Below are 288,358 nucleotides of genomic sequence, written 5' to 3' on the forward strand. Positions count from 1 at the left end.
GACCACAGCGCCACCCTTTTAATAACACATTATGAACGCTAAAAGTAGGATGTAATGTGTCCATCTACATTATGAATACCATTCCTTAACCCTTCCTTAACGTTATAAGCCATGAGTGTAGATCTGCCCTTGGTCATAGTTTCACTCTTGTACATAACGGAAATGTAGCTGCTATTTTGTTTTTTCCAGAGCACTTTAATAGAGAATGTGAACATAGAGCCTGACTACAAACCATTGAAGTCTGGACCAATGTCCAAGAGAGCAGGTCAGCAGAAACACTTCTGTTGTACTTACAGATCTAAAGGTAATTGAAACATTTACAGCACACTCCTATGCACATTTACCTGGGAACAGTGATTTGGGTTTTTTTGCTTTTTGCTTTTTGCTTTAGAAGAACAAGGTGCCAGTATTCACGATGAAGTTGCTACGCTAACTGTCACACTTTTAACATTTGAAAGAAAAAGGTGCCAGTACTGCATACCTTTGAGTACCTCCAGAAAAAGAATTGCCTGGGAGTAATCTATACTGGTCACAGCAGTATTTATTCTCTTGTACACACATGCAGAGGACTGCACTGTAAGATTTAAAAATCCAAAGGCCCGGCTCCTGCAATGCACAATGAAGTCTTCTGGGCAACTCTGCTTATTTGCAATTCAGATAAAAGGGAACAGGTTTTTATTATTGTTTTAATTCCACTGAGAAGCTTAGAGAAAATATTAAATGGGCTCTACAGTATAATTATATCTGCCTGCTTGAAATCAATTCCTTCTGCCCTCCGTAGTTCACTGGCTTGCGTCTCTGCTCTCCTGTCTTAAAACCTGCTTGATAACAGAGTGACTCCCCTGGACACAGTGGAAATGACTTCTGATTTACTAGGGGAATCAACAACAGGAGCCTTAGGCTCAAAGCTTAAAATGACGTCTTATGAAAATGAAATCTCAACAGAGGTTTCCTCCTGTGCACAGCTGGCAGGAAGGGAAACCAATATTCTCAAATGTTGGGGTTAGTAATAATGAGAACATGAAGTCTTTTGTTTGCTGTTATGATATGTCAGGCTGTTTTATAGCACAGATGTAAATAGATACTGCAATCTACTACCTTAGTCTAGAGCAGTGGTTCTCAGATGTTTTTCTCTGGGTCAAACTTTTGGAATAAAAATTTGCTCACACCACACCAAATTTTTTTATTGTTAAGAAACACATTGGAAAACAAAAAGAAACAACTTCTAGCAGTGCTTGATTTATAACATAGAACACTACTACTTTATGTTAGGTCTAATTTGAGACAAAAAACCCTCTCATCTCCTCATCAGCACAAAGAAGCCTTTCTCTTTTGGTCTTTCATATTTATCTGTGTTCACAACAATATGTTGTGGATAACTGTAGAAGGCTAGCCAATGCTCTTGAAGCGACATAGTCCTACGTTTCATTTTCAAGGTGCAATCAATTGAAATGCAGGCCATTTACTTCTCTTCATTCAATGCCAATCCTGCACAGCAGCAATTCGCGAAGGGTCTCTAACCCAGTGGAAATTCTCTGTAGACAACAGTGGGAAATAATGATCAATCTTTTCTACCAGAGCTGCAAGATGTTCCTGAATGAGGAGGCCATACAATTCCTTGCTCATCTTAAAACTTTTTACCAGTGGGAACATTTCCATGTTATGTTGCACCAGTCTTTCTGCACCGGAGCTGAAGCTCTTTTTCAAATGCAGAATTTGTCTGTAGCTGTGAGGATATTGTCATCATGGCCTTACATACTGGCAATGAGCTCATTCAACCAGGTAAAGATAATGGCCAAATGTGCCCAGTCTGCCCACCAGCCATTGTCTTCCTCTTCTAACCCAAACTGCAGTGAAGGCAGCAAATAAGGTGTACTTTGCTGCCTCCATTGCATCTTCATTGTGCTGTGCGGACGAGCTTTTCAAGGTAGTGTGGAAACTTTGGTGGAAAAGGGCACTGGGTTTGATCCTTAGTCAAAAACTTGGGGAACAATTCAAGGTACCCCATTAAAGGGGTCCAAGGGTTGGGTTCTGTCTAAGAGCCCGGGTGTAGACCGGCGGGCCATAGAACATCCCTGAATGGCATCTTGGCATAATTTCCCCATTAGATCTGCATCAGTGTGTGTGTGTGTGTGTGTGTTCCTTTTACTAGGATTGACCGTGATGGTGATATCAACCAGCAATCGGCTTGGCTGATACAAGATACACCTATGCCAAATCTGGTTTACATCTATAATCAATAAAGTTGTGGCCATTTTGATCCCAAGCTGGTGTTGTCTTTATTACTACATCTAAAATGTTAAGTTTTCCCGCTTGGTAATCATTGGCCCACTGTGCTGTAGCCCGCAGTTCAAGGACTGCCTGTTATTCAGGATTGTCTCATTCTATTCTTTTTATAATTGAGCCACATGGCTGGTTTGGTTTTAAAAGGGGGTGGGGAGGGAAACATTATCCACATCTTATGCAATTATTTAATTTGCATGAAATGAAGAGATAAATTATTTTTCCTTTATACAGATAATAACTAGGATTGTCTTTTATGCTTCACATCCCTTGGTAATTTCAAAAACTAGAACTCCTCCCTGCCCCCTGTTCATTTTGTTGTTGTTCTTGAACACTAAAATAAAAGCAAATAAGCATCCTGGTGTGTGTTTAAGCAGTAATGCCAAACTGGCAAGTACAACATGGAAGTTATTATATCTCCAGGGATTTCTAGGTTTTAATATCCAGATTGAATGTTTAAGTTTTGGGGATATACAATCTCCAACTGAGTCATGGAAACAAAAGTTCCTAGAATATGACAACTTGCAAATAGCAACCTTGCATTCTCTCCTCCCTCCCCTCCCTCCCTTATATGATATTCAAATAGCTTCGGGAAAATGGTTAGCCACAACCATTTTTTATAGTTCGTTCAACTGCCCTAAGTAAGTGGATGCTCTGAGTAAGCTGGCCAAGAGGAAAACCTCACACAGTACCATAAGTACAGAAGGTGTGGATTTCACTTAAAAATAGATATTTATTTAAAGCATTTTTATGTTGCGCGCGCACACACACACACACACACACACACACACTCTCACACACTCAGAGCAGCTTGCAATATCACTGACAAGATGGTCTCAGAGTCTGGCTAACAATCCAAAAGACATGACACAAAAGGAAAAGGAATTGGGGGGGGGGGGAGCAAACTCATGCACTTAGTTTCTTAGCTGTAGAATTTTTGTAAAAACCAGCAGGAAGGGAAACCTTTCAAGGAGGGGTGAAGCCAGAAGTTGCTTGTTTTCTTTTTGAATTTTAACAGAGCTGATGGTAAGAAGCAGTCTTAGGATGCTGTGGTGGTGGTTAGTGTCTGGGATGCTCAGGCTGTATAATTTGCCTGCATTCCTACTTACTTCCTGCTTGCTGGGAATTTGTAAAAAGCAATGAATACATTATTAACATACAAATGTATGTCATGTTATGGGGAAATTGCAAAATTTCACGGGGACCTGAAAAAAATCCACAGATGAATGGGAAAATGAGGTGAGCTGCACTTAAGATTGGAAAAGTGAGAAACTGAAATAGACACTCTGTATCCTTATGTATGAAGGGACACGGGTGGCGCTGTGGGTTAAACCACAGAGCCTAGGACTTGCTGATCAGAAGGTCGGCGGTTTGAATCCCTGCGATGGGGTGAGCTCCTGTTGCTCGGTCCTGGCTCCTGCCAACCTAGCAGTTCGAAGGCACGTCAAAGTGCAAGTAGATCAATAGGTACCACTCTGGCGGGAAGGTAAACGGCGTTTCCGTGCACTGCTCTGGTTCGCCAGAAGCGGCTTAGTCATGCTGGCCACATGACCCGGAAGCTGTACGCTGGCTCCCTTGGCCAATAAAGTGAGATGAGCGCCACAACCCCACTACTGGACCTAATGGTCAGGGGTCCCTTTACCTTACTTTATCCTTATGTATAAGTGGCCACCTAGGTGGAAAGGAAGAAACGGGAAAAGATACTGTAGAAAAGCAGAATGCTTCAGACAAAACCTGAATAAATATCAATGGAAGGCACTGATATGAATAGCTCAGTTGGAGCTGGTATCTCCAGCACTAACCTCATTATACCCTTATTCAGTGTGGGAAGTTTGCACCTTTGATGGTTCCCCTTTGAAACCCTTTGATTGACAGCCACCACACTGAATGATATAAGGTGGACATTCAACAGATTTGAATCCATAGATTATCGTTCACCTCTAGGAGGAGAAGCAATAAGATAGCAGGGGTTGTAAACGGCAAACATCCATGAGGTATCGACACACTACAGTAGACTTTGATCTCCAGTCTATTATATCTTTGCCTTCCTGCTTCTCCAGTGTGAACTTGGCAGGCGAGGTTTTCAGGATGTGAAATATTATCCCAATTTAGTTCTAACTTTTATAAAAGAGAGCGGGTTTGTCTTTCCAAAGATCTGTATCCAGATTCATTTACCTACGTGAAATTCATTTCAGAAAGGTGAGTGCAAAACTGCAAATTCCTTAAGGAATTTTCCTATTTTGAAAATAAACAGTTTTTTGCTGTGTCAAAAAAAAAAAAAAAAGAGGAGGAAGGAATTTACATGAAGTACAGCTTGAACTGACAGAGATTGAAGAGCACTTCAATAAGGGTAGCAAAGTTACAGCCGTTGAATAATACTTTATATGAGGATGCCTGCTGAGTTGTACAGCTATCTGCTCCGCCAGTGGTAAAGAAGATAATTATTTCAGGATGTTCTGGCAAGCCGTTGGGCAATTATTGTTTGCATTGCATTGCTGTGCTCTGCTGTGCAGTCTAGCCCAGCTAGTACAACAGACTGCACTGAAATCCTGTATGAGGACGCAACAAGTGACATTAATGTTAACATATCAGGCTAAGAGCAGAAGAAAAGCTGCAAGTTACCCAGGAAGCTCAAGAAATCTAAGACATTTGGCCATTGCCTTGCCAGGGTGATCTGATGCTACTGTCTACTCTGCATTTACAATCTAATACCTGTGCTAAGTTTAAAAAAAATACTGTCATATTAGGGAACTGTAGCTTTAAAGGGCTCCTTTTGAGAGGAAAGGTGGGATAGACATTTAATAAATAAATACATTTAATAAGTAAGTAAAGCAGTCAGTCAGGCAAAACTTTTAACTTTTGGGGAAAATATAATATATCAGTAATGCATGGTGTGCTTCTAGTTGTCTACTGAAAAAAAATATAAGCAAGGTGAGCAACTGATGGCTAATAGGCTACATGAAGGCAGGAAATGTAAAGCAACCGATTAATGAACCATGAGACAAATGAAAGTGTAAGGGTGCAATCCTATATGCACTTTCACCTGGGAGCAGTAGCAATTGCCGAGCCAATGGCACTTAGCTGACCTGCCATTGCCTGCATTGCTGCTGCTTTCCAGGAGCTGGTGTGTGTGTGTGTGTCTGTGTGCGCGCAGATAGGCCATGGTGAGGTCAGCACAGTGCAAATGGGCAGCTGGTAATTATGGACTGGCTCTGCTGATGCATTTGCACTGTGCCAACCTCAACATCACCTTGCCCACCCTCCCATACTTCCTGCTAAGCAGCAGTGATGTGGTCAATGGGTGATCAGATAACTGCATCCGCCACAACCCACTAACTTGGGAGTACTAGTGAATTCAGTGAGGTTTGTTTTGGGGTAGATGTGCATTAGGATTGCAGTGTGAGCCACTACCTTTCTTACTGCAACAATATAGGTCCTGAAGGCTTAAGTCTCATCTGCCATGACATCTACATCCATTGCCAGGCTGGCAGAGAGCTGGATCAATTCCCTCCACTCATTATATGCTAAAAATAATTCAAATGGAAGCACATAGAGGAGAAAACAACACAGTTGCAGATGTGCTGATATCTGGAGCCATTCTGCATTATGGATGGTTTGGGGAGTAATAGCTTTGTCCTCCTGGGTAGAAATATTTGGATATATATAATTAAAAGCATCATACTTGCAATCTACTCAGATGGATCACAGTGGGCATGTCAAGGAAACGATGCCTTGGCTTGAGCTGAAAGTGGAGAGTGTCACCTTGTGGTGAGATGCCTGAGTACTACAGATAGATGGAACTCATCCATCTCACCTGGGAGGAGATGTGGGTGAATTGAAGTTCCCCTTGCATCTTACTCTGGATGGGCAAAAAGAAACTACCTGAACATCTGAAGTTTGATGGCCATCTGTCATGGATACCTTAGTTGTGATTGCTGGACTAGGTGACTCTTTGGGTCTCTTCCAACTCTACAGTTCTGTGAGTCTATGATCCAGCCTCAGTTTAAATGCATCCAGGGCAACTGTGTCTGTGTTCTGCCCACCAAGCAAGCAAGCAAACAGGCAGAGGGAACTGCCAATTTTACGTCAATGCAATTTTCCAAGCATTTTCAGCTGCCATTGACTGATGGAAAGAAACTAAAAGCATTCAATATTGAAGAGGCCAGTGCCTGAGAGTGACTTAAGAAGCAAGTCTTCAAATTGTTATTTTTCTAATGGAGCTCAACTTAGAAAACTAATTGATCACCAAGCCCACAATCCCTAGTTTGCTCAGACAGTGTACATACTTTCGTAATGGGGAAAACATCTCTGGAAAATGCAGCGGGTGGGGGATATTGTGTGAAAACTAGCTTGTGAAATATCCCAAAGGAGTTTTAAGCCCTGTTTTTGGTGATGATTGTCGACAGGAGTGAAGGAGGATTGATTTTTGCCTTCCATCTTTCTCTGCAGGAAATTTATTTAGTGATTACTTATTTATTTAAAATCATTTGCATCCTACTCACCTCCCTAAGGAGATTTGAGTGGTGCACATTGAAAACAGTTCAATAATATCAACAAACAATAACAAAACTCGCAGCAGTCAAAATATCTAGGAAGGTTCAAAGACCTGAATAAAAAGAAAAGTTTTGACTGCCCTGAGTAGAAGCAGTGCCCAGAGGAAAGCACTTCCAGAGGTGATGGGCTGACAAAGAAAATGTCCTCATGGGTTGTTGCAAATTCCTAAAGCAACAGAAAGATGGACCTCTGTGGACTATCTTGGTTCAAGCAGCATTACATGGAGAAAGTCAGTCCAGGTAAAGTGACTGGAAGCCATTTTAGAGTAAAACTAGCTCTCTGAATTGCACTCAGAAATGAATAGACAGTCTGTGCAGTTATTCTTGATTGGTCTACCACCAAAGTGATCATATCACTTTCAGTTTCATGACAAAGCTAGAAACCAGATGAAATAGTTGCCCCACCTCTCTGAGTGGCTTCCAGCACATACAAAAATCTAACAAAACATTAAAATTTAAAAAGCTTCCCTATACAGGACTGCCTCCAGATGTCTTCTAAAGTTGGTTCTAATGACTTACTAAAAAAATAAGAAAGACAGCCACGAATCTGAGCTCCCTACTTGCTCTAGGCCTGGTACAATAGTATCTCCTCTAATCCCCTCTGGGTGGCCCTGCTCCTTTTAACACCAGGTAAGCATTGAAATTGAACACTTGGATTTAGTTTCAGTTTGTTAGCCCTCATCCCATCCCTTACTGAAATCAAGCACTGGTCTAGGACATCTACAGCCTCCTTGATATGGTTAGAAAGGGAGAGAGACTGAGGTACTCCAAAATCCTGGACAACCTCTCCCAGCAGTTTTATACAGATGTTGGGGAGGGGCAGAATAGAACCCTGAGGAACCTATAAGCCATGGATATGAACCAAAGTCCCCTAGAACCTTCACCTGGTAATGTCCTCTCATGAAAGACCAGAACTACTGTGAAGTTGTCCCGCCAAAGTTCAACCCTGAGAGATTATCCAGAAGGATATTGTACTCAGTGGTATCAAACACCACCAACAGATCTGGCAGAATCAAGAGGGACACACTCCCCCTGTGGAATTCTAAGTGAAGGTCTTCCACCAAGGTGATTGTCAGGGAACTGCCATCGGAGCCAAGAGTGGAGGTAAGGCTCCCCAACGATGCCGGAGAAGGGACCAGCAGGGAGAGAGAGAACACTTCCTTTGGGAAAGGAAATCGGCGTGACACCAGGAAGAAAGAGGAGCAGGGAAGGACTTCGGAGACATGGCTCCAAGACTCTTCCACAGAGGCCAGCGGGGAGAGCCCAGGACCTCCGCTGGCCACACCCACTCTGCGCAGAAGACTTCCGCGCAGGGAAGCTAGGCGGAGACTTGGCGTCAAGCAGCTTTTATGTTGGAAGAAGTTCAGGAAACACCCACTGACGGATTCTGCCAGTGACTGACACAGCCACGGAGAAAGGGCTGTCCAGCCAGGGAAAGGTTTAGCCAGACAACGTTGCCTAGAGCAGCAGCCCCCTTACGCACGAGCAACCCCAATTCCCTTTACAGTGATCATGACAATTTCAGTATCATGAGCAGATCGGAAACCAGACTGAAATGCATCTCGGACAACACAGACACAAATGCTCCCAAAATGAATTTTCAAGAGTTGCCAAGCCAATAATGCTTTAATAATGTTGGCTCTACTGAGGGATTAAAAAAACAAACAACACAAGTCAGAGGAGACAACACAGCTGTCCAAGGTGGAACAAATACAAACAATTTTATCTACAAAGTGTCTTGGAAATATACCACTGTAGGTTGTCCCTGGGGAATTGAGATCTAGTGTGGTGTAGTGGTTAGAGTGTTGTATTAGGACCTGCAAGTTCAGGGTTCAAATCCCTATTCAGCCATGAAGTTCACTGGATAACCTTGGATGAGTCACTACCCCTCAGCCAAACCTACCTTACAGGGTTGTTGTGAAGATCAAATGAGAAGGGGGAGAATCATGTAACTCTCTGGAGATTCTTGGAGAAAAAGTGGGATATAAACGCAATCAATCAATCAATCAATCAATAATATTGCCTCCATGGAGACCTTCAAACACCTGAAACAGCTCACCTAATGCCTCTGCACAGATGGAATGGTGTGAAAGAAGAACAATCTATTTGTCATCTTCACCACAATGGAGTACCTGGGCACCTAGAGGAGCTCTAGCTCATGTTCAATGAGACTTGTGGTGAATTTCCTAACACAGTCACTCTACTCATTGTTGTTATATTTTTGGTGTTTCTTTTGCAATGGTAGGGCAAAGAGCACAGGGAAGCAGGGATGCTGCAGATGTAAAAAGATACAGTCACACACAAACATTTCAGCCCAGCAACATGTAGATTAATGGATGGTTTGGCCTTAGCATGAATGAGCAAAGGGGCAAGATCCGGTTCCTCAATTCAAGCCTGAGTAAGTCAGGATTTCTCTTGCAGACAGTTTCAGGCATATTGAGCCGCAGCATAACAAAATGACTGAAGCTGATTTAGGACTAACATTTTACTGAAAAGGCTTGCCAGCTGAACTGTACCAGGTAACTGAGCATAAGTAATCTGCATACAAGCATAACTAGCTGGACTTTGCTTTTTGCTGTATAAATATTACTAGATTGTCCGTGAGAAAGACTTGCCTAGCAAAAATAAACAGAGCTTCAGGTCTAATGGCATTTTAATGACGATAAATAAGAGCACATTTTTGTCTCAGTGGCATGAGAAAATGGAGAGCCATTCTATCCCTGCTCGGAGATCATTCTTATCCCTCTGTGCCAGTTCTGCTTTGTCACCTCAGCTATTTCGCCCCCCAAGCTTTCATTTTAAGAGTATTAGTTTACCTGTCTAAACAGGTAGAGACTGAATGCAGCCTTTAAGTACTGCATGTTCCTTCTGAGTGCCATTTTGAACAACATGGAACCAGAGGGGGGAACACAGAGTACCGTACTGCAAGGAAAATGTCAGGCTGTCAGAATACTGTGTGATGCATGAAGGTCTAAGAGGTGGAAAATTGAGATCACTGTTCAAACAATCTCTCTTTAATCTATTGTCTAAGACAGGTGACAAGATGGCTCCTTGATCCAGACACCTTTGATATGTGTTACAGTGGTACCTTGGGTTACAGATGCTTCAGGTTACAGACTCCGCTAACCCAGAAATAGTACCTCGGGTTAAGAACTTTGCTTCAGTAAAGATGGTAAACACCATCTTGCTTCTCAAGCAGTAATTTCCAAGGTGCTTGACCTGACAATGCATGCTGGTATTCTCTAATTAAGGGCTATGTTCCCTTCTGGGTAGCCCTCCAAGGACCACATGCCAGTAGGGGTGGAGCCAGAGGCAAAAAGGGGTGGAGCAACAAATATATAAGCTTTACCCTTGAACAGTAGGTTAATTACTACACACAATCACACACCCATCTCCATCTTCCATCCAGGCAAGTAAGGAGAAACACACTCACATACGCTCCAAACATTTCTTCGATAAAAATAGGAACGTCCCAATGAAAAGCGGGTCATTCTGCGATCAAATCAGGAACTGGGGCAGCTTCTTTAAATCCAGGACTTGGAGGGTCTGCTCTCAGGGTGTGACATAGGGCAAGGGAAGGGTGTGGTCTGGGAACAATTCTGAGTACCAGATAGAGAGGCAAGTAGGGCTGCATTTGCCCCCTAGATTGAAGGTTCCTTAAAGGTAAAGGTAAAGGGACCCCTGACCATTAGGTCTAGTCGTGACTGAGTCTGGGTTTGAGGCGCTCATCTCGCTTTATTGGCCGAGGGAGCTGGCGTACAGCTTCTGGGTCATGTGGCCAGCATGACTAAGCTGCTTCTGGCGAACCAGAGCAGTGCACGGAAACACCGTTTACCTTCCCGCCGGAGCGGTACCTATTTATCTACTTGCACTTTGATGTGCTTTCGAACTGCTAGGTTGGCAGGAGCAGGGACCGAGCAACGGGAGCTCACCCCATCGCGGGGATTCGAACCGCCGACCTTATGATCGGCAAGTCCTAGGCTCTGTGGTTTAACCCACAACGCCACCCGCGTCCCTTTACCAAGGTTCCTTACCTGTGCCCTAATGAGATGAAACGAGAGGCCACAATTTAATTTTGACAAAATCCCTAGCATTCTCTGGAACAAGTATGCCTTTTTTATGTGGCTAGGCTCACCAGGATCCAGATCAACAATATTCCCAAATTCTTATTTCAGTTTAATTTAAATGTAATGGTTTCCCTGCTCCTCAAGGAGGTGGCCAAAATTGCTTCGGGGTTGAGGTGCAATGTGTGGCAGCTGTAAGGGTTCAAAGTCACTTTCCATGTGAGTCGGCCTAGTAGACTGGAGACTCTGCATGGATGTAACAGCCTTAAATGATTAGGACCCATTTGGTCCCATTAGGCTTGGCGGGACATTTCTGAATATGAGTGACCCTTGGTGCTTAGAAAAGAGGCTATTTTAGGCGAGCTGGGCTGGGCAAAGGTCATCAGGCTATTCCTGATTTTCTTGGCCAAGTGCACTGCAATGTGATCAACCAAAACAGATTCAAGGGACTCAGCTAGACTGGTAAAGAAAAAGCATTTTATGTGTTGCATATGTGATATAACACTGTGACGCCACATGGTGCTGCGGAGACCCGTCTTTCCCTACCAGATTTCCCTGTACTATATGAGTTTACAACACGTTTAACTGAATCACTTCTTTGACGCATCTAGATCCAGCCAAGGACTGAGAATAAAATGCCTGTCTCTTTAAATATCCAGTTACAGGTAGGTAGCTATGTTGCTCTGCTGTAGTCGAAACAAAATATAAAAATTCCTTCAGATACACACTGAAGAAGTGTGCATGCACACAAAAGCTCATACCAATAACAAACTTAGTTGGTCTCTAAGGTGCTACTGGAAGGAATTTTTAAATTTTGTTTTAAATATCCAGTTTACCAGGTACAACGGTCCCGCTTTATATCACACAACAATAACCTACCTGTTTCAAGCATTCACCATGCACAGAGGTTGTCCATGCTTCTTGTCTATCAGGAGTAGAATGGAAATTTCTCCCAGATCTCCCTTTTTTTGCTTCCACCTTCCTGAGTTGTTGAAAGGTGCCACTGGCTCAACCTCCCAGGTATTCCTACCTGCTGCACATGTCATGCAGTATATGTGGACGTTTTGCCTTCTAGTACCAGCTTCTAGTACTCCTGCCCACCTAGCAGTTTGAAAGCATGTCAAAGTGCAAGTAGATAAATAGGTACTGCTCCGGCGGGAAGGTAAACGGTGTTTCCGTGCACTGCTCTGGTTCGCCAGAAGCAGCTTAGTCATGACCCAGAACTGTACGCCAGCTCCCTCGCCAATAAAGTGAGATGAGCACCACAACCCCAGAGTCGGTCATGACTGGACCTAATGGTCAGGGGTCCCTTTACCTTTACCTTACCAGCTTCTAGTACTACTTTTTAAAAATTAAAATTGGTGGAACCTTGCTTTCACAATCAATGGGGCTGGATTCTCAGAAATGCAGGAACTTTCACCAGCAGTTTCTTCACCCCTTTTTGGTGGAAGACTGGAAGCATTAAAAAATCATTCACAAGAACAGTGTGTACTTCATTCTGCAACACTGATCAGTCAGAACCACTTAGCAGCTTTCAGCCGGCTTTATCGCAACAATAATGTCGCCAACCAGATTTTGATATGACGAGAATAGGAAAGCTGACAGGTTTCCTGATTGATCCCTCCATCCCGGATGCAGATGCCATTCCAGTGACTTATCAGTTAAGCAAATAAATACAGCATTAGTTCAAGTACATTTAGCATTAAAATAAACACACTGTGAAAGGTGACCACCTGGTTGCTGTATTTCATATTCACTGAAATAGATAAACTGTACAATTCACTGGCAAGCCAGCCAAGAGATTGATGGCAAGTTACTGTATCACCTGAATGCATCAAGTGCACACGCTGTGCCGTATATATATATTTTTACCTCCATTTGTTTTCAGTGTTGAAAACTCACTCTGCTTGCGTCTATATATTTGCAAAGGCAGCTTTTTACTTCTGGGTACCCCTGAGGTTGGCTTTGTTGATTGACGTACAATGAGCAGGCTAGAGAGCCAATTCTTCAACGGTAAGCATTCTGCCAAACAATGGAGCATCGAACGTGCTCCTGTGCCTCCAGACACCTCTCACATATAGCAGAGTTATGAGCAACAGAACACCTTCTCACTTAAGCAATCTGTGCTACCGTTTCTGACGCCCTTGTGAGAGGGGGGTGGGAAAGGGAATGCCGCAAGCAAGAGTAAGCTCTAGCCTCCCTGCAGCTTCTTTCTGCGCATATGTGTGCTTGTATGTGTGTGGGTGTTCACGCATCTCTCTGAGAGGCAAGTGGCACCTGCCAACTCACCATGAGAAAGACGGAGAACTTGGAAGAGGATTTCACAACATAATTCATCAGAGATACGATCTGTGTTTGTGCATTTTAAGGGCCTTTATTAATTCCCCATGTCTTATCTTGCTTGCGTCTCGCAGGAAATGGTCCTTATATGGCACAGATGTTGACTTCCTTTGTCAGGGGAGGCTGGTGCTTTGCAAGTTAGCTACTGAGTTAGCCTGAACTGGATGAATCATGCAGCCATATGTATCTTTTAAAAACCAAAAACAAGCTCAGGAAGCTGTAAGTTTGAGCAGAGTAGTGATGGGGAAAATCTGACAATTTGGTTTCTTTCAGTTTCTCATTTTTCCAATCTTACTTTAAACTTCTCCACATTAGGTTACCTTTTTTTTTAAAAAAAACCCCAAACAAACACAAACCCTCTTCTTGGAAGGACCCATTATTACCAACAAGGGAAGATTGACTGTTAAAACTAATGGACTTAGCTGAGATAGCAAAATTGGCATGCTTAATTAGAGAAAAGTCATTGTTAACATCTCATAGACTTCTTGCGTGAAAATGGAAAAGAAATAACGAAATTTGGATTTGAGGGTTGAAGATGTTTATAGAAAGTGGCAATGTTGGGTGTTATATTAGAGTGGATGAAGTGAATATTGTTTATATATAGTGAACAAATGAAGAACCAGAAGTTCTTTAAAAATAAAACCGAATAAAATAATCCTCTTGAAAAAAACCGTTGGCATCTTAGTGTCATCTTTTCTTACTGTGTATATTTTTGTATGCGATTTTGCCTGATACACAGTTTTGCAAAACAATTTCTTCTAGCGTAGGAGTGAGAACCTCTGGCTCACAGGGGGCCGTTTCCCACAAGTTCCGGTGGTATGCAAAGATATTTCCTCAAACCAAGCCCATCTACGCTACACCTGAAGGTTGGACTGAACTTCCCATACATGAGCTGATGGACAGTGTATTCAATCCTTCTTGGCTGCTACCTTCCCCCATCCCTACCCCGACACAGGCCAACTTTGACAGTTAGGTAGGACAACCCACCTGCCAATCACATGATACCATTATATCAGATGATTGACAGGTGGGTGGTCTTACCCACCTGCCAGAGTTGGCCCATGGCGTGGTGGGAGATCTGGCCACGCAGGCCGAAAAGTTTCCTCACCCCTGCTCTAGTCTAATGAATTTTTGTATGTTATATTCACTAATACATTAATTTCTATGCACACTTCACCCTTTCATGTATGCATTTTTGTACAAATTGCTTGGCAGAAGGAAGTGTGAATTTTGAAGAATGGCTGTGTTTTAATTTGTGTATTGATTTGAAAGGAGCAAATTATGAAGGTTTACTTTTAATTTGTGAACTGAATCAAATTTCTCCCCATCCCTAAATCAGAGGAGATCTCTTTGATGGTTTTAATAATAATAATAATAATAATAATAATAATAATAATAATAATAATAATAATTTATTTATACCCCGCCCATCTGGCTGGGTTTCCCCAGTCACTCTGGGCAGCTTCCAACTGAATATTAAAAACAATGCAGCATTAGAATTTAAAAGCTTCCCTAAAGAGGGCTGCCTTCAGTTGTCTTTTAAAAGTAAAATAGTTGTTTATTGCCTTGACATCTGCTGGGAGGGCATTCCACAGGGCAGGCGCCACTACCGAGAAGGCCCTCTGCCTGATTCCCTGTAACCTTACTTCTCGCAATGAGGGAACCGCCAGAAGGCCCTCGGCGCTGGATCTCAGTGTCCGGGCTGAACGATGGGGGTGGAGACGCTCCTTCAGTTATACAGGACCGAGGCTTTAAAGGTCAGCACCAACACTTTGAATTGTGCTCAGAAACGTACTGGGAGCCAATGCAGATCTCTCAGAACCGGTGTTATGTGGTCCCGGCGGCCACTCCCAGTCACCAGTCTAGCTGCCGCATTCTGGATTAATTGCAGTTTCCGGGTCACCTTTAAAGGTAGCTGTTGGTACTAAAGGGTTAAGAGGTAACAAGTTGCTCTAATCACTGAGCAGCTGGAAGTCATTAAGCATCCAGGAATGTGAGTTAGTTTGTATAAATAGTCAGTTCACCCGTGTGTTTTTTCCCCCCTTGACCTGACTCGCAGACTCAGTTTGTGGCCATGGGCGTGTTCGCTGATATGAGTTAAGTTTAGAGTAAAGTTTTCTTTATGCCGGAGATAAAAGCATGTGTGCTTTATCGCCAGGGTTTTTTCTTTTGTAAATGAAGTTTTTTCCTGAGTTCCAAAGTGCTTGCTCCAGGATTCTTCATTGAAAGGTACTGACTCTCCTGCCTTCTTCAACCGCTGCACGAAATTCTCTGCTGAGATAAGATTTATGGCGTTGGAAGCGCACTGGACGTTTACTTAACATTAAACTAATTAAAGTTTTATGGACAGTAGTCCCACGTAGAGCGCATTGCAGTAGTCCAAGCGGGAGATAACCAGAGCATGCACCACTCTGGTGAGACAGTCCGCGGGCAGGTAGGGTCTCAGCCTGCGTACCAGATGGAGCTGGTAGACAGCTGCCCTGGACACAGAATTAACCTGTGCCTCCATGGACAGCTGTGAGTCCAAAATGACTCCCAGGCTGCGCACCTGGTCCTTCAGGGGCACAGTTACCCCATTCAGGACCAGGGAATCCCCCACACCCGCCCGCCCCCTGTCCCCCCAAAACAGTACTTCTGTCTTGTCAGGATTCAACCTCAATCTGTTAGCTGCCATCCATCCTCCAACCGCCTCCAGGCACTCACACAGGACCTTCACCGCCTTCACTGATTCTGATTTAAAGGAGAGGTAGAGCTGGGTGTCATCTGCATACTGATCCTTTTTATCATCTTTCTCAGCTTATTTTCCCTTTTATGAATAGAAAAGTGTCAAGACGGGGGGGAGGGAGAGAAAGGCATGTTTTGAGCAGAAACATGATAAGAGACAGCCCCTTTCCTCCACCATTTCCCACTTAAACTAAGAGGGGAAGTTAGTCACCTCTAGTTTGGATCCTGTTTGCTGAGGCTATTTCTACCTAGAATTAGACTTTATATGGTTGTATGCTGTACTACCTTTCTTCCTGGATACTATTGAAAACCAGCTATTTAATGATATATTACTATTGCAAACATTGACATGATTTTTGATGCTCATATAGAATTTGAAATCAGGGTCTGGTTCTCTGTCAAAGTAATTAAATAATCTGTTTTCAATGACACATTAATGCTCCATTAAAGGCTATTGCATATGTCTGAATTATTTTTATTGCTGATACTGTACAGAATTTGAAATCTAGGTTCTCTGTCACTGTTTGGTTCACTGTGCACTTTAGTGATGCATGTAAAGAAAAAGGACTGAAATACCTCTGTGGATCAGATCTGACCACTGCACACACCAAATTTCAGTCAATAGCACCACACGGGGAAGAATCTGTATAAAGGCTAAACATGCAGCATACATTGACTATTGATATGCCACTCTGAGAATAGCATAGGGATGTGCTATTTGAGAGAGAGAGAGAGGGGAAAAAAAAACCTAGCTTAAGCCCCCTTGAGAATCTGGAACAAGCTTTATTGTCCTTTGAATCTTGCGCTTCTCTCTAGAGTGAAGCCACAATGGCATAATTCCACAGCATGTGGGAAACATTAGCCTGTGAAGTCTCACATTGTCAGCATAAAGGGTACAGAGCCATCTTCACCCTCATCCCATGAGATGTGCTGGGATCTTGTACATCTGCTGTCATAAGAACTAAGACAACTAGAATCCAGAATCCTGTTCTCACAGTGGCCACAAGGAGGACCTGAGGGCAACAGCTTTCTCCTCACTTTTTATTTCTAGCAACTGGGTATTCAGAGACATAACTACCTTTTACTGTGGAGGCAGAAAAGAACAATCATGGTTAGTATTATGAGGGAGGGTGAAAAAAAAAATCATCTCCCTATCTGCTTTCTCCACACCATGTATAATTCTATACACCTCTATCATGCCTGATCCGCAGCGCATTTCTTAAGCACCGTCACCAGGCATTTCACATATCTTTACTTCCGAAATACAGTTGGTGGAGAGGCCTAGAAGAGCGGGTTTGGGGGGTCAAATTTAATTATGATGACATTTATAGAGGAAACTTATTCAGTGGCCTGGAGAAAAGGAAATGCAGAGACATAGGCTGAGACTGCTTCCAAAAGCAGGTAATAAGATATAATAATAACATTACTGATAAGTGTATTTCAGCCCCAAGGCACTGTCTGGATTATGCCACATACTTATTGGAATTCTGGCAGCCATTAAATGCAGCGGGTTCTGATACAGGGTGCCAGAAGTATTTAAAAGAAGAGTTGAAGCAGCCCTTAATGACACTTGAAGATAGGAAATTAGGAGGATAATATATATTCAGGACGGGGCTGCTCTGCTTAAGAAAGAACAGGATACTTGTGCCTTTTTAAGCTCTACAGATAGAAGAGGTCTGGCAGGTGAGCAAATGTCTGCTGCAGGAATGAAAAAATAACACCTGGAGAATAAAGCTTCCAGTGGCTACTTGCTATGATAGTGCTGTTCTGCCACAATTGTCAGAGGCAGTATGCTACCCTGAGGACTTCCCATAGGCATCTGGTTGGCCACTGTGAAAAAAGGATGATGGACTAGATGGGTCTTTGATCTGGTCCAGCAGGGCTCTTATGATCTGATGCCTGCCAAAATTTTGCCTTCTTTGCTCATAAAACTGAATCCAAGGCTTGCTTGCTTATGACACCATTACTCAACATGATGCCTCCTGGTGTTTCCTGTTGCAGCTCCTACAATCCTATATCATTGGTTAGGCTTGCTGGGGCTGGTGGGTGTTGGGCATCCTAATAACGTCTAGAGGGTTGGAGTTAGGTTGGAGAAAGTGGACTGGTATGTTTCACTATGTTCATACGAGCTTACTCCCGTGAGTGTGTGCACAACACGGCAGGCTTTATCTGTTTGGTAACTCTATTCAAAGGCCACCCCTCTTGCACTTTAGACCCTCTTAAGTGAGCCCAAGGCCTTATAGAACAGGCTTCCTCAATTTCGGTCCTCCAGATGTTTTTGGCCTACAACTCCCATGATCCCTAGCTAGCAGGACCAGTGGTCAGCGATGCTGGGAATTGTAGTCTGGAGGGCTGAGGTTGAGGAAGCCTGTTATAGAAGGACAAAGAGATGGCAGGTAGCCTGATGGGACCTCCAAATTTGGCCTCTGCGGCACAGAAAAAGAAATAGGAGCACTAATGGGGTCAAAACATAAGGAGCAAGTCAATATATGCTTAGCAGTGCAGGATAAATGGAAGAGATATAATTAATTACGAGTCATTCTGACCAGCAACAAAAAGGCAACTCTTGTAAACAGCTGCTAGAGAAGAGCAGAATGGCAATATCAGCAGGAAACGCATGAGAGAAGTGATTGTGGAAAACTCTAAAATAAATAAATAAATGGATTATTGAACCATTTAAACATATTATTAAAGGAAATGTTTGGTTCAAAAAAGAAAGAAAGAAAAAGTGTTTTCTTTTTCTTACTGATCACTAATCTCTGGACACTGCTGTTCCTCCTCAAACGTCTAAAAACTTATTAGCTGCTCCTTCACTGAGAAGACAAGCTGAATCTGAGTAAAGAGTGAGGCTCCCTCACGACTCACTGCCATCTTTCTTAATTGAAGTGAAGTGAAGTGAAGGAGAAATGATTTAAACTTGAATTTAGTCTTGAAAGGAGGAAGCAGAAGTGCTTTGGAGAGCAGAAACGATGGCAGCACTCCAATTCCCCAAAACAACACAACAGACACAAGAAGAGTATTAAAAAGGGGAAAATAGAAATAAGTATCTATTTTAAAACTATAGACACTCAAGGGAGATAATTATTTATCTATTTACCTAGCTGTCTATTTTAAAACTATAGATGCTCCTGATGTTGGAAAACTAAAAGTTGAAAGGTAATGGCTGGGTGCACAGATGTTGTCCCCCTCCCCAAGATAGATCGTGGTGTAACATGCTTGGGAAACTGAGGCTACAGTGCAGATGGCACGTTTGCCTCATGGTGATTGTTAACCACCCTGTTCAGTTTTATTTTCTGAGCTGATGAGGAAGCAGAATTTCTAGCACAGTAAGACTACTATAAATCCAAAAGCAGCTATCAAGGAGTTAATGAAGACATTAAGTTGAAATGGTTCCACAGAGAAAACAGCATCCCATGAGCTCCATAGCTTGTGATATACCGTATTTTTCGCTCTATAAGACGCAACAGACCACAAGACGCACCTAGTTTTTGGAGGAGGAAAACAAGAAAAAAAATATTCTGAATCTCAGAAGCCAGAACAACAAGAGGGATCGCTGCGCAGTGAAAGCAGCAATCCCTCTTGCTGTTTTGGCTTCTGGGATAGCTGTGCAGCCTGCATTCGCTCCATAAGACGCACACACATTTCCCCTTACTTTTTAGGAGGGAAAAAGTGAGTCTTATAGAGCAAAAAATATGGTAGTTTGCCCATTGTTTTTAAAGGAATAGCTGAGTGAACCACTTATAATAGGATGATGTGGACTATTATGGGTGCTTTGTAGTTACTTTAGCTCAGGCTTCCTCAACCTTGGCCCTCTAGATGTTTTGAGACTACAGTTCCCATCATCCCTGACCACTGGTCCTGCTAGCTAGGGATCATGGGAGTTGTAGGCCAAAAACATCTGGAGGGCTGAGGTTGAGGAAGCCTGGTTTAGCTGACATCTCTTTGGGATCACTCAAGGAGACATCTTTTCCTTATTTGCTAATTATGAATATTTAGGAAGTTGCTTTAGAACAGGTCAGGCTATTTGTTCATCTATCCCCATATTGTCTACTCTGACTAGCAGTGGGTCTCCACCACGTGCTGCCTAATTTCAGCTGGAGATGCCTAGAATTGAATTTGAGATCAAGTACACTTAACCATGCTTCCTTCCATGGGCATAGCCAAGGGGGGGGCAGCTGCCCTCCAAGTCAATAAAAATCAATACAAATCTGAGGTTCTGCCCCTCAAAAAACCTCCCCTCCCAAAAAAAGCCTGCCCCACTAACAAAAATCCTGGCTACACCCATGGTTCCTCCCCATAGAGAAATCTGTTTAGGGTCTGAACCTGGTATAGCCTGTTTTGCCATTGAAACATCAACACTTCTGCACAACAATTATGTTATCCAACTGTGCCCTACACTATAGGCCTGTCTCCATGTAAGATGTTTGACGTCCTTTGTACAGCTGTGCACTTTTCCCTGTCAAGACCTGTGCTTAGAGTCTACGTGAACTGTGTGCCAGATATCAGTCTTACGTTTCTAGCATATTTCTGACATATAGATCAATAGTCTATTCATAATTTGCAGCTTTCCCTTGGTGTTCTGCTGACGTCATGAAATGAAATTGACTTTTCTTTTTCCGATAAATAATTTAGGCAGGAGCAAGTGGCTCATTATTTTTTTTTTGATGTGTGACATACAACCTCAAGTTTTACTTTTTCAACAACAAAAAAAGGTGGTTTATTTGATGGTGTAAGAGTCTATAAATTCTGTAAAGCTTATGATAGTTTATCACAGTGCTGGGCTGCTGTAGATCACTGTACAGAAGGTGTTCACATCAAGGATAAAAAAAGGTAAAGTTTACATGGAGAGCTGATTAGACATAACTTAGACGTGCTCTTCTTCTTCTGCTCTGTTTGCTTTGGAACATTATGTACTAATAACAGAGCTTACCAGTTTAAATCTCCACTAATGAACCCCATTCTAGATTTCACAGATTACTGGGTACGTGGGCTACAGTCCATAAACATTCTTTAAAAAATAACACCTCAGTCCAACTAGGGCTGAGGAAGGAAACTCTGTCACATGTATTCCTGACTGACTGGGGATGGGTCCTGCATGCATGACTCCCCAACCCAGTCTATCATTTGGAATACAGGAACACAAGAAGCTGCTTTCTGCTGAGGGCCCGCCCATGCTTCAACTTGCCCCACCACTTTCTCCTGTGAAAACCCACTGTTTACTGCTAAATCGGAACAAACGTCCATCGGGTTTCCTGTAGATTGACTTTTGTTCTAATTCAGTGAGTTTTCCTGGTGGTACAAGTGAAAAACCTCTTGGCATGGGACAAGTGGAAGTGTGGATGAACCCTGAATCAGACCACTGGTCCATGTAGCTCAGTTCTCTGTACACTGACTGGCAGTGACTCTCTAGAGTGTCAGGCACTGAGTGACTTAGGGCCAGTTACTACTTCTCAGCCAGACCTATCTCACAAGGTGAGAATAAAATGAGTCATAGAGGTTTTTCGGCCTTGGACGCCATCTTCCAGTAATCCATCAAGATGACCAACACCAAGGGGAAGAGGAGAGGGACACGTTACATGTTCTCAAGACCCTTTTGCAAACATGATGTCGTCCCTCTTGCAACCCACATGCGCATCTATAAGAAGGATGATATTGTTGATATAAAAGGCATGGGCACAATTCAGAAAGGCATGCCCTACAAATGTTACCATGGCAAGACAGGAAGGGTATACAACATCACCCAGCATGCTGTGGGGATTATTGTGAACAAGAAGCTTAAGGGCAAGATTCTGGCCAAGAGAATCAGTGTGCAAATTGAGCATATTAAGCACTCAAAGAGCAGAGACAGCTTCTTGCAGTGTGTGAAGGAAAATGAAAGAAAAATGAAGGAAAGGAAAAGGGAATTTGGTTTGAATGAAAATGCCAGGCTGCTCCTCCTAGAGAAGCTCACTTTGTGAGAATCAACGGCAAGGAGCCAGAGCTGCCGGAACTAATTCCATATGAGTTTATGGCATAGTTTATATGAACAAAATAAAATACAGTGGTATCTCGGGTTAAGAACTTAATTCGTTCCGGAGGTCCGTTCTTAATCTGAAACTGTTCTTAACCTGAAGCACCACTTTAGCTAATGGGGCCTCCCACTGCTGCCACGCCGCTGGAGCAAGATTTCTGTTCTCATCCTGAAGCAAAGTTCTTAACCTGAGGTAATATTTCTGGGTTAGCAGAGTCTGTAACCTGAAGCGTATGTAACCTGAAGCGTATGTAACCCGAGGTACCACTGTACCATGTTGAGGGCCTAAAAAAAGGGGGGGGGTCATAGAAAACCATGTGCTCTACCTTGAGCTCCTTGGAGGAAAAGGAGGGATATACAGTAAATACAATCAATCAATCAATCAATCAATCTCTCCTAGCCCTACCTAGAGATTGAACCTGGAACCTTCCATATGCAAAGCAGATGTTCTACTGCTGACTTATGGGCCTTCCTTGACTGAGCTACGGTCTTTCCCTTCCATTGGGTTGCGAACATGTAGCTTTGTCAACCGAACCAGTATTATGAAGAATAGTATAAGGAGCAGCTGGATGGATATGGTCTCCCATACTTCCAAAAGTAGATTTGGGCTTCCATACCTCCATCTCCTTTCCAAGCAGCTGTATTACACTTACACACAGCTGCATCAGAGCACAGCCGTTTCAGAAAACATACTGACATCTCCACGACAATATGCATTATTCTTCCATGTCAAAAAGGGATGTGCGCTGCACAGGGTCGTGGCAATGGCACCACCAAGTCTCTCAGCAATAATATGAGCCTGTCCTGTCAAGCTCTCTGCAAGGCTGAGTGATTTCCAAGTCTCCCCTTCTGCTCCACTATATCTCTCTCTCTACACGATACAATTTTGTTGTGACCTGAGGGCTTATTTGCTGTTCAATGAGCAGTACCACATCACACAACCACCCGCTGTTACATATCCATCCTCTTATCCAGCTCCTTCCCCAGAAGAAAAATTCTGCATGGTGCCACCCTTGCGGTCAAATAATAGCTGGAACTTTTATGTGCCCAAACCAAAGCTTGTGAAACACAGTAGCCGCTGACATATAATCTTTCTCTGGAAGACCTTGGCCTTAAGCTACAATTTGAGTGTGTGTGCCTGTGGGGAAAACAAGTATCTGGCAAACAGCAAAAAAGCAAAGGAGACAAAGGAAGGCCAATAACAGTTATACAAACTGACGTAAAATACAAAAGTCGCAGTGATATCAAAATAATCCCCCAATAAAATAACAACGCATGCGTTTTTCATTGGTTTTCTGGGGGTTGATGGGCTGTCGTTCTTTATGTTAATTATGTAGCTTACAATAATTATTTTTACCGCTTCCATTTATTATGTATATTGCAGAATATTTTATATTACATGATTTTTACCCCGCCCATCTGGCTGAGTTTCCCCAGTCACTCCGGGCGGCTCCCAATCGAGTGTTAAAAACAATACAGCATTAAATATTAAAAACTTCCCTAAACAGGGCTGCCTTCAGATGTCTTTTAAAAATAGGAAAGCTGCTTATTTCCTCGACATCTGATGGGAGGGCGTTCCACAAGGCGGGCACCACTACCAAGAAGGCCCTCTGTCTGGTTCCCTGTAACCTTACTTCTCGCAATGAGGGAACTGCCAGAAGGCCCTCAGTGCTGGATCTCAGTGTCTGGGCTGAATGATGGGGGTGGAGGTGCTCCTTTAGGTTTACAGGACCGAGGCCGTTTAGGGCTTTAAAGGTCAGCACCAACACTTTGAATTGTGCTCAGAAACATACTGGGAGCCAATGCAGATCTCTCAGGACAGGTGTTATGTGGTCTCCGCGGCCGCTCCCAGTCACCAGTCTAGCTGCCGCATTCTGGATTAGTTGTAGTTTCTGGGTCACCTTCAAAGGTAGCCCTTTGCATTGCTTGGACTAGTGCATTGCAGTAGTCCAAGTGAGAGATAACTAGAGCATGCACCACTCGGGCAAGACAGTCTGAGGGCAGATAGGGTCTCAGCCTGCATACCAGATGGAGCTGGTAGACAGCTGCCCTGGACACAGAATTGACCTGTGCCTCCATGGACAGCTGTGAGTCCAAAGTGACTCCCAGGCTGCACACCTGGTCCTTCAGGGGCACAGTTACCCCATTCAGGACCAGGGAGTCCCTCATACCCCCCCACCCCCTGTCCCCCCAAAACCGCACTTCTGTCTTGTCAGGATTCAACCTCAATCTGTTAGCTGCCATCCATCCTCCAACTGCCTCCAGGCACTCACACAGGACATTCACCGCCTTCACTGGTTCTGATTTAAAAGAGAGGTAGAGCTCGGTGTAGAATTCTATACATACAGACAATGATTTAAAACACAACAATTCATCAATATTACAAATAGCAGATACATGAGATTGCTGTGATAATTACGCTGCTAAAAGATAATTGCTGTACAGAAAAATTATAAACTCACAGTATGAATTGCAGCAGGGCTAATGAATGAATATTTCTTGTGCAATATTTTGAAGGCAACAGGTTGTTAAGTTCACTTACCTAGGACTAGAAGGAACTTTGTGAGTCCCTGAAGAAATTTTGCAGGAACATGACAATCCAAAATGGACCCATTATCAGGATACTTACCTTACTATCCTAGTCCTACATGCCAGGTAGTCCCAGGGGGGCCAGCTATGAATTACCAAAGAAGAAGATTTGTGTTACCACCAAAAACGACACTCAAAGAGGGTAGCAATTTGCATAAAATATGCCTAAAATTCATATTTATAGACAGAAATTCAGAAATGATAACTATGATTTAAACAGAAATTAAATATGTCACCATTGTGCTAATTGTTGATGGGCAACATCCTGCTTCTTCTTCTTATGATAACCAGATTTAACCAGATTTGGATGGGACAGCCTTCTAAGAGAAGACACCTTCAAACTGACAACTGTCCTCTGAAGGCCTTTCAAAATAAAGGTGTATCCTCTGCAAAGTTGAACACAAGGCCACTCTGGGTAATCTGTCTATGCGACTCTAATAATGAAGAAGGGGTAAGGAAATGTACTAAATGCAGGAACAAAAAGTGATGAAATCTTCAGACTTACAAAGTAGACAATTTACTATCCAATGTCTCTTCAGTACTATAACACTTTTGTAAGTTCTCAAAGAGAAACCAAAACTCTCCCCCACAATTAAAAAAAAATCTGCATGGGCCTACCAACCAGATGGTCAAAAGAGTGGTCTGAATATGTATTTTCATTTATTTTTGAGATGCTATGGAAGAAAACATCTCTGTGATAGAACTGAATCAGAATTTTCCCAGTAGAAAAGTTATATTAATAAGAGCAACAAATTGTATTTTGTGCACATTTGCGGTGGTTTCCCCCCACTCCTATGTTGTCACTACTTCATTTGACCTGTCTTGTATCCCCAGCTTGGACACCTACTGCTGCTGCAATAGCTGTATTAAATGCAGTTGAACGAGTGTCTCAAATACCTATTGGGCAGCTTATTTTTTTGTTACTGTCCAGCAGAGTTATTGGTAGTTACACACATTGATAGGTGGTCTGCACTGAAAACCTCATCAACTGGTTAGTTGTTAACCAGTTTCCTTTGACGATTTCCCAAAGTCTGTGCAATAAACAACAAACTATTTTTGTGGTTTGTAATCTTCATACTAAAGTGATAGCATGAATGTTTTCCATCCACGTTATGCATCAGTATTAGAGAAGCCTCCTGGGCCTTTTGCTACAAATGTAAATATAATTCTAGCATTGAAATTGCATTATATTGTATGCTGCAAGCAACAAAGTGGAACAATAAGACTGTGATAGACATGGACCGTCAGTCCCTGTTATTATGGCTGCAGGTCTCCTTTCCCTTAGTAGATTCTCAAGTGTTTCGTCCACTTTGGTTTCAAATTACTCAAGAAATGGTATTTTAACCAATTCTGTGGGAAGGAGATTCTGCAGTTCAACAGGCCTCCGCCATTAGGAAATGTTCCCAGTCACCCAGTATTTGCAACTTCTTTCATTTTTTGTGGTTTTAAATTGGAAGGTTTTAAAATGAAAATAATCTTTCCTCTCAGTTTTGTTCTGTGTGTTTAATGACATCGAAGTGGCTAGCTGTCATGATTTGTTCTTTCTCAATGATGTCTAGGAATTGTGCTGGATAATTCCATTTTAGTGAGGATATCAGCTGAAAGTAATCACTGGACAGCCTCAGTGGTCTAACCAGCTATGGAGAGGACAAGGGGAAGTGATACTAAAACCACACAATTAGTAAGAGGTTAATATAAAAAGTGTATGGGGTGTTAGGGAAGGGGTAGCAACTCTGGTTGTGGGACACGTCATGCTCCTTCTGGGGTAGTTTGTCCACCTTTGGACCCCAACCTGGACTATGGCTTCCATCATGCCCATGCTGGCTGGGGCTGATGGGGTGAGAACTGTAGTCCAAAACAACTGGAGTACACCAGGTTGGAGAAGACTTCCAAAGAAGATCAGAACTGGCTCTCTTCACACCAGCTCTTGCATTCATGCTGGAGATGACCACTCTAGAAAGATTAGGGGGTAAATGTGGGCATTGGTCCATTACAAAAACATAGAAGTCAATTCCTTGCTGACCTCCAAATCCCTTTTAAGAAGAGATTGCCTTCTAGAGGTAAAGCTGCCCCTGTTCCCACCAGATTGGAAGAGGTCCATGCAATTCTTCTCCAGTCTAGTGGGGATGAGATCTTGTCCAGTAAGCGACAGGTATAGTGGCGAGTAGGTTTTGGGTTGTCAGTATCAGTTTCCCATCTGTAAGTGGGGAATAATAACTACCTACCACAAGGGATAATTGTTGGGATGAATGAGCTAATGATTGCAGAGCATTGGACACTAAAAATGGCACATAAATGATTAATGCTAAATAATTCTTGTTGATTGCTAGCAATTGGATTCTGGTCCAATTACTGCATTTTGGCATGCCTAAATTTTACATTTGTGTCTTCCCTTGATTAAAAGACTGAGAAATCTCTATTAGACTTAATGCTGTATTTTTATAAGATAAAAGGGATGTGCTAGTACCTAGCATCCAACCTTCCTCCTAGATTTACATCTTCTCATCTAATCATTGCCTGTCATTGTGCCAAATAGTATTAGTAGCTGTTGTCAGACAAGTCTAGCTTAGTAAATGGCAGTGCCTATTCAAGAGTCCTGCATATGGTAATATACATTTAATACCAGTCTTTCCCCAAAAGCAAAATTTCAGTTTCCCATTTCTCACTCAGGCAAATACTAGACTCTGATGAGTTCTGACACATTGCTATGCTAAAGATGACAAGGGATAAATTTCCCTCAAACAGCTTCAGTTTTTACACATAATTTGTCATAGTGTATGGGAGCAGGCTAGCCCCAAAATGTACAGAGCTATACTTAGGTTAGATTATTGCATAAATTTCCTATTCTTATGACAAGGAGCCAAACTGAAGTGAAAAAAAATATTAGTAAGATCCCAGTGGAAAACATTTAAGTGGTTAGACAAAATAGCTGCAGTGAAAAGGACACTTTTACGTAAACCCTCTAGTTTGGAAGAAATTAAAAGCAATGATCACAAGATATACCTATAGGGTTGAGTCCCTTGGAGATGGCCCACTTAGATCATGTTCCAAGTGAGACTGCCTTTGTGGAAGCAATGTTCAGCTCATGAAAAGGGAAAACTACTGGATCTAATCCACAGTGACTTTGCTTTCAGGATATGTAAAACCTCAAACCTAATTGCAAGTAGATGCTTCTGATAAAACATCCACTATGAGGTGGATGCCAACTTTGCTGCCACATACACCCGGATAACACCATTACTGGCCCCAACAACATCACACATACCATCTCGGGACTATTTAATTGCTCATCGTCTAACATTGTATATGCCATCAAATGCCAACAGTGTCCCTCAGCTCTCTATATTGGACAAACAGGCCAAACCTTACACCAAAGAATAAACGGACATAAATCGGACATCAAGAATCACAAGACAGAGAAACCAGTAGGAGAACACTTCAATCTCCCAGGACATTCTATACAAGATCTCAAAGTAGCTGTATTACTACAAAGGAATTTCAGAAATAGACTGGAAAGAGAAGCTGCTGAATTGCAACTCATTACCAAACTTAAAACCATGGAGAGACCTGGTCTGAACAAAGACATTGGATTCTTATCTCATTATACATGACAAAGCCATTTTTCACCTTCTCACCCCTTGCTTTTTCCTGTAAGACCTATTGCAGTCGTTAAGAGTCATCAACAGGCTCATCACAGCTATCTGCCAACCACCCATTCCCACCACCCTTCTGAGTAATACCCCTCCCCACCTTCTCACTATATAGAAGGATCTGGCAACTTCTGTTTCAGTGTATCTGAAGAAGTGTGCATGCACACGAAAGCTCATACCAAGAACTAACTTAGTTGGTCTTTAAGGTGCTACTGGAAGGAAAAAAATTTTTTTGTTTTGACTATGGCAGACCAACACGGCTACCTATCTGTAACTGCCACTATGAGGTGGTAACTGATGAAAGCATGGGTCATGGTGACTTCTAGGGCTGTGCACTGGCTCTGGACAAATCCTAGATCTGGAACTGAATTGGGCAAATACAGGTCAATATGGGATTTTCCTGGAGCAGGTCACACAGGGGCAAAATAAGGGGGGTATGGGGGGTTTGCAGTCTACCCTGGGTGTCACCCTGACTAGGGGTGACAAAATGACGGGTGGCACTTGTCATTGCAGGGCCTGCAGCGTGCATGAGGCATGCATCTTGGTGCCTGCAGGCTCCATGCTGTCCGCCCGCTGCTTCCCCCCCAGCTGTAGGGTGCCTGAGGCCCCGCTGCGTGCCCCATCCCTGTGGGCGCCCATAGGGACGAGCCGTGCCGTGGCACCCATAGGGATGGCAGGGGGCAGCCCTCTGGGCGGTTTGCCCCACTCCTGGGCACGCCACCCTAGGTGCCTGAGAGGCTTCTTCCACTGCTCAGGTCACAGCAGCCCCAGGCCAGGTCCACCCAGGGTAATCTGGGACTGCTAAAGGACTCAGATTGATTCTGAAATTGGTATGGATCATCCCAGGGTGGACTAAAGCCCTATTTAGGGTGCTTAATCTGGCAAAGCCCTAATAACTTTACCACATCAAAAATGCATATGGAAATCTGGCTTTCTTTTAGGAAACAGATGTCATAGAACCATAGAACCGTAGAAATGGAAGGGATCACGAGGGTCATCTAGTCCAACCGCCTGCAATGCAGGAATCTTTCACTCAAAGTGGGGCTTGAATCCACAACCCAGGAATTGTCTCATGTTCTACCAGCTGAGCTATCCCAGGAATCTTGCAATCTACATGTGATCTGAGAGATGTGTGAAAATATAACTTTGCAGCATTGGACTAGATTTGCCATAAAAAATGAATTGGTAGCAAAAGCAGGTTGAATTCTGTGGCTCCATCCATTCAGAATATTCCTAAGAAATGAAGCAGCTTTATCAAAATACACATTGTCCTCGTCCAGTCTTTTGCACATCAGTCTAGTAAATTTTTAAGTTTCATGCTGCAGTCCTGTACATTTATCTGGGACTAAAACCCATTGAACTTAATGCTGAGTTGACCTGTATAGGATCACACCATTAATATGTTTATGCTTATGGATATGGGACTTAACATTTTCACTCCCAACCATCCCCTGCAATTATCATTTTGTATCATAAATATTTGTTTTAAATTTAGTAAGTTTAGAGGAGTGTAGCAAAGAAACTGATTTGCTATCCACAATGAAAGCTTGCATAAGGTTCATGGCTTTTGGCTGTTATTATTATAAAAGACAGACTGTAGGGGCAGAAGGAATATTGCATGGGCGCTGGCAGATATGAGGAAGCTTGTGGAATTAGTGGAGGGAGATTGGGCCTTAGAGAAACCTGAAGATGGTAATGTTCACATTTACAAACATTTTGTAGCTGTGGCATTTACAATTCTGAACATCTAATCTATCTTGTTTCCCCCATCTTTCACTGTATGGCCTCATAAAATAAAGGAACATATACTAATAATAATAATAATAATAATAATAATAATAATGAAAGTGAATGGATATGCCCACATAGCTCTTCATGAAGCTAATCAAAGTTAATTAGTTATGTGCTCTTAAATGTGACTTAGCCACCTGCAAGTTCCCCATGTGTGTGGATAATAAGTTCTTCTGGGACCTGCTATGTCTGGGATAATAGGAGCCTTAAGATCTGATTGGTGGTTCTACGTTCAGTTGTGATTCTAATCCTAATAAATGCAACATGACAGCTCTATGTTGACTTGTTGTACTGGCAAAACTACAGGGAATTTTCATTCTTAGCCTGGAGAGAAAAACTTCTTTCTCAGAGCCAGCAAGGTAGAAGATAAAAAATGTCTTCAAATGTAATTCCACATCTGTCTATGTTTAAAACAATGAACTCTGTGAAGGGGGTAAAAAGCTTTCAGAATTGTATGAGTTGATGGAATGTATTTGGAATGTCATGCAAATCCATTAAGAATGAATTTCAGGTAAAATAGCATATCTTAAGAGCCATTCAAAAGACAGATGTGAGCCATATTGGGGATTGTCCAAGAATATTAGACCCAAGTAGCTGGCATTGCTTTGCAAATGACAGGAATATGGTTAAATTTGATATAATAACCTTCATACTGAATTATTCTGATAACTATTTTTTCCATTCGTCCAATAGCCATATCAAGATGGTTTCCATATATCATCACTTCCATAGATAAAAGCACTCTTTCCATCATTAATCTTCGCAATTCTGTCGCCTTCATTAGTCCTCTGAGGAGGTTCGCCCGCAGTATAAAAACAGACCCGTTCCTCCTCCCAGACATAAATCTTTCGACAGAACTTGCCAAAATGGCGACGCTGTTTTTTGCTGCGTCATCCCAAAGCTCTTGTACTTTCCTCAGTCTCCTTAAAACATGCTTTTGATTAGAGTTTGTTTTCACACAGTCTTAAATCATCCATCTTAGGTCATTTGATCGGCATTTCAGACTTGTGGGGAGGGATTATTGGTTAATCACATAGAAGAAAGAAAGAAAAGTTTTCCCCCCTCCCCCATCCAGTCCCGCTGCCGACATACCAAGCCTTGATGTGTCTTCTCATGATATATTCCTGTTTATCTGACCCGTCTTCTTTCGTAGAGGTCCCTTCAATTAGCATTCTTTACTCCCCATTCCTCACTTGAAATATGTGGATTTGCTTCTTCCTAATTGTCTATTTTCAAGTTGCTGCAGCTAGTGGCACGATCAGAGACAGCGTCCAGGAGAGCCGAAGTCCACACAAGGGCGTTCAGCCTAGTGCCCACACCCCCTCAAATCCGGGGGTGATTTATGGGCACAGCAGGCAAAGGCAGTCCCCCCATTCCCTTGGGGGGCAGGGAGGCTGCATACTCCCATTACAGCCTCTTAATTACCTCGTGTAGGTCGGAGAGATGTTATTGTCGGCCATCTTCCAATGCGCCCCTAGTGGCCCCCTCGCTGGGCTTTTCTTTCAGTTGAATTTTCATGTTGAAAACAATTGTTCACAGAAATACTTTGTAGCCCTTTCCATTTGGTTAGATCTGGTTTGATTCACTCTATGTTGTAGTTTGGCTCATCATAAAATAGGCATTTGCTTGGTTTATTGTGTGCATTGCTCTACCTTTTGTTTCACCATACATGATTTGCTGTGCCACTCATGCATTTCCAAAGGGTGGGTCCTTTAGCTGTGCACAAATGGCTTCTTAAAAATTTCCACCATACTTGTGAACAGAGATATTTTCTTTGTGTGTGTGTGACATTTCTCTAGGGCAGTGGTTTTCAACCTGGCCAACTCTATTATGCTGGTGTAAACCCTGGTGCACCAGAAGCCCAGAATAGCAGCAAATAAAATTCGCTTATATGCCATTAACTGATAAGACTTGTCAACCAGTTCTTCTAAAGTCTTCCTAAATTATAAAGCTCCAAAATACAGACCAAAAGAGAGCAGGTCTGGGAAGATCAAGGCATACAATGGGTACCACCAGTGAAAAGGCCCTGCTTCGTGTAGGTCCTGCCCTGTCATTTGATAGGGTGCCCTCCTTCTTGGCATGGAATGCTCTCTGTTGGAGTCTCCAGGTCCAGTACAAAGACCATAAGAAGGGAGAGCAGGGACCTTGAAGTTCCCAATAGCTGTTAAGCAAGCAAGCAAGCAAGCAAGCAAGCAAGCACACAGGTCACCTTAGTCACATACAGGACGCATATGTTCTGGCCAGGCCTGCACCCAATCTTGTTTTTGTACAATCTTGTTTGTCCTCAGTAACCAAAATTATTTTATCAATATATACAAGCAGAAAAGTTGTTTTCCTTCATTTGCAAGGAATCTTACAAAACAAAGTGGCACTAATAAAGGAAAGTTCCAGGGTGGCAACAGAAAGCAAACTAAAAATGCTTTTGCAGTTCATCAAAACTATCCAGCAATATCAAGTTATAGGAAAACTGGTGCTATTAACAGTAATCATTCTAGTTGGTTAATTAGTTCGGCAACTTCCATGCACATGACGTGTGATGCTAATTATTTCCCCAAAGAGTTAAATGATAACTAATCAGAGGCAGCTACAGTTGCAAATGGCAACAAAATATCTGTGAAAGGAAGAGGAGCAGGTTTGCTCAAGTGTGTTGCAGGTAGAAATACTGTTTGTAATGAAGTGAGAGCAGTAGTTTACTTGCTCGAATGAACAAATAAGAAAGTTTTGAGAATTTAAATTCTAGATTAAAATTGATTATTTAATTGAGAAGGGGATTGTAACAAAAACACTGGGGCCTAATTTGAATAGTAGAGTGCCTGGTATCTGGTGGGCAGACCAAAGCACTTGTCAGGAGAGCTATGAGATTCAGGTGAGGGTCAGATGCCTTATCAATCCCAGCAGGTATATAACAGGATGACTCGGTGCCTGCGGTGCCTCCCTTCCCATCGGAGCATCCCCAATCCCATTCCTACTTGTGTGCAAATAGGAGGGGGTGGGGATCCCTCAGCTGGGAAGGGAGGCTTCACATTGCCTATCGGAGTAGCCCTGATCCGAACTCCTACTTGCGTGCAAGCAGGAGGGGGGGGGGATCCCTCAGATGCAGTCCAGAAGATCTCAGTTTCACTCTTCGCATTAGTGCAGGCATTTTTTTTAAAAAATGAGATGAATACGGTACATTGTAAAATCTCAGTTAATGTCAGTTGGTCTAAATCAGGTATAAATATATTTGGACACAACAAGTATACCTGGTGTTAGGTTCCTGTTCATATGTTGTGAACTTAAAAGTTGACAGACAACCTTTATTACTGTGGAATGTACTTTACAATGTTCCTGACATATATTTCAGCTTTCTGGATTTATTTTTCATCTGGCCTTCAGATATGAAAGGCAGAGTGATTTAACACCTGTAAAGATTTGTCATCCATGTGACAAAATAAAAAGTATGCCTTTTGCAATAAACTTTGCATAAAATTGTTGCATAAAATTGCATTTAATTTTAATGATTCTAAGAATGTCAGGCAAAATGGTTGGGCCTCGCGCATGTTCACTTCACCAAATCAGGCCTCAGCTCTCATGCTATCTGCTTCTGCTGCATGTTGTAGTCTCCATGACAAAGGCTGCTGTAGAGTCTCAGGAGCCCAGGAAAGGAGATGCCAATAATAATGGAGAGCTTGTTTCTTTGAAGTTTGACCACAGTCTCCTCAACACCTAAGCGTAAATGTAAGTTAAACCCAACAATTTATGTGGGGAGCAATTCTGAAAAAAGCTCAACAACTTTGCCCGGCCCTCACGCATGTTCACTTCATCAAATCTGGCCCTCTTTGAAAAAAGTTTGGACATGAATGCTTTTAAGATAGTTTTTAGAGCAGGCTGGTATCAGGGTTCAGGAGGGTCTCTTGTCTTAAAATTAATGTTAACCGTCTCACTTACGCCATGGTCTACAGCAGTAAACCACAAAAATAAATTCCAATTCACATACTCCTGTTTACAAATTCTTGTTTTTTCAGTTCTGGAAATCATATGATTGCTTATTAATTTGTTTTCCCTCAATTTGTCAGAAAACTGGGTGTGTGCTGGAAGAGACTGGCATTCAAAGCAATTACAATAGAAGAAGCTGACTGACAAGATGCAAATCACATGTCTGAAAAGATTGGAGCAATCATTTGTTTGAAAAGATCAGGGTCTTCTATGCCTTGCCTTGAAGCCTAATTAATTTCTGCTTCATTACAATAGAAGCAACTGAGCTGATTTCAAAATATTTGGCTAGGTTAGTCAGTGCCTTGAATTCAAACATTCCCACTCGTTTAAAGAAGCACTTATTCCTTCCATTTTTGTCATATTCTCCAGAGGGACACTTCTGACAGCTGAAATAGAGCCAGTAAATTTCTTTTCCATTAAGTTACAAATTGTACAACAGTATACTAAAGTAATTACACCATAAATCTTCTTGCTATGAAGTTTGAGACTTACATTGTTTCCCAGGAAGTAAAAACTAAGTGCAAAATAAAAATCTCTGCAATATTTATGTATACATGTATACATGGCTGACTCGCCCATGAGGCTCGATGAGGCAGTCACCTCAGGTGGCAGACTGGGGCAGCTGGGGGGGGGGCAGATCTGGCCCCCAGAGAAGCACACTCCTTGCATCCTCCACACAAACCCTACTGCTCCTCTCTGGTCTTGTTTTTTTCCTCCTGTGCCATCTTCATTGCACTGGGGCTTCCACAACACACCTCCAATCACCTCAGGGGCATTTTCTGTTTTGCCTCAAGTGGAAAAACATCAGCTGGCCTTGCATGTATATGCTGATCCCATAAAATTTTGCATCAAACCACCTACACCACTAGGGCTTCCCATTCACTTCAATAGAGACATCAGGTTATTATTTCTAACTCTTTCTTGAATCCATGGAAAGAAGTGGCAAGAAATAGTTTTAGTTAACTTGCATCCCTTCCATTCAAGAAAACAAGAAATTGGGCTATCCAAAATTCCAGAACTGGCTGTCACTCATGGGAAGGCAAACTAAGGCCCGGGGGCCAGATCCGGCCCAATTGCCTTCTAAATCCGGCCTGTGGATGGTCCGGGAATCAGCATGTTTTTACATGAGTAGAATGTGTCCTTTTATTTAAAATGGATGTCTGGGTTATTTGTGGGGCATAGGAATTCGTTCTTTTTTTGTCTTGAAAATATAGTCCAGCCCCCCACAATGTCTGAGGGACAGTGGACCGGCCCCCTGCTGAAAAATTTTGCTGACCCCTTCTCTTACTGCTGCTTCTTCTTTGACTACTACTAAAGCACATCAAAGCAATAGTGCTGTAGAAAGTAACACGAAAGAAAGAATGAAAAAACAACAGGGAAAGCGGTAAGGGAATAAAAAGAAAGATAATAACTGGACAGTTAGACTACATTATACTATTGTATTACCACCTGCATCAGTACCGAGTCTGTTTCTGAGCCCAGTTTAAAGTGCTGCTTAGAAACACAGGAAGATGCCTCATACTTATTCAGACCACTGGTTCCTGTGTAGCACACTATTGTTTACACTGACTGGCTGTGACTCTCTAATATTTCAGGCAGGGGTGTCTCTCATCTGTATCTGGGAATCCTGGGAAACCGCAGACCTTCTGCATTCAAGGCAAACACTCTACCATTGAGCTACGGTCCTTCCATTTTTAACCTACAAAGCTCTAAATGACATAGGATAGCTAGATGAGACAGCTAGACAGCTAGATACAGTGAGGTAGTATGGGGACCCTAGGAGGTGTTACCCTGGGTGAACAATCTGGGGGGATGCAAACCAGGTCTCCCACAGAAGTCCCTGTTGCGTGACTCTGTGCCTTGTTCACGAGCACCACCTGTTGGTGTAGCTATCATCTATCTATCTATCATCTATCTATCATCTATCTATCTATCTATATCTATCTATCTATCTATCTATCTATCATCATCATCTATCATCTATCTACCTATCTATCTATCTATCATCTATCTATATCTATCTATCTATCATCTATCTATCTATCTATCATCTATCTATCTATCTATCTATCATCTATCTATCTATCATCTATCATCTATCTATCTATCTATCTATCTATCATCTATCTATCTATCTATCTATCTATCATCTATCTATCTATCTATCTATCTATCTAATCTATCTATCTATCATCTATCTATCTATCTATCTATCTATCTATCTATCTATCTATCTATCTATCTATCTATCTATCTATCTATCATCTATCTATCTATCTATCTATCATCTATCTATATCTATCTATCTATCTATCTATCTATCATCTATCTATCTATCTATCTATCTATCTATCTATCTATCATCTATCTATATCATCTATCTAGATTGCTAGATAGCTAGATAGCTGGCACTGGTTTGGAGCCAACTGGACAAGGCTGGGTCTTTGGCCATTTACTTGTGATCCTGGTTTGATCATCAGTTGCTCAGTGTCAGTAGCCCAGGGTGCCATCTTGATAACACAGCACATAAGTTGTAATTAGCTTGAAGATTTATTGCAATACAAACAATTAGCCTCGGACATCTAACTGAGCGTCTGTGGCTTATGAGTCAGTTGACCCTTCTGAGGAGTGCTTCTTGGTTCTGCAGAATATCCTGAACCTGTGACCCTTACGTTTCTGGGTTTGTTTCCTTTCTAATACCTTTCCCATACATCTACTCTTTGGGCTCAGAGGATTAATTGCCCCCTCTTCTGGTGAGGAAATGCTACCCCTTCTTTCCGAAGCTGCCTGTGCATATTGAGCAAACTGACTTCTCTCCCTCCCACTCTCTGCTAATGCCTTATCTACATTCCATTCCATGTCAGAGGGAGGGGGAGGGGGCCTGCTCCCAGCTGTCTGACTGCTTCCTAACTCATGCTGTGTTTCTCTGCTTGGGGCAGATGTGCTCATAAAACTCATGTTTGGGGGGCTGTGAAGAAAGCGGGGTTTGCAGCACAAAACGGCACAAAACCAGCACACCACTTTGGCACTGGTTTGGAGTCAATAGGACATGGTTGGGTTTTGGGCCCTTTCCTTGTTACCCCAGTTTGAGTATCCATTATTCAGTTTGGGGAGTGGGCAGCACTAAATGTGGGGTTCACTTCACAAAATGGCACAAAACTAGCAGAAAACACTGGCAACTGTTTGGGAAGGATCCAGAATTTCAGGGTCACACGTTGATGAAGCTCCAGCTCAGTGCAGACCTAGCAATGTTTAACAACACATGCATAAGTTAAGAGGGTTAGTAGGTCCATGGCCTCCCATCTACATTGCTGTTCTTTAATTGGGGCATCGCCTGGAGTCCAAAACATGTCCTGAAATGAAATATAGCATTCAATGACAAGAAAGAGAAAAAACAACAACCTTAACCACTGAACAATCAATACGGAAACATTTTGCTGAAGAAGATCAGAGTGGTTGAAACGCATCTGGCAGATTGATGTTTCAGCCCACAGTGTTTATGCCTCAGACCTTAAAGTATAAACATTGTGGGCTCAAATATCAATAGGGTTTTATGATAACTTTATTGTGGCTGGCATAAATGATCATTGGCAAAATTCTTAAGGAAGCCATTAAAAAACAATGTATTGAAACTTTTGCCTTTGTGAAAGAGCCGTTTTGTTTTGCTTTCTGTTGAGAGGCTGCTTTTGCCAGGAAGTACAAAAGATTGCAGGAGATTCAAAAATTGAGCCAAATTAGGCGTGTAGCAGGTAAGTACATATCATGCTTCCCCTTAATTACAGGGAAACAAGGGGCAAGGAATTCAATTCTCACTGTGAAGGCAGAACAAACAGAAGGGGAGGTTCATCTCTTGAGTGCTGATATAGCACTTTGGCCCCATGGAGAGCCTTGACCCCAATGGAGAACACCCCCCTTAAGGCTTATAACCATCCATAAGAGCCAACATAAACACCTACTACATGCTTTGGAAAGTGGTTTGTCTGTCTTTCTGCTGTCTATGCATTTTGACATCTCTTGAGATATTGTCCAATTTGCCATGATGGTTCCCAAGGCGGAGGAGTTGTTTTTTGCCTAAGTTTGGATACTGTTGAATGCTAAATTGATTCAAGATGGTGGACAGAAACATTCCAAGCTGAACCAATTCGGCTGCCTCTGGAGATATCATCACCCAATCTAGCACAACAGTTCCCTGAGACTGGTAATGGAAATTCCTTGTGTTTTCACTTTTGACTGTGACCAGACTTATTCTTTTTTTTTTTTAATTCCTATTTTGGATTGCCCCCATGAGAAGGCTGGGACTGCTGGAGTTTGTTTTCTCTGAGGCAGAGCAGTAATCAGATTTTGAGTTCGGATACTATTGGATAACATTTTGAATCAAAATGGTGGATTCAGCCTTTCAAATCTGCACTGATTTTAACCAAATTTGGCAAGAAACTAAAAAATTACAGTTATAAATCTCTGTATTTTATGGGTCTTAGAATTCTTGAGCAATGCTGGTTACTTCCTGCTAGTCTACCAGAAAGTTGAGGAAGTTGCTTGTCTGTTCTTTATGCATTTGGACACCTTTTAATACATAGTAACCAAATTTTGCATGACGATTGCAGGATTTCATACATGTTTGGATACAATTGGAAACAAATTTGAATCAAGGTCACACTTTTAAAACTGAACTGGTTTTTTTTTTTTTGGTTCCTTAGAATTCCTAGGTACAACTCTGGATAACCCAGAGTTGTCCAATGAAACTATAAACTGAACAATTTATTCACATAATGCAAAGTAAAACTATGAAATTTGCTACTGGAGAATGTATTGATGGCTACTAATTTAGATGGCTTTTAAAAGGGTATTAGATAAATTCATGGAAGGTGATGCTATCAGTGGCTGCTAGTCATGCTATATATAACCTCTAGGATCAAAGGCAGCAAGCCTCTGCCTAGCAGTTGTTGAGAATCACGAGAGAGAGAGAGGACAGTTGTATTAATGTCCTTCTTGTGGACCTCCCATACACATTTGGTAGGCGACTGTGAGAAAAGGTTGCAGATCCTTTGGTTTGTTCCAACAGGGCTATTATATTCTTATGAACTGAAATCCTTGCTATACATAAAGCAGCTACTGTGAAAGTGTGACAGCACATTTCATTCATTTCTAATCTTTGTCGCTAAATGCCCTTAAATTCTCAAGAACGCTGGAGAGCACTTGTCACTTAGGTAATTATTCATTGCTTCAGTGGTAGTCCACAAAGCTCCTAACATGTCAGTGAGGATTTTTTAAATGTCATAGGATGGCCTGAAGAGTGCTTTATTTAGCATTCTTTTTAATGATTTTTATCTCTTTCTCCCCATCAGAGGATTCATGGGAAATATGGATTCCCTCCACCACGCAGAGATCATCAATATTCTTCCCGTCTTTCCATAAGGACAACATTTCCTGTCATATTTTAACTCCTTAGTTTCTCAGAACCACAACAGTGGGACATTTAATTTCAGCACCTTCTTACTCAATGTTGGGTTCAGTCTCATAAGAGTTGCAGCCCCAAACATCTAAAGGGCACCAGGTTGGTCAAGTAGTTTACAGTGCATTAAAGAGTCCTGTGGGTTCCTACCTTTCTGCAAGTGCTCTTATTATGCATTTTTTGCCATTTCTATCTTCTTCTTCTTTTACATTATTTGAAATTAGGACATATTTAGCTGTCTTGTTTTATCTCAAGGTAGAATTTCATGCATCAAAGATGACACAAAGGTTTGAGGAGGCTGGTAATGCACAGACACAGCCCAACTGACATATGAAATATGCTATCAATTTTTCTTACTGAACCTCTTGCTTGGTGGTGATAATACCATAAACAAATATTTCAAGTCAATACACTTTTTAATGCACCTCAAATGCTCTTACAAGAAGCATTTCTGAACGGCACAGTGTTTCATAGGATAAGGACTGTGAAAGTGTTGGAAGTAAACTAATTGCAAACCATTAATTTAGTTGCCTCTTTCCCCCCATCAGTTCACTGCTGCAGTCCATGTACATTCAACAGTTTATGTTGATCTACCCCAGCCTTGTGTCTTCCAGATATTTTGGATGACAACCCTGATCAACCCTGACCATTGGCCATGCTGGCTGGGGCTAGTGGGAGCCCAACAAAATCTAGAGGGAACCAGCTTGGAGGGAAAGATGCTTCTAAATCTGCACCGCAGAAAGGAGAAGAAAAAATGCTTAGCAGCAGCATGATATACACAAATGAAAATGTATTCTTTCTCTGTCTTACTCCAAAGATAAATTAATTAGCTTTGTATCCACTACCCTGCCCTTCAGAGGTTAATCCCACCATACACACAAAAAAGGTCTGATATTCATCTACCATTAGCTGGAAGTAAGTATCGCTAATTCAGTAGTATTTACTTCTGAGTAAACATGTAAAGGACTGTAGCTGTTAAGGAAAAACCATATGCAGCCCCAACGCTGGAAAATAAAACCCTGGTATAACAATATAGAGAAAATGTACTTGAATTTTATTTAATTTACATGTTTCAAGTTTGTTTCAAGTAGTTATAAAAATCCATGGAAAAGCTGGCTTAATACAATCCAAGCACTTAAGGAAAACTAACTCACATAATATAAAAGCATGTTCAAGAGAATAAAGCAATAAAAACCCGCAATAAATATACCAGTAACTCTTTTTTTGGCAGTGGAAATTTATATCATATATATATCATAATGTGCACATAAAAGGAAGAATGAAATTTAAAGTATAAATAAATGTTTTAACATTTTTACATGACACTTTTCCTTACAGAAGATGAGGGATGTGTTTAGTTTGGTTTTTCTACAGCATGGTGCAACTCTTTCCCCTTGAAGTGACTGGGGATACTATTATGCCACTGAAGTGAATGGAGAGCTGCTTGTTCATTCATACTCTGCAGGGCAGTTGTGTTTGCTGCTAGCACTCAGCTCTGTAATTCAGGGGTAGCCAATGTGGAACCTCCCAGACATTGCTGGACTATAATTCCCACAACAGCAAAGCATGGGGGCACCATGCTGGCTTCTCCTGCTGTAATTTCTTGAATCCGCCTGGAATAGGACGGAGGTGAAAGAGTGCAGAAATATCATCAGCTTGAGAGCTTTTTAAAAATTGACCAAATGACTGAGGTAGGGCAGCTAAGGCAAGTGAAATAAATAATTCAATTCACTCTTCATCTTTATTATATTCCCTACCATATAAGGGCAGAACGTGTCAAGGTTTGTGGCAGAAAAAAATTAAATATCTGGAACGACCATCCTAGAGAACTTGAGAGGAGAGAAGTATTATTATAATTTAAAAGGACGGCATGTCAAATATATTTAGGTACTAAACTCTGATTTTGTAAATATCGAAAGAAGCCAGAAAGGTCAAAAAGAAGCCTTCACTGAGCTAGAAGGGTGTAGGGATAGTTTAATAAATGTGTAACTAATCTTCATTGAAAATGCACTTTTAATATTTAAATACTTGCAGAGACTTCAAGTTAGTGAGAGAGGATTATTTTATGAATAATATTTACAATAGGCCATAAATTCTTTTCAGGAGGCGTGTGGTGCAATCCAATGCAATGCCCTTGAAATAATGCCTCTTTCTGAAACCCTGAAGAACTGCTGACAGTCAGTTTAGATAATACAGCACTAGGCTGCTTACTCACTTCTTGTTCTTCACATAGTCATTCATTCTTCTTCACTGAATCTACACATGTAGAAGTTATACACATTTAGGTTCTGTGTAGAAGAGCTGATGAACACATGGCGATCAAGGAGCAGGCATGCCACTGCACTCTCTTCCTTCCATATTTTCACTGTAACCAGTTGTGCCACAGGGCTTCTTGTTGTGTCCTGCTAGCTAGCCCCAGAGCTAGCCGTGGAGGAAAGGAAGGGATGCACTGAAAATCACCTGCCGGATCTAAAATCATTTAAAACCATGCATGACTTTATTGTGATTGAAAGAAAGTAATTTGCTCTTGCTCATTTTAATAAGGTATGTTTTTGTGATGTGTGCACTCCTCTGTGTTTTCTTTATAGGTCAGGTACTCATGTATGTATAAAAATCTAGTAATGCCTCTAGATAAGTACAATATATATTACCCATAAACAGCCTTGACATTTTCTACAATATTGCCTTCCAATGTATAACTGCGTTTCGTGTCATCAGTGTCATATGAATAACTTATAAATTGTGTTAATGTTTAGCTTAGAAATGAGGACCATGTCATAAGGAAAGGAGGAGCAGGTAGTGTAAGCTTCTGCACAAAGCCTGAGGGGCACAACAAAACTGGCCATAAAAGCTTGAGATGCCTAAACTCCTTGGAGTGACAAGGAACAACAACCAGTTGGGGGCCTGTAAGCAGGGCCGTCTTTACCCGGGGATGCAAGGGGTGCGGTGCACACGGGAGCTGAATTCTGGGCAGTGCCTCATGTAGACATACTGTAGTATACCGGTCCCTCTTGATTAGTGGCAGTGAAAAGCAATGGAGCAAAAGTCCCTGCTCCCCTCCTCCATCGGTCTGTTACTCAGTTTCGTCAAATATTCCCAATGAGTCAGGAAACAAAAGCAGTTTTTTCTGCTGCTTTTTTCTGTCGTTTTTACAGGTGAACGATTCCCCCCTAAAAATCTTAACAACTTTGAGTTGCCCCCCCAAAGGTCAACAACTTTGGCTCCCCCCCAAAGGGTGGCTAAACTAAACTTGGGGGTGTTGGGTGGATCTTTGCACCCTGACAGCACATATGCTAAAGACGGCCTTGCCTGTACGTATGACCTCAGACCAGAAGAGCACCCTGAGATCAGCAGATATTCCATTGGCAGTGTTGCGGAACTAGCAGCTCTTTCTCCTGTAGTCATGATAACAAAGAACTTGAAAGGAGGAGGCTTAAGCAATTGATCTGGATAGCTGCAGGTGGTGGGGGGAATACAACACCCTGGGCAGAAAAGACAGCATGCTCTGGACAACATGAGCAGCCTGACCTCTGCATCCTCTTGGAGCATGACACATGTGTTGCCACAGCTCCACACCTTCCTCCTCCTCCCTTCTCACCACTCTGAACTTTTAGATTGTCTCTGTGTATAAGAGTTATTTTCCTGAATTGTATTCAATAAATGTGTCATTCTCATCTGCTTCCTCTTATAAGAGTTCCACCAGGTTTGCTTTGGGGTTTGTTTGTTTTTAAAGGTTCGGCTTTATGCACAACACTCTGATTCATATAGTTCTGCTGTTTTTCTGTGCAGATGTATGGGGCAGCTGCAAGGGTACCAGGAAATATTTCGGGAGGAGTACCTGATATCCTTTGCTAGTCTTTGGAGTCTCCTCTGCCCTGGAGGAAGAGAGGGATAATACGGAAAAGTGCAGATATCTGCAGGCAAAACACAGTTAGTGCCACCCCACAATAGTAGCTTACCTTATTGTCATTGGTTATAAAGCAACCATGTCCTCTTTTTTCTGATGGAACTATCACAGTAATGGCCACAAGGTGGTATATTGTACACTAGGAGTCTGGGTCTGTAATACCTAGCTACTTTATGCACCATTTCCACATCCCTGTTGTACATGGCTTGTGCATTGTAGCCCTCTGTGGTCCCATGCCACAGCTGGTTGTCAACTGATCTCGCATTCCATTCTAACAGGACCATGCATCCTGCTCCTTTGTTTGTCGGATTTAGTGTCATGTTTCTCATTTTGAAATCCCCATGTTTCTGTTTTCAGCAGAAATAAGGTTGTTGCTTCTTCTTTTTCTTTTTTAATGCTTTATTGAAATCCAAAAGAAAATGAACAATCAAAGGAAAGAGAACAGTCAAGAAAAAAATAATACACATTTCCACAAAATTAACTTCTTTCGTTTCTTCATCTTTTTCAGTATTTCCATCACATCGTTTGATTGCATCTGCACTCTAACTAAACATTACTGTTTCCGGCAATGCTTTTCAGCATCACTGTCTTGCCCAACTTTCAGCTTTCACTGTCATGCAGGTCATTTATTCTAGGTATATTTTGACTCGAAAGGAGGAGGCAGTCAGGATAGTTTACTGCACTCTGATGAAACATTCTTGATAGCAATGCATTCCAGCAATGAGCATCACAGCTCCAATCGAGGTTTCACCCCCTTGCTACAGTTGAAGTCTGAGCCCCACTTACATGGAGGTAAGCCCCACTGAATTTAACAGGACTAAATTCTAAGCAGACATAATTAGGATTATTCTGTAAGCCAGTGATGTATAGGGATGGGGTGTTAAGAGAGGTGTAGGCCCTCTCACAGAGGACACGTTGTGCTCCTTCTGGAGTACTTGGTGTCCCCACCCTGCACTTGCACTCAGCTCTCACCTGTGGCTGCTAGTAGCTGTCAGCATGCAGCAGCAAGATTTGAAGTGAGGTTTTGGGTGGTGCAAATGGCGCCTGTAACTTGGTTCCTCATAGCCCTTCATGCTATCTGTGGAGATGAACACATTGGTCAAAGAAGCAGAATATGAACGGCTGGCTTCACCGACCAGCCTCATTCTGGAATCAGAACTCAGCCCACACATTTAATTGTGCATACATATGTATGCAGGCTGTTTTCCAGCCTTCCAATGAATGATTGAAAGTCAAGGTCCAGGGCTAGTGGATGGTATAAGGGGAATAAGGTGACGTGAACAGCATTTATAGCTAATTGGTAGCATGGTACAACATCTGCCTATTGCCATAGTGGTGTATGAAGCTCAGTCCTTCTGCTTCTATTCATGGACTCATGATTGAGAAACAAAACATGATATTGTACTCATTCAGTCCCAAGGCCAACGAAGCAACAGAAGATTTAGATAAACTATTTCAAAACGCTAGTACTCATTAGAGTACTAATGATGAAATGGAATACACAGAATGCTACAAAAGATCTTATTCATGAACACTGTGGTATGTTTGTCATCTAATATCCTCTGGTGTGAATGGTTGGAGCCACATGTTTATTGGTATTGGTTTAAAAGAATAGGAACTCTTGTTGGATGTCATGGTCTTCTTTTTGGATGATATAAAGGGGGACCCTACTGCCCCAAATATCTTAGCAGTCCTATTTCCAGTTATACTCACACGAGGCTTCCCAATCCTTTCTAGCTTCCATATAATTGAGCATGGACTGTGTGGGGCAGTGATTGCTCAGTGATTTGGCCCCTGAACGTTCCTCCTCTTTCATGCTTTTCATTCTCTCTTGCACAATGCTTTCTTCCCTATGACAGGAACACCTTGTTCTGTTGAGACGCCTCTGCATGGAACAACTTCAAAGCTGCTACTTAATTTACGTTCAACTTCCAAGGGCTGAATGGAGGAGTCAGATAGTGGCAGGCCATTTTAGGCTAACTGTGTAAAACATGTTAGGTACAAATGGATTACAGCACTTTGACATTTTTGTATGTTCTCACGGCTCACAGATAAATGAGCTGGGCCAGTGAACTCTGGAAAAATAGTTCTTCTGGAAAGACTAATGCAGGTTCTGATCCTCCTGACACCTAAATTGCTTTGCTTTGCTTTGGGGGGGATTCTCTGGATTCCCCAAACTTCATATTTTTATTCATTTCACCCATCCTTTTAAATCTTGCTCATTTCCCTTCTTTGCAAAGGGCTAGTTGATCCTTTATTGTATGCACATAATATGCACATGCATATAATAAACTCACTACTTCCCCAGTGCACTTCATGCATCTGATAGGAGGAACTCAGAGTCTTAGCTGACAGGAAATATAAACAGTATAAACAGAATTAGTTGATCTGAAGGCTACTTATTACTTTATGCACCAAGTGCATTTGCCGCATGTATACTGGTGCTTGTAGTAGAAATATTTTAACATGAAATCAGTAGCAGCTCCTTCAAGGGATGCCATTACTAGTCCTGGCATGTTTTCAAATGCTTCTTTCCCCTTTATAGGAATAAATTCAGGTGCAATGGTGCTTCCTCCTATAGTGGGCTTTGAACCCCAGACTCCATCAAGATACTTCTGCTTAGATAGCTGCATCTCACACCACTCCTAAATTCAGATTCAGAAATCTCTAGAATGTACGAAAGAAGTCTTGAGTCTGCATTCTGATTTTCCCATGTGGATTGCTCACAATTCTTTCATATTTTTCTTGGCACCTTTTTGGCATACCTTTGATCATGAAGAGCATTCTTCTGTCTGGCTGGAGATGTGATATGCATACACAAAGCCAGTGTCTGGTTAATTGGGGTGAGTGAACAGCATGTTCCTCTCCCTGTGACTGCCACATCAAATCATGGCTTGCATGCATACATGTCTGAATCAGATCAGGGGTGGTTAAGCTGTGGTCCTCCAGATGTTGTTGGATTCTACCTCCTGTCACTCTCAGCTAGTACAACTGATGGCCAGGGACTGCTGAGCTGTAGTCCAACTATATCTGGAGGTCACAGATTAGATAAAAGTTTTCCTACCATCTCCCCCTAAACATAGAAGTGGAAATAGCTAAGTTCATGCGCTCAGATGCAAGTCACTGAGTGATGATATAGAATATGAGAATATATTTTTTAGTTTTCTGCCTTGGATGTTTGTATTGTTTTTAAACCTAGTAATATGAGTTAGGGGTGTGTGTGTGTGAATCCAGATAATACCCTGGGTCCCTTCGAAACCCATGACCCTGTAGCTGTGAGGGTAGAATCTATAAGAGAAAACCTGCCAGACTAGTTCCTCTGTTAAGGCAATGGTTGGCTGGCAGCTGTCTTGGGAAAGGTCTCTGAACTGAAAAGCAACATACACATGTCTTAATGATGGCCACCAACTTGGATGTCTTTAAATGAGGATTGGACAACTTCATAGAGAATAAGGCTATGTATTTTTAATCTTTTGTTGGAAGCTGCCCAGAGTGGCTGGGAAAACCCAGCCAGATGGGTGGTGTATGTATGTATGTATGTATGTATGTATGTATGTATAAATAAATAAATAATAATAATTAATAATAATAATAATAATAATAATATAAGGCTATCAGTGGCTACTAGCCATAATGGATATGCTCTGCCTCCAAGTCGCAGGAAGTAATGCTTCTGAATACAGAAAAATCGGAAAGTGCTCTTGTGCTTGGGTCCTGCTTGTGGGTTTCCCATAGGCATCTGGTTGGCCACTGAGAACAGGTTGCTAGACTAGATGGGCCATTGGCCTGATCCAGTAGGTGGTTCTTATGTTCTTGGCTCATGGAAAGCCTGGGCAGGCAGTTCAAGACAATTTGATTGTGTTGAGCATTGGCCAGTTGCATCATGGTAGACTTAATGCTACATGTGTCCGGCTAGGAGCCAGTTGGGTAGGGAAAGAAGCTCCACTGAACCTCATGGGGATTTTTCCTATGCAGGCAAATGGACCCAAGTTTGCTGCTGCATAACATGTAAAGAGAATCAGACCTCCAGTACAGAATGGACAAAAACTTCCCAATGCCAGCCTGAATAAGAAATAAAACACCTGGCCCTGTTGATGTTTTTTTCTTTTTCTTTTGTGGAAGAATACCCATGGAGGAACTGAAGTGAAAACGTTGCAATGGAATTCACAATTCATGTGTGTGTGTTTATCTGGTTTTAGGTAAGGCCTACAAGCAGGAGACTAGATGCCTGCCCACTCCTGCTTATGGATCATTGCTGCAAAATCTGTGTGAACCTTCACATTTGATTTTTCATGCCTATTGGCCCATGCCTATTATTCTAAAGAAGAAAAAGGGGTTTCTGAAGTTGTACCAGAGTTTACACAATGGTTTAAGGAAACATAACAGAGCTGTGCAGCTCTTTTGACATAAAAGGCCTCTGTTTTACACCACCTCAGGAAAGCATGGTGAGTCATGTGCGTTTCTAAAATGTTTGAAACGCAAAGCACTGCATACGATTTAAGCCATAAAAACACCATTAAAAAAAATCCCAGACCTGAAGGACACTGAACGCTCAAGCCTTAATTTAGTATTGAATGATACTTGATGAGAATCCAGCATTATTAACAACAGTGATATGGAAGCATATATTCAGTTTCAAGCTAATTTGAAAATATGGCAATCAAGATGTGCTTAAAGACTGAAAAATTCATCAGAAGGAAGAGGTTGCTGCTTGATCTGACAGCTCTCTGGCTGGCCCATATACAATTCTGTTTTTATAAGGAATCTTCTGTGATGAAAGCAAATGGAGAAAAAAAGCAACCAAAGGCTACATTAGGAACATCAGTCCTGCAGTTGGTTTTTGGGCTGTCAATGAGCAAGGCATGAAAGCAACAGCCTTCCCTTGCTGTTTTGTTCCCCCCAGCAACTTCTATTCATAGGTATACTGCCTCTGAAGGTTCTACTTTGCTATCGTTGCTCATAGCTGTTGATAAGACACCCTCCATTCCCTCCCTGTTCAAACCTTTTTGAAGCATACTGGTCATTACTGCACCTTGTGGCAGTTAATTCCATAGGTTAATTGGGCACTTTATGAAGATGTGCTTTCTATTGCCTGCTGTCCTAAACCTTTTGCCAGTATGTTGCCCAACACCTCCCTCCATAAGACACAAAACTGATAGATGTGAATTTACCTTGAACCATTTCAAATATTGTGATGAGACAAATTCTTACTTGTCCTCCATAATGTGTAGAGAGGAGGCATATCTTATGTTTGAAAATGCACAGTAGGAATGGCAATGTCTAAAACTTTCAAACACATGATGACTGTGTGCTTTCGGATATATGTCTTTTTACATTGTACAGTATTTGCTGGAGAGAGACGCTGTAAACAAGGGACAGCTTACATTAACTGAAACCAGAACTGGTCTTCCTGAAACGAATTTAGGAAGTGGGTGGGGGAAATGTTTTTTTCCCACTCTTCTTCATAAGGCTCCACATATAGAGTTTGTGGGAAGACAGTCCCTTCCTAAAGATGACAACCAATATGGGGTTTTAACACACCTGTCCAGTTTTTTTCCCTACCAGTACAGGATGGTGATGATGATGATGATTAATAAAATAGAATATATTATGTCTTGGCTAGTCTTAGAAGATCTCAGAGCTTTCACTTATACCCCAGAGAGACAAATCTGTATCATTACCACATCCTCTCAGGAAAAAAAATTCTGCGTCACCCTAACTTTTTCCTTCCGTTCAGTTTGTTCTGATTCATGAAAGGGTGTTTCAGACACTCAGTAATCTGCAATGGGATGTAATAACCTTACTGTTCCAGAGAAGAAACTCTGACGCATCCATAGGATGCATTGCCTGTACTTTCCTTGGGTTTTCAAGGTTATTTTATTTATAAAATGTGAAGTGTGGCTCTAGAACAGCTAACTTGGCAGCCAAGTCAATAAGGGGATACAAATAAGATTTGCAACAAACACTGTTGGAGGTTTAACAATGCAGTTAACCAGAGCGGTTTAACAACCAGTCCTTTTCCTCAGGGAACTCTGAGAATTGTAGCTCTATGAGGGAAATAACAGCCCCCTAGCAAGTCTATGCACTTTAAAAAAACTACAATTCCCAAGATTCTTTGGGGATGTCATGGCTGTTAAAGTGATCTAATAGTGCTTTAAATATATGGTTCATTATATTGCATTATATTGCCTGGGAAGGTGGAGCCAGACCAGGGCAGAAGCATACAGATTTCAGCAGTTTAAGTGTATTCCAGGCATGACAGAGATTATGAAGGTCAGTGGCAATGTTCTGCATGGGGCGACACTTCTCTTTAAGGATCAGATTTGCCATTTGATAGTCGGTTTTAAGCTTTGGATGATATGCTAATTGTGCCCACTGCATGGCACCTGTTTATGTGAATCACTTTGAGAATATTCCTGCAGAAAGGCACTGTATAATTATTGTAAACATGTAAATAAATTTTAAAAGCTTTTGGGAAACTATGGAGGTGGGAACAAATAAGTATGGTTAAAGTAACCATAGGTCATTTGGTGGTTACAAGCAAATGCAAAGTTGCACTGCTAGTTTGGTTGTATTGAAATAATTACATTCCAGAGAAAATAGAAGTATAGTTAGTGACAGCTGCTTTTGGCTGCATGACCAGGTCCAACTAATAGAGAACAAACAGCCATTGTTGTTTTTTTTTACACAGCACGGGAGAAGCAGCTCTTCTTCATGTATCAGCATATTAAAGGGAGGCCATCTAGTTTTTACAATCTGTATTTTTAACAGGTGCCTCAGCAGAAGCTGTGGAGGTATTTGTGATCCACACAGGTTGTTCAAGGTCAAATTTATCACTTCAAATGCCCCACATGAGTTGCTCAAGACACCTGCTTAGAAACTGTTACACTGGTCTGCAATGTTATATTTTCTGTAAAGGTTTGTGGTGTTTTCTGGCTGTTGCACACAGCAATGAACCAAACATTAATAAAGAGTAATACATGGGGAAAGGCTACAGGGTAGCAGATTTCATTTCTTCTTTGAGGAAAAATGGAAATTGTGACTCTGGAGGGCAATGAAAAAATGTTGTTTTGAAGAAAATAAAGTAAAGCCATTAGAGTGAGTGGAATTCTCATTCTGCAGGTCTAACCAAGAGCACTTACAAAGCCCTTTTGTGTTTCTCTTTGAGCCACAGGCAAGAGAATTAAGTAAACAGTTTCATATGAGTGTTTTATACTCTAATAAATGATCATTGCTGCACAATTATGTCATATATTTTAACAACTTGCCAGTATGTTGAGGATTTTTTCTTTTTAAAAAATTCATATGGTCAGTATAGGCTTTGTAGAAGAAACATATTGTATTGTGGAAAGCTGTTTCAGGAGTAGTTAACCTACTGCTCTCCAAAGGTTGTTGGGCAATAACTCCCATTATCCTTGACTATTGGCCATGCTGGCTGGGTTTATGGGAGTTGGAGTTAACCAGCATCTGCAGGGTATCTGCCCAATACATTCTTTACAGCAATAATCAAATGATAAACAAAACAGAATGGCCCCGTCCGCTCTGGACAGCTTCCAAAATAATATAAAAAAACAAGTAAACATAGGGCTGACCTTTTAAGCCCTAAACGGCCTCAGCCCAGTATACCTGAAGGAGCGTCTCCACCCCCATTGCTCTGCCCAGACACTGAGCTCCAGCGCCAAGGGCCTTCTGGCCATTCCCTCACTGCGAGAAGCCAAGTTACAGGGAACCAGGCAGAGGGCCTTCTCAGTAGTGGCACCCACCCTGTGGAACGTCCTCCCATCAGATGTCAAAGAAATAAACAACTACCTGACATTTAGAAGACATCTGAAGGCAGCCCTGTTTAGGGAAGCTTTTAATGACTGATGTTTTAATGTATTTTTAATCTCTTGTTGGAAGCCGCCCAGAGTGGCTGTGGAAACCCAGCCAGATGGGTGGGGTATAAGTAATAAATTATTATTAAAATTAAATTATTATTATTATTATTATTATTATTATTATTATTATTATTATTAAGCATTAAAAACTTCCTGATAGAAGGCTGCCTTCAGATGTCTACAGAAAGTTGTATAATTGTTTATCTCTTTGACATCTGATGGGAGGGCATTTCACAGGGTTAGCACCAGTACAGAGAAGGCCCTCTGCCTGGTTCCCTGTAACTTCAGTTCTTCCTGTGAAGGAACTGCCAGAAAGCCCTCAGAGCTGTACCTCAGTGTCCAGGCAGAACGATGAGGGTGGAAATAATAATAATTCTAATGGAAGGAAAAAGCAAATGGCATTTTCAGAACTTAGGTCCCTTCTTTACTAATAAAAAGGAAATAGCCAGTTTTATTTCTTTTGCATATCTTATATCAGGAGTGTGGGGCTTGTATGTTCCTTTTTTAAAATCAGACGTATGAATACATGAAAAACAATCTAACCTGCTGCAGTGTCACTTCTTGAACTGCCATCTCCATATGTTAAATGTAATAAGATTGTTTTAAAATCAGTTTTTAAGGTGTTAGGCACATAGTGCAAACACATTTTTTAAAAAATTGAATAAGCATGCAGGGAAGTTTGTATTCAGAACATATAGAACAGTTATGGTACATCTCACTCACAGCACTATCTCCATGACGTGGTACTCAGACATAAACCCTGATTATTATATTTTACACACTATGTAGAAGTACTGACATGAACTCTTTTTTAAAAGTTTCCTGGGTAGGGAGGGGAGTGTGAGTGTGATAGTTCCATACAAATGGGGGGGGGCAAGATGTGAAAGCAAGATCGATTGCTGAAGCAGGTTTTGTGCTATCTATTTGAAGCTACATTTTCTTTACACAAACACCATGCTTCCTCTGTTTAGCTCATCACAATTTAATTCTCCTTTGGGGTTCTTTGAATGGGAAAAGAAAGTACATAAAGCCAATTTCTATTTTGGAACTCAGAGTAAAATTGATGGTAGCTTAGGGAAGTTCAAAGTGTTGCTAGAACAAGACAGCATCTTGTATTATTGCTTTATTCTAAAAGTTCTGGTTTGTGTCCCTGCCCCTAAATCTGGCGATACAAGCACATTATGTTGTAATTGCCATTTCTCCAAAGACCACAGCAGGTGTCTGTGGAACAGAACAGTGAATTCACTGGGAAAGACTATAGTCTATGCCTAGATGCACCATAGTGCTTCTTTAAGGAGAACTGTGCCATTTAGTTGCTTTTGCAAAATGCTCTCATGGGAACTAACCTGTGTTTGCACTGGCAGCTAAGACTTCGTGTCAGGTTCAGAAGGACACAACCAAGTCTGAAGATAAAGAGCAAGGCAGGAAAGATATGATACCTATAGAAAAATCTTGAACGTGTGGCAGATAGAAAAGATCCAGTTATTTTGCCCAGTCTTTCACTGGAGTTTAATGTCAGATTGGGTGGTGGATTGCAATTTGACTTGCTCTTGTTTCTTTGTATATGCATTTTACTGTTAACTGTTGACCATTTTGGAATCGCTTTTTGCAATTCCGATCTGGATAGAAGTGTTTTAGAGTCAGGGCTGGTCCCCAGGGCATTTGGCTGCTGGAGGCAAAAGAGAAAATGCCACCCCCTGATTCTGCTGTGTGCCTGCTTTTGCATATCCACTCATCATCAGGTTTCATGTATGTAGTAGTGGATGCACAGGTGTGCAGGTGCACAGCACAGGAGGAGGAAGAGGCCAACAAGAGCAGGGCATGCTCTATAGAGCCTGGATCTGCTGCCCCTCCCAGCTATCCAGAGCCTGCTGTCCTGAGGTAAATGTCTCATACATGGGCCGGCCCTCTTTAGAGTATAAAACAGTATCAATGCAGAGAGAACTAGAGTGGAAAGGATTTGTTGCCTAAATTTATTGACATGTTTATTTTTGGAGAAATGAGACTATAATGGATCCAGCACTTCTCAATCCTGCTCCAAAAATTCTAGCAGCCTGTGGAGATTCAGTCAATCCTGGGGGAGGGAAGAAGTTGTCCAGATGTTGTATAAATTGGTAAATAAGAATGTTACAAAATTATTTGTGAACTGATAGCTGTATGAGCAGTACACCTCTAAATGAGCTTGAAAAATACAATGTGTGTATATATAGCCTACTGTTAGCAGCCTGCCAAGAAACAGCAGAGCTTTTACAGTTATTAAGAAAGTGACTATGTCTGCACTGAGAGGTTTACACTTGACATTGAAGTTATTTGCTTTCATCCAGGATAGTAGAACATAAAAAGTGGGAGGTGGTCAGGCAATGACGGAATGTTTCACTTTGACCTATCTTTCCTAAGTGATCCTTAGTTAGAGGTGTCAGGCTCCCATAGTGTAACTTGATTAGTTTTAAGGTTCTGGCCAGAGAGAATAAAAGGTCATGTACAACACTGATCCCAAGATATTGTGGGTCTTCAAGGAGAGGCAATAGACAAAACTGTGTTTTATCCTTATTTGTGGGTCCCTGTCTAATTGCGTGTGTTTGTATGTGATATTCCTGGAGACCGAAGCTTTGGAGGTGGTTGCCCTGGGCACAAAACTGTTAGGGACATAAAATTTCGATACCCAGTGCTGCCTCAATACAGCTGCACACTTCTGTCACTTGACTCCATTGAAATTGGCTTCTCCATGCGAACCATGAAGCAACCTCTCCAGACAACGGAACGACTCTTCTTTTCTTATTTCTGCAGCTGCAATATCCTGGGTGATGCGGACGCTGTTAGGCAGCTGAATGTGCATGTGTATTCTATCTGTGTCCCACCCATCTCCTTCGCATGGCCCCGGACACTAGCAACCCACGCTATGCCACTGTTTGGAGGGAAGGTTAACTCATGCCTCCCCAGCTGTACTCTCAAAGAAGGCACCCCCCTTCATGAGGTTTGATAAAAAGTGAAAATGTTTTTTCCAAGATGGAACTGCTAGTGGGAGGGAAAACATATTTGTGGTTGCTGCATGTGTGCATCATGGTGCCCACAACAGCGTCTCCTGCTGGCAAATGTGTCGACAGGCCCCCAAAGGTTGGCAGTTTCTAAGCTACATTCTTATAATTTTGTAATCACTTCATTCTAAGCCCTCTCCTGTAACATTGCTTAGTCCTATTCCTTGATTTCTTTATTTCGTTGATGCACTTCTATTCCACTGTCCAACTCTGAAAGACTTCCAGAGTGACTAATCATTAAACAAAAAAACCAATTAAAGCAACAATCACCCACATTAGAAATAGAAAGCAGCAGAATATTACATGTTGTGATAGATCTGACACTGAATTGAACCTCAGGAACGCTTGGAAAATCGTGACATTTCTTGCTACTTTTCTGAGTGCCTGAACACTGGGGATAAACTCCTATCCTTCTCCACAGCTATGGGGGAAAATAGGGATCAACACCTCCCCCTCACACATCTATCCTTCTGTAATATCAGAAGTCCCAGTCCTTTTGTCTGGAGGTGGGAGGGTAGCAGGATCACAATAAAAGCAAATTTTGACAGGTTTGGCAAGGTCAACTAAGATCTGTTGACTCTATGTACCGTATTTGCAGCAGGCTCCCCTGTGGCCACCTCCGTGGTCAGCTGTCAGCTCGCACTGTTATGTGCAAATGTTCTGCAATGTGTGGGGCATCCATATCACATATTTGATTATTTATATTCAGAACATCTTAGAGTACAGAAGCAATTCAATTTCATAAATACAGTAGAAAACCAATACAAAAGAGACAGGGGCAGCAGCAGTTATGTTGTACTGAGTGGTGTATTTACAAATGCTCTTGAGGAACAACACCTTTGCTTCCAGATGCTTTGGACTAGTCCAGTGAAAGAGACCACCAGTGAAAGGGTTTGGACCACAAGTGAAAAGGTTAGGCATCCCCTCTCCTTTGCCTTTTCTCCACTCAAGGGAAAGGTTACTGTGGCTGTTTTACAGTTAGAACAGCAGCAGCAACAACAACCCACCAGGAGAGTAAGTACTGTATTGTCCCTTGTGTAGTGCCTAGTATGGATTCTGTGACAAAGCTCAGCATGCAAACAATCAAGTTATTCAAATTCCTCAAGTGACTGAAAAATAAGCTTAAAAGGGCATTTCCTAAAGGGCTAATCACTTCTGACACTAGCAACACCCCCACCCTACCAGCAGCACCACACAAATACATATTTTGCATTAGTGGGATAGTTCAGAAGAACGTTCCTAATGTTGAATTCAAATGAGAATAGCTTTAATTTTTCTGTTTGATGGGGAGCCTTCATTATGCAAATAGGATAGCCTATGGGCAGCTGTCTATTTTGTTGGGCTTTGCTCTTACCCTCCCCCCCTTGTCTCTTTTTTAAGGACACAAGTGAATAATGGAAACTTCTACTCTGAAGCTAGTAATTTATTTAACCACAGCTTTTCAGGGTATATTAAAAAGAAAAACAACCCCACGTACTAAAGAACAAGAAGATATCAATCTGACAGATTAGCCCCAATGAAGCATGGATTGGCCAGTGAGAAGGAGGGGGGGGAATGGTGGCAGAATCCTAATTAATTTCAGTTGTTTGCCTTTCCAGCTGCAATGGTTGTATGAGACTTAGATTTGTCATGTGTCATGTATAGTACATAGTCTCTACCAAGATTTAAAGAAAAACAAGCCACAGATACAATGTGTTACTAGTGACATCCCATACCCTTTCATACTGATTTTAGAGCCCATGCTTTTTTTCAAGTCTCCATGTGATAGGACCACTAACTTACACAGATACATTTTCAATGCTAGTAATGTCCAAATAAGATGTGTGTGGTTTTTGGGGTGTGTGTGGATCTTTCCTGTAGCTCAAACATGTATATTGTATTTGCACTAGAGCATCATTCTCTGGGATTGACAGGGAGGACCATAGCTCAGTGACAGAGTGCAGTGTTCACATGCAGATGGTGCAATCACTGCCATCTTCAGTGAGAAAGATGTGAGGTAACAGGCCTCATCCTAAGGGTGATGCTGCCAACTGAAATGATCAAGATGGACTAATGTTAGCTTCTTCACATATAGATATTGTGGGAGATTTTATAATCGAATCTAACTATGCTAGTTAGTATGTGAAGGGGTTAAGGACCACAGAGTTCTAAATTACTAGAATAGACTTTGTAATGTCACATTCTCTCCTCTCCAAGGCAGGAGGAAGTCAGGCTTGCTTCTTGTCTCCCCCCCCTTCTCTTTGAACTGTGTAACTGAGCAGATGTCTGTAAGTAAAGCATTTAAACTTACTTAAGGTTGTGGGCTATTCACTCTGAGAGGGGTGGAGGCAGGGGAGTACATTTTGTAAGTGCTTAATACTGGGACATTTTAAAGGTCTAACAACCTATATGTCCTGCACTTTGCAAACATAGCACATATTTCTGTTTTAAAATCTGCCTGGGGTTGGCTAGAGAGTGAGTCAAGCCCCACATGATTTTTGGATTCAGGCAGTCAGTTGGATTCCCCCCCCCCCCCCCGGTTTCCCACACAGAGGGGACTTCAGGATTAACTGGTATTATCCAGTTATTTTTCAACAGATATGCCTTCAGATCATTGTAAGTCCTGCCATGACCACCCTCTTTTCACTTGCTAGTATAGCAGAGGTAATTGATCATCTAGAGCTTGGTAAAGTTAGCAAAGTTGTTCAAGTGTTTCTGGGTACATCTGGGATGAAAGGCACCATGGGCACTGTTGCAGCACAGAGACCAAGTGACAGAAACAAATGTGCATTGAAAAAAAGTAAATCTGTTGCATAAGGAAGGCATATTATAGCAGGCAGGCATCTTGATGAAGGGAGAGCAGGTGGTTCTTGTCCGTTGGGTGTGAGACTCACTGCCATTTAGCTTCCTCTGGGAGGTTGGCAGCAACATACGAAGTGCTGTGGGAGAAACATCAGTGTAAATCCTGTCTGGATTGGCTGGGAAAGAAGGCCACCAGCTGTGGCAACCCACCACTTTGTAATACCCGATATACAATTTTCATCACAGCAGGGACAGAGAAAAAAGTATTCATCCGTGGAGCAAAAGAAAGGGTTTACTTAACAATGAATGCTTAAATGTGTAGCATGTTTCAAATCAGGGGTGTTTGCAAGACCACTTGGGACTGTGCTGTGACTATTAGGGTGTATGAGGTTGAACAGTGGTTCTTGTGGTCAAGCAGTTATAGCAGTGATAATACGTGTAAGTCACCAACAAGCCTGTGCGGAATTGTCCTAAAATGAGCTCAGGTAAAAAGATATCTGCCTGATTCCCTGTATTCCCAGAGAGCACCAGGCTAGATCAAACAATAGGTTGATTCAGTATAATACAATTTCATATACCTAGTGGTACAGAACAAACATAGTTTTGCCACTATGGTGAAAGCAAAGTAGCTCTTCAGGCATAAGGCACATAGGTATACATTTGAATATTTCTATTGAATTAGACTTTAGAACTTCAATTTATCTGACTGTTCCCCAACTTTATGGGAAACTACCAAAGTAGCTTTACATAAGTGTAAGTGTAATACTTCTTTCCTTTTACCTTCCTTCCTTCCTTCCTTCCTTCTTCTTCTTCTTCTTCTTCACAGCATAGGATCAAACCCGATACCTAAAGAGGAATGATACTATTGTGAAAACAGTGTTTGTTAGTGTAAAAGAACCTTGATCTCTAAAGGAAGGGAGGGACAGGTTGTGGCAGTAACAATGGAGATAGAAAACCTATTTGAAACAAACCAATACTAGACCGGTGTGCTTTTGTTCCTGCTAAGGAGTAAGGGCTGTACCGCTTGGGCTTTAATTTATTTATAGTTAAGTGAGGCTGAAGAATATTTTCTGGGTTATAATACATCATTTATAAGATCTTGAGCAGAACCAGGATATGCTTTTGCCATTTTAAAATATAAGGGCCTGTTTGTTTCATACCACTGCGCTGCTGGTTTAAAACAAGTGCCTTTTAAAGGAGTGGTGCCTAACTGCTATAAGAAAGAGAAATCCAGGCACCAAGCCTATCTCACCAGGAAAGGAGGAGCAGGAGCTCAGTGGCAGAACATTTGCTTTGCATGAAGCAGCTCTCAGATTCAATCCACAGCATCTATAGGCAGGGCTAGGAGATACCCTTGTCTGAAATTTCAGATAGCCACTCTGAGGTAGGTGGACCAGTGGTCTGACTCAGTAAAAGGTAGCTGCCTATGTTCCTAAATGTGGACCTTTGAAACCATGTACAGTGGTACCTCAGGTTAAGTACTTAATTCGTTCCAGAGGTCCGTTCTTAGCCTGAAACTGTTCTTAACCTGAAGCACCACTTTAGCTGATGGGGCCTCCTGCAGCCGCTTCGCCGCAGGAGCACAATTTTTGTTCTCATCCTGAAGCAAAGTTCTTAACCCAAGGTACTATTTCTGGATTAGCGGAGTCTGTAACCTGAAGCATATGTAACCTGAAGCGTATGTAACCCGAGGTACCACTGTAGAATGTTTTGGTCCCATTCCCAAATCATCTTGAGCACAAATGGTTTTCTAAGCAAGTTGGGTGTGAGGGTTGCACGAGCCAATGGATAAACAAATCAAAGAAGATGCAAACAGCAATTGGGGTTTCTGTGGATTGCCATTTGCTCTGATTCAGCAGTAAAACATGGCTTTTCCTGGGGAAAGTGCTGGGAAAAAAGAAGATAAACTGCCCAGACACAGAGCTTTAAAGCGGAGACCTGTGCCAGGAAAGCACGGTGCAAAAGGAAGTCTGGATGAGCCCTAAACCAAAGCACTCCAACTGGACTTTCACTTTAGGCATGATTCATTATGGCTACTTGTGCGAGCAATCACCTTATGCAGTGGTACATCGACAAATTCTATTGTAATACCTTGGAAACCACACCGCTGTGAAGATATGATTGCTGACCTGTGCTAGTAGGAATACTGGTTTGTATGAGAGAGCAAAGCAGGGTTTGTAAGGCATTTGTGGGCAAAATGAAGATTCCTATCAGTGCCTTCTGAAGCTGCCTTTTATATATTATCTTTTGTACCTGAGATTTAGCGATTGTCAGAGTCACTTCGCCTGCATGCCCCAAGGCTGCAATCTAGAAGGTCAGCTTGTTCCTTCCTTGTATTTGCAAGGAGCTGAAGCCATCAGTCTTTCAGGATAGGGCAGCTTCAAATTTTTTTTTCCAGAAGAGACAGAAAGGGAAAGAGATGGAGAGAAACACCAGTGTGATTAAAAAAAAAAGTGTGAGAGATTGAGTTGTGGGAGATTAAGACACACAGTTTACTTCTCTCTCCTGCCCTTGTTAGTGCAATGACTGTGCTTGTTATGCCTCAGCCTCTCTCTCCCAGTCTAAGGAAGCGCCAGTAGTCCTTCAGAGCAGGGCATTCTGGCCTGTACAGCTGCAGCTTTGCCACCATGGCTAGAAATTATATTTTTAAATATTTAAAAGTTTAAAGTTATTTTAGTCATTTTAAACTACATTTTAAAAAGAATTTCTAGTTGCAGTGACAGTCATGGTGACAAAGCCACAACAGTGTGTGTAATCTCCTTGGTCACCTTGCCCAAAATGCCTTGCTCTGAAGGACCACCGGCCTTTCTTCAACCTGAGGCAAAGGGAGGGAGCTGGAGGGTGAGGCATGCCCAGTGCTACTGCTATTTTAGAGTGGCAAAGCAATTGGCAAGAGTGTGTATGAAAGAGGAGGAAGTGGGGTGGAGGGATAGAAGCAAAGAAAAAGAAGAAGGCAGGGGATTGCTTTGGAAAGCCATAGATGAGCTTTGTGCCATGTGGGTTGGAGAAGAATTGAGCAAATTTGCTATTCCCCCAATTCTTTCTGCTTGAGACAATTGACTCATTTTGCCTGATGATTGAGCCAGCCTTTGAGAAATTGATAGGTTGTATGTGATGAAAGCAGACTGATAAAAGGAAACCTGCATGAAATAGGAATGTAAGCAAGCATTCTGACTTTTCTTCATCACCATCAGTACTGTTACTCTTCTGCTACAGTTTCATTTCCACCAAATACTATGTTAGTAGTCTTGCTGTCTGCTTTTTAAAAGAAGTTACCTAACAGACGTAATTTAGGGAACTATTTAAATTACAGTGGTACCTCGGGTTATGCACTTAATTCGTTCCGGAGGTCCGTTCTTAACCTGAAACTGTTCTTAACCTGAAGCACCACTTTAGCTAATGGGGCCTCCTGCTGCCGCCGTGCCGCCAGAGCACAATTTTTGTTCTCATCCTGAAGCAAAGTTCTTAACCTGAAGCACTATTTCTGGGTTAGCGGCGTCTGTAACCTGAAGTGTATGTAACTTGAAGCGTATGTAACCTGATGTACCACTGTGCATTCATTTCATAATGTTTAGAAAAAATCAGTTATGTTTGTAAACTTAAATCCTACTTCTTCCAGCAACAGTGTGAACTGATTGTTTTTACTTGGCTGATTTCTATCCCTGATCACAGGAAAACATGCAAACCACAGCAATTTCTGCTTCCTTTTCTCTTTTCTTCGGAATTCTCTGACTAGTATAAAGAAAGGTGGGAAGAGTTGGAAGAGGACTGAGAAATGGATTTGGGAAGGAGACAGCAGAGAGATAAATGTATTTCTCTTTTTTGGACTTTATCTGGCCTACCCTCTGCCCACCACGAGTCTCCCAGCTCTCAGCAGACTACCCAAGAGGGAATGTGGCTCCTGACATATAAATTGTTTCCTTGGCAGGGTGTTTCCTGAGTAAGCGATCCATCTGCCAGCCTGACTCTGCAGGGTTTGTGAGAGAAACTGTCTTTTTGTAGTTTGAACGGATGGAAAGACAGTAGCAAATAGGCATTTCTTGTTGGGCTTAGCTGGAATACGGGGTTCAGCTGCCTGTTGAAACAGTGCCTGCCTTCCTCCACTTAGTTTCTGTATCAGTGCTCCAATCCTTTATTTATATAAAAAAAATTATATACCACTGTGTCATAAAATATATCACAAGGGTTTGCAACGATATAAAATCATACAACCATGCAATGAAATAAAAACATTAAAAACAAACATCAATAGACCGTCGTGAGGGATATACGCTAAATTGCCTGCATAGACCTGGTGGAATAGAAATATTTTCAGCAGGTGTTTCAAAGTTTGCATAGAAGACACTTGCTGATTCTCTGTTGGCAGGGAGTTTCACAGGACTGGGCTGTTTACACTGAAGACTCAATTTCTCATTGTTGTCAAATGAGCCTTACCAATTCGGGGAATGACTAAATCTGCTCTTGCAGATGACCTCAGTGATCAAGCTGGAATATAAGGGTTCAGGTCAGAGGCATAGCTGGGGACGGGATGGGACGGGACAGGACACTAAAATGTGATTCCTGCATTGCAGGGATTAGGCCAGAGGACCCTTGGGGTCCTTTCCAAATCTACAATTCTATGATTCTGTGGATATCTCAAAGGTCAGGGTAAAGAGGTGCCTCTTCAGCATGTGACGAAAGGTAGCTAATGAAGGTGCCAGGCTCACCTCTTTGGGAAGGGATCTCTACAACTTAGGGGCTGGCCCAGAGAATGTCATTTCCTGGGCTGCCACCCCCCAAATTTGTGTTGATGGTGGAGCAGTGCCTGGTCTTGATGTCAGAAAGCATGAGAATGCATGACGATTATGATCAAAATAAGAGAGATTTACAACATAAATCTCAGTGCAACATAAACTCACATATTCATTTATGTAAGGACAAGATGCTGTTATCTTATGTAACATCTTTTCTTGTTTTCTTTCCCCATTGGCATCAAAGATGTCAAGAGTTAATTCATTCTGAGTTGTGATAAAGAGCTCTGGCCCAGTAGGACTTCACCACATGGCTTGGTGTCCCTGTGAATCACGACACTTTACTTAACAACATGGCAACTTAAAAATGGATGGATGTTTTTTAAAAGCTGCTAGAATATGGGCATACTTTGAGCTTAGATACTTAATGGTAGGCAGAGCTACCCATTTTATGAGTGCTTTGCAAGTTTGTGCCACATTGTGCTACTAAAAATGCAAAAATGACTGGTGGCTTGCATCTCTTTTATCCTCAGCTATCAAATATGGAGGGAGTGGTGTCAATGTCAATTGGTGCTCGATCAGCTCATCTCAACTTCAGAGGAGAAAATGCACAAGGTGGGTAACTGATAGAAGAATGCAAGTACTGTGTTGAAAATAAAACAAGGCACCGAGCAAAGGAAACTTATTCTATTCTCCCCCCCCCCATACTGATGCTGCTTTCCCTAAAAAGGAAGAAGAAATAAATGTGTATTTGGAGTTAACTGCTGTTAACTAAAACAACTGGTTCAAATTGAAATGATAAGGTTTCATCCTGGATATAACACATTCTAGGAATGGCTACCTATTTAGACAATCCTAATAAAAGCTTCAAGTATGATTTATTTTTAAACTGTATCACAAGCACAATTAAGTAGATTTAAGGCTGTTGCTCTATATGCGCTTACCTGGGAGCACCATCAAACTCAATTGGGCATACCTGCAAATAGACACATACAGTATAGGATTGTAGCGCACACCTATTTCACTCTGTTCTGCTCAGAGACTGTTTTTGTTTCCTGCTAATTTTGAAGCGGATAAGGTAAGCATGAGTTCAGGTTGGTAATGGATTTCATGATGTCTTCGATTTACATTACAATAAACAAAGTCTTCTGGGACTCAAATGCAATCAGCACAAAACAAATCTCTTTTCAACGCTGGGGAAAATGAGCGGAGGATTCCTGAATCCTTAACACTTGTGTACAAGAAGGAATTTCAGCAGGTGTCGTTTTCATGGCAAGCTTTGCCTGATGAAATACTTTTTTTTCTAGACCACTATTAAAGAGGCAGCTGCCCCAATGGCCACCCTATTCTGAAATGTAACTGTGGTTTCCTTTTATTCCAGGCCACCATTTTATTCCTAAGGCCACCAATTGCTAAGATTGACTTCTAAGGAGATGCAGGCATATATTTTACTTATTTACAAAAGTTTTTATATATTACCCAGGGGAGAGGGGTTAACTTGAATAAAATATTATAGGGGGGGGAGGTAAGTCTCACCCTGCACAATCAATCACATGATGTGGCGCATGCACACCATTTGAATGGCAGTGCCCATCAACTTGGGATGGGGGTGGCCCCCTTCAATATTTTATTGGGGAGGGGGATTAGGGGCCTTGGCCCCTAGGAGTTCTCTCCTATGCCACCACCTTTTAAAATATCAGGATGGTGCACAGCAATATGTAGGCAACAAAACATAAAAACCTCTAAAAGCAGTACAAAATAATTAAAACGACTGACTAATCAATAAAGTTTTAAATAGCTACATAGGCCTGTCAGCATAAAAAGGTCTTTGAGAGACACAGCTCATCTTTCGATGCAAACACTTGATTTCTCATTATGCTCAAGAGCTGTCAGTTGCTACGAGTCTTGAGCAGAATTTGTCCATACCTATGCAAACTTTGGGCCAACTTCTGAGTCAGCACAGTTTTCTCTACTAAAAGCTGATGATTTTACTCAGTGCAACTTTGACCTGATGATTAGATGAAGAAAAGTTAACTTGGTGCAGCTCAGTTTATTAATCCAATGTGATTTGTTTGGGAATTATTATTTTTTTCCTCTCTCTCACACACTGTCTCTTGCTCACCATTGGCACTTTTAGGAGCTTCATCATCAGTTCCATTGCTAATGGCCAGTTCATTATCTCTATTTGTACCGTCTCAGATGTCTGTGCTTGCTTGGTGGGTGGATGCCAATGTATGAAATTCACAGCTTGTTTTGCAGTCTGACTCTTTCTTCTGGCTGCTTAATTATTACTGTAAATGGAAAACGCAGAGCATAGCTCACCTCTGAGAATAGCTATGAGCAAAGCTGTGCATATGTTCCCAACCATTAGCTGAGGCATCCTTCTGGACCAGCTGTTGGAGGTGGGAATTGGAGGCATCACATTGCTCCCTATCTTGACAGATCCAGAAGGCAGTTCTGGAAGATGATAGCTCTTCTCCTTGGCACTTATGCTGTGGTACTCTCTGGGGATCTATTTTGTCCCTATGCTATTTGGGGGATGGTTGAGTGTGGTCATTTAGCAACTTGGGAGAAGCTATCCTCAGTGTGCTGTTAGTGCCCAGTTCTACTTATCTTACCCATCAAATTTAGTGGAAACCCTGGCAGTCTTGAACCATTGTCTTAGTTCACACGTAACATTAAACCAAACCATGGCTTGGTGTGAACATGTAAGCATACAGGCTCCCAGAGAGGAGATGATGACTGCCTTGCTCCTCCTCAAGTCCTCCTGCTGCTACACTGCTGTGAGCTAAGCCATGGTTTCATTTAGCATGTGATTTGAACTTGAAGTAATGGTTTATCTGCCCCAGGCAAACCATGAGTGGTAAGCCATAGAATAAACATTGGCTACAGCTCATGTTTTGGCTGGAGGAAAGGGAATATTTCAGAGTCAGATATCTTGGGATTCTACCTTTTTTCACTATGATTCAAGGCTAAGGATTGGCACTGGGAGCTTTCCTTTGACTCATGTTCTCTTTCCACTGCCCTCTTCTCCCCCTCCCCATTTGCACATTGGTTTGCTCCTCCACTTCCTAGCTTTTGCTAACCATAGTTTTCTGTGATGGCTGAATTGATGAAACTACACAAAGCCACTTTAAACAGTAATTTCAGTTAGTGCTTTGGTGCCATAGTTAGTGAAGGGAGAGGGGGAATACCTTTTGGAAACAGCTGATTGCCAAATGATAGTTTGGCATTATGTCTGACCTGAAGCCATGTGTGAGATGCACTGTAAGAATGAATTTACAGAGTAGTGTTTCAGAAATTTCTAAGTGTGGGTTGAAAATAAGATACAAGAAAGAAGGGGTTAATACTGAGGAGACTGTGCCCACTGGTGCAACTGAAATAATAATTCTAGACACCCTGGTTTCAGCACTTGAGGCAGTCAGACATAGACATGATTCAAGTGCAGGAAGTCACATGGTTCACCCCTCTCATGGGCTTGTACCACACTAGAAGACACTGAGTTTTCTCCCTGGTGTATCAGTTTTCCACATGCAGGAAGTGCCCACGATGTGAGTGTTTTCCAGCATGGAGTCACAAACATGTGTCCTGAGAAACTGGGAAGCTGATTCAATGTGCCTTACATATTTGTGCCTCTTGCCCTTACTTAATTAGATGTTCTAAACTGAACATTGGAGATGGGCAAAACTGCTGCATTTTGTACTGGAAAAAACATTCAGGACAATATGATTTTCAATCCAGCTTTCCACTGGGTGATCTTAACTCACTAAAATGCTGATCCAAACTCTGACATGGACACAGAAACGATCTGGGTCATGCTAAGCATGCTGGGACCAAATCCAAATCTGTATTTGACTTGAAAGACCAATAGCTCCTGAGCTTGGTTGGGGTTTTAGGATGTGTATCTTTACAATGCAAAGAAGGCCACCATCATATCCTAATGACAGGCTGTATTTATGCAGGGGTAGCAATGTAGTGCCCTCCAGGTGTTGGTGGATTTCCACCATCCCTGGCCACTGGCCATGCCGGTTGAAGTTAATGGGAGCTGGAGCCTAACAATACCTGCAGAGTAGCATGTTGACTGCCTATGCTGTACTGGGTCATACCAGGTCTAATGGAATGAGGTTTCCTTCTTTGAAACACTCACAGCACAATGTTTTTTTTGGCAGCAAGTCCTTCTGAGTTCAGTGAGGCTTATTTGCAGGTAAATGTGTATGGGACTGCAGCTTTAGCTTCCAAATTTTCCATTAGTGTTGGTATTTTAATCTGGCAGTCCTGACTGATAATCGTCTGGGAATGGCATAATCAGGAGAGCTGGTGAGTTGAAATGCCACCAGGAACACAAAATTCTAGTGCCTATATGAAAAAGCAGAATACTGAACATTCCAGCGGCAGCTCAATAGGTGGGAGGTTGAGATAATGCTCTAATAAGTTAGGCTTTGAATCCCTGCTGGGAATTGAAAGCACACACTTTGTTTAGAGTGTGCTTTGTTCACATTGCAGAAACTGACTCATGACTTTGTGCTACTGATATTTTGGGTGAAGTTTCCATAAATAATGTGTATAAAGCAGTATTGTTCAGCAAAAGGGCCAGGGTCAAGAAAATGAGGGACAAAAATCAGACTGTGTGCTAAATTGCTGCAAGAACTTGTGTAATTTTCTGCTCCATTGTCGTGACAGTCTCATAACACGTTTGGATTCAAAGATTTGTCTGACTCGGCTTGTTTTAATGGATTGAGCTTCTTTCTGTCTCCTAAAAAGTATCAGCCAGCATGCTAAAATAAGACAGCATAGCAAAAGAAATTCTTCTCTCTGGCGATCACTCGTAGCCGAGTAAGATTGTCTTCCATAAACACGGTTTTAACAGTGAGTCCGTAAGTGACTGTGGAGGCCAATTCTGGATCCACACGTCCTTCCACAGTGGGGACATTGGTTTCCGGGTGGGAGTTGATCACGGTGTGGATTTGCCAAGCGTGCCTTAGCAAAAGAAATATCCCCTAGTTTGCAACAAAGATGTAACTCATTAAGGGAGCAATCCTATAGCAAAATTTCCTGGGATGGGAAGGTTAAGATCCAGTGGATCTCCAGCTGAGCTAGAAGGTTTTTGGTGCAGCCAGGCTACACCATCTTAACTCCCTCATCTGTGGCTCAGTCAGATATATATTGGTGTATTTCTCTCATCCCAGCTGACTAAGCCATGCCTGGAGGATCTCAAACCAGCATGAATAAACTCTGAAAAAAGGGCTTTCGGGGGTGTGGTGGGGGCAGGATCAGAGAGGGGGAACTTAGGCTGGATCCTAAGCCTGTTCAGCTTGGCCATGTGATTTAGCAACCAGGCATATGTTAAGCCTCCCCAAAGGATTGTGTAACTCAAGCACTATTTTAAACGCTTGTTTTCCCTCTGACAGGCTCAGACTAGCTCAATCAGCTGTAGCCCTTGTCTTGAACAAAGATTGAACATGACGTAATTTTATGTCAGCTTAATTTACACAGGTTTGCTTTATGTCAGCTTCTTGTGTGTAGGATTGTTCTCTCAATTGTCATCTTCTCCATCATTCCCTTCTTTAAAGTCAACACTCAACTGAATGCAGACAAATGTTGCGCACCATTCATTCTGCAAGCAAATGCATCTCATAAAAACATGAATACAGGAGTCATTTGCAACTTTAAACTCTTTCTAATACAAAACTTGCTTGTAAAACATTGCAGTCAAAAAGAAGGGGGGCATGTGATAAACACGTATTTCAGAATATAATCACATGCCATTGTATACATAATCTGTGGCGATTGCTTTGCCTTGTAGTTTAATTGTCACCAAGGGCTGTAGTTCTTACCGTAATGATATGAGCTTCCACAGTGTGAGATGGTTGAACCCAAGGAACTCAGGTGAGTCTATAACTATTCACTGAACTGTATACTACTGTAATTGCAGTAGGGGCTGCAGAATGCAATGAAACTTGCTGAACTCTGTTGAGTAAACAAGGAAGTAGATCAGCTTTTAACAATGGGTGGCCTGTTAATAATACAGTGAGGCTGTGAAGCCTGTTACAAAACAATAGGGGGGGAAATCACTTCTGTTCTCAGTTTCCAAGAAAAAGGTGTTACAAATAGATCCAGGTGAAATGTTTGCCCTTGCCTGGAGAAGAAATATGAGACAAAGAAGTGAAATAAAATCTAGTCATTTGTTGGACCAGTGTCATTTTAATACAACATGATGTCTACATGCTTTGAGAACATCATTACCGTTTGTGGGTTGTGGGGTGGACTGCTGATGTAAGATGCTTGGTGCTTTTTATGCTGGAACTTGCAGCATGTATTTCCCCCCATGTCTAATCCTGAGTCTTTGGGATCAAGTACAAGTGTTTGGCCAACTGCATTTGGCAAAGGTTGTAGCTGTACTTGGTGGTAAAAATTCAGATAAAAAGGTAAAGGGACCATTAGGTCCAGTTGTGGCCGACTCTGGGGTTGCAGCGCTCATCTCTCTTTACTGGCCGAGGGAGCCGGCGTACAGCTTCTGGGTCATGTGGTCAGCATGACTAAGCCGCTTCTGGCGAACCAGAACAGTGCATGGAAATGCCGTTTACCTTCCCGCCGGTACCTATTTATCTACTTGCACTTTGACGTGCTTTCGAACTGCTAGGTTGACAGGAGCAGGGACCGAGCAATGGCAGCTCACCCCGTTGCGGGGATTCGAACCGCCGACCTTCTGATCAGCAAGTCCTAGGCTCTGTGGTTTAACCCACAGCGCCACCCGCATCCCTGAAAATTCAGATACTTAGGACTTAATGCAAAGTGCAGCCCTCAAAGGAATTGGGGGTGAAGATGTGCATAGTTATGTTTGACTACAATCTCCCACAATTTTAATGAATAATTCATTTTACAATATGTGACATAACACTGATCAGGCCAAGGGTTGTTCATTCATATGAGATTTCGATTTTAAGCCTTGCATGTATAAACCAATCAGAGGACGAGTTCAGACTTCCTTATCTCAGGATAAGTATATGTAAACCGAGTCATATTTTTGAACCAGCCCCTATGAAAGTATTTTCAAATGAATATGCCATTGTATAACACTTAAATGTAGACCTGCGAAGCCAAGTGGTTTTCTTTCTCTCCTTAATTGATTCTAATAGACAATTTAAAAAAGGTAGGGAGGTTTTCTTTTCAGCGTACTTTCCGTAAGTGCTCTCTCTAGGGGTTATTAATGAGAATAAATACTGTTAAAGTAGAAAATTAACCTGTCTCAGAAAAAGCAACAACAACATGGTGCCAAATCCAAAATGTGTGGCTGAGTGTCAGGAGTATATCATGGCATTTTAAGATTTCCTTAGTGGATAGAAAATTACTGCATATAGTGTTGTTTCCCAAATAATTGAGACAATCACTTCATAATATTCTTTTCACATTCTCCTTGCTGCACACTGTGCAAAGCAATATAGCTTTGTGAAGCAAAGCATATTCAAAGCCTTGCAATTACTACTGCAGTTTAGATAGCAGAGGAGGCAATAATCTAAAACGGTTCTTTAAGCTCATAGGTGTTTTATGACTGTTTCAAGGAACTCAAAGCCAGATCTTCAAGATTCTAGTGCAGGATATCTCTCATTTGGTGCCATTATTAGAAAGGAGCAAACAGAAAATCAAATATTTGTGCTGCCAGAAAATGAGGTCCCCCCCCCTGCGCCGTACCATCTTTTAAACGAATATATTTAGTAGATTCTGGACATCTCATGCACATAGCAGAAAACTTTCCCAAAGTTCTTTTTTTCTTGTGTCCAGATTAGGGTAGACAGGAAGTGTGATGCACACTGGGCTGGGAAGAAGCAAGAAGTACACAAGGCATTTCAGTCACCATTGTGATAATCTAATCCACTTTGTTATGGGTATCCAACTGAGAAGAAACATGTTAGACTGGATTTACCTTGATTTATATACAGTTCAGGGTGGCTTGCACCAACAATGAATGCACAGCAGCAGCAGTCACAAAGCAAATGAGGCATATCTATGGTTCACCTCCAGGAATTCATTTGTTAATTATTCCCATTGATATCCAGTGGACTTCACTGACCAGGCATTAGAATTCCGGTCTCCGTGGTGAAGGTCTGATGCTTTCTCCACTGTGGCTACTGTGGAATGTCTTGATTGCTTGAAAGAGAGGACTTCTGCAACAGCAATATGGGCAAAAAATGGTTCCTATGTTAGGGAAGTGAGGAATCCTAATGGCTGGAAGGAGCACCATACAAGACCATAGGGCAAAATTTCCCAACATGCTGTACTCCAGACACTTTGGAGTACCATCCCTGGACATTGGCCATTCTAGCTGGCATTGATGTTTCAGACTCCAGCTCTCCATTAGCCTCAGCTAGCATGGCCATTAGTCAGGAATGATGCAACATGTACAAAATATCTGGAGGGCATCATGGTGATGAAGGCTGACCTATGTATCAAAGAGACAGGGACGGTAGGTATGTGCCAACTCCCTGGGGTGCCCTGGCAGGAAAATGTGTGCCCAAGCACCTACCAAATTCCCTATGGCCTGGGCACCCACACATTTTGGTGCCAGGGCCATGCACGTTGCATGGCACCCATGGCCCCGGGCACACACAGTTGTGGGCCCAAGCTGGCACTCCTGGGAGGGGGAGGGAGGAAATTTAGGAAGCTGAGTGGAAACAGCCAAGAAATTAAGCAACAGAGAGTATTTTAATAGGCACAAAAAAGGCTACAGGGTAAGGTCAAAGGGGTGGTTTGTCTTGGGATATATAGATGTATTACATACATTTTCTGTGGCAGTCTAGAGGCAGTGTTCACAGTGATGAAGTTCCCTACCCTACATATTACTCAGAGTTGTTGAGTTGAACAAGATTTTGTCCTGCTTAAGTAAGGGTACACATTGCATAGGATTACAGCCAACAATTGAGTGTTTACAGGTAGCCACTTTTATCACTTTTATCAACCAGTAAATTTTATGTGTTCTAAAATATGTAAAGTTCAATGAAAAATATTTTTCCAGTAGCTGGGACAATGCCTCACATACTCAAATTGCACTTACAACTCTGATTCAGTAATGTATATAAACATTTGCTTAACTCTCTGCTCAAAGTTAATTAGATGTTTATTTGCTAAACTATCCCAAAGTGCTACTGAATTTAATGGGGCTTATTTTCATGTAACTGAATGTAGCACTGTAGCCTCAATACAGATTTAACAATGAAAATGTTTTTGGAAGATAGTTACTCTGTTTTTCAGTAATGCAAACATTCATAAAAATATGAAATATTACAGAAGCCACTGTAAGAAAAATAAACTTCAATGGTTTAACTAGGCAAAAAATAAATTAAATTAAATCAAAAACCTGATGTTCTCAAATGAATATTCTTGCCATTAATTTTATAAGAATCTGACACAGTATACTGCCTAGCGTGTGTGTCAAAATAAATTACTTCCACAAAATTTATCTCTTTTCTCGTGAGTAGCAGATTTCATCCTTCATTTCTTTCTCCACCGCTCTTCCTTGAGTTATTCAAGATGTCATAAACTTAGTCAGGCATGAGGAATGATGTATATAATGAACATGAGATAGAGATCACTAACATACATTAAGTTAATGTTCCATCTTTAAGTAAGCGACACATTTCCTTTAGTATAAAAGCCTGTGAGCAGGGCTTGTTCTGATTTTATTTTTTTTGTCAGTTTCTAATGATTTTAGGTGCTTTTATGAATAATTTCTCAGCTGCTGTGTTTATGAACTATAAAGTTATATTATGTGCAGCAGTACAGAAGCTAGTAATCATTGTTGTTATTTCCAAATGTGGATGGTGCCTAGCTGTATTTCCCAAAACTCTCTGCAGAACTAGTGCCTGGAGGCAGTAATATCTTGGATGAGAACCCGTAAAATGAAGCTTAATCCCAACAAGCAAAAGGTGCAGTTGGTGAATCATTCCCATGGCCTGCATTTAAGCAAATGACTGATTCCGGAAGGTGCTGTACTCATGAAGAAGTAGGTACCTGGGGTTACTTCTGGTTCCAGCTTTGTCACTTGAGGGCCAGGTGCTTTCAGAAGCTAGGAGTGCCTATTTTATTTATTTTTATTTCAGATATTTATTATATACTGCTTAATAGTAAGAATACCTAAGCGGTATGATGAATTGCAATTCATCGTAAAAATGGGAAACTACCTTAAAATGACTGCTGAAATAGGAAAGTCTTTGTCATGCACCTGAAATTCTGAAAGGAGGGTGCCTGTCAGATCTCCATTGGGAGAGAGTTCCACGGAACGCATGGGTATTCCAAGCTGTGGTTGATTCACCCGCTACAGCTATTCCTAGACTGGAATAGCCTTGCCATAGTAACCCATGCTATGGTCACCTCCTGATTAGACTATTGTAATGTGCTTTATATGGTGCTCCTGCTGATGGGCTGCTATCTCAAGAGCCTGGAAGATGCTCTACTCCGATATTGGCTATATGATTTTAAAAAATGGCTTTAGTTTGGTTCACTTTGCAATGAAAGCAAAGATTGTTATGAGCCCTGCAGTGCTTGGGCTGGCAGGCTCTGATGGAGGATGAGGAGGAAACAGGGGAGTGGGGCCTGTGAACCTGGATTGGAGGGGGGGGGAGATCTCACCTTTCCACCCTGACTTCAATCACTTCTGAAGCAGAGCAGAGATGCCAGCTCCTTCCTACAAGCTCCCAGAGGACTGGAGAGCCTCAGTGGAGGTTGGGGAGGGCTTTGATTAGGGCTTTGATCCTGAACAAGAGGGTGCAGTCTAACCAAGCACTACCTTTGCAGATGGGAGCAGACCTAACAACGCCGATACATCATGCATTTGCAATCTTGATATTCCCACAAGGCAAGAGAGTCCCACAAGTGAGTGCACCATACCTCATACCTTTAAAAGCTTGGCAGGAGGGGAAGGGAATGGAAGCTTCTTGGGATATCTTGGTTGCTTCTGTCCAATTATGAACTTCTTGCCCTGCTCTTGAACTGTGACTCCTGAGCACTCTGTGTCTGCTGCCAAGCCAGTACTCTTACTTGCCTGAATAAAGATTTCTTTCTTACTTCCAAGTAAGAACCTCTGCTTGTGTTGTGCGGAAGCCAGAACAAAGAGACTGCAAGAGGCCTGCCCTGGGGGAAAGTTAGATGAAGGATACAAATTGGTCACGTCTATGGAGATGATGTTGCAAGTCATATGCACAGGATGTGACCTTTGGCAATGCAATCCAATCAGTCATAATTACATTAGGATGTCCCTCATGGGATGTGGCTATTGTTCGAGTGCAAATCCAATCATACTAACCAAAGAGTGACCCATGTCAATTAAAGAAACGAAACAAAATCTTACCATGGTTAAGATTCTTATGCTGCCATGAATTCAGAGTCATACTAGGTATTGGAAGGGATGACTGTCCAAAATTATTTATTCCTTTATCTAATTGGTTTTGGAATTTGCTGTGAAGCTTTTGTTTATGAACTCTAGGCTTCACATCAGAAATTGTTCTGGCTGTAGTAACCATATCTGCTTCCTCTTCCTATCTTTGAGTGTTTGTGACTGTGTTTGTAGATATAGCTGTTATGTTGCAATATGGATTGATTGTTAAACCACTCGGGGAATTGTAGCACCATAGGAGGAACAGGGGTCTCCTTATAACTCTCTGCACCTTTCAGAAACTACAGCTTCAAAGTTTCTTTGGGGGAAGCCTTGGCTGTTTGAAGTGGTAGGATAACTGCTTTGAAAGTATAGTCCCGATGGAGCCTGGAAGATAAATGAATGAGTTTCCTGCCACTGAAGCAATAAATCAGTGGAAAACATTGTCTTATGATTAATTTATATGTAACAAGAGGTGATTTCCCTAAGATCTGTTGGAGAGTCATCCAAAAAGAATTTGGGATAGTTAACAAACAACTAATGGAACAGCTTATTTCTTGAAAAGTGAATTTTAAGATTAGTTAATTCTCTGCACTTGGAATTTACATAGAGCACTTTTCCTTGCATGATGCACCACTTTAATCAAGAGATTAAGTCCCTGCTACGATACCATGCTGATCTATATCTCTGTATTCAAGGTGGTTCTAAGAAGTCTTAAACCTTGGATAAATATTAATGAGAAACATTTCCTCTTTTTCTAGCTTTGAATAAATTCCTTTAGCAACAGGAAGAAGACAAATGAGAAAACTTTCCTCCAGGCATACATGGAAAAGAAAATCCTAATTTTCAGACATTGGAGAACTGGGTGCCCATTTCCTTAATTCAGTCATGCCCAACCCCCCCAATTCCAAGGGACATACTACCTGACAGCCATTCCCCTCTCCTACCTTAACTGAAAAACCTCTAATTCAGTTTTTGAGCTCATTGACTCAAACAACCAAAGCCAGAAACTTAGAAATCAGCAGGCTCCTACGATCCTTTTCGTGAACTCTGAAACAATATTTGAAATGGTGCATTGGTCAAAAAAATGACCCTTGCCCCACCTCATGACAATTTAAATGTGATATCTTGACCCAACAAAAATAGGAGTTCAATTTTATGTTTTACATAGGCCTAGGGCTGAGATGTTGCTGCCCTTTCCATACATATATTCATTTCATGTGACAGTAATATCTAATAATGACTATACTCTGCAAAGGCTGCCCATACTAATTCCCAAGCCCAGCCAGATGTACTTTCAAGGGGACTTGAATTTGCCTTCATGCCTGTTAAGAAATAAATACAAGCAAGCCTATAGTTCATTAATTTTTCTGCATCTATCACCATTGAGCTCTAAGAATTCATGATTTGGTAATGGTGAAACAGCAGCAGCTTGAACAGCAGTTACAGGATTATAAATCAAGATTGTTTTCAAGGAATGTGGTTAGCTTTCCTGGAAGTGAAAAATGCTTTCATTTTGAAACACCTATTTGCTAGGCAGGTATAATGCTGTACTCGGAAGAAATACAGCTGTGCTTTGCAAAGACAATAATGAAGCAGAGCAGCCTTGACTCAGGGGGTTATATGGGCAAAAAAGCTAGATAATTTAGGATTAGGCATCCTTTGTGAAAATCTGTGTGTTGTAGAATTGCTATTACAGAATGAATGGCATTAATGCCTGATCATTAATGCCTACCATGTTGCTTAGTCTTAAGGCATTAGAATGGTATTGAGGTAAAAGTGGATGAATTGTCATAAAGTTAGAGTTCTCCTTGCAAGGTCATGTGACTGTTGTCGTATGGCCTGGTTGGCCTAGTACTGCAGTTCATTTATTTATTTACTGGTATATCAGTAGACCAGTATATGCCTTCCTTCTAAAGACATCTCAGCTTATATGATTATTATATTTTATCTTCAAAAATGATGATGATGATGATTTATTCAATTTATACACTGCCCTATACCCGGAGGTCTCAGAGCGGTTCACAAACAAGACCACAACATATCAAATCAAACCAAAAACAATAACCCAATTAACCTCCCCCAAAAGAGCCACATTCTAAAAGGGTGTTGGATGTCAATAAGATCAAGCAAAGGCCGCCCCCTGTCCCAATTGAAAGCGAGATGCACACCTTTCTAGGTATAGCATCACTTGATTCCACTACCTAGAAGTCAGCAAAAGGTTGGAAATTGTCTGCGTATTCAGAGCTAGGTGTATGGAAAACTGAGCCCAAGTTTTGTTAGGACAGCAGAAGTAGTGTGAATACCAATATTCTGGAGAACAAAATATTTCAGGTGGCATCCATAGTACTAATACAACAGCAGAGGTGTGTATTGTTTATGGAGGGTTAGGAAAAGAATATGGATGCTGCTGATATGACTCAACTCATCGCCTTTTGCTTTGCTAGAAAAAAGGCATTCGACTAGAACACTGGACAGTTCAGATTAATATGGCTCTGATGGAGGATTAATTTTTCAGTTAATTAAAATTGCCTGCTCAGAACAGTGCTCAAGCCTAATTTCTTTGGGGCTGAAAACTGTATCACCCTCCATCCGATTCCTCTTTTGATTTAAAAAATCAACATGAAGGGCCTTGCCTGTTCTGACCCCCCCTCCAAAGTGTTATTTGCTTCTTCTTTTTAGTTCAATTTGTTTAAGCTCTTTATATTTCTGGCAGCCTGTTTGCTCTTCCTACCTGTGCTTAGGGGATATTGGGAATTGCCTTTGCTCTCACTGCATGACCTGTTCTAGTTAATGCAGATTTCACATCTAGATGCACCATATACCTACATTCATACAGACTAGTATATTTGCATAAAGCTTCTTAAGCATGATGTGCAATATAGTTTTCTTCCTTGTGGTAATGGGCTTGCAGGACTCCTGAGACCCTCCAGATATAGCTACAGATCTTGTTCCTCTGCCTTCATGCTTGAAATCTGGCTCTGAATGGCAATTTTATCCATCAATGTAAAACTGTTGTTGCTTATACAGAATCAATAGCATTGCACAGACTAAAAGCAAAATGTATGCACACACGTATTGAAATTATATCCCATCTTTATTCACAGTGGAACCCAGGGGGCCAAGGCTGCCCTGTGCTGAAGTCATCTTTAGGCACCATGAAAGCAACCTTTGAAAGTGTCTGTTCCAAGTTGCAACAGACAGATCCCTTGACTAAATTACATATGGAAGGATCTAAAGTGCTTTCATTCTATTTGCCATTGTACTGCTTTTACAGTCCTCTACTGTACATCACTTAAGAGGCCGGGGGCCAGCGCTGTCCGAGGACACTTCCGGGTCACGTGGCCATCTCACTCTTAAGCGAGATGGGCGCACAACCCTAGAGTCGGACACGACTGGCCCGTACGGGCAGGGGTACCTTTACCTTTACCTTTTACTATACATCACAGTGGTCTGGCACACTCCTAGCAATTTATCTTTTTGTAGTAACAGTGCAAAATGTACAGCGTCTGGAGGTTCTAATTGAAGTTCATTATCATTTTTGTGAGGCAACACCATGATGTCTTGGCACTTTTCAATCTGTATTACATTCAGAAAATTACTTATTATTGTTGAGAGTTCCATTTGTTTAATAACCGGCAGAGCTGAACTCATCATTCCCAGGCACATGCAAAGTTGAAAGTGCATAGGTGTGTGTTTGTGTGGAAGGGGTGGGGGTGGGGATCCTAATAAGAAGATAATTGGCATTGTGCAATACTATTTGTAAAACACTGAGGAGCCATGCATTTGCTTATATTGAAATAGTTGAAAGTAACCCAGCTGTTGCTGGTATGTAATCTGAGCTTCATTTATTAGAGAAGGACAGTTTACAATGCTACCGGCCTGTGTTCATTCATAAATCCACTCCATCCCATTTTCTCATTAATCTGTGGGGTTTTTTTAAAAAAAATGTATTTAAATACATATTTTATCTTGATGTACACATTTTGAAACAAAATTATCTTGCATGCACATTTTTTTGGAATAAAGAACTATGTCAGAAAAATCAGAAAAGTGCAAAATCCAAACGATCATTAATGTTCTAAACCATGTACTAATCCAGGAGGTGTGAATTTGCTTAAAAATCTTGACAAAACAAAATTTGCCTCTGTCCCTATATTTCATCCCTTTTAGTTGGAAAAGAGGACTTTAGATTCAAATGACTTACTATTTTCTATGTAGCACAGGAATAGTCCTTGCCATGAGAGGAGGAGCAGGTTGTATGGAAATTGGACAAGGACCAGGCTGGACTACTTTACTGTGGGGAATAATATTGTGCCATTGGAAAAAATTAAGGAGGAAATGAGACATGTGAGATGTATGTGTTTAAAAAGTACTTAAATGACAAGCTGAGTCAGAGAACCGTATGTATACAAATGATTTAAGGTGCAATGTGCTCTGTTCTCATACTTAAACTGTTCAAACCATCTTAAAGCAACATCTGTTTGACCAGAAGCTTCTCTACTTCACTTTCATCTTTAGGTAGGTAATTCTTCATCACATTCTTGTATAAATACCCTCAGAGTACGCCTGTTTTTGCACCTTAGGCTTATCTTGCATTATATATTCCTTCTTCTGAAGACAACGTAAATAATTTGTTCTGGGGTTACACTCGCCCAATGATGGCTTATTATAAGGGGCATATAGAAGTCTTCTGTTTCCACAGATAACTTGCTTTTACATTTGAGCATAGCACTTGCACTTAAGAACATCTCAATGCATGCACCGTGAACCGACCTGTTAGTTCTGTACAGTAGATAAAAACTACTGTTTCCTGAAGAGAAATGGTCACTGATACAGGGCATAAGCAGGGAGCAAAGCATGCTAAGTGTTCATCTGGTTGCTTCTTAGTGTGGGGCATCTGATTTTTAGTGTGTGGTATTCTCATTTTGTATTTTAATGTTGCGAGCTACCCTGCAATCTGCAGGTGGTAAACAGATGAAATAAAGAAAGAGAGAACCTGAAGGGGAACGAGGTGGTTGGAAAATTTGCTTATTGTTCCTTCCACTCTTACCGATTCACTACACTCTCTGTAAAGTTAGGACAAAAAAAGTAAGCAATGCTGAAAATAAGTCCAAACACAAACCTAATTAATCTCAGTACAATGTTAATCAATAGCTCATTTATTTTTTGGCAGTGCCTCTTGGGTTCCATACTACTTGTTTGTTGACCAAGCAAAGTGAAGCTGTTGGTTTAACTCGCCCATTTGGCGATCTGTTTGTTTGCAAGTAACACAATCATGCCCTTGAGCACAGACACATTGAGCATGGAATTTGACACAGGTTTCAGGTTATACTCTGATGATTCCAATTCAATACCAGCTCAACTTCTGTACCCATTTTTGAAGGGTAGGACAGGTCTGGAGAGCTTTTGGCCTCTTGGAAGTTGCTGAACCACAACTCCCATCAGCCTCAGCAAGCATTGCCAATAGCTAGGGATTATGGGAGCTGTCATTCCAGCAACATCTGGAGAGCCAAAGGTTGTACCTGGTGTGGGAAAAGAAAAAATGCACAATGTAGTTAGTTGTAACACATCCTGGGATTAGAATGATGAAAGGTGGTTTTATAAATTTAAGGGAATACAGTGGCACCTCGCAAGACGAATGCCTTGCAAGACGAAAAACGCGCAAGACGAAAGGGTTTTTCGTTTTTTGCGTTGCTTCGCAAGATGATTTCCCCTATGGGCTTGCTTCGCAAGATGAAAACGTCTTGCGAGTTTGTTTCCTTTTTTCTTAAAGCCGCTTGAAGAGGTGCAGTTGCGACGGACCGTGCTTTGCAAGACGAAAAACATCGCAAGACGAAAAGACTCGCGGAACGAATTAATTTCGTCTTGCGAGGCACCACTGTAAATGAATGAGTATGACAATGGTTAGGTGACCTTAGGCTTGGGATGGGTTGTGTTTCCTGCTGATTTTACATTTGAAGGCAAGCTGAGGCTTTTTGTTTGTGTAATGTTTAATGGCCAATGAATTTCAATGTGTAATATAAAGCTCGGTTGACAATGAAGAAGGATTTCGCTTGCTTCTGTGGTACTAACAGGGCTGGCACTATCATTATGCAAAATGAGGCAGCTGCTTCAGGTTGCTGAATTTTGTTGCCATGAAAGGGTCAGCATTTTTTCTTGGGGGGAAAATATTCACAAGCCATTAATTCATTTTTTAAGAAAAAATAAATCATGACAGTATGCCATACAATTATGAAAATATCATAAAATTATAAAATACAGAATAAACCACCAACACTGCTTGGCAAAAGAAAAAAAAACATTTTCAGCAGGTGCAAAATATCAAAATTTCAGGTACCTGTCTGAATTATTAGTTGAATAATATATTATTATAGTATTTTTAATAACAGGGAGAGGCACTTGTGGAATTTTCAGTTTCAGGTGTCAAAATAACTTGGCCAGCCTTGGGTGCTGTGGAGGAGCTGTAAAGGTTATGTAAGTGTACAAATGCATATGTAAAAGCTGTTTGGTTTGTAAATAGTCAACAGAATGAGGGGAAATACTGCTTGTTTACTTCTAACTGAGCCCTAGGAGGACTGACAGCTGAAAAGTTCCAATGGAAGCAAGGAGTTGCTGTCCAAGGATGAAATAGGAGATGGCTGAGAAGAGGAAAATCCCAGCAGAGTGAAGCCAAATTGTCAATGCTTGGCAGCTGTCTACAATAGAGGTGAGGAACCTCTGTGGCTCAGTGGGCTGATCTTTCTCTCTCCCATCCACAGACTTCATCAGGTAGGCAGAACCACTCACAAGTCAATCTTCTGACATGATGGCATCCCACCCACTTGTCAAAGTTGACTCATGGTGGGAGAGGTCTGTTTTGCCAGCTCATGTTCTGCCAGGAATACACTGGCAAAGCAGCACCCAGCAGGATTGAACTTTGCCCCCCTTCCATCAGCTGATGTCACCTAGGTGGACATGGTTGGAGAAGAAATAGTTCTTTTGGCTGAGACTGCCCCAGGGTTCCCAACCTCTGGTCTACAAGAAGCAGCGAATCTCTGATCACAGGGAAGACTTTTGGTTAAGTCCTCTGTAAAGCCTGTAAAATAACAGGTGTTATAGTTTTATACAGTCAATCAATAATCAATACCTTTAGCATCATATTTTATATTCAGTAGACCTTAGAAGTCTCTCTCAGCAGAAGTTAGCAACTTTAGTATTCATCGTGTCAGCTTAGCAATTTCAGTTTTAGGGTGGTAACTTCAAGTTCAGAGTTTCCAATAGTAACAAACAGGATGAGGCATACTTATTTTTAGTTATCAGAAGACAAGATATTTAGTTCTTGCTGATTGTACAGAAAGCGCTTGTCACATCATACTTGAAGTGATGTAATTACGGGAAGGTAGAGAGGCCAGGCCTTTATGCGGCAGAGTTGAGCCTATCAAACGTCTGTATAGGTTGATGTTCCCTGTAAGAACTTGAATAGCTTCTTTGGGAAATTTGCATGTTAAAAATGCCTGTTAACATGATAGCTTGGGCTTCCTTCCTCCTTGGAAGGTACCTGTTGGATGTTAAATGTTAAATGTACATATAGGCTACATGTAAGCTACCATCTTGGCTACAACCCTGTCCAGGTCAGGCAGCTGACTAATTTCTCAAACACAGGAACCACTCCTTACCCAGAGTGCCACTGTCTTGGCAGGATGCAAGTTCAGCATAAACATATGCACACATTCTGTGTTTAATTCCTGAAGTATTCTGTTACAAAAGTAGAATTATTTGAAGAGCACAGCAGAACTTTATAGACGGGCCTTCAGGTTGCAGTGGATAGGTGTAACAGAGACTGTAACTACCATAAATGGAAGAATGAAGGACAAATGAAGGACAATTCTGCCAACAGGTTGACTTAATGAAAGGTTTGTTAGATCCTGTTCTGGGCGGAAGGGGGAATTTCTCTCTCTCATTTCTCCAGCATTGTAATTCGTTCTTTACTGCTCTTGATTAGCTACACATCTGCAATACCTAGGCACAGCAGAATGGCAAGCATCGTTAGTTATAAATGTGAAATACGAGTATAGAAAAAGGAATAATGAGGGAACACAGTGGCAGCCTACTGGCTTCAACATCTTCAATATTTTCTTTTTTAGGTGGGGAGAGGATGGTTTCCATGAACTGTTGCTATATTTCATTTAGTAGGAGCCATCATTTTCTGCCAGTCACTTTACACCTGAATCAATAATATGGATTAAACCAAGGCATACCTCGCCAATAAGCAAGAGGTAATTCTTACTATATTAATTTCCACACTCTGAATCAATTTTTTCATTTGTTAAGGCTTGGATTTGGAAGTCTAACTTGATTTAATATGAAGGAGCAGTTGAAACTAATCTACTGTTCATTCAATAGATGTACTGATGCAGATGGTAACCACACAGATGCTGCTTCTTAGATCACACAACAAAGAGCTTCTGGCCTTTGAGAAGACTCACAGAGGGCAGAACTTACCACAGTAGGAGCTCCTTTGAACAAATGACAGCAGAAAACAATATCTCAGGGGTTGGAAACCTCAGGCCAAATGTGCCCAACCAGGCCTTTCCCTTGAAACTCTGTCCAGGGCGTACCTCACACTTGCCTTACTTGGCACATATACATTTCTGTGCACAATATAGGGAACTTTGTACACATTAACCAGCTGGTGAACAGCACTAAATAAGAACATTCAGAGATGTGAATGTAAAAGGATGGCTTCAGTTAATAGTTTTAAAAATGCAAATTAGGTAGGATTGCATTGAAATACCAACTGAATTGAATGTCTCCCCCATCCCTTGCTATTTGGAGAGTGGAGAGGAACTACCAAGAGGGCCCTCTCTGCCTATCTTAGCACCCAACGGGATCTGTATAGGGAAGAAGGCAGTGTTTCAGATATTTGCCTACTCCCAAAAACGTGGGATATTTGCTAGGGAGGAAAGCTGAAAGTTCACCTGCAATGACAAGTGATACCAGAAATATAGAAGATTTATTAGATGTGAATACATTCTAAGAATCAACCCTTATATAGATACTCTGTGTAGCATTTATTTGCTCAGAGGATTAAACGTGTTCAGAAAACATGCTTTTCATTTTCCTAAAAGATAATGTCTCTTGGCTCTTTTAAAATAAAACAATTAATAGCAGCAAAGCAAATAGCACCTGGTCCTAGAAAGTTTTCTGTGCATGCTTGCCCTTTGAAGAAACTAAGCGTCCTTCCAAACTAAGCGTCCTTCCAAAAGAATTACACTTGAGGAAAGAAACACTACAAGGCAATTTGCTTCTGTATCTAATTCCTCTTGTCCATAGCTTGGGACCATCAATACTTAGGCAGCCAGTGGGTTGGATAATTGGAATAGAAGCAACTGTGCCAGTCAGGACGAAAGCAGGAACTGACTATGTGTAGGTTCATTCTTAATATTTAAATGCAGCAGAAAATTTTGCAACCATGAGCAGGCAGAAAACGAAAGTTCAATTAAATTAAGCCACACATTTATGGTGTATGCTGCACTTATTTTTAATGATGCTTGAGAAAATGCTCTTTATAATGATCAAGATTCTTTCCAAGTCAGCCACTTAGGTTGCCAGGGTACTGACTCAAGAGGATGTAAGGCAGATCAAAGAAATGAAGGCAGTATTTGGATTTGACAAGTGTAGGTCTGAATCAAATATATACAGTTTTATATATTACTCCTCCTCTCTTTTGTCACATTCCATCCCCAAAAAAGCAGGGGGACAGGGCAAAGAGGAGGACATTTCTTCTCCTTGCCCCTCCCCACATCCAGTAAGATAGGGGATCCTTGCATGCAAGCAGCCTTCTGCGCACATCTCTCTTGATAGATTAAGAACTTTGGGTCCAGCTCAGATGCCTACTCAGTTGTGAATCTCTTGAGAGCAGTGCTGCTTATCCACACAGCCTGGCTTTCAGTGGAATTATTAAGGTAGTGTATATTTTAGATGTGGGTAGCAAGATGCAATTGGATGCATTGCCCAGGGACTGCCAATCTGTTTTTGGCCAGACATATAATATCACTGCACCCTAATATGACAAAATTAAAATAATTAACTATTCATTTTGCATATATAAACATTCAACTAGGCATGCAGCTTACCAATAGGTCAACTCAAAATGAATGTTAAGGGTATTATTAGGGCTCCTAGGGCTGGAGGGTGGGGCAAAACAGATGGGGAAAGCGCTCCAGTTTTGGCCAACACAAAGTCTCTTACCCCTCATAGTTGTTTCTGTGGCAGCAGCTCACCTATGTAGCAGGGCTGGAAGGTGGGGCCACACAGATGAAATTTACCATCCCGTGATGGCGACCATAGAGTCTCTCCCCCTTCACAGTTCTTCCTCAGAAACAGTTCCCTTATGAAGGCTCTCACCCTGCACATTTGTTCTTCTGTCAGCAGCTCCTGAAGGCTAAAAGCAGTAGGGTGTGACATAGGGTCTTTTCAGCTCAGACAAGCAGGCTGTTGAAACCCCTCCCATAGATTTCAACTGCCCTACCTTTTTATTGGCATCCCAGCAATCTGTGAAGACCTTTTTGTTTCATCGTGCATTTAATTTGAGGTAACTCATTGCCCTTCTCTTTTGATTTGAAATATTATGACTGATTTGCAGTTTGGCTCACATTTTATTGATGTTTGCTTTGATTGCATTGTGTGAAGAGCGTCTTCTTTGATGAATAGATGCATTGCTTCTGTAGTATATTGAGAACAACAGTGGAAGAACTTTAATAATAAGTTTGAGCTTCTCTCATTGCTGTCATTCTGCAGGGTACATAAACCCTTTCAAAGCATATAAAGAAAGTGCTGGACTTTTACAGTGTACTGATAAGGGCCTGCTCTTAAATAAATGAAGTGGTATAGATGCCTATTTTCAGATCACGCCACTTTTCCTTTTCCATTTTTTATCCTCAATCCCATTCCATTCATTTTTTGCTTTAAGTTGCATTTTTTAAAAATGCTATTGAAACAATACTTTAGTTTGCTTTTAAATGCATCTTCCCCTCAAAATACCTTGTAAATCCATACATCCATTCATTCATACTGCATCCCAACATCCAGAAAAATGTACATCTCTTGGTTTGACATTAGTCTGATCTGCACAAGAAGTCCAGGACACTTCAGATAGGACACTTAACTCCCTCTCCCCGCAGCTGGGGTGAGTAACCTATGAGAGACTAGATTCATTTCAGGATATTGTACTGGTGTGACCTTTGAGATAAGCTCTCTGCTCAACAGACATACATGACTCTGCCTGTGTAGCAAAGTACTGCATCACCATTTATCCTGCAGAACTGACTGTAACTACTCTGGCTTTCTTCAATCTGTTAATCAGCCCTAGTAGTTGAAGCATATTACACACACGCAAACTTGCAGAGACACTCAAGCATGCTGAAATTATTAACCACTTACATAGCTCCAATATATGGAGTCAAACCATATTTATCATGTTTCTAAAATACAGTGGTACCTCGGGTTACAGATGCTTCAGGTTACAGACTCCGCTAACCCAGAAACAGTACCTCGGGTTAAGAACTTTGCTTCAGGATGAGAACAGAAATCACCGGGCGGCAGCGGGAAGCTCCATTAGCTAAAGTGGTACCTCAGGTTAAGAACAGTTTCAGGTTAAGAACGGATCTCCAGAACGAATTAAGTTCTTAACCCGAGGTACCACTGTACACCATTATAACCAAACTGTGATAGGGAGCAACCAGGGGCCTTGAGACTACAAAGCCTGCTTCCTTGGCAGTTTGATGTATAAAGCACTTTCTTATTAATTAAGCTACAATTGCCCTTTATAATCTGCACTGTGCACAAAGCAGTTACTGGAAATGTTCTCTCTCTTTCTTGTGCACCCACACTCACCCTTGGTTATAAGACTACAATGCTGATATTATTTATATAAAATGTTATTTTATTCCATCTTTTAGGGTTTTGATAGGTGGCTTCCAAAAATGCATTTAAAATAACAATAGAACAGTTAATTAAATGCAGCAGTTTGAAGCATTAGCAATCTTATTGAGAACATACGGCCAATTTAAAAGCCATTAAAAGATTGGGTAAGTAAGCTTGCTTTAACCTAGGACATCAAATTTGGTGTCAAGCCAATTGATAAAGAAAGTTTCCACCACCGTGAAAGACCAAAAGATGAGAATATCCAGCACTGAGGATATATTCTTGCTTACATGTGCAGGACCACTGTGCAAATTGGGACATATGTATGTGGCTCAGCCTGCATTTTCCCCAAATGTGCAGTTATCTGGTACAAGGGCCATCTTTTAACTCCCTACCCCTTGACTTTTAAAATCAGGTTCTTTCCACTTGCAATGCAGTGGCTTTCCAGACTCTGTTGAATTCCAGCTTCCTTCAGCCCCTATCAGCATGACCAATGGCTAGGGATGATGGGAACAACTTTTGAATGGCCACAGGTTCCTCACCCATGCCATACTAGCGAATGACCAGATATATCAGTGGTTCCCAACATTTTTTGTGTTAAGTTGTGGGTAGACGTAGCAGACGACACAGCGATTCTTCCAAAGCAGCTCTTTATTTGTAAGCTGGAACAGAACTGGCTGAGGAGCTCAGTCAGCCTGCTTATATAGAGCTCCAGAACAATGTAACTGTTGCCATTTTCTAAAACTATCCAATCACTGAACGTCACTTTTGATCCTTCATTTGCATAACTATCTACAGTATCCCCCTGCTGGCCCAGAGTGAGAACTTCAGTACATAACATTTTGTATGGTGACCCACAAGTTACTTGGTATGGTGAGCCATCGATTTATAAGCCCAAAGTTACTTGGTTTGGTGATCTATTGTTGTATCTGTCAACACAGCAATATAATATACAAAAAAGGGGAAAGTTTTAAGAGTTAGTCATCATACCAGTTAAGAGTTACAAGAAATAATTATTTGAGGTTTTCTTATAAAGCCCATGAGCCATTTTCCTAGGCTTTGTGAGCCATTGTAGCCTACAGATTGGGAAACACTGGGTTATGTGATTTGGAAGCAATAATGTCAGCATAACAAAGTACAGGTAACTCGCAACTTATGCACATCTAACTTGGGCACAGGCAGCTTTAAATGCTTGGCAATAAATAAATAAATAGCTGGAGGAAAGGGGGCACTCCAGGAAAAAAGACTTTGGCAATTCCAACTGCCATTGAACCCAGTGTTTGGACCATATGTGATTTTGGCTTTATGCACTATCCCTGGAACGTAACCCCAGCGTAGGCTGAGAGCTGCCTGTAATGATGTTAGGTTATGAATAAAAATTCCTCTTTACATTAATTCACCACGAGAAGTAGTGGAGATAGGTTTGTTCTAGGGTGGATTTGAGATTCCTGAACATCTCAAATCTGCACATAATGTACCAGTAAATCTGGAAAGTTTCTCCAACATGCCAATAATGGTTACGATTCCTTGTGATCCCTTTGTGATTCCTGTTTTTATTATGTTCTTGGAAACCCACATGACGGTAGATACTGCCCTGCTCTTAACAAACAATCCATGGGCATGATTAGAAAGCGACTTAGAGTTCATGGAGCCTTCACATCCCACTGCAGTACTTATTAATCCAGGAGATTTCAGTGTGTTGATCAAGTCTTTTTTGAACTTATTTTCTGAGTTTGGGGGTGCTGTTCAGGAGGAGCAGATTCACCTATTGTACTGTATTAACTAAACTTGGGTTTCCAGAAGTCATAATGATCTTCATGGCTAAGCATCCTCAAATACATGAATCCTTATATCTACCATAAAAACTTTGAGATAAACACAGCTATGTGCCCTATATCTTCCTTTGAAGAGAGATGTCTGCATAGTTGACAGTTTTCTGAATAGCACCAAAGGGGTACTTGGACAAGGCAGTTTGGGTTACTCCCTTATCTAATTAAAACAAGAAAAAGGAGAGAATTTATCTCTTTGATGCATTTGAGAATCTTTGTTTAATTGGGATGGAGACATCTTATTACATTTATATCTTTGGGTACCTTTTGATTTTACATGCTTCCTTTTCAGAGGTTAAGAGTTACCCTTGTCTCTGATTAAACTGGGAAGCAGCTGTTCAAGGAAAAGCACCTAATTATAAATAAGAGGCAAAAAAGGGTAATAAGACATGAACTGGGCACTCTAAAGTTGTAGTGAGTGATGCTTATACCTGTTATCTGATAATTGCTAGCTGTTTGCCTTAATACCATATATTTGTTATTTGTAGAATATTATTTTTATGTTTACCAGCATTTTCGTCCCTGTTTAGAGAGAGAAGCCTTTCTTTTGGGCAGTTGGAGAAAAAAATGGTATATTCTTAGCTAGAAATGAGGTACTTCTTCCAGGCTTTAGCAGAATTTATGAATTCGGTTTGATAAGGAGAGCTGAATTGCAGTTAAAGGAAGTGAGACAAAAAAGGCACAGAACTTTGGTGAAAGTTGTACATTAATGAAGTCTGACTTTTACTTTTAATGTGGAGTAAAATTAGTCAGAGGTGTTGCCAAAGAGAACCAATCGGATTGCGGGAAATGATTTGAGGAGGATTTTATGTTGGAAAAATACACAAAGAAGGGAGACTTGAGGGTGGGTGTCTCTCTCTTTCAAAATCAGATAGATATGGACCTTTGACTCATTATTCTACAATGGTCATAAGTCTATCTCTTTAAAATATTATGTAACTTTCCTGATATTGTTTCAGAATGCCTTTATAATAGAAGAAAATCTGATTGCTTTTGCTTTTATGTTAGCTGAACAGGAGTGGGGGTGCTAGGAAAATAATTGCTTTCTGATATTAATTTTTTCATCTATACTTCCTTATTATGCAAGCAGCTTTAGATTTCTTCTATTTAGTGCTTATAGTAGCTCTGTTGTAATTGTTTCATTTATTCAGCCACATTGCTATTGTTTCATTTATAACATTTTCCTATAATTTACTGTTTATCACTTCTACATCATTTACTGTTTATTTTGTAAATGAATACTTAAAGTCTTTTTTACCATTTGTTGGTTATTTTTTTTAAAATACATTTTAGATCCACTTTCTCTTTGCTGTGTTTCTGCCTGTTTGCTCATTTTGCTCACTGAAGCAAATGAATATAGAGTTAATTTGGAACCAATTTTTCACAATGCACATATGGAAGTTGTTAATCTAAATCACTACTCATTACCACTATGTTTGAGAATCAGATATTCCTGTTGATTAGGACAGTTCATGATCTTAAGATGTTACTGAATTATTTATGCAGGACTCTGGTTACCTGAACTTGTCTTGGTTCAACTTAGAAAGCAGAGGGATTGTTAGTATTAAATGGTACTACTGATGGAGACCAGCATGGGGAACACGCTCTTAGGGTGTCAGTGTAATTCATTATACAGCAATCTCACATATAAGTATTGTTGCACACACCCCAGTCTCAGAGTAGCAACAAGAGTGCTTGTGCTCACCTAGGGTTTGGTTTCCGTGGAATGAAGGTCAATAGAGACCATAGTGTCTTCCGCATATACTGTATGGTTTTATTTACACATATAGTGGTACCTCAGGTTACATATGCTTCAGGTTACATACGCTTCAGGTTACAGACTCCGCTAAACAGAAATTGGGCGGCGGCATGTACTTAACCCAAGGTAGCACTGTACATGTGGCTTTTTGAAAATCAATTCAAACAAAATTCTCTTTAAACAAACAAACAAAAAACCCCAGACATTACTGTGACTAAGCACACCAGCTAAAGGTAAATCTAGATTAATCTCAAAGTGGGCAACATACTATTATAGGTTTGGTGGGGTCTGTCTGAATGAAACCCATGAGTCCTTTCCAAACCTGTAACCCTGTATGTGAGGCTAGAATCTGTAGGTGAAAGTTGGTCAGGCTACTTCCTTCTACTTCCTTTGTCTTTGTAATGGCCACTCCGCAACCAATGTTTGCATTTTAAAGAGCGAGCTCAGTTGCTGTGGAGGGGGAGCCTTTTCCCACTTCGCCTGATTGGATGCCACTTTATCCTAAACTAGAACAAAAGGCTGGGGAGCTAGTTTTGGGTGAGCTGGAAAGACAGAAATATGCCTGCGCTATGCTGAACCCAAATATGAGCTTGGGGTTTCCCTTGGGAAGCAAGATCTGTTGGGATATTAACACTGTGAGCATCTCCATTCTATGCTCAGGTTGTATATACAGTGGTACCTTGGGTTAAGTACTTAATTCGTTCTGGAGGTCCGTACTTAACCTGAAACTGTTTTTAACCTGAAGCACCACTTTAGCTAATGGGGCCTCCTGCTGCTGCCGTGTCGCCAGAGCACGATTTCTGTTCTCATCCTGAAGCAAAGTTTTTAACCTGAAGCACTATTTCTGGGTTAGCAGAGTCTGTAACCTGAAGCGTATGTAATCTGAAGCGTATGTAACCCGAGGTACCACTACGTAAGAATGGGATGGTCTTTGAATCAGCCCTGTGCAAAATTGTCACAGATCGGTTTCAGACCTTTTCATCCACCCTAGACAACTCCCCCCCCCCATTGCCATCTTAACAACTGATCAGGTTCATATGAAAGTATGGTAGCCATCCACTGGTGTATTACTCAAACACCCCTATATTATTCAAATATAAGCTGATAGCTGGCATACATCCTATTATATGAGAGACATTTTTTTTGGACAGAGTCGTAAAAAAGGGCTAGGTGTTTCATTTCTAGCTTGAGTTTCTCTGTTGGAATGGAACCAATGGATCATCCATAACAGATTGATTTTAAAATTTTACATGGTGGGTGGGAGGGAACCCACCCTGTAGCTAGCCAGTGTGGAATTAATTGGAAATGGACACAGAGTGGATAATCTCTAAGCACCAGGATATTAAAATATAGAGCAAGAGGCATTATTGTGACACTTACTTTTATTTCCTGCAGGAAGCAGAAAATCTGAAGATGGGTTCTTTTTAAAGCTTTTAAAAAGGAGCATTTCAAGCATCAAAAATTATATTAGCACTGCTAAATGGACCGAAATCCTGCCATACCACAAGGGAATTGAGCAGTTGGTGGTTTTTTGTGGGGTTTTTTGCAGCTTTGTAGTGCTGAAAATGACTCAGAGATGGTGCCGCTCCTGTTTGCAAGCCCACAAAATTCCCCTCATGAGGTGTATGGGATGAGGCCCAGCAAAATCCATTGGTTGCATTTGGAAAGAAGGGTTCCCTCCACACAGTTCAAATTACCTATTCCAGGTCTGCAGGAACTGGGAATATTTTCATTGACTTGAATCTATCAAGTCATTTCCTATGTATTTTTAAAGAAAATGAAATGGAAACATAGCTGGCAAAATGAATTTAAGCCATAGCAAGGCTTCCATGTTCTGCCCCGGCACATACCCCTTTCATTTTCTATACTATTGAATCTCAGGTGGTGGAGTTACTACTGCAATGAGGAGGAGGCCTTTGGTGGTGGACCTTCTCCAAGGACCTCCTTTGCCAATATCCTAAATCTATGGCCTGTAAAAGGTAAACTGAGGATAGAGTGTTATGTACTGAAGTTCTCACCCTGGGCCAGCAGGGGGATACTGTAGATAGTTTTCACTCAGGTCCACATATGCAAATAAGGGATTGAAAGTGATGTTCAGTGATTGGATAGTTACAGAAAATGTTTACTGTTGCGTTCTAGTGGAGCTCTATATAAGCAGGCTGGCTGAACCCTTCAGTTCAGTTCTGTTCTGGCCTGTGAATAAACAAGAGCTGTTTGAAGAATCGCTGTGTCATCTGATATGTTCACCCACAACTTAACAGAGAGTGTGCTTAATGGTACCATTCACACTCTTATTCTTGCTAGGAATAAACATAATAGGAGAATGTTAAGGAATCATACTTGTACATTTGCATGCATTTTCATGGGAAAAGGAAAGATATGAACTAGGTGATCAAGTACGTTGTCTACAATGTGGGCACGGGTCATAAAATTTACTTTGTTTATGATTCAGCTTGTTTCCATGTAAAGCGGTACATCGGTTTTTGAACATAATGCGTTCCAGAAGACCGTTCGACTTCCAAAATTTTCAAAAGCGGAAGCATTTACTTCCAGGTTTTCGGTATTTGAAAACTGAAACGTTCAGCTTCCAAGATGCTTGAAAACCAAGGTACCACTGTAGATTCTTTAAGAGCCGCAGTTGTTAACAGCAACAAGAACAACAACAACATTACTATCTTCTCTCTTGCAATGGGTACAAATCTGTGAGATTATGGAGATTAGTGATAAAAGTATGCACATTCTTTGTAATTGTCAAGATCAAACTGATGAGACTGCAGTCTGCCATCAGACTATGGAGAGGTGTTAGTAGTGAATATTGAATGAGTGTAGTCTCATTTCCTCTATCTATTAGAAAGATAATAGCCCTTTCTAACACAAACAAAACTTTTTCTAGGGAAAAGATATCTAAATGTTCTTGATTTAGTCAGTGAAGCTTGAATGTGTTTAGCACTTTATTGCTAATACAAAACTTCATAGGTGTAAAAATATTTAAAAAGCAGTAGGGAAAAAGTGTTTACATATTTATTTATGATTCCATTACCAGTTACATTCCTTGAAACATCAGTTTCTGATGTATCACAGTTTAAAAATGCACTAAACCAAATAAACGAAACAACTACCGAACAGATTTTATGAAAGTGAAAGCAAATGTTATCTCCCAGAAGATAATAAAGTGGCAATTTGGTGTAAAACTAACTGAGACAATGTAAAAACATAAATGGCCATTGGATTCATTTATTTAATAATAATAATAATAATAATAATAATAATAATAATAATAATAATAATATAATTTTATTCTTTTTACTCTGCCCATCTAACTGCCCAGTGACTCTGGGTGGCCAAGAAACATCCAACTCATTAAGAAATTGATGGCAATCTTATTTGGTAGCAAGCCCCACTGGTTAGCAAGCCACACTTGGACTTCCATCTGTGCTATCATGCATAAGAATGCACCATAAATGGTCAAAATAATTAGAATTCTGTTGCCAGATCAGACTCGTAGCCCATCTAGTGGCAGCCAGATACTTTCTGGAAACTGAAAGCTGGGCATGATGGTGATAGTCATTCACTGTTATTTGTTCTTAGCATCAAACATGAAAAATTTTGTACAGTAGGCTAGTTTCTGCACACACCTCTCTCTGTCCATTCAGGCATTATCAGGACACAATCTAGCCAGACGGAAACACTCAAGGAGGACCCAAAGCCCAACTAGTTAAGGGTGTGGCCTGACAAGATGGAGTATAGCTGGGGAGGGCATGTGGCTTGGAAAGACTTTTGAGGGCCAGTCATGGAGGGCCACACTTTGCCCTCAAGCCTGAAGTTACCCCAGTTCTGAATTATGAGATGGCTTTATGATATTTTATTTTATTTTTCATATCACTTTGCTAATAATTGCTAAGATTTAATTACCCCCTTTTTGGTGCCATCATGCGATGAGTTGATGTCTCCAAGCAGCTTTTTCCAGAGGTTTATTTCTGGAATAATTGTGGGTGATTTGAAACCAGTTCAGAATATATACGTATATATATTATCCTAGTGGGCAGCACAGTGGGCTCATATATATTCTGCTTTAATCACTTGGCACTTTATCTCTTCTTTCCACAGTGGGGATGACATGGCAGGAAACAGGTTTATGTTTCTCAGGCATCAGACCAAAAGACCACAATACTCAGAGGTGAAGTTTGCTTGTGGGTTTGTTTATATTTCTAAATCACCCTTCGTCTGAACCAGGGGCGTCTTACCCATAGAGGCTAGTGGCGCGGGGCGCCAGGGTGCAAAGTTCTGGAGGGTGCCAGGGAAGAGGCAGAGGCTAGATGCGGTGCCACCCTCGCCCGCCTCTGCCATGCCGTGCCAAAGCAGCATCACGTCTAGAGCCTCTGTCTGCTGTGGCCACTGTAGCACAAAGTGGCCAGCTGGGCCTGGAGGCACCGCGTCCAGCCTCTGGCTCTTCCCCACCGGAGGAGCTGCCCTGCAGCCGCTGCCTTCCTCCTCCAGGCCCGCCAGCAGCGCCATCTTCCATAAAAAAGGTAGACAACTCTGGGAAAGGGGGGGGGGAGGGAGCTTTGTACCACGGCGCCGGATATGCTTAAGACGGCCCTAGTCTGAACGAGCTTGGGACGATGTACAACAAATGTAAATGTAACAGCACAAGCAACAGGATAACACAAAAAAGAAATAACAACTCATTAAAGCACTAATTCAGATATTGCTGCTGAGGATCAAAGATACCATGATCAAACCACAAACTCCTGGGTAAATAAAAATGTCTTTAACTGACATATGAAGGGCAACAGATGTTTAACAAGAGGTCATCCCACTGTGTGGAAGGCCTTTTATGTATGTTGTTCCCTCCTAAAATCTCACGAAAACTGCAAACATAGCCTCCTTGCCCCCCACTGATTTTAAAGGTTCAGTGGGCTGGTAGTGGAGGGGGCACTCTTGGAGATATTTGGATCCTGAGCAATTTAGGAGTTTGTAACCATTACTAATTGGGTCCAGTAGCACACAAGCAGAGATCCCCTCTTGCTGCCCCAGTTACCAACCTGGCAGCTACTTCTGCATTTGCTACAGCCTCCAGACCACTCTCAAGGGTAGTGTTGTTTAGTCATTTAGTCGTGTCCGACTCTTCATGACACCATGGACCAGAGCACGCCAGGCACTTCTGTCTTCCACTGCCTCCCGCAGTTTTGTCAGACTCATGTTTGTAGCTTCGAAGACACTATCCAACCATCTCGTCCTCTGTCATCCCCTTCTCCTTATGCCCTCAATCTTTCCCAACATCAGGGTCTTTTCCAGGGAGTCTTCTCTTCTCATGAGGTGGCCAAGTATTGGAGCCTCAGCTTCAGGATCTGTCCTTCCAGTGAGCACTCAGGGCTGATTTCCTTAAGAATGGATAGGTTTGATCTTCTTGCAGTCCATGGGACTCTCAGGAGTCTCCTCCAGCACCATAATTCAAAAGCATCAATTCTTTGGCAATCAGCCTTCTTTATGGTCCAGCTCTCACTTCCATACATCACTACTGGGAAAACCATAGCTTTAACTATACGGGCCTTTGTTGGCAAGGTGATGTCTCTGCTTTTTAAGATGCTGTCTAGGTCTACCTGGAGCAGGGACCAGCAAGCCACTCCAGTATCCCTGCCAAGAAAACTCCATGGACAAAGACAACAGGCTCTTGTAAAGGGCACTGTAATATTTCAGACATGAGGTCATGATCGTCCTAAAGCTAAGCAAGACACACATGTTCTTTTTTGAAGCACAACTTTATTCACTTTATTTCACAAGTTCCTATTGTAGATATTAGAGCTGTGCAACAAATCTGGCTGAATCCCGAACTGAATCACGGTGCCTCTGGATGATTCGTGATGGACACAGGATGGGTTGGGGTAGCCCTGAGTTGTTCAGAGGTGGAAACTTGGTCCCTCCACTGCCTCAGAACTTTGGGGAGATTCTGAGTTTTGAAAAACTCTCAGCCCTAAGTAGGTATGCAATGTTCTGTTGTAATTTCCATGGCATTTTTCATCTGCATCCACAGCCAGTTTACCTATCTGAGAGGTTTATTTTAATCACTTCACACATCGTCTGCCAATCATTTGATGAGCCATTTGCGGGCAGACACTTGCCTCGTGGCTGGGGAAAACCTTTTCTTCACCGCAGCACAGTGGGTGATTTTTGCTTTGCCACACTTTCGAAAGCATAAAGCTTGCAGGCAAAAGCATGTTAATGAATAAAATATTCTGAAAAAGGGTAATAGTAAACAAACACACATCTAATGAAGCTGCAATATAAACCCTGAAGCAAAAATAAAAATTAAAAACAATCACAAATCTGAGCTGCTGGTATGGCTGTACAATAGTTCACTCATCAAGTTTATGCTCTGCTCCTTTCTTTATGTTGCTGTCAGACACTTTGCTAATACAGTTTCTTCAATTGCTTCAGTCTCTAATTGTTTACCTGTTCACATTGTTAATCTGTAGCAGAAGGCAAAGATTTCCTAGTTACTCTGGGGATCTCGACCTGCTTTTGTTTAATGGTAGACAATGCCATTGTAGTTGTCCTGAGCACTGTATTCAGAGATTTTTAATAACAAAATGTCTCTTTATTTGTGTGTGTGTATACCCCATTTTAGCTTTCTCCCCCATCCCTGCTGGCTTAGAAGAAAGCAACAGCAAACCACAGTATCATAAAAATAATGCAGATTAATATCAATCAAATAAGATAAACACAAAAACCAGAGGAGACAGCAGAGATTAATCACAAATTGCCTAATGAAATAAAAAGGGTTTCAGCACCCATGCAAAATGAGAGAGGAGAAGAAGCTTGACAGATGTATACATTTATAATGATAAGAATACATATGGTGCAAAACATAACATAACAAATTATAAGCAAAATTGAGATTGCAATCCCAACCTCTGGCTGGCAGTAGCAGGGCCCAATGCAGTAGCAAAGCCAGAAAATACATCCACAGTCCTGGTACTCACAACATGCATTGTGGAAGGTGGGAGTGTCATGGGGCCAGGAGTCAGCTTCACCTGTTGAGCAGCAGCCTGAAGGAGCAGGTGAAGTGACTCCACCTGCTGCTGATCAGACTTCTTGCTCCTGATGAGAACCAGCTGGCTCCAGCTTTCTTAAGCAGGGTTTCCAGCCTCAGTTAGTTGCTGGAAACAACATTCACTGGTCCTGGGCAGACCTTCTTTGCTTCTTGCGACCCTTGGCTTTCTTGACCCTTGGATCATCTGACTACATGAACTGAGATTCTCCTGACCTTAGGACTGGACTGAACCTTGCATACAGACTCTACTTCCAGGCAAGTACCCCCCTGAGACTTCGCTGGCTTCTCCCTCCACTGAGCTTTGCCGTGGCTGGCAGCACAGGACTATGACAGGGAGGGCAGGAAACACCCTTTTGCTGTGCCAGCTTGCAGACTGCCACAGCAAAGAGGTCCAGACTGAGCCTGTTACTCTAACATGACAACAGCAGCATCTGCACAGGATTCAGCAGATCCTGTACTGGCCCAACTCCTTCACCATCCACGAAACTGCCCATTTGGCGGGGATGTGTTTGTGTGGTTCTGGAAGTTACCACCGCTGGCATTTCTTCTGGGATTATTTTCTGGCTGTCTTCCATTTGGGCAGGCAAAGTTTGGCACTCCTTGCCACTGGGGCATTCCCTGTCAATGCTAGAGCTCCAATGCCAGGAGAAGCTGTTGGAGCTGGGCAAGGCTGAATGAGAGGGATCTCTTTACTTCAGTCAAATCTCCTCCAGCATGGTGGATCAGGAGTTTGAGTTGCTCTGCCCATCACCAAGCAGAATGTAACCCCTAGAACCTGTGGTGTTCGATATTTGATCTTGTAAACAAACTATTATAAAAGCTGAAAGGCTTCAAGAGTCTTGGCCTCCTGACTGGAGTAGACATTACTATTTCCTGGAGTGAAAAACCCTGGAGAACTCTAGCATATTACCAGCAATGAATTCACCCATGAAAGGCTTTTGATGAATGGGCAGTGATTTCTAGGGAGAACTTATAGCTATCACCATATTAATTGAGGCAGGATTTGTGAAGATTTGTTGTTGTGAGGGCAAGTTGTGTTAAGCAGAGTGGTGTGTCCTTTGGAACCTCAGTGTGTGGCAGAATATATGAATCTAGTGAGTAGAGGACTAGAGCTAGGAGAAACTTTAAGGTTTGCAATGCTCTTGGCGGCATTTCAGCAACCTGGGATATTGGATCACAGCACCAAATACTTCAGACCAAGTCCCTCCCTCTCCCTCCCTCCCAATATTGTCTGCTTGGTGCATGCTAGAAAGGCTTTCTCAGAATGACAGTTGAGTGGCTTATTTGAATTATTGAACTGGAGCTGATTGCACTAATAATCATAGCAGAGGATTTGCAAGCTTGTGGTGGGGGAGGAACGACAACGCTTCAAGAGACTGCTGCTGCAAGTGTATCATACAGACACAACAAGCATTTGTTTACTGCATGCTAAGATAGCATGCTGTGCCTCGAAAAGAAGCTTCCAACATCCACTGTGAAAAATGATGCCTATCAATCATGACAGGATGCTTCAAACATCTCTGGAGCTCAGCAGGCCTGGACAGGAAATTGATGTGCCTTTTAATATTGAATGCAAAGTATTTTCAAGAATTTCACATTAACTTTCAGTTTAAAGCTACTAAAGAAGAATAGGTCTCCTGCCCAGGTTTTCCTTTTAGTCTGGTACTTATACCATGTATTCACTAATTTATTAAGAAACAACACAACAACGCTTGTCCTTACCTGTTTCTCTGGTGCTTTTATAAAGTATTGATTAATTTAGCTTTTGACACAATCACAGCAATTCCTTTTCAGGCTATTGTCACTTCTGCTGCAGGCAAATAGATGATGACATGATTGGTGGTCCTGCTTTTCAATATTACCTGCCCTTCCAGTCCGTCGCCATTTCTTTCCCCAGAACAGCTTTGCCCTTTCCAATATATTGAAACTGAGAAGGTGGAGGAGGCATGACTTCCTGGTTTGTTTCAGTCTTGCTTGGTGTGTTCTCTTTTCAGATTAAAGTAGATTGTATTTCCCAGTCATGATATGCCCTGATTCAGAGACAATATGCTCCTGAATTGATTGAGAATGATATCAGGAGAAGGCTATTGGACTTCTTGTATCTTGTGGTCTTCCTGTAGGCATTTGGTTGACCACAGTGAGAATCATGATGCTGGACTAGGTATTCCTTTCTGATCCAACAGGGCTCATCTTGTGTGCTTATGCCCTAATGAATATGTGTGCGCGTACACCCACACCCACACCCCTTGCTCTCCTTTCTTTGGTGCATTAGACAGCTATCATTTTCAGGGACAGCAGTAGCGGGTGGATAGGTAAAATTTCCCTGGCTGTCATTGTTACAGCTGCTGCAAACGAGTATTGGGAGCTTATGCACGAAATAGAACGGGGCAAGAAAGGGTGCGTGTGCACAAAATAAACTGAGAATAGTGCAGATAGACTAAAGGATAGGAGTTGCAACCAGAGGCAGAGAATCCTGTTTCTCATTCCTAGCTGCAGGAAACCTAAATTTTAAAGAGCACTAAGGAGTGATTGTAGTATCCTTCTCTGATGAACCCAGCTCGACCCCTGCATGTACTCAATGCAACCCGGTGTAAGTCCTTGTTCTCCATCTCCAGTTGAGTCTTTCCAGTTCCCTTCCATGCAGTATGAGGGGAACTTGTCCAAATGGCTTTGGCTCCAGAAGGGGAGATGAAATAGGATCTCCAGCTAAACTGGCAAGGCATGTATGTCAAGGCATGTATGAGGGACCATTTGTGGCATGTATGTCAAGAATTGATCTGAACCCATAGAGCTTGGTGATGCAAATTGAGCTATCTACTATGGGTTAATGAGGATAGGGAGGGTAGCAGTAGTGGAGGCGACAGGATGCAGGTGGGAAGAAGCTGCTGCTTTTTGAGATTTTTCTTTTCCTTCTCTTCCAAGTGCCCAAAAGAGCAGCCACTAGTGATAAATTGTCTGTGTCTGCATCCACTTTACCTTTTCTAGGATAGGCATTTTGGGATGTTAACAGAAAAACAGTCCACCAAATGTTTATCTTTTTATTTCACATGTTATATACTGCTTGCTTGTAATAAAACCTCTAAACTGTTTACTAAATAAATAAATATCAGGCATTTCAGATATACACCTCTGCATTCTGCATGTCTTGATAGGCTTGCCTAAATGTTAAGTGTGGTAAGGGACCACCACAGTGTTATATCCCTTTGGAAAGATTACAAACAGAGCATCACCTGAGCAGCATTAAAGGACCCTAATGTGGTAGTGTCCACATTATAATACAATTCACAATGGTCTGCATCAGGAAAAAGGAAGAACCCAGGACCCTCCAGTTATTGAGGGATTACCAACTCCCATAACCCCTGTCTATCCTGGCTGGGTTTATGGCAACTGAGCAACATCTGAAAGGTCACATCTTTTGTGTAGGGACATTGAAATTAATGCTAAAACAAGATCTAGAAAATAATGCACTAGAACATTTGTTGCCAACGTTTAGCCTCCTCTGTTAATTTGTTCCTGCTTTACCCCTCTTGCCGTGAGTGCATGCCTATCTAATAGTTTTTATGAAATATTAGCTGGTGCAGTACAACTGTGACCTTTTCAGTATTCCAAAATTTAATAAGCAAGCTCATTCCTCATGGCGTGCCAGCAACCAGTCCTAGCAGCAACACATTTGCAGACAGATCCCCAAATCTACTGCTAATGAGGTGTAAAGCCGAGTGTTTATTGCATATTTCCTTATCGCATCCTTGGGGGATAACCATAAACCATATCCAGCTTAAAAAACAAAGAGCAGGGGGGGGAAAAGATTGCTTTAATAAATAGCCAGATAAAAACAAAGCCTTACTCTATGATCTAGGCCTCACACATGTTTGTTCTAAGCACCCAAACGTTATCCAGTGTTTCCTAATTGAAAGCTGCCCACACAGATACTTGGGGGAATTGAAAGAGAGTCTTGGTGTGAAAGTAGTCATAAGGAAAGTGGTCACCAGTTCAAGCACACTGCATTTCCCTCTTTGAATTCATTTTAAAATCTTCTCAAGCCAAATCTCCAGTCACTTTTAAAACTAAAGTTCTGTTCGGAGTTTTCATGAGGTCAGTTCTTGGGTAAGGCACTCTACAAATAAATTCACCACATGAGTGTTCAAAAAATGTGCACACACTTCCGGGGGGCGGGGTGGAGGTGGGGGGGGAGCATTTTTATTTTCAACCAGGTGCTGTTTTAGAGGAATTGAAAACTTGAGGCATATGGACTATGTGCTCAGCTTACAACTGTCAAGTTCAAAGCAGCTCACCACGTCAGTAAGTATCAAAGGCCACCCCTTACAATTGCTTGCCAGACTGCATGGTAATGATATCTTCTAGGATAATTCCCAAATTTTTCATAGATCAAAAGCAACTGTAACACGCTGCTTGCATTTTTTAGTAACATAGGAGCCTTCTTAATTGACACGTCAACTCTACAGCTGATCAAAAGCTTTAAAGTATTTGTGTGTGTGTGCGGTTACAAAATAAACTGCTATCCTATGTGGAATGTAGTTTATATGATTTTCAGACTAGACTGTCCTTGATATATTTAAATGTCCGCACTTAGGAGAGTATTCAACTCTGTTTTCCACTAGTGCTAGGATTGTTAGTGCATGTGCCCCGTGACATCCCCAAATCTGCTCTGGTTGGGGGAATCTGATAACGGATTTAGAAGGTGTGCAGAAGAAGAAGAGATAATTCTATTGTGCAAGGAGAAATCCTGGTGCTGAACAGACAATCTGCTTAGCACTACATTGAATTAACCCTTATTGTACAACTTCAGCTTTGATACCAAACAGTTGGCATCATGTACATAGAAATAGTCTTGATGACTCTGAAAGGTGCTTCACACAGTACAAGATCCTGGTTTTTACATCATTTTTGTGGTGAAGTTCTTGAGCAGGCTTGGGGAACCATTTGGCTCCATGAGCTGGAGGCAGGAGTGGCACTGAAGGTCAAATCTGACAAGTGGGTGGGGCCAGCCACCAGACAATCTCCTGATTTCGTAAGGACATAAGGTTCAAGGTGTTTTGAAGTCCCAGAAATGGGACTTCAAAGCACTTTCCAAGGTGCTGCTAAAATGAAAATTATTTTCCTTTATTTTATCAGTTTTTGATGCAAACTCCTCCTTGCTAAAACAGAGGAAAACAACGCTTTGAAGCATCGGCCGAAGCTGTGGAGAAGCAGCAGTCACACTACTCCAGAAATGGATGAATGATCCTTCTGACTTGAGTGCACAAATTGGGTATTACTGTCTGGAGGGTGATTTTGTCCTCATGTCATGCTTGTGGACTTTCCATTGGCATCTGGTTAGCCATTGTGTAAACAAAGTGCTTGACTAGATGGGACTTTGGTAGGGATTGCTCTACATGTGTATGGAAATGAACACAATCACCCAAGTGGAGATATACGTTATAATGTCTCTGAGAAGTTCATAAAAATGAATTACCATAGCTGAGAATCGGGAAAATCCAGTGCACTAATATTCTTTGGAAAGACTTCCCCATACTTCAAGCAAAGCAGAATGAATTATCTTTTATTGTAGATAGGTACTCGATGCAGTCATTCTTTCATCAAAATGTTAAATAGGCTTGTTGTAGGAAACGCTACTTGCCTTGAACATCTTTGATTTATAATATTCTTACCCGGCATATAAATTTCATTAAGCAAGACAATGTTTACTGAAGGTGCATTCCAAACGAAAGAGGAGCAGTAACCATTCTGCTTGCCATTTTTATGAATGCAGGAGATTGAGCAATCACAATGCCTGAATAATTAAGTGTTGTTTATGCCTTTATTTTCTCCCATCTTGTTGCCTTAGAATAAATCTTGGTATCAAGATCCCCCTGCAGGCACTTGGCCTCAACATACTTGATGAGAGAATGCAAAACAAACAAATAAGCTTTTCTGATTATACCTATCCTGAATTAGCAGATAAATTTACGTGCTGCATTATTTTGTACTCTTGCATGTCACTGAGTTACCCATCCTCCATAATATCATGGTATCAGAGGCTAGATAAATCCATGAAAGTTAACCACCAAGCCCAGGTTCAAGCATTAGCTGATTGGTCTGCCTGCTCTCTAGATGTCTTCCAATGTAGGTGGCATACCATACTGAAATCTGAGTAGCTACTCACTTTACACAATCCTTCAAAAAGAGTTGAGATAATGTAAACTGGGTACCTGAATGACTAGGCTGAAGGAAGGAGCACAAAATTATGTGCTCTACCACTGAGGAACAGTTCCTTCTGACTCCCAGTGCCATAGGTAAAAAGCAGTGCTTTTCACCAGCTTAGTCTGGTGTGCCAGTTGAAGCTCTATCTTCTCTTGCAGGAAAGCCACTGTCGCTTTTGATATGTGACACAATGGATCCCCTTAGGACCTCCTCCTCCCCTTCCAAAATGTTAAAGGTGTCCAGTACAGAAACTCTTGGACCAGTTAGTCACTTTATCCACTCTGGAGGGATTACCATGCCTATAAACTCCATCCAGTTTGTCAAAAGGGGGAGGGAGCTGTTGTTTATTTTGCCATAGTAAATGAGGTGTGTGTGTGCCTGCGTGCACACGTTGCTTTGTTTTCCCAAAACTGATTCAGTCTCACACCCCAAACTGAATTGGCCAGCCTCTGAAGTGCTTTGGATTGAGGATGGCTGTTTTCCAAATCACTGGACCAGAGGCTGAACTGAACCTTGCGGTCAGTGCACATCCCTTGTGGTTACTTCCCATTGCATTGCAAGCCTTTGACTTAGAGTGAGTCTAGAGTGGGAAGTTACTGGTATGACATAGGAGGTAGCCATACCCCAATAGCTCCTGTGCTGTTCAGTTAACATACCAACTAGAACTTGATCTACTTCCTGCACGTGTGTTTTTCTTGCCTGGGTCATTCCTACCCAATTAAACGTTTCTTCTCAGCAGCAAAGATACTGTTTTTATTACATTGGTTGTGACTGGACTGTCTGCTTTTAAATGTAATTCATTGTGCACCATCCAAAGAGCTGGCAGTCCGGGAAGAGTTCTCTCTAAATGTCTCTTGATAATGTGGCCATGATGGATTTTCCAGACTGCAAAACGAATCACACAATTACAGTAACAAGCTCTTGAACATGCCACATCATTTGCTGTGATGGGAAGATAATGGGATGTGGTTTTGTTGTAATAATTCTTAATTCCCTTTGCAGTTGTCCACAGAGTGGGAATAGGAAACTAATGCCAAGGGGGCTCAATCCAGACCCCACAGGTTTCCCATGCAGCCCTAAGTACAGCCCTTAAGCCTCCCCCCAAACCACTCAGCAGTTCACTCCCATTTTCATACTTTTCATATACAGAAGAGAGCAGTTGAAGTGCATATGGGGAAAGCTCTTGTCAAAGTCACTGGAACAATTATTGTGTCTTCATGTAGTGATTTAAAAAGTATTTTCTTTTAGTATATGTGCTGCCAAAGTGAGCACTTTAAAAGTACTGTCTCAGTGTTTCAGAGAGCCTGAGATGGCAAATGAAGAGAGTCCCTATCCAAAGTCCCTTTCTGTTTGGTAGGGAAGGGGAGGAGGATAAAGAATCCTTTCACCATCTCAGCATGTGAGGGAATGAGTGCTTAGATATAATTAATGTTTTTATTTATTAGAGGATCCTGCTTTTCATTATCTGACCCCAAAGAAGTTTCAGAATTAAACAAACAGCATCAACACAAAACATAACAAAGAATAAAATTACTTGCTGAGAATATATAATCATGACCAGAAAAATAAGGATTCTTATCCAACATGAAATTGAGTTTTGTGTACAGACACTTTGGCCTGGCAATGAGATCAAGTGTTTTCTACTTTTCAGAAGAACTCCTTCCTCCTGCTCAGAGAGAGGGGCAGGTGGTGGTGGTGGTGGAGTGATTCTGGTTCTTTATGCCTCATAGTCTTTAATTAGTGCTTTTTGTTATCCTTGGATGGGTCTGGTCAGGTTTTGGTATGTGTGAATTCAATATATATGGAGCATTTACAGATTACAATGTTGATTACCGTAACTCTGACGCCTCAGGAAGAAACAGTCTTTGTCCAATATCTATTGATCTTGCTGTGAATGAACACAACAATGTTCTCTAAATGCCTCTATGTTGGATCATCTGGACCACATTTCCTGACATGAAAGCATTCAATCACACCTGCTTTCCTGCATATTTATGATATTGCCAGGAAGTCTAACTCCTGTCAAACTGAGGTATATTTTAATTGCTAGGACTCTAAAGTCAAGCTGTGGCAACTTTCTCCCCATGCATATATCAGTGTCACTAATATTTCAGCTAGGATTGAAGGCCTATCACTTTTCTCCGCGTGGAACCCTCTGCATTAGTCTAGAATGTCACTGGCTGCATTAACATACCACCCAACTTTACCCAACCCAAAACCAGGACATGTTCCCTGGCAAGTCACATGACCTGCACCTCATTCTTGTCCCAATAAAAAAAGTGTGGGATCTTTTCGCCACATGAGATCGCAGCCCTGAAAAAAGCACTTGGGGGGGGGGGGGGAGAGCACAGTGTGAGAGCATGGCACCCAAAATGTTCAGAGGTCTCACATGAAAAAATGGAATGTCCTGTTTTTTCCAGGGCACTTGGAAGGTATGTGATCCAGACTACACTTCATTACATTTCCTTACCTGTTCATTTTCTTATTTTATGTGATCTTTCACGACACAGTGGAATTTAGCAAAAGTTTAGTGCTCATATCTGTGTTAACTGCTTCCAGAATTCCCCCCCCCATGCCCTTCACTTGGAAAATTGCGGGAATGTATTAATTTGCAATCACTGATGCTACTGGTTTAATAGATTTGAGTTATCAACTGTTAACTGTAAATAACACAATTGTTCATGTGATCTGTAAATTCATCTTTAGGTACACACAGGAGTTGTTTTCTGATATGGCTTAGGAAGGTTTAAGGTGTCATTGTTAGATGATAAGAATTAACTTGTCTTAGTGCATTTCTGTCTAAATGTTATTTTCAATGTCTTTGTTGAATCATCTCTCTTTCTAATATTAGTTCCTGGAAGACGTTTCTCTGTTCCTGAAATTTATGCAACACCCTTATACAAATGGATGGAGCTGTTGAATCCCTTTTATTTTTCCTCCTTAGTAATATCCAGGCTATCATGGATGGTTGTTGTTAGACATAACAATTAGAAAGCCTACCTTGGTAATAGATTACATGGAAGTCTACAGTAGAACATTTTGAAAGACATGCAACCTAACTAAAGTGAAGAAGACTGAAATTGCAGACACTGAGTCACATTGATATATATTGATACTGGCAAAGTAAAAAAAACCAGACTGATTTCTAGAGGTGTGATTGTGCTAGTATCTTGCACCAAAATCAATGAAGTCTCATGTGAAACCTTGAAGACTGAGCCACCAGTTATGACTATGAATCTATGATTCTATGCCACAACAATATGGGTAGTAGTAATACTAGCACTAACAGCTGGAACACCTGGGAGGCTGGGAGAACAGATGTACCATTATGTATAATGACATGTCATGGGGATGCTCAAATGGACTCCCTTGTCCAGCACCCATTCACAGAACAGGTGAGGCAGGTTATATGGACACTCCTCATGACATGGGACAAGTGAAACTACAACTTAGTGGTGAAGAAGTTGACAGTGCTTCCATTAGGGTGGGTCCCAGGTATGGTCTGAAAGCAGCAGACACCACCACCTTGGTGAAGCTAAGTAGGTTTGGAACTGGTTAATGCCTGCATGGGAGACTTTGTGGGAACCAGATGATGTCACCTTGAGTTCCATGCTAGAAGAAAAGTGGTATATCATTATAGGAAAATAATAAGTTATAAATAATACATTTTTTGGTGGGAACTCTGTGTCTCCCATAACATCTAACACCAACCAAATTTGTTTAAAGATAAATATCTTTTGTTTAAAGATGGAAGCTCTGGGCGTGTGTGCAAAGTCCTAGCTATGCTACCATTTTAAACACTGCAGCTCTTTCTTTCGCTGCTTTAAACATAATTAAATGTTCTTAGGACCATAGCCACATTTGGAGACATCATTGAAAACAAGATGCTGCATCTCAAGAGCTTATCTCAGCACCCACATCCTAGCGAATTAATCTTTTCAATTGCTTTTTCTCGCCTGTCAACTTTTTATGCCGGTGTTCTCTCTAAATGAGGTGTTTATATGCATCACCCTTCAGTTAGCTTTAAGCAGATGTAAAAGCTGTGTGACATTCTTTCTTCTTTTTTAAGAGACTTTGCCGGTTTGGCATCTCCATAGGAGGAGAAAGGTTTAAAATAGTGCTCCCGACAGGAGAAATGATTAATGGCAGGATCTGGAAATTGTGTTGATGTGGTTCACATCAACTGTACCATTGTGTTTACAGTGGCTATGTTAATGAGGCATCAGAAAGGTGCAGCTTGTAAAAATGTTCTACACAGTTAAAAAACTTAAGAAAGGAGGAGGGGGCTTTTCAAACTTCTAGACTATGGAAGCTACAAGTTTAAATGCAAATGAGATAGCAAAATCCCATGTTTCATTTTCTTTCTATCAGTCCTGTAGTAAAGCATCTATGCACTGTGGCTCATCACCATCCAGCTCTATTAGTACACTGTGGGCATTCCACGGGTAGGAGCCAACTAAAGAGGCCTTGCACAGATTTTCCCTGAAATTGACTCTGGGGAGGGGGGTTGCGAGAACCCCCAGAGGGGGAATTGTTCCACCTGGGAAGCTTAAAAGCTTATCCTGAACGAATCATCAAGATGGTGCAACACTGAATTTCACTCCTTATGTTTACAATGACTCCTGAAGATTTTTTTTGAAGAGTCTATCCAAAGGAACTGTGGGATCAAAGAAGCTCATTAAGTTGTAATATGGATATGAATAAGTTTAATATTGTCACTGTTGACATTTGCATCTCTTATATAGGCCCCACTATGCCCTTCTGTCCTATTATCTGTGATTTGGTTTATCTGTTTTAAATGGATTTATTTTTGTATACTGTTTTAAAAGTGGTACAGAAATATTGTTACCACCACCATTATTATATGCTATATTTGGGTTCTGGGCATAATCTTCTCTCTGGTGAGACCATGTGGGAAATCAGTATTTTTTGAATTTATTTTATTATAGGGCTGCCATATTTCAAGAAAATTGAAATATGGCAACCCTATTGGCATCAAAGTTCTTGAGATTTTTGAGGGAAATTAACCTTTTCAGAATTCACCCAGAAAAGTCAAAGAGTGATACTCAAACCCATACTTCTTGGTTCTGTTGGCAAAAACCCAGACATTTTGCCAATTTTTCAAAATTCCCCCCAGGTGCTAATTTAGCCATTGGGATCCTGGACATGGAAACCCTATTTTATCAAATCTCTGCTATTTGCTTGTGGAGGATTATGTGCATTAGGTTGTAAAGTTGGGTAGGAGTAGGTGAGCAAAATAAATCAGGGATTTTTAGTGGTTTCAACCATTTGTTAGACTTAATAGAACATTATTATGAAATTACAACATTATGGCATTTGAAGCCCAAATTGCACAATCTAACAATCCTAGATCTGGTCAGGCAGGTGGATCTTGATAGGGTCTTAAGTTAAGTTACTAAGCCTGTTGCATTTGACCTCACACCTTTCTTGTTAGGGAGAAAACAGCCTTTTGAATAATCTTATAAATGGCACTATGTTGTTTCAGATATGATGTTGGCACAAGTCTGGGGGACAAAACTCCAATAGCTGTGAAGGTCAGTGTCACTTGTAATTACATAGCTTGTTACCCATTTCAGGTCAACCTGACCCTATTGTTTATGCCACTATCTGAAAGGCTTGGTGACGCTGCCAGACAGCTGTTTGGGAAGTGAAACTAACATGCAGGTATGTTCCAAAGTGCCACTAGAAAAGAATTTAAGCTTCTACTCTATGTGTGTGTGTGTGTGTGTGTGTGTGTGTGTGTGTGTGTGTATGCAGATGGCATGGAAACTGCCAGTTAGAAGGGACTGTATTATAATCTGAATGATTTTTGAAGGTAGAGGGTGAGTACCTGCACATTCAACATAGTCTTTACACTGGTTTACACACACACAATCACACATGAAACAATCACACTCCCCCCCCCCTATTTATCCCTGCCTCCCCTTCCTATGCTTTCCATGTCCAATTTTAGTCTGCAGCCTTCTTGGAGCCGGGATGTGTTCTTACACTCTGTAATGTCACACATCCTGATGGTGATATAGCAGTAGCAGTCATATTAAGAGAGGATATTTGTCACATTAAAGTCAGTATATCAATGGTCCCCCTCAACAGAGGTGATAAATAGCCCACCATTGCTGACAGTCATGTAGATAAAATCTGGGCCACTTTAGGATTAAATTGGTTCCCAGTTTCACTTGGCACGTTGTTTCCATTCTGTCCATAACTGTGTGTTTTATCTTTGCTGCATAAATACTGTAACTCAAACCAACAATTTGTTCCAACGCCAGTTTGCTTTGTATTGGTTATTTTATGTACCTCAGATTTCCCCAGCAATTAGTTGAGGCCAGGAAAAATTTCCGTAACCTCTCATTAAAAGAGTGCAAACAAGTTAAATATTTAATTATGATGAGCACTGCTCCAAATGGCTGTGCAGTTCTTCAAATGGTTGAGTGGACGCATTTTGGGATGCTGCCTAGTTGGCAAATAGTTTCTGCCTCCATGAACAAAGGGGACAGGATGCAGTGAACATCTGATGTGTTAAAATTGATTTACAGGAAAGTGTCCTATCTGGGACTGTAGGTAAGCTTTGATTTGGCAATATGCAACTCATTAAGCTACATGCTCCAGGTTGCATTACTGAGTATGTGTGAATCTAGCACAATGAATGATGCGATATCACAATTAAAATAAAGCACCTCATTCAAATACTTTTTGATATACTCATTTGGCTTCCTCTCTGCTAGTCTTCTCCATCTCCTGCCTCCTCCAGATTTACCAAAAAATGTGCTAATTTCCCTTGAATATTATCTTTGTACTCACTATGTCTATTTGTGTAATGGACCACACATCTGAGTTTTCTGAGCTCTAGTATTTTGTCTCATTGTTAATCCCGCCTACTGAAAATATGGTTTCTGCCATGGTACAGCATGACTCTAGGGTAGAGGCTAAAGATTCCAACATTTAGGTGTACAGGTGTATTACTATAAATATGTTCACAAGGACATGTGATGCTAACAAAAGGCAATGAAATGGGTCCCCACTCTAGTTCAGACGTCTAAATGCATGGGCCTTCTTTCTCCACAGAGAACCAATCAGTTATTGATATGCATTGTTTCTGAAGGTTGCATGGTTGAGAAGTACTAATACTAATGATATTAAACCATTAATAGAATCCAGCTGAACCCTAATAAATTCAAAGAGGAAGAGACCAGTGATATTGAAATGGCAGAAGGCCAGTTTCACTTCATGCTGTTATATTGAGCAAACAGAAAACTATGTATGCTAAGCTATAAAGCTCTAGTACATGGGCATCTTTCTAATACGTAATTTATATTGTAGGGCAAAAGAAAGTCAAACAAGTTTTGTGCCTTTTAACAAGCTATGTAACATCAAGCACAGCTAGTAAGTAGTTTGACATCTGCCATAACATTTTGTCCTATGAACTGCCCATGGTTGTTTGCTCCATGCTTTATCAAGGCAACACGTTTGGGGATTTCTGTGCTGACTTTTAATGTTAAGTGCCTGAAGGAGTTATCCATACAAAGATTTTTAAATCACGTAAGTTGAAGAGATCCAATCTGGCAAACCTTTAAGAAGGCCCTGACACAATAGAATTATGATTTTTCTACCTTATGGTATGACCTTTATTTGAGGGGTTTTTTTGGAAAATGGGAGGCTATGAACTTGAAACTCATAAGAATATTGACAAGACTGGTCATCATTCAGAGGTCCTCTAAAAAAGTGTCTTGTGATTTTATCAGTGTAACACACTTTCCAGTTTTTAAGGACTTTGCCCATTCTCTAAAGATTGTTCAGTCTGCTTCCCCTGCAAAGCTGTTTAGCACTGCTTACAAAAGGTTGTTGTTGTTGTTGATTAAATTTGTATTCTGCCCTTCATACGAAGATGAAGCAGGGAGGTTCTCAATATAAAAATACAAAACGAGAACATGTTGTAGTGCAACATTACTTTAAAAACAGCCTGAGACTATGAGACTGGAGAGGCAGCTGGGCAATAGAAATGGAGAAATCCTCTTTTTGCTTTTTGGCATTACTTTCTAAGTAACTGTGCCCACTTCTCATGACTTTTTTTTTTAAACACAATTTTCTGCCGGAGAAAGTCATGTTAAGATCTTAAAAGGACATTTGGGCTACACAATTAAGAAGAAAGGATATCTGAAATGCAATTTACACCCAGAAGGCTATGGAGTTTGCAAGATGCCAACAAGTTACTATGTGGTTAAGTGTAATCTGCTGCTGCCTCCTGTTTCTGGACCTGGTCCTTTCACCTGTGCCCTGGAGCTTGAATTGCAGCCTAGGTATGATCTTGCCAAGGCTTATCTTCTAGTACTGATCTTGTAAAAGTTTCAAACACCCTGACAACCTCTCAGAGATGGACAAGGCTGCCCCTACCAAAATTCCCTTTAGCGAGACAAAAACAAAAGCCCTTCCTTTTTTCCACAGACTGTGGGTGTCCTCCCCCGTTTGACATTCTACAAGACCATTCCTCCCAATTACATGACATTTTTTATGGCAACATCTCTAGTTATTGAGAAAGATTTCGTCTTATTTCTTTGCATGTGAAGGTTGGATTTTGATTGCCTGATTTATTCTTGCTTATGATTCCTAAATGGATTTTCAGAACACCATTTATGTTCATTTTTGAGCACATATATATAAAAAATAACTATGGTAAGAAACGTTAATGGGATGTTTATGTGGAATAGAGAAGAGAAATGGCTTTGTAATATAAGTCTGCTGTCAAAGTGCCACCTGATGACAAATAACTGGTCGATAGTGGGCTGTAACTTCTTTGATCTTGTCATAATTCTGGTGACATCCTGCCTATTCCATATCTTTGCTTTGAATTTTTAGATATTCGTAAGTCAGCTGTGTGTTGAAAATAGAAACTTCTGGTGGTGATAAAGAACACATATATTCAAAAGCACTTGCTGTACTTTTCCATTCTCTAGACCTAAAAAACCTTAAGAGGAAGCATAGAGTAGTGCTGAAATTAATATTCAGAAATATTCAAAATATGGTAAAGTTTCCAAATTCACTCTACAAACTTTGTGCAGCACATTCTGAATTTGCATTTTTCAAAAGTTATTTCATTTTGTTACACATAGCAATACAGGTGTTTTAGAGTCACAGAAAGAAGGCTTGCATGCTTGACATCATATGGTCCACAAGTTAATAAAATGATGCAGAGCAGAAAAATGGTTATTGCAGGAATATAGAAATAATACTACAATGAATAAGATAATGATTCAATGGAAGCACAATGGAGCGGTTAATAAAAAGTCATGGGATACAAACAAATCCAGATAAAAACATACTTTTCAGGACCTTGCCAGACCTAAATTTGTCTTGTGACATAAATAATGAATGACCAATATGTAGCTGCATAGTCTGTAGGTTTGTCTTTACCCCTGGACGAGTATGTTTTTTCAGATATTGTGATAAACGAAGCCTCCTTAAACCAAGTAAAAAGGGAAAACGCCAAGTTAGTCCTCCATCCCTGAACAATGGTTAGTCAAGCGGTGACAGGCATTGCATTTTGCTTGACTTTATCCTCCCAAAATTTGAATATAAGTAAGACTTACTTACTGTCATCCCTTGATCATTTTGATAGGCTTGAAATACAGGGTCTCATAAGCTGTCAGTTCCTGAAATACTGTCAAATACTCTATGGGTTGGAACAAACTACCCATGGATGGGACTTTACCCATGGGATGCTCTGCTGGAGGAAGGGAGGAGCAACCATTTTTGTTGACCCTCTACCTCCCTGAAATCCCCCGTGCCCACCAAAAACCCCGCCCTCTCAGTGATGCTGCATATGCAAGGCACAGTCCCTGACCAATACGTGATTAGCCTTGGTCTGACTTGCTCAAAGACAGGGGCAGGAACTCTGACCAGGCTTCCTTTCCCCATTTTGGAAATGCTGTGTGTGAGTAAGGCCTATCATGTATGCCTTGTGTGCCTGGTTCATGTAGCATGATTGAAGGGTGGAGCTTATGCCGCACATTCACACTTGCCCTTTTGTGTGTTCAGACTGAAAACCAGAAGAGGACTAGAGTTACAAACTTGTAATACTAAAGGAACACAACTCACATGTCACAGAAGTGGTTAACTGACTGTCAGCTCATACTCCCTCACACAGTTGTTATGAGGATAAAACAGGATAAAAATGTACTTTTACTTGCCCCAAGCCCTTGGAATAGAGTGAAAAGCTTTGAAAAGAAATGTGTGCATTCACTCCTTTAGTAGTTACAACTTATTAATATTTTGTGCAATCTACTGTAAATTAAATTAAAAGTGAGCCAACTTGACCAATCCATTTCCAATTCAAGGTTGCTTGCTACAATTGAATGTATATTTTAAAAGCACAATGTTAAGAGAAATGCTACCAAACCATATACAAAATTGGTATCATTTGTAAGATTATCACAGCAAATTCAGGAGGGGGGAAATCAGCGAAGTACCTTGAAGACATGATATTGGCACAAAAGATGTAAGATCTGAGGGAGATGATTGGTGGCCTCATGTACAAGGGAATCGTTCTTCAAAAGAAACATCTGTAAGTGGTACTCCCTGTTGCCTGGATGGCCGATCAATGAACATTTGCATTCCAATAGCCAGCTCTTGTGAAAATAAATTGAATAGCATTTTAAGAGGCTGGAACAATGTATTATGTAAAGGATCTTTTGTTCTCTAAGTTCAGCAAGATCAAATATGCAGTGATAATAAATCTTTTAAAAATGGAGGTGGAGGGAGAACAGGGAAACGTCAGTTTTGATTAACCACTATTTTATTCAAAGTGATTTTAAGTGAAGTCTCAAGTAGATGCATTTATTTTATTATGTACCCCAGAAAATCGGCATCTTGAGATAGGCATTTTATGGTTTGTAAAGACTTCTGCCCAAATGTACAGTGGTATCTTGCGTTACATACGCTTCAGGTTACATACACTTCAGGTTACACACTCCACTAACCTAGAAATAGTGCTTCAGGTTAAGAACTTCGCTTCAGGATAAGAACAGAAATCGGGCCTCGGCGGCGCGGCGGCAGTGGGAGGCCCCATTAGCTAAAGTGGTGCTTCAGGTTAAGAACAGTTTCAGTGATCTATAATGAAATGAAAAAGGTATTTAAATGTACCTTTCTGAAGAAACCAGAGGCCTTTCTCCTGGGCATGGTCGGCCAATTGGTGCCAAAGAAGGACAGAACTTTCTTTATGTATGCTACAACAGCAGCAAGAATACTTATTGCAAAGCATTGGAAGACACAAGATCTACCCACCCTGGAAGAATGGCAGATGAAGGTGATAGACTATATGGAACTGGCGGAGATGACTGGCAGAATCCGAGACCAGGGAGAAGAGTCGGTGGAGGAAGATTGGAAGAAATTTAAAGACTATTTACAGAAGTATTGTAAGATTAATGAATGTTAGAATGATGTTGGAATGAATTTATGTGATTTTAGCAGAAATGTAACAAAGATTTAAGAAAAATAGACTGTTAATTGGTGAAAGGAGGGAAAGTAAACTTATATTAATATCAAGATAAATTTTCAGGACAAAAATTTGAAGAGAGGGAAAGGATTTGCTGAAATGGATGATTGACTTAGAATACAAAAAAGGGAGGTGTGAGGAGGTCAGGGAAACAAGCAAATGAAAGGTAAGTTATGGGAAGGTTTGATTTGTTTCCCCCCCCTTTTTAATTGTTTTTTATTTTTCGGTTTTTTATTGTGATGTGATGTCTTGTTTTTGTTGAATTTGGTGTTTTTTCTTTTTCCTTTTTGTAACCTTAAAACTTCAATAAATATTACTTTAAAAAAAAGAACAGTTTCAGGTTAAGTACGGACCTCTGGAACAAATTAAGTACTTAACCCGAGGTACCACTGTACAAGGATGCAATTCCTTGTAAATCAGCTTCTAGAGGAGGTGTGGGGAAAACAATGGCCACCCAGATGTTGCAGAGCTACAATACCCAGCATATCGGATCATTGGCCATGCATGTTAAAGCTGAATAGAGTTGTACAGTAGTTCAACATTTGGAGGTCCAAAGGTTCCCCACCCTTGTTCTCTAGGAAGGTGCCTCCTCCCTTCCTCCCCTCCCTTGCATCCCTATCTTTCTGGTAGAAGAAATCCTGGCATTCATCTCTTGATCACACTGGATTGCCAGTGTGGTATGCCTGCCTTTCTTTCCAATCATTTGCCCCTCCAGGTAACGGTCCATTCAATTTCCCCCACCCAGCTTTGGAGCACTCATTCTCCAAGGCTGCAGTAGGAAAGACTGTGAAGTTTGGGTCAAAACGCACCTGAGACATTTGTGATCCCACTGTTTAAGGGTATGGGTATGATCTGGGCTTCCATCTAAACAAGCTTCTCATCTGAAGCTCTTTTATTTCCCCTTTTAGTTCTTGTAATAAACTTTACTGCATATAGCCAAAGAGCTTAAAACCTCTCATCCATTCACGGGACCGATTAATAGTTTGCAAAATGACATGTACATTGGCAAAGTACACAAAAACGAAAACCTATGCACTGTATTTACTGCACATAAAACACAGGTCAGTTAGTAAGTTAGAATCATTAGCAAAACTCAGCTGGTCAAATAAAGTAATATAAAGCTGGTTATCTAATAACTGGCACATCATCTTGAGCTGTTTTATCCAGGTACTATAAAATAATGCTAGGTAATGAATTTCCCTTGGGTCAGCATATAGTGGGCAGAATAATAAAAAAGTGAGTTATATCTTCAATATGATTACATCCAAAAGCACATTTTCTGTCCTGCTGTGGGATGCCTTTATACTTCTCTTCAAGATAAGCAGATGGCATTACTTGGCATCTAAGTTTTATAAAGGCCCATGTAACGGGGGGAAAGTCAATGTTTGAAATGAATGTACCCCACTAAGATCTTTTTTAATCATAGCGTCCCATTGGGAGAAGTGCAGATGATTAATGATAGCACAATCTTTCTGTGCATCAAAGAAACAATCCCTCAGGGCACAATGGCAGTCTAAGGCCAAGGAGCATTTTGGCAGCATTTAACTTGCCAAATTTTTTTAAACACCCATTTACCTTACCTCTGAGCCTTAATTGTTCCATCCAGCACAGTTTAGTAGGACTAGTAATTTACATGTCATTTAATCTGAACCAGTATCTCAAATAAATCAGGTCAGCTCTAGCTATTATAGATGGTAACCTGAGCCTAGCTGTAAGAAGATCCATTGCTGTACCTGTGGAAAATTCTGGGATGATGCTTAGGTTTTTTTCCCTGAAGAATTTCTCCTATAGAAGTCAATGAAACCTGTTTACTAGAACAGGAGAAAGTAATTACAGCTTGTACTACTAGCATAGGAAACATGGTAGAGTAGTATCAGTGGCAAGCTTTTCCTTTCAGTGATATGAAAACAACAAGGCTGGAATTAATGGAGTCAAAGCTCCCCGGTGTTAAGAAAATAAACCGACTACAGTGTTACCTTGGGTTAAAAATTTAATTCGTTCTGGAGGTCCGTTCTTAACCTGAAACTGTTCTTAATCTGAGGTACCACTTTAGCCAATGGGGCCTCCTGCTGCCGCCGCACCACTGCTGCACGATTTCTGTTGTCATCCTGAAGCAAAGTTCTTAACCTGAGGTACTATTTCTGGGTTAGTGGAGTCTGTAACCTGAAGTGCCTGTAACCTGAGGTACCACTGTAGTTCATTTTTCATAAAGTGAAGACGAAATATAAATATTGCTAATAGAAATGGCAATGCTGGTTGAGAAGCCCAATGCTGTGGATTAACTTCAACACACACCACTTCTTGAGGGTCACCAAACCTCCCAGAAGGGCCTCAGAAACCTTTCTGTTCTCTTAGGAGTAAATAGGCTGGTACTCTCTTTCAAACCCAAAGTGGGAAATCAAGAGACTTTGGCCAAATGTAGGGGAAACATTCTGAGAACAAGGAGATGATGCAACTGGATATGTAGATTACATCTATTTCTGTTAGGCCAGAATCTAATATATTACTTTATACTCAAAGTGAGCTCTGCAAAATGAGGACAGCCATGGCATTCTGTCACTCTTTGGCCCTTCTACAGCACTACAAAACCTCTCTACATCACTTCCAAATTGCCCCTTTCTGTTTGTCTAGCAGAAAATAAATTGTGCCTTAGAGTTATCTTCAGTTGCCAAATGTCTCCTTGGTGCCAGAGGCACCTCTATCTAATTTGGAATGCTCAAATCAAGCTGCTCCATTTTTCTCCAAGGGGATGGTCATGCTCTGGGTTAACTTCACATGACACACTATTTCAAAGGAGCAACTGTTTTATCATGCAGCTCTGGGCAAGCAAAGTGCTTCAAGGGGGCAGAAGAAGGTGGCCAAACAGCATGCCTCAGCTATCTCTCAAGAAGTGCACATATATTAACTTCTAATTAGGCAGCTTACTGCAACTCAGCCGTCACATTGTTATTCCCAAGTATCTTAAGGATTTCAGAGGGAAAAATTGTGGCACTCAGTTGTATAGGATCCAGGGGGGGGGGGTGGAGATGGTTACAATACAATAAAACAGTAAACCAATAGTCCAATAAAACCAGTTTAGCACAACTTCTAAAGCAGATAAAAATACAACATATCCTTAAAACTCCGATAAATCCACAACCTGGGCTTTCCACTTGCATCAATGCAAGCCATGTGAGCTGGAAACTTGTAGAATTTTTTGGCAGACAAACTTCCACAATTGGAGGAACTTCATAATGTGCACACTATAAGCAGTTTGTTGTTCACTATGTGAAATTTATTTTTCTGTATGTGTTTATTTTCTTTGTTATGGACTTGTGTTTGAAGTACTGAAAATGTCTACAGGTTTTTTTTGTAGAGTATACCATTTTTGTGTGTGTAATACAACACCCCCATGCCATGCACTGTACTATGAACCTTTCAGAAGTGGGTGGAAAGTGTTTGTGTAATTTTGAAGAAAATATTTTCTAAATGCTTTACATGAGATTGAAGTAAGTAAATACTCAGAGAAGATGCACTGAAATCAATGGAGCTACTCTGTGTAGACTCCACTTGGAGTAGTGTGTCCAGTTCTGAGCACCACAGTTTTAAAAGAATATTGACAAGTTCGAACATGTTCAGAAGAGGGTGACCAAGAAGATAAAAAGTCTGGAAACCAAGCCTTCATGTGAGGGCAACCAAGTACATGTGAGGGAGTTGGGAATGTTTAGTCCGGAGAAGAGGTGATATGAAAGCAATCTTCAAGTATCTGAAGGGCTGTCACATGAAAGATAGAGCTACCTTGTTTTTTGCTGCTGCAGAGAGTAGGAGCTGAACCAATTGATTCAAATTGCAAGAAAGAAGATTCTGACTAAACATTAGGAAGAACTTTCTGATGGTAAGAACTGTTTGACAGTGGAATGGACCATCTCAGAACATGGTAGACTCTCCTTCGCTGGAAGATGAATGACCATCTATCAGGATTCTTTACCTGTAATTTCTGAATTGTAGGGGGTTGGACAATATGTCCCTTCCAACTCTATGCTTCTATGAGTATGACTTACTTGGATCTCAATGTTTTTCTATACAGAAGCTTTTCACAAAGGCTTCCATGGTGAATATCATAGATTTTCTTGCTATCATGCCCTCAGTATTAAACAAATGCAAACTGTATTGAGGTTGAACTGATGTCAGAAGGTCAGAGTTCTTTCATGGGAATGTACCTTATCACTTCTCTTTCCCAATGTCTGCACAACAAGGTTGATTGTTTGCAGCTTTATCTGAGAAAAAAGAAAAGTTCGATAATATCAACTGAGGAAGAAATAAAATTCTTTTTTCCCCAATAGAAAATCCTTGCTGTATTTGATTTCTGTGTTCTGGAACCAATTTAGCTGTGGAAAGCCAAGGTAATGGAAACTATCTTAAAAATGGCAAATGCATCCAAGTTTAACTTCCTGTCTGCATGAATATCATTCTTATGGCTGTTCGGTCGTCCCCCCCCCCAACCTCTCTTGTTATCTCTGAACATAACTGTGATCTATACAATTCTCCCAGCACAAAAAGTGATGTGTTTGAGATATGCATTGTGTATGGTAGGCATTGTTCAGTAGAGTAACAAGAAATAACTGCTTTATTTGATAGCGGACACAAACAGTATCAAACTAATGGAAAGCATTCTGCTTTTGTGAATGTTTCCTGTTAGAAATCTAACAGGACAAAAAATTTCAAGCCTTTAAATCCCAGCAGCTTCTTCGGAAGTGGCCCAGCTTAATGGAGTGTGTGCCATTGCCCTACCTGCAGCCCTGCTGCTCATGGCAACCTGGGTGGAAGGCGAGGGAGCAGGCAAATCGTAGCACCAATCTGAAACTGGAGTTATTGGACCCAGATTAGGCCTGGTGTCATTAAATGACAGTGGGAGGCTGACTCAAGATCCAGGGAATCCCAGGCTGGCTTAGACCTTCCTCCTCTTTCCCCCTGTAATGGCTGCCTGCGGGCATCTACCCCCTCTCCCCAATGTTTGATTGATATAATAATGAAAGCCTAGGCAAGGCTTCCAATTTGCTTTGGGGCCCAGATTCTGGTTGGTTTGGTTGCTGGTCCAATCAGGGCTGCTCCAAAGTGCTGAATCAGGAGCCACATCAGATCCGTAGGATAGAGTGCGAGGAGTACAATCCTTGTTTAAGACCCTTATTTTTGTTTTACATATTGTGTATGGGCACTGTGGGTTAAACCACAGAGCCTAGGGCTTGCCGATCAGAAGGTCGGCGGTTCGGATCCCTGCGACGGGGTGAGCTCCCGTTGCTCGGTCCCTGCTCCTGCCCACCTAGCGGTTCGAAAGCACGTCAAATTGCAAGTAGATAAATAGGTACCACTCTGGCGGGAAGGTAAACGGTGTTTCCGTGCGCTGCTCTGGTTTGCCAGAAGCGGCTTAGTCATGCTGGCCACATGACCCAGAAGCTGTATGCCTGCTCCCTCGGCCAATAAAGCGAGATGAGCGCCACAACCCGAGTTGTCCATGACTGGACCTAATGGTCAGGGGTCCCCTTTACCTTTAACAACATGGAGTTGCAGATCTAAGGGGGGAAAGCACTGTTGCAGGCAATCCAAACTTCCTTTTGGCCAAGCTGAAAAATGGTGGTGGGGTGGAGGTGTTTCCCCATTCAGCCCTGCCAGCCTCTAGTGCTCAGAGTGATGCCAGGGCCAATCCATCAGCACATATATCCCTATCCTCAGTGTGTGGTTTTTTTCTGGGGGCAGCAGATGATAACAGAATAATATGGAGGAAAGCACTCCTTCATATAAGCCAGAGACCCGTGTCATGTAAGAGTTTATCTGTTAAAACTATCACTTTCAATTCCTCCTGGAAACAAACAGGAAACTAGTGAAGATGTTTCAACACAAGCAAGATGTGATCCATTATGATGTCAGTGGCAATTTCTGAACTGCTTTCGTAGACATTGCTAAGGCATGGCTAACAGTAGGCAAGTTATTTATATTGGCTTGAGTAGTGAAATATTCTAGATTAGGTTTTGCTGAATTAGTTTTTCTGTGTTGTTTTCATTTGCTCCTATGGTTAATTGCTCAATCTGCTTTGAAATTAGCTTTCTTCCAATAATATATTTACAATAACAGTTTCAATTGCTGCCTTTCCAAAAACAGCTAGTAAAAGCTAAAATTATTTTCTTTTGTCTTTGCTATTCACTCCATGCTCAAATTATTCACAACACTACTCACACTATGGAGGTTGAAGAACTGTTTATGGGAATAAGCCTGGAAATAAAGATGCCTTCTGAGAACCAAAGGAGGAGAGGCTAGGTTTTCAGGTCTGCTCCTCATGGACCACATTGACCTACACTATTTCATCATCATCTTCTCTTTTTTGCTTCTTGTACAAACAGATACTAACAGTAAGTCACAATTTGTCTATTGACAATTGAGACAAATGGTTCTACCCAACCCAACAGATACTACAAATGGAAAGAGCACATGCTGACACAGGAAGATGTATGCTTAAAATCATTGCCAAATAGTGAGCATCAGTCTTAGTCTATGGGAGCTCTTGCATAATGTATAAATAGGCTAAGTCTTGCAATCTAGAGCACAGCATGCTGCAAAATCAGATAGAGGCAGAAGTGTGCTTGAGCAGCAAGTAGCTCTAGATCGCTCAGTTGAGCCAGGCAGTACACCACAGGTAAACTGAAAACAGCTGGGATAGAAATATGCCAGCAATCACTGGGATACACTGGAAATAGTTGAAGGGAACCAGTGTGGTGCCCTGGTTACATTGTTAAACTAGGATCTGGTAGACCAGGGTTCAAATCTCCACTTAGCCCTGCAGCTCACTGGATAACTGTGGGCCAGTTGCTGTCTCAAAGCCTAACCTACCTCACAGGCTTGTGAGGATAAACTATAGACCACAACTAACTCCTTGGAGAAAAGGCAGCATATACATGTAAACAATGTCATAAAGCTGCACAAATATGCTTTGAAAGGAAAAAATTTGCAATTCGGCCTTGATGCTGAAAGCTCTGAGGACTGGGTTTTCAGGATTCTTAGCTCTGACTGAACATCTACTAAGCACTACAAACAAAAGAAATGAAAAGCAGATGAGTTTTGAAATACAAAATATCTCTGGGGTTTGGAGTTTAATTTTTTTCAGCATGATCTTGTTTATAACTTGTAGAAACCATGAAACCAATTCTAGGTGTTCTCAGTGTTCAGCTGATTCAAGAATGTCTGAAAGAACTCAGGAAGAGCAATCTAACCCCCCCACCCCTTACACTGGGTTGGGGGAGTTGGGTTAGGCAGAGGTGTCCTTCTGCCCAAATCTCCCAGCTGAGCTAAATTTACCGCTGTCTTGCAACTGTGTCAGATTCACTCACCCTGTAAGCAGAAGGATTACCATTGCAGTGGTGAACCTACCACTCTGCAAATTCCCACCAGTGGGAGCAGGGAGCTTATATATATACAGTGGTACCTCGGGTTACATATGCTTCAGGTTACATACGCTTTGGGTTACAGACTCCACTAACCCAGAAATATTACCTCGGGTTAAGAACTTTGCTTCAGGATGAGAACAGAAATTGTGCAGCAGCGGCGCAGCAGCAGCGGCAGCGGGAGGCCCCATTAGCTAAAGTGGTGCTTCAGGTTAAGAACAGTTTCAGGTTAAGAACAGACCTCCAGAACAAATTAAGTACTTAACCCAAGGTACCACTGTATTGTGAAATCTTGCCACCATCCCTCCAACGTAAGGATGTTGAAACATAGCAGTACCCATGAGGTGGGAGACAGTAAAGTCTTTACTGTGGGGTCTGGCTGTTGTTTGGAACTGTTCATTGCTCTGGGTGGATTGCACAGGTTCATTTTGTGGCCAGGGACAGAACCAGTGAATTTCACTTGGAGATGGAGGCATAGTCAAGTGACAGTTGGACTTTGTACATTCAGGAAATGGATGATCATGAGTCTGCTTCCAGTCCCAGCAGACTGGATGTGTCCTGGGGATTGTTGCCACCCGGTAGAGCAGGCTTCCTCAACCTCAGCCCTCCAGATGTTTTTGGCCTATAACTCCCATGATCCCTAAGTAGCAGGACCAGTGGTCAGGGATGATGGGAATTGTAGTCTCAAAACATCTGGAGGGCCGAGGTTGAGGAAGCCTGTGGTAGAGGCTAACTGCGTGATATCTTCCACAGGCTAATTCCATTTTGCCTTTCTCTTCAAGGACCACATATGGCTATGTATGCTCTCACTCTCATCTCCTGTTATGCTTAGCATTAATCCTGATGGAGGATTCTGAAGAACTCAAAAGTTGTCTCACTGATTTGCAACATCTTGGTTGGTCCTAATAAAGAGATCACCCTACTGGGTGATTCTTCTTGGTAGCTCAAGGAGATCACAGCTCACCTAACACATCCTTCACGACTTTCCCTCCCCCTTTTATTTTTGTCAGAGCAATAATTTAAATCCTGCTGTTCTTTACGTGCATGCGCACAAACCCTCACACACAGAGCACAAATATTTTGCTTTCCATTAAGGTTTATCTTCCAGCTTGGAAATGTTTGTTATCTCAGAGATGTTCTAGACATTCTGTGCCATCTTGCATGGAATGCAGACAACTCAAGCACTAAAACGTCTCCCAGGACATTTCTGCAATGATATTTTGTGTAGAAAAACCATGTGTGAAGCTTTCACAGGGCTGCTGCTTCCATGAATCATTCTGATTACTCAAACTAATGGTGAATAACATGCAATTAATTCTAAATGACTGCCTTTTGTGCATATTTTCTTCTCCTTTTTTCTTTCTTTCTTTCTTTTTTTTTTTTTTTGGTGCTGCCATGCCAGAGTTCCATCAATCCTGACAAAACCTGTCCACTGTTTGGATCAAATGGATGACTAATAAAAATCTAAAATTACGAATAAAAATAGCAGGGCTACTGGTAATGCACTGTATTTTTCCCCTCAGGTGGCATTATCATTTAAATAAAGCCATCCAGCCAAGCTGACAAAAACCTGGACAGAGGTTGAAATAGACTCCTGATATGATATTGGAACAACATGTAAAAGAAATTCCCAGGGAGTAACAGCTGTAGCATTCACATAAATGTTGCCACTGTGTGATGTTTCATAAATGATAATGGTCCAGTTATGGGCTATGTTCTGGCAATTTTGTTAGGCTTGCTCTCTGCCAAGACATGCCATTGAATAAGAATGCCTCCTTAGCAGTTCTGGCAAGCAGTAAATCTGTGCCATCATGTTTGGAATAGACACAGTCATAACAAAGGGCTTCAGAATAATTTGTTTCCTAGCATGCTATCTCTCTGGGCTTCTCACACATCCTTCCCTACAGGTTTTATTTGGAATAATAGCAACAATGAGGTTCAGCTGCCTGGGGCAAACTATCAACTGAATCACCTGAAAGTTGTTTTTTATTATTATTATTATTATTATTATTATTATTATTATTATTATTATTATTAACAAGCAGCTACCAAACTTTCCCTTGTCCCCTCAAAAGGACTGACCAACTCAGAACAAAGCCATTTGGATACAAAGCAAAAATAATGAAATCAAAATGCAAGGCAGGTATCTCAGCAGGATATTACTAACCATTAATCTAGTCCAACTAATTGGCACTTGCAGAGGGCAGGATTTTTCAGCTCCCTACCTTTTGAGTTTAAAAAGAAAAGAAAGCGATGTTTTAACAGCTTGCCACTGTGGTCTGGCCACAGTGCAACGTAAAGTGAGTTTGTCATGCTTCCAGCTTTAAAAACAAAAAGGAAAAAGAAAATCTGGGAATGTGAGAGCATATTTCATATGAATTGCCTTGTAAAACTTTCCCATGCAAATTGTAATAATGTCACAAATCACAGCAGGGCTTGTTAGCAGCCTTTGGGACTTTTGTCTGAGAATTGGGTGGTAAAGGGGAAAAAGGCTATATACATATGGGGCTTTAAAGAAATGGGTATATAGAGGTTTATTTAATATGAGTCAGGCATCAGTGTAGGACCCATTTTCCACGTTGAGGTATATGTATTATTAATAATATGAAGAAAGTACAACTGATTGTGTGCAAAATGCTTTTTTTTTTAAAAAGCTCTCTAACATCAAGTTGCGGTGCCAGGTCCAAACCCAGAAGTAGCATTTGTAGATATAATAGTTTAGAGATGCTGCCTTCTTTGCCAGGACTTGAATTACCCATGTTACCAGATTTTATCCTACCTGCTTGAACACAGAGCAATGAAAAGCCCAGTGAAGAGTTACATTCATGTATATGGGAATAAAATGGTGGCAGAGGTGAGGAAATAAAGGGGAGTTCTGGGCAAACATCAGTTGAGATATGGTGGGATGCTACAGCTTCACCCCGCCTGAGGAAACTTTGATGCAACAATGTGTCTGAATACAATAAGCTGAAGAAAGATGGAGGTTATATTTATTTTGTAGTGACTAAAGCATGGGTAGGCAATCTAAGGCCCAATGGCCTTCTAAATCTGGCAGCAGCATGTTTTTACATGAGTAAAATGTGTCCTTTTATTTAAAATGCATCTCTGGGTTATTTGTGGGGCCTGCCTGGTGTTTTTACATGAATAGAATGTGTGCTTTTATTTAAAATGCATCTCTGGGTTATTTGTGGGCCATAGGAATTTGTTCATCCCCCCCCAATAAAATATAGTCCGGCCCCCCACAGGGTCTGAGGGACAGTGAACCAACCCCCTGCTGAAAAAGTTTGCTGACCCCTGCCTTAGAATAAATCTCGTTATCAAGATCCCCTTGCAGGCACTTGGCCTTCAACATACTTGATGAGAGAATGCAAAACAAACAAATAAGCTTTTCTGATTATACCTATCCTGAATTAGCAGATAAATTTACTTTCTGCATTATTTTGTACTCTTGCATGTCACCGAGTTACCCATCCTCCATAATATTGTGGTATCAGAGGCTGGATAAATCCATGAAAGTTAACCACCAAGCCCTGGTTCACACATTAGCTGACTGGTCTGCCTGCTCTCCAGATGTCTTCCAGTGTAGGTGGCATAGGAAGCAGATTCAAGATACCTTGATTTTCCATGATGTCCCCTGCCCCCTTAGAGACCCAAGTGTGTGTTTTATGAAACAAAAGACTCCTCTTCCATCTCTGCTTCTCAATAAACAAGTGGCCACAGCCCTTTTAAACTGTGGGTGTTTGTCCTGCAAATATTTGTTTGTTAGACAAGACTTTAACACATGTTTTTAACTTTCACTCCAGTCTCAGCCTCACCTAGCTGGATGATAAACTAACACAACACTATTTTTGCCATCTTCTCATATACAGTCAGTTTGGGGGCTGTTACAGTTTAATATCTGCCGAGCCTTTATGCCACAGATGTTTCACAGCAGTAGTAGGAATGATTAAAACAAATCAATAAAAGCACAGGAAGGAAGCTGGCGAGTAGCACTCCAATTAAATACCACCCAACTGTCAAAGGTCCCATCCCAGCAACAGAGAGTAAACTCATCCATCTGCAAGTGAGTCAACTGTTTGCAGCCAACAAAAATGGCTGCTGCTTGTTACTGCATCTGCGGACAGGACTACAAAATGGCAAAAGTCAAAAGCTTGACTATGTTATTCTTGAATTAAGTTACTCACTTGCAGTTCCTTCCCCCCCCAGAAATCAAGGTCAGCTGCTTTTGTACATCTCCTACGTAGAATGAACAAGAGCGAAGTGCTATAATCATGCTTTTTACTCCTGTCTCAGCAGATAAGGCCAATTCTATATTTGCTCTTCCTTTTATTAGCTTGCTGGAGTGACGTAAGATAAAAAGCATGTGGTTTCTAGATGCCTTATTCTAGTACCCTCAAGATTATCAGTTTTAAAAGAAACAAGCAAGCAAGCAAGCAAGCAAGCAAGCAAGCAAGCAAACAAACTGGTGAAATTGCTGGGGGAAATGGTGTGGTTCATACATTTGACTTTGTTTCAGAAAACTAGACATGGTTTTTCAGGGTGTAATGTGGACTCCTATGGTTGTTTTGCTGTGAAGTCCCCAACATCCAACCAACTCTTGGAAGATACACTTCTTCAGCAAAAACTATAGTCTGAAGCTGGAATATGTCACAGCAAGAAAATACAGTCGTACCTCAGAAGTAGAATGGAATCCATTCCGGAAGTCCCTTTGACTTCTGAAACATTTGGAAACCAAAGCGTGGCTTTTGATAGACTGCAGGAAGTTCCTGAAGCCAATTGGAAGCCCCGTCAGACATTCGGCTTCCAAAAGAACGAATGAAAACTGGAACACTCACTTCCAGTTTTTGATTGTTCGGGAGCCAAAACGTTTGACTCCCAAGGCGTTGAGGAGCTGAGGTACGACTGTAACAGATTTTGCAACATGTGTATTATACATACAAGGTAGCCATTATTATATATAATAATAGATACTTTGTAAGGTAAGCAAGTATTATTTATCTCCATCTTAGACTGTGAAACATTGGTTTGCTGTGGCCACCTAGTGAGTTCAGACAGGTCCTTGGGTTGTATGCCACTGGGAATTATTTTTTAATGTTTGCTCTTTTCCTATACTCAAATATTAATATTTGCATGGTTTTTTAAAAAAAATAATTGTAATGTTTTATCCTGTAATTGTTGCACTTTATGCAGTATGTGTACTTGGTGGACTTTTCAACTTTTGGCTGAAATGTGGTTATAAATCTGCAAACAAATGAATAAAACAATGTTACCCGAATCTCCCTACCACATTTTGCACTTAACTGTCAGCCTCTAGCATGTGGCTAAATAAACTATGTGCAGCAGACTTTAAATCAAATTTGAACACACCAGTGCCCAACCGTTCTTCTTTAAGTATTTAATTATAAAAGACATGCTTGTGCTTGGATCGGCTTTACCATTAAACAAGATTTGAGATGTAATCGTTTGATTTGCAAAGCCTAAAATAAATGACCACTTTTTCTTAATGTGAAAACAGTGTTGCAGTGCAAACAAATGTCAGCAGTAAATTTTGAATGAGTAGGAATTTATGGAGATGGTAATAATGATGAATATATAAATATGCACTTAGTTCCAACAGGCTACTAGGTGCTTTATTAGATGTATGACAATCGGGCCCAGAGCCAGCAAGCTAACAGTTTCTACACACATTTCATATTGACTCATGTGCATGGAGGCATCTTTATGAAGACAGACCACTACAACCAGTGAACTGTATCAAGCTCCTTATAAGGAGATCCCATGGCCCTGCTTCCTTAGGCTAATGTCTGCATGTAACCACAGCTGGTTTGACATCCCTGTCACAGGAGAGATAAGCAGAGTTTCTCTCAGTTCACCATTCGCTGTGTACACTAGTCAAAGGCCACGGTGAAAGAGAAAGAACAATGGATTCATAATGAATTAATCAAACCATCAAAAGGGCAATGGTTTTAGTTTGAAATTATTTATATTTTCATTGTAAAAATATTTTTGCAATATTAAGATTTTATAACGCAACACAGGGCATTTCCCCATAATGTACAGCACTCTACTCACCTCCAAACAAATGCACACAGAAGTCATCCACAGGCCTTCCCTATATGATATGGGGTGATCAGGGATCCACCAGCGGAAAGATGCACACAAAGATGTCAGGGCCCATGCCTCTTTGCCCCTGTTCACACCTTGACTGTTTGCATGTTTAGGAAAATGCCTGTGCAAGCTGGTAGCTGCAGTCCTGAAGCAATGAGCTGTAGAAATGAAATAGAAACAGCCACCTCATAATAACCTTGCTGCCACCATAGAGTTGAAGGCATCTAGTCCATTCCCTTGCTCAGTGCAGGACCTACAGTGTAGGATGGGACAATAGCACTGCAGACAGATGGTTGTTCAGCCTTTCCTTAAGTCCTTATAGGAAAGGACTGGCCACCACTATCTCCTGATAAGATCTGTTTAAACTATTGTTCAGCTCTAATGGTTAAGAAGCTTCATTCAATATTTAGCCCAAACCTGCTTCTCTGAGATTGCCATCCATTGGTTCTTGTCTTGCCATCCAGGCCAACACAAAGCTGCTCCATCTTCTGCATGGCAGTCCTTCAGATATCTGGAGTTTGCTATCATGTCACTCCTTAATTTTCTCTTCTCCAGGCAGGAACTAAATGTCAGCAGGAACTAAAATGATTTAGAAATGGTTATATGTTGGGGAATCAGCTCTGGGTGTGACCAGCAGGGACAAGAAGCTAAGGAACCTACTAGTTTCATTTTTGTGCATGGTTTGGTAGCAGGCAGTGGTGGAGGAAGCCACATAGAGCCAGTGTAGTATAGTGGTTAAGAGCGGTAATCTAGTGAACCAGGTTCGTGTCTCCACTCCTCCACATGCAGCTGCTGGGTGACCTTGGGCTAGTCACACTTCTCTGAAGTCTTTCAGCCCCACTCACCTCACAGAGTGTTTGTTGTGGGGGAGGAAGGGAAAGGAGAATATTAGCCGCTTTGAGACTCCTTCGCATAGTGATAAAGCGGGATATCAAATCCAAACTCCTCCTCTTCTCTTCTCGGGCACCTGGGGTGGTGCGCCCAGGGGTGGGGCGAACTGCCCATAGGGGCGAGGCACACGTGCCCTTAGGGAAAGATGCATGGCACCCTTCAAGAAGAACGGGGTGTGCGGTGCCCGTAGGGGCGGGGCAGGGTGTGTGGCGCCCGTAGGGATGGGACGCGCCACAGTGGCTGGGGCCTCAGCCGCCCTACAGCTGGGGGGAGGCAGCGGGCAGACATTGTGGAGCCTGCAGGCGCCAAGACGCGTGGCTCGAGCGCACTGCAGGCCCCGCGGTGAGTGCCGTCCGCCATTTTGTCACCCCCTTCATTGGGGGCACCTGGGGCAGGTCGCACCTACCGCACGGTCCACACCCCCTGGTAGCAGGATTCCTTCTAATTCAGTATCTGTGAATCATTTGTAATCTTGCAAATACTACAGAACTTGTTTCTCTTTTTTAGCTGTTGCTTGTCAACCCCCACAATTAGCCATGAAAAGACAGCAGAAATGCAGGTCCAATATGCAGGGCTTTCAGAAAGTTGTAATGTTCTAAATAAAAATGGAATGACAAATAGATCTATCTTCCCACAAGCAAAACATCTAGTAGTAATTATGCACATTTCCTATGCATCTCCATATGTTGCTGTGTATCTGTGAAGAAAACATTTTTGTAATGAAAATATAAATAATTTCAAACTGAAACGTACTCTTTTTATGGTTTGAGTAATGCACTCAGCAAGGAATCAGCTGTTCTTTCCCTTTTCCCATGGCCTTTGACTGGTGTACACAATAAGCCTGTGAAGTACAAGAAGCTCTGCTCACTGCTCCTGTGTCAGGGAAGTCAAGCCAACTGTTGTGCCCTAAACACACACTTATCTTCTGTTCAACAATGATCTGGAATTTGGAGGACAGAAGAAAATGCATTTCCTGGGATCCACAAGTATTGTCTGAGCACTGTAGCATCTGGAATAAGTGAATGCTGGAAACTTGAGGCTAAGGATAACTCTAGATTATTTCTATAAAGTTATGTCACTTAAATATTCCAGGAGTGACACAGCAATATGATAGTTAGTGAAATCCAATAACTACATTTGAACCCAACATTTTGTTAAATCACAAATGAAATCGCAATAGTATTTCTGGTGTACCACCACAGCCTGCTCTGTAAAACTGAGACTAAGTTCCATTACTTCCAGAGTGCTTGTTTCCTTTAAAACTGCTAGTACCCAGAAATACTTAGCAGACCAGTCAATCTCCTAAGAATGGTATTCCAACTCCAATGCTCACTCCTAATTGAGTGATAATGATGGTATGTGTGGGTCATACACTTCAGCTTGTTATACTTCTATGTATTAATAAATCAAGGAGGAGATTAGGTGCCATTTTCTTCCATTTTTCTACCTATAAAATGCTATTAGCAAATTACAGCCTTAGCATATCAATTACCTCTTGACTGTAAAAAGTAGATTTATGGATGACCAGGGACTTTGGCCAATTTCATCATTAGCATATTCAAGATATAGAAAAAGATTTTGAGAAGTTAGAGCACAGACATTTCAAATCAATCATTGAATGCCAGTGCTTTGAATTTGCTAAAGATGAAAAAGACCAAAGTCATTTCTCAGCCATAAATCTGCTTTAAATTATTTATTTATTCTATCCTCTTCTTAAATTTTTGCAACAACTGAGATTATTATTTTTTAAAAAATCAAACGAAGTGGGTTCCCAGGAAGGGCTGAATCAACTATATGATAGGGCTATAGCCCTTTTCAAGTATTCAGCTGAACATACAAGGGTTAAACCTTTGTAGAATAGAGAGTGGCATGCACAAAAGCCCCGCCTCAATAGTCGCACTGGCATGGGCTCTTCTCTGCATTCAGATCTCAAGGGGGCTTCTGAGCATTGTTAAGTATTATTGTTTAATTGTACATTGAAATGGAAAATAACTCTATGTGTATTGCTAAAGATTTAACATTGTAAAATTCCATTGAGCTAAACTAAAGCTCTCAGAGAGCCTAACAGTTAAAAAATAACCAAGAATTGAACTCTGCTGCCTTTTCAGGAGGTATTTAACTTAGATGATATGGGGCATTCCATTGCAGATCTCCATTTTGAATGTGTGAGTTAGTCTTTGTTTTCAAGCCACCAAAGAGGATGGTATGCTAATGACTCTCTTTCCAGAAGCAAACAGCCTCCAGGGTAATGGAGTCTGTGTGGAGAGAAAGAGCTTTGTTTTCAGTCCTGGATACAATAATTTCATATGTCTAAGATATTGTACCCATGCTAGGCTCAGCACATTATATTATGCAATTATCTTGATGTAACATTTTATGTCTGTTTTTGGAACAAGTAAAGATTCTATGCACAGCCTCAAAACTCGCAAATAGAAAAGTATCCATAGAAATGGGACAAGAAGATGGTGAAGGTACCTTTAATGGAGCTATGCTCAGTGCAGAGTCATGATCCAAATATATAAGAATTATTTAATCATCAACGTGTCTCATGAACTAATCAGAGAAGCCAGTCAAGGAATCCTCTACCGCTCTGCAGGATATAGCTGACCATGCACAAATCAACCCTGATGCTGCAGAGGTTGGAGATCACCAAAAGCCTAAACCCTAAGTCCTACATCACCATCATTCTGACCAGCAAAACACATCAATCCTGTTTTGGACCTGCCAGGCGAGTGAGGTCAGCTATCTAATGAAGCAGACCCACATAACCTGAATTTACATGCAGACTGCCTGGAGCGCTCCAGAGAGACAAGAAAAGCTGTTGAATCAGCATTTAATTCACTGTCCAAGATGTCTGTCAAAGTGGGTTGGAAGATGGGCTCAAGCCGCAGCAAAAACAAAAACAAAAACCTGATTTATACAGATGTCTGCATGTAGCCTAATACACCAGTGCTCGCCTAGTTAAGGCTACCTGTGAAACTTCCTGCAGTCAGAGAATTAGAGAAGTGGAGCAACAGTAAGGAGGGAATTGTGTGGATATTTTTTAAAATGGATGTTTTAACATCCGAAGTGTATTTGTCTGAATGTTGTGAATAAGAAAGAAAGATCTGAAAGCTATTTAGATTATAGCCCCCCGCCCCAGCACACACCTTAGATAGTGATATGTGGCATGTAAACTTCCTTTCAGAAGCCGCATTGCTACCTCACAGTCTTGGAGAGTGATGAGACCAAAAGCAGTAAGAAAGTGGCTCTTTTCGCAGTCGTGTTTCTGTCAGGCATCTCCAGACTGTCAGTATTTAGCGGGAGAGATTCAGGCACATATTGGGAAATTTAGGTTTATGCAATCAAAGTGGACTAAAGCACTCTTGTCACTCTGGCGCCACAAATTCACATTGAGCAGCAGCAACAACAAAACTCCTGACTTTCCGTGGAAAGGAAAGTGATGGTGAAATGGTTTGAAAAGTGTAGAAAGATTCACTGGAAGATAAACCCTCTCCAAGCAAGTCAGGATACATTCCGGACAAACGCTCTTTGCTGAATAACCTCCCTACGAACAAATCATAACAACCACCCCTAGATGAAAAACAGATTCTCTCCCTGCCCCCACCCCCAGTTCATGGACTGAGCCAAAGTGCAGTTACCTATGTGCAGCAGGCAAGGGCAGAAGCATCTTCCTAGCTCTTATCGTAACACATTGCCTGTTGAGTTAATGAAATTACACAGGCTGCTAATTGTTTGCAGATCCTTGTTCTTAATAAAGAAGTGGTTATTAGTCTAATAGCTGTTTATGTCCTTGTTCCAGGTTGTATGGGCACACATGGGAAAAGGTAAGGAGGGAGAGGAGGAAAGTACCTTACTTCATCACACAGTGCATAGTTAAACTATGGAATCATTGACGGGAGTCAATGATTGCTAGCAATGTGAATGGCTTTAAAGGAGGATTAGATAAATTCATGGGCGCTAAGACTATCAGTGGTTACTAATCATAATGACTAGGCTCTACTGTTGGAGGCAGCATGCTTCTGACTATCAGTTGCCAGAAACACCAAGAAGAGTAAGCGCTGTTGCTCTTGAATCCTGCTTGCGGGTTCCTCCTGGGCATATCGTTGGCCACAGGATGTTGGACTAGATTGACTCTGCTTAGGCAATCTGCATTTCTGAAGATACTGCACTTCAACAAATATTATTTGCATATTTGTTCCTTGGTCCGTTTCTAAAACAGCATGTGTCAATATGTCATTTAACCTCTCCTGGAATATATTTTGCAAGCAGAAGAGCGGGGGATGAAACATTAAACAGCATTTTGTAGGTTTTTACCCCTCGGGTAGATAAGTAGTGAAAATAATTGCTCATAGCTTGTGAGATGTTGATTGTTTCCAGGAACATTGCAAACAAAGGTGATTGTCTCCTTTATGCAAATATTTACTTGGTTTCTGTTACTTGCCATGCCCTCCTTCTTCCAGGGAAAATGCTTTCCCAGCCCAGAAGTCAAATACTCTCTATGTTTACACTTTTACAGTTGGCACCATGTCAGCTATTGCTGCTTAAGTTAGCAACCATTGGCTACGTAGAGTAGTGGTGTTAAAACAGACCATGAGCACTTGTAAGAACACAATGTAAGAATATATATTGATGGTACTAGGGGGAAATGGGCATGGGAGAGCAGGTTTGCAACCTGGCATCTAAGCACAGTTAGTTTAAAATTAGTGCTGCTGTTTGGATATACTGTTTGAAAAGCATATTTCCAAAGGCATTATAAGATCAGACTTCAGCTCAGGATTTCATACACGTGAACTCATTGAATATTGATCCAGGTTATGTTTCTGTTGGTTTGTTATTCATTCAGTTTTGTCATGAATGTTTAAACTTCAGTGCTTCAAACCTACATAAGAGGACCCTTTTGGGTAAGACCAAATGCCAGCATCCAGCTTCCCCCAGTGGCCAACCAGATGTCCTATGACTTTCAGTTACCTGAAATTAAATTTTGAGAGGCAATATACTTCTGAATGGCAAATGCAGAAGGGAGTGGGCTGGTGACAATGCACTCTGCTTGGGAGCTTCCTTAAGGAAACTGGCTATTTCAACATTGCTGAAAGCAGGATGCTTGACTAGACGAACCTTTACATCAATCAGGCATTGATATTGGGCACCTTGTGCTACTTCCACCTTATTCCTCATCTAAGGCTTGTGAACCCATGATAGGATATGGGTGGGGAGGGAGGGAGGCAGCCACTAGCATTGTGAAGCAAGGAAAGCCTGCTCAACTGCTTGTACAGCCAGCTGCTTGACTCAAAGGTGTGCAGGCTTTTGAACAAGGGCATTCTCATTTTTGAGTATGCCTTTTCAAAGGCTCGCAACTTTTCTAGACTGCCTCTTCCCAGTTCACCACCCAGTGCTGCCACTGTGCTTCAGGTAGAGATAACTTAGATCAGGGTTCAGGAACCTTGGGACTGGGGGACAAATATAGCACTCCCGGCCGAGCATTCCATGAAATTGGGTTGATAGCCATCTGCGGCCACAGATTGACCACCCCTGCTGTAGAATATGAGATGTTTTGAAAACAGCTTGAAAGCAGCCTTTAATGGCATAAACATGTGGTTTGTGAAAGAAAATAAAGATGGTCTAGTTCTCAAGCAGCTTGAAATGCTATATTTAACTTTCACTTCAGAAGACAGATAATAATTAAATGAGCTGAACTGTATAGAGCAGGTTATGTGCTTCATAAAGCACTGAGTGGCAGGTTCAGAAACAAAATGCTTCATTGTAGCCTTGATAAAATCTAAATAAAACTTGCCCCTTTTATTTTGTTTATATTTGTAACGTCTGCCTTTAGAAATATTCCTATTTACAGAAACAAAGAGATAAATCCTTAGGAACTAGATCATCACATTTCTAGGAACTGTTATGAGGCCTTACAGAAGATCCATCCCTGTTCTACATGATTCTGCCTTACCAATGGCCTAAATAAGTTCAGAGGCTGCAGTATGAGATACTGCTTTCTGTGTATGAAAATTGGAAATTAAAATCCAAGAACTACCTACCACCACCACCATTCAAGGGCCAGTTAGGTCACATTAGGATTTATTTTATGACATTTTGCCAAAAGAGCAAGAGAAAATAATTTGTATATGCATGAAATGCAACACCACCTCTATCTCTTTCTGTGTGATGTTGTAACTGGATACATCAAAGATCTAATCCTATTTACATATTAAGGATCACTGGAAAGGAAATTTAATATTGCATATATTTAAACCATATTCAGAGCCAGGTGAAAAGCTCAGATAATAGATAAAATTTGCCTGAAGTCACTGGAAACATTCTCTGCTTCTGACCTTCTGCATTTCTAAAAGACTGTACTTTTGTAAATTGTATGAATCTTTGTAATGAATTTTAGAGGACATTTTTTAATGATAAAGGAGAGAATGCTTTTTCTCCCCAGTTCCAAACCATGCACCAGAAACTATGCTTTCCATGATAAATAAATAGAATAGAGACCCAGATGTGTCCATGAGGACTAGTACATTACCAGTATTTATTCTGGGGCTTCCATTCTAATTACAGCCATATGTCGCACCACTGGCACAATGTACGATTAACAGTTTGCTGCATTTAATTAGCTTCTGTTTTGTGATATGTATATATATTTTTGACCATTGTGGTATGTATTTTTTTTATAAACAATATGTACCACCTCTATTCAGAACAAGTCTTTTTCAGGTGGGTATGGTTGTACAAATTCAACAGCAATGGCAGTAATAAACATCTTTTGTGTGTGTGTAATATATGCGTCCTCTTTAAACATGAAATAGACAATAGGTCCCTTAAGTCCGCTGTGTATTAGGACACCCAGCAAAGCAGAGCCTCAGTGGATGAGTGAGTCAGTGAGAGAATGAGGAAGTAATTCAAACACTGACAGACATCATACTGGATAAAGAGGAAGTCAGTAAGCACACTCCAGAGAGGAATAAGCTGGCAACACTGAACATAAATTCCTTTGATCTCCAAATCACGTAGGCCCAGAAGATGCAGGAGAAAAACAAAGCAAAAATAAAAATAAAAACGAGTGCTTTGCTTTTCTCTTGCAGTTTCCTGGCTGTTGAAGTAATAAGAGTAGGAAGTGCAACATGTCAAATCTGAAGCTGCTTTACAGCTGCTCTTTGAATAAACTGCTGGTTTACCCTTTTCAGCAAGTGTGCCACAAGTTAAACGGAAAGCGTTTGATAGTGCCACTCTACTGTGCATTAAAGTAAATGTGGAGCATCCTTCTGCCTTAGTGCGGTTTTCCCCTCTTGCCTACTGACCTCCAGCAGTGCCCTGTGGAAGAACCAAAAAGAAGTGCAGGCTTGACAGTGTTCCCGTAGACAGGCCCAAGGAGGAGGTTGGCCACTTACACATCACTAAATGACAGAACAAAAGAGGGCACAAGTTTGTGTCAAACGGGCACATAGAATTGTAGTGTTGGAAGGGACTTCAAGGATCATCTAGTCCAGGGGTCGGCAAACTAAGGTCCGTAGGCCAGATCAGGCCCAATTGCCTACAGGATCCGGCCCGTGGACTGTCTGTGGATCGGCATTGGGATTCTGTTCATTTGGGCTGCACCATTCCCCCCCTGCGCCATTCCATCTCCTCCCCCCCCCCACATTGGGGCGGCCTCTCCTCCCTCCCTCCTCCCGGCTTCTCCCTGCCCTGCCTAGAGGAGAAAGAGGCCTGGGCTGGGCTGGCTGAGCACCATTTTAAGCAGCCCCTCTCTGGAGCCAGCCCTTTCGCGCCACTCATCTTCCCTCTGCTGCATCTGCCACAGCCCTGGTGCTCCCGTGGGCCAGAGAGTGGAGTGGATGAGCTCGCTCTGCCTACTCATGAGAAGCAGCAGCGGTGGCGGCGGCAGTCCCAGGAGAGGTAAGAACAGCGGCTGAGGCTGGGGGTGGGGAGGAGAACTACTTGCCCCCTCACCTCTTTTTCCGGCTCCCCCACCCCTGGTGCCGCTTCTCTGGCCCGCCACAAGGTCTGAGGGACAGTGGACTGGCCCTCAGCTAAAAAAAATTGCCGACCCCGATCTAGTCCAACCCCATGACAGATGGCCACCAAACCTCGGTTTAAAAGCCTACAATTGCCACCACCTGAGGGAGTCCATTCCACTGTCAAACAGCTCTTACTGTCAGAAAGTTCTTCCTGATGTTTAGTCAGAATTTTCTTTCCCGCAACTTGAAGCCAGTGGTTTTGGTAATACTCCAAAACTCAAATAATATGTGGAGAGAGAGAACAAGACTTTCTTAGCACTTTTAATTCTGCCCTTGCAATATTGTTTGTGGTCATCTTCATGGTAACCCTGGGGAGGATTTTCTTTTTAAAAATTAAGATGGGAACGAAAGCCCAACTGCATGCTTTGCTCCAGACTATGCAATGCATAGATGGCAGTGGAAAGTCTAGAGCTGCAGTCTCACAGATCATTAACCAACTTTGTTTTAAAATTCAGGTGGAGTGATAGAAGCACTTGTCTTGGGAGCAGACATCAGGGGTCTTTTACAGTAATGTATTAACAAATGAACAGGAGGCTTTATTATAGCTCAGTGTGTTTCAGAACACAGGCTCCTTCTTCTGGAGCAATATTAAACCCGGCTGAACTCTACTCTGATTGAAATTAATGAACCTAATTGAACAGTCTCATTGAAATTAATGGACTTAAGTTAGCCATGCCCATTAATTTCAATGGGTCTATTCTAAGTATAACTAATGTTGGATACAGCCCTCAAAAACTGCGGAATAGCTGAAGCAGCTTTGCACAGGTTCTGCTGCCTGTCTGGTACCATGATCATTAGTTGACCCTTTTGAGAAGAAGTTTCTCCTTTTTGCATTTATGTATAGCATACAGCATATAGCATATATCATTACTAAAATCACAATCAAGCTGTATTATCCCTCTTAATCAGGGTGGAATTTTGAGTGGGAAACTGGTGGGCAGGAAAAAGGTAACCTCTTCAGCATCCTGGTTCTGTTTCAAGTAGAATTCTCCCATGCCTGGTCTTCAAAGAAATTAAATCATGAGAAATCCAATCATGGATGCCCAATGTCTCACCTTATTTGGCTTCGTGCACAGTACCCCTAATGGATCATGACCCAGATTTGATCAATTACTCCATATAGGTTATCTGTCCAGTGGTAATTGTTAGAAGTTTTAAATGAATTTACAAATTACATATAAACAATGCATTTAGCAATTATTTATAGATCCTGGAAAGCCCTATATACCTAGCATTGCTCCATAATTCTAAGAACCCCTCCAAATCAGGGCACTTTTGAAAGCTTCTGCCCACCATATTGATCCATAATGACTTCCTATTCCACCCATACTTTGATGAAAACCTGTTTCTTGATCTCTGCAACCATTGTGCTAAGTTTAGTTATGATATCTTAAGAGGCGTCCAATAGCATAGTGAATATAAATATATTCCAGAGGAAAGGTGTGAAATTTGCTATTAATATCAGTGTCTGCTTATTACACTGAATGGGTAGGAAGTAATGAACACACTGGATCACATTCTGAAGGGGATGAGAGAAGCAAATACAATTCTTCTGGTGTGCCCTGGCATTCTGTTTTCCTTTTGTACTGAAAATCTCTTTTTAGTAAAAAAAATGGCAGCAGTAAGCACAATGTGTAGTTTGGGTAATAGAATCATACAATTGTGTAGCTGGAAGGGGACTTGGAAGTCCCCATTCAATGTCCTGAATGTCATCTTGTCCAATGTCCTGCTCAATGCAGGGTGCAAGCAGTGTTCCCATTCAGTTCTGCTGAAATACTTCCAAGAAGAGTCTACTGCATCCCAAGGTGATCTGTTGCACTGTCAAACACCTCTTGCCATTAGGATATTTCTCCAAAAACTTATCCCTTGAATTTCCCACCGTGAGTTCAAGCCATGTCTGCCCTCTGGAGCAGAAGGGATCAAGTATGTTGCATTGTGTTGGCAGCATTGTCTAGGATAAATAGACTAAGAATAATCTTTACTCGGACCAGTTGTTTACAGCAGTAGTTTCCAATTAGCTAATTACTGAGGACCGCCTATTTTTCAAAAGCCAAGCCATGGAGCCCCTACTTTTGACAATTTTTCTAAATCTATGGTAGTTACTTCTGCAAAATAATTTTTTGAACAAAATGTGGGGTAGCCCCTAATAAGCAAAGGATTTTAGGAATACTGGAAAACAGACCATAAAATTTGGGTATATTCCGCGGACTCCCAGGGGTCCCCAGACCCCTAATTGGGAACCACTGGTTTATAGCCTTCATGATAAAGGTTCATTTGAAAAATGGTATACTTAAAAGGTGCTACTGTCCATAATTACTTAACCTATGTATAACACATGAGTTATAGTCTAGGTTCAGAAATGAGACCACCTTTCACTATTCTGCTTAAAAAGCTGTTTTGTTTCAATAGGAAAATGCAATTCACCGAAAATGTAAATGTGAGTGTACAAGTAAAATGTTCAAAGTTTAATTTTTTTCTTCTGACCTCCTTGAGAGGACAGGGCAGGTTAAACAAGAAACAAATAAATTTGAAGAATCCTATCTGCGTCCACTTTAAAATGACAGCTGTAATCATGTTTGTTTTATTCTGAATTCTTGTTTACAGACAAGGAATGTTTGGGTTTCGTTTTGGAACTGGGACAGCAAGCACGCAAACGTACTGTCTGTACAAAGAATTATGATCCTTTCCATGATATTTTTTTAACAGTACATGGTTTATTTTTAAATAAAAGAGAGGCTCAGTATCTGCCCAGGACAAGCCCCTGTTTGTGGAACGGTTTGATGGACTTGTTTTCTAATAAAAGAATAAGAACAAGAATAAGACTATCCCTGACTGCAGTCACACTACACAAAATGTGTCTAATGGGGGAAAAATATAGTTCCTGCTTGATCATCAGAATTCTTGATCATCAGTGTGGGTGTGAGTGCACGCACAAAACAGCAAGTTATTTATTCCCATCGGTAGGGTAGTGGTGGAAAGGTGTGAGGCAAACATATATTTTTTTAAGGAAATCTCTTTCCTGTCCCCAAATCTGGCCCTCAGTTCAGCTCTTCCCAGACCAGAGCTACGTGGGGCTTTCCAGTGCGCAGGGCAAATGTTTTCCCGAATCTCACTCTTTATACATATATTGCTCCCTACTGTTTATTCATCCTAGTGTTCTACCTCCTCAAATTCTGGAGTTTGTTTTCATGATTTTCAGAGGTTTACTAAAAGTTAAACTACTTGAGAAGTTAAATGAGCCAAATGTGCATGTGATTAGAAGTGTCACCCATGGGATCGCCAACATAAAGTCCTGAAATGAAGCATTCCAAGGGCAGGTAGGAGCTGAGCTGGCCTGGAATCTACTGGATCCTGAGCCAACCCCACTGCCTCCAGGTGACGCCGTTGGGCCTGATCCGACCTGCCTGCTCATCCTGCATTTCACCTGGGTGCTCACGTGTGGCAGGGCTGCAGTCAGTTTTTTATTTCTGAGCCACATCTGTTCCTCCAAAGCATTGCTTCCAATGCCAATCCCTTCAGAGGAGGAATTTTCTTCAGAACTGCAAGCCGGGGAGGGAACAGTTCAGATATCCCCCATGCCTACTGAAGTCCTGTTAATGACTAGCCCCCACTCTAGCTGATGCTCTTTACATTTAAAAAAAACCTGCATTTCAATATGTCAATATGCATTTTACAACACATTGATTTTGACTCTCTAAGGCTGAGAAACTTTTGCCTATACTTCTTGTTCCTTCCCCTTCCTTCAGGCTTTATTTGGTCAAAAAACCACAGACCTCGGTTGGTCAACTCCGTCTAGGCCTCTAAATACATCTTGGCTATGTCTCACGGTATGATACAGTGGGCTATTACTGCAGCTGGAAGCAAGCCCAGTAGTCCAAGTACGAGCGTCACTGTTGAGAGAAGCGGATCATTTCCTCCTCGGGTGCCATATTTTGTATTTGCTGTATTTGCAAGAGCACTCAATATTATTATTTTTCCTTGTGCACTAAACCTCAACATTTTGTGCGAATGCTTTTTTGTTTATTTTTTTGGCAGACATTCTTTCTGTTGCTTCACGTTTGCTATCATCTGCAAGTGATTTGTTTTTAAAAAGTAAGATTAAAGTTCACATACTTTCTCTTGGGTCCTGTATTAGCTCTCTAACCCCCCCCACCCCGACGCCCCCTCAACAGTTCCTTTATTAATTTGGGGGAGGAAAACATTGTCTCTTTGCCTCTAGCTAATGCTTCAGTATCCGTTGAGCCAACTCTTCTCCCGTGTCCAATACAAGTGACCTTGGACTATGGTACTAGCCTCTGATAGGAAGTCGCGTTTGTGGAAAGAATGTTTCGAAAACAGCATGTGGAAAGAAACAGAGCCTGATATGCACCGTTGAGGGTGGCTGCGTGCGTTCAGAAAATGCATACGTGTGAGAGATGGGAACTAAAGATGGGAACTTCCAGTCCTCAGCACATCAAGTCTGCACTGAATCTTCACCAATTAAAATAGCTCCTGAAGCTTTCCCATCACCAAAAATTCACATCCATATTACGTGCTACCATTCTGCTGTGATCTCATCAGCTCTTCCAAAACAGAACAAATTCTGATTTCCCTATCATGGGAATGGAGTGTTTACCAAGGAAACCTGGATGTTGCAAGGTAAGGATGATGATGATGTGGAGGAGGACTTTCAGTTGCGCATTTGAACTTGAGGACAGAGAATCAGTGGCTGCTCTTGCATCGTGCCATGTGAAATGCTAAAACTGTGACTACTAGCCTTTGTCTCTGTGGTCAGAGGCACTATCCTTCTGACTACCGGTTCCTGGAAACCACAAGTGGGGAGAGTGCTCCTGTGCTCAAGTCCTGCCTTCAGGCTTCCTACAGGCATCTGATTGGCCACTGCAAGAACAGGATGTGCCATTGGCCTGGTCCAGCAGGCTCTTCCCTTCTTAAAACTGCCTGTTCAAATGGCATGTGGTGTGTGTGCATGCACACGCATACATGTGGGATGGAGGTTGTGTAATAACAGTCCTGTTTTATTTATTTATAAGCCTAAAAAGACCATGTCAGCAATAACATTCATAGAGCACTAACTTACAAAATCCTAAAACAACAAAATGAAGAGAGCAGCAATATAAAAAAAACAACAACCAGCCAATATCCTTAAATTGTCACAGCAGCTCATAATAAACCATTAGAACCATTAAAAGCTTTGATGAAAAGAGTATTTGTAGCCTGGAGACTAAATAGCGCTAATGTAGCTGTCTCCTTCTTGCTATTTGGGGAGGGAACACTGCTGGGTTGTTATGTGGGATCCAGAAATCTTTCTTCCCTTTAGGGCTTCAGCTTCAAAAATTGTATTTTCCCAGCACTTAGAATGCAAAATTCTATTGCTCGACCAACATGATTCTTTTTTCATCTCTGGTTCGTCAGATTTGGTAATTGCTGTAGTGCTGATTCAGTATTATCATTTATTTAAAGTTTAAACAGTACCATCAAGAATGCACAGTGCTTTGCAGGGATTCAGTAAAAAGAAGAAGACAACAAGTCCTTGCGGCCAAGAAATTTTTACACTAAATGAAACAGAGGAGAAGATAATAGAAGGAGCCCAGAGCCTAGCAGCAATGGGGATATTGAGTCAGAGGCTACAGTGCTGTACCTAAGGAGCTAGACCAGGTTCCTGACTTAGTACCTGATGATGTTAACCAGGAAACCCCTGAACCTGGGGCTGACAAGTGGGAATCCCCTTAACCAGATGCCATACATCAGGGCCTATAGAAATAGCACTAGGATCCTTATGGGTAGCTTGATGAACAATATGCCCACTGTACCTTGCCAGTCCAATGGTGGAAAGAGTGTATCAGGCAGGAGGCCATGGGGCACAGGAGGAGTGCCTGCCTTCAGTAGGTTGGGCACTCTTTAAGAGACTCTTAGTTTGCCATAAAGAGCACAGCCTGGGGGCTGAGGCTCAAAAGGCCTCTGCTCACTTTCAGTGGGGCCTGTAGCATGTTGTTCAGCTGGAGCTCTCCATGGTGCTGCAACTACTGATATGCCTTCAGGGCCAGACTCCTGCAGGACCACCAGCACCAGCCCAGAGCTCCTTCATCCTGGCTGCCACCTCATCAATCCTATACTGCAAACAGCAGTACTGCTACCATGAGGAATCCACTACCTCCCTAACCCAGTCACATGACGCTGCTGGTTATTTCATTAATTTGTAAAATCCCATCTAAACATGTCTATCTTTATATATCCAACAACCATGTTTAAAATCTGCCCCATATTCCTAGAGCACACCTCCAGTAGACCTCCATTCATTTTCTGATCAATTTTGTAGCACCCTCTTGTATGTATTTGGATTCCTTGGCACAAATAAGATTCCACTGATTTACTTTGGTTACAATTTGAAACACTTCCTGCCTGCCCCACCCAGCTTCAGATTTTATCATCATACTGCTGGATTTTATCAGGTATTTTATACAGTTCAGAAAGAAGTTCTTTCTGTCAAAAATAAATAAATAAAATTAAAAAAATTGTCCAGTAGCGCCTTAGAGACCTACTAAGGTGCTACTGGACAATTTTTTAAATTTTTATTTATTTATTTCGACTGCGTCAGACCAACATGGCTACCTACCTAAGTTCTATCTGTGTTTGTTTAAGAGAAGTAATTCTTCCAATTTAGAAGAAGCTCAAAACTTGAACATTTCTGCATTTTATTCAAATATCTCTTTTTTGGGGGGGGGGAATTAAATCCTCTTTGCAGCAGTTCTGTAACTTACAATATTTATTTTCATTCTTGAAAAAATATTAGACACATGGCTGAGTGAAATCTCAAAATCGCCTAATCTACCTTCCACCTAAATTGTTACAATTAATATAAGATGTTAAAGGAGAAATAGGAGGTGCTAACATCCCTTTAAGCCTATGTCATACAGAAATAATGGCAGATCATGTCTCACTTTCTTGAATGGTCCTCCAATTTACTTTTGAGAGCCACATCCATTTAGTTAATAGAAACTCTGCTCGGTGCTTGGTATTTTTTAAAAAAGGTAATGTCAACTAGATTTTTATATTCTTTGCTTCAAAGAATTCAGAAGTGCCACTAGATGATATCTTATAATGTTGGGTGAAGATAATCATCCACTTTTAACATGCCTCTGAATATGAGTAACTCCAGCTTTCTTAAAGTTTAGTTAAAACCTATCCATACTAGCTTGCATCATGCTTAACTTAAGTGTAGCAGTTATCAATAGTTAGCCGAGAAAAGAAAGATGATAACTGACCCAGACCCCACAATAATCATCTGAGGTCCTCTTCCATAAGAGGTCCAGAGCGCAGCAAAGTGAGAATAGGCCTTTTCTGCAGTGGCTCCCCATTTGTGAAACGCTTTCCTCAGGAAGGCTCACCTGGTGCCTTCATCACATATTTTTAAGCACCAAATGAAAACATTTCTCTTTAACCCAGCCTTTGGCTGATTAACATGCTACATCCTTTAAATGTGTTTGTGGGAGGGGGGTTATTGGTTTGTTCTTGTTTTTATTATGTATTTTGTGTTTTCATTTTGTATTTTTATGTTGTGAACTATCTTGTGTTCTTCAGATGAAGGACAATATACAAATTTATTAATGAATAAACAAACAAATATGAAGCATCCATCCCTAACCATGACTGAAAGCTTTGAGCCCATATTCTCACTAAATCCTGATGCATGTTAACAATCAGAGAGTCAAAAGAGTTCATTAACTAGGCCATATTCTTCATTGCAATCATAACCATGTATACTCAGAAATAAATCCTATTGAATTCAGTGCAGTTTATCCCCAGGTTAGGGGGGCTAAGATTGCAGCCTAACCAATGCTGGTTCCAGTCTTCTAGCCCCTCTTCTTCCATTTTCCGTATGTTCGACAACTTTTAGTTCTATATTTGGTGCCAACGATTTGCTTTGTCGCCAGAAATCTTACTAAACATCTGCAAAACCACCATAGTTTTTTTTATAATGAAAGCTAAAGATCATCCGAACCATGTCACCCACATACAAACAGAACGTTTTGTCTCATTCCAGTTTGAACACCCTGAATGTATTTTTAGCCATGTACAATGAAGTGTGAGGCGACAACTCTCATCCCTCTTTGAATCATTGCTCCTAACAAAGCTCTTTTCTGTTAACCTTTTTGCTTTGAAACCTGCATACTCCTCTTCATGAGAATTAAAATTTAAATCTCCTTTATTTTTAAGTAAAAGGATATGAGCAAGCTTATCCTCACACAATTTCCTCTATAATTTGTGTAATTATTATTTTCAGATCAGATCTTTTCAGAACTTTTATAGTAATTTTGCACTATAATTAAATACATTTAGTTTGGTGATACACTTATTTATATATCCAGCTAAGGCTGTTTTGTTTCATATATTTACATAAACAGGTATTTTTATGTTTGGTTCCCTTTCATGAGCAGTCCACCACCCCCTTTTTAACCCATACGCACAGCCATGTCTACCTCTCACAGTCAATGTTCTGGTACAGATGATAATTCAGGGGAACGATAGGAAAGAACAAACTGTTATTCAATGGGCACATTCTTATTTAGGGTTTTCTACTTCTTGCATATGATTTATCTTCTTCAAGATTCCCAGAATTGAGCCTTGAGCACTGGCAACTGTCCCTTTCTTCATACCAGGGACTCATTAGTCAACAAGCACCAATAGCGCAAGCAGGCTAATGAGTCACACTGTTGATCCCTAAACTCGCCGCAAATAGGAACCTCTTGATAACCTAGGTATAGTGTATTTGCTTGAGTCATAGTCCCTGGACACTACAGTTTGTGAAGACTTCCTTTCCCAACAATCCAATGTCTGCACTGGGTTCCTTTTGACTTCTGGGGTGAAGTCAAGGTCTAAGTAGTGTCTAATAAAATCTTTAAAAGTTTAGGCCAACATAGCTGAAATAAGAGATCATTTGCATATTCCTTTATGACTTCTCAGGTTGACCAGAAATGCTATCTTATCTATATGATATTTAGCATATCATCTATGCACCGCATAGGACTGAACTAAACCATCAGTCCTGACTTCACACTAGAAAGGCCACCTCTAGCAATGGAGTAGGGCAGCAAAATTGAACTGACTTCTTCCTAACTGCTTTTCTGGTCATCCCCCCTTTGTTCTACTGTGATCTAAATCCGCCACTAAAATGATTTTTTTTCTTTCTCCATTGGCAAAAACAGGAAAGTTCTTGTCTTAATGGGTCATATTACTGGACCCTCTTCAAGCAAGAAAATTCCATTCATGATTATTCAGAAGCCCATCTTTAATTTGGATTTTCTAGGAAGTGTTGAGCACACGATTGCAGCCTATATTCTAGTACTTCTTGGTATTGTACTAAGATGGAATGCTTTGAGTGCACTATAAATAGAGCTGTCAGAAAATTTCTAATGTTGACAGAGATATTTTACTCCCTGGTCTTGCTGAAATTCAGCCTTCTTTCAAAGCATATAAGCATTCACTTAAGAATTCTGGAAAAAACTCAAGATCAGATGTAGCAGCAATGAATGAGTCCATGGTAAGATGTAGAGGTGGTATATTTCCCTTTTAGAGACCCAGGACACCCGCAGGGGGGGTGGCCCAAGCCTTAACCGTTAGGCCCTGGGATCACACCAGGCTGTTTTGGTCAATCGGGGAGAACGGCGTGATTCCTGGGGCCTATAAAAGCGGCAGCGCGACGCAATTGGGGGCACTTGCCTCGCACTGCCAAACACCCACCCTCCCTCTCTAACTTTAGGTCGTGCTGCTTTGGCCTTGCTTTGGATTGGGTCCCCTGCTTTGGAGCAGGGGCTGGGTAGGAATTTTTCCATTTGGCAGATTGGCTGTAGGAACATGGTTTTCGCCTACCCCCTTAGCAATCAGCACAACTTTGTAAGGTTTGGCGGTTAGGCATTGGCTTATTGAAGTGTGTGGGTGGGGAGGTGTGGCCATCACCTGTAATCTGGGAGTCCTGGATCTTGTCCGAAGTCTGCTTGAGGGGCTAGGGCCATGCCAGGACCACAGGAACCCCGGGGTGAGCTTCGGTTGGTCTTCATCGATGTTGCTCCCTCGCTTGGTGTTTACCCTTTCAGACTGCCAGCCAGAGAGGCAGGAGTCAGTTATAGTCTCTGACCAATGCCTAGGCCAATACCGCTCAATTTGTTTTGTAATCAATAAAGTTGTGGCCTAAATTTTGCCCAATAACTTAAACAAAAATTTATGTGTCAGTGTGAAGTTATTTACAGGGGAAGGGCTTGGGGGCCTCGAAGTGCAAATGTGTGTGCACATAGGGTTATATTTTGATTGCTTCAGATGTGACATTGTGGGCAGGATGAAGCTATTTCCTGATTTGTCTGCTCACTTGCTATTATTTCAAACTGGAAACTGCTTGTTCCAAGTCAGGTCCATCTGCCCTCCATATTGTCCACACGGACTTATCAGGATTTCATCTCCATCTCCTGCTGTAGCTGTAGTCCTTCCCTAGAGTTTCTGTCTTGAGTTCAGGTAGTGTTGGGCAGTGCATTTGAAATGGTAGAGAAGAATGAGTCTCCCTCCCTCCCTCCCTCCCTCTCTTTCTCTCCATCTCCCCAACTTTCACCTTGAGTCTTTGCAATAATTATCTGTAAAAACAGTTACCTTGCATTGTTTCTAAGATGGCATTACCTATAGCATCAAGTACAAGTGAATGTCCCATGGAGATCAGGGCTGATTTACTGCGCTGCATTTTATACACAATTAACTGGGAGTAAGTTCCACTGAACTCAGAAGTCCTTACTTATTTGATTGATTGATTGATTGATTGATTGATTGATTGAATTTATACACCGCCCTATACCGGGTGTGTGTGTGTGTCTTAGGGCAGTTCACAGAATAAAATCAAGATATAAAGCCACAAAATCCCTAACAAAAATAAAAACAACAACACAATAGACATGCATAGGATTGTGTTGTTAGTATTAGCCAACAAGTCCCTTGAACTAATTCATGACAATATGAGCAATTGAGAAAATTGCACTTCTGTGAAAGCTGATCACAAGGGGGGGCTATGTGGGTGAGTGCACAAGATCTGCCCCCTGTCACTGTCACATCTCTTTCCTTGAGTTGGAGGGCAGCTGTCTAAAGTGGGGAACAATTTAGTACCCAGGGTACAAGAGGCTTTATTACACTGCAACTCATAAAGAGTGTCAAGTATGAGGATGGAGCTAGCATACACATCCAACAGCCCCTTAGCACACCATCAGAATGCCTGAAGAAGGCTTTGGTTTTGGTGGATGTTAAATGCAGAATTAAGAATCGTGCTCAGTCAGGTCAAAGTCCCATCTACTCCAGGAAGCCATCCAGATACCTATTAGAGGTCCTGAGTGTAACAGCACTGTCCTCACTTGTGATATCCAGCAACTGGTATTCAGAAATATACTGTGGAGATAGACCTGAGAACTCATATTTCCAAGTGGAGGCACATTTCTCAAAATATTGTCTGGAACTTTCATTGCTGGGAAGGTTTCTTTATAGTTGGGAACAGTAAATATAGCAGAAAACATTAAGTTCTCCTGCTGGTACAGTAATGGGAAGTTAGTCTAATAAAGTTTTGAAGAAAGAATGTCTAGCTTCTGGGATCCATTTTATTGGTAGTAGGGAATCAGTCATGTGGAAAACTTTTGGTAGATTGTTCCAGAAAGCTAGAAAATTCACAGAAAAAGGCATGCCTTCTGATAGCTAAAAAGAATGCAGTTAGCATAAAAATAGATTTGGCAACTAAATACGGATATCAGGAATAGATATAAGAAAGAGAGTAGGAAAACAAAGCTATAAAATCACCTGTAGAAAATAAATCTTTGGCATTTTTAAACCAATGATACCGATGATGTTTTCAGGGAAAAAGTATTTGTGAATACATCAGTACAGAATGAATACAAAACTGACTTGAGGGTTATGCTGCTGAGGTTTTAATGACTTGTCAAGGTAATGCTGCAACAACATATTGCAGACAATCTAAAGAAAACTGTGAGGTCCAGAAAGTGGCAGCACTAATTAAGCAACTGCTGGACTCACCATATGTTGTAGTACTCCACATTCAGATTGCAATGGTGACATAAACTGTGATCCTAACTCTACCTGGCAGTAAGCCCTATTGAATTCAGTGGGATTGACTTCAGAGTAGATATGTTTAGGATTATTCAGTTACAATTACTGATTCCATACACCAGAAAATTGGCCATTCCACGTTGAATATGAATTTAATGATTGGAAGAAACTCTTAAAAAGAATAAACTGGTAGTGTTTCAGGCGGTCTATATAAGTATATAGATTTGAAAGTTTATCCTGAAAATTATGGCTGGATTTATTTATTTATTCATTCATTTATTGAATTTATATCCGGCCCTATACCTGGAGGTCTCAGGGCAGTTCACAGAACAAGATCAACATCACGCATCAAAGATGCACATCAAAGAAGTGTTTCAGTTAAACGCATTGCAAACTTTGTATGAGAAATTGCATTGGCAAAAACGGAACTCCACAGCACCGTCTGGTGTCACAATGTTATAATGGATATAAACAAACCCTCATAAATCACTGTCCCCTTCCACTGGATCAGCTTATGGCCCCACTACCTCTTTCTCCCATTCCTCTGAGCCCTGCAAGTCCCTGACATCAGTTCTCTTCAGGTCTTAAAGAAAGGGGGGTGGGCATAATTTGTGAAGATGGCATAGAGGCTCATGTAGCAGCCAACATCCTTTCTGGCTTCTGCATTCTGCAAGGAGACTGATATGTGTGGGGGGGAGGGGATATTTTTCATCCTTTCTGCAAAACACACTAAGAATCTACCTTGTGATCAGAAATGTAGTGTAATCAGGGGTCCCAATTATGGGGATGATTCTAAGTGCTTTCAGAGAAACACATGAAGAATCACCTTTCAGACTTCTCCCAATCAATATGTGAAGGTCAGGGTAGAACTGGGGTGGGGTAGGGATGTGTGAGGCAGTTGTGTACAGCCCCATTACCCTTCCATGGTTTACTCATGTTTGGGTAAATATAGAAACTAATTAGGACTGGAGTGAACATGATAATCTTTGAAAATATCTAGATCTGTCACAAAAAGATGGAGCACAGCAGATCTATCAGTGTCACTTAAGGCAGTACAGTGGTATCTAGGGTTAAGTACTTAATTTGTTTCGCAGGTCCATTCTTAACCTGAAACTGTTCTTAACCTGAAGCACCACTTTAGCTAATGGGGCCTCCTGTTGCCGCCGCGCCGCCAGAGCACAGTTTCTGTTCTCATCCTGAAGCAAAGTTCTTAACCCGAGGTACTATTTCTGGGTTAGCAGAGTCTGTAACCTGAAGCGTATGTAACCCGAGGTACCACTGTACAAGAGAAAATTCAGAACTGTACTTTCAATGTGGTGGTTAGTTATGCACTGCCAAAAGAAGAGGTTTTGTATCATCCAAAAAGAGGACAATGCCACACCCTCTGGCTGCATTATGCTGTGGCCTAGGAGCACCATTTTTAGCTGGCCTGTTAGGGCTCCAAAGTGCCCCTCAGAGAATGGGTGAAAACTGGTCATCCGATGTTATTTTCCCACCTGCCAAACTAGGCTGCAGGGCAAATATTCATCCAGCCCACAGCTGGATCCAATTCCCCACCCATGGCTTAGATGAAGCATGGCATAGGCCCTTCGTCTGTAATGTCCTCATTATCCCTTGGAGGCAGTTTGGTAAAATCAGTTAAGGAATCATTATCAGAAAAGGACAAAAGGGCAATTAAAGGTCAGAGCACCATAGTGGTTGTAGCATTGGTTTCGCTCGCTGATTTGATGTTTAGAATTCTTGGGAACATTTTGTCAGTCATCCTAATTTCTTTGCCGGGATATTGCATGGAAAAAAGAAGGCCAGAATATTCTAAATAGTAAAGGATTGCACAATTATCTATGGGGCTCATAGATGCTTCTTCCATAGAGATTTGCAACCAGGAAATGGACAAACATCTGTTAGGGAATATTTAGGTGTAATAAATCTTGCCTTTGGAGAAGGAATTAAATTAGACAATCCTTAGCATTCCTTCCAGCCCTATGATTCTATATGGCTCCATAATTTAATACTCACAAGACCCACATGGTTTGCAAGAACAGTCTCTGTTGAATTCAGTCAGAACTGACAGCAGCTTTAAATAATAGATCAGTGGGGTACTAATGCATACAAATGATCATCTGTATGCATTTTTGCAGGTTTCTTCTGTCAAAAATCCCATTAATTTCAGTAGCTTTCCCCTTTGTCCCCTCAGTGGCACGATTTAACAAGGTTGATTTTGAGAACAAAATGCTCTCGACTGCACTTTATTAAATTATACATATGCAACCACTTAGATAAACTAACACACTGCCCTGTTTATGCTATGAGCTCCAAAAGCCACCAGTAACAAATAAGAATGCATATTTTAGCAGATAAATACATCTTGTACTTTTCATGTTCTACTGTGTCTGTGATGGTCATGGGAAACATGCCGTTGTGCATGAGGTTTGTTCTACTGAATTTGCAGATATATGTTATGTTTTGAGGACTCTGGACTCAGATGGGATTTCTGGAATGTGATCTATCCAGTCTCATACCTGGTCTGCGTGGCTTCCTAAATGGAGACATACAGGAAAACATCCCTATTTTCTCAGCTGAATTTTTAGGATGTTCTTCTGCAATAGGCAGTCATAAAGGAATAGGTTCTAGGACACACTCAGTTTATAGTGGCTGAATGGATCAGTGAGGCTCAACATTGCCATATAATGTATTGAATGTGCATCTTAGAGCATGCCTTAGAATCCTTTATACAGTGTGCAGGGATTCTGTGGCAGACAGGTAGAATTCCCTTTGTTGTTGTTTAGTCGTTTAGTCATGTCCAACTCGTGACCCCATGGATCAGAGCACGCCAGGCACCCCTGTCTTCCACTGCCTCCCACAGTTTGGTCAAACTCATGCTGGTAGCTTCGAGAACACTATCCACCCATCTCGTCCTCTGTCGTCCCCTTCTCCTTGCACCCTCCATCTTTCCCAACATCAGGGTCTTTTCCAGGGAGTCTTCTCTTCTCATGAGGTGGCCAAAGCATTGGAGCCTCAGCTTCAGGATCTGTCCTTCCAGTGAGCACTCGGGACTGATTTCCTTAAGAATGGATACGTTTGATCTTCTGCAGTCCATGGAACTCTCAAGAGTCTCCTCCAGCACCATAATTCAAAAGCATCAATTCTTCGGCGATCAGCCTTCTTTATGGTCCAGCTCTCACTTCCATACATCACTACTGGGAAAACCATAGCTTTAACTATACGGACCTTTGTTGGCAAGGTGATGTCTTTGCTTTTTAAGATGCTTTCTAGGTTTGCCATTGCAGAATTCCCTTTGCAAACATTAATATGGCCAAGGTTCTCTGAAGGAAATGGTTAGTCCACATGTACCACTCTCTGTCAAATAATAAATTGTGTATCATGCCAACCATCTAATGCTGCTAAATGTCACCTGTCCAGATATCAGACACTGTTTCATCCATCTATTGGTCCATCTAGCTCAGAACTGTCTACTCTGATTGGCAGCAGATCCTCAGGGTTTCAAGGAGGGCCTCTCTCCTCCAGTGCTGCCTGAGGAAGCTGGAGGTTGAACTTGGAATTGTCTTTATGCAAAGCTAGTTATCTATCACTGATGTATGATCCTTCCCCTTTTAACCATTTAATAGTGTACAGAGTATTTATTATCGTCTTTTGATCCAAGTCTTATTTGGTGTTATGGACAGGAAGGAAGCAGAACTTCTTTTAACTGTGGTAAAGTTTTGAACTGCAGCAAAATGCAGGGGCAGGACAGAGCAGTGGCAAGGATGAAGGAGAACTGGGGTGGAGGTGGCAAGTGCAGATGGCCTCACACCTGTGCTCCCCCCCCCCAACAACAACCTAGTGCTTCCCTTTACACTGCTTCACCCCTTCCTAATCCTATTCCAGGAGGGTGGCAGTGCGGCAGGATCCCATAGGAGAAAATGCAGAATGTTCCCACTCTGAAGTAGGTGTGCTTCAGTTTTTGACTGAGAAAAAGGAGGAAACTTAGGGGAAAGTGCAGTAGATCACGGGAGGTGAGCAGGTTTGTGAATGGGTGGATTTCACGGTCATAGCGAGGGCAAAAGCTGTTTGTTCTTTTGTAAGTCCCAGCTGGGAAACCATCCTTCTGCCTCCTCTGCCAGCAACCAGTTAGTTCTTCCATCTTAATTAAACTTAAGTGGCACCCTATTTAACGCATTTCCTGGTAACATCTGCAAATTACTCTTTAAAGGTACAGAACAGCAGGAACACTTAAGTGCAGGCACGTCCCACAGAGGTAAACACCTGATGGTTGGTTTACAGTTGGAAGCTTGGTTGTCTGGGATATCTGCTTTTTTGCTACACAAAGCTGATTCATTTTATATTTTTGTTTTGAAGACATTCCTGTTTTAACTTTGGACCAATAAATTCAGTACTCCAGTTCTTAAAATGCATGTAAAAGCTTATTTGCTCCTCCAGTACCCTGCTGGCTGCAGTGTAAATCAGAAGCAATGGCTTTGAAATACAAAACTGATTACAGGAGTAGGGATGCCAAGTATAATTAACTTTCTCTTGTACTTAAATGATGAATCACTTTGTTCAAAGCTGTCAATAGATTGAAGCACTGTTTTTTCTTTCAAGTCCTTTTAAATACCGATGAATAAAATAATATTATTTGCTCTCAAGTTGTAAAAATTAAAGGTGTCGGATTTGGAATGTAGTCAGTGCTGCCAGTTAAGAAGGCAGGGCATTGTAGAACACTGTAAAGTGTACACCGTGAAATGTTACTTTCTGTATTCCAAGAGGAAGTAGCATGTACTGACAAAAGGTGATCCTTCGGTAATTTTTCTCATGTTTTTATCTTCTGAATCGCCCTGAGATCTTCTGATGAAGGGTGGAATATAAACCCAATACAGTGGCACCTCAGGCTAAATACTTAATTTGTTCCGGAGGTCCGTACTTAACCTGAAACTGTTCTTAACCTGAAGCACCACTATAGCTAATGGGGCCTCCCACTGCCGCCGCGCCACCGGAACACGATTTCTGTTCTCATCCTGAAGCAAAGTTCTTAACCTGAAGCACTATTTCTGGGTTAGTGGAGTCTGTAACCTGAAGCGTATGTAACCTGAAGTGTATGTAATCCGAGGTACCACTGTATTTAAAAAATGAGAGGTTGCGTATCTGAACATTCAACTCTGTACTCCAGCAGAGGACTATTTGTATATCTATTTTTTATGCAGGAGGGCCAGAAACAATCATCACCATGGGCTAGAATGTGAAGGCACCAATGCAAAGATCCTTGTAGTAAGCATATCCACATATGCTTAATTCAAAAGTCAGCTTTCTATGTGCCACAAAATTAATGGTATCCAAGTGTCTCCAAGGATGTGCTGTCATGGTTGCCAATAAACTTGGTTATGATTCCAGGATTTTGAACCTCCTGTTCTCATCACACTTCATACCTACCACTGATTTGGGCTGGTGGGATACTGCAGTGGCCCTTCCAAGAGTGAGTAGGTGTGAATATTTCGCTGCTTTTGCTGGACAGCTCCTTGTGAGAGAAGGTTTTGAGATGCACAGTTGTGGTGGAACGGGGACAGGCAAAAATTCAAAGATCAGGACTTCCCTCATAATCTGGTTAGGATGTCATGATAAATAGGGCAACTGGCCTAAGGACATTAGAGTCATGTGGAAAACCTATTTCTCACATCCTTCAGACTCCAACATGACTCTGACTTGATGTGTATGGACTAGGAATCAGGAAGGTGGTTTGTGCTGTTTTTACAATAACTTTGTTGGCGAGGAACAAGACTTGCATATCATTTGTGTTCCTTTTACATATTTGCTTTATATTATTGCAATTTATTTATTGGCTGGTTTATATATTAATAGTTGATAACTTCAGTGATTCTGTTTAATAACATGTTTCTGAATTGTTTAATTGCTGATATGTCTATTCATTCAATCATTACTTTAATTGAATTATTGATATATATGTTTAGAAAATATTTTTTAATATATCTATTATATCTACAGTTGCTAGAGAAGCAGAAGACTGAAGCCATAACCATACCAGCTCATAACAGGGACATTTTCTTTTGTTTTAGTCTCTCCCTAGGATTGTAGTTTTCAGCTAACTTGAAAGAACATTTTCAATGAAAACTCTAACAGCTAGAGTGATTACTCTCTCCCCCCCCCCCCGAAGCTATTGGGTGAGCAGCTGTTGACAGAACACTGAATTCTGAAATTTAGGATAAACCCCCATTAATATATTACAGGCAGAAAAAAAGAGATGAGACTAATTCCAGGAGTTTCAGCCAATTATCTATTCCAAATTCTTCATTGGAGCTACCCCTGAGGTTGGTCCAGAGGCTGCAGCTGGAGGAAAACAGGGAAGCTAAGTTGCTTGCAGAGGCAAACTGCTACCTGCATATCACACCTAGCTTATGAGATTTGCACTGGCTGCCAATCTGCTACTGAGCCAAGTTCAAGATGCTGGTATTAACATATAGCATCTTATGAAGCTCTGGACCAGATTACTTGAGAGACGGCCTTATCTCTTATATACCTGGTAGGTTGCTGCAATCTGTGGGAAAGTTTCTCCTTCAGTTTCCAAAGATCACAGAAGCCCTCTCCACAGTGATTCAGAGTAGGGTTTTCAGTGTGGCTGCCCATGGTCTGTGGAATAGTATTCCTGTCAAAATACAACAGGCACTCATTATCTGCACTTCCTGAAAACAAGGACTGCATTTTAGTTTTGACATATTTTCCTACTTGGATAAATGCGGCTTTGCCATGAGAGTCTATTTTGTATTTGTTTGTTTGTTTTGCTTTGTTTTAAATTCATCTGCTGTTTTTGTGTTTATATTGTACATTGACTTGAGATCATTTTATAGCAGGTGAATAAAAAATGAAAAATAAATAAAAAGTAATATAAGGAAACCAGTAAAAATACAAGACTATGGATGCTGTGAAGGCAAATGCAGTCTAAAAAAGGTGGGTGAAATCCTTATAATATTGCTAATGAGATTTAAGGAGGGAATGGGAGGGAAAAAAATAGGAGAAATGTGCCAAATGGGGTAAACCTACCAAGAAAAGCTGGATTCTTAAGGTTTTATTCTTTACTGGCATGGAATCACATGGCCATTTTCCCCCTGGTGTATTTCCTCCACTGCTTCAAGTAGATTTTCTCAATCATTTTGCGTTATCTAGACACAGGTTCTGCCCCCAAGGCAACCTACGATCTGAAGTCATTCTCTTCTTACCATGACTTGGAGACGGCTCGGACCAATCCTCATTTGATTTACCTTGAACTCAGATTTGAACAATTGTATGAATTGTACATAAATAGTTAACTGCAATGTAATCAGCCAGCCGATAAGCATCCAGTGAAATCTGAAAAATAAGAGCAGGGAATAGTGTGATGCACTTGTAGTGTTTAGTGCGACTAATTGCATGCATTTTTTGAAACTTCCTAGGGAGTTCGTGGGATGTATTATTGTGTTTTGTGTTAGCAGTATTGGATGAATCATCCCAGGAATAATTTATTTTGCACAGCACTAGCACAAACAGCATTGGGGGGACTGAGAACAGTTGGGCCGCATTATTTTTCTGTAGGATCTTTTCCTCCTCTCTCTCTCTCTCTTTCTTTTTTGGTGTGTTTGTAATACATCAATAAATGGCTACATGTAGCTTCCTGTTGAGATATAAACAAAAGTCACAACAAAATTAAGGCAGCTCAGGGAGTCTTTCTTGTATGTTTCTGAGAAGCAGAGTGTTTATCAAACTTTTGCTTCCTCAAAACATAAAACCTTTATTTACTGATAAAATTAAATTCTGTGGTTTGTTTTTTTTTAATTCATTTTAAAGCAGGGCTGACTCTGTAGTGCAGTAAGCAGTGAGGGATATTTCTTGGGTACTCTTAATGTAATAAATGTTGGGAATGCTTTCTTAGGATTGTAACTGCAGCAACCCTTGGGAGAACCATATCTCCTGTGGTTCCCCCAGGCATTTGTCCACATTGCAAGCAAGCATGTTAGAATGGAACAGGATGGAGGAAAGGGAGAAAGGCTTGCTCTTTTGCTCTCCCCTCCCAGCACATCACAGCTGTTGATGTTCCAGCTGCCATTGCTAGAAAGGGATGTTTGTACTGCAGTATCGGTGGTGGGATGGCTTTTGGGGGTGATTGTGGAAATGGATGGGTTCAGAGCCCTTGAATTTGTTTAGAAATCTGATCCAAAGTTTAACGGATTTTTCTTTGTAAGGACTCAGAATCTGAGTTAGGCGAAAGTCAGCTCCAGAAATCTTGCCCTCTCTGGTAGATGAAGCTCTCTTGCAGACAGCAATGGCCTACTAGGTATATAAGGGATAAGGCGGTCTCTCAAGCCACCTCAATGGGGTCATAGACCACACCTACCTACCCCCTCACCTCCCCCCAAAATAATATTGTAGTAGAAATGCACACCTACTTTAAATAAGCCATAAAATTGTAGAAGGAGAGTGGCAGTGGGGAAGGATAGGAAATATGTTTTCAGTTCACAAGAATCATTGCCTAGAACTTCTCCAGTTTGGTTTCTAAGCATTAACAAGATGTTGATTGCACATTTTAAAGCTTTCCCCTAAACCCATAAAAGCAACAACTTTTATACAAATGAAAGTGGAGATTTTCTGCATTCAGCACTTATGCTCCAGCCATTAAACTAGATTCAGCATGGCAAGGCATCATATAAGCCTTCCTATTTGCAGACTGCTCAACCAAATCATTTTCCACACGTCATTTTCTATCTATTATGTACATATTTTTCTAAATCACTTTATTGCATTTTTTTGGTGCAGCAAAAAGTGCACATTATTACTGCAAGCAAATTCTAGCAAAATACAATAGGGTTATAGAGTATAAGAATTTCGCAGCAACAAAGGAGATAGATTGCCTTAAAAGGAGCAGCATTATTGTGGTGAGGCTTTCATCTCATTACAACACATTAGCCCAGATTGAATTATGGAAATGTGAATATGGCTGGGGTAAAAAAGTCTTTCTCAAAATGCCCCCCCTTCTCCTTCTCCTTACAGGCCACAAGAAGTCTATTGTACCAACTTTTACAGGGAAATGTTATTTGGAAGAGCAGAGGAATCTAGCAATCTTGTGCTTTCTTTGATCTTATTAATTTCACTTCCAACACCATTAAACAAAAGTGTAATGACTTTTCCATCTGCAAGGCCATTATTATTTCATGCGTGGTGGGGGAGACACACCGATACACAATGTGCTGTAATGATGTATAATTGCCCAATGCTGTGGGTGGGTCTGGTTCAGCGCTTGCTGTCATGGGGAGTTTTTGCAGCTGCAACTATATTCTCGAGGAAAACAATATGAAAAAAAGATGAGGTGCTTGAAAATCTAGAGAGATAACACACATTTTGAATCGCAACCACAAAGCAATAGGGGAAAACTTACACATTATGTCCCTCTTTTTCTTTATGCCTTTTTTAAAAATTACTTTTTTATTCAAAATTAAAACAAAACATATTATCCAGAAACATATCATCCTTATTTCCCCCTTTTTTTCCTCCCTCCCCCTCACAAAACTGACCCCCCTCACCCCCCGACTCCCCTCAGTTCCAGTCTTCGATTTCTCTAAAAATGCTGTTTTCTGCACGTTACACAGTTGTATAGATCCTCAACCTATTTAAGTAATAATTATCAATAAAAAGTTTGTGAATGTTTATTCAACTCTTTATGTCTTGATGTACTGTGAACCCCACACACAAGGAGTGTGTGGTTGCTGCAGATATGGGATAAAACTATTGCATTATTAGCTGACATGATCTAACTCTATTGCAGAAGTTCTGGTTTAACCTTCTTATCAGAGATCTGTAGTGATATTTTTTTTTTTTTGTCAGAACCCCAATAATGGAGAACATCCCCTACTATGTTTGTAGGAGCATAGGAAGCTAACTTATTCCAGGTTAGTCAGTTTGTTCATCTAACCACCTATTGTCTACTCTAGCAGCAGCACTCCAGAGTCTCAGGCAGATGGTCTTTGACATGACTGGCTACCAGATTCTTTTTAAATAGAGAGAGCAGGGATTGAACTCAGAACCTTCTGCTTGCTAAACGAATGCTCCCCCACTAGTCCATGACCCCTCTTCTCGTGTACAGTTTGTTTTTTCCCTAAAGGCTATCTGATTCAGACGTTCTCTTTCTTTAAAGTTTTGGGATAAGTGGTAGACGAAGGTGATTGACTATATGGGACTGGCTGAGATGACTGGCAGAATCCGTGACCAAGGGAAAGAGACGGTGGAAGAAGATTGGAAGAAATTTAAAGTTTATCTTAAGAACTGTTGTAAAATTAATGAGTGCTAAATGTCATGGGTAATGTAAAACAGAATTGCAGTGAAAAGTAATTGGATAAGAGAAAAAAGATCAGAAATTGTATTACAAGTATTGAAATTAGGGGTTGCTGGGAAAATTTAAAACAGGGATGCAGAAAAGGGAGGTATGGGGAAGTCGTTGAAACAGGGTTTAAGAAAGAGAGGTTAAGAAATTATATGTGTTTACATGTTTGTTTGTTAATGTGTTATGTTGTGAATTGTTAGTTGTCTTGTGTGTTAATATATGTTGTAAAACCAATAAAAATTTATTATAAAAAAAAAATAAAGCTTTGGGATAAAATGATTTTACTTTATCTTCAAAAGAGATTAGTATTTTCATTTGAGTTGGATCGAGGGGGGAAAAAACTCATTCCCTGCAACTCATCATACTAAGCTTCTATAACAGCTGGATGATAACTGCTTTTGAAAATAAGACCTGCAGTTACTTGTCAAAACGGGAGTTGTGATATATATATATATATATATATATATATATATATATATATATTCATCGAAGAATGTACAATGCACAAAGATGACAGCTCTACCAACCAGTGACAGGAAGGTCTGAAGGATCTGTTTCAGAGTTTCAAATCAATGTGGGAAGGCAGGCCTGTAGAACAAGATCACTAAAGGGGTTAGGCTAAGGCAAATTCCATTAGATGTCAATCATCTTTGGTTTTTATTTGCATTTTGCTCTGGCCGCAACCATTCTTCCAGAATTGTAAAGCTTTGCCACGGTTGTGAACCTCTGGCAATAGTAAAATATCTACTATGTCAGGAGTAAAATGCCTACCGTGTTAGGAACTATAATTCATATTTATTATTATGTATTACTTATTGATATTTGAATAACAATAAATAGATAGATGGATTAATTAATGGCTTGTTAGTCCTAAGCCTCAGCCTGGGAGTAGTGGGGTAGCCTTTTCATTTGCCCCAGCCAGGGCAAAAGGCAAAGGTGGTGGTTCTTTTCCTTTTTACTGTGCCAAGTTCAGACTGGTGTAGCTGGGAGATCACTCAGATCCAAAGCCAAAGCAAACTCCCCCCCACTCCCCATTTCAGGGCTTTTCTGCAAGCCACCAACTGTGGGAGAACCCCGCAGCAGCAGCTTCTCAGCCTCCCAGTTGCCGCGGCAGAGCTCTTCACACCAGCAGAATCCAGTAGAAGGTTAGCCCCACCTTATCCTAACCTTCAGTGGCATGGCTCAAAAGTTAGGCTTGAAGCTTCAGTGCTCTGCAGATTTTTAATGCTTTCTCACAGACTCCACAGCATTTATGATTTCAAATAAAAGTGTTCCACACATTTCAAACAGGTTCAGCTTAGGTTGTGGAAAAGAATATCACTCCAGCCTCCCCACCCCACCGCCTCGCCATCCTCACTCCACCCCAGTCCAGATGATCATGTTTCTGTACATTTATTCTTAACTTTTTAAAGAAAGTCAGAGGTCAGGGCTAAGTCACCATGCAGTTTTTGATATCTCAGACTTCAACCAGATGTGCTTCCGAATTGCATGAAGAGGCCTTAATCTCTGCAATAGGGTTTAAATAAAATTTAATCTGCCTCTTTGAAATATCACCTCCATTCAGAACAGGGCCTATTTTGATATATATTTTTCTTTGAGGAAATGCTACATTGGATGGGGCAAAGAGCCCCCCTGCCCCCCCAAAAACCCACAGAAGAAAGGAACAACTTTTTATCAACAATAACACAGTGATTGGCTGTTTCAGGCTGCAATGCTCTACAAACCCAATATGCTCTCATAGTACATAGGTGGCTCTTGAGATATTTCTGGACTCCAGCTCCCATCAACCCCAGTTAGTATGGCCAATGGTCAGAGATGGTGGGAGTTATGTCCAATAACATCTGCAGAGCTAAATGTTTCTCACCATTGCCTTAGAGTTTTGTCCACAAATGCAAGATGCAGGGGACATTAGGTAGCACACGTTAGTGCTTTTCAATTTATTAGAACTAGGTTTCAACTACCATATTTTTCGCTCTATAAGACGCACCAGACCACAAGACGCACCTAGTTTTTGGAGGAGGAAAACAAGGAAAAAAATATTCTGAATCTCAGAAGCTAGAACAGCAAGAGGGATCGCTGCGCAGTGAAAGCAGCAATCCCTCTTGCTGTTCTGGCTTCTGGGATAGCTGCGCAGCCTGCATTCACTCCATAAGACGCACACACATTTCCCCTTACTTTTTAGGAGGGAAAAAGTGAGTCTTATAGAGCAAAAAATACGGTATATAATTTTGCACACTGTAGAAACTTTTTGAGGGACAAGGTGTGATGGATGGTGATTTGTCAAATCTCTAATTAAGATTAAGTCTTGAGGCTTCTGGGCCCAAGTGTGTGCTAATATCACCAAGTACCAAGTAGGTGTTTTGGAACACATATCTGTTCCAAGGTTGAAACTTTATTCTATCAGCAGGAAATTCCAGGAATTGCTTGGAGTATGTAGCCATGCAGCAGGGAATAGAAAGTCAAATATTAACTGGAATAGTCAGTTCTTGAAAGAGAGCTCTTGAGTGCCTGTGTTTTCTTTGGGGATTTACGCTATGTGCTAGTATCTAATTTGGTATTTAGTGTTCTGTTCTTTTGCCTATTCTTTTAGAATAAATCTGAGTCATTTGCATATCATGATCCTGATAAGTAACATAAGGACACCGCACAAGTCTGCATCACTGAACCTTCATCAGAAGAAGGTCATTTAGACAAGTACGTCCCATGAGAACACTTTTTTTTATTATTAAATATTTATTGGTATTTTCGAAAAACACACAACAAACAAAAACAGAAAATAAACAAAATAAAAACAACACAAAAAAGCATATTCGAAACTAAACAGAAAAATAGAAAAAACACATACAGTTTCTGATACTTATTTTCCTCAACCTTGTTTCTCAGACCTCCTCACACCTCCCCTTCTTGTATTCCAATTTAAATTGTCAATTCAGCAAGTCCTTAACTTATTTCTTCACCTTAACTTAAACATTTATTCTAACATACTGTTATTTTACTTTACTTCTTTTTTCCATTTCCTCCATTTATTTTTAACAGCCTTATTTTCACTTAATTAAAAAAAAAAGAAAAAAAACCAATTTCACCTTATTAAAATTACACATCAATACTTATACCTCATTAATTTATTCTTATACCTTTTTCCTAAGGTCGACCAAAATTTCCCTTCCACGGTTTACCCAATTTCCTTACCACTAACAAAATATAAAACAAACAAAGCAATGCAAATTATCCTTATGTACCCTTTGGATTCCCAACCTCCACCCACCCTTCTCCCGGTTCCAGTCCCCAACCAATATCCATCAGTCTTTATATTATTTATTTAGCCTGGAGATCTCAAGTCCGAGGCCCTTATGTCTCTCTCAGTTCCTTTCTGCCGGTCTCTTTGATAGACCTTGATGTTAAGCCCCAGGTCTCGGAGGGGCTCCGGCCCAACAGAATCGGTGTTGCTTCTAGCCAGTCCTCCATACTTAAAAGCAAAAGCAAAGCCTATGGGGTATTCCAACTCTTGTTTCAAATTTCTTTCAAATCCAAATGTCCCCACAGCTCCAGCTTCCACCTTCAACAAATTTATAATCCTCAGGTCTTCAGATCTCCTCAAAAGAGGATCTCTCCATTTTCCAAACTCCCAATCAAACCAGGCTTTCCGCATCCAGTTTTTATTGTCCTTTTTTATCATCATGTCAGGCCTCATATTGTAGCTCTCCTTTGACTCCTGCAAACCTCCATCTCCTCCTTCGTTTTCTTCAAAAAGAACATATTGCTCCATCGTGTCTACGCTTTCGGTTTCATTTATTTGTTCAGTTGAATAGGCTTCCTGTTTCAAATCCTTATCAGACTCCAAGCTGTTGTTTACTGTCCAGTGTAATAGCGATACCTCTGTAGACAAAGCATCGTACTCATCTTGTAAGTTTCCCAAGAGAACAAGTGCTCTGTCCAATTCTGCTTGGAATTTAGACACTCCAGCCATTTTTGTAATGTAGTATCCTTGTTACCCCTCTAGGGGGATTTAATTCCTTGATCTTCCTTTCAGCTCAAAAACCAAAAGTCCAGTTATTTTGTATCAACCTTATTTTCAACAAGTTATCCCGAATAAACCAGCAAAAACAGCAGAAACAATGTTCTCTTTTTCCAGCTGACAACTAGCTGACTAGCAGCTCACTTGACAGCTGTCAAAATCTTCCATGCAACAGGCTTTCTCATCGGACGTTCCCGGGTCTAGGGGGGGGTGTAGTTTCAGCTCCCAAAATTCTTTTTATCCTCCAGAATATCTTCTTATAATGTCCAGACCGTGAGGTCAGGATCTTTTGTTAAAAAAAAGCAAGAAACAGATTCTCTCGACCTTAGCTGCCCAGTCCTTTGCTTTAAGTTGTTTACAAAGAGGGGGGGTGGACTTCCTTTTTAGCCCCTTCCCGCTCGTTCCAAATCCAAGATAAGAAATTTTTTAAGGTTCCAATCTCCGTATTACTCATGGGTTGATGTTTTAGAATCCAATCAATCTTAGAAGAAGTTGGCGCTCTCTGTCAATGGCTTGCGGCTTCACTCCGTAGACGAGGGAGTACTCTCAGCACCACGCCTTACCCTGCCTCCGTTCCGAAGCCTTTAAAAAGGCTCCGTCGCGGATTGGGGGGGCGCAAATGGTGCCCGCCGAGTCTCTGTGTTCACAGGCATCCGCGCCTGTGATTTTAAGGGTCCCCGCTTCGCCGCAGCGGCCAGACCCAGACGCTACGGAGCCGATTCCCTCCGGAGCTCGGAGGGAATCCGCCATTAAACAATGGCACCAACCCGGAAGTCCGAGAACAAACACTTATGTGCCGTGATTTTGCACATCAAGATATCCCAACAGGGAACAATCACAGAACTTCTTAGAAAAAAAACACATACTTTTTGCATACTATAGAATTGGTTTGACTAAACTGCTATATTTTATGGCTTCTGAAAGTATTTGTTCCTTGATGGAGCTCAGAGCAGCTACAGGAAAGTGTGGAGATCTACTGTATTTAGATTAGTATTAAGTGACTGCGAAAAGTCAGTACATATGAACTATGTGTCCAGAAATGGGATCCTCCTAAATTGAGGGTCCTGGTTGCGTTCGGGCCCCTTAAGCCACCCACACGGGGTGAGTTGTTACTAGGTGTGGCCCAAGCCTTGTCAGTTGGGCCCTGGGATCGTGCCCGGCTGTTTGGGCCTATTGGGGCAAGTGGCATGATCCCAGAATCCTATAAATGCAGCAGCATGACGTTGGTGGGGCACTTGCTTCGTACTGCCGAACTGAGCTGAGACGGTTGTCTGGTGCATTGTTCAAGGCCGTAGCTATACCCACCATTGCCCTCATTAATTTCTCTCTTTGTTAGAAAATCCTGTGCTTGCTTCCTTCTAACTCTTTCCTTAGGTTCTCGATCTCTTCTTCAGCTCCCTAAAATCACCCCCCCGGACCTTCCGCAAACCTTCCTCGCTGTGTGAGCCTTCCCCTCCCCTTCTCCCACCTCCCACTTGTGGCTTCCTAGTCCTAGGTTACCTTATTCCTTCCCATTTTCTCTGCGGGTGTCCCTCACTTCCATTTAGAACTGTATTTGATATTCTCATCACCCTCCGTTGCCTTTCTACTTAGGATATATAGTCCCGTTCCCTGCCTCTTGATTGTTTCTTTTCATTGTGGGGCTGTCCCGCCTCTAATTTGCTGGCTTCGGTCCAGTTTCTTTCTCAATTTTGACGTTGATTGCTGTTAAAGTGTATTACCGTGTTGGTGTTCTTGTCGGGGGGGGGGGTAGTGAGCTGGGGGTGGTTCTTACGAGGGGTGGAGGGAACCATGGGCGTGGGTTCGGGCTGGGGGCTTTGTTGTTGTCGCTGTGGCTTAACTTGCGTTGGCTAGGAGTGCTTTAGGGATTTGTTATTTTCGCAGGCACTCATTAAGGCTTGCGGAGTCCGTAGTTGCAACAAATAACGCCCGGAAGTGGGTAGACTACATGGTAGTGTGGAAGGTGTTATCCCTGGTTGGCAGGGTGATCCCCCCACCCAGGCACTGCATTCTCTAATGCAGCCCTGTTTAGGGCAGATGGAGTGCATTTATCTGACGAAGGTAATGATGTGTGGTTGGCCGAAGTCCGTGATGGCTTAAAGGACTGGTTGCGAGGTGAGGGTACTGGCAGCAAGTGCTAGGCTCATGTGGTGGTTAGGCATTGGTTTATAGAAATGTGCGGGAGGGGAGGTGTGGCCATCACCTGCCCCTCCAGAATTAGGGTATTCCGGTAAAAGAATCTGGGGGTTCTGGATCTCGTCCAAAGTCTCTGCTTGAGGGGCTAGGGCCATGCCAGGACCACAGGAACCTGTTGCTCCCTCGTTTGGTGTTTACCCTTTCAGACTGCCAGCCGGAGAGGCAGGAGTCAGATTCAGTCCTCTGCCAGAAGCAGAACTTTTGTGCAACGCTTCCTTCTTAAAGGGCAGTGTATTCTCATCTCCAACGGTGGACAGCTTAGATAGATGGCTGAGAATAACCATAAAGGCTGATCTGTCAATCACGCTGCATCATCTAAATCAATCCAACCTTTCTTATTTCCTTTTGCTGCTGCTTCCTATAATAATTCTCCCGGTAGTAATTGTGACAAATGAAGTGCAGGAATTTTCTTATTTCTTTCTCTCCAAGTTCTTGAGATTCTTAGAATGGTAAGCCTGTCCTCTAAATGTTCAAAGGGGAAGAACAAAAGAAAATAAAAAGAACCCAAGTTTTATTCTACTCACCGTTTACTCATCATATTATCCTCAGAAATTTGAGCCTGTCTGTCAGATATCAAGGGAGGGGTTTGCAGCTGTGAAAATGTGGGCAGAAGCAACTGGGCTTCTGTCCACTTGGTTTCCTCCTGCACCTGTAGCACACACCATTATTTCAATAATCACAAACACTAGAAAATTACTTTAAGCAATGACGGTGGAGATGGAGAGATTGCTAATTATGCAATGAAGTGGGAGGTGAAGCCAGACGTCTATACACTCTCAAGAGTCCCAAAGTCATGCTATCGAGTGCCACTGCTGGCATATAGCCTGCAAGCCATACCTTGCTCACCTGAATCTACTGTTTCAGTGATCTGGCATGAGACTGACAACAGTTGTAATGAGAATGTAAGCAATCCCAGGGCTTTTTAAAAAGATGGGTTGATGTTTCCAGATAATGTGTCATATTGTTTTGACTGGAAACGAGAGAACTGGCAAATTAGAGAACTAGTACAGGCAATTCTATTCGGAAGTAATTATATTTAGTCAAAGTCTATTTCCATTGCAAGGCTATTCATAAAGCATGTCTCTCAAAATGTGAAGAGGGAGAAATCTAGGCTGTGGCAGTGTGATACTTTGGAAGAATATGCACTGGGTAACTATTGCCAGGAGCTGGCAGAAACCTAGGAATTAGGAGGACAATGAGATCAGTATGGCTATACAGTCCCAGTAAGCAAGGGAAGATATTTCCTGAGTACTCTTTGGCCTTCCAAACACATGTAGCTGCATGCATACAATTTTGGATTATTATTTCTTTTAAAAAAAGACTGGCTCTAATTGCCATATAAGAAAGCAACTGCATTGGGGGGGACTGATAATGGAACTCTTTTTTTAAGCAACTGTGCTTGCTTTATACAGGTTTTTAATTTGGTGCTTTAGGAAAGCAGAAACTCACTAAAGCAACCATACAGCTATTTTACTGAATGGGGTGAAGATAAGGTGGTTACTACTAGCCCTTGTGAAGGTTCACCCATAGGAGGTATTTCAGTGTTGCTGGTCAGCATGCAAAATATTGACAGCTTATGTACAGTAGGGGAGTCCGTGCACCCCACAAACCCATAACAATATTTTCTGTTGCTCATTACGCACTCACATTTGATTAGTTCAACACTGACTTTTTGCTGCTTTCTGAAAGATTTTACAGCTAGCTACCAATGGAAGGAGATAGCTTGCAATACATCTTGTGCCCTTTTATGGGCAAATTAATCTAATTAACACATGCTCTCCAGGACATTGCATATTTGTCCAACTTAGCTCCCTGCTTTTAGCATCTGCTTGCTTACCCCCATCTTGGCAAAGCCTTTGCACAAATGAGTAGTCACACCAACTACTCTTTTGGCTCGAACATGAACATTATACAATCAAAGCTTGGCTAAATAAAAGGGTGCATAAAGATGTACTGATCTCTTTTAGAGATCAGTGAATTTCCCCCCCACCCTTGCATGACTTCAGCTTTGCAGGCATCACTTCCTTGTCACAGATATGCTTTCCAACAGCTCCCAAACAAACAATAAATGTTTGGACTACTATCATGTGCTTGCCATGGGACTGCATGGATCTGGACTCACTGCTTACTCTAATGCAACAGCTTGAGAAAGTTTGAAAGTGGGCAAAGCAGGAGAGTTTATAAGTCGAGCCTCTGGAGACCTGCATCTTTTGCACTTTTATCTGAAGTTAGACACTCAACTCTCCCACCTCAGATTGCACCTGCAGCTCATGTTGTTGTTGTTGTTATTCGTTTATTGCATTTTCACCCTTTCTTTCTTTCCAAAGGAGCCCAGTGTGGTAAATACTAATAAAATGATAAAAACAACACACATATTTCTTTAATAATAAATCAGTAAGAATAAAACAAACCAAATATCCTCCCAACTAATATTTTTCAATTTGCCAGGAACAGCGTTTTAGCCACCAAAGACCTGGGGAGAACAAGAATGTTTTTAAATTCCACGTGAACATGAATAACATCAGGGAGAGATGCATCTCGCCAGGAAGGGCATTCTTTTTTCTACAGCTGGAGGGGGAGGCAGCAGGTGGACTGTTTGGGCAGCATGGAGCCTGCACACACCCAAGCCACCGTGTCTCTCCCAGGACAGACGTGTGGCTCGGGTGCACTGCAGGCCCCACGGCGAGTACCGCCCGGCATTTTGTCACCCCCCTCAGTGGTGACACCTGGGACGACCTGCACCCACCGCACCCCCCTTCCTCCGCCCCTGACAGGATGGCACCAGCCAGTCCCTGCAGCCTACTCTTCCACCTCAGTTTGTGCTGAATTGAGGACTTGTGTGACTCTATCAATCTCACTGCAGTTAAAAAACACAACAACAACACAAATTAAATAGTGCAGAAGTTGTGGGTTGGCCTTGGGAACACAGCACATGGTGAGGGGAGGTTTAAGCCTTCCCTCCGTGCCATGATATTGTGAAAATATGCCCCCCCCATAGTAATTTGCACTAGGAATTGAACTCCTGTTGGGAAGTTCATTTGGGAACAATTTTCTTGATATAAATTATTGTGGGTGGAGGAAACGATTTTCACCAATAGTACGCATAAATCTCCCTTTACCATGCTGTGCTGGGTTCCTGAGAACAATCACAGCGCATGCCACAATATGATTGCAAATTGCATCGCACAATGCAGTTTGTAATCTACTGATCTTCGAGCACTATTGAGTAACAAGTGTAGTCTGTGGTGCAGTTCTTATATCTGAGTGAGTCCTTTTGTAAAACAGAAACCATATTGACCTGCCTCACTGGTTTGTTGGGACGGTGAATGAAAGGACATTCACAAATCCGACTGCAAAGTTTGCTCACCTCAAGAAACGCTATGAACATGATTAACAACAACAACAATGGTTTTTATCTATTGGGAGCTAACTAAGGAAGATCTTAAGAATGTTTAGTTGAAGCTGGTTTTCTAGTTCCCAATTTCTGGGGGCTTTAATCTATGAAATAGTAAGACTGTAAAAAAAAAATGCATTTAGATATTTCTGAAGTTTGTAAGATGTTGGGGAATGTAATAGCTTAGGGATAAAAATTCACTTGGGTGTTGTTGTATTATGGCTAAGAGCTGTTTTTCAGCCCTCTGCAGACCAAAGTGACTTCAAAGCTGGCCCTGATCATCTTGCCTGTTAGCTGGAAGTGGGTTGGAGGCAAAATACCAGAGAATTGTCTTTTCTCCACTTCACTAAGGTTTCTCCTGGCAAACTCGCAAGGTGCACAAGACATTGAGCATTCTAGCTGGAAACCTTATTGCAATCTAAACAAGTGTACTTTAATTTGCATAAAAATAATTGGTTTCTGTGGCATCATAATTAATTTCTGCGTTACAAGATGCTGTTTACTGCCCCCTTAGGTTGTTTCACCAGGGCTGCTGCAACACGACAAGCATGGATTTATTTATGTTTAATCTCCATTTGAGAGGCCCAACTTACTGGTAGACATGATTAGAGAAAATTTGTATCCAGCATACTTACTCAGGGAAACAGTGCTCATGAATCGACAGAGCACGTCCTTTGAGTACCTGCATCTCAAGAGATGAAAAGAAGCAAGTATATATGGCCTGGGGAATGAAGGATGAAAGGATTCGTGATTCTGTATGTATTTGTACTGCGGTTGCCAATGTGGTGCCTATGGGTGCAGATTTGTGCAAGAGGTCTGCCCTGCTTCCTTGAAATTAGGCTTGAAATAAGCATTTCATTATACCCTTTCCAACAGGTTGTGGTGTAAGCTTGGATGTAGCATGGGTCACAATCATCTATCCAGCTTGCACATGTTTCCATAGGCTGCAAAAGGTTGATAATTCTGAATCTATACTATAGTTCAAGAGCAAACAGCACAAAATTAGTACACAGAGAGAAATAAATTCAGTTCTCAAATTCATGTGAACCAGCCTATTATCATATTTTTCAAACCAATACATGAGATGAAATGCAGCTATTCTTTGAAATTTATATTTCTCTGCATTTTGCACTGTAAAGGTAAAGGAAAAGGGACCCCTGACCATTAGGTCCAGCCACGGACAACTCTGGGGTTGCGGTGCTCATCTCGCTTTATTGGCTGAGGGAGCCGGCATACAGTCATGTGGCCAGCATGACTAAGCTGCTTCTGGCGAACCAGAGCAGCGCATGGAAACGCCATTTACCTTCCCACCGGAGTGGTACCTATTTATCTACTTGCACTTTTGTGCTTTCGAACTGCTAGCTTGGCAGGAGCAGGGACCGAGCAATGGGAGTTCACCCTGTCATGGGGATTCGAACCGCCGACCTTCTGATCAGCTAGGCTCTGTGGTTTAACCCACAGTGCCACCCGCATCCCTATTTTGCACTGTAGTTCTTGCCAAACAAAAAGATCCATACAAAAAAATGTATATTCGGGGAAAGTGTGCACTAAAGAACAGAAATGCATTATGATAAGGGGAAATGGCCTGTAAAAATATGCATAATGGGCAACGTTGTCTATAAAAAGTGTCTGACAGGAGGTATGTGCATGAAAATGCACACAAATTTCTCCTCCATCCCTAGTTCCTGCAAGCACTGGGAACCCATCTCTCAGGCTAAAAGCATCAAAACCAGTTAGATGGAAGGTTCATCGCATCACATGGTGAACCATAAGGGAAGTCTATTTTTGAAGAATGAAAACATTCCAAATGTCCTTCACAATGCAAAACACACGAGAGACATAGTTGCTCTTGCTCTTTCTTGACATAAACCTCACTTTTCTCAAGATAATGTTGGGATGAGCGTTCCCCCCCCCTTGAGTGAGAAATGGGGTATGTGTTCACGTTGCCTATATCTTGTTCTCTCTTGGTTCATTAGGCATTCAGCCATTCAAAGGCTTCATAAGATAGATATTACAAGGCTATCAAAATACTCAGTTTTATTACAGTCATTAGTAGGAAGAAATGGACAGCAGTGGATATACAGATATTAGGTCTGGGCAATTAAACCTAATGTCTCACAATTTGAGCTGTATTCTGCTGGCTGTTCTCACAGTACCTCTGGGAATCTTTTCGTAAGTTTCAGGCCAGTCAAGAGAAGAAAAGGGGAATTTGCATTGAAATTCAATTTTTACGAAACTTCCAAACCTACACAGGGTTACTAGGGTGAGTCCCAATGAATTCAGGAAAGCTTAATTCTGGGGAAACAATACTACATCACAATCATTTACCTGTCTAGGAACCAAATAACAGTGGGTAGGATTGCTGCTTTAGGATTAATCATGTATGTGCGATATGAATAAATAAAGAAAACCAGCAACCAAGTACTATAATGAGACATTTGCATGTCTAAGCATGTCTGTGCATGAATTAAAATAGTAATATGAATTGCCATGGATTTCATTTATTCAAAATCTTTATAGGCTGTTTATTATATGGTGTTAGTCCTACAGAATGAGTGATTCAAAACATTTTTAATGGACTGCAACCATCAGATGGACGACTAGTTAATCCAGAAAGTAACAGGGATTGAGAGAGAGAAAGAGAAAGAGAAAGAGAGAAGGGGAAAAAGAAAGAAAATGGGAGATATTTCACCCACTGTTACAGATATGATTACTATTATGTAGGGCCCGCACAGTTTAGAACTGGCAAGTTAAATAAAGTCTATCAGCCTTGATTAGTTGATAGATTTTGTGCATGCAATCATGCAAATGGTTTAACTAACTTTAAGTCCATGTTGCTTGGTCTTAATAAACTGATGTAAAAAATCAGTCATTCATTCTCTCTACCCACAGACTCAGAAAATAATAATAATAATAATAATAATAATAATAATAATAATAATAATAATAATTTATTTATACCCCGGGCTCAGGGAGGCTAACACCAATAAAATTACAATAAAACATAATGGGGAGGGAACCCAGTTAATAAAAATACGGGTTAAAATACGGGTTAAAATACAATTTAAAATGCAGCCTCATTTTAATAGTAGCCCATAAATCAAAACCATAAGGGGAGGGAAACATAAGGGTCAGACTGAGTCCAAACCAAAGGCCAGGCAGAACAGCTCTGTCTTGCAGGCCCTGCGGAAAGATGTCAAGTCCCGAAAGGCCCTAGTCTCTTGTTACAGAGCGTTCCACCAAGTCGGGGCCAGTACTGAAAAGGCCCTGGCCCTAGTTGAGACCAATCTAACCACCTTGTGACTTGGGACCTCCAAAGTGTTGTTATTTGTGGACCTTAAGGTCCTCCACGGGGCATACCAGGAGAGGCGGTCCCATAGGTATGGGGGTCCTAGGCATATTCAGTTAACTGGTAAATATATGTACAGTATGCAGTTAAAGGTAAATGTATATGCAACAATGATATATTATTATTGTTGTTATTATTATTACATTTACATCCTCCTTTCATCCAAGGAGCTCAATACAAGGCTCTCCCCACCAGTGCTTTTTTCAGGGGGTACTCAAGGATATGCAATGCCAGCACCTCTTTTTAGTTGTTGTTAAAAAGTATGGCGTTTACTGTAACTTGATGGTGAGTACCGCCCCCTATTTTTCTAGAAAAAAGCACTGCTCCCCACCTTCAGTTGATCTTTATAACAATCCTTTGAGGTAGGTTAGGCTGAGAGAATATGACTGGCTCAAGGTCACCCACTGAGCTCGATGGCTGAGTGGGGGACTCAAACCAGGCTCACCCCAATCCTTGTCTAATCACACTGACTGGGCCCCATTGAATCCAATTTCCTTTCATCCCTAAGCAATCAATCAAAGGGATAAACAAGCATGAAGGGGAGTCCTGTTGGCACAGAGTACCCCAAGTCAGTAATGGTCTCTAGCATTTGGGAAAGATTTGGTGCCACCACAAAATATGGCACCCTCATGGGCAACCCACTGCCACTTCCAACCTGACTGATCCAGAATGACACTGTGCTGGGGTATTCTGAGCCACTGGTGTTTGCACTGCTGCCTCAACACATATTGTTTGGTCCTTGAGCCAAAACTTACCTTGGCTATCTTGCCAAGGAAAAGCTAAAAACAACAGGACACCCCGCTGCAAGAGCTCTTAATTTAATTTTGCTTTGGATTGGTGACTGTTGATAGATGAGATCCATACTCTCAGGGTTCAGTTTATAAACATTGTGATAAATAGCCACTTCAGCTGAAGGACAAAAGAATGGTGATTTTTCACTCTTGAGACAGGACTTTGAATGTTTCACTTGATTCTAATGAGAAATGTCAACTTCTTGTACAGTAACACTGTAGCCACAGAAATATTTCCAGGTGCTGGGTAGTCATGATAAAAGAGATTAATTCTGTGTCCTAAAGGTTGGAAAAATGTCTCTGTACTACTAATGCCATGAGGAGGGGGGAATGGTTAAAGTTTTCTCTGTAGCCTGTGGTTCCAGCTGGGTTGGGAATTATATTGAAAATTACAGCTCTCGGGATGTTACTTTGTGAGTTGCACAGTTGATAGACATGAGAATGTAGACTGTGCTGGCTGATGTACGGCTTGATTCTTGCTGAGATGCAAGATAACTTATGCAGCTGAAATTGGCAACATGGGGCCCTGGTTGAGATCATGCAAAACACATCAAAAACATGCAGAGGCTGCAGTCTTGTGCACACTTACTTGGGAGTAAGTGTGCACTGAACTAAAGGGACGTGGGTGGCGCTGTGGTCTAAACCACTGAGCCTCTTGGGCTTGCCGATCGGAAGGTCGGCGGTTCGAACCCCCACACTGGAGTGAGCTCCCATTGCTCTGTCCCAAACCTAGCAGTTTGAAAGCACGCCAGTGCAAGTAGATAAATAGGTACTGCTGTGGCAAGAAGGTAAACAGCATTTCCGTGAGCTCTGGTTTCTGTCATGTTGTTCTGGTGCACCAGAAGTGGTTTCATCATGCTGGCCACATGACCCGGAAAACTGTCTGTGGACAAACACTGGCTCCCTCGGCCTGAAAGCGAGATGAGCCCCACAATCACCTTTGACTGGGCTTAACTGTCATGGGGTCCTTTACCTTTACCTTTACTGAACTAAAGATCAGATTTAGGAGAGGAGTCTTAAACGTAACTTTAACACATTCAGAAATCGATGTGTATGTAGGCTGCTTTTTTATTTATGAATGAAATCTAATCACAAGCGTTTCAGCACAAAGTTGATCAGGACTGAATAGCCATAACAAATTTTAAAAAAGTCATTCAAACGGTAGGCAGGGCAAAGTTTCAAATGAAAAAAAGGAATGGATAATTTGCCGTGAGAAATAAAATGGAGACGCACACATCTGATGAGTGTATGTCCATCCAGAGCTCTATCAAACACCACATGTATCACTTATGTAAAAATATTAGATATTTCCCAGGTTTAATTGGAAGAAAGGCACAGCAGATTGTGGGGCAACCCATGGAACAGAAATGGAACAGGATTCCCCCCCTTTCTTACTGCTGTCCATTTGAAATCATCTTGGCTCTCCTCTTTCTCCTGCTCTACTGAGAGAGCTTTTCATTAAACAACTAGTGAAAGCTGGTGTGAATGTCCCCTTGTGTTATTGCTTACAATTCTGATGTGATGCCAAAAAATAAGTTCTAAGGCGGGAGTCCTGTGGGATGAGAAACTGTCTTTCTGTGATCTTGCCAAGAAAATATTGAAGTTTTGTGGAGATAGTGTTGGTGGGTCTCATAAGACTCCTTAGTAATTTGTAGTGTGGCTGAGCTAGTCCCAGAGAATGAGAAAAGTAAAGTAAACAAGGCAATGCTTTCTTTTATTGAATATAATCTGTTGGCTAAAGGGCAGAAACCTTCACGATTCACAGATCTGTCCTTCAGGGAGGAATTTGTGGAGCATAAATGTTTTCACTAGAACACACACCATATATATATTACCTTTGCCTTTCTACAAGCGCATGGCTAGCCTCAGTTTAAATGTCAATGCTGCAGGTGCTATATCCCAGAGGGTTTTAGCAAGGAAAAAACTATCTCCTGTTTTCTTCCTATGGCTAGAAGGGTTTGTCAACTTTTGTTCTCTCAGTTTCTTATTTTTCCAATCCTATATTCAGCCTTCACCATTTCTGCAGCAATTTGCAACTTTTAAAAAATTCTTCATCAAAATTCTTCAGCATATTTGTGTAATTTTCTCCTAATAAACACACTTTTATATGCAGTTTTGATTAAAGTACACATTTTTAGAAGCCATTTATCTTAATAGAAGTGCATTTTGTATGCTATTTTCACTATTATATTCATTTTATTCAAACTTTCCCTTTATATATGCATTTTTCTAAAGATTGGATGTAGAAGTTCATCAAAAATTGGGAGAATTGTGAATTTCGAAGAATGGCTGTGTTTCATTTCATATATTGTTTCAGAAAGTGCAAATTTTATAGATTCACATTTACATGCAAATTGAATTGAATTTCTTCCATCCCTTGGATTCTGCTTAGGGCTTCTCATGGGCATCTATGAGAACAGGATGCTGGACTAGATTGGCTTCTTCTTATGTTTTTACAAGTGAAACTTCATGCTCTTTCGTCTTCAGTAGGTTGAAGGATACGAACAGATGATTAACTCTATCAATGCTTCATTTTTACATATACACACATGCACATATATAACCCTAATGAGTTATTTTTAATTTCCATGATGAGCAAGACAGAAGTAAGGAGCAGAGCTGAACTGAGTAGCCCCACCACCAATGCATATTCTCCTCCTCTAATGTCAACACTTAAATTTAAATGCCGTTCCACAAACAAAGGCCTCTTGAGGATTAGGGTCACAGAATTTGGAGAAGCCTTCATTTATACAAGTAGACACAAAAGACCCCCTTGCCACAGACAATTGTGCTGTATGCACACCTGTCAAGAGAGGAGGGTCCAACATTTAAGGTGGAGCTACTCAGCACAGCCAAACTCATTGCTCTCAGGTTATTCAGCAATTGAGTGAAGAATACCTAAATAGGGCTAATATCTATGGGTGCTATTCAACTGAGTGTTAAATAGTGTGGATCCATTAAAATTAATGGACCTAATTTCATTAATGTAGTGGGTCTGCCCTATAATCTATACACGCAAGACAAAATGGTCTTCCATCTAAGGAAAGTAAATTAATAAGAAAAAAACAAATAAACATAAATTCTGTGGTATAAGTGCTTTTCAAAGCACAGTGGCCTGAACAGCAGGAGGATTTCTTCTTTTATCATTCCCATTTCATTTCACTAAAATTGTCATCACACAATAGTATGGAAACACCATTAAGATCAACATTTGGATAAATGAGGAAAGAAACAGAAAGACTCACATAAACATAACTTTTTCAATCAGCTATTTAAGACTATTCTATTCATTTTTAAATTTTACTTAAAGTATTTTAATGCCCCCAATGTATATTACCAGGTATACAATTAAAATACAATTCCATATAACAACACTGGGGAACCTATTTAGCCTGGCGGGGCAGATTTATCTCCCCCTGTTGGCCAACTTTGATGGGTGGGAGGAACAACCCACCTGTCAGTCATTAGGTATCATCATGACACCTGGTGATTGACACCTGTCAAAGTCCCTTGCACAGCACTTACCAAGCGCCAGAACCAGCTGGTTGTCAGGCACTTAGGAAGCACTAAACAATGGCTTTGCAATTCCTATGCTCAGCACTTGGGGATTGCCAGAGCATAGCAGGGAAAGCATTCCATAGCCTCAGGGCCACTACATAAAAAGCCCTTTCTCAGAACTATTTCTGAGAGAAGGCATCTGCCACCCAGTTCTCTTTCATGCTCCAGACCTCTCAATCCAAACCTTTCCTTCTGTCATGCACATCAGTCTGATTCTTCTCCTATACTTCAATTGCTGATGAATTAAAAACCATAACAGAATGCCTTTGAAACAGGAAACAGTTTGTTATCTCTTAATTCGGATTTACTTTGCACGTAAACAGAGGGGAGTGAATCATATTTCATGCCAAGGAATTTATTTTCCTGTCAATAACAATCTTGTTAGCCGCATTGTGAGCAGAAATATTAACGTCTGGATCTGCAAAGCGTATGAGGCACGCTTACTTATGTACTAATCCTAAGAGGACAATGCTCGAGAGATAAGAGGCAGTGGCTGGAGTCAAGACATTGCTTGGCTCATTCAAAACATCTCAATTATGGCCAATCACGGTCAATGCCACCCACAGGGAAGAATTAGATAAGGAAACAATTCTCTCTCTCTCTCTAAGGGGACACTTGGGCTTACAGGATAATAATTTTGCTGACAACACGGAGGCCACTAATTCATAATGAATAATTTATTCCATGCTTTCTTCTACCTTTTGCTTCTTTCTTACTTATTCTCATTTTGCCCAATCAAACTCCCCACCTGTCCCCTCAGATCTGAACTGTAATCAGATTTATCTGAAGAAAAAAAATCTTTCACTGAATGTACTGATGTTCAAAAATAATTCATTAATGATATACTAGCAAATAACATTTGATTGGATGTGCTTTAACAAGGCAATCCATTTTTTACAGATACATATTGTGTGATGTGCTTACCTATGCTCTCAGAATGGTAAGTGCTAGGGGTGTGGAGCTGTCAGGGCTGGCACACTCATGAGGCAAGGTGAGGTGATGCCTTAGGCAGCAGGATCCACAGGGGCAGCAGATCCCCATTGTAGCTCTTTATTCCGCCAACCCTCCCTTGTTCCTGATGTAGACCTTTTACATACCCCTTCTTCTCTGGTGGGGAAGGAGGCACCATTTTGCGCCAAAATGTTTTGGTCTGGCCCTGAGAACTGTTTTGTGATGGGGCCAAATAACAAGGCAAATCAAGGTGATTTGAGGAGATTTTATCCCATCCTGATTTGAACCACATTGTCACCAACCCTTCTCTCCACCCCATGGTCAGAAGAGGATCCACTGGGTGGTCTTGGGCAAGTTATTAAGCTTCAAATTATAACCACTTCAGGAACAACCACTTCACAAAGCTCTTGCAAAACTCCATCTCCATCCAAGTTATATTCTGTATTAAAATTTCTATATAAGTGTTTAGCAGTAATCATGAAAATGCTTAAGACTGCTCTGTTTACAAAATCTGTCAGAATGCCATAGGTTTATTCACTAGAACCTTGCATTTCTAAGTAATCTAAAATCCCAATTGGAGCAAATTAGAACATACCAGTATGTTATCTGCAGTGGGATGTTGTTGTTTTTGCAGGGTGAAGGGCAATAATTCTTTATGAAATTACTGAAGATAAAATACATAATATCTACTATTTGGTATTCTTGCTGGTATTTTTACACACAGCAAGAAAAATTCTGTCTTTGCCTTGGGGATGCAGCAGTAGTCATTTGATTCATATTCAATGTTGGGATGTATTGTTTTTGTAGAATTATACACCATTCCTTGGTACCAACCTCCAAAGATCCTTGGCTTATGAAAAGACATGAGCAACAGAAAGGAAATCATGGTCTGAGAACAGAACTTCATGTCAGATATAGAAGACACACAGAAAGAAATAATATATGTGAACAGTCTGGTTTTCATTATTTAAACGTTATTTTGGGTGCTTCTGAGAAACCAATGGGGTGGGGTACAAACTCAGGCTATTTTTTCTTATGTGAATTCAGGCCAGATTTATTGGCAATCTTACCATGTGAAAATATATTTTATTAAAATAATATTCTCATTTGCTAATTCCTGCTTGCTTCCCATCCGATATGAGCTGAGGACCCATTGGCAAATGGCAACTGTACTCATAAATCAGTTATGTGGTGAAAGGCAACAGTCACTTGACAAATTGGAGACTTCTCTTTATTTTACGTCTCAGTACAGTTTACATGATGAAAATAGTTGAGAAAGTGTTCAGATGGGGTAAAATTGTGTGCATTCCCTAGAAATTGTTACAGCAAAAGAGAAGAGTAAGTAATGGGAGAAAGATAACAGTCTATGTATATACATCTGTGGTTATGTGAGTTGAATGGTTAATGTGCACTAGCCATTGTGAACATTTACAAGCTGCATAATCCAGTCAATATGCAGAATCCCCAGCAGGTTTGGGAAATGTACATATCTCAACGGAACTGTATACATCTTCTGATAAATACACTAGTCTCCAAGTTGAAGTAGTGTCTTTAATCATAGTATTTTTTTTTCACAACTGCCTTTTCAAAAAAGCAATAACAATTTGAATGTTAAACTGACATTGATCAAATGTGACTTCAAATGAAAAACATTTACCCAGAAAAGGAATACAGGAAGCATCCTAAAAACTAAACTTCTTGTTCCATTGAGTCCATTTCTCCCAGAATATCCTTTCAGATATAGGCCACTGGTGGGTGGAATCAATTCTATTTCCACATAATTAATAGAACTAACCCAGATGGTGTAAAAATTCTGTTGTTTGGTTGTATCGATGCACTTGGATTTTAAAGGACAGTTTCTTCATTAGCGCTAAGTGCCGAAATTGCTGGGGCAAGTCCAACATTAAATCTGTTCTCAAAGACCTGCAATATTTAGCAATGGTAAGTTGGTAAGAACACACAGCTCTTTGTACAGCAAGCCCCATGTCAAGTCATCATAGATGGAGAAAAGGACCAAATTAAGTTTAAATGGGACATTTTGTACATCATATTTTCTACTTCCTTGAAAACCCATACTCATAATGTATTGACTAATGGGCATGTTCACCACATATGAAGGTTGGATCCAAAATTACCACACTCAGTCCAACAATTTGAATTAACCAAGCTGGTCATTTTTGCTCAACAAATGGGGATATATTATACCAATGTTGGATTATAATTGCTGCTGCATCTCACCATTTGAGCCATTCTCCAAACACTTTTGATTTGAAAATGGGCCTCTTCCACTTTTTATCTAATATTCCCTTATTAATGACATTCAGAAGTAATGCTTCCAAAACCACAAAGGCATCCTTAGCATCGTTCAGGAAAAGACAACCCACATGGTATGGATTTAAGAGTATTGCTAGGAGAAAGGATATCATTATGATAAAAATAATACCAATAATATGTTCAAAGACAGGAGGCGCCTAGAATATATTTATCACTCTCTCAAGATATAATTGAATAAAGATATATGGGTGAGTTTCAGAGAAAATCCAATTATGTAAAAATTGATAGCAACATCAGATAAAGTGGAGGGAAAAGGGCCTTTGAGAACAGCATACTAAATTCTGTAGTGGTAGTTGCTTATGCAGAGAACACGGGATATTGAAATGCTTATCTTGAATAATGGCTAATGTTCCCCAATTCCCCAAATAGTAGGGAGCTTTTGGACAGCCTTTGATGGGTGTTAGGTCACTTTTGAGAAGATAGTCCTTGAAACTTATGGGATTGTTTGAATTCACTGGAGAATTCCGCATATCAAAGCATTTTTGTCAGTTTCTTCCTCCCTCTGCAGACCCCTCCATGCCATCTTCCATGTCTCTCAACCTTCTGGAACAGGAGGCTTCAGGGGGAAAGGAGAACTTCTCACCTTCTGCAGGATTCATGAGCCGAAGGCTCATGGTGCTTTTCTAATACAGGTTGAACAGAGGAAACAACTTGTGGGGCATTTCTTGTCTTGATGGCAACACCAGTTTTCCCCAAAAGCAACAGCAACCATGTAAAAACACAAGAAGAAGATGTTGGATCAGGCCAATGGTCCATTTAGTCCAGCAGCCTGTTCTCACAGTAGTCACCCTGTGGAGCAACTCCAGGCAAATTCTTCCCAAGAGCTGCTAAACTCAAGACTGTTTCATCTAGTCACATTACAAAACTACAAAACTCTTCCCGCAGGATCAGAATCGTGATTTGCATTTCCCATGATAAGAACAGCAGCTGGTAATGAAGCAGCAACAGTGCCCCAAACCAAAAGAAACTCTTCATACCAGTGTTTTGGCCGCCAATTGCAAAAACTCAAACCTCTCCTCTGAAGTTGCTACTTGCATTGGGAGGAAAACTCTAGTGACAATACTGGATTCAGGAATATGCCTTCAAGTCATGGTGGGGGGTCTATGTCAGCCCTGGATCTGGTGTAGTTTATTTCCTTTTGACTGTTCCCAATGTGAGGGAATTCAAGTTTTTTTAAAAAAGAAAAGAAATCTGGGCATGAATGGAGGAGAGCAAAAACACTCTGCTACCCTCCCTTCTGCCCTGCTGTACAAAACCAGCAGTGAGTTGGATGAAACTACTACCTTTCCACACCCAGTTCTTCCCCACTGCTTTAGGGTTGCAGCTTAGTGTGTAGAATCAGTGAATTTGCTGGATGTATTCAATGCATGGCCAAAACAAAACTCCCCTTTCCCTAAGTGGTACATGGCCTCACCTCAGATGAAGGATGGTATACAAATGGAATGGAATGAACACTTTCCAAGGTGGGGTGCCATTTTATTTCCTCCGACATCCATCTCTCTGTGCTATATAAAAAGGAGGAGAGTATAAGTATTTCTTTTCAAAATAAAGATTCTCTGGGTTCAAAAATGTCAGAGCTCACATTGAGAAAAAGCAATCTGAAGAACAGAGACAGCATGGAAATCTGTGTACAAAGACAAAGAGCCATTCTGAACTTTTCTTTGATCTTGTAATACTATATTGCTCGGATGTTATTTTTAATCTCAAATTTCATTATCTCCAGGAAGAATTCCTATTGCTTGTAGTGAGAATGGTTTCCTTTTCTTAGTCCATGGTGCTTCCATTAAAATGAACTTAATCTGTAATTTGTATCCCATGGTTCATTAAAATCACCTTGTCCCAGGGTTTAGAGGTCATTAGGAGGTTTCATTCCAAGAATCAAATTTATTCTATTTGCCTGCTCATTCTAGAACTCTGTGTCTGAAGGGCAAAATCAGAGCAAGTGTATCAAATTAGAGCTGGTCTGTCCACAGTTCTAACCTCTTCAGCATTCCATTGTAAAACAATAGTGCAGAGCTAGAAACAAACAAATGTCTGATCGAATCTATCCTTTCAGAAAATGGGTACAGCAACAATAGCAATGAGTGGAAAAAAAGATCTGATGAAAGTTGCTGTACATTTAGTCCTTGGGGTAGTCTGATCTAGAAGAAATGTTCCTAAACCATGTTAGGATGAAGGCAGCCCTGTACTGGGAGGTTTGATGTTTTATTGTGTTTTTATATATGCTGTAAGCCGTCCAGAGTGGTTGGGGAAACACAGCCAGATGGATGGGGTATAAACAATAAAAGTATTATTATTATTATTATTATTATTATTATTATTATTATTATTATCCTCAGATAATGACTATCAAGAGTTAGTCATGAAGACCAATGAGTTTATTTGGATGGCAGTATTTAGGGTTAGGGTTCCAATAAAATGAAACTCTGATGTAATGCACTTTTTTCGACTGATACTTGCTTAGAACAGGGATGGGGAACCCATAGCCTTCCAGATGCTGTAGGACTCCTGCTCCAATCAGCCCCTGCCAGCATGGCCAATGGTCAGGGGTACTGGTGTTTACTTCTGAAGAACATCAGAGGTAAGCACCACTGGCCCTGACCATAAGCCAGGTTGGCAGAAGCTGCTGGAATTCAACAATACTTGGAAGAGCCATTTTTGTTTTTATAGATGCAATTGTTTTAACTGTTTTTATTTATATTGTAATTCAGCATGGTATGTGATTCATAAGTGAAATGAAAGAATGATAATAACAACACTGGGCCGGATTCAAGTGAGTCCCTCTAGTGTAAGTCCACACAAGGACTTCTGTTAGCACAGTGGAACTTTTTCCACTCTTTTTTTTCTGCCTTCCCCCAGATTGGCTTGGGGGTGGGTGGAAAATCCCCCAGAACAGCTCATGGGGAAGGAAAGGGGGGATTGTTCCATCTGGCAAGCTGACTACAACTCTCATTATGTTTTATCATTGGCCATGCAGGTTGGGCTGATAGGACTTGTAGTCCACAGCATTTGAGGACACTATGTTGACCATCCCTGAGCTAGGGTAAACAATGCATGAGACTCCTGCATAGAATTCAACCTATGATCTTCCTGGACCATTTTGCCAAAACTGCAAAGAGTTGAAGTACCAGGACACAGAAGCATAGAACTGTAGAGTTGAAAGGGACCCAAGGGTCATCTAGTCTAACCTGCAATGCAGGAATCTCAGCTACACCATTCATGACAGATGGCCATCCAACGTCTGCTTAAAAACCTCAAATGAAAACCTTGAAAACCTCCACTGAGACTCTTCCACTGTCAAACAACTTTTATTGTCAGAAAGTTCTTCCTGGTGCTTAGTTAGAATCTCCTTTCTTGTAACTTGAACCCATTGGTTTGAGTCCTACCCTCCGGAACAGGAAAAAAACAAGCTTGCTCCATCTTCAAAGTGACAGCCCTTCAGTTATTTGAAGATGGCTATCATATCTCCTCTCAGTCTCGTCTTTTCCAGGCTAAACATACCCAGCTTTTTCAACCATTCATCATAAGGCTTGGCTTCCAGACTCTTGATTATCTTGGTTTTCCTCCTTTGCACATGTTCCAGCTTGTCAAAATCCGTACTAAATTGTGGTGACCAGAATTGGACTCAGTATTCCAGGTGTGGTCTGACCAAGGCAGAATAGAGTGGTACTATTACTTCCCTTGATCTGGACACCATACTTCTGTTGATGCAGCCTAGAATAGAATTAGGTCCCTTTTTTGCTGCTGCTGCATCACACTGTTGACTCATTTTAAACTTGTGATCCACTAAGACCCCCCAAGATCCTTTTCACATGTACTACTGGTAATCCAGGTTTTCCCCATCTTATATTTATGCAGCTGGTTCTTCCTGCCTAAGTGTAGAACATTACATTTCTCCCTGTTGAAATTCATTTTGTTAAAATTGGGTGGAATCTGATATAGCAGCATTATGAATGTTAAGTAAGCCTGGCTGGGTCTAGTAAGTGGCTGGTTGCCAGACACAATTCACTGGAGTAAGGCTCTTTGTTGTCTCTGTCAGTGATTTAATTTCAGTTGTAAGCTCCTTGGGGCAGATTTTTATTTTATTTTTTCTTGGCTCACATTACTTCATAAAGCACCATAAACATCAATGGCTCTATAATATAAATCCTCCCATATATACATCATCTGCAGCATATCTATTTGGAGAGGAAAATTTTCTGATAGGCAGAATTCCTCCCCACCCCCATTTGTTTATGGAAATACTGAGTAGTTACTCTTTACATATGCTTTCCATTAAGCATCCTCTTCTGGTTGTTTGAGTAGGAATGTAAAAACAACTTTCTTGTTTATGAAAGCACAGACTCACTCTCCTTTCATTTTATTATTAGGGCATCCAAAGGGCAGGGTGCTTTAAAGACCCACATCAGCTCCTAAGCCCTTTCAAAAGATAATGTGGAATTAAGCAACGAGTTTATGTTTGTTGCCTTGGCTACGATGCAAAGCACATCTACCTGTGTGTACACTCCATTGTATTCAATGGGGTTACCCTTGAGTAAAAGTACAGAATATTGGGTTGCAAAGTGTAATCTAACCTCCATAAAAGGCCATGGTGAATTAACCAGCAACCTTGTTCACTTCTGCCTTGCCTTGCTCATATTTTAAAAAGAAATTTGAATGGCATCTTTGATTGTACTTGCAACTCTTTTTTGCCGGTGCTGTCTCTTCATTTATTATTATTATTATTATTATTATTATTATTATTATTATTAATAATAATTTTTAATACAGAGACAGGGAAAAAACACCACATCCCACATTCCCTTCTCTCCACCCTCCAGTTGTACAACTTTCATATCAATCTTGACATACAACTAAATACCTGGTGACTTCCCTTCCACCCTTTTCCTGGTTTCTTTATTTTTCTTTTAAATGTTTCTTCATTTTAATGTAGGGCATTGACATGATTAAATCATCTTTAATCTCCAGGTGTTAAGAAATAGAAGAAGACCTAAGTTTATAAACCCTAATGGGGAAAATGGATGGCTTTATAAGAAAGACCTTCCCAGTGGGAAGCCTGCAAGAGATCTGAGGAGTGGAAGAAGTTACGAAAGTGATGGTTTGGGATGGAAGCAGAGTTTTCTCAAAAACTTTGCATGAAGGTGTATCATATTTCACCACTTTTTTTACCGGTTTCCCTAAGGTCCAACAATTCTAATAACAAATGTTAAATTATGCAGAAGTGGTTTCTCTGCTGAACAGAGTGTTCTCAATAATGAATGTAACTCTTACACAAGAAATTGTGAAATTTCCCTTAAAAGTAAAATGATCTCCTTGAGGATAGTCACATTCACTGGGACTTCTCTCTCACACACACATCCTTTACAAGGTAGTTCCCATAATTTATTAGCACTTCCAGGTTCTTCGAAGGAGATTCTGGACACTTCCTTGAGATTCCAACTGTGCTTCCAACACAGATTGGGTATTGCCACTTTCTCACTCCCACCAAATTAAAGCACCTCTTTATCTTATCTTATCTGCATTACAAGATGAGTGAAAGTCACCAACATTGTAAGATTTAGAGCAGGGACAGAAAATCTGTGGGCCTCAAGGTGTCGTGGAGCTACAGCTCCCACCATTGCCCATATGGGAGATGGAGTACAACAACAACTGGACTTTCAGATTTAGAGGAAAAGGTAAGTAAGAGGTGACATGATGGAAGTCTATAAAATTATTCATGGCATCTGGAAAGTGGATAGAGAAATGTTTTTCTCCCTCTCTCGTAAATCGGGTTCTCCTCACAGAGAGAACACATGGCAGTGAGATCACCACAACCACTTGCTGATTGGTGGGGTGGGTATGCTTGGATAGCCACAACTATCCAATTGGTTCCTCGGAGGCATGGGACTGCTACTGACCAATGAGTGCTTAAATTAGCATTTGAGGGACTTTTATATACCGCTGCACGATCACGTTGAGCTTCCTCTTTTTCGCTTCGTGCACTGGATCACCCGCCCACCCTTCCCTATATTTCGGGTTTGATTGACCTTGCTTATACCTTTGTGGGTTGTCTGCTCTTGGGGCAGGGGCCCGGTAGGAATTTTTCCCACTTGGCCAATTGGGTTTTGCCTACCTTATAGCAAATCATACAACTTTGTAAGGTTTGCAGTTAGGCATTGGTTAATGTGTGGTGGAGGGGACTAGGTGTGGCTGTGGCCTGTCTCTCCAATGGTTGCTGTGTGGGTATTCCGTTAAAGGAATCCAGGGGCTCGCCATGCTTTTGTCCGACCCCTGAAAGGGGGATAGGGCCACGCAAGAGCCCCTGGGAGCATTCTGGGTGTGATCTTGGGATCTGCTCCCATCCCAATCGATCTCCCAGGGTGCTTACCTTCGCTGACCTCTGCACTGCCAGTTGTCATTTCTGATCCTGTACTGGACAGTCTTGGACAGATAGTCTGAACCAATGCCTAAGCAAACCAATCACAGTCAATAAAGTTGTGGCCAAAATTATGCCAAAACCTCAAACTAAAATTTGAGTCCTGTGTGAATTTATTTCTAGGCGGTTTTGGGATCTTTACACGCAATACTGGAAATCATGGACATGCAATGAATGTTAGAAAATTCCGGACAGAGAAAAGGAAGTACTTGTTCAAGCATAGTTAAACAATGGACTTGCTCCCACAGGAGGCAGTGATGACTACCAACTTAGATGGCTTTAAAAAAGGATTAGATAAATTTGTGGAGAAGAGGGCTATCAATGGCTACGAGGCCACTCAAGATCCAACTAGTTATTTTACCAGATCATTTATATTTAAGAAGCCTTTCCTTTTTCCTGACATACTGAATATTAAAGATTATCAAAATGGAGAAAAATGAATGCTCTAAGCTTCTGTCTCCTGCAAGGAAAAATATATTACTGCTAGACTTTCTCCATCTACCCAATCTCAAAGTAGTTCACCAGACATCAGGCATTAATCCACTGTCCCCCATTTTTAACTGGTTGTATTTGTGTGTTTCAGCTGAAGTTGTATTTGTTGTATGGCAAGCCTAACCATGAGTGTCTTGTAAGTGTTTTCCTTATTCAATGGATGATCAAAATATCATCAAACAGTTTGTTTTAAAAAGTTCTGAGGGAATTGCCAGTACTAGTATACTTCATCAGCCCCAGTCAGCTGTAATATAAATCAACATCTCATTTTGACTACTGTCAATGACAGAATGATAGTCTTGACTGTCTGCTGGTCAGATTTAATATGACATTTCTTATATTTTTACTTTCTCTGTTCTGTGGCTATAATTGTTCAACTCAAGAACACTCTGCAAATACCTAGAACTGGAACTGTGTTTGTTACAGTCTCATGGAACATTTTTATTGATTTGTACACCAAGGAGCTGAACATATATCCCCCTGTACCAAAGAACTGTCTTTTTCTGTCAGAAAGAAAGGGAATTGTTCTGAGTTTCACAAGCCTATTCAATGGTAACATAATGTTAATGATTCTGAAGGACTGGGGATTCTTCCTGAATGGGAAGCAGCACAGACCAAGTTCAATATATTAAGTATGTGAGAATGAGTCACCATTCAGCGAAGAAGGGAGAAAATGACACTTGTGTTTTCTTTAAAGAAAATGCGAGCTGGTGTGGCTGAGCCTAGCCAGGGCAACTACAGTAGTACCTCAGGTTAAGTACTTAATTCGTTCCGGAGGTCCATACTTAACCTGAAACTGTTCTTAACCTGAAGCACCACTTTAGCTATTGGGGCCTCCCACTGCTGCCGCACTGCGGGAGCCCGATTTCTGTTCTCATCCTGAAGCAAAGTTCTTAACCTGAAGCACTATTTCTGGGTTACCGGAGACTGTAACCTGAAGCGTATGTAACCTGAAGCGTATGTAACCTGAGGTACCACTGTAGAAACATTTCTTAAATCAAAATCTGGAGCAGCCCGACTGTCTAAGGAGAAACATAACCAAGCAGGCCTGGAGCAGAAACTTAGAGCAACCAAAAAGCAGGATTGGGAGGGTGTATAAGACTGGAAGAGGTGAAAGCACCATTTGATCCACAGCTAACAAGAAGATCCAGGGCCCCAGCTGCAGAGCCACCAGTTGGAGGTGGCTGAGTAGGGCCTTGAGTTGACACACTTGTGTTGTGGAATACTGCAGTCAGCAGTTGAGAAGGGTTTTATCTAAGCTGGAGCCTATCAGCAGGAATGATTAGAGTGGAAAGCTAGAGAAAAAACTTCTGGAACTGGAGTACATCTGGAAAGAGAAAAAGCAGCCCAGGTTGGAAATGTGTGACATGGATGAGGACAGGCTGCAGACTGAATCTATGGTTAAGGACAAGTCCCTTATGGTTAAGGACTTCACCTCTTATGAATCTAATAAAGGCCCAGCACCCACCTCACCTTGGAAAGAGGCTGCTACAGTGGGAGTTTTTCAGAGTTCTGCAAGCAATGCAGGGCAAAGTAAACTAGACACTCATCTGCCTGAGTTTAAGATTGTGCTTTCTGCACTGGAATAACTGGAATGTTATACACAAGAAGGGAATTGCTAGCTAGTGACTGGCTTGAGTGTATTAATATGACAGAAGAATATAGACCTGGATAAGGACTTGTAGGTGGCAGGCCTTGAGCTGCAGTTTTGGCTGAAGTATTAGATTGGGCCAGTAGCCGTTTAAGGAAGGCCAAGGAGAAGAAAGAAAAATAATTTGATTTGAACTTAACAAAAAAAAACCCCTTCTGGGAAATATGCTGAAAGATCCTTTGCCATGCATCCAAAATCACTACATAAATGGAACTCTACTCAATTCCAGGACAAAGAGACTCCTAAATGATTAAAGGAAATGCTGTTGATTTTAGAACTGTGTTGATAATTTCCTGGTTGCCTAGTGTTGAATGTGTTTCAAGTTTAAATGTTGAGTTTGGGGGGGGGGGGAGCAGAGGGAGAAAATGCATACCTGCCTGTTATCTTCATGTAAACATAAATGTACCTGGGAGAGGGCCAATAGCTTCAGTTAACGCTTTTCTTTTTTTTTTGGCAAGGTAAATATTGTCATGTTGTACTGATAGTAGTGATTATCTAAATGGAACTTACCAAGGGAATTGTTTTATAGTCTAGAGAGGAAACATGCTTTACAGAGAACATTCCTTTATTTGAAGGAGACCTCTATGTGAAGGGCTGTCCAGTCTCAGTCCCACTGAAAGATTAAAAAAAAAAAAAACCACCTTAAGAAAGGAGAGCAGGAAGGACATTGAAGTTGCCCATCAACATTTAGCATCTGGAATGCAGACTGACCTCTCATTATGGCCATATTCACACCATAAATGTGATGCACTGCCATACCACTTTAAACAGTCATGGCTTCCGCTCCAAGAATTCTGTGAGCTGTAGTTTGTTAAGGGTGCTGAGAGCTGTTAGGAGGCTCCTATTTCCCTTCCAGAGCTATAATTCCCAGAGTTCCCTGTGAAGAGGGGTTGACTGTTTAAACACTCTGAGAAATGTAGCTCTGGGAGGGGAATAGGTGACGCCTAACAACTCTCAGCACCCTTAAGAAACTACAGTTCCCAAGATTCTTTTGAGGAAGCCACAGCTGTCTATAGCACTTTAAATGTATGGTGTGAATGTGGGCTGCATCTCACCATAGGGAGAAAAGATGTGACACAGGTGACCAGGTCACAGTCTCCCCGCCTCCCAGTGGTGGGATGTATTATATTTCTATTTTGATTATAGTAATTGTTTCTAAATTTGCATGTGTGCATTATTTCAGAGGCAATATGGCACTGTATACTATTTGATGGGCAATGGCATGAAAGGGCATAGACATATGCCCTAGTCCATAGACATATGGACTAGAAAAACCAGTGATCTGATCCAGCAGGGTTCTTTTCGTACTTATGACTGCTAAAGTGGGATCGCTTCTGCTGGTACAAGAAGTGCCAGTTTTGCCTCCACTTACACTTCTTTTGCATATTTGTAAATGTAGCAAACTTCACAGAGAAATCACCCATCTTTCATCCAGAGGAAATTAAGTTGAGTAGCGCTGCCTCTGGAACATGGAATTGTGGACTGCTGAATATTGCTGAAATGTACGATGGGAGAATTGCTGGAACTGAATGGAAGCATTTGTATGACAAATGTTCATTACTCCTTTGTAAAGAAAATAAGCAGAAATTTACACTGGCAACACAGCTAAGAACTTATTGAGAGCCTGTTGTCTTGGGAAATGACAGGTGCTTAACGTTTGGGCTTGACATTATTTTGTGCATTTTACGCACCATTGGTTATAATTTAAATACAAAAACATAATAAATGCCAGGTATTTGCATGCATTCCACCCCCCCACTTTCATCTATAGCTGATCCTGGCCATGTAAAGTATCCTCAATATCTGCCAAAAAGACTGCCAATTGTATTTTATGGATGTGTGGCTGTAGCCCAGGGTATTTTGAAAGCTTTAAATAGTTTTATGAACTAGAACTTAAGTCAAGAGATTTTCTGTAATAAAAAACTCCATCTTTGCCTTTGTCGATTCTAAGCGTAAATGTTGCTACAAATGCCATTGTGGAGGGGAATTCTAATCACTTTTATTAAACATGCTTTGCATAATAATAGAACATCCAAGAAGTAATAATACAACGTTGCAGTGAGCTTAATGACTCCGTCTTGCTCATCTCTGTAGTGACTAATGAAATAGCATTAATATAAGGCAAACATCACACTCAAGGTTCTGCTTGGCCTAGGACTTGAGAAGAATTAGGCTATGTGCCATGAATAATTCAGAGACATTCTTAAGGCAATGTCACTTTCCCCTCTTTTGACATGCACAAAAGCTTCTTTCCTGACTTGACACTTTTCACGGAGGAAGGCAACACAAAGTGAACAAGATAGAAATGAGTCCTTTCTAATGTGTTGAGAGTGGACTGTGCCACCAGATCTTCAGTAAATTAAAAAAAGAGATTAAAAATGAATTCAGCAGCTTGAAAAGGAGGAAAAGCAGAGCATTGCTTCTTAATCCCTGTTCCTGAGCATTGCAATGATTCAATGATCTACCACCTCCTCCTACTTATTATTTTGGCAGGAAATCTGTCTCAGGGTTACCCTCTTGGGCTGCTTTCCTTGCTGCCTTTATCACATAAGCTTCATGTGGACATCCCCTGATCCTCTAATAATGAGGGATGGGCCTTGCTCCTCTGTACCTGTTCATTTGTGATTGTGGATATAATAATTTAAAGGTTGGGTCAAACCAGTTCACAGCCCAGTAAATCAAGCTGCAAAAATATGTCCCCAACCTGTCTACTCAGATGTAAGCTCCACTGGATTCAATGCAGTTTACTCTCGGCAACTGGTGTTTTTTTAAAAAAACAAACATACAAACAGGCATATCTGTTTTAACCACAAAGCTATTCTGAATCTTTTCTAAGCAGCCAGATTAAAGTGGGGTGGGGAGAAGGTACCTTAGTTAAGGAATGATGAATATTTCTTACAATATCATAATCCCAAAACCTGCTTGCTCAGAATCCTGCGCAACTTACTCCCGGGCAATTGGCATATTTGTTAAACAACACTGCTAGCAAGAGCCTTTACCAAGCAGCCGAATTAAGGGGGAGAAGAAAGATGAGATATAAAAAGTCCTTTCTTTTTTGTGGGTGGAACAACAAAACATGCTCTGGGTTCAAGGACAGTTGTTTCCATATGAAAGAAGTTTTCTTTTTTTAAAAAAATAGTATTGATGACTAATTCAGGGCTCTTGCAGGGGAGACAGCAGGGGAGACAGCAGGTGTGCAAACTAAAGTCAGGTTCACTCTTTCATTCACTTTTCAAGAGCTTCATTCCCATACCTACTCATGACAGTTAAAAGGACTTTCATTACAGTCAAGTTATTAGTTGTGTGCTGCATCTTCAGCCAGATGTTGCGTACATCAGGTGCATCCATCCAAAAAGGGCTACGCTTTCCAGGCTGCTACCCTTCAATCAGAAACTTTGATCAGAACACCAACTCAGTACAGACATGAAAGAACGTTGCTCCCTAGTCATCCACCATTTCATCCCTTAATTTGATCCCACACTTTTTGAATATAATCTACATTTTTCTAGGGCTGCCGCTCAATTAAATGAAGCTGATCAACAGTGCATGTTTTAGTTGATTGATCTGCCACTTCAATCTGCATGAGTGTGTATATAGTTTCTAAAGAAAAATATCATGCTTCCGTTTGCTTGTAGAGGATGCATGTGTATGTTAAAGAAGGCATTCCCCATTCTTTGTCACAAAGGATAGAATATAAGGGGTGACTCTTTTAAGATGGTGCTTAGGTTTTTATAAATACTTCAATTGAAATTGTTTTCTTTTTTAAAAAAATCTGCTGACCAACTAATCACAGCTCAGACTTCACCAGGTGTAGAGTAGGCCCATTGAAATAATGACTTACACTGTAATCCAAACCCCTTCTGCACCAGCTGAGGTGTGTGTGGATCAGCTAGAGTCATTTTTCTTCATAGATGGTAGTTCAAGACTGGGAGGTGGAAGGGAGACAGTGAGAAGAAAACCGACTTCCAGGGTTTTATAACAAAGGTAAAATTGCCTAGTACAAGAGCTTCTCTAGAATAATTTATCTGATTTTTTCAGGTATCTTACACAGGCACACGCTCAGCATGGCCCAGTTTTCAAAGTATTTGGTCACAGAAAGTAGGGAACACAGCACAAAATCGCCTGGATAGATCTATCTGAAATTCAGCAGATATAATCTACTTTAGGGGTACTTTCTTGTCTGCAAATTTTATCCATTTGTGTGGAAAAAAAGTTATAACCATTTCTAGATTTCCTATTATAGACAATGGGGACAAAATAGATCTTCAGATTTAACAGATTTGAGCTAGATTAACAAATCTAATTGGAATGAAGCAGAGTGGATTTAAAACAGAGTGGGCTGCTTCCAAATGTTACAGATACAGATTCAATGCAAGTCATGTGGTCAACATAAATTTATTTACATTCCACTAGCAACTGACAAAAAAATAGAATAGAATATGAATGATTTACAAAGCAATCTAAATGCCCCTTGCACTGAGCTGGAAGAGTTGGATTGCGTGGAGGGGTTCCTCTGCTCAGCTCTGCCTGCTAAGCCAGCCTCTGACTAACCACCACTGATGGAGTGATGCAGCTGTCGCTCCACTGGCACCAACCTCTCCCTTCAGCCTATGGAACATGCAGGTAGGCCACTGGCATGTCCTCACTGGCAGCAGTCAGCAAGAAAGCCATTGGATCCCAAACTGGTTTCACTGCCATCGCTTGATGGCATCAGACCCAATCTTGGCCCAGTAACTGCAATTACTGCACCAGCTCACACTACACTTTAATCTTCCTGGATGACCTTATTCCCACCTGAATAATTCTGACAGATATCCCGTTTTATCATGGCTGTATATGTTTGAAAACTTAAGATGCATTAATACTGTATGACATGGGAAAATGAAAGGTAGGTGCTAATGTACAATATTGGCAGGGTAGTTAAGGAGCCCAGAGCATTTGCTACATTTCTAACTCAATATTTTTTGCATGCCAACAGAGGAAATGTATTTACTTACCTCTTATCTATGCCTTGTTTCTGTGATATGTATTGTGGGAACAAACTATATATTTTGGGCTGCAGCTTCAAAATGTTACAAGTTATTTTCCAACCTCAAGAAACTTGACAAATCAATCACAAGACAATCTCCTTCTCGGAAGAGAGGCTTCACTTGAAATATTTCTTACAGTCGAGGCAAGAGAGCAACATGAAACAGTTTCCTTTAGCTTCCTTGGAGGTAAACAGGAAAACAAAAATCCAGATGCTCTCCATCAACAGCTTTTCTGTTTGCCTATTGAACAATTCAAACGATTTGGCTTCTGACAACAGACCCTTTACCATTCAGTGTTGATTTGGGAAATCTAACATTAATATTTGATTTGCTACCTTTTGGCTGACAAATTAAGCAAAAAGGCAGGTCGTGACATTGTTTTCATAAAAGAGATGCAACCTGTTGCTAACAAACTTAGAGGTTGTAAGCGGTGCATATATAATAGGAGCTATGGAGTCTTCTGGGATCAGAAATCACAGATGTGCAGGATGGCTGGAGGCAAAGTCAATGAAACAGGATAAAAGCTCAAGCAAAAGAGAGTGGGCCATCTGATCCCGACAACATGACAGGCCTCTGTGTTGTACATCGCTGAGCTCATGTGGTGTATAAAGAAGAGGGCTGCACATATATTAAAACCAAATCTCTCTTTTTTGCTTCCATGCATTGGACTGAATAGATGAACAGTCTAGCACATTAAGACTTTGCCTTTGTTTCCCTAATCCAGCCAAGGACTAGGGATGTTGAAGGAATCAACGGAAAACAAATAGTGTGTCAAGGTTGCATAACCCCTTTGCTCCCTAATTATGAAATAACCAGACCAGACAGAAGATATATAGATTGGGTTCAATTAGGCCACAACTTTATTGATTACAGATGTGAACGGTTTTGGCTTAGGCATTGGGTAAAGCCATATTCTTCCCAGTCCATTTGCTGGAAGTGCAGCTAAGAGCAAACCACCCCTAGGGTGAGCCCTAATGACCCACATCAAATAGGGGTACCCCAAGGGGTCCTTGTTGGAGGAGAGCTATGGCCCTTGCTCTCGCCTGGGCATTTGGACAGAAGCATATCCTCCCGGATCATTTTACTGGAATCTTCCTTTAACCAAGGAGGAGCAAGCAGAGGCTACAACCTTCCCTTAAACCAAGATAAGGCTTCTGTCCGCCCATTCAGCCCCCATTGTCACACTGACTTTTTCTATGAAAGGTATCCATCTTAGTTCAATAACAATTACTTTTCATTTAAAACGTCAAAAAACAACAACCAGTAAAACAGATGGTTCATAGTAATAATGACAAGTGGGGCCTGCTGAACAAACATCATGATGGATACTGCATTAGGAGGATGGCTTTAAAAGAGGGTTGGACAAATTCATGGAGGAAATGGCCATCAGTGGCTCCTAGCCACAATGATTAGCCACAATGGCTATGCTCTTCCTTCGCGTTAAGAGGCAGCAATGTTTCAGAATACTAGTTGCTGGAAACCACAGGAGGGGAGAGTGCTCTTGTATCCGGGTCCTGCTGGAGGGTTTCCTACAGCCATCTGGCTGGCCACGAGGAGAACAGGATGCTGGACTAGACAGACCTTATCCAGAGGGGTCGTTCTTATGAGGATTTGATCCCTTCATAAGATGCATGCAACACACAAGCACAGCAAAACTCCAGCAGAAGGATGGCCATTTATGAAAATTGATACAAAACTCTCTCCTGGCAACACCGTCACAGCAGTTGGTGAGCAATGGAAGTCAATTCTTCCCTCAGACAATTCTTCCACAGCAATAGCATCAGGAATCCCTGTAAAGCACACATTGCAGTATTATTATTATTATTATTATTATTATTATTATTTGCTGCAGATATTCCCCAGTCTTGCCAATTCGCTGCTGTTTGTCACTCTTTCTGTAGTAAACAATATTAAAAAATGACATGTTTATTAGCATGTGCATTCCTTTGTTTTGATGGATTGCTGAACAACAATGTAATAGCTCCATGAATGGTGTATATTTTCACAAAGGATTCAGATTTAATTGCGACAGTTAATCATTTTCAAAATCTTCCCATATTGATTAAGAGCACCCTGTCATACACTGACTTAATGCTGAAGGTTTTGTAAATAATGCGTCATCATTCTGTGTGCAGAGTCTCTGGTGCACAGCTAAAGTCTATGTTCTGGAAGAAAACAAAAACAAAAATGTTCATAACTTACCGTAAGTTAGAAAAGCCCCCCACCAAAGGGGGAGGGGCAGCCTAAATGTGTGTTGTTTCACCTCATAGGGGACTTTGCACAATTCCTTCCATGGGTTGAAATAAGGTGTCAAGAGAGGGGGTTGCATGATGAAGACTCACCCCCTGTTGCTTCTAGGACCCCCCAATTGCTGCATGATCAAGCTAAGGCAGAAGGTGTGGGGTGGTGACCACCAATTTGCCTTTAAAAGCAGATTAGACAGATTCATGGAGGATAAGAGGTAAGATTTTCAGCAGGGGTGGAATTTAGTCTTTCAAATTTCAGTGGTGCCCTGCAGAAACCCAAAAGTTGGCACCCCTCATTCACCTCTCACGTTCTGTTCTGCTCACTACATCATAGTTGCAATGCCTTATGACGCCCGTAGGCTCAGTGCCCAGAGCAACAGAATCAGTAGCTCTGCCCTAAATCTGGTTTTCAGTGGTTACCATCCCTGATGACTGTGTTCTACTTCTGCTTCCAGAAGAAGGACAGAAGAATTCTCTTGTGCTGAGGTCCTGCTTGTGGGCCTCCCATAATGATAATAATAACAGTAATAACTCAGAAATAAGTTCTGCCGAGTTTGGTGGGGCTTGTTTCCAGGTAACTGGGTATTCGACTGCACGTTTTTTATCTCCATCACCTCATACCAGCTATCAAAATGATGACATTTCAAAAGTTGTTGGGCTGCTAAAAAACTGTTGTAGCCAATGCTGTGATTTCAGTTGAATTAGATGGGTTTTTTATTTATGTTCTGCAACAATGACTTAATTGGGCACAATTCAGACAGACATTTTCAAGGTACAGTTGGTTGTGACCTCCCCACCCCCAGTCTTCCCTCATTTGCAGATCTGCTAAAAGAAAAAATCTTATGAGGGTTGGACAGAAAACTGATGTCTGAAGGATGAAAGAAATAAATGACTGAAGAGGACTGAGCTTCAGTTGCTTTAAATGTCTTAGTGGATGCAAAGTTCAAACACAAAATCTTATTAATTATGACATTTCAAATACTCTTTTGGAGCTAAAATGCTTTAATAGAAAGGCACCATCATCCATATGGAGTAAAGTAGAAAGAAAGAAAGAAAGAAAGAAAGAAAGAAAGATCGCTTCCCAGGGAGATTATTTTTATTCATTAGGATCAGCTAAATGAGATTAAGCTCGCTGTTTTTAACAGTGCTAGAGGCAAGGACTGTGTTTAGATTTGCCAGATGTCAAGAGTTTGGCATGGGGCACTCAGACTTATACTAGTTTTCCAACTCTGAAAACCTGCCAACAGGATTGGATCTATAATTAAGAACAAAACGGTGAATTCAATGAAGTCTATCAGATGACATATTCAATAAAATAAATAAATAAATAAATAAATAACTCTGGAGCTGTATCCAACTATGTTATTTTCAGAGTAGACCCATTAGAATTTAGTGGTGGTATTAAGCTAGGTTTTGCTCCAAGTACAACCACTGAAATTAATGGACATGGCTAAGTTAGGTCCATTAATTCCAATGAGTCTAATCTGAGCAATATTCATTGAATTCTACCTAAGTTTGTCATGTCCATTAATTTCAATAGGTCTGTCGTGAATAGTACTGACATTGGATACAACCCCTGGGATTTAGGTGTCATACTTTTATTCACATATTCAAACACTGGTTATTTCAACAACCCTACTCAGATCATGTGTGAGGACTAAAAGAGAAACTTGATTGTAGCTTCACTACAAAAGATAAAGGCTCATTAACATATTTATAGAGGATTCAAAGTTATAGATAGCATTGCTAAGAAAGTCCTTTACCACACCCTGGTGAATGCCTCCTGTCTAAAGGGGTACGGTGCTTGGATGGGTCAGGGTGACGGCTTGCTCTCTGCACCCTTGTGCCTCTGGCTGATAAAAACTATCAGGGAGAGGAAAGCTGGCTGGGCCAAGGAGGTGGTTAATGTCTGCTTATGAGAGGGGGTGGTCCCTGCCTGCTTGAAGTAAAACTGCTGCTTAAGAAACTCTCCCTGGAAAATCTAACTAACTGCTGGCCAGTTGCTAATCTCCCTTTCCTGGGCAAGGTTCTAGAGTGGGTGGTTGTGGACCACACCCAAGTGTTCTTGGATGAAACTGATTTTCTAGATGCATTTCAATCGGTGTTTAGGCCCAGTTTTGGCCCAGAAACTGCTTTGGTTGCTCTGCATTCTGACTTCTGTCATAATAAAGAGAGGAAAGGGAAACGTTTCCCTGTTAATTCTCCTTGACCTCTCAACGACTTTCAGTACCACCAACTGTTGTATCCTTCTGGAGCAGCTGTCCAAGTTAGGGGTGGGTGGCACTGCTTTGCGGTGGTTGTGGTTCTGGTCCTACTTGGGTGGTCGTTCCCAGAGGGTGTTGCTTGGGGGAGTGTTTTCCAGCCCCCATGGAGTAATCAATGTGGAGTTCAGCAGGGTTTGATTTTATCTCCCCTAAGGTCTACGTGTATACTAAAGAATTAAATAAATAAAGTTTGAGAGTGGTTCAGAAGCAGAAGCCAGTGCAGAACACTGCCAAGTTGTTGAGTTGAGCACCTGAATGTGTGTATATTGCACCTGTGTTAAGCAGACTGTACTGGCTGCCCTCAACCACTGGGCCATGTTCAGTGTCTTGTACCTAACACATAAAGCTCATAAGAGAACTAGGCAATGTTCAAGTTGTTTCTGTCTGTCTCTGAAAACCCTTCCTTACAAGATAAAATGTGAAGGAGATGTTTATAAAGAGTGCACCAAAATTAGACATCACCTTTTCAAATAATATAGCCTTTAGGTGTTGTGATCTTCCTGGCTTCCAGTCTGTTTATCTACGTGCTTAGATTTCCTGCTGTAAGAAAACCAGTTTTTAAAAGTGGTTTGCACAGATCATTCTTTGCTGCCTGTGGTTTTCGGTTTATTGGTTTAACAATCAACTTCTCTGTCCCAGCAGCAAAGGTTGTTAACCTTTCTCTTTCTCATGACAAATGTTCCTATTGTGCATGTTTTCTTGCCTTCGGCTTAGTAAACAAAACTCCTATAGACAGAAAGAGACTTCATTAATTTCACTTAAAAGCAGTTGGATTTCATCATTGTTTGTCTTGATTATGGTCTGAAAGCTAAATACCAAGAAAGGTGGCATGGTATGATTTAGGAATAAAACCAAATCTCCTAGTCGAGCATAGCAGAGGAATTTAGTGTTATGAAACACTATTTAGTGTTGTAAAAGTTAATGCTGTCATGTCCCCAAAACAAAAGACATAAACATGGAAGGAGAGTCCTGCTGGATCCGACCATAGCAACCTGTTGGCTGCAATGGCCAACCAGGTGCCAGCAGAAGCTCACAAGGAGGACATGAATGCAATAGATCCCTCCCAGTTGTGATCCATGACAAATGGATTTCAGAGGCATACTGCTGATACTGGAGACAATATATAGCCATTGTTCCTAGTAGCTATTGATAGCTTTATCCACCAGGAATTTGTCTAAGTTGGTGGGTGGAGAATTTCATAATGTGAAAAAGTACTTCTTTTGGTCTGTCCTAAGTTTCTCTCCAGTTACCTTTTAAAAGTGATTGCCATAACAACTGAACAGATAAAAATAAAATAAACTCAAAATCTAAAATGATAGATTATTGAACTGCACCTGCCCATTCACAAGATCCCTATAACTCACTAAGGGGGAAAGACGTGTCCCAGCTTATTATTTTGAAATCACTAACTAAGCTAATGGCATCCAATCTACTCTTAATTCATAATAATCAATTCTTTTATTCAAGACTACAAACCCTGAAATGCTAGAGCATGCTTTAGTTTGATGCTTTTCTTTTCTTTTCTTTTCTTTTCACAATGAACGTAGCAATTTCTGGTATGGTCAGCCTTTGGGGAGTATGCCATCATCTGTTATGTTGATAAAAACCAATGTGATTCTTTCATGCCAATTTATGCTTCCTCTTCATGATTGTTTACCATTCAAACAGCAAAACTGTCTTGAATGCCGTCACAGCATCTGAATGGATAGAACTGAATGGAGAGTGTGACTATTTATTAGATGTTCCTGCACAGATAAATGTTTCCCAGGGCTGGAGCTCACATTACATGAGGAACATGTGACCAGCATTAGAATTTTTACAGCCTTTTTTAATAGGCCCAGAGAGTTCTCTTTATGCGAGTTCTGTGCTGACAACTTGGAATATCTTAGGTAACTGATGATGGCATTAAAGATAAAGGAAATAAGACTTAAAAAGTAGTTAGCAACTACTTGGCTCTGATTCTTTATGCATGAGAAACTATATTGTGGAACATTAATCAGTGGGCTGTTCCTGCACAAGTGGCTGGGGTGGTTGATTTCTGCTTGCAACTGCTGGGCCTAATGAATATTGAAATGAAAGCAAGTAAAGCAAGATTTTAAGATGGAAACTTTAACTAAGGTGGTAGTGGATAGTGTGGTGAGGTGGCACCACACACTTGACCACCAGTCAGTTGTGCTGAAGAAGAGTTTGGATTTGATATCCCGCCTTTCACTCCCCTTCAGGAGTCTCAAAGCGGCTAACATTCTCCTTTCCCTTCCTCCCCCACAACAAACACTTTGTGAGGTGAGTGGGGCTGAGAGACTTCAAAGAAGTGTGACTGGCCCAAGGTCACCCAGCAGCTGCATGTGGAGGAGTGGAGACGCGAACCCGGTTCCCCAGATTACGAGACTACCGCTCTTAACCACTATACCACACTGGCTCTCTGCTGCTTCTTACTAAGAGATAAAAGTTTGGGGTGGCAGCAATGTGCAAATGCATTGGTGGAGCCAATCTGGCACTCCTGCTGGTGTGTTTGCCCCATGCTGACCTCACCACTGCCTCTACCTTCTTGTAAGCAGCAGCTAGGCAATGGGCCAGAGGTCTTCCAGAGAAAAATGTCAAGACGGAAGGAACCCAAAAAGAGCCCAATGAGGACTAAGTTTGATCAATGGCCACGGAACACTGGCAGGCTGGTGGGGGCGGGGCATGTAACACTGGAAGGAAGGAGGAATGGAATGGAATATCCTGCAAAAGGGCATTGCTGACTGACTGGAACACTCAGCACGAGTACTTCATGTTGCAACATTTTGTTGGCGGTCCGACTTCTAACTTTTAAAATTACTTTTGAAAATGTACCTGTCTTTTGTGCTGAATAGGCATAACAAGCTTAATATTTAGTATGCACTTAAAAGCAAAATCTGCTGCCTTGTGAGCCAGGTCTTTCTTTATGCATCACCTTTTCATTGAAATTCAAATGAAGTTTCACATTATACAGCTGGCAAATTTTCAGCTTGGTTGCCTACCTCGTGCCTGTCAGGGATAGGGAAACGAGATGGGTTTTCATCCAGATTCCAGGTGCAATACACTTCAGTCTTGGTGTGCTGCCACATGGGGATCCATTTTAGACTATACTTTTCATTCATCTGTCAAGAAAATAAAGAGCTGCTTTTTTGCCATGTCCACTTTAAATTCATACCTGAGTGGAAGCAGACTTAGAGCACAGTCAGTACGTACCCAGCAGCTTGGCACTTCTTTCAAATAGCTGCCTTGGTTCTATAATTCTAGCTGTTTGGTTTTTAAATGCTTCTTACATAGTGTTGTATGCATCCCAGTCCCCCAGCGATAAGAGACTCCAGAAGTGCTAGCACTCATTCAATGGAGTCTGCAGTGTTTTTAGGATACATGGTTTTATCTGCATGTATATACAACGTGAGTATAGGATGGAAGAGCTCTCACAGCATTAACACTCCAACAGATCTTTCCTTCCCATTAGTTTTCAGGGGAATGGTGCCCCCAAAGCCGTAGATGGGACCTCCCAATAGAGGGTCCTGGTTGTGTGCGAGGCTCCAGGGCTCTCCCCTTACAGGGTTAAATTGCTAGATGTCCTGGCCATAGCTCTGGAATCACACCAGGCTGTTTTAGCCAATTGCCGGAGGGTGGCATGATCCCAGGGACTTTAAAACCGGCAGTGTGAGGCAAATAGGGGCACTTGCTTTGTGCTGCCAAACATCTGCCCTCCCTCCCTAGATTTAGGCAGAGTTGTTGGCCTTGCTTTGCTTTGGGTCGCCTGTTTTGGAACAGGGGCTGGGTAGGATTTTTTTCCATTTGGCAGATTGGCTTTAGCCACTTGGTTTTTGCCTACCCCTTAGCAATCATCACAACTTGTAAGGTGGTGGTTAGGCATTGACTCAGTTGGAGTGTGGGGAGGTGAGGTGCGACCATCACCTGCCCCTCCAGGAACTGGGTATTCCGTTAAAGGAATCTGGGGGTCCTGGATCTCGTCTGAAGTCCACTTGAGGGGCTAGGGTCATGCCAGGACCACAGGAAGCCCAGGGTGAGCTTTGATTGGTCCTCATCAACCTTGCTCCCTCGTTTGGTTTATCCCATTGGACTATTACCCAGAGAGGTAGAGTCAGTTATAGTCGGGAGTCAATGCCTAAGCCAATACTGCTCACGTGGTTGTATTTCAATAAAGTTGTGGCCAAAATTTGCCCAAAAACTTAAACTAAAATAAGTGTTCGTGTGAAGTTATTTTGGGGGTGGGTCCTGGGGATCTTGGGGAGCAACTTTGGATTCAGTACAGAACAGCTGCCACCATTAACCTAGCAAAGAAACTAGTTTGACCTGTTCAGCAGGTTCCTCTGCTAGAATCTGACCTCACAGATACAGAATCACAGTCGCAGAAAAACATCCCAAAGTCACAGTTTGGGAATAATAATTATTCATGTGGAAATCTCATGCAAAGTAAAATACACAGTTACAAGTATTGTACAACCACATCATTTTGTTCAGTGGTCTTATACTAATTTCTGCAATGTAATATCAAAATATACCCAGAAGTCAGACTAATTAGGAACAGATACCTTTAATTGATCACACTTGTGACAAATATCCTGTTTGGTCACTGTCCAAACTGTCAGCTGTTCATATAAGGTGATGAAATATTCTTTCCAATTAGTGACCCTAATCTAATTAGAGTTCACAGTTGTACAGCACTTCCAAGTGTTCAAAGCATTTCACATGCATTATCTAGCAATAGTCCTTACAAACAACTTGTAAGATAAGTCAGTATTATTATCTCCCATATTGCAGATGGATGGTAGTGGATAACTGTGGCCTGACAGGGAGTGGTTTGTCTGCAGTGACCTACGAATTCATGCCAGAAGCAAGATTTGAAGAAGGAACTTCCTGATTCACAGGTCGGTTTTCTACTTGCTACTTCTCATGTGTGCCCCTGAATGGATATCCCTGCCTTGCTGCAGATGTCTGCAAGGAGTAAGCTTTATGAGCAGCCTTCATAGAATTATAGAATTTTAGGTCCCAGCCTCCAGAGCAGGAGAAAACAAGTTTGCTCCATCTTCTATGTGACAGTCCTTCAGATATTTGAAGATGGCTATCAGTGTGGTGTGGTGGTTAAGAGCGGTAGTCTCGTAATCTGAGGAACCGGGTTCGCGTCTCCGCTCCTCCACATGCAGCTGCTGGGTGACCTTGGGCCAGTCACACTTCTTTGAAGTCTCTCAGCCCCACTCACCTCACAGAGTGTTTGTTGTGGGGGAGGAAAGGAAAGGAGAATGTTAGCCGCTTTGAGACTCCTGAACGGGAGTGAAAGGCGGGATATCAAATCCAAACTCTTCTTCTTCTTCTCAGTCTCCTCTTTTCCAGGCTAAACATATCCCTCCTCAACTGTTCCTCATAAAGTTTGGTTTCCAGACCATTGATCATCTTGGTTGCCCTCCTATGCACACATTCCAGCTTGTCAATATGCTTCTTAAACTGTGGTGCCCAGAACTGGACACAGTACTCCACATGTAGTCTGACCAAAACAGAATAGAGTGGCACTATTACTTCCCCTGACCAGGATGCTTCTGTTGAATAGCATTAGCTATTTTATTTTAATCACAGACTGACTTCATAAGCCATGTAAGCAGCTTATGAAGCCCAAATATTCTTCCTGCCCCAATTCTCTACAAGCGCATTATTTGCAGGAATCACTTTATGACTTTGTATTTCATGTTTTGCAGCAATAGCATTAAACACCTCTGCTATGTCATACTTGCAAATGTTTTATACGGAAAACTGATATTGGTAATGACAAGTTTGTCAACCCTTCATAGTAAAGGCTAAAATCAGTAATCAGCCATCTTGTCCATTCTGATTTTCCTTTTGACACACCTCCCATTTTCCTCAAGACAGCACATGAGAAATAATTCACACATCTTTCTCTTTGTTTTAAAAACAACAAAATTATAACAGATCATATTGTGTTCCTGCATTTTTACACTATTTGTTTTATAGTGCATGGGAACCATTAAGAAACCTATTGGTTTATAATGTACTCTCTAAATACATATTTATAGCTATTTTTATGGTAATGAATATTGCTGACTATAATCATAAAACTAATAAAGGGATAGGTACTGTACATCTGGTAAACCATGATAGCTGTTTACAATGGTTGCATTCAAATAGCCATCCATTGTACACTCTGTGCTCATCCTGTCTTTAGCAACTGAAATGTACTTAGCATTCAGAACTTTCTTTAGGGGGCAGCTAAGTGGCTGTAATCACATATAATACTCCTGTCTTCATAGTATTATAAGTGGCTTAACAACCGTCTGGTATATGAAAATAGACTTCTGTACATTAGTACATGCAACTGCCATGATAAAAGAGGAGAAAGAAATATACCTCTTTAGTCATAGCAGTCATATGTGTTTTGGTTCCCATAGCACACCCACATGCTTCCAGGATAATGCATACATGGCTGAGTTAAAGGTGCATAAAAACAATAGGCAATCCCACAGAGACCGCAAATGACTTCCATGAAGAACTCACCATTAGATAAAACCAAGTGCATGAAATCAGATCAGTTTATGCTTTATGGTCACCTTGCGGAAACTCCTTTCAACAGCCTCACATTGGAACACGCAGAGACATTTGTGTGCTGTCCTTCACGATGCAGATTAGGAATGTTCACCACTGCAAAATTCCTTCTCCCCCCCAAAAAAAGTGTATAGCTGATGTGGTAATTGTTTAAATGTAGAACAGGGAAAACATTTCACAACAGCCAAATGACCTGAGGTCCCTGCTATCTGCCAAACATAATTTATTGATTGACAGAGGATTTGAGGATAGATGAAGGCATTTGAAATAGCCACAAAATATTTAGCATCCACTTACAAAGCTCTCCTCTCTGCTCATATAATACGGGGTATTCTCCATGAAGTATGAAAATGCAGTCCAGATACTAATTCAGAGATTCCAAGGCTTCACACTTTGCATGTCCATCATTCAAATGACTGCTGCGCTCCCACGGGATGGTTTGCCTGTAGTAGTAGAGCTTCTGAACAAGAGCAGTTCCGCTTAAACTTCCAAACAACAATCAGGTTTAATTATATTTTTAAAATGCAAATGTCTTTTAAGTGTCTTCAACTCCAGATAACGAAAGCTGCTTCCCCTGTTCACAGCTCTATACTGTGAACCCACGTGAAAGTCATTTTCTAAGCTGAGTGAGACAAAGATTGTAAAGTCTTTGTAGTCATTAGTAGAAAGAATCATAGTGGTGGAGAGGCAGGAGCTTAGTACAGTGGTATCTCGGGTTAAGTACTTAATTCGTTCCAGAGGTCCCTTCTTAACCTGAAACTGTTCTTAACCTGAGCACCACTTTAGCTAATGGGGCCTCCTGCTGCCGCTGCACCATCGGAGCACGATTTCTGTTCTCATCCTGAAGCAAAGTTCTTAACCTGAAGCACTATTTCTGGGTTAGCGGAGTCTGTAACCTGAAGCGTATGTAACCCGAGGTACCACTGTAATGCACAGCACAAATTTCAAGTGTGTGATCTTCCAGAATGTCTAGTTCAGCTTTTGTCAACCTGGTGCCTTCAGATGTTTTTAACTCATAACTCAATCAGTCCTATCCAGTATGGCCAATTGTCAGGAGGGCACCAGTTTGGGGATGGTTGCCCCAGTAAGAAAAGTTTTCAGAGGAACTAGAAAAAAGTTTCCTGAGATTCCAAAGAGCTGCTAACATTAATTGATAGAGCTTACTTATATTCCACTTTTCTACAATGAGCTGTGCCCAAAGCAGCTTACAGCAAACATTCAAAGCATCAAAATACAGAGCGTTAGCAATTCAAACATACAAATTACAGGCCAGTAAATTTAAAAAATGTCAAGAATCAACCATTTGGCAAACAGAAGCAAAGTAAGAGTTAATCAACAAGAAAGTTTCTGGAACTTGTATTGCTGCACTCCAAATACAGTTCAGAGATGAGGGGTAGATGACATATGGCTGACATACAGGCTGGATAACATACAGCTGGCTCCCCCATCTCTCATCCAGAGGAGACTGACAGCAGCAAAAGGCAAATGTTGAGGGGGACAAATTGCCACAATGATGGTAAGTCTCTTCTCCAGAGATCTGGTAGTACCTGGTGCAGGTCTTATTGCTCTTAATGGGCTAGGTGGACCATTGGTACGACTCATTATAAAAAAAAGTCCCTTCTGCCCCGCCTTCCCTTTTTCTGTCTTTTCCAGAATGGCTGATGGAAAAATATCATGCTTAACTGTTTGTTAGTTGAGGCTGCATACACACTATACTTTTGAAGGACATTTGAAACCCATTTCCCCCATCACATAATTCTGGGCACTGTAGTTGTCAGATGCTGGGAATTGTAACTCTGTGAGGGATAAGTTACTGTGCCCAGAAATCTCTGAGGGAAAGAAGATGCTTCAAATGTGCTTTAAAGGTATAGCATGTACACAGCCTATGTTTTTCTTACTTTCCCCCCTTTTTTCTACAAACACATTTGCTGCAGGGGCTTCAACCTGTCCCTGCAACTCTTCAGTTTCAGGATACTATCATTTAATTTGATTATATGTCATTATAGGAACAGCTTAATCCGTTTAAAGATGTTGGGTGGTTCCTGGCCATTACATGAATTAAAATGGATGACTTTTGAAGGTCCTTCCGATTCTAGACTTCCAAATTTCTTTAAGAAATAAAGTACTAGGGAAAGAAGATGTGAGCGCTATAATTAATTGCACAAATTCCAAGCGCTAGAGCTACTTACAAAAGAGTTTTTGCTCTTTGTGCACCATAATTAGGGCTTCAATTACTTCAAGATTGTGCATTTTTTAAAAAAAACTCTTTTGCTTCAACACAAAAGGGTTCCATTAATTAATATACTGTAATGTATAGACTGCCAACATGTTTGTAAATGAACTATGAACATGCAGCATAAAATTGACCCAAGTAAAATGAAATTCTTGCAAGTTTATATTTCTAGCATTCCCTCCCTCGCTGCACAATGAGCATGTTAGCTTGTGAGGAATCCTTTCTCTTTTTTGAAGCGTACTCACATCTGTTGGTGATGGGTCATGAAAGAGAAGGTAAACCAGCAGGAAGTCACAGGCCATAAAACAGTGTCATGACATCCTGACCACCTTTCCATACAATGTTCTGGAATCTTTGAACAATCAGTTACAATTTCAGTTTCTGTGTTCCAAAGATTGCAATTAAAAATGGCAACTGTTATGTATTCTGTGGTCTGAGCCCCTGTGTTCTGATTCGATACATTATATCCAATCACAGAACATTTCAGGATTTGGGCCTCTGCCATTCGCCCTTGAACTCTGAGTCATGATTCGCAGCTTGGAAGTTTAGACAGCCAATCATGTTGGGAATGGGAGTGGCCCAGGCCTTCAGAAATGTATATAAGCAGTTGCTTTGCCCCTGTTGTCCAGTCCTGTTAGTTCAAAAAAGGTTCCTGGTGTTATCACTGTGTCTTGCCTCATGGGAACCCACCTACACTTCAGCAACACTCTGTGCTTTTGAGGCTGTCAGGAATGCATGAGACTATAGAACAAAGGGAAGTCCGCCTGTGTGAGCAGAGATCCATTCTGATCATGTGCACATGTGATATACCCATGTGTGAATTAGTCTCCAGTTGTGGAATTCTGCACTCTGGTGCAGGCATAGGCAAACTTGGCCCTTCAGATGTTCTGGGACTACAACTCCCATCATCCCTAGCGGTCAGGAATGATGGGAATTGTAGTCCCAAAACATCTGGAGGGCCGAGTTTGCCTATTGACTGCTCTGGTGCCACTCTCAAGGAACTTAATTTGGCAGAGGGAAAGAAAGGAGTGGCTATGTGCTGTGGGTGTCAATGCAGGAGAACGGCAAAGTAAAAAAAAAACCCCAATTAAATGGGGAGGTGCCATTAGGAATAGTCAGCTGCTGCATTTCTGACTGCAAGTTCCTAGTGATTTTGGATGTGACTAGCTGAAAAGCAGATAGGGTGTGCTGTTAGATTGGGTCCAAATGCTATCTTTAAAAAGTATTACCCTGAAATAGGTATCTACTACAGGCAGTGCATGTAGTCCTCTGATATATTGTCCACAGGGAATTCTCTTGACTTACACTGGAAGCTGACAAAGAAATGTTGATTTTACACCATCTGTTTAAAAGCAAGTGAAGACAGCTGTGAGGAAAACAAAAGGTTCAAAGGGAGGAAAGACAGATGGATACAAAAGATATACTTTGGCTGGTACTACATGGTACCTAATGGCGTCAATAACTGTTTTTCCTTTGCTTTTAAATTTTCCAAAAGTGTCGGGAAACATGGTCTAAATGCTCTTACAAAGGATTAGCGCTTTGGAGAACTTAGCAGGATCAGAACTATCAAAGTGGAGCCTTGTAACCCCCTGTGAGCTGTTGTCCGAAGCATATATGAGAGTGAAATTAATACCCATATCAGAGCATATTCAGGCATACACTTTTGAGTAGTGCAGTCAGAAAGGATGTCCAATAGCCTGACTTTGATAACTAGCTGGTAGCTCTCCAGCTAATGTTCAGAGAGATCCCCTACCAACCTGCATAAGCTTCTGAAGCACCACAGATGGAAAGCTCAGGCGTTATCTCATTATCCCTCAAAATCTTAACTTCAATGTCATATTTAAATCTCCATTCTCTATAATCATAATCCAAAGTCTTCTGAAATACATGGCAACTCTTGCCATGCTCCCCACTGGAGGTTTAGCTCAGTCTGCAGTTGGACAGTATCTGAGTAGAGCAGAATTCAACTAAACTAATTGGGAAAATATTAGGATTACTAAAATATGTCTGGCCTGCTAAACATATGTGGTGTATAGAGGAGGTTATTCTGCTGATGGCTAGAGAGGTACTCATAGCTTATAGCAGTGGCACCTTTTCTCGCTCTCTTGGTTTTTTAGTCTCTCTCATTTGCTCTGTTTTTCAGGGCTTTCCTAAATTGTTTCTTAGTGACCGTGCATCTAATCCCCAAATGATGGTGCCAACTTACAATCAAGCCCTCCAGCGGCAATCTCAGTTCAGTTGGTCCACCAGAGGTTCCACATACAGTCATACCCTGGATCCTGAATGCCTTGTGACTCAAACGTTTTGGATCCTGAACGCCACAAACCCAGAAGTGAGTGTTCCGGTTTGTGAATGTTATTGGAACCCAAACGTCAGATGCAGGTTCCGCGGGTTCCGATTGCATGCAGGAAGCTCCTGCAGCCAATCAGAAACCGGGCCTTGGCTGTCGAACATTTTCAGAAGTCGAATGGACTTCTAAAACGGATTCTGTTTGACAACCAAGGTACAACTGTACTGCAAAAATGGATTGTATAAGAAATTAAATCATCTATAATTATGAACCAAAGACTTTTCCAAAGCTACTTAATGATGTCAGGGACTTATAGCTCATAGCTCATACACTTAACCAAGTACGTACAACCTTCTTACAGCCTCTGTTGTCCACACTCCCTGTTCTCTTTCAATGTTGGGTAAAAGCAGCGGCAGAGAGGTGATCAGCATTAGACAATGTTGTTACTGCATGTTCATCATGGAAGACTGACACACACTGCACAGTTCCTCCCCTTCAAAGCCACCATCTGGACACACCTAAGGGCTGTCTCTTCTTCAATGATTGCAACTGCTTGATGTGACACTTCAGGCCTCAGTTGGTGGTCTCTCTCTCTCTCTCTCTCTCTCTCTCTCTCTCTCTCTTCTTCGTATCCCCAAAGCTGGAGAATACAGATGCCAGTGGCAATTTGAGCAGAAAATAATCTGCCTGCAATAGCATCTCATAAGGATGGAGGAGGATTTGGTGACTTTGTTTTCTTTTAGTAAATAAAATATTTGCAGCCCATAGAGAAATAGGGGACTCAGTGATTCCCTACCAGACAGACATTCACAGCTTAGAACAGCTGCTGAAGAAACTGCTCTTTCCCTTCTGTGTTTCAGAAAGCTAGCAGTAGGAAAATCAACATTTTCAAGATATCATGTGCTCACTGCTGAAATGACACAGATTTTTCTGTGTGCTTGTAAATACACACAATTTAATAGTGCAAGCTGGCCATTCCGAACCTGGCGCACATCAGATGTTGATGGATTCTAGCTCCCATCAGCCCCAACCGGCATGATGAGGGTTGTAGTCTAAAACATCCGGAGGACACCAGAGTGAGGAAGCCTAGTGTAAGCAATCTTTATTGCACATGTTTATTTGTACATTGTATTTAGTGTAAATCTCTAGTAAACCCAGTGAAAGTACCTCACTATTTGCTTAGTCCAAAAAGTGTATGTATAAGACAAGGGGATGGCAATGATTATCAGTAGCATGTTTTGTATGGGAAACTGCCTCAGTTTCAAGCTATGCATACTCAGTTTCAAACTACGCACACATTCCTTGACATTTCAAAGATGTTCAGATTATGTTCTTTATGACTTAAGAAGGATGGAACATTCTGCACTTGGAATGTATGCCCAAAATTGTTCTGTGAATCCACATAGGAGAAAGCAGAAAAACAATAGATTAGTGCAGGCACCTGCCTAGGGAAGACAATTTGCCCATTGGCAATAAGGGATGCATCCTCCTTACTCCCAGGGAGGAGTATTAAGACTGCACTGAAACTCACTAGGTTGAATCCAACAAAACAATTGTGGAAGTAGAATGACTTCTATTCACACAATGGAACATCTTCCCACTCTCTTCCCTCTGTGTATAATTTTGTGTGTGAGGTGGAGAGAGGGCAGGGAAGTTCTTGGATTTCTTTGTGAATGATTCTAAAATTCCTTTTGGTTTAACTGATCACAACCTTGTGCATAACACAACTATATCTGCTATCTTTCAAAATATGTCACGGAATAATTTGACCAGCACCCCTTTACTAGAGATCAAGGTTTCAGACTGAAATAACTCTGTTACGGGGTGTGCAGTTTGGGAACAGAGGCATGTTAAGTCTGTGCCACACCTGTTCAATAAAGAATGGATTACATATATTGACAGAGAATTAAGGCAGGAAAGGCTCTCCTTTTCTGGGTCATCAGTTCAAAACCAAACCAGGTCGGTAAATACTGGGTGTTATTACAATCATAAGTCGTTTTCAAACCTATAATTTCCTTCATGAAAAGTTGATGGGTTGGACCTATCTTACAGTTTAGTCTTGTTTCCTTCTCAGAACAGACAGACCTTCCACCCTGCCCACCTGTGATCTAATGTAGAAAAGAATGACTCAGTGTAATTGAGCTATAATTTGAAACTTCCCAAAAATGGCTGGGGCAAAATGCCTAAAAGCTTTAAGTAATGCTTGGGGTGGGTGTGTCTGTCCCTGTGTGTGAATGGAATTTTATCACAATATGTGATGTGCCCAATGTGTTTTGACATACACAGTTTCTCTCACGGACAACAAAAACAAATGTAATTTTTTGGGGAGTGTACAGTCTTGATCCTATTGGAACAAGTCATTTTATTTCTGTTTGCTCTTTGAAAGACTGTATGCTGCCATATGTTGCCTACCTCACTCATTTGAAATTTTGTACATCTCTCATTTTGACTTGTCAGCCTTTTTAGTTCTAATGCTTCCAACATCTTGATGTTTGTTGTTCTATTTCATAAAATCTGTCTTACGAAACAGTTGGAGGCAGCAAGTCAGGTGATGACAGGTCTTAGGTCAAAGGTCAGCAATTATGGGCAAAAAGGCCAACAGCAGAAAGAGGTACAAAGACTCAAGTCACCTCCACAGTTTTTTTTACCTTTCAAATTATTTACGCATCCTAAATGAGAGCTCTTTCCTGGTCTTATTTGGGATGTGTAAATGCATATAATTTGAAAGGTTAAAATACTGTAGATGCAGGCCCATCACATTTTGTTCAGATGCAAAATCTTCTTTTGACAAAAAATACATTTAAATATGAATATTTAGATAAGTATTTAACTGATGTGTGTTTTTAAAAATTTGTTACGTTGATTAATGTAGAAATAGGACAAAACAGGATTTCTACGTGAACACAAACAAAAATAAGAGACTGGAAATAAATTTATTTGGATGATGGTGGACCAACTGGGAAGCACGTTTTCATCGGCCTGATTTACTTCTTAGGTTGCCGGTTGTATAAGATTACTGCGTTGGGGTATATCTTGCCTTCTGTTCCCTGCCTGGTGGTTAGGGTTTTCAGGGGAAGATTTCCTACAAGCCTGCCACCCTTCCTTTGCCAACCTCATACAATTCAAAGACAACGCATCAAGCAATTTTTTCAATAACCAAAAGAAACAAAGAAGCGTTTCACGATCAGAGCACTTCTTGAGAGCAGCAAGCTCAACGGAAAGAAATAGCTCATTGGTATCTATTCCGTACTGCAGAACCATAGGTGGCATTTGCTCAGTGCGTCAGTGTGACATCCACAAAGTAAAGTATTATCTTCATAAAGCTGACTTGATTGCGTAACTCGTCAGTGTAATGTGAGCCCGGAGTGGGTAATGTACAGAAATTATGACATAAAAAAAAGAGAGAAATGAGGACAATAGCCCCAGAGAAATGAGTGAGTCATTGGCAAATACCACTGATTGGCCTGCAATCTTGAAACCACTTACTCAGAAGCACTCCCACTGAACTCAATCAGCACCCTGATCCAGAACCCCACAGACACTCTAATACACACACAGAGAGAAAGATGATCTTGCTCTCAGGGGCTAACTCACATTTTGCAATTTTTACATGCAAAGGGATGTTTATGCTGATCTGATTCCTCCCTTGAAATAAGTGGAACAGTACTTGTGGGAGATGGAACACCATGATCACTCTGGAGCTCCTGTGCCAGTAAGAAATTGCTTGTTCGTGAATGACTTTGATTACTCACAGACATTTCAGACTATTTCATTTCTAACTTTTGTTTGATTTCTAACATATACCCCACCTTTCTTCTAAGATGGAACTCAAGGCAGTGTATATGTGGTTCTCAGGTGACCTCCCAAACCAGGAACTGATCAGACCCAGACCTGCTTAGCTTCAGTAAGGTGGTAGCCTCATGTATCTTCAAACCATACCCTGGAGAAGAGACAGGTTGAATTGGAGAAACAAGAACTTGAAATGAGAACTAGGGAAGGGTTTTCCTGCTTAACAGTGTTTTGTAAATAACCAGGTTGGGATAATCATCACACACAATATCACACAACATCAGCTCTGCATCATTTTACTCGATCTAGAAAGCCCACCTAATAATCTATGTAGGACTAGTTTTTTGATGCATAAAACCCATCTCAAATTTCAACAGCCCTATGGTCTTTAGAGGTTGCTAAAGGATTCTCTAAGCATGACATTTCAGCCTCACATCTTCACTATATGAAAAGTTTCAGTTTAGCCTGAAGGACAAACACTTCCAACTAAGAACCAAAAGGCCTCACCAGAAGAATACAACAGCAGCAAACAAAACAGAACACTGTCCTAGGCCACAATTCTATACACATTTACCTTGGAGTAAGGATCAATGAACTGAATGGATCATACTTCTGAAGAAATATATAGGATGGCACTGTTAAATAGATTTCTAGTAAGCTATTTCTGTGCTTGCATTTCTCTAAATGTAATTTGAAAGTAAAATTATACAGGTGCTTTGTGATGCGAATGTAGCATGCAGATACCATACCCTCCGACATTTCTCCAATGAAAATAAGGACGTCCTATTCCATAGTAATAATTACAATGATGATTTTATTATTTACACCCCACCCATCTGACTGGGTTGTTCCAGCCACTCTGAGCAGCTTCCAATATATATAAAAACATAATAAAACATTAAACATTAAAAAACTTCCCTATACAGAGCTACCTTCAGATGTCTTCTAAAGGTTGTATAGTTACTTATCTCCTTGGCTTGGGAGTCACATAACTCCATACCCTTCACCATTTGTCCAATGAAAATAGGGATGTCTTAAGGAAAAGCGAGACATTCTGAGATCAAATCAGAGGCCAGGACAGCTTCTGTAAATCTGGGACTGTCTCTGAAAAATAGAAACACTTGGAGGATCTGACCTCTTCTGCTCTAATGTTATTTAACATAGTGGCTGTATAGTAGTTTGAAGACCTGAAGACATGTGGATTAACTCCTAAAAATTAAAAAAACAACAACCAATAACTTAAATATTGGACATTAAATAAATGGAAAATATCAAAGTATCCATGGGAGTTGTAACCATGAAAACTTTCTTTCATCCTCTTCTCAGAAATGCCCATTGACAGCTGCATCATAGACAGGAAAATAATGGCCTCCTATAGAATACTTCAAAGCAATGTTGATAATTCAAAACCCCCGCAGCAATTCTTTTGGTTTGGCTACCACTGAGACTTTGTTTAAAGAAAAAACCTCTATTTCTAAATGCTTTGATTGACTTCCTGCAGAGCTGTGATGAGACATCAAAACCCAACAGGTAGCACTGCCATCAGGCTGTTCCACCCCCGCTCTCAATCTTTTCTTCTTTATCAATACAGAAATGAACCTGACAAACTTTTCACCTTCTGAGAGTCGTGGCAATCTTCAAGGCATCAGCCCAATCATGTCTGTTCTCTGGAGAGTATTGAATAATCAGGTTTCTATTCAGATATGGCTATGTATATGTCCTTGGTATAGTAATATGTAGGCTGCATATTATTGTTTTTCTGGAGGAAAAAACAGTCTCAAATTTAAGTAACTTCAGCACTTGTGGTTGTACATTATGGGCACAACCACATCCTAGTGGTTGCGCAACCACGAGGTGCAACCACTTTTCAGTTATACCCATCTCAATGGGAATGAGTTGACAACATGTTTATGGGATACAGCTTATTTGGCCCTACAACTGTATCCAATATGGTGCCTTCCAGAGGTTGTTGGACTCCTACTCTTATCAGCCCGAGGCAGTAATGCCAATGGTCAGGGATAATGAGCGTTGTATTCCAAAAACATCTTGAAGGCACCATGTTGGCTACTGCCTACATCTAAAAATACAGTCATTATTCACAGATCTCAGCGGGTCCTGGAGAGAGAGGTCATAACTGTCAGAATTTCATGCTAATTGGTAACAGTTTTTGTCCTTTCACAAAGGCCTGCACTGCTTCAAGATCATCAAGGGAATAGAAATCTCAGGAGCAATATTATCCTCAAAGCCCAAAAATCTTTCTTAAGGAATGCTGTGAAAAACAAGAGAAATAGCAGAACGCCTCTCTCCATTGGCCAATAACATTTTTTGTGTGTGCTATTATAAACAGAAGTATATGACTTAGATATTATGATCAAGACTGGTCACTTGGGAGGTGGAACACAGACATATACTGCTGAACCCACAGTTTTATTTATTTTGTAGCTGTTTACCTTGTCTTTCAACATAGATGCCCTTGCAAGACAGCTTACATATACAGTAATACAACAAAACTACAAATTATTAATAGAACAAAAAAAAACCCTCACCCACACAAATTCATCAGTGTCGATGTAACACATTCTTAACATTCCCAGGTAAAGGTGGGGAAGATCAAGTGATAGCCAACTGTGGTTGCCTTCTTGTGCCACAGACAAACACGAGTTCCCCTTCCTCTTCTTCCTTGCAGACATGTTGCACACCCAAAATCTGCTCTGGAGAGTTGAGTGATTGCTGGCATTGGCTGGGGCAATTTTGGATATTGTCCATGGGGTATAAAATGAATAAGGGCGTCAGGGTCCACCCTTTGTCAATTGTATTTCAACTCCATGGTTTTACCAGTCTGGTTCACACATCACAGTAAACACACCTGCCAAGTGCCCTGAAAATACCTCAGCCATCCCAAAAGCCCTCTAGCCATCATGGCTTCACATTGTGTCATGGAGAGTCCCAAATTCTCAAGGGGCCTTCCCTTCAGTACAGCATTTCAACATGTTGCTGGAAGTTCATCCCTCTCAACCCTTTTGCTCTTCCCTAGTCCTTTTAGTTCAGCATGGCATGGCAGCTAAGCCAGGGTTTGACTTAATATCAAGTGCAAAATCAGCTCTGCTGCTTATTCATAGCAGTGGTCTGGGGGAACCTTGCTTTTAGTGATGGCAGAAACAAACACATGGATCAGAAGTACAGTAGACTATGGAAGCAAACAAAAAACTCTCCATGGGATATACCTATCATGTTCCCCATGATGGACCTTTAGTAGGAGCATATTTTTTGTTATGGTCAAAGTGACATACACCATAACTGGAAGTTTTGCTTGATTCTTTATATTCAACAAGTAAGTATAAGTTATAACTTCCTAGTTAGCCAGCCATGACGGATAACAGCAAGGTGTTTGTGCTGAGCGTGAATCATCTTGGGGGGGCAGGAAGTTCACGTAGCTGAGATGTTGCAGATGAATGAATGGCTCTTAACTAGCTCTGCCACAAGGAGTAAATTGCAATTTCTTGGAAAGCAACGATGCAGTGCAATTATTTAATGGAGCTGAATCTTGATTTCTAGCAGACGTTTATCAGGCAAGGCACTTGCATTTCCAGGCAGGAGTCTGTCAAAATCTAGTTCATATTAAAACTAGAGGCCAAAGATTAAAACTAGAGGCCAAAACTACTAGCCAAAGATTAAGTTGGGGTTAAGGGAAGTACGTAAAATTACATGTCTCACTGAATCAGAGAACTTCATATGTGAAGGAGATCTAGTACTGTCCAATGGTAATTCTAGACCCCATGTATCTGAGAGTCTCTAACCAAGTTAAGGGAAGAGTTCTATCACCTTTCCCTAACTGAATCAGAGGCTGTTTCAACATCCAAAAATGGAAGCTCTCCAATTTGACAAGGGAAAAATATTTCCTGTCTGAATCAAAGATTTTGGAATCATGAGAGTCTACAATAAGCCCCGTTCCATGCCCAATAAGCATAGGACACCTTTGTCTGACGGTACTGTGGCCCATAGATTGCAGCAAAATGCTGGGCAAGGTTTTTGCCCAGTGTCTTCTCTGTGTGATGGGCTCATGGGACAAAGCTGTCCTATGAGTCCTTGTTGCAGAGCGGAGGAGAAGCCTACATAAGGCTGCTTTCCCTGGAGCTCACAGACATTTTGCTTTGAAAACTTCTTGCCTGCCCACCCTTGGGTTAGAGCAGGCCTGGCCAAACTTGGCCCTCCAGCTGTTTTGGGACTACAACTCCCACCGTCCCTAGCTAACAGGACCAGTGGTCAGGGATGATGGGAATTGTAGTCCCAAAACAGCTGGAGGGCCAAGTTTGGCCATGCCTGGGTTAGAGGCTTTTCTGAGCAATTTTGGGTCGTGGGTTGACAGGGCCGGAAAGGAATTTTCTCTCTTTCAACCCGATTGGCACTTGGTTGGGATTTTTTTCGCCTTTCCCTCAGTGCAATCATGGCTTTCTATACTGGACGGCCTCGGTCCAGTATACCTGAAGATGCCTCTCCACGCCTATCGTTCTGCCCGGACACTGAAGTCCATCACTGAGGGCCTTCTGACAGTTCCCTCACTGTGAGAAGCCAAGTTACTAAGGAATCAGGCAGAGGGCCTTCTCGGTAGTGGCGCCCGCCCTGTGGAATGCCCTTCCACCAGATGTCAAAGAGTACAACCACTACCAGACTTTTAGAAGACGTCTGAAGGCAGCCCTATTTAGGGAAGCTTTTAATGTTTGATGTATTATGGTATTTTAATATTTTGTTGGAAGCCGCCCAGAGTGGCTGGCGAAGCCCAGCCAGATAGATGGGGTATAAATAATAAATTATTATTATTATTACATTGTTTGTATGAGGGTGGAAATGGCATTGGTCTGGATCAACATAGTATAGCCGCTCCCCCCATAAGGGGCCTGAAGGGAGGATTGACCACAGCAAACCCAAGCATGGATTCAGTATCTGCCTGGTTGGAATCCACACCCCCAGTGAGATCTTGCTTGTTTTGTTTGCACCACGTCAAGGTTCAATACTGGCCAACTCCCATGGTACAGGTTTGGAGTGATCCAAACCCAGCGGATCCGTTCCATCAATGTGGGGCTTGTGGAATAATGAACTGTTCCTGGAACCCAATGCCATGTCAACTCTTGCCCTGCCTGTTGCTGTCAATAAAGATTTGGCCTGATTTTACCCCATCACCATTGTACATTCTGGTTATTTTGTTGCTCTCATGGGTCACATAATGCATCTGCTTGGGCAACCCAAGAGCCCTTGAGCTCCAAATAGAATGCCCAAAGTTTTCTGGTGTTTTCTCCTGTTGTTTCCAGCAATTAATTCTTCTTCTTCTTCTTCTTCTTCTTCTTCTTCTTCTTCTTCTTCTTCAATAGCCTTATCCTCCATTATTTTGTTCAATCCTCTTTTAAAGTCATCCAAGTTGGTGGCCATCACCGTCTCTTGTGGGTGAGTTCCACAGTTTAACTATGAACCATGTGGAGAAGTACTTTCTTGTAGCTGTCCTGAATATTTCAACAAGAAGGCTGGAACATAAGTAGCACTACAAAGTAATAATTTAGATTGTCCACCTTCACTTAGATCAACAGCTTCTCCACACAATCTCTCCCAATATGAGATTGATGTTTTTTACCCAATTCTCTAGCAAACAAAAGCCTCAATATAGACTTTTCAATTTTTGTAACTTCCTTGTAACTCAGCTGGGTACCCTTTTCTTTGGGCTGACAATTATCTGAGAAATTACCCATCAAGAAAAGCAAGAAGGCATAATCCGGCTTAAATCATTCTTGGTTTCTGCACAAGATTTCCCAACCCGCTGTGTATTTTTGAGCAGGGAAAAGGAGCAATCAGCTTCCTAATAACAGCTCTTTCAATTGCTTCTGTGTAGAGAATAGTTAACATACAAGAACAAAAAAAAAAAAAGATTTGCAAAATATAGGTAGACAAGGACAATAGGACCCAGAACGAAACCATGAAAATACCAAAAAGGGGGAAGATTGTTCATGTACACATAACTGAATTAGAATTATACCGTGTCAAATATAAACAAGATTTCCCAGAGATTTCTTGGAAATATGAGTTCACTGTGTTCAAAAGGGCTGGATAACATCACACATCCTTTGTCCTGGCTTCCTGGAAAATCTGTTTGATGATCCAAACCCATAATTTTCCTTCCATCCAAAAGTCTGTGCAGTCAGTGGGGTGAACATCCTTTGCACTAGATTTCCCAAACATGAGGTCTGATTTCAATCATTCCGGTCTTACAGTAAAAGTTTGCTGTTGTTTCTGAGCTGCAAAAGGTTACATGTCAAGGACTCCTATCAAGATTTGAATCTAGGAACATCTGGTGGTAAAAACCAATTCATCCAACTCTGTTGGATCAGCAGGATGTGATGGAACTAAATTTATTTTGAATTGCCTAATTGCTTCAACGGGTGCCTAGTGTCACCAGACTACCGCTCATGCAACTTACAGAAGTTTTGCAATGACGCAATGAATGTGTCTGGGGCAGTATACATGATGACGAAGCAATCAAATGTCTAGTTCAGTGCTGATTCAGTGGTTCTACATGAACTCAGCAGCACGTACCTGTAATAGTGGCTTTATACTCACGTCAATCCCTTTTGCTACTTCCTTGTCAGTGTAAACTCATGTTAGTTAGAAACAGTGGCAGATTTTGGGGTCTCTAAACTCTGCAGACTGCAACAGATGCACATCATGAGTTGGATGGCTGAAGTGGGCTATATCCTGCCTCTCCTCAGAAATACCTTACAAGGGACCTTTAGAAAATGCCTTGCTGGTGCCCAAGCCCTTTTCATAATTTCCCAACTTTTATCACACCATTTATTCATATATTATTATTATTATTATTATTATTATTAATAATAATAATAATAACAATAATAACAATAATTATTATTTATACCTTGCCCATCTGGCTGGGTTTCCCCAGACACTCTGGGCGGCTCCCAACAGAATATTAAAAACACAACAAAACATCAAACATTAAAAACTTTCCTAAACAGGGCTGCCTTCAGATGTCTTCTAAAAGTCAGTTGTTTATTTCTTTGACATTTGGTGCGAGGGCATTCCACAGGATGGGCACCACTACTGAGAAGGCCCTCTGCCTGGTTCCCTGTAACCTCACTTCTCACAGTAAGGGAACTGCCAGAAGGAGGTTTATTTGAATAGATGAGGTGAGATAGATTTAGACTAGTGATGGTACACGCCAATATTTTTTGACCATTAGCCAAGCTAGCTGGGGCAGATGAGAGTTCAGAATCCAGCATCATCTGGAGGGCCACAGGTTCTCTGAACCTGCTTTAGGGTGCATTCATTCATACTCCTGTGATATTCCAGGTTAAGAGGTCTGCAAGCAGATTATTTCTGGAATCAAATAACATGGACATGAGCACTAAATATACTCTAAATTTCTGAATGTGATTTTTATGTCATATGGAACTTCTTGTATAATGCAGAAATTAACAGTTAGGGAAACATCGGGGAAATGGAACAAACTGCTGTGTGAATGCATCAATAGGCACTCACAGTTGTATTACTACCTACCTAGGTACACCCTGAAGCTGAATGCAGATAATGTGTTATGGAACGTTGTTAGTTTATCTTTCTTGATCATAGAATCAAATAAATGTGGAGGTGGATGTTCCGCCCACACCCCCAATTGGAATTCTTCTGATTATATACAGTTTCTCTCCAGGGATACTCCCCAAACTAACTGCCATTGAGCAGTCAAAGTGCGGCAAGTAGAGCTATGAATGACTGACACATTTTTGCACTATCTTCTTCTGGAAGTGGACAGTCCATGAAAGCAATTCACTTCACTTTTCCATGTGATAACTCATCTGTTTTCCTTTCTATTTCTTTTCCAAGAGCTGTCTGTATTTTGCTTCAAGACCGGTCCCTCAGCAAAGAAAGTAAATGACATTAGCAATCTGTAGAGGAAGGAAGTTGTGGCTGGGAGTTTACCAGCAATCAGAGCTCACTGTCAAAATGGTGGAAGAAACACTTGGCTGTACCCAATAGTCAAAATCACCATCAAGCCCTGAGGCACTCAATCGATCCTCATCAGTTCTAACTCACTTCCATTTTGACTCTAGGAAATGATTAAGGAGAGAATCCAGTACAGTTGTTTATTCTTATTCTTATAAAAAACTATACCCAAAAGAAAACAACAACAATAATGGGTTAGAAATCAACAAAATGCATTTCAATAGAGATAAATGTAAGGTTCTCCACTTAAGCAGGAAGAACCAGCTGCATAAGTATGAGGTGTGGGACACTTGGCTTGCCCATAGTACATTTGAAAAGAATCTATGGGCCTAAGCAGATCACTTAACATGAGTCAACAGTGTGATTCTGCAGCAAAAAAGCTATTCTAGGTTGCAGATAAGGTTGCATACACACACATACATACATCCACACACACACACCAGTGTATAAAGCTGTGTTCTGCTGAGTCCACATGAGGTGGGCAACCTGTTGCCCTACAGATGCTCTGAGCCTCCAACTCTTATTTGCCCCAGCCAGCATGCGCAACAGTCATCCTCAGGAATGATCAGAGTTGTAGTCCAGGAATCACTTGAGGACCATTCATCCAGGAACAACATGGAATATACTATTCATCCATCTAGCCAAGTATTGTGCACTCTGTAGGTCTCACAGGCAAGGGACTCTGCCACCCCTGCTAACATGAGATCATTTTTATAGCAGTTGCAGCACAGGACATTCTGCTCTACCGCTGATTTATGGCCCCTACTGATCTCTCATAAGACGTCAGCTCAGCTCAAGCACTAGATCTTGCTTCTTCACTGCACATGCAGCTCCATCATGATTCTTGGTGAACTGAAGTCACAGCACTGTCTCTTTCATGCTTTGTCATTCTCCTAGCATTTGCAGGAATTTCATTGCAGGATTAATAAAGTGATCCTTCTTCCAGTTTATTGTGTTGAGTCTGTGTTTGCCTGTGATAAAGACTTGGACACATTAAAAGCCTCATTTTTTAATTGAAGAACTAGGGCAATGTGTTAACTCAGCTGCAAAATCTTGGTAGGAAAGGGAACCAAGTGATCCCTTGATCAATGCACAACTGTTTCTTAGAAGTTGATTCACATATCCATATGGACGGTTACTTCAATTTAGCGAATCCTTAGCATATCTTGTCCTTCATACTGAGAAGGATTAGAACTGCAGACTCTTTTATCCTCCTTTGATCAGAAAAGGACCCATTTTCTGCATGGTAAAGAGAAGGATATCCTATCTATAAAGCACAGTGAAGAACTCTGGAATATCATCTCATGATTTGAACATGGTTTGCTTTGTGTGTGAAAAGTGAATGTAGTCCTGTGCATAAAATATATATGGACAAGATATAAATATGAGACCCTTAATCTCAGGGTTGTGGGTTCGGGTCCCTGTTGAGCAGAAGATTCCTGCATTCCGAGGGGTTGGAGTAGATTAATTTTGGGGGTCCTTTCCAACTCTACAATTCTATGATTCTATGAAAACATGTCCTCCTAGAAATTTTCTGTCGGAAGACCTGATGCTATTTGCCTTTGTTAAGGTGAATATTTTATTTCAAAATTAGCATTTATTACAATTACTATTTTAGATGAATTTGGCAACTAATAGCTAAAAAGCTATTTTGTAAACTAAGATATGCTTTGAGAGTAGTTCAAAATACGCAGTATATTCTATTCTGATAGCTTAAAAATCAATGAACTGAAATAATGGAAATAAAAAAGATAGAACTATCACAGCAACTCCAAATCCTTATACTGGGTCTTGAATTCCTAATAAGTAGAATAAGAGCTTTTAAGATTAACCCAGGTCTGGTTTTCACTAAATTTAGTACTATGATCATTAGTTCCTTCCTTTCCCAAGTTTTGATTTATCATGTAACAGTAGGACAGAAGCCAAACAACCCTGTTGTTTCCTCATATGGCTATGGCTGTAGTAATTAAGAACACATGGAAGGCAGTAGCATAGAAATAAATATTAGAAGAACGAGTTTCACAATAATCAGTTGTCACATTGCCAAAGCTTACAAAGTGTTACTTTTTTCTATTAGACTTTGAATAAAATCACGTTAATGTCAGCGTTCTGATCCTTACCACAACATGCTAAAATCCTCACTCACAGAGATCGCCTTGTACATAATTCCAAGTAAACTAAATGTATGGAACTTAAAGTTGCTTTAAATTTGGATCCCTCTGCCTTCACTTTGCTGCTTTAATTTCATGAGAACTCATCCAGAAGTAATGTGTGCTCCCAGGGTGTTTCTGCTTCAGTGATAATGCCAACCTCATCTAAATGACATCCTCATAAGAAAGGAGCCACCACACAACCCAAGCCTGCTAATCAGCCTGTCACATCTGCCCTCCTTTGTAGACCTGCCACATTTCTGTCCTGCTTAGGAGAGTATCATACCTCTAGAATTTAGATAACACTAAGTTATCAGCTAACTAGGCAGCATAAGATCTCCTAAAATGGAAGTGTACCTGACGAAGCTTCATTGTGGTTTCTGACAGGACCCACACAGATAAAATATGTTTAAATCAGAAAGTCTTGAGAGAAGCTTTTGATTAAAAAAAAAGCCCACCTAGTTTACTTCAAGTTATAAAATAATATTTACACATGAACAAGATATGGTATGAGAGCACAGAGTATAGACAAAAACACAATATAATGATTATAGTAAGCAAAAAAGGAAAACAATCGAAGAGTTTTCTTAAGTGTCATAAAGCAGTGTTGCTAGAATCCTACCCAAAATTATCTTTCCAAGCTCTCACAATAGATAAGAGAAAAAGCAGTACAGTCAAACCTCGGTTTCCAAACATCTTGGCTGCGAACGTTTTGGAAGCCGAATGCCAAAAACCCGGAAGTGAATGATTCTGCTTTCGAACGCGCCTTGGAAGTCAAACTGCTTCTGAGACACGTTTCTCAATTTCCCCCATTGAACTTGCTGACAGCCTCAGTTTTTGAACATTTCAGAAGTTGAACAGACTTCTGGAACAGATTACGTTTGAAAAGTGAGGTTCCACTGTACTGTGATAGTAAGACATTTTCATGAACCCCAAACCAGAGAGGTTCTAGTAGAAAGAACTTAATTTACTTTATGAATGTCTCTCTAAGTACAGAGATTTTTTTTGATGGACTAATGCATGAAAGCATTCTTTAAGAATTAACTATTAATTTTACAAGTATACCCAGCTATCACCTGGGAGTAATATTCAATTCCCAGAACTTCCTTAACTTTTAGATCATGTTTGAGTTCCTTTCTTTTCACCTCACAGTATATGGGCCATCCTCTCTATGAACTGCTTTGGATTCTATGCACTTCCAAAAATATCCCACCTCATCTTCATTCATCATGAGTATAAAATATTAACAATATTTCATAACACCCACAGCACTTTTATCAAGATAACAGTACAAGCACCTCTCCCCCCCCCCCCACCGTGGGAAATAAACCCAAAGAACCATCCTAAGTGTATGTGACTAAAAAAATCTGACATGGACCCAAAGACTGCTTAGCTAAAAAACCAAACTGTTATTTTACAAAAAACACGCACAAAAAAACAACAGGAGATTGAATCAAGCCTAAGGGAGAATGAATCTATTCCATCTTTTGAATTCATACTATTACAAGAGACAGGCAAACAGTAATAAATACAGGCTGTTTAAACATCAACAGTCTTTCAAGGTTCAGGAAAGCACAAAGTGGTCACAATCAGAATGCTTAAGCAAGAACGCAAAGACTTCTGGGACTAAAATGAACCTATTTATTTATATCTATATCTGTTTATAAAAGTATTTATACACTATCGTCTTGCAAAAGTTCAGAGCAGTGTACAACAAAATAAAAAATATTTAACAGCAATATGAATACATATCCATGACATACCAGCATCTGGACTTTCATTATAGTTTGGGAATTCATAGAATCCTAGAATTGTAATACAGCAGAACCTCTATTTACAACTGCCTCCACTCGTGGATGTTCAAAGTTGCGACCACGGCAAACACAGAAGTAACCGGCGGGTTTGCCGCTGTCCGCGCATGCGCAGAAGCTTGCAATCACCGCCCGTGCCTGCGCACAACGGCGCCTCTCCCATCGACCCGTTTCACCATAAGGACAGGCCTCCAGAACGGATTGTGGTTGTGAGTAGAGGTTCCACTGTAGTTGGAAGAGACCCTCAAGGGTCATCTAGTCCAAACCACTGTAATGCAGGAATCTCAACTAGATCATACAAGACAGCCATCCAACCTCTGTTTAAAAACCTCCCAGGAAGCAGAGTCCACCACCTTCCAAGGGAGTCTGAGAACAACTCTTAATGTCAGAAAGTTCTTCCTGCTGTCTGGTCGGAATCTCATTTCTTGTAACTTGAATCCATGGGCTTGGGTCCTACCTTCTGGAGCAGGAGCAAACAAACTTCCTCCATCTTCCATGTACAGTGGTCCCTCGGGTTAAGTACTTAATTCATTCCGGAGATCCATTCTTAACCTGAAACTGTTCTTAACCTGAAGCACCACTTTAGCTAATGGGGCCTTCTGTTGCCGCCACGCCGCCGGAGCACGATTTCTGTTCTCATACTGAAGCAAAGTTCTTAACCTGAAGCACTATTTCTGGGTTAGCGGAGTCTGTAACCTGAAGCGTATGTAACCTGAAGCATATGTAACCTGAGGTACCACTGTACTTTAGATATTTGAAGATGGCTCCTCTCAATCTTTTTTCAAGGCTAAACATACTCAACTCCTTCAACTGTTCCTCATAAGCCTTGGTTTCCAGACCCTTGATCATCTTGGTTGCCCTCCTCTGCACACATTCCAGTTTGTCAATATCCTTCTTAAATTGTGGTGTCCAAAACTGGACACGGTACTCTATCTGTGATCTGACCAAGGCACAATAGAGTGGTACTATTACTTCCCTCCATCGGGACACTATATGTCTTTGGTGCAGCCTAGAATAGCATTCGGCTTTTTTTGTTGCTGCATCACACTGTTGACTCATATTAAGCTTATGTTCTATGACACGTAGATCCTGGCAATACAGAAGTCCCCCATCTTGTATTTGTGCACTTGGTTCCTCTTGCCTAAGTGTAGAACCTTACATTTGTACCTATTGTAATTAATTTTGTTGGTTTTGGCCCAGTTCTCCAATCTGACTTGGACAGGGCTTTTTTTTCTCCAGCCAGAACTCACCAGAACTCAGTTCCGGCACCTCTCAGGTATGCTCCATTCCCATTTTAAGAGAACGAGGGAGGTGTTCATCATGAGTTCCAGCACCACTTTTTTCTAGAAAACCAGCACTGCTGAAGACAAATATAATATAGATAAGGAACTTGCATCACTGTAAACATGCTGCTATCTCTTGTTTTATATTCATATCTGTATCGATCATATCAGCAAATTGAACTGAGAAAGGAACAGTCTAACCATTGCACATCTAAAGCAGCCAGCTGTGGGGAGTTTTGTTTCCTAGGGAGAAGATGAGGAGGAAAAGAAAGCAGCAGTTGCGATTGGGCAGGCAAGACTGATATAGTGTTCAATTAGCCAGCATCCTAGAGACAGGCATTAATATAAAGAGAGAGCCGACAGTACATTCACAGCTCTGTTCTTGCCCAAGTGAAAGTGATTGTGCGCTCATATTGCTATAAAAAACCAACTGAGAGTAAGCCCACAGCACTGCAAGTCTCCTCTTTTTTATATTACACCTGTCTCCAGCTTTAGTAAGCAGGCATTTCACAGTTTAAGCATGAATTAGTCTTCTAAACAGCCCATTTTCTCATGCAATTTTACGGCTGCGCAAGGCACTTGTTAGAAAGTTCTGTGGGTGAAAACAAATTACCCAAGTTGTACATATTAGCTATTATCTACATAATTATCCCTTAGAAATGTAACTGCTGTAATCATATTCCCACGACATTAGCAACGGGTAATCAAATATAATGTAATTACACACATTCTGCTAGTTATATGTATTACATCATCTAACAATGCAAACTACACTTGTGGGTAAGTTAGCCCTTCACATAACATATAAACATTCAAATGCAATAACAGCTAAGCACTTCAGATATGTGTGCTGAGTAATCACAGGCTTGAAATGACTGCATGTTCGCCATGCCCAGTGTACCATAGAGTTTTCTGACATGAATGTGGAATGTGGCAATATCACTTTTAGTTATTTAACCCAAAATCTGCATTCCTGATGAGCTAACTTCTTTTATTTATTTCTTTTAAATACAAGGAGCCTTTCTACCCTTCATGATTAATGACAAAGCGTCGGTGGAAATAAAAACAATAAAGAACTTTCAGTTGTTAGCAGACCATGCAGCTTGGATGAATTAGGCCAGTTAGTAAGTTAGTACAATGACTAATTCTGATTAAGCTCAGCTTTGGGTTTTCTATGAAATCTATTGGGTGAGATATTGTTGTAATGTTTGGGGACCTAGCCCCTCAAGAGAACCTCAAGCAGTTCCACTCCAGGTCTTACACAAAACTGTAGAGAACAGGCTCTGAGAAAGTTGGAGACATAGATTTCTGGTGAGGTTTTCAGATGCCTAATGCTTGTTTTTGTTCCAAATTGTTTTGGTCACCATCATTTATGCAATCGTGTCCATGGCCTAACTGGGAAGCCTTTCTTCTGGAACCATTGTGATAATCAAAAAAGAAAAAAGGAAACAAGGAGACTACTTTCCATAGAAAGCAGCCTGTTTTGCATTCTGCACATGTTTAAGGCCAGTATGCATAACTGAACTTCATTAAACCCAGAGTAGATTCAATTGGGCTTTGTGCACAGAAAACAGACCACTTTTGAGCTGGGAGATGCTCCAATCCAGTATAAATTATGAACTGTCTGTTTATCAAGTGAGAGGAAACTCTAATGGTTTAGAGGTTTGTTTTCTTCTGCAGGAGCTCGTTTGCTTGCATATGCCTACTGCCTTTTGGCCTCCTCTCTCTTTTTACTCTCTGCCTCTTCTCAAATTGAGTAATTGAGCTTGAAGGATCATACAAATCATGTAATTAAGAAACAATGCACACAAAGAGAGAGTCCTGGCAGTATCAATTTGTTAGTTAATATCCTGAGGCAAAGCGCCCAGGCCAGATAAGAGTCCTTCGCCACACTGACAAACTGATCATTATGCTTCAAGCATGGCTTGGGAGAAGATTATTCCATCACAGGCAATACACAAGGAACAAATGCAGTGGGGTGGGGTGGAGTGGGGTGGATGAAGAGCCAAAGAGGTGGGTACTGGGGCTGAGGCAGAAAATGGCTACCAAAATTTTACCAAGCCCAGAATGGATCCATTCATCCACACCAGGATAGAAACTAACGAAGAGCTGTTCACAAATATTAATAGATGTGTGTGTATATATATATATATATATATATATATATATATATATATATTGCTTTGTATACAGTGCTATTTTTCTAGAAAAAAAGGGTGTTGGAGCAGAATGGTGCCTATCTGACCTGAGAGGTGCTAGAGCCAAGATCCTGTGAACTCCAGCTGAAAAAAAGCTCTAGGTGTATCTATCAAAATAATTTGTCTTTTGGTTAAGACAGTACTAGGTGCATGTTTCAATAGAGTCAGGGCTGTGTATTATGCTGTTCAAATTTGCTTTCCTATAGTTTCAGTATGCCATATCCATTTATATTACAAATCCTGAATGGAAGGTTTTCAAACATGTAAGTTAAAAATTGAAAATGCTGTCTATGCATTGCAAAACTGAATAAATAGCCACGAGATTTAAGGGATTATTGCTTCTGACAATCAAACAGCCAAAGTGTCCTACTTTTGGGAAAACTTACTAGATCTCGTCCCCAGCTCTAATCTCAAGCTGGTTATGGTTTGGGAATCCTTGTTATTTCCATGCTTCGAGTCAGTTCCATGGGGACCACAATAAAGCTATTATCTCACAGCTCTACAGAGGTGTAGGAAGCCTGAGCGGTTCTCCTCCACTTAAAGAGTACTGAGCTATCACCAGTAAGGTTCTTCTTTTTTAGGCCTAACAATAGCAGAAAAGAGGTGAAAAATGCTGTCTTGTTACCGGACAATGATGGTGATGGGTCACTATGGTAACATGTCTTCGTGTACTCAGCAGATAAAAATGCTACTCATTAAAACAGAACATAATAGGTGTAGCTGGTGATAAGAGGGTATGGTTTTAGAAAAGATGAAGAGTCTGAAATCGAGTTCAGCCAAGGAGCAGAATTTCCTCCATTTTGTACTGACTATCCTGGACAGCAATACCAGTGCCTTACAAGAGGCATATATGAAAAGAGATTGAAGTCACCAGTCAGGTGGGGGAAAGGAAGAGGAACACGAAGGCAACAGTGAGTGTTTTGTTTGATGACAGAGAACAAACTAGAGCACAAATGTCCAAGTATCTTCATTCCGGCTCGATTCTATTTTCCATGGCTTTTCATTCTCTAGAGCAGGCATGTCCAAATGAAACCCCCGGGCTGGTTTCAAATGGCCCCCCAGGCAATTTTGAAAAAACAATCTCTTGCAGCCCCCGAGCGCCTGCCCAACAAAGCCATTTCCTTTTTGTGGGCTCGTCACGAGCTCTCCCCTCTGCGCAGGGGGCGTAGCTAGCCCCCACGCCATTAGGGAGTCCCCAGTAGCATCACTCCTCGGGTCGACCAATCTGGTCGACTGGGGGGGCATGGCTAAATGAATAAATACTACAGTACACGTTCAGGACATTGATGCTGCAGCGATGGCGGTGGCAGAGGGGTGGCCACCGCCTTGACCCAGTGCTGGATTTATGTATAGGCTAAGTAGGCTCAAGCCTAGGGCCTCTAAGTGTAGGGGGCCTCACCAGCCTGCCCTCTCCCAGTGTTATGTGCAAAATGGCCCAGAGCGTTTAAATTGTCACTGTGATTGTCACAGTGGAGGTCTGGTTGTGAAGGCTGGTCTTGGACTAGGTGAGTTTGGGTCTCTTGCAATTCTGCAATTTGATACAAATCCACACTAGATCTGTGGATGTTATTGGCTAATGAGCACTTACACTTTACATTGTGGGTGCCCTTTGCGGGATCGTGTGTGGTGCTACAGTTCCTAGGGAGGTTACTGGGAAACGGGCTGGATTGCCTCCCAGTGTCAATTTTTGGAGGTTCACGCCCAGCCTCAATTTTTGGAAGTTCACGCCCTTGCTGGGAGGTGGGGCCAGCCCCACTTATAAATAGGGGGTGGAGCCGACAGTAGCCAGGCAGTTGGCTCAGGAGATTCACCCTCCCAACCCTCCCCTCCCTTAGTTTAATGTTTTCTTGTTTGCAGGTTAACTTTTTTTCTGTTTAGTGGGCTCTGCTACGGTCTTTGACTGGTTGCTGTTGAAGGACTAGGAAGAAATTTTCCTGTATTGGCAGGTTTTGTCTTCCCCGTAGCAATTTGTCACAACTTTGGCGGTTATGGCCTTGGGTGGAATCCTTTAGTCTTTTCTTCCCTATATTGGGGGGTGGGCTTGAAGTGGTGACTCACCCCCCTGCGGCGGCGATTCCAGGGTCCCCCTCTTAAAGGGGTTATATATATGGGTGTCACTGGCCATACACTGAAAGGTCATCAGTGAACTACCCTGCATGTGGGGATATGGGCTTGGCTGCCTGCTACACTTACGTCTCACAGAGCACCCCCATATCCTATTTACCCTGATGAGCCCCAGTTCCCCCCGGCTGGAGGGCTGGGAGGATACACGCCCAAGGCCTAAGCCAAGGTCTTTCTATATTCAGAAGTTTAATAAAGTTGTGGCCTAATTTTAATTCCATATAACGTTGTCAGAGTCTTTATTCCTTCCTTATGATTCCTAGGGGCTGGGGCTGACACCGCCTGGTCACGCAAAGGGACACAACTGCTTACGGTGCAACATTGCCAGGAAGGAGAAACACTGGGTCAGTGGTGAGGTCATCACCTAGTGACAATGGTTATGCCTTTGCTGCCCTTTGAGATTATGGGTGGACTTCAATGCAGTGCTAGGTGCGATATGCACATGGGGAATAAACTCCACACACGCTGTGGGGTTTTCCCTTGCATGCACTCACTTGCTCTGGGTTTTCCCCCAACCATTTGGAGCAGATTTAGCGGGTGTGGGGTAGGAGTGTGTGGGATTTCTTGTTGTGCAAGGGGACCTGGTTCTGTTCATGCAACAACTTAGTTGAATCCTGCCCTATGTGTAGTTGGTTGTGGGAGCTAATCTGGCATACATTCAGAATTAGAAGAAGCACCCAGAAAGCACTGAGAAATGTATGTTGCAATTACATCCTCTTTAAATGATACTCACTCTCTAGGAAATATGATCGATTCTCTATACAGCGAACCATTAAGAACAAATAATTAAGAAAATGGTGGCTTCTGCAATCACTTTTAATCAGCACTTAATTGCCCTCGTTGCAAGGAGGTAGCTACACTTAAACTTCAATTACAGGTAAATTTAAAAATCAATTGTAAATAAAATGTTCAGCAGATGATGCTAAAGAGATTAGAAAGATAACATAAGAGGCAAGGCTTGTCGGCACAGTTGTAGCAAAAAGCTACCATAATGTAGGTAATTCCGCAGTAATGCAATAGAAAGGACATTATCAAATCTAAGTCTGGTTGGTTAAGAGATGCCAACATTGTTGAAGTCTCAAAAGGCAGGTGTTCCTTAGCAGATTGTCTTTTGAAAATAATTGAACTAGGGTTGCCTCAGAGGGTGATTTTTGCTCTTGAAACAGAAGCTTCATTCAATACCACACCATCCTCAGAGTATAGTTTAAATATATATGTATGTGGGTTCTGTGCTTTTTACATTTCAGTGGACCTGCAGATGATAATGATGACGATGATAATTTTATTTATACCCCACCCATCTGGCTGGGTTTCCCCAGCCACTCTGAGCGGCTCCAAACAGAATATTAAAAACACAATAAAACATTGAACATTAAAACTTCCCTAAATAGGGCTGCCTTCAGATGTTATAGGAGTACAACTCCCATCTACTCCAGCCAACATGGCCATTGGTCAGGGATGATGGGCTCTGTAGTCCACACCATCTGGAAGTCACCAGGTGGAGCAAGGCTTCCTTTGATAAATGCTAAATATTATTAATTCTGCATGTTCATACAAGACTTAACAATAGCAGGCAACATGGAAACATTCTTCTTATTAATTTCAGTCACAGACTGTTAAGAGACCCACTCTTTTTTTCATTGTCTTATCTTAGGCATCCATTTCAGCCTCTACTTTTGCCACCTCCCGAAGACTTAGATAAATCCATCAAGAACCCCAAACCAGAGATAATAACATTATACATTGCAATAAGTACAAATTATAGTGGTGGCAAATAAAAGAATAGCAAGGAAAAAATTAAAAAGCTTATGGCAAAGATAAATGTAAAGGTAAAGGTACCCCTGCCCGTATGGGCCAGTCGTGTCCGACTCTAGGGTTGTGCACCCATCTCACTTAAGAGGCCGGGGGCCAGCGCTGTCCGGAGACACTTCTGGGTCACGTGGCCAGCATGACGAAGCTGCTCTGGCGAGCCAGCACCAGCGCAGCACACGGAAACGCCAAAGATGGCAAAGATATTATGGCAAATATATTATGATTCAATTCCAGGTTGCTAACTGAACTGCAAAAATGAAGAATGAGCTTGAAAAGGAGACAGAATAAAATTAATTAGATCAGATAAATGACTAATAACTATAATTTCCAGTCAGTTAATTTTAGTCTAGAATGCAAAGGAGAGAGTGAAGGAGCTAACAGCTGCTGATGAATGTACTAATTTTTATGAAAAGGTAAGAGGTGAGCTTTCTCTACTTTGCACTCTGACAATGCAAGTATATTTGCCAGGAAGCATTCACAATGATAATGTAATTAACCTGGATGCAAGCAACCTCTCCTGCCTATTAACTACACTTTACCTATTCACCCAGGCTTTCTTCACGGGACATGCTAGAAATAAGTGCATTTAACATTTTAGCATGTTCACAATGTCATCATTTTTTTATTTAGGTTTTGATTTTAGCACAAGTAGTAATGTGTTGAATTTCCCCCCTGCATTTCCCAAACAATGGCCCATCAATTCATACAAAAAGAAATTGCATTTGAATATTATCAAAGGGGTGAGAAAAATTCAGTGGATTTGGGATGCAGAGCTTACACTGTGGTTAGCATACTATGGAGCTGTCCAAGAGATTTTCATAGAGTCCTTACTTTCAATCTGCCATTTATCTCTCCAGTAGCATGTATTCTGCCACCTTCATGGGTGTCCATGCTAGGGATATGGGAGATGTAGAATTCAGTTCACATTCGAAGATGAATATACTTAATTTGCACTTTCTGAAACCACAAGGAGCGAAACGCAGCCATCCTTTAAAATTTTTCACTTCTCTGAATTTTGCAAGCAGTCAATTTTGCCAGTGAAGCAGTGTGTACAAAATGCATATATTAGTGAAAATAACATTTAAAACCATTATAATGGAGAACATGTGTATACATGCCGGATGGTGTATATACAGGCAGGTCCCACTTATCAAACAAAATGCATTCCCTGGAAATCATTCATTAAGCAAGAGTTCACATAATGAGTCCATGATTTCCACTGATTCCTATGTGAACTTTTCTAATCCATTATTTGTCTGATCTTTCTCCCTCCTCCCTCCATGGTTTCTTCCTCTCCTGCCCTGCAGTTTTTGTCCGAAAATGGCTGCTACCTACCAGCAAAGCACGAACAAGTAGGGATGTAAGGAAGTGAGCAAACTCTGGCTATTTGGATATAGGAATCTGCACTGTGTATAGCAAGGTTTGAGTATAATTCTTTATATCTGGATAACTTACATTTTCACATTATGAGTGGGTGGATAGTGGGACCTGCATGTATTAGGCAAAATTGCATACCAACATGCAAATATTGGGGGAAATTCATACTAAAATGCTGATGAATTGTTCAGGTATATATATATATATATATATATATATAATCACAAACTGATGTGGAAATGTGAAGAACTGAATTTAAGATTGGAAAAACGAGATGCTGAGAAAAACTATTGATAATTTTTCCCATCCCTAGTCTATGCTTCTTGAAAACCTCATGGTGTCGTTGGTTGTGCTTTCCTGTAAGTGCAGGAAGCCTGGAAGCCCTGTCCCCCTGGTATACCATACATTCAGTACAAACTTCTGCAGGAAGGGAGACCTCATGTTTAGAACTAACATTTACACTGTATGTGTGAATGCTGAAACCTACATTTTCCTAAATTGAACTCTCCTGCGAAGAACCAAGAGTCAATGGAATAGCACATGCGTTGCATACAGAAGATACCAGGCCTGAAAACCTGATTGAGCTGCTGGCAGTCAGTGTGCAAAGGACATTGCTAGAAGACCTGATAGTCTGACTTGCTATAAGGCAGCTTCCAATGTGCTTTGAACAACAGGTTCCACGCAACAAACTAAAACCAACCGTGCGTACATTCTACCGTTTAATTACATCTACAAATATAATAAGAACATGGCAACTGTAAGAAGGAAATTGTTTTCTGAAACAAGATCTCTACATGACTTAATGGCCATTCATTATAGTTTGTCCATTACATTAGTCCCTTCTAATTAAGCTAAAACACAGTGAGTTCTTTTAATATTTCAGCAATTGAACAACATGGGAAATGTACTGAGCAAACCTACCCAAGACTGGGTCCTGATTCCAGTTCCATATAAATCAACATAACACTACCTGAAATTAATTGCTCCTTTCTGTTAATTTTTATCAGCCGAGAATTAATGAAGCTAATGATGGAGCAGAAGACTGTAATTAAATGGTTTGAAATATAAATTTGACCAGCTCACAATGCTTGCTAATATCTGCATTGAGTGATGTTCTCTCTATGCTAAATGCCTCTCCATCAGTTTAATGAGAAGGCATGTGTGCCTCAAAGTACCTAATCTGCAGAGGAAGAACCCTAAAGAACACTAGATAGATAGATGAAAGATGATTGATAGATAGATGATAGATAGGTAGATAGGTAGGTAGGTAGATGATAGATGATGATAGATGATAGATGATAAATGATAGATAGATAGATAGAGATAGATAGATGATAGATAGATAGATAGATAGATAGATAGATAGATGATAGATAGATAGGTAGGTAGGTAGGTAGGTAGGTAGGTAGATGATAGATGATTCTCCTGGACTGCTTTGCACACATGCTATTCCATGGTGAAGTTGGGGTGGGGGAATGACTAACCCATTGTCCCCTGACTTCATCCAAGTTGTAGCAAAAAGCAGGAAAGCACAAGATTGTGGGAAACTCATTATGTAAATGCTTCTTGCTTGGAGTGTCAGGTACCATATTGTGTTGGATCAGCTTCCTTTGAGGTGAGTCCAAAACCAGTTAGGGTTTTCATCCCACTTCTGCTATTTCCCCTTCAATGCAAATCCTCCCTCATCTCCCTCAACCCTCTGCCCCACAAAATTACCTCGGAATGGGGAAGGTGTACAGTTGGCAGATGAACCCCTTCCAGACAGGAGAGGCCTTTTTCTAATCACAAGCCAATTGTATTTTTTATTAGGTACATAAATGAAATTTAAGACAGCCCTGCTATAAAGAATCCGAAAGGAGAACTGTTACTATGGAGGCAAATAAAGAACACTATTAAGACAAGAGGATGAAAAATGTGTATTGCAGGAAATGATTTAGGCTGCATCCTGCACAGATTTATATGGGATCCAGCCATATTCAATTCAGTGGGGTTCATTTCTGATTAATTGAATATAGGGTTGTGCTGTTACTCAGCAAAAAGCCCATTTGTGCAGGCTAAAGTAGTAAAATATTCCAAGGGAAGCATGAGCAATGTGTCTGAGACTAATGGGACAATTAATGACATCCTATCATTGGGTAGCTAAAGGTAGGTTAAGGACCCCTGGATGGTTAAGTCCAGTCAAAGGTGTCTATGGGCTGCAGCACTTATCTCACTTCAGGCTGAGGGAGCTGGTGTTTGTCCACAGACAGCTTTCTGGGTCATGTAGCCAGCATTTATAAACTTCTTCTGGTGCAACAGAACACTGTGACGGAAGCCAGAGTGCAAGGAAATGCCATTTACCTTCCCACCGCAGTGGTACCTATTTATCTACTTGCACTGGTGTGCTTTCGAACTACTAGGTTGACAGAAGCTGAGATAGAGCAACAGGAGCTCATCTCATCACGTGGATTCGAACTGCCGACCTTCTGATCAGCAAACCCAAGGGGCTCAGTGGTTTAGACCACAGTGCCACCTGCATCCCTGCCATTATAATAAAGTGTTCCATATACATTCCAGGAACAAGCTGAATATGCTAAAGTTTAGCCTGAGCAAGTTTCACAGCAGACCCACCCCCTTCCCCAATATAGCAAACTGGTCTGTGCAAGGGGGAAACCCAAGAATTTATTGAGAAAGGCTTGTCAGCTTGGAAAGCACTGGTGGGGAATCATCCATGCTAGATACCGGTGGTGGCAAATAAGGCAGCGGAAAACACAAGGTTGAAATAACATGCCAGCGTGTGTATCTGCATAGAAGGAAATCTCTGCAGAATGTATCTCATTGCCCGTGTGGAACACATGTGAAATAAGTGCTTGGAGAAATTGCAGAGAATGTTTCACCTAGAAGACCAACAGAGGCATTACAGTTCCATTTCCCTCTGAGGTGCAAATGTGTTGGACACAAGCAGCCCATTTTTTTTTGCATCACATCTACCATTAAGATAATCAAGGAGAGGACAGAATGACTACACATAAGTAGTGGGATTCAAAAAAGAGAAGTGTCAGAATTATTTCAAGGAGAGCAACTTTATATCTTTGACCAAGCTCCTGGGGTCTCTGTACTTCATTGCTTAGATATAAAAGAAATGGGGGGGGTAATCTTCATTAAAGTGTCTGCCAAATGTCGAATGAAATCTATTATTCAAATGGATATCTAGGGAAATAATGAGTGTGGCTTTTGCAATGCTGGCTGGGCCCTTTTACAAATGCATTTTTACAGGGGATGCCTTATTCCTCCACAAAGCGATGACGATCTGATTTATAGCCTTCTTTTCAGCTGCTTTGTTACTGAGGCTACAGCCTGCCAGCTTCAATTTCAAGAGGTGCTTGGAGAAACTATACGGTGACATGACAAGTGCAATTCAAGAATGTATTGGAAAGGAACATGGCGAATCTATTTCTTAAGAGTGGACCTGACAATCACCTTCTACTAGGTAATAAAACCAGCAGGTGCTGATTACTTACATTGCACAGGTAAGAAAATTTGTGTCTAGGGGAATATTACTCTGCTAGCTTGGCACTAAAACTGCGCTCAGAGCCAGGCAAGGGGAGAGGCAAGGATGCCTGACAGTTTCTGATGTCAGGCGAGGGCTATGTGGCTATTTAAGTCTGTGCTAGACACCAACCAACCTCTTTGAATTTATTGAAACCACCCAGCCCACCTTCAGCTGCAGTATTGATAACAGTTGCTTGAGGACTTAGTAGGCATTTTTTTCTGTCTGTCTGCCTCATTACATGTGTGGAACACAGCATAACCCTTAAACCACAATTATCTGAGATCTTCTGCATGGCTACAACCGTACACTGCTCCAAAAAGGTGTCTAAGCAATTTATAACCTAGAAATTTGTTGATTCTGTTATGCCAATTAAATACCACCAGGGCATGTGCATTGATAATCTCGCACCCAAGAAGCATGCAAAAATACCTAGGCAATTGTAAATTTCCGTGCGCAAATAAGAGGCTGAATTCCTTAAATGCCCATACTAGTAAAGTATGCTGGAAAAGAAATGAGAGCAATTGTAAATTCTGAGCACACACTTTTCAGATTGATGCACAATGTATCTGGTGTAGAAATTTTCCATGTGGTTTCAAAAGGGGGAAAAATATTCCTCTGTTCTGGAGTGCACCAGAAATAGTTGCAAGTAACCAGAAAAGAAATGAAAGCATTGAGGAACTCGTGGGCATGGAAAGGGGAATGGCAGAAAATGACACCTGAGTCACCCATACCGAAATACTGAAACAAATGTTCTGTGACCTCGAATGGAGTGGTTTGGAGCCTGATTTTCCACAACATACTGGTTCATTCCTGTATCAGGTAAATCTAAATTTGCAGGAGGGGGGCACTGGGATTGGTGTTGTTTGAGGGTAACATCATGTGCACTATGCAATCTATCTGGGAAGACAAAGAGCAGCAATTTCACAGTAAACTCCAGTGTTTACAGTCCCTGACTAGGATAAAATCCCCATTTAAGATTCTGGAGTCATGGGTATGTATGGAAGAAGGATGGGTGTAAAGGGAGAAATAGGAGAAGAGGCGGGGGGGGGATGCCTTCCTACCTTCTAGAAGGTGGCAGAGTTCAAAAGGTTACAAATTCCTATGCCAATGTATACCTGAGATACCAACCTGTGGGTGGTGGTCATTTCCACAGGCTAGCTACTCAGCCATGGGATGGATGCAAATCACATTTGAGACTAACCTGTCTCACCTATGTGGAGTTCTATGTCCCTGGGATGGGTGTAAGGCTCCCAGCTCCCACAATATTTTGGGGGGAAGGGAGTCCTGACTGTTTAAAGTGGTATCATAGTGCTTCAAATGTATAGAGTGAAAGTTGCCTATGACTACATGAACTCTACTTCTGTCTATTATTTGGGGCCAGTTTGCTTTACCCACTGTGTGTTTCCAGATGTATGCTGAGTTTGGTCCATATTGCAGAGGTCACATGATGAACTGCTTTTCTGATTACTTCACTATGTTTGCCCAGATCACCCATCAGCATGCAATGATCTGTATTCATCCATGTTATTACAAGCGGATGCTGCCTAGGGAAGTTGGTATGCAGTGAAGCAGCCAACTGGAGCAGGTAACAAGGAATATGAACCATTAGGCCAGAGCTTTCCAAACTATGTGTCATGACATGTTAGTGTATCAGCTGCAGTGTGTAGGTGTGTCACGTGGATGCTCCCCATGCTACTCCCAGGGCTGAAAAGGGGTTAGTTTAACCTCCAGTTTGCTAGTAAAAATGAATTACTGCGTCGTGAAATGATGCCTGTCTAAAAAGTATGTCACCAATGTGAAAAGTTTGGAAAGCTCTGCATTAGGCTATTTAAAAGGTGAGAGAGATCACTGAAATCAGACACTAGGCTGTTATTTGCAAACAACACTTCACTCTTTCCCTCTTGTAAACATCTCACTTGCATCAAACATGCATCCAATATTAAATCTTCAGAGCATGGTAGCTTTATGGTCAGTTTGTTAAAACTGGTCATTTGCACAATGTCAATTAAAATGAGATTTAAAAATAATTGGCAAACAAACCCAGTTGCCAACTGAGATGCTGGCAAATATGCCATTTCATGTTGAGTTTCAATTTGTGCAGAAGTTGATATTAATGAATTAATTTATTCACTTTGAAGTTAGTATGATTCATCAGGTGCTGAAAAATAAGGGGACATCGGCCTATGTGAGGAGAAGGCTAATCATCTCCAATTGCCACCGAATACTGGCTGCATTTCTAATAGGCCCATTGATCTTGGAGACCTTTGGGCTTGCAGCTGCACTTGTTTGTTGGGTAATTTGCACTGTTGTGAGTTGTTCATTATTATTAATACCTATAATGAAAGTAAAGTTCTTGACTCTAACAGCTTGCTTGTGACTTGCAATGGTTGAGAGTTAATTTGCAATGCATCAACAATGTCAAATAGCCAACTTAGTATTATTTTCAATTGCCAAGCCCTCCTCCTTCCTGCTCCTCCTTATTCTTCATTGTACAAAATTATCCTTTCTGCTGCAAAGAATCTACTCAACCCCAGTTCATGGACATGTATATCTAAAGCAATTGCAATATCCAAATGCATCAGAGAAAAATAGATAGGCTTTAAGAGCACATGACATCTGAAATATCAAGGGATGTTTTCACTTCACATGGAAAGAAATCTTGTATAATCTATAATTATTCTATAATTGATAATTGTTAGCCACTCTCCATCTCACTATGCCCTGGAGTTAGTATTGGCAACACAGATCCAGAATTTCTTAGGTGACACTGATTATCCTTTCCAATCTGGGTTCAAGTCTTGTTTATGGCCTTGTTGAGGAACTGAAACAGCTTGTTGGATGGCTTAACCCAGGAACTAGGAATGAGAAGTGCATCCTTATTGGTTTTGCAGTTCTCAATAACACTGACTATGGCATCCTTCTGGGGTATGGAGCCTTGGAGTTCTGGTCTACCTGGCTAGATGCTGGAGCATTATTCAATCCCTTGGACATGAATCTTTGGGATTCTTCAGTGTTCCGTATTGTTATTTAATATCTACATAAATCTGCTGCTCTGGGGGGGGGGCGCCTTCTGTGGGAAACCTAAACTGTGTTCCTGCCATTACAGCCTGAACAGAACACAGCTCAGGCAAGCAGCAGAGAACAGGCAGGACAAGTTCCAGCAGCCATCCTACTCTGCCGCCACTTCCCTCCCATTCAACTTCTTACATTGTGGAGGCCAAAATGGGGGCATAACAATATCTTCATAACAATATCTAGAAGCATGTTCTTTGTAGAAGATAACTTTTAGGCCCCAGACAACCAACTGCAAACTAAAACACTGGTGTATTACTGGTGTTATGTGACCATTCGGTTATACTGTCCTTTTCTACAAGGGTTCATGGAGAAAATAATAATCCTTTCACTCAAATGAATTTGCCAGCTTTAATTTTATCATGACTTTAGTAAAGAAAATAAATATTTGACCTTCAGGTATCCCTTAATATAGGAGAGTGACTTTTTCTTCTTCCAGAATATCTCTGACCATAAATAAGATTGCTTAAAATAAATATTAAAATGCAAAATGGAATATATTTTAACTATTCAGAGAGAGAAATGGGGCTTTGAAAGGTTCTAACAAATTATATGTGTAACAGATGCAGTATTAGCATACGAAGGAAGCTGTTGACTGAAATCCTCTTTTTGAGTAATACTTTGGCATAATTTTTCATGCCATGTTGGTTGTTTGTAGATGTGGTATTGATTTATAAGCCAATGAGATAAGAACATCAAATGGAAAATTCTCACCAGAGCTATTACGTTTCACTCAGTTTATGTCCTTTATATCTTAGCTTCCTCTTTACTGAAAAATTCTCTCATTTCTCTGTTCAACCGAATGAGCATGAATGAACCTCAGAGATTAAGTATCTTGGGTGTTGAAATTGCCCCCTGAAATTGCCATCCTTTATTCACTCATATTTTACAGAGCATCCACATGATATTGTTGGTAGCCAATTGTAATCCAATTGTGTTTTGAGTAATTCTGCTGTGTGTTTTCCTGCTGTGTGAGTAATCCTGCTGTGTGTTTTCAGACTTTGGTGTGTATATGTATGTAATGCAAGTCCATTTGCAACACCAGTCATTTCGGTGTGGACAGAAAACACACTGTTAAGGTGTTTCAGGGCTCCTATGTCTTTGAATTGGAACACCTTCTCCTCCTTTTCCTCCCAAGTTCACAGCTCCTTGTTGACCTAGGGTAGGATATTTGTGATGAATAACATCTAATATGACCCATGAAACAGTTTGTCTAAATGGTCCCAATATCAGTTTCTCTTTGGGTACAAGGGGAAGGATAGAATTACTGATCTTTTCTGTTTCTCTTTTCTAATGTAAAAATAGTACTATATAAATAATTTAGGGATGCCCTTGTAATTTGGTACAAGCAGTTATTTCGTGATATCATACTCAAAGTAGACTCATGGAAATAAACAGACCTTATCTAAGTCCATGGGTTGCTCTGTGTATAACTAACCCTGGATATAATCCAAAATTGGAATTATGCTATTGAATGGAATTATTCAAATTGAACTTGTTCCTTTAGGGGTGGGGATATACACAGATGACAGGATAAGGAAACCCCTTGTGCGGGCTGCAATGTATTGTATACCTCTGTGACTGCATTTGGAATGCTGGGCAGACTTCTAGATGCCCAATCTCAGAAAACTACTTTAGAATGGGAAAAGACAAGCAAATTGATTCCGATTCGAAGCATCTTTCCCACACCTGATGTGGGAGAAGTGCATACCAAGTATTTACCCCCTCTTTCCCCATGATATTATAACTCAGGATTGTGAAATGAAATTGCTTGGCAGTAGATTAAGGCAGAGAAAAGAAAGCACTTACTCACACATTGCATGATTAGCCTGCAGCAATCACTGCTACACTGTAGTGATGACCATTGGTTCAGAAAGATGGCTTTTCAAAAGTTTTAGACAAACTCATGGTAGATAGATTTTCTCAATAGTTATAAACCATCATAGCTGAGCATCATCTCAAGGTCAATGGCAGAATGCTTTTAAAGACCTGCTGTGACAGGGGAGGAATACTTTCATGTCCTGTTTTGGGGCTTCCTGCAAGCATTTAGCTGGTTTTTGTTAGGAACAGGGTTCTGAACTAGACATGTCTTAGATAAGACACAGTTCAGGTCTTCTGTTGCCTTTTTGGAGAGTCCGTACAACCCCCTCCATTGTGGGTGAAGAATTGTTAACAGATGTTCTTAATGGCCCATGGAATATGAACTGCAATTCACATTCCTTGCAAGACAAAACTATTCAAAGAACCCATTATAAACAAAACATGAATACTAAGTGGCTAGATTTTATTTACACATACGCAATTCATAAGATTTCAGATGGTGCTTTTCAACCAAGCAGATAAATTAGCCTACTTGCAGATGTTCCATTTCAATCTTTCATACAGAATTACAGAACTTGTTTTGATAGTGATTTAAGACACTTGATGTTTGTGCTAGATTGCTTCTAAGTGACCAATAAATGTGAATGTTGGCAGGACCCCTACTTAGGTGTTTGTTGATCCACGTGTATGGCATGTGAGCAATTTATATGCCATTTACAACTTTTGTCAGCATAAGAATTGGAGTTAATTTCACAACTGCAGTCAGTCTAGAATTGATACTGTAAAGCACTTTTGGTAAAAATCTAGCATGTGATAATAACTGGCTGAAGCAAATTTTGCAAAACAATGCCATAAGAAGCTGAAAAGATGAACAAATAAAGTTTACTGGATGCTCTGCAAATCTACCTTCAACTGCTGGTCTAAAAAGGACCATTGCCCTAGGTTTCAATTCTTTGCATGATACGAATTTCATACACCTGTCAGCATTCATCAAGAACCAGAAAGAAATATTTGTCCATATTTAAGTGAAATATGGGGGCATTGTTTAATTACTATTCCTCTAATAAAACTACAGTTAGCCAAACAGACATTGGGTGTGTGTGTGGAGTTATGGATAGAGAGGTAGAGCTCTACATATAGGAATCAACTACTTATACTGAAAAGACAGCTTGGTTCCATTTTATAAGAACTAGTATTCAAATAGAATGTGGCTGCAACACACCCACCCACCTAATGTTCACGGCTGTGGTGGTAGGGTTAGGATGTGGTCTGGCCCCTCTCAGACACCCTCCCCCTCCCAGGAGGAGCCTCACTGATGGGCAGCTGTGTTCAGTGGAGATCCATCATTGCCCATGTGGATAGTAAGCTACCATTGGTGGTCATCCTGTGGGCTTTAACCGATGGAATTGTGGAGTTTTTGAGTGGAGTTAGGCTCAGATTCAGAGGCTTGTGGATCCTTCAAGTGCCAGTAGGCTTACCAAAAATGGGTGAAAAATCACCCTCTTACCTTCCACCCTGATTAGTATGAGCTGGCAATGCTTTGGATGCAGATACCTGTATGACTCAGCCCTTGGCCCTGGCTAGGATTGCTGAGTGTATCTTCTTAAATAATGGAAACATGTTATGTTAATATTCTGCAGGTAGATGTAGAATCAGAAAGCACTTATTATTATACAGTACTATTAAGTGGGGAAGTGATATTGGCTTCATCCCTCAGCATATGTTTCAGGAATAAAGCGCTGCTGAACTCTCTAGGAATTACTTCTGAGGAATTAAGCTTTGGAGCAGACCAAAACAAGTTAGGATGCTCCTTTCAAAACGTAGATTGTGACTTGTTTCAGTCTTTGTTTTCTCTTGGTTGGACTCTTGGGTTTCAATTATTTTCACAGCCATACTGGAAATGAATTGCAGAAGTAGTGTGCCGTATACATCACTGTTAATGTCAACGTGGGTATTTTAATTGCCAGGATTCTTGAAAGCGCTTGTAAATTACAATATGGGATTGGATCACAGAAAGCCTTTTCATAATTGGCAAACTGCATGCACGCTGGAAACTCATGTTCATTTCATCTCTAGAATAATTCATGAGTCGTGTTTAAAAGTTTTAATGTACTGAAATTGGTTTTAAAACCTGCAAGTTCCCTTGCCTAGAGAAATCGAGTTTTGTTTAATGTCTATTGGTTAGTAAATTGCTTTAATATGCCTGTTGAACATATAGGAGAGCTAAATTATACTGTTTCAAGCATCCACATTTCCTCTCCTGCCCTATTCCTTCTGTTATTATTACCTTTTACGAGACATAATCCTATCTTTCTTTAACTATTTTGGTCTACTTGGAGGTAAGACTCAGTGAGACATCCAGATTAGTACATATAGGATTGCAGCCTTGTTTCCTAACCCTGTGATTTATTTCCTTATTCTTTATGTAACGCTCTCAATAGCATGCCCCTTAATTTCCACCCACTCACCTGCACCTCACCATACTATATGAACCAGCATAACACTTTTCTTTTTTGAAACAACTGTGGTTACCTCCTCTAAAAACAAATTGTTCTGAATGTAGCCTTTTGCAATCTTGTGAAGGTTTGCAAGGTTCATATTTCAGTATGATTTCATAAAAATTATGAGCTCTGCTGTCAGGACTGTCAATAAATAATGATCTAGGTTTTGGAAAGAACATAAGAAGGGCCTGCTGGATCAGGTCAATGGCCTGTCATATCCAGTATCTCGTTATTGCAATGTCCACCCAGATGCCTGTGAAAAACCTGGAAGCTCAAAAGCACTCTGCCCTCCAGTGGTTTCCAGCAGTTTGAATTCATACTGCTTCTCCAACTGTGGAGGCAGAACATAGCCATTGCTGGCCTTATCCTCCATGAAAGGCAAATGGAAGGGAGAGTTGCAAAATTTCACCAGAGTAGGCAGCTCTTCTTTGGGAATAATTGCCAGATTTTATTGATTTATTTTATTATTTGGAAATCACTGCCCATTTTACCTTACTAGGTAAAGGTAAAGGGACCCCTGACCATTAGGTCCAGTCGTGGCCAACTCTGGGGTTGCGGCGCTCATCTCGCTTTATTGGCTGAGGGAGCCGGCGTACAGCTTCCGGTTCATGTGGCCAGCATGACCAAGCCGCTTCTGGCGAACTAGAGTAGCACACGGAAACACCGTTTACCTTCCCGCCGGAGCGGTACCTATTTATCTACTTGCACTTTGACGTGCTTTTGAAATGCTAGGTTGGCAGGAGCTGGGACCGAGCAACGGAAGCTCACCCCGTCGTGGGGATTCGAACCGCCGACCTTCTGATCGGCAAGTCCTAGGCTCTGTGGTTTCACCCACAGCACCACCCGCGTCCCTGCTTTACCTTACTAGTCCTAGCCTATTGTATCAATAGACTACTTGGATTTAGCCTCAGCCTAAGTACTTAATTCGTTCCGGAGGTCTGTACTTAACCTGAAACTGTTCTTAACCTGAAGAAGAAGAAGAAGAAGAAGAAGAAGAAGAAGAAGAAGAAGAGTTTGGATTTGATATCCCGCCTTTCACTCCCCTTCAGGAGTCTCAAAGCGGCTAACAATCTCCTTTCCCTTCCTCCCCCACAACAAACACTCTGTGAGGTGAGTGGGGCTGAGAGGCTTCAAAGAAGTGTGACTGGCCCAAGGTCACCCAGCAGCTGCATGTGGAGGAGCGGAGACGCGAACCCGGTTTCCCAGATTACGTGACTACCGCTCTTAACCACTACACCACACTGGCTCTCGAAGCACCACTTTAGCTAATGGGGCCTCCTGCTGCTGCCGCGCCGCTGGAGCACAATTTCTGTTCTCATCCTGAAGCAAAGTTCTTAACCTGAAGCACTATTTCTGGGTTAGCGGAGTCTGTAACCTGAAGCATATGTAACCCGAGGTACCACTGTATAGTTTATTGTATCAGCAAGAACGCTTGAATTTAGGACATCATTTGTAATCCTGAGCATTGAGCTATCAATCACAAGCACAAGATCCATTTCCTCATTAGTCTACACCAACTTATTTCCCATCAGTATATATATAGGTGATATTAAGAATGGTTTGAACCAATGTGTTTCAGAAAGTGAAGGAAATGAGGCTGCATGTTATATCATATAGAAATTGCTGTTTGTCAGATTAGAGAGAACTCAACATACTTAATAATCCATCTAAGTTATTCATCAAAGAATAATATTCAGCGTATATATATCTCATCAGTTTATGACTGCTGCTGGTATCAAGCTGGTAAACAACTTGCAAATGTTGAACTGTATAGTTTCTGTAAGACAGGCAGGAAATGAGCTATACCAGAAAGTAACCTTTTCATGTCCACTGCTGATGATCTTTAAAACTTAAAACTTATGATAGACGGATTTATATATTCTACCACCTGAACTACTAGAAAAAATTCTTTTAATATTTTGTATTGCTTTTTTGCATAGCATCACAGAAAAAAGACATTGCATACTTTATACAATAAGACTACCAACAAATACAAAGTGATAGGTGAGCCGATCGTATTCTTTCTTCTATTGACTTTTACAGATAAGACTTTTTATGCTATACACCCGTGACTTCGAGAAGCAACACACTGCATCAAACCATGTAAAACAATTGTAAAAAAACACACCACAATATATGAGACACAACAATAAAAGCTATGGAAAGCTATCTCATGTATATCATTCAACATACAATAACTATTATTTAACTAATTTAGTTAATGACACTTTGTCCATTATCATTAACCTCTTCCAAGTAGCAGGATATATAGTAGAAGCTCAAGAATTCTAAAAGCTAAAGTGTATCTAGACTGCTGGTGACTTGAACTGTATGGGTTCAATCCAGACTTACTCTTTAATAGAGCAGACCCATTGAAATAAATAGAATTTAAGTTAGCCAACCCTGTTTACCTGTATGGTCTATTCCAACACTTTAAATAAAAATGCAGAAGTCTGGATACTATGGAATGCTTGAAACTCAGAGTCAGTCTCATATCAGAATGTCTCCATTTGCTAATCTCCTGCTGCCTATTGATAGCTTTGGTTTTGTATATATAATACAGCTCTGAGTGATTGCCAGATACAAGCACTCTGATGTAGGATCATCATTTAGAAGTCTCAGTTCAGATTTACCTTTAGTGCCTTAGGATGTTGCCTATAACTGGTCAGTTTTAAAATTTTGTGAGTCTCACATAGAGGGAAATCTTGTTGTTAATTTGAATATTTGGATATCTGACACTTCAGCAGGCCTGTGCATAGGGGGCATGAACAAGATTCCCGTTCTGGGCCTCAGACAAGCTCTGCACAGGCCTGCACTTAAGTATGAACATTTCTGTGTAAGTTACTTGAGCATAATGGTCAAGGCATTGATCCAGACCCAAATGGCCAGACTGCTGTTTCCAAACTGAAATGAAAACAGGAGGAAAATGGTTATTTGTAGAATAGAAAAAAGACAGGGAACCCTACAGAGAATCAACGGAATACAGACAGTGAAATCTTTTCACTCATAGCTTTTCAACTCCTTCATCTAACAGAGACTAGACTGTATAAAAATATCACATTACAAAACTGATTCAATTTTTTTAAAAGCTAAATTGAGTAATCTACCTCCTCCTCATATCTCTAGGAAACACAGCATTGGAGTGAGGTGACAGCAGCCATTCTTATTTTTCCTTAGAAATGCAATGTCTTGCCATGGTGGCCAATTAACATTATTCCCCAAGAAACAAACAAACAAAATAAACATCAGAAAGAGTAATTTGGATTTGCAAAGAAAGCCAGAGCAGTGGAAAAACTGTTTGATCTAGAAAGCCACCTTAATGTGTTTTGTGAAGATTGAGATAGAAGGAAGCTGCCGTGGCTTTTCAGGGAAACATAATGAAAGTCACTCTTGAAGTTGCTGCTGCTTCGATTTCCTTTAACATTAGCAGGAACTTCTGCTGCAAAAATTCCATGCTTTCATATGCTGTTCTCCAACTGCAAGACATTTATGGTTGTTAGTATATTCCCATTGCTCTGTCCCAGCTCCTGCCAACCTAGCAGTTCAAAAGCATGCCAGTGCAAGTAGATAAATAGGTATCGCTGCAGCAGGAAGGTAAATGGCGTTTCCATGCGACCTGGCTTCAGTCACGGTGTTGCATCGCACCAGAAGTGGTTTAGTCATGCCGGCCACAAGACCTGGAAAGCTGTCTGTGGACAAATGCCGGCTCCCTCAGCCTGAAGCGAGATGAGCACTGCATCCCATAATTGCCTTTGACTGGACGTAACCGTCCAGGGGTCCTTTACCTTTTTATGCACAGGATTCATAATGCTACTAAAGCTGACCTTTTAAATAAAAAAGTATCAAGGATGGCCATAAACCAGTTAGATTTGGATTGAAAGTTGTGGCTTTTTAATCTGGTTTTGAGCTACAGTGGTACCTCGGGTTAAGTACTGTTATGTACTGAGTTGAATAGGATCCAAAATGCAACAGTCTGATTGGTCCTAGAACAATAGGATCTAGAATGCAGCAGTCTGATTGGTCCACAGGAGCCACCTAATCCAGCTCCAGGTGGAAGTGAATCTGCAACCTGATTGGCCTACAGGAGAATCCCGGAATTAGCCAATCACGTGGGGCCCATTGTGTAAATAATGTATATAAAGCAGACATTCTGGGGGGAACTTCCATTCCTCCTTACCACTATGAGCTGAATAAAGAGCATGAAATCCACTCTCGACTCTGAGTGTATTTCAAGTACTTAATTCGTTCCGGAGGTCTGTTCTTAACCTGAAACTGTTCTTAACCTGAAGCACCACTTTAGCTAATGGGGCCTCCTGCTGCTGCCGTGCCGCTGCAGCACGATATCTCTTTCTCATCCTGAAGCAAAGTTCTTAACCCGAGGTACTATTTCTGAGTTAGTGGAGTCTGTAACCTGAAGCGTATGTAACCCGAGGTACCACTGTATTCACATTACTTGTCACTGCTTTTGCATAGCTTCACATGAAGGGCAATTTCTAGCCATGTGCTGGCTGGACAGTCATGTGCCATGGTTAGACAACTTCAACATGCTTCAGATGTGGCTGGAAACCATCTTCCACGTACAACTCTGTGTGCACTCTACCAGCCCATGCACATATCTGGCCAGGTGGTGGGAACTTCAGTAGTAGGAACTAATATGCCACAATGTGTTTTCAAACTCTCATTGCTCTCTAACTTCCTAATATTAGATTAGTAGATTCAAAACTATTTTTAAAATCAGCTAAAAAGACATTCCCAATGAATCGGGCAATAACTTTTAGATTTTAATGTAAGTTCTTATAAAAACTGCTTCTAGCAAACGCCATCCTCAAAACAACGCATCCCTTTCACTTTCAAACAGGAGGAAATGCCACTGCTACATTTTCACTTGCTGCGACATTCTAGATCTTCAATATCTAAAAGCAAAGCATGTTTTCACCCTTCAAATTCATATGCTAGTCTATGCAGATTTATTCAATTCGTTTACTCATTGTATCTCATTTGTTCATCCATGAATGATAATGGTGACATAGCACCACAGAAAGTGGAGCACTATTTATCTTCTTCCAGAACTCTCTGTACATTTAGGAATGTTTCATGTACTGACCCTTGTATAACATCATTCTGTGATACCCCTGGGTTATATCTGGGATGTGTTGGGAAGCATTAGTAATACTACTACTACTACTACTACTACTAATAATAATAATAATAATAATAATTTATTTATACCCCGCCAATCTGGCTGGGTCCTCTCAGCCACTTTGGGTAACTTCCAACAAAACACTAAAATACCATAACCTATTAAACATTAAAAGCTTCCCTAAACAGGGCTGCCTTTAGATGTCTTCTAAAAGTTTGGTAGTTATTTTTCTCTTTGACATCTGGTGGGAGGGCGTTCCACAGGGCGGGCGCCACTACCAAGAAGGCCCTCTGCCTGGTTCCCTGTAACTTGGCTTCTCACAGCAAGTGAACCTCCAGAAGGCCCTCGGTGCTGGACCTCAAATGTCCGGGCAGAATGATGGAGGTGGAGATGCTCCTTCAGGTATACTGGACCAAGGCTGTTTAGGGCTTTAAAGGTCAGCATCAACAGTTTGAATTGTGCTCGGAAATGTACTGGGAACCAGTGTAGGTCTTTCAAGACCAGTGTTTTATGGTCTCGGCGGCTGCTCCCAGTCACCAGTCTAGCTGCTGTATTCTGGATTAATTGTAGTTTCTGGGTCACCTTCAAAGGTAGCCCCACATAGAGCGCATTGCAGTAGTCCAAGCGAGAGATAACCAGAGCATGCACCACTCTGGCGAGACAGTCCACAGGCAGATTGTGGAGAAAATGAACAGCAATAGGTGTTTCTCCTTCTCTCATAAAACTAGAACTGGGGCGCATCCAATGAAGCTGAATATTGGAAGATTCAGGACAGACAAAAGAAAAAGTTTTACACAGTGCATACTTGAATTATGGAATTAGCTCTCACAAGATGTAGTGATGACCACCAACTCAGATGGTTTGGAAAGTGGACACTGGACAAATGCATAGAGGAGAAGGCTATCAATGCCTACTAGTTCTAATGATGGTTTACTACCACCCATGACAGAAGCTTTATACCTCTGAATGCTAGTTTCTGGGAAGCCCAAGTGCAGAGAGCGATGTTGTGCTCATATCCTGCTTGTGGGATTCTCTTAGGTATCTGGTTTGCCATTGTGGCAACATGATGCTGGACTTGATGGGTCTTTTGTCTGATCCAGGAAGGCTCTTTGTATGTTCTTCTGGTGGGCCATGAAGACCAAGGTCTTAGCAGAGGGGACAGTCTAATGTTGAAAAGAAGAAGAAAGATGGGACATTCAGGATAAAGAGTCAGTGTAAGATACTGGATGGAGCTTTCCCCTAGAAGTTTGGTGCCCGCTTTCAACTGTTCAAGCCAGAGAGTTTTTCTGCTTTTTTTTTACCATGCACTAACAATGCCCACTATTTTGTTTAACATAATTTTCAGCTGTAATATAAAAAAATCTGAATAGAAAAGGCATTTCAGTTCTCAAATAATGTTCACATATTATGACACTTGACTAGTTTTTGTTGTGTTATATAATTTATTCAATCAATTCCAAAATGTATTTTTGATTTATTCTCTAGAACTTGCTTTAATTTGGTTTCTGGGTAAAGTATGATAATAATGTTCATAATTATTCAGACAGCAATATACTGCCAATATCATTGGTTTCACAGTTATTTGTTTATTGTTCTGCAAATATATTTGATTGAGATGCTTGCCAAATATGAGAGGACTCCATGTCCTGATCTAGTAGGTTCATAAGAGGTAGATATGATGCTATCTCTAATTAGATATAAGTGTTCTCTCTGCTTGAAGTTTATGAATTTTTACTAACAGTTGCCCTGTGCAATCAAGAATCTATTCATACTATTGAATTTAACAAGAGTTACATTTTTCATTAAGATATATTTATACATTTCATCTATTGGGAAACTGCATCATTTCACAGGCAGTGATACATAATTATATTCAGTCCTGTTTTCTGTGATTTAGAACACAAATTGCATTTAAATCATATGCATTTTCCCTACTAAATATACATTTTTCTATGCTTTGTATATATTTCCTCCATCAAATATGCATTTTGATTCATTTTTTTAAATGACAGTGAGTTGCAACCTCCAAAGAAGTGCATAACCCAATTGATAACTGAGTTCTGATCCATGTATAACTCCAGGAATGACAGATTAGGTTGGTTTGTCTTAAAATGCTGACAAATTTCTCCTCCAGCTCTGTTCATATATACTGAAGTGGAGAGAATATTGTTCCATCCCTCTCTGCACTTGGTGGGTACTTAAGTGGGTGTGCTTTTTCCAGCATGTCAGAGATCAGCAACATCTGCCTCATGTGAAAGAGGCCATTCCTTCCTTCATTCATTCATTCATTTAGTAGAGGGAAGGATGATCACTCAGTGTGTCAAGGACATGTGCTGCATGAAAAAGCTTCCAGGATCTGTCCCTGCCCTGGCATCTTTATCTGTTTTGTGCTCTGCGATTTAAAGATTAGCCATGCAATAAGTTGGTTGACAGAAAGATCGATTGATTACTGAACCGATGCTTCCATGCTGTCCCAACTGGCAAAGGAAGCGGAGTGAAGTTAATAGACCAATGAGAAGTGTGGGTGCATGGAGGCAAAGTTGTAAGCAAGCACAGTATGTGATGGTTATGTATTCCTGCAGATGATTTGTTTATTAAACATTCTCCCAGATTTGCTTGCACAAAGCTTGCATGGTAGTTAGACAGTGTCCATTCTTTACTGAGGATCCAATCTGAATGGTTTATGAGGTGGTTATATGACAATGAACATTGATCCTGATTTGCTTGCAGGGGCTGCTATGCTAGGGTGATAAGAGTGCTGTAGTCCACTTCAGTTGTACAAACCTAATTCTGGTGTGTATTTGAATCCCTTCTGCAAAATAGTGACAGTCTGGAGAAACCATTCAGAACATTTTAATTTTTTTACTGCTTATACATTAACTAGTTACACTTCATACAATCTCAAACACACAATCACAATCTCTCCCTCCCTCCTTCTCACACAGAGACCTCTCCTCTCACACTTCCACCTACCTACAGCTTCAGCAGGGGAAATCTTTAAACTGCTGCATTCAGTAATTTTTAATGGATTTTTTTTTCTTTAAATGGTGAATTCCCACCACTTAGATTTCATGTGCCAAATTTCACACAGATAGGATGAAGCATCCTGATTTTCATAGCATATTGTTTCAGGTCCCACTTGTGTTTAATGCTCTTGCTTCTAAGGTCAACTGATTCATTTTTCTCTTTGTTGTGGTTGTGATGATACAAGAGATGGTACAAGATGGTACAATACTTCGCTTAAGTGTGGATATGGCTTTTTTGAGCTACCCTATTGCTATAGTCAGAGCACACCCAGTTCAAACTGTTGATTTGTCACCTAGAAATGAACTTCCTGGAATCTAAGAAGAACATGTGAACTATTTACTAGGCAAAGTGTTCCCAAGCTAATCTTTGCCAATATACCTTGTACTGTTGTGTTCAGATTTGACTTTGACAACCTTATGCAACACCTGCTGGTACAGGTGCCCTATTTACATTTCGTGACTTCCTGTTTGCTTTGCTCAAGTGAATTGGCCCTTGCTCTGCAATCATTTGTCTGTTTATCTGTGTTCCATATGATAAGAATGTTTTCAGATAGCAAAGAGCCCTGGAACATTCTCATTCCTTTTGAGGTCCTGGGAAACTTTCGAGTTATCATAACAAAATGTAGGTGTCACCATCTGGCTGAGATCTTTCTCACCTCTCCAACTGAATAATATCAAAAGGCCAGAAAGCAATCTTTTCCTGAGTTTTTTTAACATCAGGCACTCTGGATACCAGGCCTTGTGGTTTCAAACCTCGAGCTTGCAGCATGGCTATCCAATAAAACCACGTTGCATTTATGGCAGGTTAAATAAACTCAACTGACTTGTGATTTGACCCTTTTAAGGTTTCATACACACACAGTCCCTGCTGTGGGCTTGTGTGACAATTTTTTCTATCTGTATGACCTCACATAAAATTGTTAATTTATTTATATTCTGGGGTGTGTGTGTGTGTGTGTGAACACATTTCAGTAAAACATAGTATTAACAATAATGTAAGGCAGCTGCTAAAAACCTTTTATGATATCCATCACACAAGTGGATATCCTCTCTTGTGACAGCTTCTCCTCCCTCTGTAATCCCCTGCTATGGGGGGGGGGGCGGCATTCCTCAGTAGGATGTCACCAATAACATTAACAATAAAAACCTATAGGATCAAACTTAGAATGAAACAGCATATAAAAAAATAACAGCAGATGCACATATTAAAATGCCTGGGAAAACAGAAATGCCATAACTAAAATCCCATTAATTTCTGTGTGTATGGCCAGATATGGATCCAACCCAAAGTTCTGATCTTCACCTAGTGGAGCAGATCTATTCATACCAGAATTCCTCAAACATCCCTAAATGAAGTTATCCTCATTTCAAATATACATCTAACATAAAGACACAGTTTACTGTAAAGGACTTTAAGAACTACCCTCTTAAAAGTTAATTTGTTCACATTCCTGAGTTCCATAATTATTGGAATCAGACATATTCAAGTGGTTATAATCTGAGTAAGTTTTCAGCCCCTGCCCTCTCTGGATCTGAACTGGGAATGCCGCTTTACAATTTTGCAGCATAAATAATTAAAAGAGATACATTGGCAAATTAATTGGTTTCATTGAAATTTGCCCTGCATAATTTATTCCATTACATTAGATGACTTAGTTGGCAATTTGTTCAACATTTAGAAGTAGCTAACCTAGCAGTATTAGCATACAACACGAGCTGCTTCAATAACTAAATTAACTGAAAAAGTAATATATGCTTAGCTTCCCAAAATGAAAAAAATAATTAATTTCAAGTTGCAAAATTGAGAACTATTAAGAAGCAGTGAAGTTTAGCAACTCATAATTCACGATTTTGTAACTTGAAATTAATTACTGGGGGAGGGAGAAATAAAAACATTAGGTGAATGAGAAGCATACATTAAGAAAATATGAATCAAACAAACAATTCAGACTGGGTCAAAGTTCTCAAAGGATACAGATATGAACATCTATCATAGGCAGTGAATATATATAATGAAACTTTACAACATTTTAGGAAAAACTCAAATAACTGCAGATATTCATACAAACTACTGTTATGTGCCACCCCAATTTCTGCTGCGTGGGGTGAGATTCCAGGGATCTTGGCACTTTACCAAGTGTGTTGTGTGAAAAAATGGAGCACAGCAGAGACAGTAGTGTCATTACGATATATGGTTTTATTTACACATTCCGGTACATACACCTTAGCCTTAATGGAGAGAGTGGAAGACATCACACCTCAATAGTGTCTCTTGTTGTTTCTCCCATAGCTTCAGCAAGCTATGCTATACATGGATCAGAACTCAGTTATCAACTAGTCAGGCATGTCCAACTCTCAAGAGACTACGATCTACTCCCAGCATAAAAAATGGCAGTGATCTACCCACTGTGATTGGAGGGAGGAGGAGTGTGGGGGGGGGGTGCATTGCCCAGAGCTTTTTTTAGGAGGGCAGTTCCCAGAGTTGTTGAGTTTTTTTTGGGGGGGGAGGATTGCACAGAGTTTTTAAGCTTATTTCCTGTAACTTTTTGTACATGATAAGGGTCTCGCGATCTACCAGGATCAGCCAGGAATCTATCGGTAGATCACGATCTACTGGTTGGACATCCCTGAACTAGATTATATATTTTTTTGAATGTTGCAACCCACTGTCATTTCTAAATCCAATAATTTAGGGGGGCCTACCTTCCCCCATGACAAACACATTACAATACTATTTCCAGCTCTGCTTGACCTCTAGTTTTCCATCTTCGACACTCACACATCAAACTGAAGGATATCAATGATGCTTTGAATGACAGCATTTATTAATAATTTCTCATTTGTGCTATGCTTCTTGCCATAATTTTAAAACTACAGGGACCACAATTAGCATATAAGGGCCTGCTCCCAAACAAAATTCACTTGACCTGCATCCCTTCTCTTTGAACAATAGCTAGCATTCCTTAACACTGTGCTCTGGTAACAATCTGTGTGAAAGAATTACTACCTCTGTTCTGTGATGAAAATCAATTCTGCATATAGTGGGATAATATTATTCATTGTATTATCCAGTGGACTAAACTTAACAAAAACTCAAAATAAGTGAAACCAATTGAGATTAAGAGCACTCTTATTTAGCTTTTTATAATATTCCACTGGTACTCTCTTTAATGTACTATTAGCTTCAGTTTTGGGTACATTCTCTTTATTTTCTTGGAAACAATGAATGCTTATTGCATAGCTACTTTGTGGCATTACATTTTCTCTCTCTACTGGGGAAGAAACAGTCACCCGGTTTAGAATTGTTCTTTGAATCAAACTTTCTGAAGTAAAGAAATCTTGTTTTTCAAAAATTTTAATTCCCTCCCTCCCAAGACTGGATGGACTAGAGTGACATGGATAAAAAGCTCCCACGTGGCTGAGATCTATGTTTAAAAGAAAGGCATGGGATGGCCAGTATCAGCCCAATAAACTATAGTGCCACGATGAACGTTACCCCATTTGTATTCCTTTCTTAACAGTCTCAGTAGCAGCGGCCCCATCATGATCCAGGTGATGGAATCAATTCAAAAGACATTCCCTGTACCCAGAAATTTAGCATGCTAGGAAGAAAGTTAGGCTACAGTTCTCCTCCCTAACATCTAGTTTTCTAAGTGAAGGGAAATTGATGAATGGAAGAACTTTCTATCACATGATCCATGTCTCTACAGACATGGGTTTGCTACCTGTGTGAGAATAGGTCCAAAGGTTTAAAGGTACATGTTCCATGCTTGCTTCTTATCACTCCACTGCGGTTGCCAGTTTTTAGTAGCCACAGCATCCTTTTCTGCTCAAGCTATTGGGCGAAAATCTTTATCTCCATGCAATGTAAAGTTTCACCTATGGATTTTTGCAGATAAAGCTGCTGTTAAAGGACAATCCAGAACATTCCTTCTGGTCATTGGGTAGCCTTATCTCCTGCATCTAGATATATTCCCCACTCCCCAAAAAGTGTCCGTTTTAATCAATCAATTAATTATGGCTATTTTTGAAGGGACCCACATTTGGAGAACATCAAAAGGGCTGTTCATAAGAATGCCCTCAGGAGTTCAAATGAATGCATGAAGGGAAATAGCCTCTCATTCATACCAGCTCTCAGCATCTAGTCACCAGGGAATGACAAGTGGGCATGTATGCAATGACCTTGGAATCTAGTACTGAGCAGGACAGCAAGGTGGAGGGTACAACATTGCCTCAGACCATGTTTCTGACTCTGAGCATGGTGTTGATTATCAGGGGACCACTGACCCCACAACTGCCTGGCAGAAACCAAAGAACCAGATCCCACAGCCCCACACCCTGCAAAATTGGAGGCAGCACCCTTACTGGCACCATCCATCATCTGGACCCATGGAACTAAATGCCTCCTACACCACCTCACCAGTCCAAAGGCACAGAGAGTGCACCAGCCAGGAGACCATGGTAAACTGGAGAAGTGTCCTCAGGCCAAAGGGCTGATTCTTTAAGACATTCTAGTCCTCTAAAATAAAGCAGACTGAAAACACTTCATTTAATGTCCAAGCTTTGCTTATTAGGAGCTGTCCTTGGTGCTGCAACAATCAATTTGTCCTATCCATGGGTTCCTCCTTAGGACCAAAATAGGACAGTGTTGATTACAAGGGTGAGACTACCAGGTACCATACTGTTTCCATCTCACAACTTCAAATGGGTTGTTATGTTTGCTTTGTTGTTATATATACAGAATTGCTTCTTAATCGTTTGTATACTTTTTATTGTTTTATGGCTGTAACTGTTTTATTTGTTTCTTAATTGTATAATTTTACTGTTGTAACCCACCCTGGGATATTAAGGCAAAGGGCGGGTAAGCAATCTAACAAATAAATAAATTCCTTAAGGGGGTTGTCTGACCAGCCCTGTAGTGTAGTGAAATTGGATAGCACCAAAATATAAGGCTCTAAACTCACCAAGATGCTTTACGACTCACACAGTGAAGAACCCAGCATGAGAATTAAATTAGAGCCTCGACCTGAAGGGAAAACTCAATCATTTTCAATTTGCAGCTGTTAGTATTATCTTCTCTATAAATCCCCAAGCCTTCAAATAATAACCAAAGAACAGACTCATTCAGTATACACAATTTGCATGCAGAACTCTAGTTGATCAGTCTCTCCCCAGAAATATTCCTTTGCTCTTTGTTGCAGTCAGTTCTACTCACACTCCAGTAAAATCAATATGTCCTTTGGATTCACCTTATTTCATTATGTTCTAGGGCTGCTCAAAACTGTAAAACAATTTGTGTGTGTGTGTAAGGAACTGATATGTGTGTATCATCACCAGAACCTTTATTGTCTTGTTTGAACATTGTTTTCAGTCTTTTGAGACTAAAGTTTGGGCTAGAGCTGGGTTATATATTCAGAGAAAGGATTTGGTAGGAAAGACACACTTCTGTCCTTTAAATCAGTATGAGGGGTGAGAGTGGCAGGAGCTGTGTCACCATCCTCAGATGTTAGCAGGGGAGAGGGAACAGACCAGAAGTTAGGTGACAGAGGAAGAACATTGAAGACATGAATGTGCTTGAACCACAGGACACACACCAAGACAATGAGGCAGAAGCAATATATGCAGAGGAAGGAAGCAAGCAAAAGCAGAATGAATAACATGGCATGATTCAGGGCGAAAGATAAGGGAAAGTGGCTGAGTCAGAAAAGTGTGAAAGCAAGAGGAGAGGAGAGAGAAAGTGTGTATGAGAGAAAGTGTGGCTGGAATGTCAGAAGGACTGTGGGTGTGATAGTTGAAGGGGAGACTGATGTAGCAATAACTGTGGCACATGCAGAGAGGCAAATAACAGTGGAGGAAGGAACTATAGGAAGCATCAGGAATACCAAGGGTGAGTTATAACAGGAGGGAAACTCCAAGGGTCGAAATAATAGGATGACACAAGGGATGACAAAAGAGGGTGTCATGTGATGAGACTCCTGAGGATACAGGCGGATACAGTTCTGCAGTTGATTGCCAGACCATCCCATGCAGCAATGACCAGGGCTACATGTTGGACAAGTCAATGTGCAGTGAATGGTTCAGGGTTTCAGGCAGGAGGTGATCCCCAGCTCTACCTGGAGATGTGAGGGATTGAACCTGGAACCATCTGCATGCTAAGCAGATGCTCAGTGATGGAGCTATGGTCCTTCCACTCCCTAAAGTTCAAAGAAAAGGGAAGTCAATAGGAACTGCACAAATGATCCCCCTACATTTAATTCACTCACTCAGTCTACGTGGACAGAAAGTTCTTAGTCACCTACTTGAAAAATACTAAAGCCTTTTCCCCCGCCCCTGAGATATGCTCAATTTGAAACAGGAACTTAACTAGTGTGACAGTATTGATCTTCCATAGTCTAGCATCTAGTAAAAGAGGCAGTTTTGCTCTGTTTCTTAAGGAACTATCTCCCTCTTACTGTTGTATCACATTACTCACACAATGGACCCATCAGTGAAAGAATCACATTTTAAAAAAAGCAAAATATATTGTGGCTTGGGCAAAAATGCCATAGATATAAGTATTTCTTTGAATAGGATTCCTATATAACAATTGAGCAAAAGTGCACATTTGTTCCCTGATAAACATGTTGCCCGTAAAGATCGTATGTTGAATCAACTGAGAACTGATAATCTAAATATGCTCAGAAAAAAAGAATTAAAAACAAAATATCATACTTTCCCCCTGGTTCATACTAACAGCACAAAAGAGAGAGGTGAAAAATCAAGAAAATTTTCATAAGCCAAACTATTTCCAGGCAGAATGCATCACAGGCTGCAAAATGCCTTCAAAATGAGCTTTAAGTAATGAGCCAATAAAATACAGATTGAAATTCATATGCTCCCTGAGGATGTATAAATGACAGTTTTGCTCAAGAATGCCCAAATGTCTTGTGTTGGTTACAAACAAGAAGAACACAGGGTAAAAGTATGCTGAAAAAGTAAGTGTCAAATCAACAATATTCCTTTTTCTTGCAGTTAACACAGACCAAACTAGTTTTAAAAGCCTGTTCCCACACCTCTTCCATCTTTTACGACACAGAAGACAACAACAACAACAACAACAACAACAACTGCATTAAGTTTATGCAGGCTGGCTGTATGCACCCAGAAATTGCCAGCTCACAAAGCAGGGAAGAGTATTGAGCCACATAGATTCTGAACTGTGAGTAAAGGAATAGTCTTCAGTGAGGTATCCCTCTTCCCAGTTCATACCAGCTTTTGCCTTTGTTGTCACCATATTTTGTCTAAAATGAAGCATAAACCAATATATAGGTTTTTCCTTTGGGAAAGCAGTCCTGGTAAGACTTAACATTGACACTACTTGACCATAGTAACTTCATATGTCAGCTTTGGTTTAACATTGACTGCTATTTCATTTCTCCTTTAAGGAAATTTTAATATACTTTTAATGTATTTTTTGACCATCTTGAGCCGTTTAAATGAAAGGCAGTACAGAAACAGTGGCGCCCGCCCTGTGGAATGCCCTCCTACCAGATGTCAAAGAAATAAACAACTATCTGACCTTTAGAAGATATCTGAAGGCATCCCTGTTTAGGGAAGCTTTTAATATTTGATGAATTATTGTATTTTAATATTTTGCTGGAAGCCGCCCAGAGTGGCTGGGGAAACCCAGCCAGATTGGCTGGGGTATAAATAAATAAATAAATAAATAAATAAATAAATAAATAATAAGTAAGTAAGTAAGTAAGTAGTAGTAGTAGTAGTAGTAGTATTAACAAAACTTGTTTGGGAATGTTCCATATCCCTATTCTGCACAAGTCTCTGTGGTTGTGTGAACAAATTCTGGTTGTAAAAACACTAAATATGATGAAAGAACATTATATATGGAAGAGCTGTAGTTGAATGGACAAAGTCACACAGTGGAGTAAATTGTTTGCTGTGAACCTGGAGAAAACTCTTTCATTCCTCTCCTAGGATGAGTGGGAGCAACACACCACAATCCCTGGCTTACCATTAAGTCCCAATGTCAGGTTTGTTTCATTCAGACAAACCGTGATTGGTAAGCCAGTGGCTTTACATGGTTTGGAGTGAAATAAAACATCAGCCCTGGGCTGAACATAGAGATAGGCTAGGGATTGGAGTTATTGTTCCAACTCACACTAGGGGATGAACCAAGTAAGAACCATCTGCACATTCAGAAACCATTAACTATGGTTTACCATGATGTGCAAATGCAACCCATGCCTGAATATGCAAACATACCAAAAGGGGGTGATGGTGTGATCTGTTCTCTACTGTGCACAGATATGCATAATGAGAGATACATCTGAATTTGCGCGCGCTCTCTCTCTCTCTCTCTCTCTCTCTCTGTGTGTGTGTGTGTGTGTGTGTATTTAAAGGAAACGAATTGCTTCCATTTTATGTGAGGATATATTCAAGACTTCTATTCACAACTCATTTAGCATCAAATATTTCAGAGTTGCAATTTCGTTTACCCTCCAGTTATAAAGAAATTAAATTGCGCATCTAGCTGGCTGGCTATCTTTTAACACACTTTTTAAAAAAGAAAAAGTTACATTCTGTTTAAAGTGAGCCGAAGTATTGGCCAGACAGGATTTTAATAATAAGGTCAGCAGACAGGTTAATACAGTAAAACCAACCTTAATGATACTCTCATCTTTCTGATTTAGAATACACATGTCATAGAGCAGCAGGGGTCAAGAGCCAGCCTGAGGCATCTAGACCACACAAATGCACAATACCAATAAATGAGGATATGTGCAGTCACTGAGAAGAAAATAATAGCACCTGCCTGGTTGGCGAGTAACAACATAGTAGTAGTAGTAGTAGTAGTAGTAACTAGCTTTGTACAATAAAAACATATAGGAGTGAGTTACTGCTTGTCTGAAGAGCCTTTCCCAAATTATATCGTCTCATCTTTAGTTATGTGAGCAAAATTCAACGTTTTGTAGACTGTGGGTGTGGACTGTGGGTGTGGAGTTGGAATTCCACTCCTCTATCCCCATGTTTTCAGGTCAAAGGTGGTATTTTTTCTGATTCAAGCACTGTTTCTTCACAGTGAGTGGCTGCTGCCACCCTCCCATTGCAATCCGAAATGATACTTATTATTTAAAATATTAAAAGATTATTATTTATTGCATAGTTTAACTGTAGCATAATGGCTTGTCCACACCAGAGTCTACTGCGTAGCTGTCAAGTGATCCTTCCAAGCCTACAATTGTATGATTATTACAATGGAGGTTATGAAGGCTGGATGCTTAATTATGTAAACATTGATTACAACAAAGTGAGTGGCATCTCATACACTGGAAACCCAGTATATTTATAATTAATGTCTGTTCCAGGTTTGCTTCCCTGACATCATATATACTCTGAAACAATAAAAATATAATGAATTATTGTTCTAATAAATACGATCTCCTGAAGACTACTAAAAACCTGTTGACATTTCCTTTCTTTGTAACCAACACTAATTATTGGAATGATAAAGCACTTAATGGCAAGGCTTCCATACAACATGAACATTGTAGAATGAAACAGAGTGCAAGCCAAAAGCTGGAAACAAACAAATGATGAATCCCACCATGCTCAAAGACTGAGCTTGAAATAGTACCTAGAACATCAGGGCTGCCCATTCCCACATGAGGCAAGGTGAGCTGACTGCCTTGGGCAGCAGGATCCACAGAGGCATCAGATCCAGATTCCAAGGAATGCATCACCTGCTGCTGCTGCTGCTGCTGCTGCTGCCATGGTAGCAGTGACAGTTGTGTCACACTCCTTGGAGACCAGATCTGCCATCTCTACAGCAGCATCTTGGTGAATAGGAGGCGCTGCTGGTCTCTTCCCACTTCTAGGGGGAAATGGCAGGGACTTCCTTCCAGGGTCTCCTGGACTGTGCATCTGCTTAGCATGTTTTCAGAGTAGGCCCCTCCCCTCCTGCCATGGCCTTTGATTCCCACTTCAACCATCATATAAGGTTGATTTGATTTGGCTCCTTGCTCCTGATGTAGACCTTTATTCCCCGCCCCCCTTGTTCCTAATGTACATCTTCACTCATCCCTTCTTCCCTGGAAGGCACCATTTTGTGGTTTGGCTCAAGTGCCGAAACATGTTGGGCCAGCCCTGAGGAATGTTGTACAGATACAGAGATGGTTGCTCCCATATGGGGTACATGAGAGCAGCCATCTTTTTTCTCTGTCGAATTCCCCCAGGATGGGACTGCACATTAGCACATACAGGGGTGCATTTTAGAACAGTTTTTTTTTTTGTTTCTGTGCAGACATTAAAGAGCTGCTTTAAGCTGCAGTCAAATGTTTTTTAAATTGGGAAAAGCAGCCTTCAGACCACCTCATAAGTATAGCAGGGACCCATCCATGTTGTTTGTTGGCTTAAACGATAGATCTGATCACACATGGATCTGAGGGAGGTGAAATGGGTAGGTTTGCTCCAAAACATGAAGTGAACCAGATTCCTCATCATCCCTAACTATGACTATTATATTTATTATTTATTTGAATAACTGTGTATTGTCTAAAATTGATCTAATGATGGTTCCCTGTGAGTGGTTTTAGGAAGAGATTAGGGATATCATGTTCTATTTCATTGAAATAGTTCTCCAGTCCTCAGATTATAGTTTGTAGCAGCAGGGAGGTTACAATACTGCATGAGGATTTTCACATATTCACCTGCAGGATGGGTTTGGAGGCTCACGTGGTGGAGTAAATTTGAAAAGGGAGTGGCAAGTTCAGAAGGTTAGTCTTAAGAGTGTCACTAGGAAAAATAATTCACAGGGGGTGAAACTCACACCCCCAATAAATCACAATAGAATTCAAAACTTCCATGTACATTCCCAATGTGTTCGCAGCACTTTCTTGGACCAATAAGGAGGCTCGCAATATGTATGTGTAGCAGACAGCCTGGAGTTGAAATATCTTACTAAATTAGTTCCCTGAAATCTGTATTTATCCAGAGTCTTTTCCACTCTATCAGGCACTTCAAAATCTACAAAAGTAATAGGAGGCAAGTCTTGGATCTCTTTATTATATCCCAATAAGTTTAAAAAAATCAAAACCTTTATTTTAAAAATAATGTTGCATTTAATGGAAACATCAGCTCTCTGCCTTATCATTTCAACAGTGTCAGTAATGGATGCTGGTGAATGCTGAAGGATTTGAAACGCTCAAATTTCTGACACTTCTGATATTTTGAAACTTGTGTTATTTCTCTAAAGGTCAGCAAAAGGTTGCAAGATGTTGGAATCTTTAAAGTCTTTAAAAAACAAACCACTTTCTCTAATCAGCTCTGCTGGTTATATTATCTCATTTTGTCAATATACTTATCTCTGGATGCACTATTTAAGATGGAAATTCAGTGGTACACTCTAAGAAAATGAAATCTTGTAGATGGTCCTTAAAGGCAGTGGGTTGGAGGGAAGGAAGGGTATTCACCAGTGTGCTGGAGATGTCTTGACTGCATCTTAAACTTCTTTTGTTATCTCTGTGGTGAGTACAGGATTGTACCTGGAGTGTCCACAAAAATTTAAATTGGTATGCTATTCTGACACACACAAACCACTCAAACACTGTAAGTTACTTCTAACTGTTGCTCAAAGGAAATGGAGAAACCAAAGGCCACACTTAAATTATTGTAAGAGATGTTAAGAGCGGTATGGATGGAAGACACATTCTTACTTCCTAGAATTCTTTGTTCTGATAAGCCAATGTGTTATATCACCCTTTTCTTAAATAATTGTGTCCAGATTCTCCATATCTGCTCAACGAGACATGTTCTCCATACAGAGTACTTGCAAAAGGAAAATTAGGCTACTTACCTTGTATTTGTAGAACATGCCCAAAGAATCACATCTGCTATAATAATAATAATAATTTATTAATCAAAAGGTACTATTGGTCCCCTAGAGAAATGCAAATGTCTAGTCTTAAATTGCCTCTTTACTGTAGGTAGCAATTCTGTACCCACTTACATAGGACAAAGTCCCATTGCACACAGGGGAGCTTACCTCTGAGTAGACATGTATAGGATTGTACATGTTTGTGACAAACTTGCCCTATCACAGTGTTTTTAATTATTTATCCTGACCACAATAATCCATTATTTCATACTTCTGAGAACACAAGCATCCTTCTATTAACCAGATAGAATCTCTTAATGAGCTTAATATAACTTTATCAGAAGCAACTCAAAACATTAAAATATATAAATTAGAGATATCACTGAAGTCTTGTAGTTCAACTCCAAACCTGAGTTCTGTCTCTGGTCACTTCCAGACTGGTTTTTTTTTTTAAAGGAGGGATTCAAGTGCATTCTAGAAATTTAGGTTTATGCAATTAAAGTGGATTGAAATGTTCTGTTGCCATAGTATGAGCAACCCAATTTTTTTCTAGTTGGGAAAGTGATGGGGAAAGTGCACTGAAAAGTGTAGAATAAATGAATGGTTAATAGGAAGAGGCATAAGCACTGCCCAAGCAAATCAGTGCACTTGCTCATGTTGCATTATCACTCTGCAAAAAGTCGGAACAAATGCATAATAAATACCAGACATAGTCTGACTTCTGTATAAGCTTTGTGCAAGCAGATCAGGATGAATGCTCAAGAAAGAGGCTATACAATGCTTGTAACAGTTCTTTTGTATTATATATTGCAAAATGAAATAAAATCATTTTTTAAAGGAAAAGGAAACAGGCCATCTGGAGAAGCCCTCACTCACATTTTACAATGATAAGAAGCTGGGAAGGGCAGCTGTTTATCTTACAAGCTCAACAGCTTCAAATGTAGGAAGTATTGTACCCAGTAGGTAGCTATGGTATTATTTAAACTTAATTACTAAATTTTTATGAACAAATTATATACGCACATAAAATTGACAAGTGGCTAATTTCGGAAGCCCATCTTGAAGAAAACAGTTGCGTAACGTTTTATCAACAAGCAGCCTAACTGCACCAGCCTAGTGTTTAAAGATCTTTTCAGTACACATGGGAATGTCAATTAACGCTTTTAAAATTTGGATTGGATGTACAAGGGTAAATCACCTGCAGGCAATTTTACATGACTAACAGCTGCAGAGAGCACCATAGTTCTTCATGGCATGGAAAGCCTCATATCTTCATAAGGCTTAACAGTCCTCTGGAGTATTAATTAAGGCATTGTCCCAAAGCAGGCAAACAGTGCAGAACATCTCTTGGAAAAAGAATTCATCGCTTTTGCAAAATTGGCTAGATGGTCACAACTCATCTACCAAAATGTAAAAGACTGAAAAAGTCTGTGCCTTGGAAAGTCAAACTTTGCTCAGGAAACATCAAAGATGTACTCTGCACTTGTTCTCTGACACATTTTAACTAAAAGTACTCTGAAGGTTGAAAAGGAAGACACATGGTTTCTAAAATGATGTCTGGCAAAACTGTTCTGGGAAGTAACTTGGCTGTGTCACTCACATCTAACAGCAATTCCCATTAATCTACAGGCACTGGGTCACATATCTATTTGCTATATAATCCCCTATAATTTCCCACAGAACACAATTCTTGAACCGAGGTGGTAAAGAATGGTCCCAATTGTAAACAATATTGTCAAGTTGCCACTTTCAGGAGGAAACAGGTAATATATAGTTGTTAATCTAGAGTATTATTGTGAAAACATGTTTTCTGAAACCAGGATAATCCGGACTTGTTCTGACTCATTCAGTTTTCGCAAATATTAGCTACATGGCATCTCAAGACTGCTTGAGTGAGGAAACACCCTGGGAATTATTGTGTATAGAGTATTCATAGATTTATTTCATGCTGCATTCCCCACCCCACCCCCACCCCTAGCTATGAGGAGACAGCATGCTTCAAAGTTACAACAATGAGGGAAATCCACCATTGTATCTTGACTGTCTCACAATGTACATTTAGGTTGTATACCACATTGCAATATTTTATATGAAAGTGTACTGGTAAATTTAAAATGTAAAAATGTTTAAATGAAACCAATAAATAAAAAATAAGAGACCCTGGATGTAGAACATAGACATTGTGTAAAGTAGTCATTGATAGCCTTGATCTTCATGAATTTGTCTAATCCTTCCCTGGCAGGTTTTGAATAAACAAACACAAACTTATTGAACAATAACAAAGAAGGTAGATAATATAAGGATGTATAGAGTTTTATAATATGCAGAAGTTAACATTGGAAGAGAAATCAGAGAGAGGAGCTGAGGGAAGTCATAGGGGGGAGGGAGGGGAAAAAAGGGGGAACAAGGAAGATTATTTGTTTGGATAATTTGTTATGTTGAAATTAATATTTTTCCCCAAAAAATAAATAAATTGTCTAATCCTGTTTTAAAGCCATCCAGGTTGTTGGCCATCGCTACATCTTGTTTGACTGACTTCCTGGCTGTTCCTGGACAAAGAGCAACTGCGGTAGAAAACAGCAATTCCACACTGGGAACTGCAATTCCCTCCCCACAATGTGTCAGGATGGTGTAACGTCTTGACAGTTCTGGGTAAATAAAATGGAAACTGTCAGAAACAGCCATATGAGTTCAGCTGGTGCCAGGGAGAGGTTAGCCACCCGCCCAAACTGTAGAAATGGGTGTCAGTGGGAGTCTCCATCACATCCATTCATTCTCTGGGCATTTGTTTTGTAATGAAGGAAAATGGACCCCATTCAGTTTAATTTTTCAACTTCAATGGATTTTGTATGGGGACTGATTTGTAAATCCGGGGGCTGTCCCCAGGAAATGGGGATGTCTGGTAACCTTACTCTGAAATGATTGCACACTCCTTCTGTGCATTGGTTAGCAACTTACACATATGAATGGGAATGACTGAATCAACACACTGCATTGTTCCGGTGTCTATTCACAGGAAACACATGAGCAGGTAGGCCACTCTGCAAACATTTCAAGCGTTGCTTGGAGACTGGACATGTGCGTGTGGAGCCTGTTACTGTGACTGCACTCTCTATCTCCCTTTACACAGTGAAAATCTAGATAGGGGTTCTCTTCTGCCCCACAGCATATGACATCTGACAACCAATGGCTGAAGTTCTAGAAATAGTAGCCTAAAAGTAATGTTGTCTTCATGCAGTACATACTCGAAGAAAACACAGAAAACTTCAAATGAATAAAGAGAAAGAAGAATTGGTGTGAGGGGGGGGATAATATTTCCAGAATCATTAACAGCAGGAGAGTATGAGAAAGAGATCTCTTTCCAAAAATGGCATATAATTGTACCGCAGCTCAAGCTGTCTGACCTAGTTCAAAATGATCTTTATCGCTATTGGTTTCCTGTATCTTCTCTAAAAAGCAATTAAATATTACATATCTTTCTGGTTATCCCTACTGAACTGAAGCAGAAATGGGGGGGGGACCTCAGTGATTGTTATTACAGAAGAAAGTGTTATGTATTTTTCAGATTGTGTACTGAAAACCATATTAGTGATTTGGTGACTGCTGCAGCATGCCCACAGATTGCTTACTAGAAGAAGGCCCTGGCCAGAGAAGGAGCGGGATTGGCAGGCTCTGTGGTTTGTTCTAGACCCCAATATGTACACATTGGTGCAATGGGACTTGTGCAGTGTTGCAGGCTGCTTGGCATTACAACAGGAACCAGTTTTGCTGACAGGGCAGAAGTCCAATACTCCTCTCAGTAGAATGAGCAGGAGACCCTCCAAATGCCGTAGGAGGGCTAGGAATGCAGGAGGGCTAGTGTAGTATTGCACATAAGGTGTACCCCAGAGTCAAAGAATGAAGCTACACATCTGCAAATAAAACATTTTAAATGTGTTGTAATGTGCAATATACAAATGTCACACTAGATGGCGACAATGAGCTATGCCAAATTCAATGTATTTTTCAAAGCATTTTTAAAAAGCATTTTCACGGCGTTTTTTATATGTATGTAGATTCTACCTAACACTACCCTACTGCTGTAGTGAAAAGGAACCAAGGGTTACAGAGACAGGGAAATCTCTGCACGAACTGCTTATATTGTGTAACCAGGGCAACAGGATAAGCATGGGAGAGTATCACCTACTCTTTGCTGTTTTTCTGTATGTTAGCGACTTTATGTCAACTGCAGATTTCATCTAAACATACTTATTTCCTTGCCAGTGCTTCTTTCTCATTGTTTACTCCTAGGTAAGTGGATATCAGATTGTGGGCATCAAAGGACCTTACCAAGACAGCTTTTCTGTTGATGCTCAAGTTGCACTGCCGATTCAAGTCTCCATGATCAACCCTCAGGAATGCACAAACATCTGTTATATAAGAACATGGAAATAAAATATTTGTACCCTACTGAATCTATTCACTTCTATTTGAAATACCTCGTATGCCACTGAAAAGCTGGTTTGTTTTATGGGTAGGAGAACAAAGCAGCACATAATTATATGGTAGGCGTACAATAACATGATCTTACAATAACGTGCAGCTATATGTGAGAATCTGATTTTATGAAATAAGTGAAATTACATCCATCACCTTTATCCAATTATACTATGGAAAAATCTGATTCTAATTTTCCTCCTGAGTTTGATCGTACTGAATTTGATCATCTAGCAAGCAATAGCTTTAGTCTCATAGCTGATGTAATGATTATAGAAAATTGTCCAGTGAATGCCACTACTTCTACTCCTTGATTATCAGATTTTAAAATTGGACCATTTACTGCAGTCTCTGACTCATTAAAATATTGTCTTCAATATCCATCTCTTTATGTTCACAATAGGACCATCCTGCAGTAGGGTCAATATGACAAGAAAATGGGCTTTTATTCAGACAGTGGTGACATTCACAGCTACAATATTAATATACTTTTTATAAAGGATTTTGACATTGCTGGTAGCTATGCATTAATACTTTTCAGGACTGTGCGCTAATGGACTGATGTGAAGTTCATGTTGCATTAAGCCAACCTACATGACCAAAATGCTGTCGACAAAATTGTAAGCATCACTTTGTGCTGTATTTTTTTATACGGGCCTGAGCAAAGTCAATGGAATGAAATAATCCAGAATTTTGATGCCATCTAAATGTGGGTGCTAGTGGCTCAAACATAACTTCTGAGCCCTTTCATACAACTATGGGAAAGGATCTTAACAATTGACCCAGTGGCATAGGAAGGGGGTGTGGTGGGTGCGGTTTGCCCCGGGTATCATCACTGAGGTGGGTAACAAAATGGCAAAATATTTTTTAAAAAATTCGGCTCACGACACTTTTAAAAATAAAAAATCTTATTTAAAACGAGTTTAATAACTTCATCTGACAATTAATTAACCTCAACAAGTTAACATAATAAATATTGGAACTTTTTATTTCAGTCAACAAACACAACAGAATGCGGCTGAACTCCACGCTGTGTAGTGGAAAGTGTATGGACAAGGAAGAGGGGAGTGTGTTTCTTTCTGCCGATTCACCGAAGTCTGTCTCTGCAGTTTGTACTTGAGCGAGACATAAACAACCAGTGACTCATCATCACTCAACCCGCAACCAATCCTATCCGCTGCCATACCGGTCAGTCATCCCATGTCATTCTGTGGGGTTAGTTGTGCGTTATTACTGAAGCTTATAAGTGCTGTGCTGAATTAATTTTTGTTGCATTTTTTAGTTCATTGATTCATTGTGATCATCCTCTTTTCTATGATAATTGAGTTTGGTAAGTAACGTAAATGTTATGATGCATAATATTTGTTTGTATTTGTATGTTAAGCCAAAGCTGCGAAATACAGTGGTACTTCGGGTTAAGTACTTAATTCATTCCGGAGGTCCGTTCTTAACTGGAAACTGTTCTTAACGTGAAGCACCACTTTAGCTAATGGGGCCTCCCGCTGTCGCCGCGCCGCCAGAGCACGATTTCTGTTCTCATCCTGAAGCAAAGTTCTTAACCCTATTTCTGGGTTAGCGGAGTCTGTAACCTGAAGCGTCTGTAACCCGAGGTACCACTGTAGCAAAATTAAGTAAAAAAACTCATTCATAAGAAATTCCCATCGCCAAAAAAAAAAAAAGGTTTTAAGTGCTTGTGCTCACAATGTTAAGTAAATAAAACAGGAAATAACACTTGCAACTGTAAGTATCTCATTTTTCCTTCTTTTAATAATTTCCATGTGAGGGGGAGGGATGCCAATAAATTTTCCACACCGGGTACCACCTGACCTTGCTAAGCCACTGAATTGACCTGTACTATATAGGATGACCATGTTGATTGGGGCTGATGGTCATTGTAGTTCAATAACATCTTGAGTGCAGCATGTTGTTTCCCCCTGGTCTATAGCAAGCTGCCCTTCAAATTATATTTAATTTTCCATTGTAATAGGCAATGTAGGTCCTCGTATGAAATGCTTCCATCTCATCAGAATCTGTCCCGACAGAATGAGTGGCAGGTAATAACAACAGATCTAAAACTAGCACCCAGAGTAAAGAATAATTGGAATAATTGGACTGGAAGTAACAAATAGATGCTAAAGGCTTATTTTGCATAATTTAAATGCCAGAATAATAAATTAATAATAATCAAACTCTTCGTGGTGCATCTGTTGTAGCTAAGTGACAAAATCAATGTATTATTTTAGGTACAGCCTCTCTGGAGATACAACAGAGGGGCAGCTCTCCTGCTCCCTCACCCCCCCCCCATCCAGGATTCAGGACATAATATTCTCCCATCTGTTTGCTTGGAAGTGAAAACAAAGGAGTAGCTTTGAATGTCTCAAAGTTAAACAGATTCTTTCTCTATATAGGGACTCTGAGGCTTAATGAGAGATATACTATTATAATTAAGTTCATCTCATCTGCTGTTAACTAACAGTATCATCATGGGATTAATTTACTGCCTCTTACCATCAAAAGTAAACTAAAAGCAAGATGCTTATAATTTCATAACTGCAAAAATTATGCCATGCATAAACTGGGCTCTTAAAGTTATTATACTTCCTTTATGGTTGCAACAGCAAGAATGTCTAATTTCCTCTGTAATAAAAAGCATACACATTGTGTATTATTTCCACTACTGAGCGCAAAAGAAAACTTGTAATAAAAGTTCCAGTCTGGTACTATGTGTACCCACTTGTGATGAATGGTTTGATTAAGCCTTCTCTGTCTTGCAATATGATTAAGAGAACTAGGTTATTAGAAAAAGGGACACAATAAAGATTAATGCCCTTTTCCAAGTGAAGCTCAGAATTTCCCCATGAATATTGATTCAAAAGATAGGATGCAGGGGAGTGCCATGGGATAGATACAGTGTGAGTCAACGTATACCAGTTATTTGTGTTAATTGAGGTGAAGACCTGAGCTAACCTATACCCTGGTTGGTTAGAATAACTAGCCTGAAAAACATCAACTTCTGATTTTGTCAGCCTGGTGAAATACGAGCACTTATTTGCAACAAAGCTGACAGAAAATCAAGATGCTGAGGGACCTGAGCCAAGACAAACAGGATCACCTGCACTTACCAGATGCATTTTATCAACTATTGCCACTTGTTCTAGGACACGCTGTGCCATAGCATGTAGTGAATGACTACTATTTCAGAAAACTGTGTATTTACAGGTTAATTTTATGCTTGGTTATGTGGAAACAAGACCCGCAAGGTTCAAGCCATCAGTGAGGCTTGCTCCTTAAAAGTGGTGTGATCTTGTCCCCAGGATTGTGGATTCCTGCCACAGCAACATGTACATGCCATGTCACACACGCATGCCTGCTTGTAGTGCGTGTGACATCACATGCACACACCTGCTGTAGTGCGTGTGACATCATGCATCGGCAGCTGGGGGTCATTTTGAGGTGTGCAAAATGTTTGCCGCCTGTATGAGCATACCAATTTATGGCCTGCAGAATGGAGAGTTGTGCATATCTGGATTATATTAAAATGTACACTGTAGTGTGGGTGTGCATCTGATGCAGGTATCTTCTCATCGATATCACACAGACACTCACAGGATGTCTGCTACACACCTGGATTCATTAATTGCTTAGGGTTCTTGCGATTTTGTGCAGGTGCAGAAAATATACCCACGCCAATTAGCCATGCTACCATTCCCATTTCTATGCACAGAACTATCATTAAGCAAAACTGATGCAAACATTCCATCTCCCCCTCCATCACCAGGTTAGGTAAGATAGTGGTCTGTTTGCAAATGACTTTAGGTAATTTTTATTACAGGATATTTTATTTCAGTTCTCTGTCCTGTTTCGGGAAAAAGGGAAAGCCATCAGGGGAGGGGTATGCTCTGCCTCTAGATGCACAAAAAGATTCACAAACACAAATCAGCAGTTTTTGTTGCAAACTGCTGTGAAAAGCAGCAACCAACAGCTAGTCAACTTTGAAAACATATTAAGAATGGGGGTGGGGGAAGCTTAGATTTGCTTAATAATCCATGCTTTAAAAAATGAATAAATCAATGTTTCTTTCAAAGGCACATAATCCATCTACTGCTCTGCAAGCCACTTTATAAGGGGACAAGCAAAAACCAAATTCATTTTTAAGATCTAAAGGTTTACTTTCCGTAATTTGAAGCCTGATAATATCAGTTGTTGATAAGTATTCCCCTTCATTTCTGGAGAGGACACAAAGCACTGATTAAATATGCACACTATGTTCAGAAATTGTATATAAATTACAATTACCCATATTAGTGCTAATGTTACTTAAATGCTGACCTGACAGAAATATCAATGCTAGTCATATTGTTTTTATGTTACAGTATTAAAATAATAAACACTTTTCCAATCTACAATATGAGATGTGATTCACTAATCTAGAAAATTAGATTTCTCCAAGATCATAGATTATATTTGCCAAATGCCAGAAATTTGAGTGTTTTTTTTTCTTTTTTAAAAAATGAGAGAATAATGCAGGATAATCTAATATGAAAGGCTATTATCCACTCGTTCGTGAATGGGTTAGACAAATGTCATTTGTCCAACCCATTTGTTTTCATTTTTTACGTTGAAAATTCCTTTCTCAACAGTGGAATTTTCTGTGGTTGTTGAATGTAGCACATAATGTGAAGGAACCGTTTCACTGTGTTTGGTGTGATGCATGGACACAGGGAGGTGCGCAGGAAGCCCTGAAGGTTGCCATACGTCCAGAAAATCCTGGACATGTCCTATTTTGGGGGGGCCGCACCCCCATCTGGGGGGATTTAATTTTTTTGCATTTTATAGGAATATCCGACTTTGGGGGGGTATTTATTTATTTCCAGCTCTGGGTGGCAGTGGCTGCTAAGGAAGCCGCCATCATCACTGCTTCTCTTTCCTGCATGGAGTCCAAAGTTTGTGAGTAGTGGAGGGGCTGGGAGCACTAGAAGCAGCAGTGGCAGGTCCTCCTGACAAGAGACCTGGGTGCAACCACCAAGTGCCCACCTTTTGCCTGTCGTGCGATTGGTAGATAATGGCAATTGGTGGTTGTGAATGGCAGGGGGTGGAGCTGCCCTCAAAAAGCTCAAGAACGTGTCTGGCAATCTCCCCAAAAAAGGTTAGGAACTTCTCTGGTGATCTCCCCCCAAAAATTCGTCCAGATGTTAACTTCATAAAATACAGCAACCCTATGTATGGTGAAGTGGTTAGACTCGTAATCTGAGGAACCGGGTTTGCGTCCCCGCTCCTCCACACACAGCTGCTGGGTTACCTTGGGCTAGTCACACTACTTTGAAGTCTCTCAGCCTCACTCACCTCACAGAGTGTTTGTTGTGGGGGAGGAAGGGAAAGGAGATTGTTAGCCGCTTTAAGACTCCTTCGGGTAGTGATAAAGCGGGATATCAAATCCAAACTCTCTTCTTCCCTGCATGAGATGATTGTTTAACAAGACCAGGCATAGGCAAACTCGGCCCTCCAGATGTTTTGGGACTACAACTCCTATCATCCCTAGCTAACAGGACCAGTGGTCAGGGATGATGGGAGTTGTAGTCCCCAAACATCTGGAGGGCCGAGTTTGCCTGTGCCTGAACAAGACGAATCAACATCTCTGCTCATGCAAGAGACTTCCACTTGCACAATGGAACATCCCTTTTCAACTCCCAGTGCATGCCCAAAATCTGTTCCAAAGGGTTGGGTGACCCTTAAGTGAAAATTTTGTCGGCACACGGGAGAGGAGAAGAAGTGGAAGTCCTGCTTCTGTGTGGAACTCTACACAATATCAGCTATACCCTTATGATTAGAGTTCCTGACTCTTCACATTTGAGCAAGTAGCAATCGTAAGAGTGGGTTAGATTATAAGAATTAGATCAGTACTTCAGCATTACGTAAAGGGGGGCAATTTTCATTTAAATAACAGTGCTGGAGGAAATGGTTAAAAGAAACCCTACAGCACTATGGTCTAAACTTGAATCAGCTCGAATTGTGGCTGCTTTCTTTATTCCTTCCATAATATTTATATACCACACATTGGGGGTGTGGGGTTGAGTCACAATGGTAATAGTAGCAAAAGCAGCTGCAGCAATAATAATAATGCTAAAAACAACTAGTAACCTAATTCACAGAAGAAGAAGAAGAAGAAGAAGAAGAAGAAGAAGAAGAGGAAGAGGAGGAGGAGTTTGGATTTGATATCCCGCTTTATCACTACCCGAAGGAGTCTCAAAGCGGCTAACATTCTCCTTTCCCTTCCTCCCCCACAACAAACACTCTGTGAGGTGAGTGGGGCTGAGAGACTTCAAAGAAGTGTGACTGGCCCAAGGTCACCCAGCAGCTGCATGTGAAGGAGCGGAGACGCGAACCCGGTTCCCCAGATTGCAAGACTACCGCTCTTAACCACTACACCACACTGGCAGTAGAATATATCACTATTGCATAAACCAGGGTTGGGGGCCCTTGGCCCTCTATATGTTGCTGGACTCCCATCCCTCATCTTTGGCCAGGCTGGCTGAGGTTGATGGGATCTGAAATACAACAACATCTGCAGGATCACAGGTTCCCCATCCCTGGCTTAAAAAGCCAAAATATCCCATAGGTTTACAAAAACATTAGGGATGTATAGGACTTTCCTATAGCCTAAGACTGTGCTTGGTAGTAACCTGTAGTTCAGTTCAATGTGTTGTTGGGGAAAACACAAGAGACAGAAGAACAACAAGATTTTACAACATTCAAAAAGTTACTTTAAATTAAGGTTGGGGCACCTGTGGTCCTCCAGACGTTGTTGGACTCCAGCTCTCGTGAACCCTACCCAGCATGACCAATGGTTGGAGACAATATCTGTAAGGCCACAAATCCCCCAGCTCTGCTTTAAATTATTGTGCAATAATTTAGAGTTTAATGGAGCAGATCAATATCCAGATTTCCAGACTATTGCCTACTATAGGAGGCAATGATTAAACATTAAACTTCCTTGTTGTCTCTCTTTAGATCAAAGAGCAATCTTCTCTCTCTCTCTCTATCTCACACACACACACTTCAAGCAGTGTATCTCCTTAGAGCTTTTAGATTCAATATTAGAGAAATTAAATATGCTTGCAATTATAGCCCATTATTCATGCAAACCACTCAAACCTGGCTTAATGATATGCCATTCCTTAGATCCATATTCATACATTAGTGTTCCCCTCCTTTGATTAACACTGGGATCAAGACAATTAGTACATTTTATTTGCAAAAAAATAAAATGGAATATGCTTTCTTTGCTTTACTCCTTCTCCCTACGATGCATCTAAGTGTGCAGGCTAAGAGGGCATGATGTTCTGTTAGAGTATGCTGTCAGAATATATTGTGATTTGTTTTATTACTCAATATTGATCCAGGTGTTCTGATATAAAACCCATACATTCTTCTCCTTCTTCTTGATATTGGAAGCAGAAGGACAAAAGGAAATATCAGATTCGGCTATGTTGCTTTTCTAATCAGCTGAATATTCACTACTCAACACAAGTCAACAGTTGGAGATAAATACAAGAATCTTGTTCTTTAAATCCTGTTCTTTTGGGGCATATAAGGAGAAATGTACGGTATATTAAATGGGACTTACAATTGCTCAGAAATATGATCCAAGCGAACATGAAACCAAACTCAAGTTGCTCTGCACCCCTCCATTTAACAAAGAGATAGAAAGTCAGCAAGAAAAGCACTAGTATATTGAATATTTTCAAAGTTTTTGCTCTGCTTCGGTTTCATTGATAGAGCTCTTTTGCTTTCTGCCTGCACTGCAGCTCCCTTTAATACCACAGGATCTATAGTATGTACACTTGGAATTCAACAACAAAGCTGCCGTAAGAAGGGGTTAAACTGGATTCAGGATTTATTCCTGGTACCCAAATGGATTAAGACTCTGCCATTTTCTCATCTTGTTAGAATCTTTGTCAAAAGAATGAGGATTAGATGTGGCTAATGCTCCCCTCTTTAATAGCAAACTATATTGTGCTGACCTTTACAGTGTTATCTGATTTGCTTTCCTGAAGAGTCAAGGTTATTCCGTTCTCTTCCATTTGCTTATGAGGAAGAGGTGGAACAGACAGGCAGTAAAATTAAAGGGTACAGTAAAGGTTGAAATATAGCACAGTCTCTTGGCAAGCTGTGCTAAGATGGAAAAGAGAGATGGAGATACCACAAATATCCACGATTGTTTGTTTGTTTGTTTGTTTGTTTGTTTGTTTGTTATTTTGTTCCCCAAGTAACAATCGCACATTTGAAGAAAATAAATTTGAATAAGCAACAGGGTTTTGTTTTATTTTTTTAACCTGGAAAATGAGGGGAGGGGGAGCCAGAACTGGATTTGCATGATTTTGGTGCAATGGACAAAAAGGACATAATACATGAATGCTCATCTAAATGAAGAACATCAAACAGCCTATTTATTTCTATTTAAAAAAGAGTATTTGTCAAAAAGCAGCTTACTATTATTCTGTTTAATGTAAATCTTTACAAGGTGAAATTTCACTATTTTTGAATATCACATAGGGATATCGATGAAGTAATGTAACTTTTTTTAATGGTGTGTTCAAAAACCTTACATTTAAATTTCTTACCAGTCCTGATTATGGAAGAATATAAGTTGTATTTGTCTCATTGACTCATTTAAGCTATTGCTGGGAAACTCCTACAGCCGAAAAGTATACATGTATTTAAAAAGAGTTATAGGGCATAGGGAACAAGGAAAAGAAAAGAAGCTTTTTAATCTGCTAGAGGATACATTCCAGAAATGTGGGTCATATGCTTAAATTTCAACAAATCTGATATCTATCTTCCTGCATGTTAATGCTTGATCAATAATATCTCCTACCCCTCAGAAACACTGAATTCAATTTACAGAAGAGCACCTGGTGTTTTCTGCAAAGGCCTAAGTCTGATACGGTAAGCTCTGGAGCAAACTTTTGTCACATAAAAGCCTCAAGGTAACTTGAGGCTTATTTCAGCTTGCTGGCGCGATGTCTCTGAAGCAAGAAGTCGCCATCTGCCAGTTAGTTTCAAACATGCAGAATGAGGAAAGGAAGAGTCAAGCAGAACACTTCAACCAGAAGGATTCAGAAGTGTGACATATTGTACTTGTCACAGGTTATGGGAAATCACTTGCCATAAGGGTGCTGTTTGCTCCAGCTGATGAATTAAACCCTGAACGCCTCATATGTTGCAGGTTGATTTCATACTCGTGCAAGGGGCTTGCATGGTAATTCTAAGGGGAAAGGCAGGCTCATAGCAAGGAACTTCATCCTAAATGAGATTCAGAAGTAATTGTGGGGCATAGCAGTAGGACCCATGAAATGATTCCAGGGTTCTGAAAGTATTTTATTGCACACACATATTGTTCAAGACCTGTTCTTTAAGCTTCACACTCAGTCATTATCAGCACTCAGATTGATTTTGTGCATTCTGCCACAATGGTGCAAGAATACCTGCATCATTGTCATTTCTACTTCTCTTCTTCATAACCTTCTTTTAGGAGGGTGGAAAGAATTTAAAAGTCTTTATATTGTTGTTGTTTAGCCATTTAGTCATGTCCAATTCTCCGTGACCCCTCGGACCAGAGCATGCCAGGCAGTGGCGTGGCGTGGGTTGTCAGCACCCGGGGCAAGGCAAGTAATTTGCGCCCCCTAACCCGTGGATTTGCGCCCCCTAACCCGTGGATTTGCGCCCCCTAACCCTAACCCCCAGATGTTGCGCCCGGTGCAACCAGCCCCCCCTGCACCCCCCACGCTACGCCACTGATGCCAGGCACTCCTGTCTTCCACTGCCTCCCACAGTATGGTCAAACTCATGCTGGTAGCTTTGAGAACACTGTCCAACCATCTCGTCCTCTGTCGTCCCCTTCTCCTTGTGCCCTCAATCTTTCCCAACATCAGGGTCTTTTCCAGGGAGTATTCTCTTCTCATGAGGTGGCCAAAGTATTGGAGCCTCAGCTTCAGGATCTGTCCTTCCAGTGAGCACTCGGGACTGATTTCCTTAAGAATGGATAGGTTTGATCTTCTTGCAGTCCATGGCACTCTCAAGAGTCTCTTCCAGCACCATAATTCAAAAGCATCAATTCTTCGGTGATCAGCCTTCTTTATGGTCCAGCTCTCACTTCCATACATCACTGCTGGGAAAACCATAGCTTTAACGATACGGACCTTTGTTGGCAAGGTGATGTCTCTGCTTTTTAAGATGCTGTCTAGGGTTGTCATCGCTTTTCTCCCAAGAAGCAGGCGTCTTTTAATTTAGTGGCTGCTGTCACCATCTGCAGTGATCATGGAGCCCAAGAAAGTAAAATCACTCACTGCCTCCATTTTTTAATATAGTTTATATACTTTTGAATTATGGTGCTGGAGGAGACTCTTGAGAGTCCCATGGACTGCAAGAAGATCAAACCTATCCATTTTGAAGGAAATCAGCCCCAAGTGCTCACTGGAAAAACAGATCCTGAAGGTGAGGCTCCAATACTTTGGCCACCTCATGAGAAGGGAAGACTCCCTGGAAAAGACCCTGATGTTGGGAATGATTGAGGGCACAAGGAGAAGGGGATGACAGAGGACGAGATGGTTGGACAGTGTTCTCAAAGCTACTGACATGAGTTTGACCAAACTGTGGGAGGCAGTGGAAGACAGGAGTGCATGGCGTGCTCTGGTCCATGGGGTCACGAAGAGTCGGACACGACTAAATGACTAAACAACAACAACAATACTTTATATACTTAGATTTAAATAAGGACAGTACCAACCACCTCCCCACTTATGGCTTAACACAAGAAAATCTGTCTCTGAGACACTGGTTTGGTTTTAAGCAACATTGAGCAGGATTTGGTTTGGTTTGGTTTGGTTTGGTTTGGTTTTGCAAGAGAACAAGCCTGGCAGTGACTACTTCAGTTTGTAAAGGTTTGCTGGGGATTCTAACTCTGTGGGGCAAGGGTAAACTACAATGCCCAGAATTTTTTGAGGGGAAATAATGTGCTTCAAATGTATTTAAAGCATAGTGTATACATAGCCACAGATAGAAGTAGAGTTGCTCTCAAATAAATGTTATCAAGCAAAAACAACTGCTGGGACGTTGTCGCAGATATGCATTTTGCCAGAGCTACAGATGAAATAGGAGAGAAAAGATGTAAATTGTTTGGACAGAATGTGCAATTCAGAAAGGGTTGTTGCACTTAAAAAGGACACTGTTCCATCATTTATACAAGGATATTTCAGTCGGCTTGTTGATAGGCTAATATGTGGCTATTTGCATGTACACTTCAGAAGAAATCTGCTCTAGGAAATCTGCTCCTGTCCACCAATCTCTTTTGCATGGAGATAAATAGAGAGGGGTAAATATAAAAGAGACCCTTCTTATGCCCAATAGTAAAAATATTAAGATGATGCACTCAGTGATAGAACTACAACAAAGGAAATAATGAATGTTCATCTGGTTTACGTCATGCATTAATTGTCTGCGGAAGAAGAGGAGGATGCTATTTATAAAGGTAGTGGTACTCCAGTTGAGGAGATGTACTTTTCAAGTACACTTTAACTACCACATATGTTTTGAATATAATAGAGATGAAACAAAGATATCAGCTTTTGGTCGGCAGCATGGGTACCTATCTTTAGGCACTTTGTAGAGCAATCAGTGCCGGATTTATGTAAAGCTAAACAAGCTATAGCTTAGGGCCCCACTCTCTTGGGGCCCCCCAAAAAAAATTAAAGGAAAAAAACCTGGATGTACATTTCCAAACTATAAGATAAAAAACAAATAAAATAAAACCTAGATACAGCAACAGCGTTTTGTGTTGTGTATTGACCTATTAGGTCCATAAATTACCATATAGCATATATTCAACACAAAAAGTGACAATTTGTTGTTGACAAAGGACAGCTGGACATATAAAGGGCCTCATTACCTTTAGCAGCTTAGGGCCTCATCAAAGCTAAATCTGGCCCTGAGAGCAATCCTATGCACATTGACTCAGAAATAAGTCCCATTGACTTAAGTGATAAGTGGGTGTATGGTTGCAATCTTATTCCATTTTAGTTTCTGAATTATGAGTTTCTGATAATCAATTGCAAACTTATGTGAGGAAACAAACTCTTTGCCCTGGATCCGATCCCCCCCCCCATTACTATAGATCAGGGAAGCCTGTGGCCTTCCACATATTGTTGAACTACAATTCCCATAATCCCTGACCAGAGGCCATGCCTGCCACAGACAAAATAATGTAACCCCCCCCCCCACAACTTCTTCTAAGTGAAGCAATGCAAGACATACCAGTATATATTCAGTGATACGATGGATGCCTATATTTCTAACTTATTGACTTAATTTGGTGATGAAAGGATAGCATAATTGTATGTACCAGGAAATGCTTGGTGCACAATTATTCTGTGCTAAATGGGGAAAAGTTATGGTAACTACATTCCATTCCAATGAAAGACAGATTTAATGTTCAGAAAACAAAGTCCTAATATGGTTAATGCCTGCTACACATGTTTTCAGGAGAGGGAAAATTTACCACCACCACCCGTGAAACATAAAAGGCTCAAAGGCAATTTCTTGCTTTTAACTGGAATTCTCTCAAGTATAGTAGGGCAGCAGTTTACTGTATAAGAATTAACAGTGTTGCCATAGTTGCCTTTGGCGGTGGTGCTGGAAATACTGAGTGATGTGGAAAGATTAAAGGAACCAAACATTTTGATAGGATGCCAGCATTCATGGTGGCAGACCAGTGAAGGCAGCACATCTCTGAAGCAATGATGGGTAGAGGATTTTAGGTGATTATATTCACCCATGCTGCAAGCTATTAGATTCCCTCACTGGGAGAGCTAAACCCAAACAAAGCCTTTTCTGTCTTCTATATGTTTTATCCAAATATTTCCTATTCCTGCTGTGTTCCAAGAGCTCCAGACAAGTTCCCATGTAACTGTATCTCTTATTCTTCAAGTTTACAACTAGGAAACCATATGCATTATCACCCAAAGGGCAACTTATGAATCTTGAAGACTGGATATTGGGTTGCATTCGGATATGGGGAAATTTAAATAATAACAATGATAATGTTTATTCACAATGCAGTACCAGTCGCATTATCAAACTGTAGCTTTTTGACTGATACACTGGCATATTGAACTAAATTTTATTCACATCAGTGGATGCAGTGTCACCGAACAATGAATATCATCGGATAACATCACCATTTCCCCTCTCTTGCTGCCCATGCAAGCTTCTGTTTCCCCGTGATTCACCCATGAAAATGGCAGGGAAGAACAGTATGCCAATATACTGCCCCAAATTTTGCCACTTTCCTGTTGCAATTTTCTGGGTTAATGGGGTTGCAAACTACCCTTTTACTGCAGTGTCAATAAGAAACAAATAAATATAATACAAATTAATTGACCCCCCTCCATCCCCAGCAATGCACCTAGAAGGACTTATTTGAAAGAATAAGTCAGAGGCCTGCCCCTTTAAGGATTTCCATCCCTCAAGGACAGGACAGAGTCTAATAGAGATTATCTGGCCCTGAGAGCATAAAAGCCCTCTCTAATTTGTTGGAGCAAATGGATGCTGGCTCACCTTGCCTGCATCACACCTTGCAGACTCCTTGTTTAGACTGGGACAGAGCACCCCAACCTATGGATCTTCCTATAAAATGTCTATAGGAATTTGACCATTGGGTCCCTACAGACATTCTAACTCAATCTTCGACAATCTGGTGATGGCCAAGTATTTTGGACTACAGCTCCCAGTCAGAATAGGCATGCCGGCTGGGGCTGATGGGAAATGTAGACACCAGGAAGCCATCTTGTTGCGTTGAACTGAGTACCTGGAAAGAGTTCATGACGGAGTCCAGCCATCATTAAATGGCGCACAGCATAGAAAAAAGACACAGAGAGCCAGCTATATTTTCAGGATGGTAAGAGCAGCTCCCTCGTCCACTCTCCCCCGATTTTATTCTCCTTTGTTCTCCCCAGCCGCATGGCCGTTTGCCAATGTCTCACGTTACCTCATCCGGTCATGGCTTTTGCTACGCCCATCACCATATAAGGTCAATACATTCTAATACATTGTAAGGCACAGAGTGTGAGTCAGCCGAGGTCAGAGGGCACCCTGCAGTATTACAAGCCTCTGCCATGGCTTTATGACTCCCACAAGTTCATATCTCAACTTACCCCTTTTCATAGGGGTGAATCGAAAACATTGCTAAAAGTTCTTCTGAGGGAAGATTAATAAAGATAGATATTCAGGTATCCCTGACTTTAACAGCTCAAATACGTTTAATTTCTAGAATCCAGATATGGAACTCCAGTGAGGGTTTTAGGTTTTTCTGTCTCTTAACAGAGGTCTTTTTAATTGAAAATTTGACTGACTAATGGGAAGCCCCAATAGATGACTTAGAAAGGGATTCTAATTTATCCAGGATTTTATCTGCAACAGCAGTTTATCATAAGAAATTTTATAAGAGCAAAACAATAGTGTGTTTCCTTGAAAGGCAATGACCAAACCATATTTTTGTGGCTATTGAAATAAAGCCAAAGGAAAAGAAAGTATTAAAAATCAGCTCAGACAACATGAAAAAACATTGTTTCAGGTTGTCTACAAAAACTATTTCAGAGTTGATTGAAAGCAGATTGAATCTCTCTTGCATTACACTTTTGACAAAATCATTTTGTTGATTAACACAATCAAATGTACAATAACCTATAGTGATTTCAGTCAGTGGCTGCTGAACTGTGTTTCAGATGCACAACTCAAATGCACAATCCATTCCTTATCAGGCAATAATGCCAGGATTAGCACTGCCAAATATCTCCAGTGCAATGCTTGCCAATAAATGTTAGATTGGCTGTATTAAGAACTGGCAGAATATTGTATCTATACCTATATCAATATATATTTGAAACAAAATGTTTCTCACAAATATGAAGTAGACCATTAGAAGGAAAAATGATTGGTATTTTCAGGTAATATGAATTTTAGAACCATTTTCCATTCTCTTAAAAATATATGCTTCATGTTTTATGGGCTGATCAAACCTAGTCAGGAAGTGGAGGCATCAATTAATTACAAAGGCAAATGTGAGCAATCATATGAAGAGAATATAAAACTACATCACAATACAAATCAAGGAGATGGATGATTCAGTGTCCTTTTGGGCCAATGTTAGTGAATCACAGCTAGATAAAAGGAGTTTCAGTGTACGCTTATAAAAATGCAGGCATTTCATTTATATTAGAGCTGTGTGCCAAGCTTCAGAGAGAAGAAATCTGGACAATCCATGAGTTGTTATCTTAAGACAAACACAGGTGCTAAACGTTAAAAAAATATGAGGTATGTTTTTCTCTTTTAAATTAATGTCACAGCCATGTTAGGGTTGTAACTGAAATACTGATTTAATAACTAGGTGTGAAATTTCCCCTTTGTAATGCAAGCTTCTTACATTAGAATCTGATTCCGGATTTCTTATATTTCTAATATTAACTTCCCCCGAAATGCAGTGCAAGAAGTTTTATCCAAGCACGACACCCCACTGTTTATTTTGCAGCATCAAATAGTACGAAATTGCCCTGTTAGGTAGTTCCTTAAGGCTGCAGTTCTATATCCACTTACCTCGAATTAGTCCCATTGAACTACTGATTATTAGGAGGTGTAGGGTTGCACTGCATCTTGAAACAGCTGAAACTTTCTATTTGTGAACTTTTCTTATATTTTATACATTGGCACTGAACATTTGGAGGAAATGACTGTTGGCTTCTCTCCCCACCTCCCTTTTAGCTACGTGCAATTTGCCCCTGCATAAATAGATAGTGCTATTTAAAAAACACACACCACACACCACACTTTGATATTATATTAATAATTCTTAGCGCTAAACATCCCCACCTGCTTCCTTGTTGTTTCTACTCCTGGTCTCGGATGCCAGCATTTGACAAGCCAGTTTGTCTGTGCAGCTGAGTTGTTTGGGAAGTGAATCCTCTGGCTAGCATCCACCTACATAGCATCTGCAATGCCATCTTTTACTCAAATTAATTTGTACGTTCCTTCTGGAGGAAGCAAGGCTGGGAGAATGCCTGCTCTGCTGAATTGTCCTTTCTTCCCAAAGTCTTTTCAGGACTCCCTCTCCCCCCCCCCTTTCTTGGTTCACCAGTTCACTTTCTTGTTTTCCCATATCCATTGCTCAATAGATAGTTCTTTCATGGGACATCCAGGGAAAATTTTAATGGTTGATGCTTAATTGTGTTTTTAATATTTTGGGAGCCGCCTAGAGAGGCTGGGGCAACCCAGTCAGATGGGTGGAATAATAATAATAATAATAATAATAATAATAATAATAATAATAATATAGCACAGTGGCATGTTATGTACAATTTATCACAGTTCTTGCAGAATTGTGATCACTCTGAAAGAGCTTGTTGCACACCTTAATCTGAAAGGCTCAACCCTGCCACTGAAGATCATTGAGTAACCAGTACTGGATGGTCCTTGTGTGTTGGGCTGTTCATTAAAATGGCAACCAGCTGGTGGATGGATAATGACATTACCTATGTCTGTTTACAGATCTCCTATCTCAGGTGTACAATGTGGTTCGCTCCAGGTGTTGTTGGTGCAGTGTGGTGTTGTGGTTAGTGCACTGGACTGGGAGATCAGAGTTCAAATCCTCACTCAGGAATGAAACCTACAGGGTGACTTTGGGCCAGTCATGATCTCTCAGATGAACCTATCTCATAGGACTGTTGTGTGCACAACAGCACAATCCTTGCCTGCGATTTCCAACAACTGGTATTCAGAAGCATACAGCAGAGGTCAAACACAGCTACCATGGCTAGCGGCTGTTGATGGACTTTTTAGCCTAATCCTCTTTCAAAGTCATCCAAATTGCACTGCTTGCTGTGGGAGTGAGTTCTGTAGTTTAACTACATGGGTTCTCTTCATGTCACACTTCCCCCAATCTTTCTTTTAAAAATAAAAATTACTTAATCCTCATGAAACTCTAAAATCTGCATGCTTATAAGCAATTTTACCTAACATGCACATGAATTCTACCTAACATGGCCATTGCAGAACAAACTCCCCTAACACAATGCAATTTTGTGTGCTATTTTTACAAACGCATGCATTTTTATGCACACTATGAATTTTTGTTGTTACATGGTTCGAGCACCGCATTACAAAATTCAAAAATAAAGGATGACTGTGTTTCAGTGCTTGTATTGTTTCAGAAAGTGTGAATTAGGTGGGCTTGCCTTAGAATGTACACCAAATTTAATTCCCCCCCAATCCCTAGATAACACTCCTTTATTTTTTTTTAAATTTTTTTAAAGGAGCATAGAATTATGCAACTAAGCAGTTTAGGACATATAAGGAAAACTTTAACACAGCAAGAACTCACTATCTCTATACACTTCAGGAACATGAGTGTTTAAATCTGTACCACTTTTACAAAGAGATGTCATGACTGGGCCAGTTTTTAACCTTGTGGTATGTGAAAGTACAATTAAGCTCCAAGGAGTGAACTTCCATATTTGTGTATATTTTAAGGATTCGTGTAAGCAAAGGATTTGAGTGGCTGCTGTTCATTCCCACTTGGGTCCAGTGTTTTGAATGAGCTAAAGTGATCAGGCTACTTGAATTAGTAAGTTTTGAATAGGTAAGAGGACCGGTCCTGGAATATGTGCTGAGGAAGCAGCACCCCCTGGTGGTCTCAATACAAGAACATAACAGAAGAACACCATGGTAGACAATGATAGTTATGAGATATCCACTTTTCTGTTGCACCAGAAAGTATGAGTTTAGATTCTAGCCTATTCCCAAAGAGAAGATCAAAAAGTTACATTGGTTTGAGGTGCCCAGAAAAGTGAAAGAGGTTTGTTAAGCATGCTAAATTGCTAATTTATCGTAGGATCTCTAAATGGCAAGGGAAGAGTTGTCTCTGCTGGCATCGGCATGAGCAGAGGCACAGAACTGCCAAGATAGCTCATGGAATAAAAAAATAAAAAGTATTTGAAATGCAGAATGCAGCTCAGTATGTTGACCTTGGCAGGAATTGAAAGTCCTAAAATGGAGGCAGAAACAACAGAGGTACAAAGAAACAAGATATGGAAAAGGGCATTTGGCACTGCCAGTTCTTTTATGTTTGTGGCGCATTACAGCAACAAGAGATTAGCTGTAAGGCCTGTTGAAATCAGGGAGAATAAATAAGGCACGTGAAAAGGGCATTTCACCCTGACATGTATGCGACTCCTTGTGATCACTTGCATATGCTGAATCAAATGTTTATTAATAAGTTATCATTCACAGCAAGAAAATTAGCTGCTGTGAAGTTGAACGAATGGAAGAATGATAAGCCTTCTAAAGTAGAAAGACATAATAAAAGATGGAGCACAGCCAAAATGGAGAGCTTGACAATGTATATAAATATAAAACAAAACAATCTGAAAGCATGCACCCTGTATATGGTATTAGTTAATGATGTATAAATTAACTAAGTTAGAGATACTGATAGTGACATCAGTGTGTGTGTGTGTGTGTGTGTGTGTGTGTGTGTGATTTCAATAAAGTGTTTAAAACAAACAAAATAAATAAAATACAATCAATAGTTTTGCCAGTGGTGCCTGAATTGTGATGGTTCTTACTTTTAAATGACATCTGAATGCAGCCCTGTTTAGGGATGTGTTTAATGCTGTATTGTGTTTTTAATATTCATTTGGAAGCCACCCAGAGTGGCTGGGGAAACCCAGCCAGATAGGTGGGGTATAAATAAATTATTATTATTATTATTATTATTATTATTATTATTATTATTATACATGAAAGTCATGAACTCATGCTGTAGTCAACATTTTAAAGAACCTGCAGCTACCTGAATATGCAGATGTAAACCAGCTGTAAGTTTTATTTCATGGCCCTCAATGGGGATTGGACAATATATGAATTCGAACCAAGTATTTTGTCAGACTTCTTCACAGAATACACCAAAGATTGATGCTGACTTTCTGAAGAACGCCATTATGAGAAAAAGAAAAGTGTTTCTAGTCTTAACTCAGGCCATTATCTCTGCAGAGGACTTTCCGCCTTTGCCATCTGCAAGCTTCTACAGTGCTTATTTTGGAAACCCAAGTTGTTTCCTTTATACTCTAGCTAAGAATTGTCCTACCAGCAGCTCTTTCCAACAACCAATCAGAAATAGCTTGGCTTGCATATCTGTACGTACATTTGATAAGAGTAATGACCATATATATATGTACATATGTAGGGTTCTTTTCAGATATGACCTACCTGAGTCATGGCTGGAAAATACATTGACATGGAGGCAGCATGGCTACTGGTCACCATCCTGTTCTCCTGACCCCCTTGTGTTCATTGAATGCATAGAGAAATGTCTTCTGAGGCGAAAGAGAGACAATTCCCCATCTTCTACTGCTGCTCTTCTCTTGCGACTGACTTTTGCAAACAGCAAACTGAAGACTGCCTTGCCCCTCCCATACCCAGTAGGTCACTGGGTTCTGTGGGAGAGTTGTGGCCCGTAAGCCCCTAAAATATCACAGACCCATTCCACAACAACTCAGAGCAAGATTTTCAGTGTGGCGGCCATTGTTCTGTGGAATAGCATCCCTGTTGAGAAGATACAACAGGCCCCAGCTATTGGTAGTTTCCAGAAGCAATTTTTGTTCCAGCAAACTTTTCCAACTGTTTGAAATTTTAAGGTGCTTATTTGTATTGATTTAAAACCCATATTGAACAGCATTGCTTTTTAGCCTATTTTTCTGCATGCATGTAAATCAACCTGAGACTTATGTGAAAATTGATTCATAAAACGATGAGGGAACTAAATTAAAAAGGGATATTATATTATGGGGGTGTATTCTGTGCCCATTTCTCTCAAAAGTCTCTGCTCAATGACACCTCGTCTTACAACTAATCCCTATTTCACAAATCCTATTTTTAAAAATCAATACATTTTAACTTATCATTTAGAAATTTTGGGACTCAGCTACACAGCTGCAAATATAATGCATTTTAAGTGCATTATAAAGATATAACACTAGATGGGAATGGTAAGCTTATGGCAAATTCAATATATTTTTTAAATGTTTTGGGTTTTTTACAGCATTTTCACAGTGTTTTTTTATATATGTCTAGATTCCACCTTGGAAATGGGTCATGTCTCAAACTATCTTGAAGCAGGCCTCTTAAAGAGCAATCAGAAAAGTAAATAAGGTTACCATTATGTATATTAAGGAAAGGTGATTTGAATTAAATACGTGTTAAGTGTTGGTTGACTGGATATAGTGGCAAAT

At 41.0% G+C, this 288,358-nt stretch overlaps 3 long non-coding RNA genes and 1 pseudogene across 5 annotated transcripts; 3 read left to right on the top strand and 1 right to left on the bottom strand.

Annotated features, from left to right (window-relative positions):
- The first annotated feature begins 21,467 nt into the window (after window positions 1-21,467).
- Window positions 21,468-21,980, top strand: LOC310763157 (large ribosomal subunit protein eL21-like; annotated as a pseudogene). The gene has a single exon. The product of its transcript is annotated as a large ribosomal subunit protein eL21-like (transcript).
- Window positions 21,981-105,173: 83,193 nt separating this feature from the next.
- LOC310763852 lies at window positions 105,174-201,837 on the top strand. Its single transcript, XR_014548849.1, has 3 exons — window positions 105,174-105,271; window positions 107,474-107,561; window positions 201,733-201,837. It is a non-coding gene; the product is annotated as an uncharacterized lncRNA (long non-coding RNA).
- LOC310763850 lies at window positions 201,487-206,262 on the bottom strand. The gene is made up of 2 exons (XR_014548847.1): window positions 206,002-206,262; window positions 201,487-201,906 (listed from the first exon to the last, which is right to left on the bottom strand). It is a non-coding gene; the product is annotated as an uncharacterized lncRNA (long non-coding RNA).
- Window positions 206,263-258,691: 52,429 nt separating this feature from the next.
- Window positions 258,692-267,978, top strand: LOC310763843. Of its 2 annotated transcripts, XR_014548836.1 has the most exons (6): window positions 258,692-258,852; window positions 259,568-261,514; window positions 262,563-262,717; window positions 265,230-265,312; window positions 266,044-266,201; window positions 267,840-267,978. It is a non-coding gene; the product is annotated as an uncharacterized lncRNA (long non-coding RNA). The 2 variants fall into 2 exon arrangements; XR_014548837.1 differs by lacking the exons at window positions 258,692-258,852; window positions 259,568-261,514 and adding an exon at window positions 261,522-261,674.
- The last annotated feature ends 20,380 nt before the right edge of the window (window positions 267,979-288,358 follow it).

Source organism: Podarcis filfolensis, assembly GCF_964270895.1.
Source record: "Podarcis filfolensis genome assembly, chromosome: 5".
NCBI classification, from domain to species: Eukaryota; Metazoa; Chordata; class Lepidosauria; order Squamata; family Lacertidae; genus Podarcis; species Podarcis filfolensis.